The sequence below is a fragment of the Netta rufina genome (genome assembly GCF_964035555.1).
Source record: "Netta rufina genome assembly, chromosome: 9".
NCBI classification, from domain to species: Eukaryota; Metazoa; Chordata; class Aves; order Anseriformes; family Anatidae; genus Netta; species Netta rufina.
The window spans coordinates 3738090-3983720 of NC_140132.1; the positions used below are offsets into that span (position 1 = coordinate 3738090).

Sequence of the window (245631 nt, forward strand, 5' to 3'; positions counted from 1 at the left end):
AGAGAATTAAAGGTAAAGCATAAACTCAGATGCCAATAATTTTGAATTTATTACAACTTGGCTATTAAATGCAAGATCCTGTGATTTTGTACAGGGACAGTTTCCTGGGGATAGGCCGCTTCAAAAAGAAAGGCATATTTTATGTTCTCCCTGAGGGAGCTTCCTTGGGTTTGGGTTCTTTGTTTGTTGTTTTTTTAATATAGAAGTAATACCAACTGGAAGCCTAATCTTCCTTGTGTATTAAAACCAGGGATTTGAGAGGCTATTATCAGACAGAGATATTATCAGTCTAACTTGAAAGAGAAAGTTACAGTGATAAGAGGGAATAAATTAGAAAACAAAAACTTTTCTCTCAGGATGTTTTGCAGACATAAATGCCTGTCACCTATAACAGTTTCTGAGGTGAATTTAGCATAACCTCATTAGCAATGAGATTTAAATTTGCTGTCTTATGTCTGTGGTTTCCAGGAGGCAAAAGTAAGGAGTTAAATTTCAGGAAGATGGAAGTGGAAACTGCTATATTCCATCACGTAAATATTCACAAACAGCCAGGAATATGCCACCCAAGGTTAGAATAATTATGCTCCAATATTTCTGACCCGCAGAAACCCTTTAACAACATCTATGTACACTGCAGAAGCGGCAACTAAATCATGCCAGGAAGATGGCTCTCTACCTTCCTTATGTGCAAGAGAAAAACTGCATAATTCACCAGCTAGTTGTTCTGTTGTTTACAATTCAAGCAATGCAATATGACAAGCAAATTAATTAAGCTGGCACTATATATGCTCATTCCCAGTGTTCATTTGCTGTGCACATTTCCCTTTACACTTCGTGAGGTGCATGTCAGCCTTGCCCAGACAAAGTGAAAAATGGATTGGCAGGAAAATCCCATCCCACAGCCTTGGTGCAGGTAAGAAAGCAGATCAATCACCCAGAACCAATTTTCTTCCCTCCACCTCCTTGCTTGATTTTCTCCCACACCTGTAAACCTCAGCTATCATTCCCTGGAAAAATGCCTCAGTGTCCTCAAATCTGACTACATACAGTCAGGATAAAACAGTCACGATACCACAGCCAGGAGCCCTCAGGCTCTCATTCTGCTGTACTGTCCTCCATCCCAAAACACTTTTTGTTTCTGGTCCAGCTTGCAGCACTGCTGTGACCTCACACAGAAAAGCCCCTAGGTCCCTAGCATGGCTTGTGACAAAAAGCTGTTGACCAGAGTCTCTGCAATTCAGTTAATCCCATCCCTGGCCTAAGAAGTCCCAGTGAGCTTGGGAATGCAGAAGAGTAAAGATGTCAGCACAGCATTTCTCCATGTTTAGTTTTAAGCTACCCTGCGGGCCTCAAGAAAACTATTCACGTGTTGAAGTGAAAAGGAGATTTAAATGTTTTCTTCAGCTAGAGCACAGCTCCCCAGTACATTACAACCAGCATTAAGAACCAGGCAGATTAGCATAGTCCAAATCCTCAAGAGCTGTGAGTTCCTGAAAGCATTGTGCTTTGTGTTGTTTTATCATTTTTAAAGCAAGGACAGAAGCCCTTAAGTGCCAGTTTACTCATCCCAGAGCTGGAGTTGCTTCATTTACTCTTTTACTGAATTATTTTGGAGCACTTTGTGACATTGATATTGTGATGCACAGGCTCACATCACCAAGCCTGGGTACCACTGTTAATTGACAGGACTCAAATACTTCAAAGCAATCAAAATGATGCCAGCAGAAGACCAAGGCAGAATTTCTGTACTGACCTCCTTGCATTTGCCAGAACCCCCCCAGAAAGGGCTGGGTTGGTATGTGCAAACAGGGCAGGACCCTCTGGGATTCATGTATTTGTTTGTGTGTGATGTTTACAAACAATATTATTTTCAAATCTTGTTGGAGGTACAAGCTAAAAATAAATTCTTAAATTAGTGTTATTAATTTGCACCATGCTTTCTGTTTCTCATTTTGGGCAGTGTTGCCACACATTTTGGTCAGTGGACCAATCTGGCACTTGATCCACAAGACAGATGAAGAAGTTGTGGAAGATGCAGGGAGAGGAGCACCAAATGCTGGCATAGGCTCCCTTCTTTCTCCCTCAAAGCCCCTCCTCCCACAGCAGACTTCTCTTTACTACCAGAGGACTCCCTCTGTAGCAGAATTACAAATGAGAAAAGTTGGATGATGGAAAAAACAAGCCGCATCTTACAAACCATTTTTACATTATTTTCCTCATGCATTTCCATCCCTCATACACCTGCTAACAAACTGTGTTAGTTGTGCCTTCACTAATAACCACATCGTACAACATCTTGCCTCATGGAGATCTGTGTGGAATTCATTACTGCTCTATAAAAGTAGCGAAGTTTAGTGAGCTCTCCTAATATATGCATTTCAAAATACTTTCAAGTTTTATCCAGTTGTTACTACATAAACCTTAATTTTGAACTGTTATGATAAATGGTTTTGGGGGTATTTTTTATTACACTTATTTTATATAAGTTTGACAAGTCAAATTGTCTTTTTTCCACTTGTCAAATTTTTTTTTTTTTCACAAGCCAATGCTTTCACTGTTGGTTCTCTATCAAAAATATTTTTAATGAGAGAATTTTCAGTCTAATAATTTCACATCTAACACCTTACCAAAGGCAGAAGAAAATGGCAGTTAAACAATAACTCATGCACACAAAAGACCTATGATATTTTATTTCCTGATAATTTGCAATCAGCCACAGATAAAACATATGCCCAGCTTGCTCACAGATTGTTCACTAACATAAAAAACATCCTGAAAACTCAGCTTCCATCAGAAATCTAGGGAAGAAAAGAGTCTAAATTTTCCAAATGGAAAAGCATCACATCACCAGAGGGGCAAGAAGTTATAATTTCAAGCTTCTGAAAGGATACAGCAGAGAAGTAATTTTCTGGAATTTGCAGCTTGCAAAAGCTTCAATTACTTGTTGAGTCAATAGCATTTGTTTTAATTATCCCCCTTTGAGGTCCTGTTCCTAGTCCTACTGTGGTCAGTAACAGCACCACTAATGACCTCGGTGAGTATGGGTTCAGAGCTGAACTGCAGTTATAGTCAGAAAATAGTGCTTAATGCAGAACCACGTTAAATTACTTTATCAAGCTTATGTTTATTGCCTCTTGATGAATTTCATATCACACTTGCTGTATTTACAACTCAAGTATTCTTCTCACAGCTAGCTACAGGAGAAATAAAAGGCAGGAGTTCAAGAATGATGTTGCTCTTGAAAATAGAAGCATCCAAATTTAATAAGGAGACTGCAGTCAGCCCTTGCAGACAGTCATGGCTGTCAAAGCAATCCAGCAGCACAGCAGCGTGTGCTCAGGAGGATTCCCAACAAGGAATGCAGCAGCGTCTGCCTGCACTGGCTTCACCCACAGGACCAAGGGAACCCAGTGCTCAGTGGCAGAGCAGGCACAAAAGGAGGTCACTTTGCATAGCTCCCACTTTGCTTTAATCAAAATCTAACACCACTGAAGTTAGTGTCATGTTTAAAGCACAGCTTCCCACAGTTGCATTTAATTTTTGTTTAAAAGCTGGACTATCCACAAGTATCACACTGTGGTGCACCGAGGCAAATCTTTGCCAGAAGGCGCTCGCAGCCACAACACATTGCTCCTTCCAGACCCGTCTGGGAGCAAGCGTGTGCTGTAGACACGGTTTGCTAGAAAAAACAATTAACTACTTTGCATTAATAGTAGTATTATTTTAAGATTTAGATAGACCAATTGATGTTACAAGTTCTTCCCCCCTTCGCCTGCAAGGTAACAGCATATGTAGGAACTGAAAAACCACAAGGGCTTAAAGCTAGCATAGAAAGTCTCTCTCATAACAGAGAGAGGCTTTCATCTCCTCTATTCAATGAGTAGATACCAGTGTGCTGCATCCATTGTGTGCTGCACCCATTGAAAAATATAAAACTTTTCTACTGAAATCTATGTTCCCTATACAGATAAGCCCACAGTTTGGTGGGGAGCAAAGCACCTAGCCAGAAAACCACAGTCAAGATGAGACCTCTGACATTTTTAATGAGAGAAAGTTAGTGGCAGCACTCCATTCTCAGGTCACAAAATCATTTTAGAAATGTCTTATTTGGCTTGTGGCTAAAAAAGAAAAAAAAAATAAATAAATAAAATATGCCAAAGTTGTATGACCAATATGCACTGTTTTCTCAGTTTTCTCAGTCTTTGCCATTAGTGTTGAGCCCAAATTCTCCAGAATTTGGTTATATTTAGCATCAAAGCTGTTTTAGTAAATACTTGAGTCTGTGTTTGGACTACTTATTTTTCCTTCATTATTCACATCATAGGATTGTTTCTTTGAAAACAATATTTATTTGTTCCCTTTTGCCAAAAGAATAAGGCAGTATTTCTATATTTCTATAGAATATTGGATTTTTTTGTTTTAATATATAACAACTGTAAGACCCCTTAATTCTCTTGGCCATTGTAGCAAATTGTTTTTTTTTTGTGTTGTTGTTGTTGTTGTTTTTGTTTGTTTGTTTGTTTTGTTTGTTTGTTTGTTTTTGTTCGTTTGTTTGTTTAAATAAAAAATTAAGGGATAAAAGGACGCTGAGTACCAAATACAGACAATGAGAGATATCCAAGTGTCTGGAGAATATTGGCAACAGTCCTGTGAGGTGATAAGCATATTCAAATCCTTTCCATTGAGAGCTCTAAATGACTTAAAAGTGAATAGATTTACATAAATTACATTTTTTTTTCCTCCTTTCCAGGCTTAAATTAACACAAACACACAATATACTCAACAGTATCATCTTTGAGCAGCTACTAGAATACTGTGACAGTGTTCAAGCAATAAAGTTAGGCAACAGAAATCATGACTCTTAATTCTATTGTCAGGGAAGAAGAAAAACAATTTTGTTTAATGTAAAAAGGGCAATCTTTTCCATTTTTAAAAGAGGTGAGCTTACCAGAAAAATATGCTAGCTTTCTGGTATTGCAAAACCACAAACCCAAAACAAAATAATCCTCTTATAAATAAAATAATAATAATAAATAAATAAATAAATAAAAATGCAAACTTCATAAAAAGACTTTAAAGGCTTAAAAACAAATACTTTTTGGGTTGTACTCTTCAGCATTTCATTTCCTAGCACTTTAGGCTGTAATAAAAGTGTTTCTAATGTTTCACCTCTTTTCTCATTTTGCAGCGAAACAATTCCCAGTCTAATGTTTGTGTATGATAGCAATAAGCATGGTAAATTAGAATTCATTCAATGTGATGTCTGAAAAAATCTGTTTCCCTCATAAAAGCAAGCATACATTTCTGTGCTGGTCTTCCTCTCAGGGTAGGTGTTCTGGAAAGCTGCGCGGTAAACTTTTCTTTAATGTTTCAAAGGAATCGATAGAAGGCCCCAGGCTGCTGCTCCTTCTGTCCCATCCTCCACAAGCGCTGTGCGGGGAAGGGAGCCCCCAGGCAGCGCCCACCTGGGGTGAGGGCCAGGAGCAGGGTGGCACAGGCAGCCGCAGACCAAACTGCATGAAGAGGAGTCAAGCGAAGACACAGCACAGGTTCAGCAAGTTGGTGTTATTTGAACAGCTTCTGCTTAACTTTCTGAGTCCTCCTTGACAGAGCGAGGGCTAAAAATCTATCTCCCCGTGCTGTGTTCCCGCCTAGTCCAGATGGGCTGTGGAGCTCTGAGGGGGAGCTGGATGGAATAAAATCGTAATTGTCACAGCTATCCTGGTGCAATGCAGGGAGGCAAAGTTAACAGGAAAATAGTAACAAATAGTTTTTCTTCTCCTCATACTGGGGAAAACTGAACTGTTCCTTCAAAGTCCTTACTGAACCCAGGTCAACCAAATGAAAAAGTTGTGCTCTTTCAGACCAGCTGTCTGATACTGCTGTGGGCTGACCAGATTCACTTCTGCCACACACCCTCCTACCGCATGAGCAGGAGAGGGGAATGAAAGGATGTGCAGCCCACTTTTGCCCCCCTCTCTGGCTGTGCAGTAGCACCAGGGGCTGGCTGCTCCTGCCTGGAACCACACTTAGCAAATGAAGCCCATCTGCAGACTCATTGAAGTCAAAACCAAATGTATAGAATGTCAAGACATGCATATACCAGACAGAAAAAGGCAGAATTTCCTATGACATTTTTTTTAGGGCACAAAATACAAAAGTGCATTTTTAACATCATGTTTAGAACTACTTTGCAGAAGACTATTTTTTCCTCCCAGACTTCTGATGTGGATTAACCTGTCTCATGAACTCCTCTTCATTAGCACAATAAATAACAATAGAAAATCTTAAGAAAATGTGAGAAATAAAAATAAATAAATAAATAAAAAGTTTTTTTTTTAACTGTTGATAAACATATACACGGGTTTGCTGTGATTTCAGACATTTTACATCTAGCCACTGTGATAAAACAAGAAAAAATAACAAAGTATATTTCCAGGTTTTACCAGGAAGACTCACTCTGTGTACTTATTTGTACAAGTGCCCACAAGTGCTTCATCCTTCATCATTAGGAACCAAACCCAAGCAATCTGGCCTGACCTGTCTGGCAATCAGGTATTTGCAATCAATCTCTCCATAGGGCAGATGGGTGGGCACACACACAGGCACTTCAGAAGTGCTTAGCCTGGCAATCAAACACTGTAGTTACACACTAGCATGGCTAATGGGCACAGAGGACATGGTTTTGCTGCTGCTGCTACTGCTAGCCAAATCTTATTAGCAAAGGAAATCTAGGAAAGGCTGCTTTTCTACCATTTCAGTAACTTGTGATAATGGTGGCATTAGGATCCCGGTTCTGAGCACATTATTTTTAAGCTGCGTGTGCATACACTTTCATGAGCACAAACAGGCTTGTCCAATCTACTACTCTAAGCATTCTGTCTCTGATGAATTACTTATGCAGCCAATATTAAGTAAATTATGCTTTACACATAAATGTTTCATATCAACTTAATAAAAAGTTCTCAGTCGCTCGCTACCAGCTTAAGTAACTTACCTAATTTCTGTCTTCAGAGGTTTCTGTTGTGATTAATCTAACTACACTGAACCTGTTCTAAATGAGCAGTTTATTGAAGTGATACATGATTTCTTCCCCCTGCCAACTGCATTTTGGTGACTGAATTGTGAATCTTCATTGTAGGCTGGATGAAATGAGCCTCTTGTTGAGCAAGACAAATAGAGTAACTGCACCTGAAAGGTGAGTTAATAGAGTGTGGAAATAAAAGAACTGTGCCAAAGCCTCCACATGAAATGGGAATTCTTCTATGCTACTAAGTGATGTGAGGTCCCAGCCCATGTGGAGCAGCGGTGTATGTTGTCAAGGAATGGACTTGGATGAGTTAAGGTTTGTCAATAAAGTGTGGATGGGTGGATGACTTTTTTAATATGTTCCAAACCTGGGAAGGTGGTTGTTTTTTATTCCAGCAGTGAAGAAACGAACTTGCATGGTGAAAACACATTGCATTTACCAGTTTAAGATGGCATTTTAGATAAATTCAACACTATTATTCTGTTCAGATGATACGTTACCTGGCTACTACTGTTAAATCTGTTTTGGGGGTAATTGTTCAAGGGCACAATAATACTAGTGTTCCAAACTTCTATTTGGAAGAATAAAATGACAGTGGAATTAATTGTCAAATGCTATAAAAAGGATCCCAGTTATATGCCTGTGCCCATGTGAGGTGCTTGGTAGTGATGAAGGTTAGTGCTGAGACAAGAAATAGTTAGCTATTCCTATATGCAATATTTACTGATATGTAAAAAAAAAAAAAAGTTTCAAATTTTGTAATAGAATAGAGCTAAGTGTGTGTCACCTCTGGTCTGTTTGTTTGTTTGTTTGTTTGTTTTGTTTTTCTCAGTAAACTGAGTCTGAAATCCATAGCAGTAATTTTAAGACAAGTAACTATTTATTAATAAGTAATAGCTAAAACACTATTTTGCTTTTTTTTCCCAAAAACCCTATTAATTATGCTCTCAAAAAATAATGCTCTCAAATATATATATATATATATATATATGCTCTTGTCTGACTCAAAGAAACTCATAAATAAGTTAATAGCCACTGTACATCTACTTTGAAGCATTACCACTGCTCTCTTCACATATTCTGCCTGATATTTTTTAGTGAAATTTGTGCTTCATCTTGAAGTTACTATCTGATTTATTTAGGAGAAAATTAACCCCTAACCTTAAGTACTGATTGCAGAGAGACTATATAGTGTTTTAATTCCTTTTAGAGTAGCTCATTTATATTGTCTATACTGCCAAAGCCTCAAGATCTGTTATTCATGGATTTGCTTTGAAAATTATAACTACAAGTTTAAAACTACCTGGGAAAATCTTTCATAGTAATTCAGAGCAAGAGGATATTTCTTACTATATATTAGAGCTTTTAAAACTATATTTCCTCTACATACAATACAACATAAAGTCCCAATTTCTTTAAAACAACAAACAAACAAACACATACCTCATCCTCCTCACTGGAAGTAATTTGTGTTATTACAGAAGGCAAATAACAAACAAATTTTGAATGAAAGGTCAGAATGAACAGATGTCAGTCAATGGTCATTTCTAAGGTAGAGAGATAAACTTACTAGAGGCATTTTAAAATAAATAAATAAATACACCTTGTGCTAAGCTTAAGTGGGACCACAAGCCAAAAACAGTCAAGAAAAACGGATACCTCCTCGCTTTCCATTCTATGGAGAAGGTGGAACCATTTGTTCTCCTTCCAGTGTGAGAAGTAGGGTACATCAAACAAAGCCAGTTGGTATTTCCACATTGGTATTTCCTCTCTACCCACGTGCACACCAATTTTCACATAACTTCTCTTTCACAAAAGCCAGTGCTAAACCTTTCTAGCAGAAGACTTGCGAAACCACTGGCTCCAAAGGACTCACTGACGTTGCCGAGACGTTTACCAGGGCAGAGGCAGCATGACGGGCAGGCACACTGCCTTCCCTCTTGGGTGCCTTGGTGGGCACACCCTGCCAGGCACCTACCAACAGGCTCACAGACAAACTGGACATATGTGTCTAATTTCATCACATAATGACTCTGTGTCTCAGGGCAAATTCCTCCCTGTTCCCACTTCCCCAAGATACACAGTAGCAGTTCTTCTGAAGAGTAATAAAAAGTGTATGTTTTCCTTCAGATTTAATTAGGAGCTTAATTTTTGTAAGGATATATTGGGCTTTATAGGGGAGTAAACAGTAAGTAAACAGTTTCCAGAAGTCCAGACACTTGCTTTAGTTGTGTGATATGTTTTAGTGAATCTGAGTACAGCTTTGAAACTTCTCTTCAATTCTTCCTCTTGGTACACATACCGCTTCCAACTTTTACTCCTATGAGAGCACTCTAAGGAAGGACATAGTCCCACATCAGTCTCTCACTACATTCACTGCCCTTTGGAGTGCAGTAGAAAAAAATAGTAGTGTCATATCTAGAAACTGAGCTGTTTGATTTATTCATAATTTCTATTTTCTCAGAGTTTTTGGATTTATGTCCTCATCATCTTACACTTGTTCCTACTAATGATGTGCTCTCAAGATATTTCCCATTACATACTTACGCCCTTTATTGTTTTCAATATTGAACTATAGTGACTTAATTCCACCCCCACTACACAGTATCTCCAAGGCCCCATCTTTGTTATGACCAGTATATACTAGCTCCTAGCTCTAGGAAGTTAGTATTTTACAAGCTTAAAAACATATTAAAGAAGATTTTATAACATTATGCAGGTTCTTTGGAGAAAAGAAAAACAATTCAGGGGCTTGCAACCTACTTAATCTTCCAAGGTATCTCTTTGAAGATAGTGACAGTTCTTGGAAACCAGCCATCTGTATCAAAACATCACAAAGAGATGGCAACGTCCTGAGTCCAAATTATGAAAGCACTTTGTAACAGACATTGCCATGGTCACAAACATATGACCAAACATGACATGGCAGGGACAAGCTGCTAGGAATCTTACTGAGCAACCAGTTTCCTGAGGCACTACCACAACCCTTCCCAGCCTGTCAGGCAGGAAGGCTCTGTCTCGATATTGAAAAAGCTTCCCAGTGGCAGAGCTGCGCAGGACATGTCCTATCTCCTCCTGCACCGCTTTCCAGCCGAGCAGCAGTGATGCCATAGGTACCACCATGATGTTGGACTGAGTAGTCCTGCTATATAGAGAGCACAGAGGGGAAGCAGAACAAAGCAATGAAATCAAGTGAGTTCTCCTAAGCTTGCTTGGACTGTTCAGGATCCAAGTACCAAGAGGTGAATCCTCATCTCTGTGGTATCAGCCTGTCCTACTTCCATTTCCTTGCCCACAACTGCTAGCCAGATTCTTCACAAATCCTTTCAATATTTCTCTCCACTGACATACTCTGGAGGTATTCCAATGTAAATGAAAATCATATTTTCACATTACTCCTGTATTTTTTTTTTCTAATTATTGAAGATCTAGGGAACTGTGAGAGTCACCTCAGAGCAATTGCAAAGCTATGTAGAGACCAGAGAAAAGCTTCCTGAAAATAAATATGATAGAAAAGCTATTACACCTGAAACAGCAACACGCTGCTTTAAATGACATATGGCTACCATACAGAATGTAATGTAGAATTTTAAAAGGCTAGAAGCTGAGAATTTGACTCTGTGCATTTAACATACAGATTGCTGCAGTTGCTGCATTTATTTAGGTGCTTTTTAAAAAGAGGAATGAACCAAGATTGATGCCACAGTTATACAGAGTTTTATAGCTAATACTGGTAAGCCACTTACAAGGAGCGCAGACAGACACTGCATTTTAACTTCAGAAGAAGGCGTGTTTATAAAACCAGAAACATCTAAGTGGGGTCAAGACACTATAGTTTACAGCAAGTGCACAGTCACATAAAATGAATATCAGAACTCTTAACAGCAGTTTTTCTTCTGGATTTAATGCAAACTAATAACTTGACTGTGGCTCAGTTTTCTTCATTCGCTTTGGCTTTTATCTAAATGACAAGACTTGTCCACGTGCCATGGTTAAGTATAGGATGGTGTCAGGGAAATGACAGAAGCATTCTACATTCTGCCAGACAGATCTCAGTAGATGGGACATTATTTTTTTGGTTATTTGACAGTGCCATCTGCCAATTTTCATGAGTTTCTAAGGGCAACTGCTTTCCATTTGTTGAAAAGAAAAGAAGGGTGTGAAAGATCTAACCATCAGGAAGTTAACAGTTAGGGGCACCCATTTTTGTGCAACTTTTAGAGTACTCCTATCTGCAACATGGAAGAGATAAAATGCCAAACATAATATGCATGAGGGAGTCAACAGACTGAGAAATACAAATGCAAACTCAGAAAATGATTTGTTCTCAATTTTTTGCATTAACCATGACCTACTTTGTTCTTGACAGCTAGAATGGGTTCTAGATCGGAACATGAGCACAGGAAAAAAAAGGCTCATGTGGCTGGATGTACAATATGATCTAGACCAGAAACAGACTTTTGTGTTAGATACGACTGAAGACATTTACTCTTTTTGGAAAAATTATACTTCAAGTTTTGGAAAAATTTCACTCCAAGTTCCTCCATGCCATCTGCCTGATATTGAGGAACAAGGCTACTGCAGTCAAGTGAACTGGAGAAACTTAGGAAGGAAATAGATGTGTGTGTTCATCTTCATACTGTTCACTGGAATGGTTAGAGACTACCTGAGGAATTCGAGGTCCTTGGATTTTTCAGGAAAAGGGGACAACAGAGGGAATCTTCTGTAGCAATAACACTGTCTACATATAAAAGATTGTCTTCTCTACTAATGGGAAGGGAAGGGAAGGGAAGGGAAGGGAAGGGAAGGGAAGGGAAGGGAAGGGAAGGGAAGGGAAGGGAAGGGAAGGGAAGGGAAGGGAAGGGAAGGGAAGGGAAGGGAAGGGAAGGGAAGGGAAGGGAAGGGAAGGGAAGGGAAGGGAAGGGAAGGGAAGGGAAGGGAAGGGAAGGGAAGGGAAGGGAAGGGAAGGGAAGGGAAGGGAAGGGAAGGGAAGGGAAGGGAAGGGAAGGAGGTGGGCTTGCAGCCCTCAGAATTGCAAAACACATTAATAAGGTTTATGTTGTATGTGCAAGATCATTGTAGAAGGTTCTGAAGCATTAAACCATTCCAGACATAAGCAGCCACATGCTGCATTTCTACCTGACTTTTCCTGTGATGCTGACTAAATCAGAGCAGCCTTTGTTCACAGGTCTCTCCCACAGTTTAGTTTAGATTACTGCTTGCCAATATCTTCTGCAACTTCTCTACCTCTCCCCACTCAAATAGGGTATTAGATGTGAAAATAAGTTTGCAAATGGTTTAGAACAGCAATACATTTTTTGTCTCAATGGTGGTGGGACATGGCACCATATTCCACCAAATCCATAAGTGTCTCTGTGAGACTGGCTCTACAACTAGCTTTCTGCATGAATTTGAGTACATTTTTTCAAACTGGATGCTTAAAATCAGTTGGGCGTGTATCTAGAGCCAGTATTACTTGCAAATGTTTAACAACTCTAAGAGAAACAGTGGACTTACGTACCTAAAAACTGTTTAGTACCAGATTACAAGGACATCCGCAGAAGGCTGAATAGCTTCTAAAAATAAAACTGAAGAACTGCAGTCTAAATTTGAGGTTGTGATTAGGTTTAAACATGCATGTGGAACAACTTAGCCTTATTCATTTTCTTTTTTCTTTTCTTTTTTTTTTTCCTCTGCAAAAAGGGATAAAAAACAGCATAAGTCTTTGTCTCTTTATCATGCAAGGTCTTGTAGATGGTATCACTTTGGTTTATCTCTTTCTCCCTTGCAGAAAGATTCAGCATTTAGGTTTATGTGGCAAGGCTTCAGTAGCTGGCAGGGACTGCAGTGGTATCACTCTGCTGCAGAAAATTCATTACAAAAAGTTAGACATCTACATGGAAGAAGTGGGAGAGGTGGGCTTTCTTAAGAATCTTGTGTATTAAAAATTGCACTTAAAGGAAAAGAGGTTTCTAAGAATTTCACTCAAAATGCCAGAATATGTTTCTAGATGACTGTACAGAGCATGTCATACTCCTGTCTTTGAGCTGGGAATACTATATAAAATACTGCAGGAAATCTAACCTGTTCCTTTCTGTCCTAATGCCAAAGATGGAATCACCCCTGTCAGAAATGTAATTGTGTCATACAAGAAAATTTGATAATATTAAAATACCAGAGCAGCAATTTGATATTAAAGACATTCTTCATGATATTACTTCCTTCATATTGACAAAATTTGGAAGCCCTGTGGGCTTGTTCCTTTAAAATGATACAACCAATTCTGACACAAAGAAATGTAAAGAAATTATATCAGACTAATTCCCAGGTAACAGCAGAAACACAAATCACGCTTAAAAACAAAAATCCAAGTACTGCAATACTCATAGCCTGTGAGGATTATATTGAACATGCTGATAAATGAAGTGTGAGTAGGTGAAATTCCCTGTATGAAGAAATAAATGCAGTGATTACAGAAGTCACAGCAAATTTTGCCCAGGCAACTCTCTGGTGCATTAATATTTTCATTTAAATCAACTTGTAACATCTTGTTTCTTTGAAGCTGTAACAAGAACTGTATAAATTCTCCTGAACCATTATGCACAGAGAGATACTAAGATGCACCTGTAAGTGCAGCTGAACCAGAAGTTAACATGTCAATTACATCAATCAAATTAGGAAAAAAAAAAAAAAATAGCATGGAGAAGAAAGTGATTCTTGATGATGACTAAACAGCAGCCATGAGCTAAACATATCACTTTCTTTCTGATGCAATTCTTCAAAAACTGGGATAGCGTAGCAAGCTGGAAGAAGCTTAGCAGGTCACCTCACTCTGCACTGCAATCTTAGAGTGAAAAATTGGAATAGAAATAGAAAGACTGAGAGAAGCATCATAAAACATAGGTTGTCCTCCTCCTCAAGTCACAAGCCAGCTTCCATATCAGGAACCTTCTACGGAAGTACTAAGCATTTTCTCTTGGTCTCCTTTCATCACACTACTGCTTTGAAGAGAAGAGGTACATGTTTGAATTAATCCTCTCTAAGCCTGCTTGTCAGATTCTTTAAACCACTGTCTCCATTTCATGTCAGAGGTCTTAGCAACCTTCCTGACAAAGGACCAAATTGATCACATCTGGTCAAAGTAAGAAAAATACAGGATGCCTGACTGCCATGAAGAGTTCTGAATCCATATTCCTCCCCATCTTGCCAGGATGGCCCAAGACCATGGCTTCAGCCTGTTGGTAAGAGATTTTTCCCCAGTCTTCCTTTTCTGCTCTTCTATTAGAACTTCTTGAATATATGAGAATAGTTTTATACCACTAAAGCATGAAAAATTGGGCTAATGTTTTTGACTTAAGTTTCTTTTTGGTATTGCTAATCCCATTTCTCTAGTGCATGCATAATCTGACTCTCATTTAATGAAGCAACAAGATATGTGTTAATCTTACCATCATGCACTGCATAAAGCAAATGAGTTTTGTATTAGGTTTATTCCTCCCATTATGTTAGAAATCACTCATCCCCATCACTGTACCCATTTCCCAAATCAATAGCTGTCCAACCTCTGATAAAAAATGTGTTCTCTTTTTTTTTTTCCTGCAAGAACCTTGCATTAGTGACATATTACTGTATTTTAATCCATTGTTATGGACTCTGATAAAGCGCTACCTTGCTAAAGAACATGAGAAATCTTCAGTCTATCTGATGTTCCCTTCATTTCCTTATAGAAGATCATCCTGTGCACCTAGCAGAACTGTGATGAGAACTGAATACAAAAGTGACAAACATTGTTGGAGATACTGTCCCAAAAATAAGTACTAAATCTGGAAGAAATACTTTTAGATTATTGCGGAATATAATTAGCTTTTTTTCCATGAAAAGTGTGAGTGACATCAAAAATAAAGGACTAGGGTTTTTATCTAGATGAGTTTGAAGGGCAGAGATTCTTAGAGCAGCTGACTGGGAACATTCCAGATAGGATGTATGAACACAGAGGCAGGTCTATTATTTTCAGTAATGAAAAGTCATAAATGTCTTTATTAAAGAGTAATTTCCTGCATAAAGAGGAATAGGGTACTGAGGGGTTTCTTAGCTGAATGCAGACATAGTAGGTAAGCTACTTTTTTCATAAAATAATTCCAGACAAAATTGAACAAGATGTCAGGTATGAAATCCCTAACCATTGGTCATACTTTCCACCCCTCCCCAATCACTATTAAAAAGACTATGGTGGAATAACATGGCACCTAGGTTAAGAATGACAATTTAATCCTTCACTTTTATTTCAGAAGAAACCTTTTATTCCTTTGTTTGTTTGTTTGTTTTTTTCTTCATTAATATGACAACATTGATCCAGATGCCAGGTTGAGGCCATGCATTGGATAAACATAGTACTGCACTTTGTATTGAACACAACAGATTCAACTACCACAGCAACAGCAAAACTGAATTAAAAAATAAAAATAAAAAAATTAAAGGCTGCCTGCTGAGCTCTTCTGAGGCTGTAAAATCATGCAACTTTGTGCCAATACCTCCCATTAAAAAAAAAAAAAAAGCCAAACTATTTTGTCTTTAAGATTATTTCCTCTGATAAGACTCCAGTGCACTTAACAAACAGCATCCTCGGGGAAGACAGTATTTTATAGATCTAAAAGATCATCATTCCACAGCAGCACTGCTGTAAGCACTGAAGCCAATGGCTGATGGGCCTGAGGGCCATTTTAGAGTATGACCCATAAAGTAATTTCTGCCTCCACATGTAAAACTTCCAGTAAACGTATTCACTGATGAGGGGACTTGTATGAAATATAAATTCACAGAAGCATAAAATCTCCCTTAACCTTTAAGGGAGGGGACTGCACCATGGATTCTGGATCATGTTCAGACTTCTCAGAGTTAGCATTAAAGTCATAAGCTCATTATTGCCACCTGCTAGGTGGGTCTATGGGATCTTCTGTAGTAGAAAAGCAGAACTTTTACCTCACAGCAAAACACCCAATCTGCATTCCAGGCCCCAGAAATTATCTGAGAGAAGTTTTGCACAAGCTTCCGCCTTTGGTGGCTGTTCTTTACTCTGGGATGTAGTTTGTGAATCAAAGTCATTCAGCTGCGTGCCATGTCACCCGCTCATTGATTGCAGTCGCACCAACTGCTGAGTAACTTGTCATGGCTGCTGCCTTGCCAGTACATAGCTGCCCACTGTTTGTGAGTTTTATACAACAATGGAGAAAAGCAAAATTTAATATTTCCTTAATGAAAGGCATTTTAGTGCCCTTTCTGTCACTATGTTTAGGCATATGCCTTTAAATAATTAGCTGCATTAAAATCTCACAGATTTAAAGCCTTTTCCAATAATGTTATGTTACACATTTGTGCTTTTGGTTGTTTACAAAAGAAACACACATGGCTTTTCCCCTCATAACTAAAAGAGGGAATAATTTGTTTACCTAAATAATGCCATTCACCCACACACCAAACTTGCTTGTGACTCAAGGAAAGCGCATTTCCTTCCAAGTTTCCAGTGGAACTGGAATGGAACTTTAGTTTGTGGGCTTTTTTCTTTTTTTTTTTTTAAAAAAAAAAAAAAAAAAAAAAAGATTTTTGAAAGAAAACAACAGCAACAAAAAAAAAACAAGGACTCACTCCTAGGTAAGATAAAGCCATTGCTAGAATATCCAAGTCTTTCTAAGTACGATTTATGAGGCGCAGCAACACCAGTACAAACGGGCAGTGGGGGAGCCGGTAGGCAGAGAGGTTCTGTCTCCCTTCCAGAAGGCTCCATTCCCCGCTGCCATTTCTCTCCTCTCTCAAGATGAGGGCACAACCAGGTGGATTTGAGGCTCTAATGCTCGATTATCACATGGTGCTCTACTCACAACCCATTTTCTGCTGCCACAGGTCAACAGACACTGAATGGGAATTCTTCTGTAGCAGCCACCATTTTTGCCCATCACGTTTTGATTATCAGGCAAGTGTGAATATCAGGTCTCAAAACACCAGGAGTATAGGATCCCTTTTCAGGTCCCTGAAGCAAAGCCATGGGACACACAGGGAATATGCAAGTTGTAGCCTCACCACTGAGAAGGAGACAAGGACTTTGTAAATTAGTAAGTTGTCATCCGTTAACTACACATACATACATTTCTTTAATAAAGGCTGCATATCTGAGCCTTTATTAAAGGGAGTAGGAACTTTTGGGAAGAGGGTTTGTGGGCATGGAAGGAAAGGGCATGCAAATACTTTTAAACTCTGTTTTATGACCCTTCTATCATGAAAATGTGTTATTAAGTCTTCTGTTCACTTAGATAAGAACTGGATCAGATGTATTTTATGTAGTCATTCCTATTAGAAATTGCTGAGAAACTGAGATATAGATAGTGTTTTTATTTTTATTCACTTGTTTGTTTTTAATGCTAAATAGGGCCATTTGTGTTTCTCCTGTTAGAGAGTACACTGTATTTTATATTAATTTATTTTAGAATGTATTTAACATAACATAGGTTAGACCAATCACTGACTGCAGACCATGCGTTTCCTACACTGGATGTGAAAGCTCTTCCAGTAGTTAGTTCATCTTTAGCACTATAGAGCTCCAGCAAGCAGGAGGCTCTAAAACAAATCATATTAATTATATCTCTTTTTAAAACACCTTTTATAGCTTGTCCATGCCAGGAAAATGCTTCACAGTAGGGTGGCCATCAGACTACAGTGCAAGCATGATGAATACCCCAAGCATGTTTCAGACATCTTAATGTTGGGGTGGGGGGAAGTAGTATTTTTGTTTACCAAAGTAAGCCTTAATTTCTACAAGAAGACCATTTCTGAGCATCTTCCACACCCTAGAACTCAGAACAATGTCACAGAAAAAAAAAATAATCTAAATATCTAGAAGTACCAAGTTAATTTATGACCAGGCACTTAGACCAGACAATGGCTACTGAGGTTCAAGTAACATATGAAGTCTATTTCAACATTTCCTTTGGAAATATTCCATAAAGCTGAAGGAGACTGGAGCTCAGTCTGACAGGATTTGTGTCTTTGTAAAACCAAACTGAATAGCAAAATAAATATGGACTGTGAGAGCCATATGAGGAGGAGGCTAGATCTTTAGAGATAAAGCTTTGAATTCTGCACCTACACAAGCAAGCCTTGACTGAGGAGAACAGGAAAAAAAAAAAAAAAAAAAAAAAAAAAAAAAAAAAAAAAGGAACCTTTGTTTGCTAAAGAGATCTTTCACATCTCATCTGGCAAATTCATAACTTCCTGAATTCATAATTCAGGAAATTTAATGCAAGATTGTTCTGTTTCAGTAACAGGTAAATAACATGTACAGCTGAACTGCTAAGAAACTGTGATCTTAAACATTGGAATTCAGGAGTGTAGAGCAAGGCTGGAAGCATGATATTGATGGAGTTGTTTAATAAACACTCCTGTGCAATGTCATGACAGTATTCCTCATTCTCTGTTCTGCATCAAGTTTTGTGCTATTTGGTTTGTTTCTGAAAGGCTTAGCTTCTGACATGAAGCATTAACTGAGAACCTTAGCTTTCTTTAGAAACAAATAACACTATAATTATCATGAAAGAGAAAAAGTAAATACCAAAGACTAAAAAAATCCAGAGGTGAATACAGGAAGAAAAACACTTTTTTTTTTTTTTTTTTTAAGCTCCTGGTTGATGAAACAGTCTGGTGGATTTGTTTGTTTTCCCGAGACCTTAGAGTAGCCCATACTGAAATTTGTACTTGGCAATTTTATTACAGATCTTTTCCAACAGAACTGGTATGAATATAATTCAATTCACTTGTTAGTGTGGATGACCATATCACAAAAATTAGTCTTGAAGACTTTTGTTATTTTGCACTGCTCTTCACATTGCAAATACATTAGACTCCAACAGCTAATCAAAGAAAGGTTCATAGAGTAGTTTAAGTCATCAAAAACAACAGCTTTCCTCTAAAATCAAACAAAACAACATTTTACATGTAGTTTATAGTAGTCATATATCGGTTATTTTTATATTTTTGGTCATGAGAATGTTAGCAATCAAACCTTACTTTCCTTCAGCAAGTTTGATATACAGTTGTAGTTACATAGAAATCTCTGTCCTTAAATCCCCCCCCCCAAAAAAAAGATGAAAGATGACTGTGTTCACTTTCTGATGCCCAAATTCATTATTACAAGCAAATCAGTAAACAGCAGTAAGCAAACAGTTCATAATAAGCATATATTTAATTTATTCTAAGGTCTTATTTGTGGTACTGTACTACACAGTGTTTTTAAGCAATGCACAAGCAAACTGCAAAATATAGAGATTCCCATCAGTAAGAATTTAATGAGGAAAAAAACAGGGCAGCATAGGAATATGTGAAACCAGAGCTATTCATGCAGCTGAAAAAAAAATCTTTGGGAAAGCCCATGAGCTAAAACATACAGAGGAACGCAAATGAAAATAGTGATCAGAGTAAGCAATGCTGCCTACAAATAACATTATATCAAGCACTATAATATATAACTATTATAATGAAAGTATCAGTCAATTTTATAACTTATTTCAGAAAACAGAGATGAAGTTTTCTAACATTATCTTCTAATCTCAACCATTCTGTGATGTGCACCACAATGGCAAATTTTATTTATTTTTAAATATATAATCTATATTTTAAATGCTAAATCAGAAGTAATTCAGTCATTTATAAATATTGACATTAGTAAAAACTTCTCTTTTGCCCCATTAACAATATTCACTACACAACTATTTTCTTAAGTAGCTCACTTTGTATAGGTGCTTCTTTGTCATCAGCCACTTATGTTTCAACCATTTCTGCAAAAAATACTCCTTAGCAGTTACCCTCCAGCTCATGAACATGCAGTCTCCTGGCACCAAGCAGCTACAGCCTAGGCAGTTGAGGCAACAGGCACAGAACTGCAAGCAGAAATGTGCAGCAGCCTCCTGGTTGTCAATGCTTCTGCTCCTATCACTCAGACAATATGGCAAGGAGAACAAGCGAGCAGGTGGGATGTGAGCCAGGATGAGAGGGTGGAAGGAAGCACAGAATGAAACCAGGAAGCTGCAAGTGGAAGTTCAAGCACAATGCAACTTTTTTTTTTTTTTTTTTCCTACCTTCTTTTTCTATACTCCTACGGAGCTTTTATGTTACGAAGGCAAATGCTTTACCAGTTTTCTGTTCTTGGTCTATATTAATCTGTGCATTGTCTAACCTAAAGACCAATACAACCATTTAAATAATCATGCCTTCATCTGCCAATGTGAACATGCAAAAAAACTCCACATAAGGAGGAATCCATATCTGCAGTGTTCTAGTAAAAGATCAGGTCCAAGTCTATACTCAATTTCTCAGTACAGAGTAATATATTAAGCCATTCTATTTTCAAGAGGAGAACTAGATACCTCTGTAAGCTCTTCCCTTTAGTTGTAAATATCTTTTATGTGAGAGCTGTGCTATTAACAGATGTGCAATGGCTTCTCATTGAAATGGTACTTCTGCATGAAAATTCTTTTAAGACCTTTGCATCAATAACCCATTGGAAATGCACATGAACCCTAGATACCTGTTTGACTAATGTGACTGACGTTCATGATATTGAAGCAGGAGATTGTTAACCCCTGTTATAACTAGATTTAGCCTGTAATAGAAACCAATTTTTCCCTTTGAACACAGGACTAGATTTAAAGTGGTGTATACGAACATGGATAACTATGAGCACATCATGTAAAATTGGTTTTGGCATAGCTCAGCTCATTTCTCTGAATGCTGCAGAGCCACTCTTCACTACCCTTCACTCACTGTAATTTTGTTTTGGGTCCAACAGTCATTCTAACAACGAGTCTCAGATTGATCTTTTATATCAACATCATGCATTTGGGAGGAAAATGCAGTTATATAAATGACTAACAGCACTATCTCATCATCCCATACCCTCACCCCCTAAAATATGAAAATCCAAAACCATTCCCTGCAATGTTTTTCTTGGTCAGGATTAGCTATCTTTCTCTTCATTTATCCTTCCCTCTGTGATCGTTTTTAATATTAATGGCCTAGAAAAAAGCATATTAGCTTGAATATGAAATCTAGTAACTTCTTGCTGTTAGACAAATGATATTCCAACACATTTTCTATATATTCAAATTTTGTTTCCAACATCTCTATACTAGCAGATACTCTTGCTATCTGAGCCATGTCATCATCCCATGCCCCAGGCCATCTTTAAGCACCTGGGATCTGCTGCTAGGGACTCACCTGGTACTGCTGCAGCTCACCCAGAGCTTCTAGGAAGCAGCTCTCTTTGTGAACCCTTAGCACTCACATTTTCAAAGTCCTGGTTCGTTTACAAGTTTTTACTTCTGTTTCTGCAGCTTGTAGAGCCATGATGACCTACTAAGTGACTGTTCAAATTCGCAATCTGTAGTCTGGGGATTCAATGGAGTAAAGTCAGGGGAGAAACATGTAGTTACTTTATCACTTTGGTCCCAGTTATGCACAGACATGTGCAGTCCACACAGCAGTTGTACCAGCTTCAGTGAGGTTGGCATTTTGACACAGCTACTTAGCACCAAAACGTGCCCAATCAGGGCCTCTGCTACATCACCAGTGAAGTTCTTATTGACAGAACAATTAAAATGCTTGTAGTCAGCTTATGCTATAACTAGTCATGTGAACACAATAGCCTCTGCATGCTTTACATGGTGATTATGTTACAATTAGGACAGCAGCTACACATCTGTCAAGAATTTGACATTTTTCACATAGACCCTCTGCAGAAAGATCACCAGATACAATCCTTTGGGAGATGCCTGTTCATTTTAATCACAGAATCAAATAAGAACTGAGTAACTGCACCATGAAGTCACTGCGCTCACCTCATGCCCATCACGGAGAGAAGTGAACAGTCCTTTGCCTGCCTGAAGCAACACCATGCTGCTGCAAGAGCAGCCTCCGCAGCCTTGTCCTGGCAGCCCTGTGGGCACTGCAGGCAGCTGATCATTCCAGCACACCTTTCCTGAATGAAACATTACTACACTTAAAAAGCTAATTGAACTGACCCATCTTTTTGTCAGCTCTTCAGTCTGGCTTCAAAAAATCCCATAATGGGATTTACTCTTCTGCAGCAGTTTGCATAGGAGCCCTGTAAATTCAGCCCTGAGGACTTTTGCTAAGAGAAAGTAAGCTGCCATATCATTTCTCTGCAGTACATTTCAAATACTGCAAAAGCATGAAAGTATCCAGGTTCAGCACTGATTTGCATGAGGTCACATGAACATTATTATTGCTATAAAACGCACTTTGTTTCAGCAAATTCAAACTGCATTGCAGGAACACACTAGAAGAGGAAGAGCACAGGAACCCTTTCAACGGCTTCTTCACCCAGTGAACAAAAAAGATCAACCAAGCAGTTAGACAAAGTAAGCAGGAGGCCTATATTTGGCAGCTCATCTCTACATGCAGCTCCTTTTCAGCGCAGCAAATAAAGTGCCTCTGGTAGCGCATTTCAATCCACAACCTTCATTCAGCTTCGCTCACACACATATTTGCTGGATTTAGCACATGGCTGAAATTTTCCATTTTCTATTTCAACCACTCTTGACAATTTTCCTAAGATGAAACACATGTAATAACTATTAAAAAACAAATAAAAAAAAAAACACCACCACCATATACACACACACACACTGAAGACAATGCTGACAACCTGTCTTTGTCATTCTTCAGTGCTTCCAGGCTCCAGACCAGGAACCTGAGATTTGGAAGAATAGCATGCTTGTGAATGTGCTTTTTGCTGTTCCAAGTTTGCACAAATGTTAAACCTCTGAAAAATGTCATGTAAATAAAGCCTGAAACCTGCCGGAAAAGGTAAAGAGAGGAAGGGGATAAAGAAAAGGTATTGCATGCAGTTCTGGTCACCTCCTCTCAAAATGCAGAGCTAATCAAAATTTACAGAGGGAAAACAAGATCACTTAAAAGTTTGGGAATACCATTTGTAAGTGACTAAGGCTTTGAAATCTTTAAAAGCAAATGACAGACATATGAGATAGGTCTGCAAAATTATGAATAACAAGGAGAACAAGATGGCCCATTCACCTTCTTTTAGTACAAGAACCACAAAGCTAGCAATAGCCAGACTCAAAACAAACAAAAGTTTGTTGTAGGCTTTGTTTGTTTTTTCATAGAAAAGTGGTACAGCTGTGGATCTCCTTGTCATATTATGATGAAAGTATATACGGATTAAAGAGAAACGGAACAAAATTATGGAAGAGTTACCCACTGGCAATTCCTATCAATGCAGACACCATATCACCTCAGGATGTCTCTGTCTGAAAAATAGAGAGGATGAGAGGATGCAAGTCATGTTTGTCTTGTTCTCATGTCTATTCTAGACACCTGTTTTTGAATTCTGTTGGAGGCAAGATCTTGGGCTACAATGTTTTATTATTAAAAATCAAAAAAAAAATCAAAAAAAAAAAAAAAACAACTCTTTTCAAATATTTCTATGCTGCTACCTTCAGTGATTGCAAGCTGTAAAGAAGAGGCAATGGGTGTGTTGCTGAAGTTCTACAGATTGAGAGGTGGCCTGAAGTAGATAGGTCCCGGAGGACTTTGAATGGAACCCTGATCTATATTACCTTATATCTTTATTTTTCCCCAAAGGCTGGTCTGTCCAGGCTCTACTCCTTGAATGCATACCCTAGTGCCAAGGACAATAAGGAGGAAAAGAGAAAAGTGACTTGAAGTTTGTCAGCATCCAGAGGGGCCCCATTATACCAAATGGAAAAGTCACACTGCCTCATCTTCAGGCGCTACATAAAGGAAGTAACTTGCCTAACAAGACAAGGGAAAAAAAGGCTTCAGCAGGCTCTCCAGGCAGTGGTTCAAGGCACCAAAGTTCAACACCTACTCAAAAGTCTTTTGAAGGTGTTTCCATCTCTCCTAGGCAGTCTAAGAGAAAGCCGGTAAACACCAGAAATCCAAGTAAATTTGAAAAAATTCAGCAGCTAAATAGCCCTTCTTGTGAAGACTGGAAATAAAGACTGAGCTTAAAAAAAAAAAAAAAAAAAAAAAAAAATTATCAAATAAATTGCTAGTGATTGCTCTTAGACAGCCCAGGAATTAAAGTATTTCATCATATCATCGCATCTAATAAACAGAAAATGCAAGAGTTACTCAGTGGGCAGTTTGATTTTTCATTTCTCTTTGATGCTTATAATCCTGTCTAATGTTAACAGCAGAGAGGGCTGAACTGTGACAGCACAATAAATGATCTTGCAGTGCATATTTTTGCCCACAATGTCATGAAAGCACACAAACAAGAACTAAAGATGAGACTTTCACATGGAGGTTTTTACAGCATTACTGGCATCATTAGGCTTCCAGTCTGTAGAAATCAGATGGCGTTTTTTAGAATAATGGAGCAACCTTTCTTCAGCAAAATGCTGGCAGTAGCTAGAACTACCTTGGCACTCTGGAAAGCTTAGAGGGTTTAATATACATAGGGGTTAGTGGGCTGAATTCTGCACTGCTATTGCCAAAATCCAAGCCCATATTCAGAATTTTTCCATTTTTAACATCACGAGTCAGCCTTTGCCTTCAGTCCTTCGCAATAAATATGAATTGCATGAATTACTGGATTAGCTGTTTTCACAGCCATATGAACTACTTCAGCTAACAGTTACGTAACTTTCACAAGCATAACAGTACTGGCACCACCGTCCAGGCAAACACCTTGCACAATTCCACTCAATTCCTCTGCTAGAAGTCCTTGGATTAATGTTATGTTTGTAAATGTATGTTTTCTAATCACTCTTTTTGTCATCATTTTTTCCATTATATCTTGGTAAGGCTCTGTTTAAACGTTTCCAGCTGAAACATCCTAAAAGATAAATACTCTGACAACAGACAGTTCAAAGCACAGTATAAATATAGCAGAATTTACCTGTTCGGGAGCACAGAAGTAAGAATACCTTGAACTTGCTAGTTAGATAAATTAACCTATATGCCTATTTGTCCCCTGCTGTTTTAATTCCATGAGTACTCTGCGCTTCTGAATTGTGGTACAAAGGCATCTTAACTGCTATAATGCTAAAGTACATTGCCTATCCAATGCTCTAAAGCACAAAAATAGATTACTTGCAGCAGTTACGGAAATATCTGGCAATGAGAGTTTTTAAGAATATGTTGGATAAACTGCTTCTGAGAGTTGCTTAAATAGAGCTGACGTTACCTTCAGACAAGGGTATTATCTTTCATGGTTTTTCCCAGACCTGTTTTATAGAATTTCACAGCACTGAAACATTTAAACTACATTATACATTTATAAAACTGCAGCTGTTTAGATACTCTGGGATTTTGTGTGACTATAGGACCTTCTGAAGTCCAATCCAGCCTGAATTATCCTGTGATTCTCTGTATAGCTATATAGATTGCTATATATCAAACTGCTCCCATCTGTACATCGCTGCGATTTTAAAGGGCAAAGCAAATTTGGAGGGCTATAGAGGAGACTGGTAACAGGCATGCCTATGTATAAACATGGCTCTTCTCCTGAACTTTCATACCCTTGATCTCAGTGTGTATAGCCCCGATCTGTTTCTTTCTCTAGTGCTGTCTGCTTGTACTCCCTGTTTCTCTCAAATGTTCTCTTTTCCTCTGGGAAACAACAACAGAATTTCAGTGGCTTCCCTGATGCATTTAGAATTTGTGCACAAACATGTTATCATTCTGAAAGATCTCCACATCTAACCAAACCATACTTACAGATGAACATTCAGAACAAAGAAAAAAATACTTGTCTGAGTTTTAATTTGCAGTTACAGTAACAACTTGGCTGCTATAACAATAAAGCTTTTAATAAATAAGTAGCTTTTTGAGGCAGTAAATATTTTTCCCTATTTATGATTGATTATGTGGACATGATATATTGTGTTGGCTCTGAGATCTCAATGCAGAAAATAAGAAAACCCGAAGAAATGATTAGTTTAGAAAAAATGCCACATTCTAGAGTTCAGCCCTCAGCATAACTAGCTTTATAATCTGCCTAGTATAAATGAGCTTTTGATAAATGCTGTAATTTACATGTACTTACGGCATGTTATAAACCCACACAATTTTTATTTTTTTCTCTAGAATGTGCTTCTTACCAAGTGTTTTCTGACAAGAAAAACAGGCTTCATGACTCCATGAAAAATAGAGCATTTACAGATTGTTTCTGATGATAGACGTGATTTAGCTATGCCCAAAGCATCATTAAAACTGTAATGATAGCCCATTTTTTTTTCTAAAATTTAAAGAACTTCACAGCTGATATCCCAAGACAAAAAGTTGTGGGTGGTTGTGTTTGTTTGTTTGTTTTTGTTGTTGTTGTTTCTTTTTTCTTTTTTTGGGGGGGAGGGGGGGTGAGGTGCTGAGAACTGAATTGTGGTGTGAAAACCACGTAAAACACCATACTGCATACAAAACAGAACTCAGTCAAATTTAAGAAGTGTTTCATGTGAACCTGTCTGTGTTTGTAACAGGGCAGGGAGCAGAGCAGGAGCTCCCTCTGAACCATGCGGCAGCAGCTGCCTTTGTATTCCAGCCACAAGTCAATCACCTCTGAACAGCACACATCTTAGTACAAACTTGGGATTATTTCCTGTTGTTCTCCTTTAAATCAACCACAAATTAAGAATGAAGTCACATCTTTCCTCTATATTTGTAAAAACTAACAAGTCAACATTCCAATATGGCACAGAGCAGAGCTCTCTACTGACCCCCATGCCAGGAACGATGCATCTGTACATTGAGTCCACTTAGTCACTCAGAGAAAACAGGCTGTAGGTACCTGTGCAATTGTGTGAAATTACATGTATCTAAGTTATTCAGAACTGAAAACATAGTTACTGAATGAAAGAATTTTAATGCAAAAGCTCTACTGTAATTTTTCTGTATAATGTGGTTTTAAAGAAATATGCCTAAACAATTATTTTCTGAGTTGTCCTACAAGATTGAATAAGAACCAATTGATAAAGAATAACTATTTTCAGTGCAGGTGTCTTGACAATAAATAATAAATTAAATACCTTTAATGTGAGTGTCTTGACAAGCTTTAAATGGTTTTATTAAAGCTTAATAGCACAGCTTGTCAGAGTTCATAAAAAGAAATTATTTCTGTTTAAACTCACAGCCATATTTGAAAGGAAAAAATAACTGAATTTTTAGGTGAAAGCAGCAAAAAGAATTGTTAAGAACCAATTGAATTAGAAGCACAAACCATGAAACAGCCATTTCCACTGCTTCAATAACTGACTTAGAGGTTTACATCCATTCCTGGATAATTCCACCCAGCAAGCTATTCTAATCCTTCAGAAAACCTTTACGGACATCAGATAACCGCATTGAGTAGGCTTGCAGAGCATCATTCCCAACCGCTAGTCAATCCAACCCAACAGGACTCAATTATGACTGTATCACTTGAGTCTATAACATTTGTATAGAATGTTGCAAGAATAAAAATTAGGGTTGTGCCTAGAGAAACTAAAATTAAGAATAGATGTTCATTTTGTGCCATGAGGAGCATAATTTAAAAACGGTGTTATAGTACGATGATTCCTGATGAAACTCCAATTAAAGGCAGATTTAGAGCCCGGTGAGAGGTTTGCCCTGCTCTGTGGACATGCAGGTTGCCTGGATTGCACCCAGAAGTACACTGAGCTGCTAACGTGGCAGATGTTAGAGCTGTACAAGTGCAATCTTGGGTGCATTTGGCTGGAAAATTTAAGTTTAAAATTAGCTCTGAATTTTAGGAATCTGAAAACAGGTGGTATACTGATCTGAACAGAAACTCATGAAACTGCCATTGACTTTAGTGAGGAGAGAAGGCCATCAGTCAAAGATCAGACACAGCCTGCATTCAGATCAGTACTCATTCTGCATTTATCAGGCTTCTTGCCTTTTGCTCCCTTACCAGTAATCAATAGTGAATTGAGAACTGCATCCCTGGAAAGGTGCAGTGAAGTAGCCCCCTTATTTCTGAGGTATAAAAGCTTTGGCAAGCCAAAAGTGAAACAGAAGCTCTGTACTATTTTATATGCAGCTCTCTAGCAGGAGCTGTGAACAGCACTAAAAATTCAAAGAAAGAAGCAAGCATTGTAGAGGTGCCCTGTCCTGACAGCCAACCCCAGCAAGAAATGCATTTGGAAAGACAGTACAGAAGCCTCTGAGACTTGCAGGTTGAGATGCTAGTGCAAAATTTCAGACTATCCCATCACAATTTAAAGCTCATTAAAGTTATGCATGATATTACTGCCAGGAACTATACACGTGACTGAATATTATTTGCCAAAAAATACCAAGCAGGTGGCATGGACACTGAGCACCGTAAGTCCAAAATTAGTGTTAGCATGCATATGCACACATGCTCAAACCCAGAACATAGATGCCATGCCATATGGATGGGTTTAAAGTACAATGAGAAATCAATGCAAAAGGAGTCTCATTGCCATTTACTCTTTTTTTGGGGGACATCTCAAGAGCACTTAGGGAGAAAGACACAGACTGTTGGTATTATTATGTTGGTAACATCTGTATACTCCCCAAAAGCCTCTTTCCTAGGGCAAATCCATAGTGCAAAAGGATTTACTGGCATCAAAGTGTGGCAGAATGCATAGGGAACAAATTCAAAAGTTGCAAAGAATTAATATTTTTCATGCATGTGTTGTACTCTTGTGCAGATACAGAGCAAGCATATGTACAACCAGCAGTTGTTTGGTGCAATAAATGCACTTAAGAGGGACAAGATGTGTCCTTTATGAATAAAAAAAAAAAAAATTGTTTCAGTCCCCTGCAAGAATATCAGCCTGCTCTGCCTTTGAAACCACTTACATAGAACAAAGCATTTGCAGATTCCAGACCAACTGGTAAGTCCAACTCCAAAGGTTACAAAGCAAGTCCAACCTCACTCTGCAAAAGAGAGTGGAACTGGCACTGTATTTTTCATGCCTGAGATAATAAGGAGTGCAAATATGACAGAATGACAAAGAGAAGAAAATCCATTGAGAAAGTGAAAGATGAGACACTTTAAGATTACTGAATTATCAATTCCAGCTGACAGCTGAAGGCAACTTTTTGGAAACCTCAATAAGCAGCAATACTGCAACACTGAGTTTAAACTAATTCTTAAAGACTAAGAAAACTTTTGCTGATTTTAATGGAGTTAAAATTAGATGTGCATGACAGATATTTTTGCAAATTTACTCTATTAACATTTGCAGTTTTTATTTCTATCAATTCTGAAAAAGTGTTCTCTTCCTATTCTGATATAAAACAAGTAACTTGCCATTACTTATCTACTTGAAAATAAATACAGTTCAGCTTTGGAAAATTGAAAGCTTACTGCCAGGTGCCATGAAATGTAGTCCTCAGATGAAATCTCTCTCTGTATAATAAAACATTTCATTTTGTCATGCCCTTTGCCGCATCAAGTACTTTCACCATTTGAATATCAACATGCAAGGATAAGCTTCTTAATAATAATCTTTGTATTATCTGCACTTTCTCAAACAGAGACAGTCTCCATTTTTGCAGACTGAAAACTTCTTACCTTAACACACATCTTTGTTGTCAATGAATTTCTGTGGCCTGATTAAAGATTAACGACAGGACTACTCTGGTGATGAGTCTCTAGAGACTGTCAGATCTGCCAACAGATATGAAAACCCACCATGCTTTTCACATTTGTGTGAGAGAGAAAAAACAGCTTTATTAGCATTAGTGTAGCCTTAAAACACTAGAAAAGAAATCGAATTCCTGAATATGCATGTAAATTAAAGTCATCAAAACAAATAGTTTATAAACACATGTTAAGCCTTTGAAATTCATTTTCTATTGGAGGCTTTTGATATTAAAAATATGTGAATCTACAAATAATTATTCTTTTTTTGTAGTAAAGATGAAAACTTACTCTGGACAGCACCCAAAAAGCATTAGCTCTTGAAAAACAAGGCTTCATACAAAGCATATTTTCTCGTTGCAGAACAGTCCTTTTTCCAGCTCTATAATATTTTCTTCATGGTTAGGGCCAGAGACACTATTTCTTGGCCACAGCACTTTAGAAATGCATTGGTACAATGGTGAGCACAATCCAATCAAAAATATTAATACAGATTTAAAGCTGCTTCCTAGATGCAATAATCACCTTGCATGGACAACCAATACACAGCTAATAGTAGTCTGCAAATAATTAGTAACAATACCTTCAGCAATTAGAAAGACACTGCCCATAAGCCAGAGGATATATTCTGCTATTTTTAACATTGCCACTCCACTTCAAAAACAAAAACAATGCTAAATATAAGCCTTAAGATCCTGCAATTGCCTTTCCTCAAGCAGGAGGACCTGCATAGGTATGTGCTCAGAGCATGCAATTCTCTCTTAGTAGCCTGCTGGAACTGAAAGCCAGCTGGATGAGGCATGCCCTGATTTGAACTCAGATTTCTCAGTGCAGGCAGGGTAAATGCAAGCTTCCAGCGGGAACCTGACACACTGTGCACGTGCCGTGCATGTTGTCCAAGCACACACACTAAATATGACATTTTCACACGTTAACATGCTCTGCATGTGGAGATCAACTGTGCAGCACATTTCTGATAGACTGTTTCCACACACTGTGCAGTTTCTCAGCATGTGCACCACAGGAGTACGTGGGATTTCCAGCAGACAGCAGCCCAGGGGAAGCTCAGCACAGCAGTTCCCATTGGACTGCCAAGCACGCAGTAATACTAGACAAACAGTGAATCGACCTAGACAAACAGCAGCCCGAGGAGAGTCCAAGGAAAGATCAATGTGCATAGAGTTGGAAAGCACTGACAATTCTCTGAAGGAACTACCTATTAGACTAGTTTTGTGTTCACCTCATTTATGCACTTTTTATGCTTCTCTGACAAAGGACTCAGGAGCAGCTGCTTGCTTGGCTACATACCTAGCGGATGAAGTTCCTCAAAAGACAGCGTGTTCCTTAAATATATTACAGCCTACTAATTAGGCATTGTAATCCAAAAATGAAAGCTCTGGATCTAATTTCCAGAGCATCAAAAGGTTCATAGCCATATAAGCAGCTTGTCAGGGGGGATGCGCTAATCACTCCCAAACAGCCTAAGGTAGCACAAACCAACTTTCCTGAAATTCCATCATTATATGGAAAAGATTTTGAGATTCAGTGGGGTAAACAAATACCAGGAAGGGAGCAGAATTCACTGGGAAGGTGGATTCCATTCCATGCTTCCAAGCTAATTATGTATTTTGTTCAAAGAACATCTTCCTTAATATGTTGTCTTTCTGAGCCTACAGTCACAAGCCCGAGGCCAAGTAATGAAGCAATACTTTCTAATTTTGAAGATAGTTGAAAATAGTTGAGTGCTACAAAAAATTACATACAACAACACCCCAAAGCCAAAACAACCTGTAGATGTTTTAGAGCTTTGCAGAATAGTTTTCTCTCAAAAGTCATCTACTTTCTAGATTACATTTTACTACATCACAAAAAAGTCAAGATGTAGAATACAGCAGAAAATGCTACCTTTAACTGTATTTCTTCATTTTCATATCAGAATATCATAATCTTGATTTTAAAAGTCTCTGCATTATAATTGCATAACTTAATAGTTTAGTTCCACAGATCCTTTTGCCAGAATGAAAATTAAAGGCAGTACTCAACTGGACCAATTTTTAATATAACACCTACACATTAAGGGTCTGATCCTTCCCACGTGCTAGTGTGCTGTACATTAACTCACTTTATGTCAGATCCATAACTCAGTATTCATAGCAGCATGAGACGAAAATCACACAGGAAAGGTTATTCAAATGAATTCGTGATTCCTTCTCTTGTTATGTTTACATGGACTTTTAAAAATTATTTTACAATCTATTACACATTTTCCAAAGAAAATAGGACTGGAAAGAAACTAAAGCCATCCACTACGGAGTGGATAGGAGTGTAACATCAGTGTAACACCTTATTCTTACTGATGACTTCCCCCCACTTCAAAGAACATCCTGTAATGCTAAAGCCACAGATCCTACAATAATTTACTCCATTGATTGACCATGCTTAGGCTCTTAGGCTGAGAACCCCCAAATACTGTTATCTGCCAGAACAGCAGATCTTGATGATGCCTCAATGTAACATCTGTAAACTCAGGAGAAAACTAAAGAAAACAAAACAGAAAGGAGGAAAGAAAGGAGGAAAAAGAAAAAATAAGGCCTTTCAAAATTTCGCATAGAAGTTCCTGAAATAAAACCTTTTTTATTTTTGTTAAAAATATATAAATAAATAAATGAAAAAGTATTCCACTCATTCCTCTCCCAGTCACTAACAATTCATCCAATTCAAGTGAAGTTGCACTGAGCTTCCGCATGAATCACTCTCTGAAATATACCATTCCCTAGGTAGGTCTTCAATTATATTTTTAATGAGATACCTCTGGTTCCAGCTATTTACATATTTAGCAATTAGAAGTCAGACACATATCAAAAGCACGTGTGCGTCACTTCATTTTTATTATTGCTTCCTATGTCAAAATGTAAATAACCAAAATATTGAAATATAAGCTTACTGATAGAACTCAAAAATCATGTCCGAAAGCAGAGATTTCTGAAGTGAAATGCCCACCTGCACATATAGTTATGAGATCCTAACTCAAATTTTTCCTCATAAAACAGAAAATTATTTCAGGATCTCAGGCCCCAAACACTTCCCTCTCTCCCCTAAACCTAAATAAACTGTGTCCTTTCAGAGCTATAAATTTACTCTCTTTGCCTTCTTAAAACTTTCCCCAAGCGTGTTTTATTATTAAATTTATGCACCTGTCTTAGATTGCCCTACAAACAAGTGGAAATACATGATATTACATGATATTATACATTCAGAAGTGTTTAGGCTCTTGCAAGTTTAGGCAACTTTTTCAGCCCTGATGCAGTCCATGTCTACAAGCGTCCTGAGAAGACATGGAGGATTGCTGGTGAGGGACTGCATTGCTTGAATTTCCTTAGAAATCAGAGTAGGACTGAAGTACGTTAAAGATGCTGTGCAGAGAGGCTTTTATACCAATGACAAAGCTGTACCTGTTATAGTGGAAATGCACATTTCAGTTTAACAGTTGGTATTTATCACTGAAAATGCCATTAGCTACTATGGTGATACAAATTGATTTCATAGTCATTCAAACAAATCTTTAACTCCATAGGATTTTGTACATGACTGTAGGCATCCATTTACAATCTCCCCTCCTGCAGCTATTTAAACAACTGTACATGTTAATTTAACAGCAAAAAGTGCCAAAACCATGAAAGGTCAGTGTTTTTATGTTTATTTAAGTCCTTCAGGCTTGCAATTAAGGTTGTTAGCTTTTTGTTGTTCTTGAGAGTTCAGCCAGAGATGTCCAAAATGAGATTGAAGGACAGTGTACAATCAATGATTTTTTTTTTAGTTGTAATAGCTTCTCTGCTCTTTCCATACACCTGCATTTTATTGTCAGCATGTGTCATTTATCCAACTAGGTTGCATGGGCAGTTTTTTACATTGCATCTCATGAGTATATAATGCATCCAGGAAATAAACACTCAGCAGTTGGTGTATGCTTACATGAAAAATCTACCAAAAAAAAAGTAAGCCATTTCCCTCACATTTTAATTGTATGGTCTTACAACCTATGCAATTTTAATGCCTCAATGGCCACCTTTGAAAGCACAGAATACAATAGCTACTGAGAAACCTTTCAAACCAGACTTCCTGCATCATCATTTACATTAGTTTTTGAATTTCCTTTTCCCGATTTTTTTTTCCCCTTCTTGCCTGTCTACATAAGGAAAAGTAGATACTACTTCTTCATATCTGCCATGAGGTCTTTTTGACTTGACCTCCCCTTCTGGGGAAATACAAATTAATTCCTGTTTAAAAGTTAACTGCTTCTAGCATTCAAAAATTTCACCCAAGAGAACGGCCACAAATATGAAGCTGAGGAAATCAGTATTTTGGAGGATTGTAGCTAGACTTAGACAGTCTAGAGATGAAAAATATAATCCAGTGATTCTCATAAAAACTCGGAATTCCAGACCCATTTTCAATAATTACTCAGAAGAATTTAAAAATTCTATATTATTCTATATTATTATTCAAAATTTAGCTGGGTCAAGTAGTCACAGTCTTTTGAGTAAGTAGCAGCATTTTAACTCTGGAGTCATAGGAAGGAACAGTAAGTACACAGCAGTTGTGCAGTATATTCTCACAGCTCATACAACTAGGTTTGGAGGTGGAGAGAACAAGGTGAAGCCAAAAATGTTTTTTGAAAACTCAGGACAGCACAGATGGAGCCAAAGAGTATATTTGTGAATGTCTGTCCTGCCTACTCTATATGCATTACCACCTTTATATGCCTAAATACTTCCCTGAATGCTACAGATGATGGCTCATTGCCTACCAGCTGATGACTGTTGTCAGCTTCTAGTCCGATTCCGAATCACAGAATTTCTAGGTTGGAAGAGACCTGAGTGTATTATGTTTGACCTAACAGGAACTAAGTAGCCCAGTCTGAGTTTATTTCAAACATCAGCTTCTTTACCTGTGGAATAAAACAGCTCAGATCAGCTGAAATACTCAATACTCTCTAGTTTACTGAAATGAACCTGACAAACAAACCATTTTCAGCAGCGTATCTTCAAAACTCAGGGAAAAACTTTATTCTGTAAGATAAATTAAGAATATTTAGATTTAACTCTATCTTCCCTTCTTTTCCCCCCATCTTTTCTGGGAATGCATGTCGGCTGAAAATACCACGTAAATATGGAAGTATGAGAGATTGAATGAGTAGGTTTAATATTTATATTTGTAGATTAACTCAAAGATTTTGAGGTTATTTTAGCCAAAAATTTTCTTTGTAGTTACAGATACATATGTAGATGAAAAATCAGTACAGGTACCACTTACTTTCTATGGTAATGATCTGCACTTATTAAATGGGGAGGCATGTTATCCAGTCTGGAGCCAAGTGGCCAACTGTACTGATTATTCTCTTTTTACAATGTCAACCAGCTACTTTTGTTAGACCATCTTCCTCTAAAGTTTCTAGCCATTGCCAGTGAGAAGCTTATGAGCTAGATCTAATACAAATTAAAGTCATTCATGGTACTTATTTGTTGCAACCTATTATGACACCTCTTCAACACTGGCTTGTTAACAAAGAGTGCTTTAACCATGGCCCCAATACCTGTCTTGGCAAAGGTATAAAGGACTTTGATCTAACAAGATTGTAGAGTTAAATGACCAAAATTGTAAAAATAAATAAATAAATAAATAAAATTGTTATTGTACAAAAAAGTCTTCATCCAAAACATTTCCATATAAAAGCTAACTACCCAACCTTCAATGCTAACAGTTTAACTTATAGGAGTAACTACACATCCACCAAAATAGTAATCTGTGTACACACCACCTGCACAGCAAACATGGACAAAGAGAGATATAGAGGTGCACCAAAAATATAATTTAATTAACGTAGAGCCAAAAGGCCATGATAAGGATCTTGTTGTCACTGGATGAATTTTATTTTTTTCTTTGTTATGCAAGAAAGGTAGTCCATCTGTTGGGGATCAGACAGTGTCAAATTTATTCTGGAATGATTATTCCTCTGTCCCGAAAATGCTAAGATGTTGCAAACTTTTTCGATCTTGATTTTCTAAGCACGTACCACATGCTAAACTTCCCACATCCCTACTTTTAATTAGGACAGTTCAGTAAAAAGCAGCTCATAGGACAAGCAAAGGGAAGTGGAAAACAGAAATCTAATTTCCCCAGTCCCCTACAAAACTGATGTATTCCTGAAAATATCATCGAGTTACATCATCAGTTTAGACTGGATAGGTTTCCTGGGAAAAACCAAGTCATGCATAAGCAGAGTTTTCAAGGACAGCTTTTTACTGAAAGTGAAAAAAACTTCAAACCCACCTCAGTGCCTTAGTGTAAGGTTGGCTCCCTCTGCCTTTTCAGGAATGATTGACATATTTTCTCATGTGATAGTCAGCTCTGTTTGGTACCATTGTTTCTGTTAGTGCAAACTGACAACTCTGCAGCAGTTAATTCTGCCTGTCTTCCCAACAGAAAGGATAATTAATTATTTTTAAATAGCTGCTTGGAATTTTTATTAAAGTCTAAACCAGCAAAAACTGAAGGCAAACAGCTGGCACAGTCTGTATCCTGCGAAGGCACTTCTATTCTCTGTCCATGACTTTCTGTTACCCAGTGTGGGAACGCTGTCCTGGGCTGACACAGAAAGACAGGCAGAGCTAACTGAACTGCCACAGTAGTCTCTTCCTGTTGCCAACACATATCTAAAAGCTGAGGAGAAGATACACTTCCACTGACAGCTCTGAAATAAGTCAATGTGTGACAGCAATCAGTTCTGTTCTGTCAAGGCAGGTTGCAGGCAAGAGAACAGTTTTTTTAGGCAATGTACCCACACTGACAAGCAATAAGAACAACTGCACAAAGCCAGACAGGGCCAGTTCCTCAGAAACAAAGGCTATGGGCTTTCACAGGAGGGGAGAGCAAGTACCTGAAACAAGGGCATTTCTGGTGGATTGTGAGGAAATTCAGGAGATAACTACTGGTTCCAAGAGGGGCTATAAAGTGGGTAGAATTAATAGCAGAGTCCATGTCCTCTATACAAGACGGGTTTGTGGGTTTTGCAGGATGATCAAGCCAGACAACAAAGAGCGACCAAGGGAAAAATAAAAATAAATAAATAAATAAATAAATAAAGACAGAGAAGGGATCAATCTTTCTTACCAAACTAAGAACCAGTATGTGTGTTAACTCAGTGCTATTTGCAGGAGCAAAGGACAGATGAGCAGGAGTGTTTATGATTAAAAATAATGGTTCAGAGCCATATCACATCAGGGAACAAAGACAAAACATACGGGAAAGCATGAGCAACAAATATCTATGCTTCTAATCAGGGACAAACTTTTCTCTGGCACAGAGCTCTTCCCCTGACCATGCACAAGGGCAAGCAATCAGAAAGAAGTAGAGACTGGAAAAGCTTTTAAGAACTTCTGGAGTGCAAACATCAGTGAGAGAAAATTGGTATTTCCTTTCTTGAAACTGTCCCTTGCTGAAGATCTGTCTGTCCTTTTCTTTCACAGCAGGAACACAGAATCCAGCGGTACTGAAGAAGCTGTTCTGAAACCCAAATGCAGGAATGTGAAAACTGTAGCCTAGAAAGTTAAAGGACTTACAGCAGAATTGTTGGGAATGAAAAAGCAAAGAGAGTAAAAGTAGAAGAAGCAAGAGAGAGAACAGCAAAGACACAGAGAGAAAGGAATTGCATGCTGCTAGGGAAAAGGAGAGTAACTGAAGAGCTAAAGATGGGAAATGGCATGAGACAGTCAAATAGAACATCTGTAGGTAAGTAATGTCTGAGCTTCTCCAGAATTCATGAAGAATTCAGATAAGTAAAAGATCAGGGGATGATCTAACATTAAAAGCCTTACCCTTGGCAGTGACAAAAAGGTTCAAATAACTACTGTACATAAATCCAAGAATCAAGGCTACCAGAACAAAGAGAGGCTGAAATGCTCAGGATGTGTCCAAGACCTCAGAGAGGTTAGACAATAATAAACTAACCATATTGATGGCTGAAATAGATGACCATGTTCCACGACTGGTAACATCAGCTATGCCTATGTGTGTCAACAGAGCAGGCACAGCCCCACGATTGGTTATACTCTCTAATTGTTAGTGTTTTTCAAATAGAGGAAAAAAAAATGGCAGTACAGAAAAATAATAATAAAAAAAACTACACACTCACACACCACCACCACCTGTCTGTATGAGGTCAAACTGTCAAACTGCTTTGCAAACAAAGGGGGTTAGACACAAGCCATGCTCTGCTCTGTGCCCATGGGGCAGAGAACAGGCCTTTCTCTAAAGCCTAGCTTTAATTACTAGCCTAAACACAGCCTAAAGAGACACCTAGGTAGAGTCACGTCTGGTCTGGACTCAATCTGAAGTAATAGTAGACATCTGTGATAGAAGAAATGTTTAAACACAGATAGATAAAGGGTAAGATAATGACAGTGAAGAAGGAGCAGACAAGCTACTAAATGAAGAAGTGTGGGAGATTAGGGGGCAGGTGGCAACAGGATTGAATGTATTCAAACGGGAGTGCCGTGACAAGGAAGAGAAAATAGGACACTTAAATCCAAAACTGGAGATTTGATGCAAAGTCATGTACGAATTGTTTAGAGAGGATTGGTGAAATTAAAGTAACCAATCAAGTGAAAGCTGATAGAAAATGTTAGGCACTGCTTGGGTTGGGCAATGATGTCTGTTAGAGAAGAGCTGAAGGGAGACAGAGCCAACAGGGTCGAGGGACCCAACAGACCTGGGAATCTGAATGACCCCAAAAGATGAGGTGTGTATGGGGAGAACTGAGGAGGAGGAAAGGGCATTTAAGCCTCTTTCCAGGAAGGAGGGATGCAAGAGCAATTGGAGAGTGAGAAAGGCAGGACACAGTGCCACGGGACTGTGTCAAAGGAGGATGTAAGCAGTGCGAGTAAATTGGCATATTCACAGGTAACATTTCATTCAGTTTCAGGAGTGAGCAGGGCTTGTTTTTCCACTCACTCAGAGTCAGTCAGAGCCTGGAAAGATTCCTTAGGTCTCTGTGCTGTCAGATGGGCTGGCATTAGGCCAGCATGCTTCAGGTGCTCCCCTAAGAGGCTGTGTTGTCTTAGATTTCTCAGCTTCTCCACTTTGCATTTGAAACCCAGCACTTTCAGTTGCTTTGATTCCCATTTACCCATAGCCACCACAATGTAGCTATCAGTCCTGCCATCCCTCGTCTGTCACTTCAGAAGTTGACAGATCCACTGCTAAAACAGCAAGGATAATCCATACCCTAAGTGCAAAGTCTTAAGAGGCGTTTTAAAATTAACTTGAAACTTTTTCCTCTGGTTTAAGCAAAGTCACCAAGAGCAAACTTCAGGTAGCCTTTCTTACACTTCCAGAGTAGTCAAATGATGCCACAGCTCCAAAGTTGGTTTACAAAGTGTCTGCACTGTAAATTGGAACAGAGAACAAAACCTGACATCATATATAAAATTATTCCCTCGACATGTCTCAGACCCTTCCAGACTTTGCTAAGCTTCATGACTTGATAATAGCAAGGTGTAGACAGGACACAGGAACAAAGCATTTAAAGGACAGAAACACCAAGTCTCTGTTGCACCAAGAAAAGATTGCTGTCAAAGCAGGGCTTTAGCTGCCCTGGCCACCTGCCCTCCCTCTAAGTCTTTGAATTCGTTCAGTAAATCTCTGAACACAGCAATGACTAAGAAGCAGGGCTCACTGTACATCAGTTGCATTTCCAGCAGTGTTCGGGGATATTTACAAGTCCTTGCCACGGCCTTACTGCTGAACTCCTCTGCTGAACACAGAGTTTCCCACATAACTAACAGAAGCAAAGTCTCTGTGTCACCCCAGTGGACAGAGCAGAGCAGGGGCTGTGACCTAGAGCATAAACGTACTGAAAACTAATCTCAGGAAAAGGTGGATCGTGGCCATGGCTGGTGGTGATGCCAGTAACCTCCAGCCCTGAGAGCCTCACACCTGAGCCGAAGGTCTCCTCCCGACCACAGGCGGCTCAGCACAGCGCTCACCATCACGCTGTCTGCACCACGCCTCACCTTACAAGGATGCCTTTAACCTCACCTCTTTGTAAATTTATGGTGAGAAACCGATTCTAATCGTTCCTACAGTGCAGGTTCAGCCCAGGCACAAGATGTTTGGTACTGTCTTGGGGGGTAGGGAGGGTAAGACTGCTGCAAGTAGCAAGCCGCTAAATAAAATATCCTGAAAGCGGTCAAAACAAGACCGAGGCGTTTCACCAGAGCCCTCTCCCTCTTCTAAATTCTCCAGGCTCGCATCTGAGGCAGACGGACTGACAGACACACGGACAGACACAACCCTCGGGGCACTTAAGCCGCCCGGGTGCTGGGGCCGGGTCCCGCTCCCCACTGGGCGAGCCCTGCGGACCCCCGGCACGGCTCCGCGGGCACCGCTTGGGGAAAGCCCCGGGGCCGTGAGGGCGGGCGGGGAGGCGGGCCGGGGAGGAGTGAGGCGGGGCGGGCAGGGCTGCCAGGAGCCGCAGCGGCACCGGCAGCAGCGCCGGGGCCGCGCTCCCGCTGCCCCGCCGCCGGAGCAGAGCGGAGCGGAACGGAGCGGAGGTGCCGCCGCCACCGGAGTCCCGTCACGGCCATGGCCGGCCGCCCCCCGCCCAGGTAGGGCCCGCACCGCGCCCCTCCCCGGGGGAGGAACGGCCCCGCCGGGCGCCCCCTTACCCCGACACGGGGGGCGGCAGCGGGCCCCCCTCCGTACCGGGGCTCCCCGCCGTACCGCGGGGCTCGCAGGGAGAGCGGCGCCCGGCCCGGGGTTGCCGGGGGGGCCCGCTGCCGCACCGAGGGAACCCGAGGGTGTTTGCGAGGGGAGCGGCGATGTAGTCCTTGGGTTTTCCTCTAACTGCTGTTTTTTCCCCTGCTCTAGCGTCCTAAGAGAGCCGGTGAGTTAATCTTAACGAAGCGCCGTTAGGGTGTCGCGCTTAAGCCGGTTCCGTGTGCGGACAGCAGCCGGCGGGCCGGGTCTCGGGCAGGGGCCGGGCAGCCGGCACCGCGCTCCTGACATCGAGCCGCCGCTTACGGGGAGCAGATTAGAGCAAAACTTCCCGCAAGAGGGAAATTGAAGCACAGACAGGAGCAGCCTGCTGGAGATGCGAGATACAGTTAAGCGTAATCTTCAGCTATCACAAGGAAATCGCATTTTGATGACAGCGGGCAGGCAGGAGTATAGAAATTGTGCCCGTTAGGCGCATTACGGACTGGCAGAGATGCAGAGCGTGTGCTGCAGGTGATTACGATTGGTTTTGTTTGGGTCATGCAGCGTCCCAAAGAGAAAGCTGAAATATTAGAAATTTAGGCTGTGTTCACTCAAAAGGAAGGCAGTGAAACGATACAGAGCTACCTGAACAGTCAGCAGCGGTGGGAGGGGGACACGTATTTAATGAGCGATAATCACTTGCATGAAAAATTGCTTTTATTTGTTTAAAAGAAAAAGCTTCAAAACACCCTCTAGAAGAGAAATGACTGAATAGGCTTTCAAATCAATAATTATTTTCTGACAAAATCTTAATAATGCTTTTGCACTTTGTTCTGAATTGCCTAACCTAGGAGGAATAACCCTCTCCCTTGGCATTTAAGGGTGAAGTTAAGAGGATTTAGCTTTTTTTTTTTTTTTTTTTTTTTAAATTAAAAAAATAATCACCATTAGTATTTCCTGTATAAAGCTTCCCTACACACACACCAAGGTGATTTTATAAACTAGTGTTTTATGGGAAGCTGCAGTCTGGGGGTAGAAAGGACTCAGAATTTAAGGACAAAGACTTCCAGCTTGTCTGATCTGACATCCTGTATTTCACTCACTAGAAGGAAAAAATGGGTAAAACGCAATCTTGAACCCAGTAGCCCAGGTCAGGATAAAACAGACATTCCACAGAGATAGACTTAAAGCTACCAAGCTGGCATGCTGTTTTCCTTGCTTATGGTCTTGCTTTCACTGTTAAATGCTTGCTTCCTCATAGGGATACAACTGTCTTCCAACTCCACACAATTGTTGCTAAGCTTTTCATCATCATAGAGAAAGTCTCTTGAAAAACCAGTCCAGCTCTAGAGCTCTGCTAGCTGGTCAGCTCTTCACCCTAGCTAGGCCTATATTACCTGGAAATACTGTCTATTTCTGTAGCAAGGCCAAGACTTAGCTCACTCCTGTAAGCAATGTACCTTTTTCTTCATACTGAAGGATGATTTCCTTTCTGCAGCCTAAGCAAGTCAGCCTTCCTTGCTCCTAGAACTGCAACTCCTCTTTTTCACCCCTTTTATCTCCTGTAGCTAGCATGTTGACAGCTGCTTGTTATTTTTTAATCAAGGTAACCCCCTCTTTGCTGAGCTACATAAACTTCGTATTTTCTGTCTGCAAATAAGGGTCAGAGGATCCCAGAAAAGCTGATAATTAGAAATGCCTAGTCCTGTAGTCACCAGCAAACTTTGGGGAAAAAAAGCACATTGGGACAAATAGCTATTCTTCATACACCTTCAGCTCATCATATCCACCCACCAGCCCCTAGAATATTTGGGGGATTTTAACTGGAAGCTACTTACAGCAGCTGCCCAGAAGCACAAACAATTAACGTTAGCATTTGGGAGTTAGCTTTATAGACCTTACCAAAGAAGGAAGTCTTACTGCCAAAATGTTAAAGAACAAACAGATTTTTGCATCTTCCCTGCAAAATCACTTTAGACATGGGCATGTTTCTGTGGCTGATCTTAGTCACATACACCCAGCTTGCTAAACCAGGGCCAAAGCTCTGCCTTCCTTGCTGACTCTACCATCACACGCAGTGATCACTACGTAAATTTGGGCTGCATGTTAATTTCTGCTCAGTACCTTCCCTTGCTTTCGCTTCCATAGCTGAACGTAAAAACAACAGGCTGTATCTGGATGCCTTCAGCAACCATGGAGCACAGCAGAGCAGAGCCTTTGGGCATCCACTGATAAATTAATTCTCCAGCAGTAGCTCTGGGAGTGAATGCTTACCCTGGGGATCACATGAGCAGTTGCAGAGAACTGCACAGAACTGGTAGCTGTCACTTCTTCTTCAAGCAGCTAAAAGACATTTTTGGTAGACGTCGCAGTTAGGAACCTGCAACTGTGGTCCATAATGATTTTTAATTTATGGTGAATGAACAAAACTGCATTAAGTCCTTAAACCTACCAGCTTGCACTTTGCTTTTTCAGGAGAAAGGCAGGAAGAAAAACATGTGCATTATTTACATAGAAGCCAGGAACTGCTCTGCTTCTGTCCCCTGTAAAAGCTATTGACTACCTGGAATGCTGTTGCACAGTTACCGTTTTTGGTAAAATTGCAGCTTTTCTGCTTAAGCTTATGAAACAAAACCTATAGACATACACAATTTATTGGCCAAGCCTGTTTATCTGAAAGTCATCTTAGCTGACATAGAAATAAGAGTCTTCAGACACTCGTCTTTTGGACTGGCACATGTTTTCAACTCACTTTTTGTGTGAAAACTGGAAAGAAAAGGAGGAATAATGTGTTCTTCAAATGAGAATTAGAAGCATCACTGAGGCTTAGAAGCAACATTAGACTGAATTCAAAAGAATTAAAATGCATTCCCATGAAACACAGATGAGAAATACCAGCTTTTATATTTTAAACAGTGAAAAGAGAAGCCCAAAGAATGTTTGCTATCTTTTATAAACTCACTCTTCATGTACTACAAAAAGTTTTGTATCACCTATATGAAATAAAATATCTTTGCTACATCCCAGTAATACTTGGTATTGCAGAAGACTTAAGCTCACAGAGCATAGATAAAAGCTAAGAAAAGCCTTTCTGATTTTATAGGTCCCTGTTGGAAACCAAGCACTTTTCATATTTGATCAATATGCTAGGCCTGATCAAAGATGCAGAGAGGTAAGTTAAGATATTCAAAGCTAAGAACAGATGCAAAAGCTGTGTTTTTATGAGACGTTTCTTACAGACAGTAGGCATGTTGCCCTTGATCATTTCAGTCGGTAACTTAGACAGTAGCCAGACTGTCTAAGTGTCCTATGTCCCAGACTTCAGCTGGCAGCTGCTCCTGCAGTCCCGCAAAGCCGCCCAGATTTTGTATAGGAGAGAGAACAGATCTGGTGGCTTTGTGCTAAAATGGGAAAAGATGCTTTTAGGAATGAGTGAAATAAAACTTTGATCCTGTAAGGAGACAAAATTGCAGGCAATGACCCAAATTATGAAGTACTACAATCAAGGAACTAAGCTAGATCTAACAGTTTCTTTGAAGGAATCGGTAACGAATTGAAAGCAACAAAAACAGAACACCAGGAAGCAGTACTCTGAATTAATTTGGAGCCATTGTCAGTGATGAGTGGAATGATGGTTCCACTCATGGTTCATCATGTATGACCCATGTATGAAGTAGGCAAAGACTGAGCTACTCGAGGTGACGGGTAGTATTCGGTGAGACTGCCTAGGGTGCAGATCCGTTCTCTGTATTTGTCCACCTTTGCGAACAAAAAGAGAAACAAATATATTACAAATCTTACTGAAATGAAAGAGAACAACTGAAGAAATCTCCTGAACTGTGTATTGCCAGAACTTTAATTATCAGGATAACTGCATGCGTTAGAGCAGTAGATGGTGTCACAAGTTTAATACTCTATGGATGTGCTTTTCATTTGCAAATTAGCATGTGAATTAACCAAATGTTTTCATTGGAGTGGCCAGAAAATATATCTAACGTGACCATTTGTGAGATTCACCACCTTCTTAAAATGTCAGCTTGTATTGTCAATTTGATTGTCAGTGGTGGGAATTCTTGAAATGACACGCTCTGTTCTATTTTCAAGGGGAAATACTTTGAACAGTTCATTAACCTGGCTAACCTGTGTTGTCAAACAGGCAATAATTCTCAGAGGGATGTTTTTCTTCGGTGAGGTCAAGGGAGAAAAATTCCTCTAAAAGCAGAAGCAACTTAGTATTAATGTTTGTAAGTCTGTGGATGAGAAATCTGCTGCCTCCAGCAGTGGGGTTGCGGGTGACAGGAGGAGGGAGACTTGCAGAAGCAGTAAAGAACTGAACAGCATAAATTCTGTGTTTTGTTTCACTAACCCAATATGCACTCTAGTGATAAAACCCTAGCGCTGAGCTTCCAGACTTGCATCTACACTTTCTGCTTTATTTTACCAATTTTACCTAATTTGAATTATTTAATCCAGGCTAGCCTAGCCTCCCGCATGAACTTCATACTTGCATCCATTACTCTCCTCTTTTAGTTTCCTTTCTGCTGCTATGCATCACCTCTCCCCTTCTTACTGCACTGCCTGTAATGGTATCAGTCATAGCATTTGCAGTGCTGCCTATGCTTACCAGTCTTTCTTCTGTATCACCCAGTCCTCTCCTCCTTCAAAACATCTCTCCCCCAGGATAGGCTTCAGAAAACTTCCATGGTAATTTGATTGGTGTCATACTTTGTTCCTTGTGCTGTGCATTTTATATATGTTTTAGGCTATGAGTTCTTTCCAATAATGATCGCAAGCACACTTATTAAGTTAGCAGGGTTTGGCCATTTCCTTCCTCAGCCTTAGGTTAATTACTTTATTATTTCTCATCAAATGTAATTTGTTAAGCTATAGTCTGAGCAGGAGTGAGGCAGAGTTAGGCTGATGGGAGCCTTCATCCACACATGGATAAGGAACCCCAGCACTAAAACCTCCTTCAAGTCACTCCCCGATGCAGCTGTCATTCATCAGCCACTTGGGGCTATGAACATCATAAACTGGAGCATGCACAGAAGCTGTATTTTAAGGCATGATTGGCACCTGCACAGCCAGAAGTCAGGACAGCAAGTCCCATGTTCAGACAGCAGAGTGCTCTGTGTGCCTGAGGTGCTGCACGACCAGGGGCAGACTGCCAGGAGAGGCTGAGAGAGCTCAGCCAGGTGAGGATAGCGGTCCAGGATCGCATAATTCATATGGAGTATTGCTGTTTTTCTCTTAAAAACTAGTACAAATTTAGTATATGCTGATAAGTATTATGATTGCTAGCATTTATTTGGTGCTCAGTATAAATTTTAAATCTTCTTTTTTAGGATTTGCTTAGTCCTGTCAACCTTGGATTATTTTCATTAATCTCTTTAGTTTCCCTCATTAATTTTCTTCACTTCAACACTTGAGTGATTATTATTAAATATCTGGCTGCTGCCAATGTCCATGACACAAAGTAGATAGTCAGCATTTTTTATCACAGCTGTTTTCTGCTGGCTGTGGCATCACAATTTATTGTATACCTAATAAATTCTGCTTGACTGCTACCTAAGAAAAATTCTGTTCTAGATCTCAATGAAGTTTAATCTACAGCTGAAATAAAAGACTTATAAAGAAATCTAACACAGAACCTGATACAGTGCATGTTTCCCAGTTAGTGAAATGTGGTCATCGAGTCCTGTGTAACCCTAGCAGGTCCATTTTAAGACCGGGTCCTACCCTCTACACTCTGTTTCTGAGCTAGCTCCATGCACTAGCTGTAACCAGCTTCCAAGAATTACGGGAGTCATTTCTTTTCTGGAAGAGTTTTGGTTTATTACATGAATTGCTGAAAAACTGGAATTCATTGAACTAAGGAGTTTTGTGTTACAGTTAAAACCTCTTAAAAAGAAAGATGCACAGAATTTAGGATGCCCAGACTTGGATAATGGTTTACTGCCTTCCCAAAAATACCCTGGGCACCCATGTGGTGGAACGTTATATAGAATTAGTGACTTTGTAGCATTAACTAATCAGTTAGATGATGTGTAGGCTGCTTTTTTTTTTTTTTTTTTTTTTTTTTTTTTTCTCTCTCTGCACAGAGGCTAATTTTCTTACTGGAGTGGCAGCACAGGATGTATGGGATAGGTAAATTCAGGAAGCTTGAGTGCAACCGTTCAGCCAAATGCCAGAACAGTTGTAAAAGGAAATGCATTCAGCAGCCCTAAGGGGGCAGCAGTGCTGCCTTGTGTGCTGACCTTAAGTTACTTGAGTTCCTTCAGCAAGAAAAACTTAAGGGGTCCTCGAGTAGCCTCCAGGAGATTGCATACTTCTAAATATGCCTCAGAATTTTGTATACCAGCTACAGTGCATCTCTGCCAGCAGTGGAGCTGCTCATTACATGCAGTGGCTTTTAAAGGGATTAAAAAAAAAATAAAAATGTATCTTAGTTTGCAGAACTGTATTTAAATTAGGTCCTTATCCTGTTCCCCCAAGATTCATTTATAGCTGTCTATGCTATTTCAGTCTGAAAAGGGAAGAGATCAAATCAGCAGGATAACAGTCCAACAACATGCTTATAGATCGCTATTCTATGTTGTCAAGGCAATTTCTTCCCTCTCAGACGAAGATGTGTATTACCATTGTAGATATCCAATAAAAATGAACAGTTCATTTATTTTTAAAAGGAAGAAAATTGCATGCTGTAATAGTGAAATGAAAAACCCATTGTCCTCCCACAAGTCTGGAATGAAACCCTCCCCTCAACTAGAAAAAAATACTTTTTTTCTGGAATATGTACAAATATAGAAGTAATAGCATGGCTGTTGAGGGGTGTAGTTAAATGGTCATGTAATTTTGGCTTCATATTGTACCTGCCAATAAATTCAATCCTGTATACAATATATGCCATAAATCCACTGAAATCCAATGGCCACATGATTGGAATGTCTCAGTGGTTTGCATGATATAATTTAAATGTTAGTGTAGTTTCCTAATGCAAAGCCTTGATGCTGCTTAAAGTGCAGCCATATTTCTAAGGTTATGGAAATCAATACTGTACATTGTGCAATGGGCATCTGAGCATAACACGGATATGTCATGTACAGAGAAATGATTGAATAACTACTGAAAAAAAAACAGAGATGGACCATAAACAAATAACACTAGTGTAAATAATAATCCAAGTCCATCTAAAAAAAAAAAAAAAAAGAAATTTAAAAAAAAAAAAAAAAAAAGAAAAGATGATCTCTTGCTTTTTTTTTTTCTTTTTTTTAAGAGCAAGAGATCATAGGACCATGTTTATTTTGGAATGGATTTCTTTTGGGTGCACAGAACATGACCTGTATATTATACTGTATCTTTCTCTAGCTGAACTCGCTACAGTGATCTCCCACTAGTAAAACAACAGTAATTTTGCAAAACCTGGATTTATGTGTGTACCGTTTTCTTTGTTCCTTTGAATTAGAGGATTAAGACTTTGCAGTGGTGAGCAGAGTAAAATCTAAATGCTCCCAAAGACCCAAGTCAAGAATCCATCTCTGCGCCCCGTGAAGGTCAGAGGAAGAGCACGGCTGGTGCTGGGCTCTGCTCAAGTAGTTTCATGCCTCTGCCCCAGAAACAATGAACACCTTCGGTTTACTTTGTACTGTTTGTTGTGGTCATTTGACACTTTAGGGTTCATTACAGAATACAAAATTGTCACAATACCATGTTATTTTCATTTTTTAAAAAAGCCTGGACAAGCTAACAGTTGTGATATAGGAATTGGGTTTAGTTCATCATGTATGACCCAACTAATTGGTCAGTTTCACTGAATTTACTGTAGGATCATTCCTAGACTATGGTGTAAGTGAATGTGTCTGCATCCGAACTAAAATCGTTCTAACAGAAACACTTATCCTCCTGTCTTCAAGGACCAAACATAAAAAAAGAGCAAGTGGCATCAAAGAGCAATTTCTTCTTTCTCACATTCTCTGCAACCAAATCTTCTCTTGGTTTCTGAGTTGATAACTGAAAAGCCCTGTCTACACGTAGTCTGGTTTATATTCTTGTGTTAGGTGTAAATACAAGAATACTCGATTAGCAAATACACACTTAATCATACTGCACATAATGGCAAGGTTATCTGTGAGCTTATCCTGAGCTCGGTCAATAGTGTGTAGTCCTGCTAGATCCTGGGCATCCCAGGAAAAAGTCAGCAAGTATTTCAGGCCCAGTTATCACAATTTCATAGTTATTCTGAAGTTGATTGCAGAGCAGTGGCTGAAGAAGCTCTGGAGTTGCCACCAAGGAAAAAAAAAAATTGATTAATTAAAATAAATAGCTCAGTGATCTGTTTCATCTCTAGACTCTCAGAGATAAGTTCCTTATACGGTTAGAAAGGCAGAAGATTTTAGGGGACAGAAAAGAGGAGGATTGATCTTGCCAAAAAAAAGAAAAAAAAAATGTTTGGACTGAAATCTCATGCTTTCCTTATGCTGCTTAAGCTGCAAAAAAATCAAGAATGTTGCCTTTATACCTGCCATTTAATCCTGTTAAACATACTATAGTCCAGGGAAAAAAAAAAAGGAAAAAAAAAAAGAAAAAAAAAAGAAAAAAGAAAGAAAGAAAGAAAAAGGCAAGGTAGACGAAAAACAATGTTTGTAATATCTTGATAGAATTATATACAAGCATGTTTTATATTATTAAACACCAGGATAACCAGGAAGGCAGCTTCATTTTTGTCACTTCTCTGATAATGTTATTGTGTTGTTAAAAAACAAACAAACAGACAAACAAAAAAAAAAAAACTCACACTTTTCAAACAGTGGTATTGAGCTCTTCTTGTCTCTATGTTAACACAAATTGCTGTTTATTGACATATTAACTTAGCATCAAAATTGATAAGATTTGTGTTTCATTAGGATATTAATAGGAAATCAGAACAGAATTGTTCAGGAATGTTTCAGACATGTAAATTATGTAAAAATAAGTGTTTTGGATGAACAATGACAGAATGTATTCCTTGGCATTAAAATAACTTCAGAATGTACCCTGACATTTTAACTAGATAGTTTATGAATATAACTGCAGGTGGTCATAGAAACAATACTGGGTTGAAGAGAATAGGACATTTCTGAGATTAATTTAGATGAAGACACTTATTTTTAGACTACTGTATTATATTTCTGGAGTAGTTAGTTAAGGTAAAATCATTGGTTTGTGAACACTACTATGATCCTAAACAATGTTATGAAAGATTCAGCTCAAATCTGCACAGTTTGACTTTATTTCAAATAAAAAGGACTGGAAACAAGAATGTTTTCAGTAGAAAATTTCCAAGCTTCTCCTTTAAATATTGGGAGACAAATCAGCCCCTTCCTACTGTCATATTTCCAAAGCCAGATTTATTATTCCTGAGTAGAAGTGAGTAGGTACAAAGAATTTCCAAAAGTCTTCCTACCATTAGAAACACCCCATTCAGAACATGAAGCGGTGTTCCCCTTCCTATCACACACATAATACTGAGTACCTACCACATTGCACTCATGCTTTTACAGTCTATTTGTTTTGCAATCAATCTAAAAAGGAAAACACTGGAACATCTAGCAAGTTTTGATTAGCTACCTGCATTTTCTATTCAAATAAAATCATGACATACTCATTAGCTTTTAAGTTACAAACATTGTTGTCACCTCTCTCTTCCTTTCAAAAATATTTAGTATCTGTCTTGAATTTAATTAATGAAAAGCTTTTATAGAGTACAACTAAGATCTTTAAAAGGTAACTTTCAAGAGAGGTGTCAGGTAGTGAAATACTTGATAGCACATTTTGCACTCTGACACCCGTTTTGCCAATATTTGATTTGTGCTGCTCTAATGCTTCTAATCAGAAACACACTGCATGGCTCTATGGCAAAAGCTAGTTTAGAATCTTGACAGTGAATTTCAGCTGTATGATATAAACAAGATGCCAAAAATATTTAACAAGCTAGTTAAGCAAAGATTAACATCCTGCACATGAAATCACCAGGTTCTTCCTGTCTTATGCTCCTCTGGTTCTCCTGAAATGCCCACCTGACAGTGTGTGCATAACAAGATGAGCAGACAGAGAAATCAAATTGTTTATTAAATGCAAGAAACATTTAAACCAGGCTTCTAAAAATTACCCAGTGTTTTTTGGCTTGAAAGCCTAATTTGCAGCATCTTGGACTTCATGATTGAAAAATGCTAAGAATTTCCAATTCTAGTTGAAATCTGCGGGAGCTGCACACACATTTGCTGTGTGTTTAATTTGGACTAAGTTTCACCAGATTCCAGCTGTGTCACCATGTTTTTTCCATTATTTTAAAAGAAGTAAGGTCAGATAACATCACACCCTCGGAATATTACACTGTGCTACACTAACAACGTAATCTGTATTCATTTCTCAAAGAATAGGCATTGCCTTCAAAAGTGCAGTAGTAAGGTAAGTTGCTTAATAAATACACAGTTGTTAATATTCTTGAGAGGAAACCCAAGTGTTTTCTCTTTGTCCTTTCTATAGCACAAGAACATGTGCTCTTGTACAGTGTACCTACAAATACTAAGTAAATAAGGAATTTTTGTTGGGAATATTTCTGATTTTATATTGCTGCTCACTGGCTTAGTAGTAGCAAACCTATTACTTTGCTGTAGAGGAAATGAAACTGACTTATTCTGTTCTTTTTGTAGTATCTGGATATAGCGGGTTCAGTCTGTCTCTCTCTAAAATCATCTTCTTGGTCAGTGCTGCCCACTTAAGTTAGGTACACATAAACAATTCAGTTTTTAGAATCCTTCCTTTAACAAGATTTATCTTTCCTGCAGTCAAACTCTCAGCTGTGCATTAAATTTCCCACTTAGCTGGCATGCCAGTGCTCTGTATGATCTCCTCACTTGTCGGGTAGTAAAGGAGTCTCAGCTGATCTGTCAGTCCATGTGAATTTAAGCCTCAGTTCCTTAGTCTTTCCCTACATCAGTCAGCCTTTTTCCTCATCAGACTTTGTCTGGTCCTTACTTGTTGATCCAGAACTTCTTTTTATATCTTCTTGCAATTTTTCCTTAAAGGATTCAGTCACTAAATAAAGGAAGGGAGGAATATTTCGCAGTAGATCACACGAAATTTTGTTAATTCACTTTTACAGTTATTCTTCCATTAAACTTGTCTCTTCTTTTGTAATATTTTTAAAATGTGTTTTGAAAGGAGTCCGAGCATTGCTAATGCTTGCAAAGGCTTCTAGATTTTTATTTTTTGAATTGAAACAGAATAAAGGGCACTCAGGGCTCTGGAAACATGGAAAGTAAAGGCATCGTATAATTATGGGTTGTATAACCCATACAATATTATGTGTTGTCTTTGTTCTTGTTTTTCGTTACTACACAGCAAAAGACCTGGCATTTTTGCAGCTATATCACCGATAAAAAATTAAATGTAAATCAAGATTACCCAATAAGCATGGTGAAATGAGCAATCTCAATATAAAGGCTTAAACTTCTGCTCTTTTTAGCGAGCTAGTTTTACTAGCAACCTGATCCTGTACCTGTTAGACTGCATAGACACTCAGGTCTGATAACGAGGGGAACTATTCAGTATTTTCCATTCCCAGTGAAGTCAGTAGCAGCCAAGGGAGACTGAAACAAGTCTATGAATACCTTAGAAGATCAGCCCCTGGTATTGCCACTGATTACATTCTGCACATGGGTTCCAAATCCATAACAAAATCAGAAAGACATTTGTTTGAGGTATTTATAGAGCATCTGTTTGACTAACCATCTGTGCTCTGATTGAAGTATACACATGGTCCAGACTGAATCAAAACCAATTTTGTGGATTAAAATAGTAACTTTGACAGTGTTACATCTAAGGATTTTACTGCTAGTGACTTTATTGACCTGTTTACATAAAAAGGTAAATTTTAAAACTGCAAAATATGAAAGGTAGCATGAGAAGCAATGTGACTAGTATGTCCACTTCAAAAAGGCTTTGGACTTTGAAGTTAAGGGATTCTGCTTGAACACAGCATGCCTTCCAAAAACCTGTTTGCTTAGGGTCTGGATTAGGCTAGCTGCCTTCCTCAATTTCTGAGTAGCTTTTTGGTTTATTTCTGAGTACAAAGTGAAGAATATGCTGAAGAATTGTGCCGTGCTTTCACTTGTCTCATATTTCTATTTCAAAATAAGATTCATACAGTTTTTGGTGGCAGTAACATTCAGTACAGATATTACCAGAACATAAGAAACGTGGCCGACTGTAGCTTGGAGTTAATTGCACTGAGAAACCTCACTTTGTAAAATTTGGTTCACTTACTTCATCAAGATTATCTTTTCCATGGATCAGTATGTTTTGTATGTTCCAAATGCTGAGATGAGGGATCATAATGAAAAGATGAAAAATACTAGGCTATAATAGGATTAGTTCAAAAAAAATTGTAGTGGTCGCTTATTATTTATTGAACTTGTTCCTTCGGACCAATTACTAAACAGCAAGGTTTTTTGAAGCAGGTTATGATTGTTCAAGATGGTAGGAAATTGAAGTTTCTGATATTGTTTCACAAGATTAATTTTCTTTAGTGATAACCTGGGGAATTCTATAAATTACCTCTTCGTAGTTGATGTAGCACCATCTGCCACATCTGCAAAGAAGGTAATTATTTTTAGGAGCAGCTGTGGTTTTTTGATTAAGTCTTGAGTCATCAAGGTCAGTATTTCTGAATTATTCAATGTAGGAAAATAGAAGCAATTGCTTTGCATTTTGTTCAATAGCAAAGGATGGGTTTCTATTACAGTTAATGCCATAAACCTCATAGCTCTTTGCTGCAGTCTTCCCATTTCCAAGAATCTGTTTGCATTCTTAGTGAGACAATTTCGCTTTGTAGGAAAGAAGTATCAATCATAATTCATGTATCAGTAAAACAGCATCTGGTGGCATATAAATGACTCTGGTAACTCTTCTATTAATGGATGTATTAAACTGAAAATAGCATGCTTCTTAGCATCGGGCCACTGGTTCGGGTTCCCAGCTTCAGTTTCAAAAGGTGAATTGTAAATTTGGATCTCTGACACCAAAGGAAAAGTCATTCTCTCACAAGATCCAGAACATTTTTGGTAGATATTACAGAAGATGTGCACCCTCTACTGAGCACTGTACTGACTGAAGCCCTGCAATAAGCCTTCCTCCTACAAAGATTTCCTCATTAAGCCTTCCATGATAGCTCTAAATCCAATGAGCAAGTCCAAGTCAGATCAGCATTCTCCATCAGGTGCTAAACAAGGGGAGCCTAGGAAAGGTGAGAATTAGGACCTGAAGCCTTCAACAGCTTGCTTTATCTTGCAGTGAAAAGGCGTTGATCTGTGCCTGATGACTTGAAGGACTAGTGCTTTGTGTAGACTCCTGATGTGCTTCAGTAATGAGCATAGGACATGAATGCAGACTTACCATTTGATGATGACACAACCACATCTCTGCAGCAGTTTCTTTCAGCTTTCTGCTGTTGAGAAACTAATGATAGCAGGCAACTTCTCAGAAAGACAGAATAGTTTTTCACTAGGGAGTTGATGAAAAGTTGGCCTATCTGACTGGCTTTGCTACAGAGCAAAAGGTGGCACAGCAGAATGGCCTGAGGAGGCTCTCAAGAAATCACATAACATGTTGAAAATTGAAGCTTAGAAAGGAGTCTATTAAAGAGAGGAAACTGATCTAACGGAAAGAAGAGGTAATTGTAAAAGAGGTGTTGAAAAGACAAACCTGTGTTCTGTGTTGAATGAAAGACCCGTGAAAGTAGCTAGACAGAACCTGATACTGTGCATCTGCTTGTGTTGTGAAAGATTTCATTTTGTGATATTGGATGGCCAACCTGAAGAAACTCAGCTGGGTGCTCGTTTTCCCATCAATTAGTATGTGCTGCTGTGTATCTGCTTTGCATGATACCTATGGTGTTCACGTAACTGACTAGCAGTGGTGGCAAAGATGTGGGTGTATGTGTTTCTCTGTACTTCGTTTAGAAAGTGTACATCCATAAACTCACTGAAAAACAGCTGAGGAGTCTAAGACTGTTCCCAAATGTAACTCTTATAATTTTGCATTTATGCATGAAATTTTTTCCCCTTTTCAGTGTTTGTGAACCCTGACAGGGTGAACTGCTTTGCAAAGAGTGAAAAGCTAGAGTTTGTTCTACTAGCACAGCTCCAGACCTGAACTGCAATGCAGCACAAGGATAAGGGTTTAGCTCTACAGCTACAGCACAGGAAACATGAACCTTTAGACAAAAAAAAAGAGCTCCAAAGTTTTATAGATCCTCCTGAATGTGTTGCCCCTTGTTCTGGGAAACAGTTACTGGTTTTACCTATGCACAGAGTAATCAGCTGGACGTGAACTATATCTCTGACTACTGGGATAGCTGGCATGAGAATTTAGGTTTATGAGATTTCAGTAATTTCAAAGACAGTTGCTTTTGCCTTTCTGAACTTCAGTCTGAGACGAAACTGTTTCTCATTCAAAACATATAATAACATTCTACATTTATTTCACTCATCAAATAACTTTAACTAAGTTTTCTATATTTACAAATGAAAAGTCATTTATTTTGGAAAGTAAGCAGATTTTAAAGAATCAAGAAGATGCTATAGATCTTTTTGCTTTCCACATGACTGGGAAGACTGCTTTACTGCTGTATGGAAGTTGCAATGCGTTACCCCTAACTGGAGTACCATCCAGAAATAGCACAGATTTGCTGTTACTCCAGAGCATGACTCCTTAACTTTATTTTCTAGCTATACTTTAATGCATTACTCTATTTGTACTGTTTAATTGAGGTCCAAAAGGGCCAGCAGTTAGCAGCTACACCATCATCTTTGTTCTTTTAGACTCATTGACACTCTGCCATGTGAGTTCAGTTACCTGCACCCAGTACAATTGAGAGCAACACTCATTGTCAACATACCAGCTCCCTGCAGGGCAAAGTCACTCGGTCTTTCTGTAAGGGAAGAGAATGAGAAAACAGTGGCCATTGTTCTTCAAGATGCAGGTCAGGCTTGATTATAACTTACTATTAGATTGCACAAGTGATGCATCTTATAAAAGGAGGCCATGCACAGCCTGTGCTGGGAAGTCCTGAGCTGTACGGAGTACAGAGGAAGCCGCTAGTCTAAATGTGGAGTTGTCAAGGAGGGCACTTCACTTATACGGTATTTGACCTTTGAATATGATGTTCTTATTTTTAATGAAGATATAAACCTGAGTGACTTCATATGTTTAATGTCCTTCATTCTGCTAAAGAACAGCATATAAGGCTTACAAAGTGCTATTTTGCGCTTTCAAATCCCAGAGAAATACTTTTATCTATACAATCTCAGCAACAGAGTGGTATTTTGTAAACACCCAAAACTCTTCCTTCTAAATACAAATGGTACTGGTATTTTAGAGAGTACTGGGGGTATTGCACCTTTCAAGTAAAGTCAGGAAACATAAAGGTCTCCTTTATGTTTGTGTGTGTTCAGTCCTCCCTTCATGAATCTTCCCCTTAGTTAGCAATGAATAAGTGCTAAATTAGTTTTATATTTTTCGTTCAATGTCCTAATTCCAGTGTATAAATTTTGTGTTCTGTGTTTGTTTGTTTGCTTTTTCCAAAATGTATGGAATAGTACCTCACATATCAACAAAGTTACCTATCCGTGGAAGTGGGAATATCCATATCTGGTCCTAAACAGATTATCAGGGATTATTAAATAAAATACCTGTACATGAACCTTTGAGAGAAATGTAGCCTTACTGATGTTTGACTGTGGATTTGTGCAAAAAGCTGAAAGTAGCTTCCTCGTAACACATTGACTTAAGCTCTAGTGAAGGTGACTTAATGAATATTCATTTTAGTTTTCAGTTGAGAAAACTAGGAGATTTCATGTGGTCTGTTATCCTGTCAGAAATGATGACAGATTATTAAACCACGGTAACCTGTTTGCTTACTGTGGTCTATCACCATGTGTTCCGTATCTTCTCATAGGTAACTTGCAGTGAATTAAAAGAACCCTACAGACCCAATTTGAAAAGCAGAACATGATGCTGTTGGGTACTCTAGGAAATTTCTGGAGAAAGAGGCCTTTAGCTCTGTATGGCTTCTAATAGCTGTCACACTATGTTCAGAGAGAGAAGTTTCACTAAGCTTGTGACAAGTCAGTTATGATGTAGAGGGAGATCTTACCAGGCTGGCCTGAATGATTCCAAATGTACTGTTCAAGGGGTGATACCAGCTCTGCATGGAAATAATTTGTTGAACTTACTTATCTTTATGGCTGTGTCTTTCACATCAACATCATCCCAAAGTGAGTGTGGCTTTGCAGTATACAACTGGCTCACAAAACAGACTGTGCATGGCTTACCTTTGCTCTAAACCTACAGTATAGCAAGCTGTTCTGCCTGGGTTACAGAATTCAACCACTCTTGTTGTGTGGGTGTTTGTTTGTTTGTTTACATTTTAGTCACTACACCTTAACTTTTTCAGCAAATGTTTCTTTTTATAATGTCCACCCGGGTGAATTAATCCAGGAAGTATTTCATTTGCTGTTCCAAGCTGCTTACTTATAAAAATGAGCTAGTTCCATGTTTTACAGTATGATTCAGGAGAGATGGATGTGATTACAGGCAACTATGTGTTATTCTCTAGTCTTCAAAAAGCAATGGTCTGCTATTTCATATTCATGTAACATTGCTCCAGAGAGTTGTCCAAGAAAGGAAAATTAAGGTAATAGATAGGATAGTAATGTCAGCAAGGAGACTATAGACAGCTTCTTGTAATCGAGGTTTAAGTTACATCTCTTTAATCCATTGTAGTTTTGGCATCATTTGAGTTATCTACGTAGCTGAGTCACTGGAAAGGTTTTTGGGGGTTTCTTTTGTGTGTTTTTTTCTTTTGTTCTTCAGCAACTTTGAATCTCCACTGATGCAAGAACTCCCAGAGCACCAAGGCAACAGCACAGACAGTTTGGGAAGCAGTTTGGGAAGCTCTGTCACAGCATGTAAAAAGGTAACTTCTAAGTTTATGTTATTTTCAAAGACATATATATCCTGGCTTATAGCTCTTCTTTTTAGCTTTTACTTTTATTGAGAAATACAAAATTTAACTGATGCCTAAAGAAGAAAAGGACTGATACAGAAAAATAAATTCTGGACGCTGTTATGGTATCTTGCAATTTTGCATGCATGGTCTATACTTGTCTTGCTGCAAAATATATTATATACATGTGGGAGGTAAGTTTCCTAAGTATTTCTTGTTTTCCTTGATATCTGGCAATGTGAAATAAAAGTCATAAAGAGCATGGATAATTTCAGAACTGCTCTGTGATAGGTTGCAAGTTTCTGGGTCCCAGCCCGAGGATCTAGAGCTTTGCTTCTCTCAGGTCAAAATGATGCGGGGTCTTTCATGGAAGGGAGCTTTTCTGCCTTCCCTAGTATCTTGCTAGAAGAGTTTCAGCAACTGAGGAAGCAGTATAGATATGACCATTGCTGCTTTTGTTGTCTCAAAATGGCTTTACATGTATTTATATAATTTGGAGGATAGGGAAAAAAGAAAGCAGTGCCTTTATGTGTGTCATTAGGAAGAATCATGTATGACTGGCAGTAGTTCATGCATGTAGGTAATTCCAGTACAACTCAGAATACATGGATGCAGACCTTGGATGCTTCCATCCACTCCTGCTCCCCAGGGTCAGGCTGTGGCCATGCAGCCCAAGGGAAGACCACTACCAAAGACCTGTTGTGGATGGCAGGCCCTCTTTTGTCTCTCACTTTGCAATAACCCTCTGAGTTCTATTATTTCCCACATAATAGATTAATTCTACTTCTATTCATACTCTATTCATAGTAGATTATTTCTAATTCACATAATTCTAGAGCTAATAAGGAAGCATCTGTTTTACAAAAAAAAAAAAAATTATAAAACTTCAGAGTTCAATCCATTTCCCCATATTTCTTAATAAGTTTTTGTTTCCTTCACACTGTAATAATTATGCTTTTTCTTTTACTTTTTTTTTTCTTTTAATAAATGACAACAATTTATATGCATAAACAGAGATGGAAAGACAAAACATGTAGAAGATAAAGATTTATTTCCCTTATACTTCTGAAAACTCCACTGTGTTGTGTGGATGTGAGGCCTGTGACTCTCACTCAAACTGTGGATGTGAAGGTTGAGTATTGGCTGTCTACTAAGATTTCAATAACTGTAAAATCACTGAAATAAAAAAAACTCACTAGACTAATAATCTGTACGATGGGATTGGGCATCTCCAGCTCATCCCAGCCTGACTAAAAGACAAAGTGTCAGTATTCCATTTGTTCAAAAAGCTTGCTTATTTGCAAAAGAATACCTGAGTTTTTTTTTGGTTTTTTGTTTTTTTTTTTTTATATACATGCTGCTGACTATAACTAGAATCTGTAGAAATAAGCAGAAAAATATGGCTGAACATCTTAGATTTTTGTCTAATCTCAGAGTTGGTCGTTTTAAGTAAGGCTGAAGGACAGTGGCACAGCACAGAAAAGTGCTTATAAATGTGTTTATAAATGTTCCAAGCATGGTCACCTCCAGAAGCATGACTTACAGACTTGCCTTTACCTCCCAATTTAGAGCTGCTTCACCTGTCTGATCCCTTACATTTGAACTTTTCACTGTAATTCGAGTCAATTTTATGATTGTAGGCACGCTAAAAAAAGTGATTCACTTCTGCCAGCACTTCTGACAAACAGCAGGATATTTTGGGCTTCTTTACAGCATTGTCACAGAATGTGTTAGCATTCCTTATTTGGGGAAAAAGGATACAGAATTATCAAAGTAGGACATTACTTTCTTTTTTATCCTAGATTAGTTTCGGTGATTTATTTATTTATTTATTTTAAGTTAGATGTGTAATTGGTACTGGAGTGAAACCCTATGGGTTGCTGCTGCAAGGGAAGAGTTTGAATAGTTCACTTGTGGGTTCAAGCATTTGGCATGAATGGCTCCTGTTAGGAACCATATGAGATGTGGCCTTTTACCACACAGACCAATCTGAATAAATGCAGAAAATGTGCCCCTTGAAAACTCATTCTGTATGTTCCAGTCTCATATCTTTTTTGATGAGTAGTAATTAACCAAAGCAATTAAGATGATCTGCCATGAAGACGCAGATGTTTCATTTGTGGAGTAGGGCCATTTTAATGTTGTCTCAGTTATAGATATTTACTGTATTTTAATGCCTTGCGATCTAAATCAGGGAGCAGGAAGCTGTTACACTAAACTGGTATGCAGTATTTTCCTCTGGGAAAGAGTGACTTTTCTAATCCTCACTCTGCTAGAGGCTGATTTAGTTCATTGATTCACAGCACACTGAGTAATGCTGACGGCTGAGTCTCCAGATGAGAGTGGAAAACTTTTTTTTAGAACCATGAATTACTGCTGATTTCACATTTTGTGCATGATGCAAATTCATCCTGAATTATTTTCTGAGTGTGATGATCCTGCTCTGAACCAGATATACAGCAGTATAGTGTGTGCAGCTGTTACACATAAGTATGGTCAATGAATAAAGTTCTGTTTTCAGTTGTACCATTGCAGATCAGAAGCAACCTCACTGAATTCAGCAAAACTGCTAACAATAAATGCCAGTGGGATTGGCCCAGAACTCGTCTCAATTAGATAAGAATATAGAAAACTACAAGATAGGAGCAGGAAATTTTCTCAATTTCTACATTAAAATTGTAGGCTATGAAAAAGAAGGATGCTGACTGACAGCTAAAGTAGTACAAGTTTAGGTTTCTTACCTTTGGTACAGAGCAGCTCAGTATATTTTTGAAAAGATCACTAAATGCAAAAATGGCAATCAGAACATAGAGTTACATCTCTGAATAATAATTCTGCTGGCATTTCTTTTCATTAGTTAGCCCTGACAGTTTAGGCCAACTCCTTCATGCTTACATACTTTTGACCATTGCAGTCATACCTTACTATAGTAGAAGGACTTCAGTATATTCCTTAAAAGCACAACTATCCTGGCATGTTTGAATACATATGCAAATTCCCACTTATATACATACAGTAGTAGAATTGTCCTACAATAGTTAGATCCTAGGAGTATTAAACTTACTCCTCCTATACACGCATGTCTTTGACCATGATAACATTGCTGTCTGCTACCACAGAAATATGCTCAATAGTTCACGTGGATACTTGAATTTTTTCATAGCAGGAGTATGTAAACCAACAGTGATCAAGATTGTGGAGTGGTCCAAATTATCCTTCCTGCATACAAGTATTAGTGGGAGGGTTCTTAACAATAACGTCTGTAACAGTCATAATGCAGAAACCTGCGTTTCAGAAGGTAGAATTTAAACATCCAAAGTTTACTTCTCCTTCCTGCCACTGCTTATTCAAAAGTCACCTTCTGTCTCCTGAACACCATTCAGATGTTAAAACCAGAGGAAGAAGGCTTCTCCCACACGTTCCTGCATGCCTCCCTTTCCCACAGTGCTGTCTTTTTTGAGTAATTTCCAGAGGCTTTCCAGATAACTTTAGGCCTTCTTGTATTCCTTAAATTTCTAACCTGCTGCATGGGCTTGAGTGTATCTTATTTTGCTTTTCTCACCTATCTTCTTCAAATCTTAATTGCTGGAAAATATTTTCTCAGACCTCCAATGGTAAAAAATGGCATGCCTGTTGCACTCTTCTTCACATTTCTGACTGCATGCTCAAGTGCATGTGCAGCATTCTTTGTGCACACGTGAGAGCAGAATCTGGGCCAGGGAGAACACCACTCTACTAATGCTGTTCATCTCCTCAGGGTTACCAAAAATCACATACTGTCCAAATCTTCCATGGAATAATCTCTACTCTTGACTTCAAAGTCTATAATGAAAAGCTGCATACAAAAATGACATCCATTGTAAAGCCCTGAAACATATAAATCATCCTGGAGTGATCCCCAGGCTTGACAACCGTGACCTGACCTGACTAAAATAATTTTTCAGGAGAGTTATTTCTTCTGCTAATATGTTACCTGTATTTGCTTCCTGATTAGAACATCCCCTGAAAGCAAGATAGAGATACCAAGAATGATTTAATATCTCATAGGAAGAAAACTAGCTGAAATTTGGAATGCCCATCTCATTTTGTGGGTTAATCATCTACAGTGTACATCTGCTGTGATCTAGCTGTTCTGAAGAGAAAGGATGTGTGCACACCAAGTCCTTAGGAGAAAAAGAAGAGTACCACCAAGGTTTTCTGAAGCTTGTTTCTGCATGATAATTTCTGCCCGTTCTGATTTCTCTGAAACTGTCAGATTTGGGAAAGATCTGAAGCCATTAAAGCAGAAGACAATTTCACTATGATTTTTAAGGAAATGATACAAGACCTCATGCTACTGAAAAAGCTATTTGAACTAAAGAGGATTGTTTCCTAGCTATGGAAATCATGTCTAACAAGTAATTAGAACTTCAATGCTTGAGCATGAGAATATCTCGAACCAGATGAAATCTGAAACCATGTATATACGTGAAAATGTGTATGTGTGTCTGTGTATGTATATGTTGAATTCTTTATCTTCATAAAAGCCACAGAAGATAGGCTTTTGTTTTGTTGGATTTTTTTTTTTTAAATATGCTAGATTCTAGATTTTACCAACCAGTGTATAATGTTTCAGTATTTCACCATTTGAAAACACTTCTTAAAAAATAAGAATAAAAAGGCTAAATTTATGACAGTAACAGGAAATTGTTTCTTTGGGATATGAAATATGTTATTTTTCCCATCTAGTCCCAGAGTTAGTTATGATGGCAGGAATCCATTCACCCTGGGACAAGAAGCTATAAAATCTATTGAGTGCAGAGTCATTGAGATGGTACATGAGATTAGCTAGCAGTCCCCAAGAAGAAACTGGTGGTGATGTGAAGCATTCACAAGTTTTTGTCATTCTTAGAAGAGTCTTTGGGCACGCTGTTTTTTTCGGAGTAGTTTGAGAGCCCCACATTTGTATTCAGAAGAAATCCCATAGCAGGGCTAGAGTACCGAGTCTTTGCATAAAAACTTATCTTCTTTTGGCATGACAAAGAAAGAAGCACAAAGGTGCATAACCTTTTAGAGGGCACTGAAGGAGGGCACTGAAGCAAGCCTCAGTTTATGGGCTGTGGTGTTCCCTATTGCTTCCTCATCCATCCTCCACTGATGTTGATTCAGTGATCAATAGAGAATATTACAGTGAGAACAGTATTAACTATCTGACTTTCTTCCAGAAAGGTAAAAATTAGAGTGGCTGTTAGTCTGTATGTGTTAATAAGCTTACTTCTGGATCGCCCACGAGTGTTAGAAAATTGTGTCAGCTGGCCATATGAGCTTTCCACAGTCATTCATCTTCCCTGAGAAGTGAAGAGGCCTCACTAGTTCTCACTTCTTAAGGAATGGGACTAGGCTCAGAAGCGAGTGTTCCTGAAGTAGGACAAACATGTCAATGTAAAATATGCAGTAAGATAACAGAAGATACTGTGGATAGATTTTTTTCCGGGACAGGAGGACAAATGCGTATTTTAAAATATCATTATTAAAGTAAAAGGCTAAAAGCTAGAGTACAGCCTATTTTCATGTAACTGCCCCCCCAAAAAAGTGCAAATAAAATATACATCTATTTCCCAAACATGCTTCTTAATATTACTGCCAGGGGATGATAGGCCATATAAAATATTCTGTAAGTATCATCGTTGTTGCTGCTATTCTTTTCCTCCTGTTACTTAGTTGTTTCAAAAATACTTAGCATCCCTCTTTTTCATGCAAGAACATTTCAGGGTGTGAAAAACATGACAAATTGTTAACCTGTAGACCATTTTCTCCAGACAGAGTTTTTATCCTTTGCTTCCCTACTTGTAGACTATCACAGTACCTGGAATACATGCCTTAAACTGAATTAAGACCTGAGTCAGCTAGGCTGACAGGCTTTTTGTACAGCCAGAGAGCACACTTCATCTAGGAAGGGGGTCAGTGTAACTCTTCATTGGCTAGTAAAATTCCTCAAGTTGTGCATATGAGTACCTCCTCTTCCATGCTTCCCCATTCTCAATTATTTGTCCTTTGTACCATATTAGAGAATAAACTCAGCTAGAAACAACCTTTTCGGTTTTAATACAGTCTTCACAGCATAGGAATTCAACCCCTGGTACCTCTCAGCTCCACTTCCATCCCTACTGGAAGTTAGGATAAATTGATCCAGGCTTCATGCTCTCAATAAAAAGGCAAACATGAACTAGTGATTCCTAATGTTGTCAGCTGTCTCCCCAGCTTGTTATGGATGTTGCAGTGGCCATGTAAATTTAATAAAGCACAAGCCTGCCTGTTTTCAGATGTGACTCTTTAGCCCCCTTAAATTGTGCAGAGACTGGCTGTGTAGTCACTGCAGTACAGTTCTGGTTGTGGCTGGGCACCACCAGCCCAGGGCCATGACTCATTTCCAGACTTGATGGCATTTCAAAGAAATCTCATGCCGTGCTCAAAAAGACAGTCCTTTCTGAACATAATTTTCTACAGATACGTTGCAGGAACATATTAGAGGTCTGTTTATTAAAAGGGCAATTTGACCCCCCTGAACACTGTGCATGTTAGTACAGGGGTAGCAAATAAGGAATTCACTTCAATCTGAAGCATCAGACCTGCAAAACTAGCTTTGGTTCTTTATAGCCTACAGATTAGCTGTAGTCCCACTTTGGTTTTGTTAGGTCAAAGCTTGAGGCATCTGTTGTAGGACTGAGTCAACACAGAGAGATTAAACTCAAAGTTTTGGTCTCAGTGTACTGACTAAGCTCAGTATTCATTACGACAGGTCTTAAGTACTTTAGCTTCTCAAAAAGCAGAAAAATATATTTAAGAAGAAGGGATCTGTAGCTTAGGCAGTCCCTGAAATCATAAAAGCTGCAAGTTTATACACTCTGGTAGAATTAAATAATTAGTTTTTCTAACACCTCTGTTGCCACTTTAACATAGAACAAAACTCCTTAGCAATATTTTCACATACTATATAAAAAATACATATTATTGTATACATATATATATATACACATACATATATATATATATATATATATATATATATATATATATATATATATATATATATATATATAAGGCGTTTCCTTCAAGGACTTTTAGTTCATAGAGAAAATTGGCTAGTACTTTAGAGGATATGTGTTACTTGAATCTTAGGTACAAGGACAGGTCCAGATGAAATGGAAACAGGGGTCCCAGTCTTACCTTCCAAAAATATTTGTAGGCAATATTTTCTTTGAGCTCAAACAATAGAGTTCAAACCCCAAAGCAGAGTAGGACTAATTTTTTTTTTTTTTAATTATTTTAACTATTTTTAACTATTTTAACAGATTCTCTGCAGTAACAGTCTGCTAGAATCAACAGACTACTGGCTGCAGAATCAGAGGACACCATGCCAAATTGGCTTTCTGGAAGACAAGTCAGAAAGCAACTGTGCCTCAGTAAGTACTCACTATGATCTCCTCTGGGGAAAAGTCCATTGAGAGCTATTTGGGTAAGGTGCGGGGGCAATCACAGTACATGTTAGATTAAAAAAAGACAGTGACTAACTGACTCCAAAATTATAGCAATCTATCTATAGTTTCTGTAGTTTCCAGCTTTCTGTTAAAAGCAAACATCCAAAGCAAAAATTTGCATACAGATTTCTATACAGAATACGTTAATAAAGATTGCTTCAGAGGTTTCCCCACATTTGGCTTCAGACTTTGGTCCTCCTCTTTCAAGTATGCTTGTAGCCTGCAACTAACAACAGATAAAAATAAACCAAGAAGAAAATTATTCTAAACTGTAACTTGTTAAGGGGCAGGTAGGAATGAGAAAATGTTTAAAAAACTGCTCCATGTTCTTGAGGGCATAGAGGTACAATTAGAGAGGAAACTCCATCTTAGATGAGGAGAAGCTACTAAAGAACTCAAATGGAATTTTTCTACATTTGAAATGAAATTTAAATTTCCCCAAGTATTGTTATAACGCAATTAAATTAAGAACTTGGTTGAGCTTGTATTTGAAAGAATAGGAGTTTTTAACATATGTACCATCTACATAAACGTGGATGGCAGTACATCTCTATAGTTGTAATTGTTTTTCATTTGAGAAAGGACTTGAAGAGCAGATCCTTACCAAGGAATCCTGTTTGCTTGCTCCTCTCTGACTCCACGAGTAGTTACTGACTACTAGTACTGCTATTAGTCAAAACTACTAGTAGTGAAAGTTTTCTCAGGTGAAAGGTTTCCAGCACTGCTCATGCTGCACGATCTAATGACCAGATGAGGACTCTTGCAGTATGTGCTGGGATTGCCTCAAGGACATGCATGTGTCAGCTCTGGCTGACAAAAACCAGATGCCTTCTGTCAAGGAACTGAATTTCCATCCCATGGTGGTGATGACTGGAGGCATTGTGTCTTGCTAGGGGGTAAAGCAGGAGGCTAAGAACAGTAGTGATACTAAACTGTAACTTTAGCCCTCACCTCCCCACTGACACTGGCAGAACAGGGAGCAGAGAAGTCATGTCTCCTTCTGAAAAAAAAAAAAATCTCAACAAAGCAAGGACCAAAAACAAACAAGGAACCAGAATTACTTAGAAAACATGCTTTTAGAGCATGTAAAAGTTGGGAACAGGGTCAAAGGTTTTAGGACTCAATGTCATGCTGTCCATTCGACTATCAGCTCCAAAAAGACAGGGTGATCAAAACGCATAACCTAATTAGTGTGTGCTAGTAAGCAACCACATAGGTATAAGGTGAGAAACAGACTTCTGCATCGCTACTTTGGATGATTCTGGGTGAAACAAGGAAGGGGGTATTAAAGAGGAATGGTTAGTTGGATGGAATGGTACTAATTCCCAAGACTCCCAAAACTAAACAGAGCTCAGTTTCCTCTTTATCATTCTCCCAAGCAGAAAAGTCACAGTATTAGAAAGTACACAACATTGTTCAACTACAGCTGAAATGAGCAGTATGTTGATTGAGCAGTATCCTTTAATATATTCTTAACCAGAACAGGGTAATCAGGCAGGTAATCAGTGGTATCCTTTTTTCTTGATACAGAAAAGGATTGCTTTTAACACAAGAGACATTTACCACAGTTACTTGGTTTTACTGTTCATTATTTCACATCCTTAAAAAAAAAAAAGGCTTATTTTTTCAGAGGAAATGAATACCCCTAATAATATAAAAATGAAATGTGCCTTGCTTTTTGGTATGTTAAGCTTTGACACTACTGAGAAATATATATCATTAAAGCAAGACTTTTCTCAGACGTGGTTGGAAAATAACCAGTACAGCTTCTCGATACACAGGACCCCCCACAATACTGCCACTAAACCTTTTCCCCTCGAAAGCACAAATCAGGTTTTATCTAGCCTTGGTCAGTCCCCCTGTAGGGAAAATAAGCATTACTCTTACCATTTTACAGATGTGATAGAAGAGTCAGAAGTACTGAAATGACTTTCATTATAATATCAAAAGGAGTTTCATAGATAAGGTGTTTCAATAAGTCTCAGACCCAAATCTCACACGTGCTAAAGGTCCGCAGCTTTCCCTGACAAAGGCATGCGGGGTGATAACTTTCTTTTAATCCCCTTTGTCAAAGAGAAGGTGAAAAAGACAAAACTCTTTCCTAATAAAACAGCTTTTGTTATGACAGTATGATGGTATAGTTCTGCATGGAGGCAGTGGGGTGGACAGAGATGTACCATGAGGCTTCTGCCCGACAGTTCCTAATTCCACCCGAAACTACAAACTCTTGGCAGACCCCTTTCTTACATAAAAGGATAACTAGAATCTGTTTTCAGACAAGGTCTGCTAAGTTGTCTTCCCCCATTGCCTGCCCACTTGCATAGCGTGCTCAGAAGACAGCCAGATTTCCCTATGCAGCTTTCTGCACACAATGCCAGCTCTATGCACACACATACACACAAATGTTCTGTAATTTTCAAAGAGAAAGTTTAGTACCTTAGTTGATTTTGGAATTTATGATTATAACTATGGAAGAGATTGTGCTGAAATAGAGATATTGAAATATATGATTTTGTATTCACCGGATAGAAATAGAATTCACAATAATATATTAAATGAAATGAAAATATATAGAGAGAGCATTCATTTAGAAACTAAGTTGTTAAATGTTCTTTTGGAACATCACTGTTCATATCAAGATGGAAGGTGTTTAGTGGTGTGGAAACAGTTTTTGATCTGTCCCTGAAAAGTTATTCTTTTGAATTAAATAGTCACTCAAACTGTTATTAGCAGAACGGAAGCTTTGTTCATGCTCCTGATTGATTTAATCTCAGAGGTAGTGCAGGACAGAATTTTAACTCAAGTACCTAAAATATTACAGAACTAATGTAAGTACAAGCAGTAGACTAGGAAACTTTGATGTTAATCATCAAACCCGACATGGAGACCAGAGTGTAAACACGCTACTTTTTACTGTTGTCCCCCCCCCAAATTGCTCTCCCCACCTTAGGTACATGTATATCCGGCTGTGCACAGAACATGAGCAAACTCAGGAACAGGGAGCACTTAACCACTGTTCAAGCATGGTAGTTCAGCATCATATGCAGAACCTGCAAAGCATTTTGTTCTGAGTTCTTTCCAGTGTCTGACTCTAAACAAGTGATGACAGCAGCAATGAGAAGGAATATGACCATGGAGTAGTTTCCCCAGCTACTCAGTTAGACAGCAAACCAGACTGCCCTTTGTGGAAAATATGCTTTAATTTCTCTTTTATGGAGACTTTATAAACTGCTGTTGCCAATAGTGCCAGAGATGTTTTAATCAAAGTTGCCATTAGGTTTGCAGAAGGAAAAAATAAATCTAAAATGTACTAGATCATTAATGGTTGCTTTTCTCAAAGATAGTTTTTAGTACATTTAGCTATAATGTTCAGTTTTCACTTGGAAGAGTTCATGTTTAGTTATAAGAGGCCTAATCTTACTGTAACTATAAATGCAACAAGACCATATGAACATAGATTTCAGAAATGTTGTATTCATTATCTCCCATTACAGATTAGCACATTTAGTACAAGTAAAAATAGAGTGATGGCTGTCCTACATATGCTCACCAAGTATACTAAAATCAGTTTATTAAAACACTAAACATGTAACTCAGTTATAACAGATCTCTTTTCCAAAGAGAATTTTTTAACAGAATGGGCATTTTGGTACATGTAATAATCCATTAAACTCCAAACTGGTTAATGAAAAGACAGACATTTTGATATAAAAAATAATAAATTGTGTTAGAGGAATGGTACTGCATATTTGCCTAAGTTGGAGATATTTTCCTGGGCTCTGAAAATAGGACAGTGTTTGTGGAATATATTTTTTTAATTACTTCAAGTTCTGGTAACCCATCATAATAGAAGAAATACTAGCGTGTCCATATTTAATCCAAGGACTGTGGTCATCTGCAAGGATGAACAATAGAAACCATAGGGAGAAATAATAACTAGATGTGATACCTGTTCTCTGTTTTTATGCCAACTTTGTGGTATGTTGGTCAGCTGTCTATCAAAAGTGTTATATGTATTATGAGTATGATGTAAACAGAGTTTGAAAGGTTGTCTTGTCCTGTCTTCTTCTAATTTCTGTAGAAGACTAAGAGCTATTTTTTGTCCAATTCTCTGTGTTTACACTTAGGAAATTAGATGAGGTACCCTGGAATTTAGCCCAGGTGGACAGGGCTAAATATTAGTTATTAGGGCTTTCTATGAAGACTTCTTGCAGAGGCTACCAGGAAGGGGCTGCTGAAAGAGATTTATGTGAACAAGAAGTGAAGTTTTGATGGGAGAGCATGAAGGTCCTAGGCTGTAGTGCTGTTTTCTTCCATTTCTGTGTTGAAATGAAACTTCTTAACAGATCTCTTTAAAATGTCCCTGCACTGAAGTGTGCTACCCTCCCTGTTTCAGATGACCCCTTTCAGATTTTGCCATGCTGTCTGCTTGAAAATGTTAAACTCCTGCAAAGAACTTCTACGCTGGTCTTATGAGTATATGTGGTAGAATGCTCTAGCATCTGATTTTTTTCCTCCTAAAAGAATGAGTAATTGCTAAACATTAAATTAAACAATGATTAAAAATAATACTGTTTTGCAACAGTTTACTGCTGCAAAATTAAATACATAGTTTTGTGATATTATAATTAGAGAGTATAAATTATAAGTGTAGTTTAATTACACAAGTCTTGCTTTGTTTACACTGGATGAGAACAGTCAAAATCCACCTAACAGAATAAAATATTCATAAAACACGATCATTCATAAGTTGTACAGAATGACTTATAAACATGGTTAAAATATCTATGATGCGACATTCTTACAACCCCTGTAGAGACGCCATCAAAAGCATGTGGCTTCACATTATATATATCTTTGTCCACTACATTGTCACCAACTATTTTTCATTGGACCTACATCAAATGTTCGCTGCTTTGGACGTGGTTTTAAGGAAACCTTATTTAAAAAGAAAAACCTGGTAGGTACTTTGTCCCTGCTTTCCCTCCATAGAGCTAGAGTATTTAATTACAAGTGTTAATTGTGTATGGTTGGCATATGTTAGTATGGGTTAAGAAACTGATATTCTTCCTTAGATAATTTGCAGTTTTGTCTTTTAGCCAGAAACTCACCTAAAGCACAAAGTCTTAATAATGCATACAAAAAAGTCATTTATGATTCCACAGATCTTAAGATTTGATGTTTTTCTTTTCACTGCCTGTGCATCAGTATGATTAAGGTGGCATTGCCATGATACTGAAGCTGAATCTTAATTGTCTTTTAGGAATTCTTCATGGAAAGATTTATTTAGAAAATAAGCACAGCAAAACAAAACAAAACGATAGAATTATAGTCCTGCAAGACATTTGCCATTCATTTAACTTGAGATGCGTAACTCACAGCAGTAAGTTTTCCAGAAGTCCCCTAGACTTTTATGTTCCAGTCCAGTAATAAATAGGAAAGCCTTTAGAACTGATATTTGCACTGGAAAAAAAATAAATCTATACCTATATATATTCTTTCAAAATGGCCTTAGGCTCCAGTAATATCCCCATAAAATGCAGCATCATGCCCTCACTTCATGCAATCATCTTGTCCCCTCATGGAGGCTGGGAAGCAGGCCTTCGTACACCATGCCAGCCTGCAAAGAATTGCACTTGAAAACCAAGAAAATATACCCTTCCCTTCCCAAACAGTGCACTTCCTTGTCAGGGGTAATGGGATTTCCAGAATTTGGCAGAAACGCTTTCTTTGATATAAATACTGCAATTTTTAATGCAAAGTATCCCGGAGTAATAAAAACACAAACTTAACACTATTAGGTAGCAGTGATGGATATAGATGACTGAAAATCCCTGCTCTTCACTTGGAACAAAAGAAACCAATAAAAAACAGTGCTCATTTCTTACCTTGGCATAACAAGATACCAGTTTTTAAAGTATCAGGATTTGTCAAGATCACTAAAGGTCATTTTTAAATCTTTTTATGGCTCCTTATAACTGAAAAAAAGTCTGGCTTTGCAGGCAGATGGGTGAGAGAAGTTTCAATAAAGAGTTTAAAGTTTTGAAACATTCTTGAAATAGTCCAGCAACTTTCCCTCTTGCAAGCACTCCTACTCTGTAACAACACTTCCAAATGCTCACACCAGAGTACTCCATACAAGTACATGTACAGTATAGGGTATATGCATAGACACAGAGTTGTATACTGGTTAGCTCCAGCCCAAGGGAGCAGCAGGAGCTCATGGACAGAGTGGAGGGAGAAGCAAAGGACGTATTCAGCCCCAATTTAGGCCAAATTCAGTGCTGCTATAGTGTCCTCTTAACTAGATTTTTATTGCTTCTGCCTGACCCCCTGCCCACGTGCAGTGGTCCTACGAGTGGCCTGATGAAAGCTGGGAGCATAGTGGAGAGGGGAAGATGACATGACTAGGGAAGCAGGGATGGTGGGCTGTAACCAGCAACTGGAAGGGATTATGCTGCATGGAAGAACCCTAATCCATCATCAGCACAGGGGGAGGAAGAATTGCAGCATGGGGTTGTTAGCTGGTCAGTCAAGTGTAGAATATACTTGGTCTAGAATACAGACATCAGCATATCAAGGAAAGGGAGTAATAGTTATTTTAATCAAAGGTGGCAAGACTGTTGTCTTGGTGAGAAAGGAAGCAGACTGTTAAGAAAACAGGTGATGTATTACAGATCATGTTTTCTGTGATCTCTATTTACTGAGACAATGAAGAATGTCATTTTGCCATCATAACAGCTGGACTTTCAGAACTGATCGCTCACCTTGATACTGCATAGCTTGGCTACCCTAAGTGGATGCTTAGGTGTTGTCAATTTTGTGGCAGTTTAGCCATCAAGTTTTTAAAGAGATTCGGGGGAGGTTAAGGCCATTACACACTAATTTGAGCTGGTTGAATAGGAGCTTCTGTGGTCTCATCTCCCCCATCCCCTTTGACTTTTTTACTGCCCTTGCATATGAACATGCAGTAAGTCAAGCCACAGAGAAAAGCAATTGTGAAATGAAGAAATTAGTTTTTCTGGCCAATTCTGTGAGTCATCTCTCAGTATTTTCAGACAAATGCCAGTACTTACTCAAGTGATAGAACAGAAACATCCAGGAAACAGCTCTCACAAATTAATTCAAACTGAATGATAACATATGCAGAAAGGGAGAATCCTTGGCAAGGTGTACTTCGAGGAAAAGAGCATGTGTGCTTTTTAGTCAAATTAAAGTATATTATGAGTGGTTTTCATCTGTTTCTTCACCGAAGGGTTTTTGAAGATTTGACACCATGTGTCTTTAGAAGTTTAGGTACAGATATACCTATTTATGTTTTACATCAACCTCTTTCATATGAGAATAATTTCCAAGTAACTTCTTAGTGCAGTTACGAAGTGGTCAGGGTGTGAAAATCTGTGCATTGGGGCATTTTGTTATCTTTTAATCAAGGCCCATATGTTCTCCAAAGATTCCAGGGGAGGGGAGCATGCCCTTACTGAAGGGTGGAAATAAGTCTTAAAAGGTTCAAAAAAGAGGATGTTTCTTCCCAGGTTTGATTCAGCAGGGCTTTTACACAGCCAAGTATGGAAGTGCACTCAAATTCCAAAGAAGGTTTTCTGTTTGTTTTAAATCAAAAACACATTCAGAAAAATTCTTAAATACAGCTTCCTGAATAGTGACCATACGTGGCTGAAACAACTTCATATTTTATCGTGTTTGAATGAACATTTCCTAGTAAGCATAGTGAAGGCCTATTTCTCCACAGAAAATAGATAAACCTACACATGAAGATGCATATCCTCCCTACATACACACACTCATCAATCTGTTACATGGACAGAGACTTACAAGAGTGTTTATTTTGCCTTTCAGTCAGTAGTTACTCAGGCTTCTTCCAGAACAGCATTGTCTCTTTCAGAAATCAAAATCCAGCCATTGCTTTCCAGATCTAAGCCATAATTACTAGAGGTATTTTTAGTTTTAAGTCCCATCTTCCTATTCAGCCCGACGATACCTTAATTATATCCTGACAAGGAGCAGGAATCAGCAGCTGCAGGCTAGATTGTGGCATTGAGTCTTAGCCCTTTCTCAGGCTTGTGTGGGTGTTGTGCTCTGGTAAGGATTAGCACCTTTCAGAGAACCACTCTCTAGCTCACATGGAGGAACAAGAAACACTCCTCTTGTTGTTCTGTGCCTTATGGAGCCCAGAGCAGGCAGACTGATTACCAGTTCAGAAAACCACTGACCTCTGTGTTGAAAGGATTACTTGTAGTCTGTAAAATATATTTCTCTTTTTACTCTTGTACATATTTGTCTGAGAAAAAAAGCTATATATATATGAGCTAATGTTCAGGCAGAAATTAAATATTCCTATAAAAAGTTGCATTTCCACATTTTCAGTGTCACACACACATTTTATACAGCAAACAAGTTTCCTTACATGTTGGAGGGGGGAGGATTGACAACAGCCTTTCCTCTCTTTCCTCTGTAACTTTAGACTTGAATGCTCATTAATCTTCTGCCTGGACCTGCAATCTTCTCTTCTGTCCCTCTGTGATATTCTTATACAGCAGTGGTTTCCTACCTTTATTTAAGAGCATTGGATGCTTAGCCTAACTCTGATAAAGCTGTAAGTAGGGTTGCCCAAAACTGGGAGGATCAAGTGCCATAGTGTAGTGTACTAGCACTGTATCCCCATCAGCATGTCAAAAAATGTCCTATTCTTAGTGCCTCCATGGTCTGATGTCTCAAGAAATGGGATTCTTGTGCTGTCTCCAGAGTGGACATCTATAACTGCCTGCCGCTATCATAACCACAGTCTCCCTCTAACATAAACTGCAGCATGAGGCATGCAGAAATCTGTTAAACGTCGAGTGTACAGGGCACTAGAGAAAACAGATGGGGCATGTGGCATAAATATTTATTGGCATATTTTCTTTAAGTCATAAGTGACAATTAATTACATCAAACCCAAAGGAATGACTCTTAATGGGAAGAAAATATTCACAGCTGGTTTTGAGGCAATAAATTACGAGGAGATGGCTGTGGATGATTCATTATGGCAGTCCAGCCGTTAAAACAGGGATAGTCTCTAAAATATCAAGACTCATAAATCCACCAAGTTGCTTGAGATATGCACCTTGTAAAGAGTAATTGGGACTAAATTTCAGGTCCCGTCATGTCACATCAGGTCCTAATTCATGTGAACTTGAGTGACTCACAAAAGACAGTATATACTGGGTTGTCTCCTTTTGGAAAGAATATTAGGGCTTGCAGGAAGAGAAGTTTGAAACCCTATCTGCACATCAGATAGCAGTTGTGCAGCTCATGGGGCAGATTTGTACATAAGTGAACCTCTTGAACCCTATGTACAAGGTAATGAAGGATGTAGGGGATTAAAGCAAATCAAGAGAAGATGTGTTCAGGCACTTTCATTTCCACAGTGCTGTTTCCCAATCCCATTTTCCTCCTCCCCTTACAGAAAAGGCAGAGATTTTTAAAAGGCTTATCTTACCTTTTTGCCATGTTCTCAAAGACTTCTGCTGTTTTGTTTCTGCCTTTGAGCTGCTGCTTGATGCTAGACACAATACAGTAGGCATGGAATAACCCCACTTAAATGACACTAAATTACTTAAGTTGTTTAGCCTTTCAAGTCAACACAGTCTTTCCGTACCCAAATCCATGTCTGCACACACTCTCTGTTTCAGTTATAGGGGTTCTGACCCATTAAACTCCACAGAAGTGTCCACGGAGGGATGCCATCACTAGGAACGTTTTAAGGAGCAAAAGTAGAAATGAGCACACATAGTTTATAGGTGTCCTGCATCTCTACAGGAGTTACAAGATCTCTGACAGAAGACAAATCGACAAACTGAACTAATCATGTAATACTTACCTGGCTTTAACAGGTATGCAGTTCAGTCTGTTATTTTTATTTTAGCTAAAAAGGCCACTCACATCTCTTCCTTCATGCACATCCTAGAAGTCTATCTCAAATTCACAGCAATTCAATTTTCTAAGTATGGCAGAGAAATAAGATGGCTGTTTCTGTACTAAATATATATTGGCCAGAGAGAGGCCCTCAGATTTTAGAATATGAAGAGAGTAATGTGATGTTTTGGTTATCCTAATGAAGATAGAAAGGAAGAAGGGAGAAAAATACTTTTTTCCACTTACAGCTAAAGTGGGAAACTGTCATCCTCTATTCATGTAAAGGATTGTATGATAAAAGGAACTTCTGGACAAACTATGAGCAGAGAGTGCCATTGTCCTATTTTTTGCTGGTTTGCAGCAGTCTGATCTCACTTCTGTGAGGTCAGGAAGGTACCGCTGTATAGCTGAGGGATCCTCATCATAAAGCCTTTTGAGTTATTGAGGTTACAGTGCAGAAGGTGTACCTGAGCTTCTTTGTATTCTGGGGTTACCACTTGTAATTCCTCCCACATGTATTATACCACTGCCTCTGCTTCCAACTGTGTGGCGTATCTAGTACTTCCAAACCAATATTTTTTTAATTTCTACATTTTACAGCTGGTTCCTCTGCCAGAATCATTCTGGCAAGCATAGAAATTAACATGAGACAAGCATTGCATCCAAATGTTAATGGATAATTAGCTCTGTCTTCCAGAGGGTGTTTTTTTTTTTTCCCCTGAATCACTATCATATTATTCCAAACATCTCATATAAGACATTCAACTCAAGATCCTCTTTAACCATTTAAGTATTATGGATCAAATTCTACTGTGTGTGGAGGAGAACTACATCCCTTATACCATTTCCAGTCACCTATCTACCAAAAGGTTGAGCTGTACTCATTAGTTATAACCATTAGTGCCTCCAAAAAGAAGTGAAAGCCAATGGAGAGAAACCAATATTTAATGAAGGGAAAAATGTAATCTTAAAGCAAATACTCGCAAAAAAAAAAAATACTGGTAATTTTTAGTTTCTTGATTACTTGCAAAATATCTCAGATCCCTACAGAAAGGACGTGTGAACCCTTGTAACACATCCTTCTTCAGTAGGTATTTCTCTCTTTGCTCAGGAAAAGGAAACACTTGGGTATTAACTAATTGCCTTCTTCCCTCCCAAGACAGCACACCAATTCAATAGCAAGGTAGGAAACAAAAAACAGTCTCCTTCCCAAAGCTACTCAGAGGTGCAGTGATAGGAGGCAAAATAACAGTGATGACAGAAAAAAAAAAAAAAAGAAAGAAAAAAAAAAGTGGGGGAACACTACAGAATATTAGCTGACACTTAGCAAATTTCAGTTGGCAGTTTGTTAACACTTGGGATCTCCTTCTCCCAGAAACTATAGGACAACGCCTTTTCCTGTACATGCATTATAATGTGGGTGTCACAAATCTGACTGCTCTGCTTAGAGTTATTTTAAAGAAGCACAATATAGAAGCTGAATGAAGATCACATGCTAAACATTATGAAATTGTATGCACAAGAAAGCTACGCACACACTCCTACTTAAAATAATTCTCATTTCCTCTTCATTAGGGAGCATGTGACTGCACAGTTATGTCTTAAAACAGCTGAGAAATTAGTGAGCGGGCCTGGGTGAATGCAAGCCCATCTGCCCCCAGGCAGCTATGCTAACTGCTTCCTTGCCAGCTCAGTGCTGCTGGCTGCAGCAAACTCCTTTAAAGTAAAATGAGCAGTTCTTTATAACACAGATAATCACACATACCCAAGGACAGAGCAAGAGGGAACATGAGAACATACTAGGGTTGGAATTCCTTCCCAATGGCTTTGTGCCCCTTGTTGTGTTGGTCCTCAGCTCTTAGCATACAGAATTTAAAGCTTATCTTCAATGGAAGTTACACCTAGTTGCCATGACTGTTTTCTTCTGCAGAATTCAGAACCTTGTCCATACAAAGTGCATATTCACATGTCCTTTGAACTGAGTGATCAACTACATCCATACAGCATCCATTATATCATCATAGTATCAGCACATGACTTTTTTTCCTACCATAATAAAGAACAACTTACCACCAGCTATGAGAAGCAGAGATGGGGGTTCTGTTTTGTAGAGAGATTTCCTTTCCTGAAGTATCAGCATAAGTCAGAAAACAATCAGGAACCACACCACACAGTGCTTCTGAAATTACCTAAATTTCTGCTCCTGGAAGTGTTGCAGCAAACTAGCTCAGGCTGAGAGGTTTTCTTGCTCCTTTTCCAGAAAGATCCAATCAAATCCTTAACTAGATGTCAGGATTTCTCATCTCTTTGCTCTTCCACAGATACACTGGGAGCTACAAAAGCCCTGACTTTAATCATCACTGTAAGATCTTGCAGACCTCTGTCTGTCACACTGCAACGGGAGCCCAAATTAGGGGATGAGCCGGAATTAGGTGACTAGCCTCCGAAAGTATGGCAGGGAGCCTCACAGTCCTGTTCACATAGGAGCTAGAGGTTTAAGAAGCTTACACGGAAACCAGTAGTTTTTCTGGTAGAAGCTTGTTTAGCACTAGAAGAAAGCTTAGACCAGAAACATCCTTTTAATTTTCAGCCTTGTCATTTCAGATATGATAAATTGGAAGCTACAAAACTCTTGTTTTATTTAAGGAGCTTGTTTTAAAATACCCCAGTCTTTTCAGACATTTTTTTCTCCTGACAGTTATATAAATGCAATTCTTATATATATGTAGAATGAATATCTCAGGTTTTCTGAGCTTCAGAGCTTAAAAATGGGAATGGTAAAGCTAAGAATCTAATTGACTCACAAGCAGAAAGATCTTTATTTCTGCCTCCTTCTATTTAACTTAGTAGAAAAACATCCACAATTTCAGCAGATGTGTGGTCTAGCTTGGAAAATATGTGCAAATAGGTGAGTGCAGAACAGCTACTTGGCCTGACACACAGGGGCTGGGGATGGTATCGACAGTTCTGGTGCGGTAGCCCTCTCCTCCAGATTCCTGCAGAATATGTTTAGCTGAGACCTTTTACGTTCTCTTCAACTGATGCTATACAAACGTGGGTAGAATCATGCTTTTCTAAGTAATTTTTCCAAGTGTTTAGAAAGAATCAATGTCAAATTCACCAAAATTAGGCTTTCCAGTTAACATCACTTTATGCACTATAAATAGTTAAGAGAATTTCCCATCTTGCTTCTTAAACAGTGCTTTTGGGAAAGATAACTTCTTCCAGATCCCCTTTCCCACATCCCTCCTTTTTTTCCCCCCTCCCCTGAAAGATGTTTAAAGAACTCCGTGAGAGGAAATGATTTATCTTTGCTATTTAATACTAGATTCTGGAAATCAATAAATCATACTTCAACTGGGTCAAGACCTATATCTCTCAAAAACTACATGTAATTAGGTAAAACATTGTCCCAAAATAGCTGTAGATTTGTGTGCATAAAAATATTTTGACAAAGTAGTCAAATTAGAGTTAATTTAGTTAAAATATTGTTTTTAAGAATAAAGGGAATACCTAGGATTACAGCGACAGTAAAGAAGCCTAATTGCAGTTTTGTTTGCCTGTTTACCAATAGTAATAATTTCAGGCTCAACTGAGAACAATGAAAGAGCAAATCCAAGTTGAGGGGGGAGCAAATGAATAAAGGAGAAGGGGGAAAAAAAGGAAATCTCAAAGTTCAGTCAAGCCTTTCTTTCTAATTATGCAGTGGCATTTAGGGTTTTGAGAGCGTGTATTTAAGATGTCAAATTAACTGACTTGATGGATCTTTTTAATGTGACTGAACAACACATTCTCCAAGCATGGTAGGCATGGTGATTCATGATTTCATTTAAAAAAAAAAAAAAAAAAAGTGGGATCAGAGATGGTGATATCTTAGATAATTTTTATGGATGCTTACACAAAACAGTCCTCTAAAAATAGGCAGAGAGCAAGAGAGGGCAGCACCAAAGTAAACCTGCACTTACGCAGAAGCACACAGACCTGTGGGCCCACTCCTTTCAGAGACACATTTGGCAGCAGAGCCTCCCCTGATGTCTCTGAGAGCCCCAAACAGAAAAACAGAGGGGACCAATGTCTTCACAGAGCCATGTCAAACAATCTCCTACAGAAACAGACACCATCAACAGAAATTAAGCATTGGGCTTCAGCTTTTTCCAAGTCAAACTTAAAGCCCTGATGGTATGTGGGAGGTGGGTGAGAAGAAGGAAGAAGGCAAGAGGGTGGGTAGCCTTGATCAGGAGACAGACTGTGTCACCACCAGTGCTGACAGTGGGAGGAACTGGTGCTTCTGCCCCACCAGCGTTGTTCTTGCAACTCCTCCGCAGTTTGTAGGATCCAGTATGCTATGCAGAGCTACCATTCTGTGTGCTGGAGATTAGATCTTAATTTCCCGTCATGACATAGCTTGTGAGGACACGCAGTCTAGGTGAGCCCAGGTGACAACCTGCAGTAGCTTTTGAAGTCGTTGGATGACATCTGTTTAAGTACATAATAGAGTTCAGGGGTCCCAGAGACAGAAGTTTGTACTGGCCTCATGAGTGCAGGTGGCACTGGGAGACTGTAAGCACACTGGCTGTGTGTGAAGCCTGCGCCTTCCTGCACAGCACAGAATCCAGACAAGGCCGCACCTTCACAAATGTTCTTCTGAGGGAAAAGTGCCCATCAGAGCTTACATCTCAAGATGCTAAAAAAGTTAACTTTGAAACATTACTACATAGGTGAGAGAGCTTTTTGAATTCCAGCACTCATGTATCCCATCAGAAATTCAGCTTGTTTCTGCACCATTTCATAAGCACAACAATGCGTAATACTACTACTTTTTCTAGCAATCTTGCTGCTTCAGAGCTCAGTTTATAACCTGTCTAACTGCTGGGGCAGAGCTGCCCTGGAATTTATAAAGTGTGTGTGAGCAGACAGATGCTATGCAAGTCTCCTTCAGTGGAAACAGAGGTCAGGCCATACAGACCTTCATGTAGTTTGACATGACGGAAGCTGTTGGCAAACCGTATGCTATCTTTATTATAGAACTACAGTCAGAAATGCTGAAAATAGAGATTGGTGAGCCACAGCAGGAGCAAAGGCCATAGCAAAAGACTGAGCTAGAGAAGTTGGGGAATTGGCCCTTGGTTTGAAACACACTGTTAAGAGAGGACCCACAAAGCAGAAGGCATTTTGTGTAACCGAACTCCTGTAAGTTAGTAGATTTAAGGCTCTATTTAGAGACTGTGAATTTAGAGACCATGCCACGTGTTGTCAACTCAGTGCTGAGAACAGGACATGTTATCTTCTGAATTGCAGTGGAAACCACTAGCTGTGTTGGTAAGAGCTTGTTTTCTGTGAGAAAGTCTCTAAAAAAAATCAATTGGTTCATTTACAGAATAAGAGATTTATTTATTTTTATTTGTACTTCAAATTCACCTAGAGATATCTAGAGTGACTATCTTAGTTCCACACACCTTATTGGTAACATCTAAGAACACTTTCACCAAACTGTTTCCATTATAAAACTAATTTCTGCTTCTTGTAACACTGGTCAGCTGTAGCTGGTCTTTTGCAGGCTGAATGCCAGTGCTGTTAAGGATAAGATGAAGTACTCATTGTCACAGGAGAGAAAAATATGAGTATTGTCTAAAAAAATTAATCATGATCCAGGAAGCAAGAAAAGCACTGGAGCAAGGATAGACTTGAGGAGGAGAGGAAAGAGTTTAGGGCATTGGCCTAATCATATCTTATAAACTTGATTTTTATTCCTAATATGTATATTGATGTATATTTATCATATAGTTGAGTTCAGTAAAAGTCCACCAACAAATGTCCATGTTTCCTTCCTTAATTAGTTCACACTTAATTTTCTCAAAAGCAGATAAAAGTTACAGTATGCTGTGCCTGTGCTACAGAAGGATCACACTAAGTAGCAAAGTGGACTGTTTTTCATCTAGAGACAATTTCTGATCCACAGGACCCAGTCCTGAAATCCTTTCTGCGGAAGGCTTTGAGCTAATATTTATCAGGAGACTTGTTTCAGAAACTGTGACAACCTTGGTGCTGCTGAATTTGACTGCAGCCCTGCAAAGTACCACTGCTCTAGTCCTTCCCCTCTGCTGCAGCCCAGAGGAAAGGCACCTATGCTCAGGGGACACTGATCTGTAGCACAACTTCCGCACAGCACAAATGACAGCACAAATATGAAAAATACAGACTAAACCATTATGCACATTAACATCATACTACAAAAGGGAAAAAAATATCATACTAGGTATCATCATGACGTGATAAACATTTCTGAATGTAAGAGCTAGCTCACTCAGTTAAATATATATTTTCCAGATATTTCTATCTTAACTTCTGATCTAACAGCTTACATCTAGTTTTTAACACAATTTACTCCTTCCATCCAGCTGATGGATATACTTATGCTTTGGTACTACCTGCTAATCATACACCCCAGAGACTTGGAACAGCTGGAACTTGCAGCTAATCATTCCCCTATAGACACTCCTATAGAATGTTTTCACTTGATATCTCTGTTTAGCAAAAACATTTGCAATTTTATATTAGGCTTCACAGCATTTACTTCGCTGTCTCTCACAAGCACTGAAAATGCCCGCTCTTTTGTGCACAATAGAACTGACATGGACAGATAAGAAGAATGGATTTATGCACTTATTCTTTTTACTTACCTTTCTTGATTCTTGAAAAACAAATGACTTTCATAGTACTTTAGAGCAACATTTTACCAAATGAGACTATCTAGATGTGTTAAGAAATAGTAGACAAATATTCAACTGTTCCAGAAATACGAACATTCATTTTATGCACCATCAGTGTTTTCCATATATCCAAGATTGTAGTAATTCCCCACTTCGGTAATTTATAAGATTAAAGAATGCATCTGTTTGACTTTGTAGACTATGGGCAGTTATATTTCTTGGCGTACCAAGACTGGCCTAAGAAGAGACTGCCAAAGAATCAGAAATTCAAGGCTGCAGGGAGTCTCTTTCACTTTGCTTTCATTGTTAAAGAGATCATTTTTCCAAACCATTAAATAATTTATATCCTTTAGTGCATTTATTTAACAGAGCCTGCCCTTTAGTTAGCTACAACAGTTAAAACTTCATGGCATTTTGACAACTGAAAGTTTCAACAATTTCCATGCAATCTTTTCCCTAGAAGTGTCTAAAATTTGGTAGTACTGTTTTATGAAGTTTAGTCTTTGGCTTCCTGAAGCAGTCCTGTAACTGACACACTGTTCGAGGCTGCACTGAGATTTGGTTAACAGTCACTGGCCTGCCCTGCTGAGCAGGAGATCGAAGGAAGCAGGAGGAGGAGAAGAAGCAGGACTTGCTTCTGTGCCACCCACAAACTGATCTCAGATCTATACTCGTTATTTTGCTCAGGAAAAAATCCTCATTGAAAATAACATCCCCTGCCATGGTCTAATGGAACCATAATTTTTCCATGTCAACAATCTTAACACATAGGAAATGGAAAAAGACGAGATTAACTAAAATGAAGCTAAATTATGGTATAAATTAGGGTTTATTGGTTTAGATGTATCACCATTTTATTCAAGCTAGCCTTAAAATCAGAGTTCTCAGCTTTGTTAACTGTCACACTTACATTATCTAGTTCTCTAAGATTGTACATGACATTTAAATGCATATAGAAAGAAAGAAAATAAGCAAGCATAAGGCCTAGCAAAAATGTAATTTAAGAAGACTAACGTGAATGTAAGGTTTTATGGAAATATACATTAACTTGGTGGTCTTACATGAGCCATAATAGTTTTTATTCCTTCTGCAGCAAGGACTATTTTTGACCCCAATCTGCAAATTAAAATGGTGATGTAGAAACATAAAACTTTAAACGTTCATGGGAGACAAGCAAAGAATAGAAATATTAGGTAGGATGTTGCTTTTGGCCTTGATGGATACAGGGTCATTCCTGTGAAGTTCTGCACCCAACACATGCATATTTGCTGGGGAGGTCACTGTGTCATCAGTAACAAAACTCCCATTAAACTCGGAGTTGCTCCAAGACCTCTGATTTCTGAAGCTGCAGTGTAGGAAGACTTCTACTCTCTCAAGTCTCACTGAGTCACAGTGCAACCCTTATAGAAGCTTTTCATTACCCAAACACATCTCAAGCATCAGTTATAGTAAGTTTTTTCTTTAAACAATTGTTTTGAAATGACCAAAGACACATACTTCCCAAAAACTTGTGCAAGCAGACTTCTTTCAAGTAAAAAAGACTTATTTGTACCAAGCCAAGATGTGAAAAAACTCATAGGATCCCCAAAATTATAAGATTAATTATTAATGAAAGGGTAATCTTGTGACATTTATTAAGAAATCATCATTTTGCAGATATTTGGTTTGACCTTGTAAGAAAAAATATTAAATGGCAGTTGAAATTCTATTGGAATTATAAGATTCAAAAAGCTGCAAGTTCAAAGAAGAACAGTCAGATCAATAATTAGGGGCCCCTACAGATCAGAAGAGGTCCCAGTGTTTTTATTTAAACTTTACATTGGCATAAATAATTCAAGTGAAAATAAAGTGCAAGCTCTTTTAGGGAGTCTTGCAGACCAGCATTTTGATAACCATCAGAACCAGTGATCTTAAAAAGAAAAAAAAAAAAAAAAAGCTATAATTGCATTGCCAGAACCTACTGGAAAAGGCATTTTATGCCATCCTAATATAAGTCAAAAATGTGTAAATGTCGCTGGTCACTTTCAAAGAGAAAAAATTACTGAACATTTCTGGACAAAACATGGCACACTGCCACTTCTCTTTCCTGTGGGTTACAGTTCACTTTGATTCAGATGCATGAAATAAAACAATATTTTTTGCTGACTTCAGCTCCTAAGGGAGCCCAACATGCAGCTGTATGTTGTACAAAACAGACACCATTCTGGTGAGCGAGGACTTGGAGTCACTATATTTGGTTACTGTGCTATGGGGAAATTATGGTGGTTTAAACTATCTTTCTAGAAACCAGGAGACTGACTTGGCTCTAATAGTTTAGAGCATATTGTTTGTATTTGTTATAAGTTTGGAGCAACTGTATTGTTTTCCTACTTTTGTACCAATGAAATTAAGATGAGAAGAGAGCTCAGTATTGCAAAACTGCCATCACATTGCAGAGCTACTGCTGAGAGCAGAAATGAGTGAGGTCAGACACTCCATTAAATCCTTAAAGACAACTGTCAAAGCAATCATAGTTGCTGTAAAATTTCACAACCCTCTTCGCAAACAGTACCTTCATAATTGCAAATTAAAATAAAAAAAATAAAAATAATTAAAAAAAAAAGATAAAGCGTTCCAGTAGGATGTTAGCATATAAAAAACAATCCACATCCTGAGAACAGACAACACCAGCCCATCATAGAGATGGGAAACAAGGTAGTCATAAACTCCAGGTCTTCAGTTTCTCAAAGGATAATGTCTTAAAAAAAATCAGAAAAACATCACAGCATTAATGTGAGATGAATGTTTCTCACATAGGGCAGAAGGAGCAAGGGCACTAGCAGAGTCAGGTTAATACTAATTTAAAAGCTGTATTGTGAGAGCATCATACCCACGTTAAGCAGACAGGGACAGGAGGAGAGGTGGCTGACTGCCCTGCCATGCAGCCCTTTTCCTCCTCCCACCATTGGACTCTTAAGTTGCTAATTTGTAAAGAGAATTAAATCACTACCGAATGTCACTGGGGAGAGCTTAAGGTGCAAAGAACACAATTTGAACTTGCCTTCTTTGCTGTGGAGGTACAGTCACTGCTCAAACTCTTTGCCCTTGAGGACTGCATTCTCCTCAGCTCTCAGGCTGGTTTTGTATGCCGAACTGCTACCAGCCTCCATCTCAGCAGTTACTCAGCCTTCCTAGGACATGATTTTTTATCCCACATGTCCTCAGGCTTTGGCATTTAAACCATATTTTACTTTGCACCCAGGAACTGCCTGCTCAGATTTTTTTTCTCCCATAATCTCTCCTGGGGCTAATAATCTTTTTCACTTCTGTTAGTAGGAAGCTAAACATGAGTCTTACAGTCTTATAGGCACACTGAAGTGCAGTCCCAAACTGATTATTTCCTCTAACTCTCTCCTGGGCTGTCTGAATTGGAACCTTGCACATCTAAATAGACTTGGTCCTATGAGAGAAGACAGGAGAGAGGATGGAAGAAGCAGAACAGCACAGGCCTGGGACATGAAGTCCCTGTAAGCTTAGTTTCTGGACAGCATTTACATGGATATAGCAACCAGCACAGCAGTGAGTTCTGCAAAGTTCCACCACAAATCCGTGCACATATGTAGAAGTTGAGCCTATGCTGGGATGTATGACACCAAATCCAGCTTGCTAGTGACCCTGGATGAGCTACCCCAAAGCTGATGGCAATCAGAGTGGCCTGAATGAAGTGGTTTGTGCCACCTGAATTTTCTCATCGCCACTTCAGCATTTTGATACTGTCTTTACATGGTCATACTCCACCTACTGACAGAGATTCTTCAGACTGGTGGTGTTCTCTTCAAGCACCCCCAATGAAGCATCTCCAAGAACTAATATCCTCACAATGAATTTTCTAGACTGTAGCAGCAGTGCAGAGCCTGCTAGGTTGGAGCTGAAGAGTTCATTTATGATGAGGCGGTCATCTAGTCCCACTACCTACTCAAAGCAGAGTTAATCTCAAAGCAAACAGCAAAAAGGATAGGAAAAAGTAAAACAGTTCTTCAGTGCCTTTCACTGGTCTGAAACTATTTTTGTGTAAAAATTGCCTACAATTAAAACTGTAAAATGCACAGAACTGGAAAGCACTAAGAGACTACAGTGACAAGACAGTGTAATAAATCAATGTCAATGGAATTGATGAGTGTATTTGGAAACTGCATTCAGTACTGCTGCACGAGTTACATAATCAGTTCATTGAGGTCTGAAAATAAAATGTAGATGAAGGAAACAGGATATGACTTTAACAGATAGTCCTGCATATACTGTTATTTCTTCTCCCAGGGCATTAGTGAGTTACATGCGATCCACAGCACATGAAACAGAGATGATGATTTATCTGGCTGCTTGGAACAGGCATGTTTTTAGGATGGCAGTCAGTGTCCCTGTTGGAAGTGCCAGTGTATATATAGCACACCATCCTACCAATGGCTAGGTAGCAAATGCCTATGCACAGACAAAACTTCTCCAACATAGCTTTTTCATAAAGCCTTTACACTTAATCCAGTGCAAAATTAGACCTTACATTTCTGAGGGCTTGAAAACAAAGGTCCTAAGCAAGAGCCCTGACTTCGGTATAGTACTAAGCCTGCTTGAGAGGACCAGAAACCAGCCATATGCCTTCCAGTATTCCTCCTCCAGCTGCCAAATGAACGTGTCTTTGAGCACACACACTGCCATGCACCTGTGGACTCAGGTATCACTTTTGTGAACACCAAAGTATGTGTGCAACAGCGTAGTTTCCTAATGCTTTGTAATAAGCACCTATTGCCAGTATGCAAAATGACTGCATGTAAAATCCCAGTGAAAAGTAAGAGAGATTTTTGTCTATGTGATAAACTGTCATGTGTTCAGGACATTATACAACTACCAAGCTGTATTGCTATAGGGTATTTTTAATATTCCATAATTTCAACATTTTAATAACTATCTTAAAACTCTGCCAGCCATGAAACACAGATGACTGTTGCACATCCTGATTGTTGACATTGTCAGGCAGAGAAATATATTTTCTTTAAATTGAAGAAGTGTTGGAAAATATGTTTTTAAGTTCATATAAAGATGCATTAAGCCATTAAATCATTCTAAAGGGCTAAAGCTTTCTTACTGAGGTTGGGGTTTTTTTGGTTCATAATGGGAGGTCTGGCTGGATCTTTCCATCTGCTGTGCTGGCTGTTGCTGCAGATGGTCATAATCTGTACATATGGTATGTGCATATATAAGCTGAAATCAATGTTGTCTTGGGTTAAAAGCAGGCACACAAGATAAGCTTGGATGCCTAACACAAGAATATTGGTAAAGGACATAATTCAGAGCATTTTACTTTTCTAGGGGAATTTTACATGGAGTTAGGGAAAGAAATATTTACAGCTTACTGAAAAAAAAAAAATCTCAACTAAGAGAATGTAAAGTCTGGATCTGCAATTTGTTTGGAATACATTTTTGGCATTAGCTCAACCCTGAATCTGTGCCAGACTTTGGTTTAAACTGAAACAGACCTGAAGTTGCTGTTTAAGCCAGTCTCACTGTCACTAAAAGGTTGCTGAAACTGATGGTGACTAGAGAAGGGGTAAAAGACCTCATAGTTAAAAATAGTATCTAACAATGAATCACACATAAACCTAGCAAATATTAAGCTGTTCTCTGCTACCTACTGTAGTACCTGGTTAGCACTGAAAACTTCTGCTTACAGATTGGCTTATGAACTTCTTGTTAGGAAAAAACACTACAGTATTTATTTGACATGGAGAAAACTCTAGAGGAAACTCACAATTTGTACAGATACCCATACTTGCACTTAGAAAAGATTTAGTAGCAAGTGGCTGAAAAGAGGAATTCATTGGAAAAGCAAGACATGAATAATTTCTGACACGTGATCAAATGCATTTTCAATATTTCCTGTATCTTTTCCTCTAACCTCTGTATTACAATTTATCAGCAAGATTTGCCCATTCATGAGATGAAATAATTGTCAGAGCAGGTGAAGCCATGAATCTTCTTCTGTCCCTTTATTGTACTTTTTATTTTATTATTTTAAGAGTTTTGCTGTTCTCTTTGCTAACTTTTCTTGCACTGGGAAAACACTGCACATATTCAGCTGCAAGAGTAGAAAAGGAACATAAATTGGCTTAAAAAGAGTTGCTACCATTCTAGCGTGACTTTGTAAGCTACTGTTTTCTTTCTTATTTCAGGTTTGCTTTGTGAATTTAGATGCAAATAGAGATGATTGCAGCGATGAGCAAGTGCAACAGGTAACAATTTCTGTCCTAATAACATGTACAATGAATGTAGATACACCAGGACTTTCCAAAACAAACCCAGAACAAAATTCTATGGACAATTCAAAGACAGAATTTAGCTCTTACAGAACGGAATGCACCATGAAATGAATGCATTTCAATGCCTGTCCCTATTTTGTAGCTTTTCTTATTCCCATCCCTGAAATGCCTACTTTATTACTGCAACCTGTGAATTAACAGCATTTATCCTGTCAGTGGACTTCTTGCTCAGCCATGGTTTTGTCAGAGACTTGGATGTGTCATACATCCAGGTATTTAATTTGACACAATAATACATCAAAATCATTTCTGAAGTCACTCTTTGCTATTGTCAAAAAGCCTTTGAAACTTTAGTCATTTGGCCCATCTCACTCAGTCAAACTCCAGGTGGTTTGAATGTGTGGTCTTGAGGAAAAGATTAGATAAAACAGAACTAGAGGTGTGTTTGACCTGCTTAACTGAAAGTTTAGAGGGGTAGGAAAAAAGGGGGGATTTAAATACATATAAAAAAAAAAAAAAGAAAAAAAGCTTGGTTACTTTACAAAAAACTAAGACAAACTATGTCATGATATTCTATTTAAAATATGTATGCTCATTCCAAAACATTCTCAAATCTGAGGAACTCACATTTTAAAGGTATGGCCCAATAATCAATTTTGAGCTTACATCTTCCTTTACCAGTTCTTTTCCATCATCCTGGCTTGGTGCCTATGCCTGACACGTAACTGCTCGCAGCAGTATGTGGTAAGTGCTCAAAGGCACGGTCTCCTGGCTATTCAGGGGGTTCCTCAGTAAAGCGTTTAGGTTAGTTTGCTGGAACCATTTTAGCTCATGGGAGGACAACCGATGTAGGGAACTAGTTGCCTCCTGCAAGTTGTAAATTAGCTGTTTCTCTATGCCGTTTTCTACGTCCTGGATCTGTGAAAATTCAGGTGACAAAAATAAATACAGTTTCTTGCAGAAAAATTATTTTTCTGTTAAATCAGCAGGTTAACTGTGCAGAACAGATTGAGAGGTTTAACTTCACTGATCCCACAAAAGTATCGGTTGTTTTCTAATAAACAATCATTTTGCTAGCTAATCCTTAAACTGGTTTAATGCAGCCACTGTTTACAATAGCTGGAGATGAGTTTATTCCTTCACAAGCACAAATCACCTCTGAAAGCAGCAGCAGCATGATTTTTACCTCTCAGCCCTACAGCAGCAGTGCACACACCACTGGCACGCTTCACGTGGCCACCAGTACCTTTGTTCCCAGCAGAGTCAGCAGCCCCCAAGCACTGCCCCCCGGGGTGCCCACCCCTGCCACCTCCCGTGACTCGTACCAGCACAACCACACCTTTTGGGCTCGTTTTACAAATACACTTTCTGGTGCAGAGTCAACACACTCATTAGGTGTGACTAGGGCTGATATTTTAATTTTCAGTGTAGATAATAAAACACTCGATGCTAGCACAGGCATTGTGTATTCTTCCTATAGTACTGCATTTAATGTAAATTGGCTTTGAGTGAGGTGGGGTTTTAATACCCACTAACGCAGTGAAAGCATATCACATAAGAAAATATGTTAGCATAGCTGTCATTCATATGAAATATATAATTATTTACTAATAGATACTGTTGGGGTTTTGCATTATCCTCTGGACCTTGAAACGGGTTACACTGTTGGAGGGCTTTTTATTATTTTTTTAAAAAGCATAATCATCTTTCCATTATTTTTTATTCTGAACAAAAAGCAAATTCAAAAGTCATAATTTTGTACCTAAAAAATCTGATAGAATGTGGCAATTTAAGCAGTAAAAGATAGGGATATGTAGAGAAATGTGTGTGATAACAGAAAGGTTATAATTTAAAAAAAAAGAAAAGATGAGAACTTTTTTGAGCTATACTGAAATGTCAAACTGAAGTGCTGAATTTAGTTATGTCAAATATAAATACTTAGCCCCATCTGAAGATCAGTCTACTGAAAAGTAAATTGTTCCCCAAAACCGAATTAGATTTGCTAAGCCAGAAAGTTTTATTATATCTAATTTAATTCACTCTGAGGAAAAATAACAGTACTGCAAGATTATCATTCTAAAGATGAAAAGGAAAAAGTGAAGTGTCATTGAATTGCATAGTAACTAAAGCATGGGGCTGGGTACATGAGATCTGCATTCCCTTAATGGCTTTGCCATTTGATGAGTTCTGTTCGTGTATAAAATGGAAGTGGTATTTACTTCCTCTGGAACGGGTTGTCCTTGATTTCCTGTTCATAACGCACACTGAGATCCTCGGCAAGAAAGGACTGCAAGCACTCTTAGAGCAGGTATTGTCCTCCTTGTCTGGCCTTCGTGCACTAATGAGCCCAGATACTTACTGGCACACCACTGGGACTATAGCAGTATTGCAGTACAAATTTCCTGTGTTACTAAGCATGATTGATGTTATTGTTATTGCCATCTTTGGCTCTAGCAAATACATGACAGCCAGAAAGCGACTGCATCATTACAAATGAAAGGTCATGAAAGTGTCCAGTGGAGCAGCAAAGAAGCGTATATTCCATCTGTGTATTAAATACTTTTGTTATTCCAGATTTAGAAATGCATTAATTTGATCAGCAATTTAAAGCTAACTTTCCCTTTGGGTTCTTGCCTATCATATGCCTGAAAGATTTGCCCTATTCTCATTACCATACTTATCGTCTAAACCAGAAAAGATTCATCAACAAACACAGTGTTCTCAGTCTCTTAGGAACTCTCTTGTAATAGGAAAGCCAAGCATTTAGATGTGCAAAGGCAGTCAAGCTCTTTAGCACATACCAGTGTAAGGGATGACAGATTGTCCTACTGCAGTGCTGTGCAGGAGCTTACACTGTCACCATAGTCATGGCCTGGGGGCTCAAAAGGAAGAACATGCATTTTAATGCTGCCAGTTCCACTTTTGATGAACTCGAAATAGTAAGTTTGAGCTTTCTAAAGGAATGCCTACGTTGTATTTCATTTTGTTATTTATGAATATAACTGCACAACTCAGACTTCATTACCTGAGAGCAAGATCTGTCTTTCAAACTACAGAAACTGATCAGCGTCTCTCCAAATCTCCCCAAACTCATCAGTTCTATGAATGTACAACCACCGAAGGAAAACGAAATAGTCCTGCTGAGTGGATTAACGTCAGGAAACCTTCAAGCTGATTATGAAGTTCCCCAGGTAGGAATCATAAACTCTTCTTTAGAACCACATCACAGCTGTGAAGGAATTTGGAAACTGGAAAAAGGAAGGTGAAAACAGGGACTGTATACCAGTTTAAGAACTGAGTAGCAGTTTGCAAACATAAAAATATATATAGAGAGAAACTTTTTTTTGAGAGGTTAAGTGTAAGAGAGGGGAGGACAAAGACAGAGGAGAGATGCCTCTCCTTTGCATAGATCCTGCAGATATCTGGGTTACAGATGATAATGCTGTAAGCCACATTAACAGTTGATACTTCAGGAAAGGCAGGCAGTGGTGGCAGAGATGATTCACAATCCCAGATTTCAAGAGTAGAGTAGCAGGAGTCAGAAGGACAGCACAGAGGGGGAAAAGGAACGAAATAACATTTTCTGTACACACAGCTACAACAGGGCACAACTCCTACAGAGTCCCTTCCAAGTGAAGTCTTTCTTACTACTGAAGTCTACTTCCTACTTTTGTTCCCAGTCCATCTGGTCCCACACATCCACCTCAGAAAAAAGCTGACAAAAGGGCTTGAAAATCCTAGAGGCTACCCTAAGCCTGAATATGACAACTGAAAATACCAGGACACATTAACCATATCAGAGCTGATACTTCATTTAGCTTCTGTCAATGTAAAAAGTAATTAACGCATAAATTAAAACTTAGCATTTAAAAGAGCTAAAGGCAAAGTTCTCACACAAACTCCTTCACTCCTGTTATTGCCAATGAAATGTGCCATAATCAGAAACTGCAGGCCAAAAATTCCTCCTACTGGCACCACATTGAGAAAGGAAACAAATGATAACATTTGCTTAAAGGCATTTCAACACACAAGTTCCAGGAACTTAACTCCTTATTATAATAAAAAGGTGGTTTGCAGGGAGTGGGGGCGTTTTGTTTTGTTTTTAAAAAAATCCTTTCCACTTTTATCTTGTTATTTCTTTCTCTTCGTGTCTGTGCAAAGAAAAATAACAAAAAATACTTTGGTATTTCCGGTCCGATTATGATCTCATTTGCCTAAGCATGAATTAGAAACCACTTCATTAAAACTGCAGATGTGTCCTGCAGTACAAAACTGTCTAACTAGCTTAAAAATGAACAGGTAACTGCAGGAAGGAAAAAAAAAAAAAAAAAAAAAAAAAAAAGTCAGAAAACTTTCTTCCACTGATACTGATTTGTGTACATAAATCTTCATGAAGCAGGCACTAGCTATTTTATTTTATACCAATGAGATGCTCATTAAAGAGAGAAATTACCTGATTATAGAGCTTCCTTGCCACTTGTGACTAGTGGCTGAATTGAGAAAGATTTAGAAAGAAAAGCACACAAGCCTTGGGTGGGGGTAGAGGTGCTCCAAGCCAGGCATCCCTGGGGGGAAGCCTCTGTGGTACACGCAGCGATAACACTGCTTCCCAATTAAAGAGTCAGCCCAGTGCTAAAGGAACACGGCCATTGGGACTAGCAGCTTTCACAGACGGTAGGTAACAGAGAAATAAAAACTAACCTACATTTCTGTAAGATGAGTAGAGCTTTTGCATTGAGATAGTGAGATTTATTGAATAGATAAGCAAATGCTATGTTGGCCCTTATATTTTGTAGGCTTTCCGGAGAACTTCATTTGTAAGGAGACTTGCATCATCCTTATACCCTTTCACAAGCATAGCCCTGCAAACCAAGGACTGGAGAAACAGCATGGGAATGTTTGCTCTAAGACTGCATCTGTTATTAATAACAGTTCTCACAACACAGCATATGCTTAGGTCTGATTCAGTAACAATTCCTGAGGGGCTATTAAAAAAAATAAAAATAAAAAAAAATAAATCTTTCTTTTGTATTTTACTTTTAACAGGCTAACATATCTGGTTTTCTGTTCAGACACATTTTTCAGTTGTAAAGGAATAGTAGGCTAATAAAACAGGCAGTTCCAACAAAATAATCATCCCACTATTATTACTAAGTTTCTACTTTGCTTTCACACCCATTCCTAGGATGGGGTTGCGTTATGTTAGGTACTCTGCAAATGCACAGGGAGTCCAGGGTGTCTTTTACATAGCTGAAAATCTTGATCCAGAGTTGGTTACACTTAGGCTGTCTCCTTCCTGGGGGTCTTGAGTTAAAGCTCACAAGCTACAAAAATTTGGCTTTGCTTCAGAGTATATCTGAACCACAAACACAGTCCCATGCAGAGATATCAACTTAGCTTTGAGGGAGTATAAACATCCAACAGGTTTAATATCAATAAAGTGAGGATAACAAGAGTTCTTTTTTCTCAGTTTCTGCCCAACTTCCTGCTTAACTATACAGCCTCTCTAGCTAAGACATCTTTTATATAAAGGTTCACCACATTGCACGTTTGCAATTGGAGGTTATGCTGGTCTGAAATAACAGGGTTTTGAGCAAATAAGGAGTGAGAGGAATAACAAAGAAAATAAAACTATCTTAAAATAGTTTGCAAGAACATCTAAAGGTGACCCGCTCTTCATCTCACCAGCCAGTATGTACAGGGCTGCCTTCAAAACAAGCGTTTCAGCAGAAATTATCCTGAAACGGAATTCATGCCCACAAACAGTTCCCTCCAGAGACAGGTAATACTGGGTGGCGTGAGGGCTGTAATAATAGTGTGTCAGGTGGCTAACTCTGACATAGTTTAAAGCCAGTAACACTGTCATTAAAACAAGAAATTGATTGGAAAAAAAAATGGTTATTTCAACAAAGACACCCCCGTGATGCAACTGGGTTCTCTATTAAAATGCTTCTTTAACAGATATTGATCCAAGTGGTCTTATTTTGGCATATATCTGACTGCACACTGTGTTACAAATTTCTAAATGACAAACTGTATCTTCACAACAGAACATTCCTGAGATTTTGATGGAGGGATGCTTAAAACAAGCTTGTTTGTTTGTTTGTTTTTAATTAAATAACTCTTTGAGATTCTTTTCCCCTCTAGTGTCCTTGGCTAGCAGATGTCTGCTTGGTTCAGTGTGCAAGGGGGAACAGGAAGAACAGTGCAAGCTGCATCATCTTTGAAATAAACAAGTTTCTGATTGGGCTTGAGCTTGTTCAGGAGAGACAGCTGCAGATAGAAGCTCATGTCTCAAAGCCTGAGGATGACACAAACTGCTCAGTGTCCTCAATAGAAGAAGATTTCCTCACAGCATCTGAGCACCTTGAGGAGGAAAACGAGGCTGATGAGTATAAAACTGGTAAAAGCAATGAGACTGAGCATAATTCTGCTATTGCATAATTCTGTATTGCAGAACAGCCATAGCAGTACTTACAGAAATTGTACTCAGTGTTAATGTATGCATATATTTGTTTGTAATTTAGAAAACGGATGGCCATTCATACTTTAAATTTTTCTTCAAAGACAAGGATACGTGGTTGTACAGCAGTTTTACAGAGCAGTAATGCATTAGACAGTTATACAACCATTTTCTTTTTAAAGTTCCATAGTATTCTGCAAAGATTAATACCTTACTTTTCTTTTAGTAGGCCATGAAAAAATAAGTGTTTCAGAATCATCTTCAGATATCAAAAAAACTAAAGGAAAAGGATTTGAAAATCTCCACTACAGGAAAGCCAGGTTGCCATTAATTCTGGAAGGAAATTCCATTAATAAAGAAAATACAGCTACTAGAGTCTCTGAAGCTGTGAATGCTGTGGCTGAAGATGGCATCTCACAACCTGAAGATAAGCCAGACCAAGAAATCCCATGGCAGAAGGAATTAGTGGAAACAGCTACATCATCTGTCAGTACTAGTAATTTTACTAGTGTGGTTGAACACTCCTGCTCAGTTAATGTGTTAGAAGATGTATCTTTAACCAAAATGGCTAAAGAGGAGCTGGGGCCTCTTCATGACCCCATAGCAAAACATATCAGTAAGGTAGACATAGAGGAATGTGCAGGTGGTAGGAAAAGTGATCCCCCCTGGCAACATGAGCAAGCATCTACAGGTCAGTATGCCACAAATTTAGCAGAATCTGTTCTGCAAGATGCATTCATCAGACTGTCACAGTCTCAACCCACTTTTAATGAGGAGGCTGCGGTCAGCATCTCTGTAGGGAGCTCCTGCAAGTCAGAAGATGTGTCTGCTGCCCGATCATGGAATGAACTTCCAAAGATCGTCATAGTGCAAAGTCCAGACAGCTGTGAGAATGTGTCTGACTGGCCAGGGTCTGCCTTCCCAAATGTGTGCCACTGGACTGAATCAGAAAGTTCTGCTGAAGTTTCAGATTACTTCGAGGAAGAACATTCAAATGGGCAAAGCCAGAGTGCACTGGAGATGGCCTTGGCATGTGCAGCGACTGTCATTGGAACCATCTCAAGTCCGCAGGCTGCAGAAAAGTTCAGACAGGACCAAGAAACCACAGACTCCAAAAATGGAGCAGTAGATAATGAAGAGACACAGACGGCATCTTCACAGCTACTTGAGGATTGTGCTGGTACAGAATATTCATTTCCATCTGCGCTGTGTGGCATGACTCAGGTAGCAAGTGCTGTAGCAGTCTGTGGACTGGGGGAAGCAAAGGAAGAGAAGTACCCTGCAACTTCGGGTGGTCTGCTGCCTGCAGCTCAGACTTCTGCAGCCATCACTCTTCATTGCAGCATAGCTATAGGAAGCAGCATGGAGAAGCTGAATGATAGCATTGCAGAGGCACTTCTCAAAGAGGCATCAACAATTTTGACAAAACCCAATACATACAAAAATGTAGGGCATTTTATGGAATCCATGAATGGAAGAATTATTGAAACAGCAGCAAGGCCACAGATTCCACACTCTGATGGAGTAATCAGGGATGAACTTGCACAAAACTTATCTAATATTATTCTACGTCATTCTATCGAAGAGGTTAGGAAGAAGAGACAGCTACAGCCCCCTTCAGAAAACAGCTCATGTACACAAGACATTTTCATGGAGACTGCAAATGAGTTGCTTTTTAATGTGATATATTTCACTTGCAAGAAGATGAATGACATAAGACAAGTTGAAGAGTGTTCTCCTCTGTTTTCTGACAGCCCAAAAGCCAAAAAAGTAACAAGAGTGGAAGGATGGCCTACACAGGCAACCACACATGAAACATCACACAGACCCCTTGATCATTCTGCTGTTAAGTCATTTGGTACATGTTACAGTGCTAGCAAAGAACTTGGAAATGGTACAGGCACTAGGAAAACTAACATGAGAGATATAAATAGCAAGGAAAGTGCCACACTGAATTCAGAACTAAGTAGAGCCACTGGGCATAATGGGCTTGTTGCGAAAACATCTCCCAAGAAAAGATACCTGAAAAGAACCACACGAGACTGTTACAAATCCCCAAATCAGGGTAGCAATCAGAAGAAGAAAGACTACAGATCATTTTCAGACAGAGAAAACATCTTTGCAAACAATGAATGCAGGCATGGCGTTCAAGAACAACAGTCTTCCAATGCCGCTGTGAATGCAGATAACCAGCTGAAGCATAAGTGTGATGCTGTGCTAAAAGATGAAGTCCAAGTTAGCTTATCTTTGTTAGGAAGCCATGTCTTGCTTCCTTCTCAGCCTGTGCTCCAGGTGAAACATTCAAGGGATAAATATTGCATAACAGATTTTGCAGAAGAATTGGCAGAAACAGTGGTCTCTATGGCAACAGAAATAGCTGCCATTTGTCTTGAAAACTCAAATGGAAAGCAACCCTGGTTCTGTGCATGGAAGAGAGGCAATGAGTATCTGGTGACCCAGAGTTTGTCATGCAGAACCATGAAGAGGAAAAAGGAAACCCATGCTAATAGCTCAGTTGTTCGGAAGCACAGGGCACCTAGACTCAGCGAGATCAAAAGAAAGACAGATGAGCATCCTGAGCTAAAGGAAAAGTTGATGAATCGGGTAGTAGATGAATCTATAAACCTTGAGGATGCACCAGATTCTGTCAATATCTTTGCAAATGAAGTGGCTGCAAAGATCATGAACCTCACTGAACTCTCCATGGTTGATAGCATCTGGCAAGGTCCAAACCATCCCAGGAACAGGCTGCACTGTGACAGATGGAGCCGAGCCAAGGCCTCAAGCTGTGAGAGCATCCCAGAGGAGGATGCAGATTCCAAAGCCTCTGTCAATACCTTAGGCCTAATGAACACCTTTGGTCAATCGGTGAGCCAGACAAGTTCTGTCTCAAAGCAATCTAGCTGTGAAAGCATTACAGATGAATTTTCAAGATTTATGGTGAACCAGATGGAAAATGAAGGAAGAGGCTTTGATTTATTACTGGATTACTATGCAGGAAAAAATGCAAACAACATCTTAACTTCTGCTTTGCAACAAGTAGCCAAGAAAAATGGTCACCTTAACGTAAGACCAAGTTGCCCATCCAAACAGTCCAGTACAGAAAGCATAACAGAAGAATTTTATAGGTATATGCTAAGAGAAATAGAGAAGGAAAACAAAGATAACTTATCTTCCCCTCGAAATTCAAAGGACTGGTGTGGCAGTTTGCTACCACCCTCTCTACGATCACCTTTTTGCTTCAGACAATCCTCGATGCCTGACACCAGATCATCCAGCTCTAGACTAACAGTTAACATCCCAGTCAAGGCAAATTCATTAGATGGATTTGCCCAGCATCACCGGGATTCCCTAAGCGTACAGCCAGTCAGTACTGTGGCTTCTTCAGGTCTTTGCAAGTCTGATTCCTGCCTGTACCAAAGATGCAAGACTGACCAGATCACTGATATGTTGATTCACGAGACGTGGGCGAGTTCTATTGAATCTCTAATGCGCAAGAACAAAATCATAGCAGATGAGGCAGAGGTTGCAGAGGCAGATCGCTTTCACAGTGATTCCCCACCACACGTGGAACAATATGCAAACAGACTGGCTGCAAATATTGTTGAAAGTGGTAAAAGTTTAATAGTTGTCCAGCAGGATTCCTTTGATTCTATGAGCCAAGATCATATGCTGGAAAGCAAATATCCCCAAAGCACAACTCAGATTCAAACAAAACCCAAAAGAGATGAAATAAATTTGGATGAGCAAAAAGAGAAGATGAAGAGCCCTGGATGCCTCCCTGCAGGTCAGCACAGGGAAGTGCCTTTAATTCAGATAGAAACTGATCAACGAGATGAGCCAGATAAAGACTCTGAGTCCTTAACTTCACATGACTCTTCTGGAAAGGAGCATCAAAGCAATGAAAAACCTCCAGAAGCTTATGCTGGAAAGCACATGGTTTCTGGTTACTTACTGAATAGGTAGGTGATAAACAGAAAATCAGCTTATTGCTTCGCTGTTCAATTTCCCAGTAAACATTATTGTGATGAAGGAAGAAGATGAAGAGGATTTTTTTGGAGAAATAGGATAGATTATCACTGCAGGTTTCTAACTACATAAAACTACCAAATTATACATCACGGTGCTGGTATGTGGAACAAACGTTTGTTAAATATTACAGTATTATGGTTCTAAGTTTCAAATCCAATACCACACAGACAAGTAAATTTTTCCTTTCACACTAGGTCTTCCAATGTCAAGAAAGGAGAGATGGATGAAGTCTGATTTTTCATTTAGCACTGGCTGAGATCTCAATCCAAAACTAAAAATCAGAATTAGTATAAAACAGAAAATAGAATTTGAGCTGTAGTTCTCTCCTGTGCTTGCTTATGTACCCAACATTTTGCGTACCTGGAAACAAGACCAGGCTTCCAAAAGCTTGAGGTTCAGCTTTGTGTTTACAGTCTGGAAGAATAAGTAATAAAAATTTTTTACTGGAAGGGGAGAATAAATTAAAAGCACCCCTCAACTACTTGAGTTCAACCTCTCAGTAGAATTCATATAGAGAAGAGAATAAAATTTCATTTGGTGGAGTTTATAGCACAGCCTAACACCCTCTCCTTGCAGCTATACTCCTTTTGTTGAGGAATCTAAACTTTGATTAAGGCAAAGGGTAAGCCCTGTTGTGCGAGAGCGTCGTGCAAGAACAGAGGATTACTGTGGATGTTAGGAGGTTAAGAGCAAAGCTGTCTCTCAAGGTATTGCCTATTTTTAACTATACTTCTTAATCATATTTGTTATTTTAATGGTGTCTAAGCTGCCAATCACTCAGAGGATCGCAGCACTCTGAGATAACAGAGTGCTAGAAAGAGTGCAGATACTAGTGTTCGAAACCATTTTGTAGCTCATTTTATGCTAGGCAGTGCTGTGTTTTGGCTTTTGACAAAGCTCTGCTGGAAGTGAGAAAGCATGCACTTCCCTGTGTATGGTAGCAATTAGGTGGATAATTACTACAGTCTCTCTATTTTGTGCTGACTCTCCCCCACTAACCTTCATCTTCCTTGAAACGCAACCTGCTTTTAATAAGATACATTTAGAAATCTGCCTATTTGGAATCTTGACTGTTTGGAAATAAAGTTATTTTCTGCACAGTTTATGAGCCCTTTAATAACAGCTTTTCGTCTATGTTTGATGCAGAGTTCTCAAAGTGCCTATTGAAAGTTTAAAGTCATAGGATTGGTAGAGCAGAATTAGTACCCAGAGGCTACACCTATATTAGCACTTTCTTTGGCAATGCCTTGCAGTTCTGAACCAACTCATTCCCATTTCTATGCATCAGCTCTGTGTGCAGCATGCAAAGCAGATTCCCTTGGGAGGAATGTCAATGAGAAGCTGTGCTGCAAGTGGGGACCAGGTGTGCTCGTCCCCCAACTAGCAAGGGGAAGCTTCTGGTGATTCTTCACATGGATTTGAACCACTTGCGGCAGGACCATCTGGACCAAGCAGAGGCTGAAGTAAAAACCCTGAAACACGTAACAGATAAACAAGTGTCAGCACCACTTGCTTTGATCCACTGAACTACTCCTATTGTGTGCAATTACTTGGAAGAATAGGTACAGGCACACAGGACTCCAGGCAAAATACCAAGCAGACATATAGTCGTTATCAAAAAGCATCACTGGTCTGTCACATAAGTGCATAATGAATCAAACGAACCCAAAGTGCTCCCATAAGGTTGTTACCCCCCAAAAAAATCTCTTATATTTTGGGCTTTATATTGGATGCTTCCTGCCTTGTATTAAAATAGCCTCTGGATAGCACCACTACCCTGCTACCGAGCTGCTCGGGATGATGAGTTTTGTACCCAAGAGGTCAGAGATGACAGTTTGGGATATTTGACAGATGTTGACTGCCTTGTAGTTCAAAGGCCCTTGGGCACATACATTGCCTTTCTCTCTGTATAGGAGGCTGCCTCTCTCTCTAACATTCAACATTAGCACAGCAACTTCTCAGTTGTCTCCAGAGTGAGAGCACAGCACATGGAGATATCCATAGTGATTTTATCTTAGTATATTCTTAATTGAGTTAATTACTTGGGGACAATAGAATTTTGGGGTTGATCTCTTGCTCTAACCAAATTCAGGATGCCTTAGCCATACCTACAGATAAAAGCCTGGAGAAATTCTCACTTTCAGAGGGGTCCTCCAGAGAGTTGCAAGTACATGACATTTTTATTTTTTTTTAAATCACAGAGTTGCAAAAACAGACCATCCAGTAAATATTAACAAAAACTAGTTTTGCTTTAACTGTTACTCTGTTACAGCTGCAATTAATTCTTTCTGATCACCCAGAAAGAGGTGGCATTTTTTATTATACACTTTTCTGCCTGCATAGCAAAAATCCTTTGGTAAATCTCACTATGCACAGTTTGCCTGTGTAAAGTTACCTTAACTATAGTTTTTATTCTTCATTTGTGTATATATACAACATATATATACACGCATGCATGCATGGCACACATCAAGTATGAAGATTTATAAACCATTTTTTCCTAACCCTGTATTCTTCAAAATCTATCTGGTTTCTACCTATTGCAAACTTACCAAGAGAAAAAATTATTTTATCCATCCACAACCAAAGCAATAAAGCTCTTAAGAAATACAGCAGGCTAAAAGTCATTAGTGATTCACAACCCACAATGCTTTCCTACTTTTACTTTTAGACCTTTCTTGAATCTACACTGTTCACAGGGTAGAAGAGCTGGAGGCTTGCTTTTATGATAGGGTGATCCATGCAAGGGTATGTGAATGTGGATCTGTAGGAGTCAGTTCTGCTAAGAAAAAAAAGTGTGAAATGTCATAGACTTGCTACAGAATGCGCAGCTATACTTGTAGGAAAAGCTCTAAGTATATCACCTCAGAAAAAATTTCTTCCTGCAACATGCAGTTAAGGAAGTGGGTATGGTTTAAGTGTGTCTATGTAGCCAGTGGAGCACGTTGTGGTCTCATGTGATGGAAGGTGTTGTTCGTTTGTTTTTGTTTTTTTTTTTACTTGCTAACTTGCTATAAATGATATATCTGAATGTTGTAGGTCTTTTCTGTGTTGCTTTAAAATAGGTGGCTTTGTTTGAAATGCATTCAGTAAAACTTTCCTGAAAATTTCTGCTGCATTTAAATAAAGCAAAGTGCGTTTCAAGCAATTCAGAAAAATGTACACAAAACAGAAATGAGAGACCTTTAGAAAGTAACATTGTCAGTGAAGATGCTGCGCAATGTGTTGGTATTTTTCATGTCAGGTTGAGTTAGGTTTACAACAAAAAATTCCATAGTAGAATGCACTCATTCTCCAATCTGGGATCCTGCACAGCTCAGACAGGAACTAGATGCACCTGATTTCATCTTATTATTTCACTTCTAGATAGGATAATACTGTCTTCTTCTGTTCTTATACTCTATTATAACAATTTTGACCTTATATATATATATATATATATATATACACACACACACCATGCATTTCTACTTCTTGATTAACATATTTTGTGAAGTTTAACACTACTGTCATACACCAGAAACTGGAGAAATCTGAACATACAGATAAAAAACAATCTGTATAGAACTCAACATGCTCCATCTCTTCATTGTTAAGAATTACCACTGGCATTAGAAGAGCAGGCAAGGATAATTTTTGATCCAGATTTTATTCTCGATTACCTCCCCTAGCTAGAAAACGTTCACATACACATGTAACATACTTAACTATAATCAATGGTCCCATAAAAATAAGAGATCGCATTAAGCAGGCAGAAAACCTTGTCAAGAAACTTTTTCACCCACCATCAGGACAGAAATTTAGTACCTATATGTAGTTCCAACTATGCTGTCATTCTGCACTAATATTTATCCCATATTTCCACCACTCGTTGACCAAAGTACATTAAGCAATAAATTTATTCAGCAAGCAGCTCTTTTTGTACAAGTTAAGCCTTTTCTATGCATATATCCACATATGGCTTATTTTGCTTTGTATTTGTTTATAGCACCGACAAGAAGACCATTTTTAAAGAGCATCCCAGACCATATGTTGAACTAGTCTTCTCATATGAATTTATGTTTGTCCAGTCTCTTGCATCTGTACCGTTTGTGCAGCTCAGTTAACTTTAATGAGTAGCATTGCCTGAAGATTTGCAGTAGTAGTTTGTTTGCCTATATTACAATTATCAATATGCCTTCCTTATCATCCTACCAGCAAGAATGCTCAGAGCAGACTGGATGCTGAAGTACCAGGAGAGACAAAAACAGCTGAAGAATTTCCAAACCATCTCAGCAGCAGTGAAGAAAGCACTGGTAGCTGGTCCCAGCTGGCCAACGATGAGGACAATCCAGATGACACAAGTAGCTACTTACAACTCAGTGAACGATCCCTGAGGTACCGTTATTATCTGTTCTCAGTATACATAATGGTTTGGTCAACTAAGCATATGATTTGATAACCATATGTTGGAAATGAGGGGCAATAACTAAAGATTGAGAACATTGTAAAGAAAGCCTAGTGACAGTTCATCTCATTTAAAAATAAAAAAAATAAAAATAAAAATAAAAAATAAGAGCCACATCCTCATTTTCTGCCAGATGTTTGTTTTGGTGAGCAGTTACATTCAGACCATGAAAGCACTTCCTTGCCCCATGCAAGTGCCCCCATCCCACAGTGAAAGGGCTGTCAGGCAAGCTAATTGCTATGATCTTTGCTTTGCTTTATTTGCTACCGTTTCCAAAACAATGACATCTTTTTAGCCAAAACTGATGAGACTGCTATTCCCACCAGGTATCTGTATAATGAGAGCACAGATAGCACCCTGATCTGCTTAGACTAGCACAGGGAAGCGGATCAAAAAAGGATAGCTGAGTTTGCCCCTAGTATGCATAAGTTCCAGTGTTCCCACTGCACTGTGCCACTTTGTTTTCCTACTCTAGCCAGGACATGTTCAAAGGTGTTACCTAGCCCTTAGAGTATGCACAAACAAATGTTAGTTTGACTTCAGCCCTTTCACAACTTCAAATTGAGCAAGGTTTTTTCTTACCTTTCTTCAAGTTTTTTTTTTGTTCCTCCTTAAATCTGATCTTAAATCAGATTTTAAAAAATATTGTCAAGTAATTACTTCTTTCTCTTGGGTATTAAGACAGGAAGGGAAGACTATGGTAACAAAGCAGGTAGAAGAGTCTGTCAGAGAGCACTGTTGGCTCATTGAAAAAAATGGGTGAACATTCACCTCGTTGTAGTATCAACCCTTGAAATCTTTGGTATAAGAGAGCTAATGCATTGTGCCATTTGGCTCTGCATTGAAACTGAAATTGTCTCTGAAGTCTGAATGCATGGCAGACTGACCTTGATTCAGGGAAAAAAAAAAAAATGATGGAGAAAAGAATTGTCTATACAATACCTCAGATGTAAGGAATAATACTATTATCTGCTCTTCTAGTGTAAATTAATTGGTTCAAGTTTACTTAACGCACAGAATTCATTGATGCTAACTGACTAGCAGCCAGCAAATTCACAACCTGTTCATCAGACTATTACAGCTGTGTAAACATTCACTGTCAAGCATGTAGTACCTGTTCACTTTATAACATTGCTATTTTTTCCAAGTATTCTTAGGTTTTATACTTCATCCTTTTGAAGCAGCCAAAGAATACTTCGAGGTATTAATGGTCCCAACGAGCATTGGCTTTTTAACTGAAGTCTCAGTCTTTCAGAGTAGCCAGAAGCATCAGGGACCATCACTCTACCTGAGGCAGCCTCAGATCCCTGACAGTACGTAGGGTAGGATGTAATATGCTGAAACTGCTGCTGGTTACAGGCACGGAGTCAGCCAACAGGTAAGTAGTATAATAGGCAACCTCAGTGTGTGTGTATATATACATACATATACATGTACCTAAATCTATATACACAGACACAAACAAACCTTGGTTTAACTCAACACATTCTGAATCTGTATCTGAGTCTCTGCAAGTTTTTCCAGGACATCTCTATGCTTGGTAATCTTTCTTTTCAAGGACACACGCAGACTGTTTTTCTGTTTGAGACTGAATGTTCATTGCATAAGCTATTCACAAGAAGACAGTCTATGATTTTTTTCAGTTCACAGCATCACTTGATACATCATCTGCCTAAAACTATTTTAATAAAAAATTCATTATTTTGAGCAGATTAGTGTGCTGCATTCTGGGAAACACTTGCTGAGCACAGTTGATTTTGTGGAACTCTGCATAACAGGGGACTGCCTCCTCACTTTACTTGTACAGAAAAAAAAAAATGTATAGAGATGTGTTCAGTGCAGCTTGGCACTAATATTTAAACTTTTGCTTTGTCAGCAATGGCAACAGCAGTACAACTAGCAGTCTTGGCATTATGGACCTGGAAATTTATCAGGAGAACATGTCACCTTCTCCTATAATTAAGTAAGTAGTCACTGAAGTGAGATTTGATGTTTAGTCTAATTTTAACTGCAAATCATTTACACCATCTAAAATGCGCCAAGCCCTGCTTTGCACCTGCTGCTTAGCCTGCCCTTAGTTTCAGAAAAGCTCACAAGTAGGTGTCTGTGCAGTGTGGAAGCATTAGACGGTGAAAAGTTACAGGAAAGCCCACCCAGGTGGACCTCTTGAGAATATGGATCCAACTGTTTTGCCTAGAAGACAGCCTTCTGAGCATCCATTTCACATTGTGTGAACTTTCCTCTGTGAGAAATTTCAAGTATTACCAAAACTTTAATGTGAGAGCAAGTAAGATCAAGCAAATAAAGATCAATTAAAGTAATATATATATATGGCATTATTATTGTAATTTGGCTTAAGTTATGTCTTAAGTATTGTTTCAGGGTGTTTTTCTATCGAGCATACAAAGTAATTGTCAAGAGATGTGTAAGAATTTGCCTGAAGATGCTGGTACCCTGAAACATGATATGTACCAGTCAGCTGGTGAATGCCACGATGAAGACAGGGCATGGCCACTGCAGAAGAGTACATACAGACTGTAGATCACATATTGAACACAGAAACTTTGTGAAGTCAGTTATATCAGAAGACCTTTATAGCTCATTACCAGGCTATTCTACAACAAACCATCCTGCTTTTGAGAAGCTCTTTTTTTTTTTTTTTTTTGTCAGAAACCCAGACATTTGTATTTCTGTAGAGTTGCATGCATTCTCTCTGGATCAGGACACTAACCTCGTTAAAACATTTCCATCTTAACAGTAGGCAGCGATACCTCCTACACACATTCCTTAAGGTCACCCCTCTCCCTGACATTTCCAAAGATTAAAGTGATACACTTCCAACTCCTCATTAGCTTTCAGTGGCTATTCACAGGTGTTAGCCAACAGGCACGAGATCCTGGCAGGACAGATGTTGGGGAACACAGCACCACCACTCAGGGCAGTTCGTCCTTCCACAAATCAAAGTCAAGGCCCAGAATACATCTGCTGTTCAAACAGAACACTGGTAAAATAAAATCTGATGGAAGGGACATTATTAGGCACCTATGATTCTGTCATGACAAACCATAGACTGCATACTGCCATTTTATTCTTCCACATCTTGCAGTAATCACTACACAAGTGTGTGTATATGCTTGGTCCTTTGAAGCCTTGGGGGAGATTCTGAAAGCCTGTGAAAGAGCATAGTAAGGGTAGCATCCTCCCATGTGGGAAACGATGTCTTGCTGTCCTTCGCTGAGGACAGAACAGGACAGCCCAGAAATACCTAAGTGCCAACTCTGCAGTACTGACAAAGTGATTGCCAGAACTAACATCGGACATGAATTTTCAGGTTCCTGCCACACGTACAGGAGCGTGGACATTATGTTCAGAAATGGAAGCTGAAGCAGTGAAAATGTAGCCAGGGTTTGTAGTTTAACAGGAAAAATGGAACATTAAGAAGAGAAGTCTTGAAATTTTTGCAAAGTGTAAGCAGAATTTGTTTATCCAAACAGTTAATATATTTGAGAAGAGCAGTAGTTGAAGACATTGATAGCTATGTTTGTGTTTAGCTATGGAAAATAGTTAAACTGTTAAAAAATAATAGTTAATATAAATTAATAAAACTAGTAAGCAAAACTGAAAAAAAATCACCCAACAACTATAGCACTGCAAAACGCAGACACTGGAAATTCAGTATTTCCCCCTGGGTTACAAGACCTGCTGCATCTTACCATAATGCCATTCTCTTTGTCATTACATAAACCGCAAAGATACGCAGATAAAACGTAACACGTAGTGCAACTGGTACAAGTACTTCATCATATCACAGGAATAACACTGCAATTCCCATGGCTTTTCCTGATTTACAGATTAAATTGCTGTAATATATTCAGCCTTTTATTATTTTATCCTGTTTAGCATATTTCTTGCAGTTTTCTAGGTCTTACATTGGGCGAGAAGTTTGTCCATCATGATGCGGTGTTGTAGACTGTTCCTAAATATCACTAACAAGCTTTGTTGTTGTTTGTTTCTAAGTGAATTAGTAGAAGAAAAGGTTTTCCTTAAAGAACAGACAGAAAATACAGAGGGTAAGTTGAACCTTATCAATCACAGCATACAATTTGAAGTTAATACATAGAATTCCACGATAACTGTTGGAATTATTTTTCCAGAAAGTACTTCAGGGCTCTCAGTGGGAACAGCCAATTGTCAGAAGGACCTCTTGGTGATAAATTTTGATCTGGAACCAGAATGCCCTGACGCAGAGCTTCGAGCCACCCTGCAGTGGATAGCTGCTTCTGAACTTGGAATCCCAACCATCTATTTTAAAAAATCTCAGGAAAACAGAATTGAAAAGGTAGCGTTCACAGAATTGGGCACAATATTAAATCACTTTAATCGCAGTAAGAGTTATGATGTATTGAAGTTACTGAGCCTAAAAGCAATTTTATTCCTGAATCAGTTCACAATCTGCTGGAGACACCACTAAATGCTATCTACAACATTTCAGAAATAACCAGAATGACCTTTTCCAAGGTCAGAAAGATTGGTTCAAGCCTTAAAGCTAATGAGAAGTGTCACAGTATTCAAATCAATTAATGAAAAAAAGTATTACAAATCAGTATTTTCATCTGTTAAAATAATGTCTATGGGAAGATCATTTTGAGTAGCAGAGATATTGTTTGATTTTCTTGAGTACATGCATTTGGGAATCACAAACATAATTTAAAATGCATTCAGCATCAACAGTCCAAATTGCATCTAATTAAAGAAACAGCTGTCAGCTTCACCCATGTGCTTCGGCAAACTGTTAATTCAATTGCAAAAATACACTAGGCAATAATGAAGCACATCCTGCCTACAACAGTGCTCTTGGAAATCGTGCGCCTATTAAGTATCGTTAAAATACATATTAAAAGTTTAGGCTTCAGTATGTAAATAGCAAACAGCTACACGAACTAGAGACACAATATTTTCTTGTGTCATTTAAAACTGGAAATGTAGAAGGAGCAAGCTAATTAGATATTGATTGTGAAATTCAAGGAAATGAAAAGCTTTGATTTTCATTTATATGCTGCTGAAAAAAAGTGGGACCAGATGCGTGACACTGTGAAGCCCATTATTAAGTACAAAGTGGACAAAATTCAGGATTTTTTACAGCTGTTTAAGAATGTATATTTAACCCTTGATTTATATGGAGACTAAACAAAACAGGCAAATATAGAACCTAATCATGATTCAACCACAACTGTGGCAAAAGTCTTCGTGTGACAGTTTACCCAGAAACACTCACCAGTACTGTTTGAATATTTGAAACACTGGGTGGAAATACAGAAACATAAATGTAAGTTAAAATATAACTGATGGTAATGAAGGAGGATATATTTCTGTGAAATGGATAGCCACATTTTCATTATTTTAAGAGTGAGTTGTTTATAGGTTTTGATTCTGTAGCAAGTTCACTTTCACTGTTCTCGCTTTCCCTGATAGAGCACTGTACATAAGGATGGTCTCACAGCTGTTTGCATGTAATTCATTTAACAAAACCTTAGCAAAGTGCTAATCAAATCCTAAGTGCTATCGCTTTTTTTGTTTGTTTTCCTCTAATTTAGTTTTTAGATGTTGTGCAACTAGTTCAACGGAAGTCCTGGAAGGTTGGCGATATCTTTCATGCTGTGGTGCAGTACTGCAAGCTCAGTGAGGAAGGCAGAGAGATGACACCAAGCCTGTTTGATTGGCTCCTTGAATTGGGTTAAGAAAGTTCACCTGTTGGCATTTTTGTTTTAATCCAGTTTAAATAAGCAGTGATTTGTGTAACGCTCTGACTTTCAAACATCACTGAGTACAACGAGCAAAGACAGACAAACTCTACAGAAACAGCACGCGTCTGTTCCACAGCTGAGCACTGAGCAAAGTGAAACCAAGGCGTATTGTATCTTTCTGTATCCTGAGGGACTCTTGACATATTGTGCTATAGGATGTACTGTACTAGGATGGGATGGATTTTTAGCCTTCTGAATTAATGGACTACACAGTAAAGACTTAAATCTCCAATAAGATCCATTTTCATCAATTTGATTAAATCAATCAGCTGAAATGGGATAGTATGCTAACATTCAGTTCTAAAACAACACTGATGTTTGTACAGTTTACCTATTAGAACCTGAGTGTGTTCCAGGATGCACAGAGAAACCCATGTCCCTAGAAAATTAAAACAAAACCAAACCTCCAAGGTCTTCTAAGTGGTAAAAACTTTTGAACACACCAGATCTTTCCAGTTAGATGGCACAATAAAAGCCTACTGAAAACACATTTCAGTTTATTTCCATGCAGTTATTTCTCTCCCATAGCTGTTTGCCATCCCTGTATTCTTCTCAAGGAAATGAGATCTAGAATCTCAGTTAGTACCCTTAAAAGAAATTTCTTTTCCCTCAGAGGCAGTGCAGTTTGGGATCTCTATGCCTGGTATGTCCCCGAGCACAGCTGTGAGTCATGGGAGTCACGGCAGCGGGTTTCTGAAGTCCTGTCCCACCACAGGCCTGCCAGGTGACCTCAGGCGAGTCATTTCACCTCTGTGCCTCAGTGTCCCTACCTGGTTAAAGGGAGTGATGATAGTAAATGTGTTACACAAAGTGCTTTTATTTAAAGCACCATGTAACATGCTACATGTGAGTTAAAAGTAGTGAAAAAATATTATTTTAGTTCTAGCTTAATCAAGTAAATTGTTAATAAAGTAAAAAAATACACATCTGAAAAGAGTGCTGCCTCGACAGAAAGTTATGAAAATTAAGATTTTTAAGAAATCAAAATGATTGTTAAAATCTCAGCACACGTGCTTGTTCATTTTGGATGCAAGTGTTTGGACTATGTATGATAGTTCACATTGCTATAACATTTATATAACTTTGATAAGATATACTACAGCATCTTCTTGCTGAGATGATCTGTTAGTATCATGTGCTCAGTGATACTCTCGACTCTGCCAAAGAGATTGGTTTTGAATTTAAAGGTAAATATAACCTATCACATCAAAACTCTTCTGAGATTTATTTCTTTGAAAATCTTTATCTTTTGCCTCTCCCTTCCCAAATAGCATAATAGAAAACCAGCCTTTCCCAATAAAATATTTAAGAGATTTTATTTTCCATATAACAATATATGCTTCTGTACTATTACTTGGGAGGGGGGGGAAGAGAAAACTATCCTTTTGCACTAACTATTTTTGAAGATTTTGAAGTAGTTTTAAATAATTTATGAAAAAGAGCCATATTATTCTCAATTTTATCTTTAAAACCATTCATGAAGTTGAATGATTTTCACTCATTTGTTGAGAGAAACAAATTGTCAGTGAAACCTAATACAGAACATTAAATAACATGAGAAATTCTACATCTCTGCAACATATACATAACAGTGGAGGTCTCTTTACTGTTGAGATAAAGGTCAGTTTGTTGCATACACTAAACTTAATTGTGCAGTCACTGGGCTTATTCCTACAAACTGCTGAACATCCACAACTCACACCAACACGCGTGGTAACACTGAATGCTCAGCATTTCCAAGGCTGAAAGTCAGTAAAAAGCACCAAGTATTATATAAAAGTGCTTTGAGTTAATAAATGGGAAAGTGTATTTATTTTAAGCCAAATACAGTTAGTTGTCAGTATATCAATTTTTTGCTGTGATAGAATTAATGTTTACTTATCCTACAAAGCACAAATATCATGACTAAGTTGTAAGCGTGATGCAGTTTCTCTGTATAGTTCTTAATGTTGCAGTTTGTTCAGAAATAAATTTATGTTATAACATGTCGTCTTTGTCTTCCTAAAAAAAATGTTCGACCAATTAAATAATATTTGCATGTCATCCCTGTAGCATCCATTATTTGCTTCTCAAAGCAATGCTTCTGAATGAAACATCTGACCCACAGCCCTAACTAAAGCAGCACTGGGTTTTACCTCATTCCCAGAGCAGTGGCTTTCCTCACATTCCACAATTCATTCAGGTGACATAAGGCTAATCAGAACATTCTTGCTATCACAGAAAATAAATTACACATTCATTGCAAAGAATTAACCCCAGAATAATGCCAACATAACAAAACCCTGTTAGTGCTTACTAATATGTTTACAGTTTATATGCTTACAGACATTAAGGAGTTTCTTCTGTCAAAGTCTGCAAGAATATTTACTTCCCTACTGCCTAAATGGAAAGGTATTTCTACTGCTAAACAAAAAAAGGAAACCAACATTTAACATAGCTGTTTAAATTAGAACAGGAGTTGTTGTTCACTATTAAAAAGATATATCCTGAAAAAAAATTCAAGTCAACTTTAAATACATAAGAACTTCATACGATGTACAAGATTTTAGTAAAAGCCTTAGAGTAAATTATGTGTGGTTTAGCCTGTTTACCTGAGTGGGATGCACGTTGTTAATACCATGAGGATGCAGTGAGTGGCTGCTCACTGTCTTTTGCAACATAAAAGCTAGAACCCATCAAATTAAACCCATAAAATAAACAAAAAGAGGTGACTCTTAATCAGATGAAAGGATGCAAAACTTGGGCATAGGTTCAAGTGGAGCCTGATTAAGTACTTGAAAGTGATGCACCATGATTTTGTAAAGAGAGAAGCCCTATAATACTCAGGGAATCCCTGGCTATCCAAAGCAGCCCATGAGATTTGCTTCTGCAGCAGGTGCAGTGCAGGTCCCAGTAGTGGCTGTACAACCCAGCTAACAAAGTGCAGAACGTGGCCTGTAAATACCTGAATTACACAGGAGAACTACCTATTGAAAAAAAACAAGCATTTAAAAAGATTTTGCATTTAGTTTGGTTTAGCTTAGGGTGCTTTCAATAGTGGAATTATTAGAATCTGAAAAACAATCTTCCTCCATTTTGTGAGAAATCTTCAGTGTTACGACAGTCTTCAGTAGCTTACTCATTGTATCGCAGTCAATAATGAAAACTGTTACCTATTTACATTTAGCCTATTAAATTCCACAAATAACTTTCTGGAGAGGCTGATTTAACTTTCTCCTGTCTGGTTTCACACAGAGATGCATAACATGAGTATAGGGATGTCACAACGAATCCTACACTTTGATGTTCAAAATGCCTTTAAAAAACAGCAAAAACCACCCCCACTGAAATCAAGAGCCCACATAAGTCACTTAATAAATTATAAAAAATAAAAGTCCAACTGAGAAGGAAATTTTAATTCAAGCCAGAGCCATTCCTAAGTAACATTTAAGCAAACTCACAATGCCACTGCATTAACATTTAAAATCCACTCTAAGGCCATTGCCATCACTAGGAATAGGCCCTCAGAAAATACCTTGTAGTTGCCAAGCATTTAGCAGGATAGACAGTTAATTAGTTTGACAATCCAGCTGTCTAATTTAAAACAATTTGTTGTAGGACAGGTCTGGCTGAGGGGTACTGTGCCCTCCTCCAAGCTTCAGCTGAAAATCACACAGCACAGCACAGCAAACTGGAACATCCAACCACGCAGGGCATGTTCCATATCCTTTCACTGACTACCCAGGAAATACAAGTGACCACACAGGAGGAGCACAAAAGCAAGTTCTTGCAAAATGCCATTTTTAAAACCTGAGTGGGTATGAGTATTAACATCACCCTCACATATTCAGAAAAGGATCTGAATCTCAAGAGACACGAAAAGCATATGTCAAGTCTAAGTACACCTCATACACTTACATGGAAATCTTTGTCCTTGTCTTGCAAAATGTATGTACTGTCCTGGGAAAACAACATGACACAAGCTAAGGGCTTCTTTCTCCATAAAAAGAAACTTGTATATTCACAGAGGTAAATGCTAGAAGGATTAAGAGGTCTAAAGGACAGAAACAATAAAGCAAATTTGATTTCCACTGTGACAGTCCTTACTGCAGCAAACTCCAGGAGCCTCCTGCAGTAATGCTTGTCAATAACATGTCAGGGGGTGAAGCTGACAGAGTTTCGATAAGATGCTGAAAACCTCGCTCCACTCCATCTGCTCTGTGATTACAAGTGGGAATCACTCAAGTGGTAGCTTGGAGAGCACAAGGTACGTAGAAGCCAAGTGCTTTGGTAAGACTTAAAATGTACCAGACAACAGAGTTAGAGCACACACATAAAAAATTTTGGTTGTGAAGACTGAAGTGGTATCAAGCTGGTTTCATTCATAGACAGAATGGTTTTAGAATGATAAATCTATAGAACGCACTCCTGATAAGTCTTTGTATAATGTATTAAATCTACGGGTGGGTAAATCAAGGTGTAGAGAGCCTACCATCGAAGCATACACATAAGTATACACCTAGCACATACACAAGCATATACCTGGTGTACCATTTAAGTTTTTTGAAGTACTAAGTCAGTACATTTTTCCACAGTGCTGTGAATTGGAGCAGATGTATTAAACATTTGAGCAAGAAACCTGGATAACATAACATGAAAAGTAGTTCTATTCCCTCAGGAAACCTAAAGAGAAACAGAAATAAAGTCCATGTGGCCTCCCAGTTCAATGCTTTGTCTGTGAAACCTCAACTCAGTCAGAATTTTATCATAAAAAATAGGACACGGACCAAAAGCTAGAAGATACTACAGGTGTTTGATTCATTGAATCGCTAGCATAGTACAGGAGAAAATTAATAATGGAATAGAAAATAGAAAACAACACAAAGATTAAGCAAAAATCTATTTCCTTTTCACAGTCCAAAGATTTTTTTGTGTGATCATTTTACAGCAGGTCAAATTTCAGTTTTTAACTATAGAGCAGTATTTGCACGTTTCATTATACTCTGTTTCCTCCACTTTCGTTAACCAGAATTCACCATTTCACATCTCCTATTAAAGTTGCAAATTAATTTAGGGGTTTTGATCAGTTCTAAAATAAAACAGAAATGTATTGTCCTTCCTGACCCTTTTAATTCTAGATTAGGGAGACACTCTGATACCACAAGTCTTTGCACAAGACAGAAGGAAACACCACAAGCATTACTGCAACATTAATACTAGCCACCTTGTCTCCTGCTACGGGTTTAATTCTAAATGAGGCACAGCACATTGCTTAGTTCTCCCACTGATGACACTTCTTGAAACAACCAGGGTGTTTTCCAGGACACTTTTGTTTCTTCATTTATGCTTAAAGATACTGACAAGCATTCAGCAAGAGCCAGACCGTACCAGCACTACTACTTCACGTTACACTTAACATTTTTAAGTCTACAACCACCCTAAGATACACAATATAAACACATACCTTCAAGTGCATTCTCTGCTACACGCTTCCTTTCTTCCTTGTCTCTCTTACTCAATGCCTCATCACTTATTTTCTTCTATCCTACCCTCTTTGGTTCTTCATCCCTTCTTCCAAGCCTGCCAGAGGTCACCACTCAGCTCTGCTACTTTGCTACTCACCTGAAAAGAGCAGCTGCAGCTTCAGGTGCTCTGGTAGTGTTATAAGTTGCCCCCTTAATTAATTTTCAGAGAGCATTGCATTAATAATAGAAAGGAATTTATTGAGTAAGCCACAGCAAGCAAAACAGCGCTGGGCGGCCGGGGAGTCTCGGCTCCACCAACGGCGTGCACCTCACCCCCGCCAGGGTCCCTTTTTATATCTTGGTAATTCTGGGATTACGCAGCACATCCTGGTATATTCTGCGACTGCGCGCACTGTTGCTAGGGGGTCGTCTCTGTCCCTCTGGTGGTCGTGAAGATGAAGGCCGTAGTCTTCCTCCGCGTTGTGGTTCAACTTCTTTTTTTTATTTGGTCATGTTGGCCCAGCGTGAGACAGGAATGCAGGATGTTGATACACTAGTTTAGCAACTTATCAGGAGATGGTTACATGAACTTTGCAGCAGTGTCTTTGAACAAAAGAGGCAACTGAGATGCAGAAGGAGAGAAGGGGAGGGGGTTCTCTTTTTTGTTACATTAAGCAAAAGAATTTTCATAGTGTCTAGCCAAGTATTATACATCTTACTTCAGCAGGGAGCTTTTGCAACTCCTGCTCCTCAAACGGAACTCCTTGTTTTATAATACAAAAGACAATGAACAAACATTTATTGTGTATTACAATCCCTCCTTTTTCTTTTAGTTACTCATTTTGTTCATTGAAGCTCTGCAATGCCTGGCTATTAAGAACTAATGTTTCCTCGATTCCTTCGTTGGTACTTATTGGCTCGTATTTGGCATGTATGAGCATTAGATGTGCCGCTTCTAAACATCCCTTTACAATCGCAATCAATTTATTAAAAATACACGGTCCAAAAGTTAGTGCTATTATTAATAACAACAAAGGTCCTGCTATTGTTGATAATAAAGTAGTAAGCCAAGGTGAATAATTAAACCAAGATTCGTACCAGCTCTGTCAGGCTTCATTCTCCCGTTTCCTTTTTTTTTTTTTTTTTTTTTTTTTTTTTTTTTTTTTTTCCAACCCTTCCCTGGGTCTTGCCATTGTATCTCTTACCACTCCAGTGTGATCAGCATACACAGCATTCCTCTTTCAGAGCTGCAAACAGCCCGTCCTGTTGTAAAAAAAAAACAAAAAAACAAATCTAATCCCCTACGATTTTGTAACACTACCTCTGAAAGTGACCTGATAGATTTTCCAGGACTGAGATGGATTGTTCAATTTGTGTCAGGTCCTCGTCCACAGCAATGCGTAAGGAAGTAAATTCTTGATTTTGTTTAACCAATGAGGCTACCCTGGTCCCCACTCCAGCTCCTCCCAGGATTATTAGGGTGGCCAAAGTTAGAGCCGTGAATGGTTCCCGTCTTTCCAGATGATAACTTGCCACTGTGTGCTGGGTATACATACAATCCTCAGGGTGGTATAGAATCCTTGGTATAATTATCACCTGTATACAAAAATCACGAGATGCATTAAAGAGTTTTAGTGATAGACAAGGAGTTACGCCCACTCACGAACAAACCCACCTAGCGTTGTTGGCTGGGATTAGCCACTCGGTTGATTGTTTTCCATTCTCCATGGTATTACATAGGTGACACTTCCCACTAGGAACCGTGCCCACACACCTACCACCTCCAGTGACTTGTGTTAGTGTTACCCTTATGTCTTTTCCCCAACTGCAATGTAGAGGGCTGTTCTTGTTTGTGCGGGTGGGCTCCCCAGGATCCCCAATAGCATCATAATATGAAGGCCTTATACTAAAGCATAATCAACAGTGTTTTGTTACATTTGGGCTTGTTTTGTTTAATAATTGGTAACTGGCATTCATGACCCCCCCATATGTTATTCTCAACTATGTTATCATTCTCAGCTTTACCTGAGCTTGTAGGGCTGCTGAGGGTTGGCACTGTAGTATTTTCCACAGGCTGGATTCCCTGGACATTTTCTGACAATACCTCATTTGTTCCTACTGCCTGGGGCCTATCAGCATCCTCCTTTTTATTAGTATGAGTCCTCCCCTATCTGTTCCGTGTTCGTAAAATCTGACATTTTCCTAGTACCCAGCTAGTATCGTCCAAGTTTGTTATATTTATATATAGAACCTTGCAAATTTCTTTACTTCCGTGGAAGGTTCCTGTATACCCTATACCATGCCCTTGCCACCTGTAACAGGGATCCACTTGTCAATTACAATCTTGCGGCCCATATCCACTTGTAAGAATTTATTCCGACCAGCCCCGAGTGTCCAGTCCGTAGCAATGGTTTCAGACCCCCAGTATGCACAATAATACACGTTCGGGTAATTACAGTACCCCTTTCCTGGGTTAGAACTTGGGCAGAAATGAAATCCTGATTGGTTAAAGCATGGCTGCACTGACACCAGGTCACATAATGTGATGCGGAAACTGGGAGCACCCGCTGTCGTTGTTTGCTGGATGATGAATTGATCCTCCCATCTGATTAAGCTCCATTTAAAAGGCTGGTGGGGATGTGCAGACCCATAGCTGACCAAAACGATGATACTGACTCCCATGTATCGTAGGAGGTGGTCGGAGCCCATCTAAATTGTCGGCCCCTCAGTCCCCCACCGTTTTCACTTCTCTGCCTCGCTTGTCAGTTCGGTTGCAGCGAACTACAAGGTATCGGTTCTTCTTGGCAGCAGCAGTGTTCTTCAGGGGAACCTACCAGGGAGCCTTCGAAACAGGGCCTCCTCCCCTTCCCACGATACACAGATAATATACAATACTTATCGAGTCCGTCTTAGTGTCAGCTTCAAGTCGTCAGGGCCTGGAGCTGCCTCCCATTTACCTTCCCGGACTGGTCCTTTCACACGGCTGGCATGCGTCCATCCTTTCTGCGCAGTTTGAATAGCCGTTTCTGTGGTAAGCAAAACAACAGAGGGGCCTTCCCCATAGTGGTGTTAAAAAAAGTCTCTTTCCAAGTCTTAATTAGAATTGAGGGTGATCAAGTGGCAATTCCGAGTCACGGCACCAAATTTGTTATAAGTTGCCCCCTTAATTAATTTTCAGAGAGCATTGCATTAATAATAGAAAGGAATTTATTGAGTAAGCAACAGCAAGCAAAACAGCGCTGGGCGGCCGGGGAGTCTCGGCTCCACCAACGGCGCGCACCTCACCCCCGCCAGGGTCCCTTTTTATATCTTGGTAATTCTGGGATTACGCAGCACATCCTGGTATATTCTGCGACTGCGCGCACTGTTGCTAGGGGGTCGTCTCTGTCCCTCTGGTGGTCGTGAAGATGAAGGCCGTAGTCTTCCTCCGCGTTGTGGTTCAACTTCTTTTTTTTATTTGGTCATGTTGGCCCAGCGTGAGACAGGAATGCAGGATGTTGATACACTAGTTTAGCAACTTATCAGGAGATGGTTACATGAACTTTGCAGCAGTGTCTTTGAACAAAAGAGGCAACTGAGATGCAGAAGGAGAGAAGGGGAGGGGGTTCTCTTTTTTGTTACATTAAGCAAAAGAATTTTCATAGTGTCTAGCCAAGTATTATACATCTTACTTCAGCAGGGAGCTTTTGCAACTCCTGCTCCTCAAACGGAACTCCTTGTTTTATAATACAAAAGACAATGAACAAACATTTATTGTGTATTACAGTAGGAGGTGGGAGAGCTGAGCACAGGTGAAGCGTGTTGGCAATTGGTGGAGAGAGCTCATTGTATGATGGCAAATAACTTGCAGGAGTTCATTATCCACTTCGCAGCTCATGCCATGATCCTTAGTGTTGAGGAATGGTTAAGTGAAATAGGACATGTGGATGTTGGGCAGTTGGGAGGCAATGGGCTAGTGAAGTACCGTACTTAGCTTACATGGGTCTGGGCACGTACACAGCTGGCTGAGAGCCAATCAGGATCAAGGACACCATGCCCTTGGGCGATCGGGAAGGCCCCCTGGGGCAGGACGGTAGCAACTGCAAAGCGCGGGAAATGTTAGCCAATCCTGAGTTTAGTTTAGGAATATGTATGAGTTTCCAACTAGATAAAAGGCGACTGAGCTATCCATTAAAGTTGAAGTTCACTGTTCACTCATATTGAGCGTCTGTGTCTTCCTTCTGTCGACAACAAATGGCACCCGAACAGGGACCGGTCTGAACGGGATTTGGACACTGCTGGCAGTGTTCCTGGGCCACGTGTTCGACGGAATACGGGAGGATCCGGTCCTGCAACGCAGCTCAGGAGGTGAAAAGGATTACAAAATTGTTGAATCCCCGCACCCGAGGCCTGAAAGGCGAAAGGGACGAAAACTTGAAATCCCCGCACCCGCAGCTCGGAAAGGGAGTCCTCGCACCCGGGACGAGCCCGTAGAGGGTCCCGCCGGAAAGCGCCGCCGAGGTCTTGCAAAGGCTGCAGCGGTACCGACGCATATAAAGGTATGGAGAGACAAGCGACGTATGATTTGCTCAAATGCTTTTTAGAAAAGCGGAGCACACAGTGTATATATTGTAAAAAGGAATTGCCAGAGTTATTAGCTTATGGGGTAGCTAAGGGTTGTTTTTTAAATCCTGATATGGTGTTTGAACAAGCAGAGTGGAGGAAGTTCGGGGACAAACTATTTGATGAGGTGATTAGTGATAACAAGGTGGCGAGAAAATTAATGAAGCCATGGAGGGCGGTAACTAATGCATTAGCAACACACCAAGCTGAACAAAAAATAGCTGCTGCCGTAACAGAGCAATTAGGATCATCCAGTCAGAATGGGGGGACTTCTGCTGCTTCCTCTACTCAACAAAGAGCTGAGGAACAGTCTTACCCCTCTCCACCATCATATAGAACAGTTATAATTCCACAGGGGACCTCGGGTGGCTGGGAAACGTCTGTACCCATATCAGGGGAAGAAGAATCTTCACAGCCACCGACAGCCCCACCCGCACAATTAGAGAAAGGAGAAAGGGTGGGTGGGGAATCGGGAACAAATCCATTTTCGACAAATCCATTTAAATCCAATGTACAGGATAGGGAGGAGACATGGAAAAGAATAGCTCATGAGGCAATGAAGGACGGGAATATTGAGATAGCAGCACAGATAACAACAGCCTTCCCGGTGGTGTACTCACCTCCAGATGCACAGGGAAATGTACAGGCTCAGTTGACTAATTTGGATTGGAAATTATTGACACAATTATGATCTACAGTAAATGAGTCTGGACTAAAAGGAGAACCTACTCGTCAAATGTTAGACTATATTTGGGGAACAAATATTTTACTCCCAGGAGATATTCGCAGCACAATGAAATTAATCTTAACACAGCATCAACAACTTTTGTTTAATGCACATTGGCACAGTGTCTGCCAAGAGGCAGTAGCGATGATACGAGCGCCTGGAGATCCCCTGTATGGTGTTACATTAGACGAATTAATGAGTATGGGACCATATTTTAGAACAGAGGCGCAGGCACTCTTGGGACCAGACAAAGCTAAGGTATCCATGAATCTAGCCAGAAGGGCATTAGAACAAATTAGAGAACCAGGGGGAATACCGTCCTACATGGGAATTAAACAGGGTAGGGAGGAACCATTCGGGTTGTTTATCGATTGAGTAGCAAATGCAATACAAGCCGCGGGAGTTCCCGATTATCGTAAAGGCACTATATTAAAGCAATGTGCACTCCAAAATTGTAACCCTTCAACTCGAAGTATATTAGCTATGTTGCCGAGTACTTGGACAATAGAGGAAGGATTGGAAAGAATATCTCAGGTACCTGTAGGTCCACAGGCTATGTTAGTAAAAGCAGTAAAACAATTAGGTGACAACATGAACGAGCAGTCTAAAGTGCCTGCCGCCCTTGCACCTTTGCAAACCCCCGGAGGATGTTCTAATGGCCGAGGATCGGCACCGCAGCGCCGTTGCTTTCGGTGTGGTATTGCGGGACACATCAGGCGGGAGTGTAAAACGGAATCAGTGTGGTGCCAGAACTGTCAATCAAATACTCAAGCACTTCGGCATGCCGACGAGGTGCGTCGGGAAACGGCCGGAGCAGCGGGAGGAGCCGCCCCGCGACGACACAAAAAGCGGCTTTGGCGACAACGGCAGCAACAGCACCGGCACCATCTGCAGCGACTCCCCTTTTCTCCGACCAGCCACCAGAGGGAGCCTCGGCCTGGATTTGGCAACAGTAGTCGATGTGACTTTATTGGATTCGAGACCCACCAGGGTAAGGACAGGAGTTTTTGGACCAATTATTATTAATGGTGAACCCGTGGGAGTTCTATTAATAGGGAGATCGTCTGCCACTATGAATGGATTACAAATATTAATTGGACTTATTGATAAGGACTACCTTGGGGAAATACAAGTTATGGTTTCTGCAATGTTCCCTCCAATTCATGTGCCGCAGGGCACAAAAATAGCACAATTAATCCCATTGCCTCATCTTGCTGAATCGTTAGCACCAGAATCCGGAAAGTATCGAGGACAGGGAGCATTTGGCTCCATGGGAAAAGTGGTGCTATTGACATTTGGTATGCGTCAAAGACCACGACAAAAGGTCGCTGTGTGCTTAAAGGATGAGAAAATACAAATTGAGGCATTGTTGGATACTGGTGCTGATGTATTGATAATTAGCACAAAAGATTGGCCGTCACATTGGCCTACATTTGAGTCTGGTGCCACGGTATCAGGAGTAGGAGGCATGATTCTTGCTCGTCGATCACCAGTGCTGCAATGGACAATAGGTGATAAGGTGGTAAATTGCAGTGTATCCATCTTATCACTGCCTGAGGGAGTACAAGCGTTAATAGGGCGAGATATCCTTGCCCAAATGGGAGCGGTTCTCACAACAGATCATCAAAATTTTTAGGTGTGGCCATTGCTTGGACTTTCCCAATCCCACTTAAATGGAAAACTGATGAACCTGTGTGGGTTGAACAGTGGCCACTAAAATGGGAAAGTCTTTTACATGCTCATAAATTAGTACAGGAACAGTATCAACAAGGGCATCTGAGACTGTCAACAAGCCCTTGGAATACTCTGGTTTTTGTGATTCCCAAAAAATCAGGGAAATACCGTTTGCTACACGACTTACGAGCAGTTAATAGTCAAATGTGTGCTATGGGAGCACTGCAACCTGGGTTACATAATCCTGCTATGACACCAGAAGGGTGGAAATTGTTAATTGTAGATCTCAAGGACTGCCTTTTTGCAATTGCATTACATGAAAATGATAAACAGAGGTTTGCTTTTACACTCCCTGCCATAAATTGTGAAGGGCCATGTCAGAGATTTGAGTGGACTGTATTACCTCAGGGCATGCGTAATTCACCTGCCTTATGTCAGCTCTATGTCGATGCGGCACTTCAACCAATTCGCCGCGCATGGCCCAAAACGATAATTTACCATTACATGGACGATATTTTGCTAGCCCAGAAGGAAATATTTTCCCTGCAACAGGAAAATGCTCTGGCAGCTGCTCTTAAACAAATGGGACTGGTAATTGCACCAGAAAAAATTCAGGAGACAAGCCCATGGAAGTACTTGGGGTGGAAAATTACGGATTCCACTATTCAGCCTCAGAAACTTACCATCCGATCGAACATCAAAACTCTCAATGATGCTCAAAAACTGCTGGGAGATTTACAGTGGATTAGGCCAGTGGTCGGAATTCCAAATGAACTGTTGAATTCCCTTCGGCCATTATTAAAAGGAACCGACCCTGCCACAAAGGTAACATTATCAGAAAAACAGTCAGAAATATTACAACAAATTGCATCATTGATTACAACGCGTGTCACGCATCGACGCATACCCGACAGGCCACTCGATCTTACTATTCTGTGTGGTCTGCAACACTTGATGGGTGCTATCACACAGCAAAAAATAAAAACGGGGGAGACGGGAGTGGAAACTGTGGTATTGGAATGGATAGCTCCCCCATTGCAACCCCGAAGAACAATTCAAGAAAAAATTGACACGTTATCAGAATTAGTAAAGAAAGGAAGAAATTGGATACTACAAATAGACGGAGTTCCGCCAAGTACGATCTGGATACCAATAAAGCCAGGTGACTTGGAATGGTACATACAGAATTCTGAAAAATTACAAGCTGCATTATTGCAGGATGGCGCCACAATAGTGGCAAGGACATTACAATCAACTACATTGTCATGGATGGAAAACCAAGGATGGATAACCCAGCCCAAGCGGTCGGTTGCTCCGTTGGCGGATGCAGTAACTGTTTTTACGGACGCTGGGAAGCGCTCCAAGTCTGCTGCAATAACATGGAAAGATGAACAAGGCTGGCAACATCAAATGTTAAAGGGCCAGGACAATGATTCATTACAGACATTAGAGCTCTATGCAGTTGTATGCGCTTTTATAGAATGGAAAGATGTTATGTTAAATGTAGTATCTGATTCTCTGTACGTAGTAGGCATAGCTAATCGCATAGAGGACTCTGCCTTAAGAGATGTAAAGAATGAACGCCTTGCAGAACTATTAACTAGCTTACAGCTTGCTATAGCACAAAGAAGCAAATCCTATGCGGTAATACATATACGAAGTCACCAATGGGTGGAAGGACTGGGAGAAGGCAATGCTCAGGCGGATAAATCAGTTGCCGCTCCAGCCACTGAAGCGCCATTAACTCCCTTCTGCAGAGCTCGGGAGGCTCATGCTATTTTTCACCAGAATGCTAAGGGACTTGTGCGGGCTTACAAACTGTCTAGAGCTGATGCGCAAGCGATAGTAAAAGCTTGCCCAACGTGTAGTAATTATAACTCAGGGGTGGGACTCGGAGTCGGGGTAAACCCGAGAGGGCTTAAAGCCAACGAAGTGTGGCAAATGGATGTCACTCATGTTCCAGCATTTGGACGATTGAAATATCTGCATGTAACAATAGACACTTATAGTCACATGATCTGGGCTACACCGCAGCCCGGGGAAAAAGTCCGGGATGTACGACGTCATCTTGCCAGTTGTTTTGCAGTAATGGGAGTACCACAGACTATAAAGACTGATAATGGTCCAGCCTATGTTAGTGGGCCACTTAAGCGATTTTTGGAACTATGGGACATTAAACATATTACTGGTATTCCACATTCACCAACTGGTCAGGCTATTGTGGAAAGAGCTAATGAAACAGTTAAGCAATACTTGGGAAGGTTTAAAGACATTATTGATATTAGAGAAAGGGTGGGCAAGACTCTATTTGTTCTTAATCATTTGTGTGTTTTTGGGGAGAATGAAGAACCACCTGCAGCACGTCATTACACCAAGTCTGAAAATGATAATAAATGTGCTATGAGAGTATTGTACAGAGATATGAAAACAGGACAATGGTTGGGGCCTGCTGATGTGATTTATGTGGGACGAGGTTATGTATGCGTCTCTTCCCCTACAGGTCCGATCTGGGTGCCTAGTCGATGTGTAAAGCCAGCCATCGAAGAAGAGCCGACTAAGGAGGATGACAATGACCTTGGCTGAATTAACAGAACAAGGGACTTTGGTTATGTTATCAGTTATAATAATGGCTGGACATGGTAATGCCATCTTAGGGAAAATTGACCCTCAGCAGAATATATGGGTCACCTGGGCTAATCAGTCTGGACAGAGCTCATTTTGTCTGTCTCTCGCTTCTGCATCTGATCCTTTTAGAACATGTTTGTTTGGGGTCCCAATAGGGGATCCAGAGGAACTGAGTGAAATGTTAGCACCATATTCTGCCAGTATTACTCTACTCAGTAGATCCCTTTCTGCAAACGTCTCGGATGGAGTAGTTGCTGCCCTGCAAGCTCTTAATAACTCACTGCCATGGGACCCTCAAGAACTGGATCTCCTGGGGTCTGTGGTAGTAGGAAATAGCAGTAGCAACTGGACACAAACATGCTTTGTACTCAGTGAAGGGAAGCAAAATAAAACGAACGGGACCAACATAACATCGAGGACCCTTGGATTTGAGGCCAATGGACATTACTGCGGATGGAACAACACCGGTAACATTAGTGTACCACTTGGGGCGTATGGAATAGGTGACACCAATTTGACCTGGCTTCAAAGTCAGGCCAAATCTTTGCCACCTGGCGTGTTTTTAATCTGTGGGGACCGTGCATGGCAAGGAGTACCAGCCAATGCTTTTGGAGGTCCGTGTTACCTAGGACGACTCACACTTTTCGCTCCAGATTTGCACTCGTGGCAGAACTCGACAAGGAGCAGAAGAATTAAATGAGAACTAAAAACTTTGGGTTCTGACTGTAATGATGATGTAGAATTGTGGGGTCCAGCAGAAAGATTCTTTGCTTCTTTGGTACCTGGTGTGGGAACTGCACACGCTTTGACTAACATTAATAAGCTTGCTTGTTGGGCTGTTAAACAATCAAATATAACAACACAAGTTCTTTCTGAAATGTCACAAGATATGGAGAGTCTAAGACATGCTGTATTGCAAAATAGGGCCGCTATTGATTTCTTATTGCTGGCTCAGGGACATGGGTGTGAAGATGTGGAAGGAATGTGTTGCTTTAACCTTTCCGACCATGGTTAGTCAATTCACGACCAGTTGAAATGGTTAAGGGATCATACACAAAAAATTGTAGTACAAGATAGTTGGTTTGACGGTTGGCTTAAATCTGTTTTTGGGAACATGGGTGGATGGGTTCTGTTAGTTAAAGAGGGACTTCGCTTTCTACTTATAGTTATATTGATTATAATTGCTGCATATGTAATCTTTAACTGCCTAACTAAGAAACTAGAGCAACTCACAGAGAAGGTATTTGTTGAGCAAAATAAAAACGGGGGAATTGTTGAGGAATGGTTAAGTGAAGTGGGACATGTGGATGTTGGGCAGCTGGGAGGCAATAGGCTAGTGAAGTACCGTACTTAGCTTACATGGGTCTGGGCACTTACACAGCTGGCTGAGAGCCAATCAGGATCAAGGACACGATGCCCTTGGGCGATCGGGAAGGCCCCCTGGGGCAGGACGGTAGCAACTGCAAAGTGCGGGAAATGTTAGCCAATCCTGAGTTTAGTTTAGGAATATGTATGAGTTTCCAACTAGATAAAAGGCGACTGAGCTATCCATTGAAGTTGAAGTTCACTGTTCACTCATATTGAGCGTCTGTGTCTTCCTTCCGTCGACAACACCTTAGCTACAAATCTTAGATGGGGCAGTGTTTCAAGTTGCCACTAAAATTATTATTTTTATTTTTTTTTTTTACCTTAGGTAAGAATGGAAAACTAGGGATGACCAAAAAGGAATGGAAAGGTGTGGGCAAATATGGAAGGGTATGAGTAGAAGTTTAACTGCGGCATGCATGCAAAAGTTAATAACAGTACAGTTCATAAATAGTTTTTAATGTTTTTCACTGAAAATATCAAGTAGGGTATTTTATTACAAATAACAAAAGTAATGTTTTAACTCAATACTTTATTATTACACAAAAAAATACAAAATTACTCAAAGCAGGTGCATAACAACACACCTTTCACTCTTGAGAGTATACTAATGCTGTATTTTTTGTTTTTATTTATTTATTTTTATTAGGAGAGCTACAAGAAAACAAAGACACAAAGAAACGGGGGCGTCCCAGGTTCATTCATGCTAATCGTGATTTCTCTCAGGTAACAGAGATGACAGAGCCAGACTCTTTTCAGTAGTATTGAGTGAGGAGGCAACAAGCACAAATTGAAATACAAAAAAGCATTCCACTTCAGCGTGAGGGTGATCAAACACTGGAGCAGACTGCCTAGAAAAACTGTGGAGTCTCCATCCTTGGAGATATTCGTAACCCACTTGACTGGGCCCTGGGCAGCCTGCTGAGCTGACATGCTCTGAGCAGGGATATTGTACTAGACAATCTCCAGAGGTCACTTCTGCTACTCTGTGATTCTCCATCTACTAGACATCAGTAAGTCTAACCTATCAAAATCTAGGTAACTTGGTTACTTCAGCAAAGCTGAAACAACAAATGGGTTAATAGAAAAAAGATCTGAAGACTGAGTTTATTGACTACAAAACTCATGATGCAGGCACATTCCATACTGGATCTTTCCTTGTCTTCAGTCAGTGCCATATTCTACAGGTGTTATCCTTGCTCCCTAGTAATAAACACACATTGTGAGGGAAAGTTTAGGACAACATACTCATTTTTGTTAACTATATCAACAGACTGCTTTGAAAGCAGAGAAGACAGAAAGATAACGTTTTTTCTTTCCACAACCAGCAAAAGACAGCAGGACCTGCAGCAGTATCTTTCACTGAGATCATCCTGCACCCCCATATTTTGGTAGTTCAATACAAAGGTCAAAGCAATCACAAATACTCTTTACATGTTTTCCCACTCCTGGGATTTTTTGGCTGAAATGAAAGAAACCTGAACAAAGTGCTGCATCAAGTACCCAATAGGTATGCTCCCATTCAAAAAGCTTTGCATTTTTCTCACCCAGAACTTCCTCACTGCAATGCATTACAAGAGCATGGCTTCCTCGCTGGTCTGGGGCCAGTACATGCCCATAGGACAGACAGTAAGGTATGTTCATGTCTCTACGCAAATTTCTTCATGGCCATAGTTATATATTAAACATTTACATATTTAATATATACTAAAAATATTTAAAGGTTATAGCTTTTCTGTATTTTAAGTCACTGCTAAGTTATTTTTGGCGTGTCACCGCAGGGCTCTTTTCAGACTCCTTAATTTTTTAGCATAACAAGATTTAAAATGTATTACAAAAACAGACAAAAAAAAAAAGATAATTTGGAATATGTTAGTTACCTGTAATGATTATATCGCCTTTGTAATTGAAAGCACAGGAGAATATCTCATCACTGTGACCCTCTAATATCTGAAGGCAGTGTCCAGTAGCAGCATCCCAGAGTCGAGCTGTTTTATCGGAGCTGGCTGTTAGTATACGATTGCCTTTAGGGTTGAAACATATCTTTTAAAAAGATAGAAAAGAATTATATTACTTAACATATTACTTTGTCTAGAAAAGGAAGCATATCTAGAAATTAAAAGATGAAAACAGAGGCCAGCAACTCCTGCATTCTTTTTTTAATTTTTTTCCCGCTAAAATGAAGAAAAGTATTCCACTAGCATCATCCTGGCAAACTTCTGTGGCTGGAAATTTTGTGCATGTACCAAGGTCCATAGACAATGACCACACTGGGATCAAGACTTTAGAATATTATCTGCCAAGATCACAATTGCTCTACAATGGTTACAACTTTATTTAAACATTATAATTATTCCAAAGTAGCAGATACACATATTTCATAGAGTTCTACTTTAAATACCATATGTCTGTATAATATCCAAACTCCCACTGAATGTAACTTATTATGCAGTATGTTTTCATATTTTGTTAAACATTCATTCCCTAAATTGCATGCATTTCCACATAATCAGATTTTTTTAAGCACTAACCAGACACTACCTGGTTTATCCTGTAATGCAATTTTATTTAATTTCTGAGGGCAAAATGCCCATTCTCCAGAAATCAGATTCTAAGTAATAACCTTCCCAAGTGATCACAGCTACACAGAACATCTGCAGAAATAGATTGACTTCTCAGAATGCTCCCAGATCAGCAGATTCTCACTTCCAGCAGAGAAATCATGCCAGAACTGTGGACCCTGATGAGTAGTGTCCCTAACCCTCCCACATCAGCAAGTATTCAGACTACATTCCTCAGTGTACCTACACTGAGTGTCAAATATTGTACTGCGCATATTAAGTGAGGAAGGACTAGCACTGCTGAACTTAATATTCTCAGTAGAGTGATTATACTAGCCAAATCAACACAATCAAAGCATGTGTGTTTTGTTCATAAAGAACCATTCTAGTTTCAAAATATGAACAATTCAATTACAAAATGCATCCAAAAAAAGCAACACAAGTATATCCCACTAGCATGGAAGCTAATGAAAATTACCTATTTGAAAATGAAAATTGAAAACTTGCAAGCATTAAATAACAAAGTTTTTAAAATATGCAAAATTTTGGAAGTAACTAAATGCATTTGACATTGAACTTTTGCATTCAAAATTGAGCTTGAGAAGATTTTCAGTGAAGCATGTGAGTAAACTTCTCAAAACCAAGTGATTTTTAAAATGGGCTTTGAGCTTCCAAGTACCTTAAGCACTTTTGAAAATTAGACCTTTTATGTATTTTCCCACAGAAATGTTCTTTCTCTTCCATTTCATAAATCAGGTGTGCATAGAAATGAAAAAGAGTGAAGAGCAGGAGGTCCAACAGAAGCAAGGAGTACGGGTGATGGCAGAAGTCTCAGCAGGCAGTGGTCTTAACATTTCACCAAAATACTAAAAACGTGTGCTTATTCTTTAACAGTATTGCTGTGTCACGGAATAATTATGGCAGATAATAATTATATATAATAATTATGGCGGATTGAATGTCATACATAATTAAATAAGAAAAGGTGTAAATCACATACAACTTACTTTTGAAATCTCACATCCGTGCCCTTCTAGTTTTGCAATGCACTTTCTTGTTTCTGCATTATAGACTCTTCCTGATCCTGTTAATAGATTAGGAGCCATTTGCGATTCTTCTGTTTAAGTAAGGCCAGAAGGGCCTCATCCTCAAGTTTGATTTCTAATGATACAGATTTTAACTCAGTTTCCCCCCAAGGATAAAGTACATTTAAAGGAGCTATGATCTGGCTTGGAAAGGTTGTCTTCATAATGGTTTCTGCTGGTGAATACAGAAAACTATTTATTGTGATTCTTTGTCCTGGTTTCAGTTAGAACAGAGTTAATTTTCTTCCTAGTAGCTGGTGGAATGCTGTGTTTTGGCTTAGGATGAGAAGAGTGCTGATAACACGCTGATGTTTTAATTGTTGCAGAGCAGTGCTTATACCAAGCCAAGGACATCTCAGCCTTTCGCTCTGTCCTGCCAACAGGCAGGCTGGGGGTGCAGTAAGAGCTGGGAGGGGACAGACCCAGGACAGGTGACCCAAACTAGCCAAAGGGGTATTCCATACCATCTGGGGTCATGCTAAACAATATATAGGGGTGGCTAGCCGGGGGGAGGGGGCCGGACTGCTCGGTTAGGCTGGGCATCGGTCAGCGGGTGGTGAGCAATTGCATTGTGCATCACTTGTTTGTACACATTAGTAGTAGTAGTACTATTATCATCATTGTATTATTATTGTTATGATTATTTTCCTGTCTTATTAAACTGTCTTTATCTCAACTCACGGGCTTCACTTTCCATTTCTCTCCCCCGTCCCAGAGAGGGAGGGGGGAGGGTGAGCGAATGGCTGCGTGGTGTTTAGCTGCCGGCCAGGTTAAACCACGACATTCTTAAAAAATAATAATAAGCATGCAAAATTGCTGCATACCAATAACAAACAAATTTGCTTATTTCACCAACTCTTCATTGTGTATTATCCTGCTGTGCTTAAATCTGTGCTACCCAAAGCAAAATTCATTCAAAAGCCACTTATCTAAATATTTAAAATACATTTCCAGCCACAAACAAGTTATATTCTAACAGGCTTGATGTTAAAGGTGAATAAAATATGAAAAATACAAAAATTTTCATTGGGGAAAAGACCCAAAGTTTAATGCAAAACTTTCTATAATGCAACAAATATAGCTCAATCTATAGTTTCAACTAATAATACTCCATTTTGATCAAGCTGAGTTCAGAACAGAAACAAAGGAAATGGACAAAGATGCTTTTATGCAAATATTGGAATCTTTACAGTAGTCCAAGTCACTTCACTTACCATCAGCAGAGGCTGTTGCGATACGCTGGCCAGCATAATCAAAGCAGACATCCAGTATCTCATCACTGTGACCTGTTAAAGTTGCTATATGTGCCCCAGTCATAGCATTCCACAGCTGCATAGGTAAACAAAGGTATTTTTTGGCTTATTTTGGTGAATTTACTTGAAAGGTAACTAGTTGATCAATGAAGTGACATGTATAGGTCTTTTCTGATGCCTGAATGAATGTGTTAGCATGAAACCTGGATATCAATCAATAGAATCACTGCATTTTCAGCCTAATGAAGTACTACATATTTTGTATTTCAGCATCTTGATTAAATGAAACTTACAATACACATCATTATTTAACTGAACTTCATTGAAATGAACAAGCTCATATAAGAAGCTCATGGGCTTTGCATTTACTTACAAATTTGTTAATGAATAATGTGTATTAGTTTAAATTAATGCTCTCACATTTACAAAAGACATAGTTTTACATATCAAGGAGCTGACAAGAAAGCTTCCATAAGAGCTAAACAGAACAGAATTCCAAAAATACAGTAAACACGATACAAGAGACAGAATTCAGGAAAAGAACCAGTATCTGTCTAAATTGTTACAATCTGCTTATGCTGCCTAAAATGAAGGAAGAGCGGGGTTTGGTTTGCTGGTGTTTTTTTTGTTTGTTTGTTTTGTTTGATTTGTTTGTTTGTTTTTGTTTTGTTTTTTAAATATAGGCATTTTGAATTCCCAGGGGGGGGAGGTGTCTGCAACACAAAAAAATATTCATAAGAGCTTATCTTCTGAAATATCTTTCGAGGTATTCAGCTATTACACAGGGCATGGTGGGCTTGGACCTTCAGAGTCAGACACTTAATTCCTCCATTCTGTGATTCTGCTTTGATTCTAATAAGCAAAATTCCACCTTTCTGGTAAAAACCTTTTGTATGATAAACTGTGAAGAGGTGGATTTGGGAAATAAAAAGCTGTAAAGCTTTGTCTGTTCCGTAGCGAGCAAAACAAGAATGCTATAAATGTGACTGCTTTTGTGGTTTTTTTTGTTTGTTTTTGTTTTGTTTTGTCTTGTTTGTTGTTGTTGTTGTTTGATTTTTGTTTTTTTAAGTGTTGGCATACCAAATTTGCCAAACTGCTGAGCACCTCTATCTCAATTTTATTTCAGTTGTGTGTGCAGTATCAGTGCAGATGAAATAAGGCCAATTTCTCACCACTGAAATGTAATCCTTTTGCAGTTTAATGCTAACAATCACAGGCATTCATCAGAAGCAATCCAACTGAAAATCTATCTCCTAGTGACCTGCCAAAAGTACATGTGATGCTTGTGACACAAGTATTAAGCGGAAAAAAGAAGAAGAAAAAAAAGAATTAGACTCCAGGACATGTAAAAATAGTCCTTTATTTTCCATACTAACAATATTAATTACTTTCAACAGCCCAGGTCTGCCTTTTAGTTCAGCTGTACTGGGTGACATTTTAAACCACACAGTTAACTAACTTATAGAAAAGTTTTTAAAATAGTCTACAGTGCTTTTCTGAATGAAAACAGGGATTCACGATATTCTATATAAAATCTGACAATTAATTGCTTGCTACATTATAACAAATATCAAGAGAGATTATGTACAGGAGTGTCCAGTGTATATTCAAGTTCCTTACCATGCACGTTTTGTCCATTGATCCAGTGACAATGAGAGAACAGTCCCAGTTGAACTGTGCACTGCTAATCTCTCCTCGGTGGCCTATTAAAGTATGTAACATCCTACAAAAAAAAAAGAAAAAAAAAGAGAGAATTTAGATTTTTAGTGTGTATATAACAATATAAATTAAAAGCAGCCTTATAAAACGGTATATTATATATATATAAAAAGGTGTCAAATCTTCACTACTTTATCCATCAAAGTAATTAAACGGAGAGGGACAGCTCATTTAGCATTCCAGCACTACATCAATTCCATTGTTTCTCTTTGAGACAAAGAGGCAGTGAAGAATAAAATGAAAGAGTCCTCCCTTCTGTTTCAAAAATATGTTAATGACTGTATTTCCAGTGAAATGTGATGACTTCAGTGTGAGACCGATTTCTTCTTTTCATCTAGATATAAATCGTATGCAGCAAGTTTTTCCACATTACTCTCCCATTATCCTACTTCAATGAGCTGTAAACAGTGTATTTTTAAAACTCCATATCACCAGAATATTTAATCTAAATCTTTTCTAAAATCCACTGAATATCAAATGGAACTTAATCAGGTACTTAAAGTAAGCATGTACCCAAGTAACAAGCAAATGACAGCCAAATTGGAATATGATTTCTAATCCACATTAATCCTAAACTTGCTGCACAAGGACTGACAAATACTAGTTCCATTAAAATCTTCAATCAGCTTTAGCTGAATAAAGATGGGTACAATTAGCCATTATTGCTTACTATGAATTAATGGCCTATAAAGCAATGAACCCTAAAAAAGATTAATTGATATACATATTAAAGGATAAGTAAATTAGGATATTATCACAATGCTAATATTATGGAATCATTAATAGAAAACAGCTTTAACTAATGGATAAACTAATGACTAGAAAAACAACTAAATGAGTTTAAGTAACTGAAATGTTTTTATTTGTCACATAAGATTTGTAAGGGTAAATAAATTAATATATATGCTAAATGAACACATCACAAAGCAAGTCTCCTGAGCAATTGAATTCTTTGTTTATGATAATAAAAACTTGATGCTACTCATGTTGTTTTATAGAATGACTACTTTTCCTTTCTAACAATGTGAGGCCTGCATTGTTGCAATGGTGCAGAGCTTTTTACAGTAAATACAAAAATTAACAAACAGAAAAGTTATCTTTGTTATTTTTTGAACGTATTATTTGGCCATCAAGAATGTTATTATTCTAATACCTAATACCCAAAAAATCTAATCATGAAAGAGGTTGATAAAGCTTTGATTCCCATATTTTGAAAAGACAGCCCAGGCTTCAGGCCTCAGTGTAAATCTCTGGTGATTAAGCAGAATAAATATGAACATGTGGAACACATCTCACAGAAACCATGAGCTATCAGATACACAATCAGGAAGAACCAAGAAAACAGGCTGGTGAAATGCCATATAGAATTTTCAATTTAAATGAAAAACTTGAGTCTTCTTGAGGTTTCTTTCTTGTCTACTATGTCTGCTTCTCTCAAGAAATTTCTGGGTATCTACCCTGAAAAGAACTGAGGAATACAGGTACTCTGATCAGAGTCAGCCAACATATTCAAAAACTAAATTAATATATTCCATATAATCCATATTTCAAAAAAACTTCAACTATACCCACATTTGGAAAGCAGTGTTTGTCTGTGATTTCATGTGGTGAAGGAAGGGCACACAACCTCACATACAAGCTTTTTGCAAATCTACCTGACATTGTGTGCAGACAAGCATGATTTGCTCACAAGTCCTTCTAACCACACCTCTTCTTTATTACTAAAGGCATCCATGCCCCACTGACATTTAGAAGGCTGAATGCTGGCCTTGGCACTGTATTGCCCACTTGCTAATTACCAGAATTACCAGTGTTTAAAGAATTTCTTCCTTCATATTCCACTTCCTGCTATTGCCATGATGTGAAGCCCACGCTCATTTTGTAGAAAAAAGAATGCAACGATAAATCCCAAGACTTTGACTTCAGTGCGGCCTTAGACAAGAAGCTGGAAGAAGCTGTTTTCAAACAAAAATACTTGCAAGAACACCAGGCTGAATTAAGTTGAAACCAAACATCCTATTTGCTGAATGAGTGACTCCAAGGTGCTACCAAACATTAAACTGCTGAAGTTGAGTAAGCTCAAAGTTTACAGAATCAAGCCTTTAATGTACACACTAATGTGTGTACATTACTTTTTAAAATCATGATAACTCTTATTTTGAAGCTATACAACATTGTTTTTTACTCCAAAATATCATTATGCTCCCATTCTCCTTTTATTTATTAATTTCAGTGATATTTTTCTTGCTCTTGCAAAAAAAAAAAAAAATCACCTCTGAAGACACAGTATCTTTATCTTCATAAATTACTCTGTCAGTAATCAGAGCAATCATTTTATTATCCTACTTGTACTGAGTTTCCAGCTGAAAAAAACAAGAGGATTTTTCAGGATAATACAAGATCATACTTGGCTATTACGTTATTATTTGGTGGCATAATAAAGACATTTTGTTCTCTACAGTCAGAGGGACCAAATTTTCTCCTCTTCATAAATATACATTAACATAAAGTAGTGTGAGGAGGAAAATGGACACTGTGTTTTTTTTAAAGTCAATGTGACCATACTAATTTTCTATGAAATAACAGTCTTTATTTTACTTGAACAGTCAGTTCCATCTAGAAATTCTAGACACCTTCAAAACCACAAGTTTCCATGCTGATAAAATATTTTCCTGTTTGGAGCATTCTCCAGTAACAAGTGTAGGATATAACCATTCTGTCTGCCTCCTCCAATCCCATGAATAAATGGGAATTTAGAACAAAAACCTAAACCCGTTGCATACAAAAGCATTTGGTGAGTGGCACTTCTTTTTAGAAGAATAAAACTAGATAAGAGATGAATAGATGAAAGAATACAGAATCTAAAAGAAAAAAAAAAAGTCTGTAATTTGTAGCTCAACATTGTCTCTTTCATTTGTCATTAAATATGTAATGCAAAATGATATTTATTAGTACTTTAGTACCTGCCAGTGACAACTTCCCACACTGCTACTGTATTGTCAAAGGAGCCAGTGATAATCCTATCTCCGGTGGTGTTAAAAGACAATGTAATAATTTCTGCGGAATGCCCCTGAGAAAATTTTAAAAAAGGACTGTGAGAATGCAAATAGGACTTTTCCATTACCTTAGTTCAATATGTAGCTTTTTCAGCAGCATAATCTGTCTACAACAATTTAGTATCTTATTTACTGCCTTGTCCAATATATCACAAGTTTAACAAAAAGACCTACTGGACTGTAGAACAGTCGATATCCCAACAACTGCAAAAAATCAGGCACATCACTTAAGCAGTGAGTACATTGAGCCAGTGATAGATAATGAATCAGATATGTGACTGGTATTTTTCCATATTTGATTTTAGCAGAATCACATTTGTTCACCAATGCATACCAAAATCAGATGATTCATTTATCCCAGCAAACCATGTAGAGCAAAACAAAATCACAATCTAGAGGTAACTGGATGGCTTTCCTCCACCAATATTTACATGAAGAAGATCCATGTAGATGACATTGATTTCTCAGAGTTACTTTAGGCAGAAGAGGTGATAAATTACAGTATTAACAACATGATTTAATGAGCAATGGAAGACATTCTAACCTGTAACAGTAACATCACTAAAATGAGAAAATCTGCCTTTTTATAAACAGGACTCCTTATAAAACATCATAATCTTATCCTTCTCTTCAAGCTTTCTTAATGTTTTGTAATTGCAGCCTCTGTGGGACCATCTAGTAACAGAAATTCTGTGCAAGTTTTAAAACTGTAGTATTAGTTATACTGTTAGTCAGAAAACAAGGAAAGGAAGGAACACCTTTAAAAACATAAAGAAAGAAAACATACTCTTAAAGTAACTACTTCTTCTCCTTTCTCTATATCCCATAACTTGGCAGTGGTATCCATGCTTCCAGTTGCCACCAATGTGCTTTGAAGATTAAATGATAAACATACCTGTAGCAAGAAACATTGGAGAGAAAAATGTGGGAAAGATTAGTTGCATACCCTTTCTCAAAACAAAGAAAGAGGCTCACAATATTTCTAAACAAGACAACAGTCTGATTTAATAGTTTATGACTTACAGAAAAATTATAAGGCTGACAGTTCATTAGGAGAGCAACAAATCCTTGTCCCATAGCTCCTGATGACTACTCAAATCTAGAAGACTAATTGGCTGCTTTACAATGACATCGTGTTAAAAAGACTTACTGGAACTTTCCCTGTATTGTTTTCTGAGCCTGGATTATAATTCACTATTTAGGTGCTTCATTTTGCATCACAGGGAGAAATCTAGTTCACAAAGTTTTAAACAGAATTGAAGCAGTTTATTTATGTATTGACAGTGCATACATATCTGGCAGAGAGCTATATATTCAGCATCAATATATGTAAATAAACCACAGCATCAGAATCTTATGCAATCTTAACAGCAACAAATTTCTAAACACTCTTCTACAGCTCCAAGAAGTTTCAGTCACACCCAAACTGCCACACTCCCGCATGCTCACATGTCGCCTCTCCCAGGATGTGTGGGTTACAAACACACCACCTTCTACGAGTATGTGTTCCCCTACTTGCACACACCTTCCACAGGAGACACAAGTGCTCTAGCTGTAGGTAAATCTATGTCACTTCATGTAATCTGCTGATCCCCATGCCAGTGAGCAGGCATCCAAATTCACATACTCACATCTTATGGGGTGGGAAGGAAGCCTGCTTGTCAGCCATGCTGACAATCCACCAGCCAGATGTAGACTCCACCTGGTCTCTCAAAAAATAAGGCTAGACTGTCTGATCTACTCAGAGATCGTGATGGTCAGGGTGACTTCTGACCATGTCAGAGCAGCTTTTCTCAACTGCTGCTTCCAGTCTAATGTTTCCCCAACCTTGTTATAAGTCATCTTGTTTCTCATACACTTCATTTCAGGGTCTTCCACTTCTTTATTTCAAAACTATCTTTGAAATTCCCCTGCTACTGTACAAGTTGGCTGAGAGTGCTCCCATCTAGCACCTGGGGGCTGATGGTAGCCTTCCTCTTTAACAAGATCAGTCTGGGGCAAAAGCATTCCAGTTTTGCGTACACACACACACTGTAAACTCGCACATTTAACAGGTGTCACTATCTAGGCCATTTGCCATAGGTGCCCCCACAACATCATATTTACTTATGAAAGAGCAAGAACAAAAGTTCAACAACTCCCATAATTCATTTTTTCACATTAAAAAAAAAAAAAAAAGCATTCTCTGTAATTATTCAGTACGACTGTTCTGCTAACAAGGAGCTGGAGGTGCCATATAAAAAGGAAAACAGTAGCTAAAGCCACTCATGCACTTCCATTCTGTCCATTTGTCTTTTTCTTTTTTAATACTGAATAGCCAAGGACATGCCCCTGCCAGGGGCATCCACAACAACAGCCTTCTTTTAGAAACAAGTCTCATTCAGAGAAACAGAATTTTCTGCTGGCTATAATCTTCTACTAATTATTTGCGAGCACACCTCATAACACTTTGGGTAGTAAACTCATTACACATCAGATTAAACCCCTACAGAAGTCAGAAATCGAAAGGGCCTTTAGCTAACCAATTTGTAGAAGCAAAATCACTACAAACTATCTCAATGAGCAATCATGTTCTTCATGGTAAGGGAGACCTGTCTCAGAAGTATACAGAGAATTAAAAACCTACTGAAACCAACACTGCCTTCCCCCATTGTAAAGCAGCATTTTCTCACACTACTTATGGGTCTTGCAACTGGCAATATACATGCAGACTGTTTCCAGAAACAGTTTCCAGAAATGCTTATTGAAAAATGATTCTATAGTTACTTTTATTCAGAAATATATTCTGCACTGAAACAGAGCGTTTTAGTGGGTTTGCCCTGATCTTTTAAATTGAAGTGCTGTGCATCAAGACATTTGCTGTTGCTAATAGAAGAACCAGAACAGAAATCAAAGATCTTTAAGCTTAAACTGTTTCGTTGTCATAAATCATTAACATTTCATCATCCCACATACTCTCAGTTAACATACTAAAATGCTATTTTATTTCAGAAATTGATTCTTCTGTGGCTCCAGTTGGTCCTGGGCATGAAGCAAGCAATGATGTTCTTGTGTATTTAGCTCTGCAAATGAGAGGCAATACAACATATGTAGAAACATAGCAGGACAATACATTAAAAAATCAAGGAATAATATGTGCAATAAATTGAAAATTCAGATTGTTGTGTTTTTCAAAAATGTTTAAACATTAAGCAAATAAAAATGTAGAAAAAAATAAAATAACCACTTCAACTGTATATAGTTTGTTCTATTTCATAAGAACTTTCAGAGTATCTTTTCTTTGTGCAGAGCAGGAAAACTCACAGGATCTGAATGTGTGAACAGATGTTGCGAAATGTCTGCCCCTTCCAGTGTCAGCTCCCAGAGACACGGAACCCAAAGCTATTTATAATGTTGCACGGAAACAGAAAGGAGTAAGAAACATTCATCAGCACTCACAATTTCTGCAGTATGTCCTCTGAAAGTATAGTAACATTTTCCTGTTTCTGTACTCCACAGTTTGCAGGTATTGTCAAATGATCCGGTGGCAATCTTGTCACTAAATGGAAAAACACTGTCATTTTTATTTGGAAGAAAAATCTTTGACTTCAAAGACAGTAGAACTCACAGAAACAATACCCAGTCTTCAAAGCATAAGAGCAGTATATTTCTTCAGATTCCCACTTGCATGATGTTTTAGTTTAGCAATACATTCTATTAATTAAGTACTGACTGCTCCTGTGCAGATTTGCAAAGAAGAGAGTGGCAGCTGTGACCTTCTCTACCTCTGCTCCCGTGCACAGAACGAAGGGCACCTGCCATCACTTCAGCCAGCAGGCACTCCCTCTGCACAAGCTTGACACAAGACAGAGGTCAATGTATCTGGAGTTCCCTGCAGAAAGCTGCATGAAGGGGTTTCAGCTTTTGCATGCATTTTGGTGCATTCTACTACACTACAAGATCCTAGAGCAGGATTTTACAAGCAGAAGTTACATTAATGGGAAAAATTAGCAGATAACTGATGAGGAACTTACATTAGGAATGAGGTTATCTGCTGTACTTCCAGAAGTATTTTAAAGCTATGTCATTTCATCTGAGAGAGCTTGTTTGTTTATAAACTGTTCCAGTCTGTTTTTTGTAAGCAGTTTCCGCAAATTTCAGTGAGTGAACTCTCTTCCCACTTAAGTCAATGGAAGAGTTGTGACTAACTGCAGTTAGAGCAAGATTGAAGTGAGGTACCCAGAAAACATAGCAAGGGAATGGATATTGAAACCTAAAAATTTGCGGAAAAATGGTCTTTTTAAATTGAAGTTTTGAATTAAAATAGCACAAGGTTTCCATCGGGTTTTCACTCTCTATATATTGCTTCTCCACTCCTATATTACAGTCTAGTTATTGACCTCTGCACAGTTTTTTGTTATATATTAGTTCACTTGAACTATATAAAACAATCTCGTGAATTATTATTTTAAAGTAAAAAATAATATGAGAATATAAGACGTTGACATAGTGGGCTCTAAGCTGGAAAAAGTCTTTTCATTCAGAAGGAAATGATGATGCTCCAAATAGTATAAGAACAAGTCTTTAACACTTAATCCTTGATGTTAACTGTGTATTGCTTAACTGGTAAATAGGGCATCTGACAGTGAAAGCAGTAATGTGATTCAATATAAACACAGGAATTATTTTCTATCTTATTTTGCAGAGAAGCAAAATGACTTACTTATACAAAAGCTTCCTCAGGAAGCAAACAACAATGAAAAGTCAGTGTCTAACATAATTTTCTTCATCTAACAGGTGGCAATTCTGACCTAGGGCAAACAGTTATTGCAGAAAACAAAAGATGCACAGATGCATATTTGACATTCATACAGCGGCACCCTGTGGATTTTATAAAAATTACTCAACATCTCTGACATTTTTATATCATGTCTTAAATAGTAATGACTATGTAATACACATGTAACAAAAAGTGGAGAAATCCATTTTTGTTATGACAGAAATATTTCTCTTTAACTGCAGCAACAGAAACTGTATTAAATACATATCTCACATACAATTACATGGAGACAGTAAGGAATGATTATAATCTGATGATGTAGACATTATCAGAAATAAATCTGTGTTACAATACATTAAACTGGCATGTACATAGATTTATCAAGACACTGCATACCTAATGAAATGTAAGCTTTGAATTTCTAAATATCATTTAAAAAATCAAAGCAGAAAAAACGCTTATACGTATGGCTTATACAAACAATACACAGTGCCATCCTGGTGATTAGCTACAGTAGAACTTTTCCAATTCAGAATTTGAACTCTTTGAGATAGTGTATTTTACTTCAAAACTCTAGTAACAGTGTTGTATTTGCAAAATAATGCAATTAGCAATTGTTATTTATTCAGCAAAAATATAATTACCCATAAGGGTTATTGAAAGCTATTGCAAAAACAACATTTCTGTGTCCCTCCAGTGTACGTAGCTCTTCTCCTGATGCAGTATCCCATACTTTGCAGGTTCTATCATAGCTTCCAGTGATAAAGCTAAAACAAAGAAAATAATTTCTGAATACTGTGAATATGTTACTGCTCCTGATACATCAGAAAATAAGTGACTTCCACAAATTTCAGTTAGCATTGTCTCAGACCCTAAATCTCTTCTTTCTAAAATATTGATTAATGACCATGGAAGATCCCTTTTTATTATTTATTTAGAGATATAAAACACTTGTTTCTAATCTTTATTGTATTTCAATTAAAATGCAAGCTGCTGCTTTCAAGACGTTAAAGAAAAACGATTTGGTATAGGCCCATAGTGAAATCAATCAACACAAAATTCCACAAGCACGAAAGTCCCAAATTAATTTATGTCAAAGACTCTTTCAGCTTTCAGTGGTGCTTGCTGTATTGCCATAAAGGCGCTTCTTTGTGAAATACGGTAATTGTCAACAAACTATCATCTTGAAAGAAGAAAATGACATTCACTGAATCTCACTCACTACTTCTTTGCATATCCCGTTGGTTCTCCTACAGAAGCCTAAAGTCTAATCCCTAGTCACGGCTAACATTGTTTATAAATAGCATGGCTGACTTTTTTTCAGAAAGATAAGAGCAGTGAATTTGATTTGCAATGTAAATTACAAATACAAGATTTCAATTAGGGATTATGTTTCTAGAATTTGAAAACAACTTACCGAGAACCAGATTTATTGAATGCTACATTAGTCAGTGGTAACATATGTGCCCTAAGGACCTGAAATAGAAGGGGGAAGAGAGAAGAAAACAGTTGACACGTGAAAAAAAAATAACATATATATATATATACACATGTATATATATATATTCAAAACATTCAATAGGTTAGTATTTTTCCTATGTGACATGATCTAGGTGTCCCTGCTCCAGCAGGGGGGTTGGACTAGATGATCTTTCAAGGTCCCTTCCGATCCCTAACATCTTGTGATTGTGCAATCTTCTCCTCCTGTCAGATTAGCAGTTACAGCCATAATGTATCAATCTCTAACTTAAAAAACAAACAACCAAAAAAGTCATGCCTCAGCAAGTTATTGCTGCAGACATTACAAAGCATTGATTTAAAATTCTTATTTCACTTGAATGAACTGTGTTTTCCCGTTTGCTTGTCCTCCGATTTCTCTGAGACCAGTGAGGTGACCTTAGCTGACAGGGCAAAAACAAATGAGTGAAGGCGGCATGCCTAGTGAGCTCCCTGATGAAGAAAATCCTAACCACTATTAAGCCTTAAATAGTGAAACATCAGATCCAGATGAATTGAGTATTCTGAATGTTTTATGTCATACGTGGGATGCTTTCAGCTAGTATATGATTTTGCTTTTAAAAACAGGAAGAACAAAAATAAGCTGCAGCTATATCCTATGAGGTCATGACGAAAAAGCATACAGAACAGTAACAAAGATATTTATCAAAACAAAATTCAATGAGGCGACTTCAGATTGGATTTCTGCCTGTGTTGTTTAGATTCTGGAGGATACTGTTTTTCTAATGTTTCAAAGGCCCTTTAATCAGACAGTACATATGCTTAATGTAAATTACCTCATACCAATAATAACATATACTAAAGCCTATTAAACATAAATAAAAATAGTTTCAGACACATAGGTAACCATAGTTTCAGACACTGGCCAATAAAAGTCAGTGTGCCAATATATAATCTGGCTACTGTGTAATATTGTTTGCATTTGAACAACTTCCATCTACCACAAGCTGGACTCTCCTCTAAAGAATAACAATATAATGACCTGGGAAATCACAGCAACTGCTGAGAGTGAAGGGATGATAAAAATACAGCAGTGGTCCGCTGCTCTGTAGCATCACGAATGAAGATGGAATGACTTACGAGCGATGCCATTTAATCAGTGACATATTACCACAGCTTCAACTTTTTGTTCTCATCTCTAGCTTTCTCAGCTGCCTGTCTCAGAAAGGAAAATAACGGAAGCTCAGAGATCTTCGACTCAGAAGAGTATGAACTCATGGAAATGGAAGAGAAATAACAATGGTCAGGTAAGGGACAGAGAGAGAGAGAAACAGAAAATTTCTGTTCTCTAAAGAAAGTGAAACAAGTTGTCCTTTCAGCTGCAAGAATAGGAATGGGTAATCAAGATATGGAAATGACAAAAATACTTTGGTTCTGGTTTGTTGTTGTTTTTTGAAACACCCACTGTGTACAAATGTCTGCATATAAGTATGAAAAATTATGGAAATTAATGGAAATTTGATCCATGACATCTTTAGGGTTCCATGCAGGCAAATCCGAACAACAAATACATTTAACAGTTATGAACAAAAAGGGAGGAAAATTAGATGGTTTATGCTCAATTTCAGACCACAGAACTAACGCTATTCTTTCAATGCCTACTGCTGCAGTTGCTTCATCCACAGAACTCCAAACCTGCAAGAATTTCTTGTGCAAATGATATAATAATCAAATTGTAGGGCGATATTAAAAAACATACCTCCATTCTGCGAGATCTGTTACAGAAGCCCCTAGGATAATATCTGCAAATCAGTGCAGAGTGACATTGCAATGCAGTAATTTAAAACCTGAGAACTCATTACAATGGCTCGCTTCCCTGCGGGGTGCCTAACACTGCACTGTCACCACAATTACTGGAAATAACCAAAGGATGGATTTATCTCACTGCCTATCTACTCACTTAAGATCATGCTCTTGAGCAATAGGAAAAAAATATTCATTTCCAAACAATGCAAGTACTGAACATTGTTAAAAAAAAAATCATGCTCACACTCATATTTTATATTTTATTAGTATCTCAGAAAGTCAGATACCCATTTCGTTTACATGCATTAAATGGAACTGAAAATTAAACCAAGTTTTTTTCCCCACACTTCTAACTACTCTTTTGTGAAAGAACTAAGCCATCATCAATTGGATTTGCCCTCCTCAAGTATTTCTGAACTGATCAAACACGGCACTATACCCAACAAATGACAGTTAGGTTATTTACACTGAAATCTGGACATACATTTGAGTATTTGTCAGTCTTGGTGAGGAACAAACAATTTTAAAAAATTGTGAAAAGCAAGTTATTATAACAGCTGAGAGCATACCTTAAATTTTAAAAAGTCTTTGTTGTGTTTTAAGAAACTGTATTATAGAAAGCTCTGTTTTCAAGGTTAAATGTACAGATCTTTTGTATTATTCACTCAGATGTGCACTGTTGCTCAGAAGAATCCAAATTATATCTAACAACATTGCAAATTCTGTTTTTAACCAAACCAACCAACACAAAACTTCTCCCTTCTCTCTCTATGCTGAGGACAATGATCAATACCGTACTACTGACCAGCAATTTTTAACAGCCACACAACGCCATCTGCTGACACAATGAAGACAGAACACTTAGTTATTTCAGATTGCAACATGCCATCTCTTGGAAGCAATTTCGTTTTTCTTTGCCTAATTAAATACAGTTAAGTCTGTTGTCTTCTGATAGACTGAATCCTGGATTTCAAGTCCCAAAAGGTCTCTCTAGTCGTTGCTCTTAAAAAACTGTATTATTTCAAATACATTTACAAAGTGCTGTCTGTAAACTGAAGATCAAACCATCCATATTCGCATATTGATGTGAATATTTATGTATTAATATTTACAACTTAAAAGAAGACAAATTAATTTAGAAAAAAAAAAAAAAAAAGCACAGTATAAACACAGAAACTATGACTCCGTTACTCAAAGAAAAGAAGTGTGGGTACATGCCCATACACTACATTTTTCATCAGCTTTCCAAGGAAAAAAGAATGAAGAAACTTTTTATTATCATTATTCCATTTATTATTCCAGTCCTATTGACAAAATTCACTATGGAAGGCTTATATGAACCCTAACCTTGAAAACTGCTCTTTATCCAGTTCATTGGCTTATGTCCTGGCTGGCAGAAAGTAATTACAACTAGTATTACTGTATGTACCCAAATATCTAAATCAAACTTAAGTTCCACAAAACGAAGAACAAGAAGACAATGGTATAAAAATATTCAGGGCCTTTCCCAGCAGCTAATTATTTAGGTTCTATTTGTAGTTTTTGTTTAAACTTAACTATGGGTGTTGCTTGTCCACAGAGTTACTTGAATAATAAGGTAGTTATTTGTTTCCATCCAAAACACACCCTTGTACATATGCCTGTGTAAATAGAGTTTAGGAACAGTTATACCTCTGGCCTTTTGGGGGAATTCCTGACAGGCACAACCAGGCCATATTCAGTCTCTATAACAATGTGATCAAAAAGACACAAGACGTGATCAAAAAGACACAAGAAATTAGTAATGAAGTCCAAATGTTGCTCTCAGGTACAATACACAGCTCTAAAAACATAATCACAACATTCCAATGAAACCCCCCAAATCTCCAATATTATTTTAAAGATAACTCTGACCTTAAAAAGATAGAACTTGTGATCTTCTTGTTCCCCTAGCTTCTCCTGCAATCTTCGTACTAAATTTATGACATATTCCTTGCATGAAGCTGTGATGAGAGGTTCTCCTTTTTGAATTTCTTCTACTAAGGCTATGACATCTGTGCTAATTATGAGGAAAAAAAAAAAACAGATTTCATCCTCTGGCAATAGTTATGATTATAAATGCAAGCATATTATTTACTTGCAGAGAAATGAAAGCAAGAAGTTAAATGCTATTCATTTATCTCATCCTGTAATGGCTTAAAAGAAATATGAATAAATCTTTCTTGGATTCTTCCTTCCCTCTTTAGTAAAGCAGTTCAGTCAGATTTAACTTGTTAGAATTTTAGCTTAGCAAGAGCCTTATCTTCTCGATGGGTTTCCACAGAGGGTCAGACATGGGAGATGCGCATCCAAACTTGGTTTTGGCATAAGTATTTAAATTACAGTGGAGCTTCGTGAATTGCCCATGAAGTAGCAACAACAAAAATTAGATGTGGAAAGCATTAAAATGATCTCTGTGTGTGTCTTCACAGATATATGTATGCTCCTGTAACACATAATTATGATAGCAATTACTAGAACATGGTCCGCAGTCCACTGGTACTCATAAAGAACCCAGGAAGTAGTTCACAACTAATCTGTAGAATCAGATCTTCTTTTTCTACAATCAGATAAACTGCTGAATCCTACCCATCCATGAGATAAACTGAGGACTGACAATATGCAGCACTGAAAGTGCAAACATACACTTATAACCAGTCCTACTGAGAAAGCCTAGCCTTCCCGCTAGCATGGAAATCACTGCAGTCTAAAAGGGATTTTCTATTTCAGTCCTCTAAACAGGAGCTACTAATATACCCATAAATTAGTATCCTCTCAGTGGTTATGCTCCTGTTAAGTAATGCAAGACAACTTTTATCTTTCACACAGTGACTTGTTATACCAAGAATACTGAGCTGGACAGTTTCAGGTAGGCAAAAATAAATAGTTTTTATATTTGGATCTTTCAGTGTGCATTTTAGTGAAAGAAACATCATTCACCTCAATTATGTTTAAAATAATCAGAATTGTATATAAGCATGCTATAAAACAGCAGATACTGTTGTTGCCTGAAATACTTACTCAGGACTAAGATCAAGTAGATCTATAGGTCTGGTCTTCGGCTCACCACCTTGTACATATTCCAGAATAATTCCTTTAAAAATATATGATAAACAGGTTATAATTCGATGTTAGGGATTTTATAATGCATACTGTTAATGCTTCTGCTTGTGTTGCCCTACTGACTTAGCAGACCTACTTCCAGCTACTGAGACAAGAAGGAGGTTAGGAATTCTCAGTTAGCAGAACAACTCTGCTATGTTTATATGATAACAAATACTAAATCTTATTACTTAAATATTTATGATCCATTTTCAATTCTGGAAAATAACAAGTTGTTGGTGTTTGCTTTTCCCCAACCACTTTTCACATGATTTCATCAGCTCTGTTTTCAAATAAACTGTACTGAAGATACTTGCTGCAGTTTGTATTTCCAAGAAGCCCAGAAAATTTGTTTTACAAAAACTGATACATTTATTTCACTGTTTGCAAAGCCAGTGACACACAGAAAACCAGAGCACACTTCCTATTTCCAGGTGTGCTCCATCACCTCCACAAGATGTACTTTGAGCTAACGCATTAAAATGTTTAACCTCATTGCTCAGTATTCTGCTGCTCCTTGCTTTTCTGTGGGAATGGATAATTTGGATTAATTTTCACATCACTGTACGTAAGGAAAACATTTAATTGGACAGAAAGATCTGTTATCACATCACACTCCCTGGGCTTGCCCTTTCCACCTTGTTCCACTCCGTGAAAGCAGTCACTCTCCTGAAGGAGCTAACGACGAGGCCAGCTCGCTGCCAATACCTCATCAAAGCACAGAGCTGCTCAGAGAAGCCACGCAACAACCACACGAAAAATAAGCAACACGGCAACTGTCCACTAAACAGGCCGTTACACCACACGTACGCTTTTTGGTGCTAATTGCCGCGACTTTTGAACTCCTAAACGCCCCGCGCCTCAGCAGAACGAGGTGATGCGCAAACACCTGCCTCGCCTACGCGAGGTGCCATCACCAGCACCCCCTCCGCAGCACGCCGCTGGCGGACAGGAGCCCTACAGCAGCTGCCCTGTGCCCCACAGCGCCCCACACGAGCAAGGTGCACACGCGAGGAGGGCCGTGGTTACCGACAGCCCCCACCCAGCCGCCCCCAGGCCGCCAAGCCCCGCACCCGGCGGGTAGTAGCGCAGCAGCAGCCGCCTCAGCCCCATCGTGCGCCGCCAGCCCCGAGCCCCGAGCCCCGAGCCCCGGCCCGCTGCCACGGCAACGGCCAAACAGAGCCTGCGCGCATGCGCCGCCACCCGCAGTGGCGGCCGCCATCTCCCGGCCCCGCCGCCTGCGGGGCGGGCAAATGGTGGTGGTGGTGGTGGTGGTGGTGCTGCCCTGCACGGGGTCCCTCACAGCGAGGGCTGTGCCGTGTCTGCAACAGGCGGGCAGCAGAGCGCTGGTTTCTTCCTTTCTCTGTTCTCCATCATCCAGGCTTTCAACCTGCATTTCAGCAGAACTAGCTGTTGTAACAGCAAGATGTCACCACAGTAGCAATAGTCACCTGGGAGCTCATCAATATAGAGTCAGGCTTGCTGTTTCCCAGGTGGACTGATTTGTTTTCCAGGTGGACTGATTTGTACCTCTCCCTATTAATTTTACCTGTAACAATGTGTTGTGCATGGGCTTGGTATTTGAAGGCTTTTCTGCCATTCTTGCAGTCACCTCATGGTGCCCCACTGAGCACCACCAGCTGGAAGGGCTGGCCCAGGGCTTCACCCGTGCGCTGCGAAATCAAGGTGTCAGCCTGAAAGCCTGAGCTGGAGTGCGCTACAAGTGTAACCAACATGGAACCATTAGAAGATAATGTACCCAAGAGTTGATCTTTATGCAGAAATGGCTGTAGATCATCGACAGGGGGAAGCAGCCAACATCCTTTCACTTCATCAGTCTCCTCACAGCCCGTATCATTGGTGAGGGGTCACTAGAACAAGGTTCAGGTCACTGTCTAACAGTACGTGACTTCTGTGAAATGCTCACAGGACTCCCTACAGCTTCACTTTGAAGACAGACCTTTGGTTCTGCAAAGCTAGGAAGTAAAATACAATGGCCAATTCCAGGTTGTCTGTGAGACATGACTGGGGTTTGGTTTGATCTTTTGTCTCGTTCATATGTGGAAGGTTGGTTATCTTGAGGCAGATAGGAAATATTTTCATTGAAAACAATTAATCTAAACAGCTTTACAACAGAACTGACTTATTTGGAATGACCCTGTTCAAAAACAACTTTTTGAACAACCCCGAGTCTTGGCGTCCTCTAGTGTCTTAACAGTTTTTTGTATTTGTTTAGCGTAATATGTAACCACCTCAATTATTCTTTCTAGGCATAAATATTTTTCTGTTCTTTTAGCTTAAATGATGCTAACAATGAACATGCCATGGGCGCTGCTTCTACATTAACTCCTTCCTCTCTGTTCTTTGCAAACACTCATGCAGCCTCTCTGATGTCTTCAGTATTAGTTAACACCAACTAGAAGTGTTATGTGTGATTTGTTAGTTAAATTTGAAGGCTTGGTACTTCTATACAACATAAATGAGGAGTATCTGCTATTTTAATATATTTTCTACAATAAGCCTCTCTTCAGTCCTGTACTTCAGGATGGTATTTGCATCATTGGATCAATTACTGTGGTATTCTTGAGAAATATTTTTTTTTCAAGGTTTTGCATACCATATACCAACAAGCTTGTTTTGTTTGTTTTTCATGAGGCATGGAAAGGACAAACGCAGCCCAGTCTGAACACGGAAGAGGGAAGTGGAGCAGCCACAGAGCTCTGTAACAACAGCTCCTTCCATGTTCTTGCCTTACTTTCTCCCTGTAAATCCCCATTCAAACACACATCTCACAGCTTGTCATCATCAGGAATAAGAGGTAATGGTGCTGATGACATTATCAGTCAAATCAGGCCTCGACTCTCATCCGCTTTCCTTGCTGGCATGATGGCATTGTTTACTCTATTCCTATATAAAAAATAGAAAAAAATAAAATGCTGACTATCTGAGAAGGTGGCGAAGAGCTATGCTATTCTGAGATGAAGTTTTTCCCAAAGTGCCACTGTGAATAGGCTTGCATGCAAAATAAATAGATAGTAACTAACGGTATGTGACAAAACAGAACTACAGCTCTGGTGCAGGTAGGATTATCCATGGAGACTTTTGGCAGCATAGGTAACAACTGTAGGGAAAGGAAGGACTTCAACACAGCTAATTGCTTAAGGGCTAGGCAAGCAATGATGCACAAAAGTAGGGCGCCTGAGCTGAAGTCCATACCAGTAACCCTGCACTATTAAGCATAAATGCTAAGCTTTTTAGAGTTCATGAAAACAGGCAACTAGTGCATAATTTTAGAAAGATTTTTTTTCGGCTGCTGGGGTAAAATTGTTTCCTGAGGTTTTTCAGCATCCAAAAGGTGCACGCAGCCTCTGAACAATGGAAGGCCAGCTTTGAAGACTCTATGCACACTGTAGAGAGTTCAAAAATATCTGCACTGGAAAGAAAAGAAATGCTGAGACATCCACACTCAGGATCTGCAGCAATGTAATCAGCTTTTATGTACAGAGATCAAAATTATTGATGTTATCAGCTTGGAAAGATAACATACATCAGTTGTGACCTGTGCATTTTTGCTTATGTCAGCAGTCTGCAGGAGTGGCTGAAAGTTAAGATACTATAAACTTCACTATCAGTCAGTATTCAAAAGCCTTTGAAAGGCTGCAGTATACATTTATGTAGAGTGCTGGAGACAACTGTGTTGGATAGTGTGAAGTAAAATTAATATGGTTACAACGAAGAGCTTCCTTTTGAGAACTGAGGGATCTTTCTGCCAACACAGATTCTCCAAATCTCTTTTCTTGACCCAAAGTACCATCCTAAGAAGAGTAAGAAAGTGTTTCTGACTCAAACACACCCTTTCTTGCAGAGAAGAGCGGGTTTTAGGCTTCCTGATTTGAAGTTGTATCATGACCCACTTGTTCTGAAGTAGGTCAGTCTGTGGTAAGCTGAACTAAATCAGAAAGGCCAGCCCAAGAGTTTGAGTTAAGGGAAAGATGTAGAAAGCCACTTCCTATTTCTGTTATGTCAGTAATGGGTGCAGTGAATTTTTACTAAGGGGAGTTTTTTATGCTGTCTTCATAATTGTAAGGTCTGGCAGATGCAGAAAGACTGTACTGTGATATTTCCTTGTTTCTGCTTGGTGAATTAAATGGGTTTGGCTAATTTTTTTCAAGGTTGTTCTGTTCTGGCATAGGGATCCTGCTTCCTCTTAGTGAAACACACACCTCTATACTCATACACTTCCTTCTGCAATGTTAGCACTCCTTCTCACTTCTGCTCTGTTATTTCCAATGCTAACCATGGCACCAGAGCCATGAAAATGTTAAAACTGTCATATTTGTATGTGGAAGATGATTTTCTAGGAGTTTTCAGTTTGCCAGGTAAGAGCCATTCTGGGAGAATGAAAGCATGTTATGCTGTAAACAGAACACTCTCTTTCCCAAAGATTCTGTTTTTCATCTTTGCCTGGCTGTTTTCATCAATTTAGTATTATACCAAATAAAGAGAGAGAGTTGCTATTTGCCTAGGAAATATGTTGCAAGTTTCTGTTCACACGAATAGATACATATGTGGTTTACCTACAATGAGATAATAGCAAGCACTAGAAAGGAACATCAGTTCCGTTCTGTGCTCTTTTGTCCATCTACTTGTTCTCACACTGCTTACAATGTCACGTGCAGTCAGGCTCATTCCATATATTCTTACTTCCTTCAGTCAAATTTTCACTTACCTAAAATATAGTTTCCTTTCCTTTCCTTTCCTTTCCTTTCCTTTCCTTTCCTTTCCTTTCCTTTCCTTTCCTTTCCTTTCCTTTCCTTTCCTTTCCTTTCCTTTCCTTTCCTTTCCTTTCCTTTCCTTTCCTTTCCTTTCCTTTCCTTTCCTTTCCTTTCCTTTCCTTCCCTTTCCTTCCCTTTCCTTCCCTTTCCTTCCCTTTCCTTCCCTTTCCTTCCCTTTCCTTCCCTTTCCTTCCCTTTCCTTCCCTTTCCTTCCCAGGGGAGAGCTTTCTTTCCTCTTAATCTTAACACACTGATAGGTAGACCTGGCAACAAAAAAAAATCAAAGGAAAAAACCACACACACAGTAAAATGTGTTTGTCTTACCCCCCTCTGAGAAGAACTCAGAAATGCCTTTAATCTTTCTTTCCACAGTCCAGACTGTGGGGTGCTGAAGACCTTTGCAGTCGAAAAGAGTCCTGTACCAGTCAGTCAAGGCAGCAAAGCTGACAGCATCAGGTAATTACGCAACTATTCTGTGGTCAGATTGTCTGAGCTGCAAGATGAAAGCCAGCGAGTTATCCGGATGCACCTAGTAAGGAAAACAGAGGAGCACTTCTCCTACAGTTACCTAACACACAGTTGAGTCAAACTACTTTCAGTCAGGAGGAAGCAAAAATCTTCCTCAGAATTTCTACCAAGTCTACAATAGAATTGATGAATATAAGTCAGGAAAGACACTTTGCTTTAGAAAACACAGCTTCATTAAAGTCAAGGTGTGTTTATCTCACCACTGCTTTTAATTAAAAAAAAAAAAAAAAAAGTCAAAATATCACATTTGGGCTTTTATATTTAATTTTTATGATTCCAAAATGCATTAAGCATTTCACATAAACTCTCATGTTTTCCACATTTCTGTAGTACTATTGCATTGTCTCTGTGTTTCTTGTTTTGTATGTTTTTTACCATCATTTTCATGTAATTCATATATAAGCATATATGTGCATATCATGTATTCATTGATTGTAATTGGCATTAATACGGTACTACCCACTTTAAAATTAACCAAACATTTTTGCCTACTCCTGTAACAATTTGGAGCAATGCTATGCAGTGAGCATCTCTGAGATTTGTGTTATCTCAGACACCTTTGATATGCATTGTCACTGAAAGACATATTAACCATTTATTCCTAGTCATAACAATCCGAAACACTCAGTAGTAGTAAATGTACACTGAAAAAAGCAATCACTATAGTTAGCCAGTCTGCCAAAATACCATTATTTTTCACATTTGCAAGACATTTTACATTAAGATTTGTTTTGTATTCCTTACATTCAGCTATATAACAAAGCTTATTTGTGTGTGAAATCCTATGACATTTGAGTGAATAGTTCTTACCATACTGACCACTCTGCAGCTCTGATTTTAGCTGCCACATTGAATCTATCATTCTCAAATTCCCATTTGCCTACTTTTCTAGTTTATAGTTTTCTCACTAGCTTCATACCTGATCAATGATGCTGCAAGGATATTAAACTGCTAGTTTAATCTTGACACTGTAATTGACGATTTCACTGTAAATTGAGCCAATTACTTGAACCCATCTCCACTGACACAATTCTAGTTAGACTGACCGTTTAGTGCATAGCACCTTGCTATTTCCCTGAGTTATGAGTATAGAGCTATTTACAAATTTCTGATGTTCCTCTCTCCTTGATACCTAATGATGTTATCTACTGTCATTTCAGTGTTTGCTGTATGAATTCTTGGTACAGAGTTCACCCCCTTGCAAGCAGTGTTTTTTCAAGAACAATCTGTGTTTTGATTACTGTTTATCATCTAGAAAACATAGGGGGAGGATGTAAAATTGAAAATTAAATTGTTCTAGTCTGTCCTACACATAAAATTGTTTTGCCTTGGCTCATGGCCACAGAAGACAGCTTGCATCGCTAACATACCTAAATGTTGAATCAGAAGTAAGAAATAGTTTGTGCTCTGTTTCATACATTTCAGTACACACTTTCACTAAACATAGTACCCCCAACTCTTTGTCTAAGTGAAATATGAGTAAATTTATATGTGTAGAAATTAATGATCTATTTCGTGAATCTGAGTGATTACATCTCATACATTCCTTTGACAGCTTTCTGATATTAACAATTGGGAAGGAAAGTCTTAGCAGAACCCAAGAGTCTACACAATAGGAAGCCACACAAGTTCAACTCCCGTTTCCTTCAGTGACCTCTTCTGAGAGGAAGGTAGTGCTTTCTATTTGGATTTTCACATCCCTTTGATGGCACTATTAGTCTAGGGAAATCTGCCATCTGCAATGCCTCTCTTCCTCACTGCTGTGTGGCTGTGACAATAGGTAAAAATCCCTCCAATATAGGACATACATTGTATACACATACATACAAGTATACCCAGCATAATTCCTTGTATGGCCACTCTATACAGCATCCCTGTTTCTTCAAGTGATCTCAATCCAGACTATCAATTGTCTCCTTGCAACAAAAAGAATATTAAAAATAATTTTAAAAAAGTTTTCAATTTAAAGTTACGAGTAGCAATATTTCTGGAATATGGAAATGTAGACCTGGATGCTTACAAGCAAATTTGTTATTTTATTTTGGGGAGTTAAACTGAATTCATATAAACAAAATTATGGATATGCTACTGTAAATTTGTTAACAGCAATTAATAATAGTATTTTAGATACTACGTTTCCTGTGATATATTTCCTTTTTAAGCATACAGTATTCTAAATTTCACCTGTCATTACATTAATTGTGTATTTAGGATCACATAATCTTTGAATAATGCTGTAAGAAGAACCTCTTTTTGACAAAAGATTATTAAGTGCCTGGCTTGACTTACAGTAGCTACATGATCTAATGTGTATTAGCAGCCACAGTCTAATTAACACCATGCCTAATACGTAATAGCAGCCACAGCATATCTGTTGTATACCATACTTTAATCTAATGCCAGCAACTTTTGGTTAACTTTGACTGGAAGTTATCTGCATTAATAACACACAAGAAACAAACAGCAGTTTAAAAACCTTTAGCAGAGTTAGGACTGATGCACTACCAAAACAGTGTAACCACAAAATCTTAGGGACAGAACTTAGTTTTGCATTTATGTAAATATGTACGACTACAATTGATCAGTAAACTTGCCATACACGGTGACTGCTTTTAGTCCAAAGGCTAAAAAGTGCTTTTATGATTTATATTTTAGGAAAGGATGTTGCTTATAGCACAGTATTTGGGATAACTCTGCCAGAGCCATAACATAGCTGTGATCAGCAAATGATCATCTGTTTTATTTTGGAGTTCATCCAGCTGGGTTAATGCCATTAAAATCAAGCGACAGTTTCATAAGTCTAAAGCCTTTCTAGGTTCACAGGTTCCCTGACTCACTTCCCAATAAAATTACAGCTGAACAATGCATTCCTGTTTAGAAGTCAAGTTCAGTTAACACACAGGCTCACTGGCATTGGTAACTGAAAATAACCGACCAATTATCAACACTCCTACAAAAGAGCTAAAAGCATCACTGTCACTAAGCACACGAAGTAATGGTCAGTTTTCAGTGAGATAATGTACTCGAAAGCATGCATAGCTCAGGCTGAGAAGGACTTCACCCATTTCTTTTGGACTTTTAAGTGCTTTTTGACCTGCACTTTGTGTAGAGGGTGGAGGAAAAAAAAAAAAAAAAAAAAGATGAGAAACAACAAAGTGTCTTCAACTGATGGTTAAAGGCTACAATCAATGGAATAGTAATTCAACAAGTAACTTCAAGTAACTTGTTAGTACTTGCCCAACACATAAGATATGACAGGTTTTATGTTTTAATGGCAAGATGAAGTCAGCATAGTGCTTACAACTCCTTAGAAAATCACTGTCCGTGCAATACTAAGTTGTTTTTGTCATCAGCAGCTTTGCTACCTTTCACTAACACCCACTGTTTAAATACGTAATGTGCAGTAGAAGATAAAAATGCATACTAAGAACAATTCCTTGTTGCACACCATTTTTTATGTGTATTTTTTCCCTGAGTTAAATTCACAGGACCATATGCAGATGTGACAGTATAATATTTAACTAAATTCCCACTAACCAAAAACAGATCCAAGTGCAGAACTGAAAGAGATCCCGTCAGTCACGCATCAGACTGTACTAACCAATAGTGCTAATACTGCTAACTTCCTTTAAACTGATAATTTACACTATAGTAATTACAATTTCACAGTTATTCTGACAACTGCTCCGTATAACAGGAGCCCTAGGAGGCATTTTCTTCTGTGTGTAAGAAGGGCAGCAGTCACAGTTGGTTTGTGCTGGAGTAGGAGAAGAAATATTAGGAAATTAATAAATATGATTCCATACATGAAGAGAATGTTTTCTGACAAAGATCCCAAACTAACAAAATACCATTATGTACTGACTTGGAATGGCATGAGAGAAAAGGAAAACAAGAGAATTAAGGAAAAACCACAGAATGTAAACACATGCACAGAGTCAATAATAATACTCCAGCAGGTACAGGAATCACTGAAACATGGTCTCAACACAGCAAAAGCAGTTAAGTTTGGAACTGCAGTATGAAGTTGTGCTGAGGCTTTTATGGGAAAGCTCTCACACTTTTTCTCCAAATTATTTCCAAGCTCTAATAAAATTCTTTTTTTTTTTTTTTTTTTTTTTATCATTTTGCAAGAGAAAATGTTTGTTTGTTTTTTTAATAAAGTGGAGGGAAAAATCTACAAATGACTGTCTAATGTTGCACCTCAGATTGTTCAGCAGTGCAAACAAGCTGGGAGACTGAAGATATAAAGGAAAAATAAACAACTACACAAATGCAACAACCCTACCAAAGGAGCCTGTCTCAAGGTCTTCCTAGAAATGGTCAATATTTGCAAAGCTGTCAGAACTTTTACTGGTGATTTAAGGCTACTTACAAAAACATGCTTCCGACCTAATCATTTTGAAGATGCTCGCTTATAAAGCCTGCTCGCGTCCCCAGAAATTCATGACAGGACATGCTGTTTTTGCATAGAACTTCCTACCAGTTGCCTAACAACCTAATCAGTCAGTGTTATTGAACATATGAACCAATTTCCAGGTGATTTTTTTTTTTTTATTCCTTCAGTGAGATTGGTTATGCAACTATACATGTACAACTACAAAGAAAGGAACTTAAAAAAAAAATTCCACTCGGAACAGATCTGTGGATAAAGCATCTGGGTTTTTGTGGAGAGAGAGCCATGGCTGACTCGATGGAAGGGGAGTAACAGAAGCAATACGAAACTCACGGCCCCAGTTTGTGACTACAAAGAGCCACCCACAGAATTTCACATCAAACTTCACTTTATTTTGCTCCTCTGCTTTGAATTCCCCAGCGTGGACTCCAAGCTTTTCTGAACAAAATTCATACATAGCACTGGTTCTTAATATCTCCACAGCTCTCTGCAGCTTGTTTTTCACCATTGTGCTGCCCATAGCCATCTTCCTATCAGTCCCACTCCACGTCCTCTCTCCTTCCCAGATCAACCTCAGCACCCATATGAGTGACAGACACAGCATTTACCTTTCTGTTAGCAGCTACCAAATAGTCTTTTTTCCTCTTATCCCACTACTCTTTCAAAACACCCTACACACCCAAGATGGTCTTGAACATGAATCCATTCATTGTGTCCATACTGTTTTGCTGGTGCATGATTTAGCCCACGTGCTCCTTGAGCCCACCCAAGAGCTTTGGGGTTTACCCCAGTCCTGTTGAGAAGTTCTGGGAATTCCAAGGAAACATGCTGATTAATTACTTCTCTGGGAGGGTGATAGGTTCTTACCTCATATCCTTAATGTAAGGGACATGGAATCCACCTGTTGGAAACTTAAGCAAATTAATCTTACACTTTCAGACCTTCACCACAGAGAATCGCTGGTTCCCAGATTTGCAGGACCAGAAGCAGATTGCATAAGTTCTGGCAAGTTTTAAAAGCAGAATCAACAGCCTTATGTTCCCAAACATCTCTCAGCTCCTCTCTCAAGGACACTAAAAATAATTTTGAAATTAAATTTTAATTAATTTTTCTATCTCCATGACTAAAAGGTACCAAAAGCCAAGGCATAGATTTATCTGCAAAATTCTGGTGCTGACACTGAGTACACCTACACAGTCTACTTGCTCACATCCCTGAAATCTCCGAGCCATGTAATAGCAGCTACAGAGCCGAGTAGTCTTTCCTGATTCACCAGCACTCACATCCTACCTACTCCATGAAGACCTACTACTTTTATCATGTATCATTTGTACTGCACTAGTGGCTGCAGACCTCCACCAAGAGATCCTGCACCAGGAAGACCTCATTATGCTAAAAGCCACCCTGAGGAAACACATCAAGGGAAGGAAAGAACTGCAAATTCCTCCTCTAGAGATGAGTAAGTTGAGGGCAGACACTTACCATAATCATAAGCCTTGTCAGCAGATGAGCTAGAAGCTTGCCCTGTGACAATCTGTTTAACACTTCTCCTGCACAAACAGAGAAACCAGTAAGAGAAATTCCCTCAAGTCTCATTAAATGAGATTGAGCTAAAAACAGGTCTTCATGTTAAGCAAAAGCTTTGTATATAGCTGCCATCTGGGTAAGCGGAAGGAATTATATCCTATGGAGTTCACAGCTACCCACCTGGCAAACAGACAACCAGGTGGACACTGGCTTTATCAGGGGTTAATACACTTGAGTAGTCATTTCAGCTGGGGCTCATGAGCAAAGGAATTTATTTTGAGGGAAAGTCACCTTTTTCAATTACAAAAACAAACATACCACACAGAATGCAGTTTTTAACATTTATTTTCAACTCCAGTTTCCATTTTTTCCACAAGCAGACATAAACAGTTGTTCGAAAAGTATTATAATGCTAACTACAGTTAAAAGGAACATTTTGGGACAAGAAAGTGCTAGAGAAGTAACAAAATAAACAGAATAAATATCCTTTACAAAGGTTTACACATGCTGAGCAACACAAAAATACTGTGCAATAAACCTAATACAATTCATATTCTGTACAACAGCTTAAGGTACTCTTTACTAAATAGTACTCATGTCATATTAGGAATACATTAGTAAACATAGAAACTTTAACAAAATGCTTAATTCAAGCAAAACAGTGATGCAATATGAATCAACGAGAAGTTCAACGGTTCCAAAGAAGCCAGAGATGGTGGCGAGTAAGCACACAACAGTGTACAAGACGATGATCTCAACCAAGAGGTTGAACCTAGTGGTTCTTCAGCCGCGACTGCGTTTAGTTCCCTGCTGGAAACCATATCACATTGACATCTTTTTTAGCTTGTGGCTGTTGAAAAAAACAAGAGAACACAAATAATCACCTCAGACATAGATCAAATACACGTTACTCTCTCCAAGATATAGCACCTGCTGAGAGAATAGGTCAGGTAGAAAAAGGGACATGTGACATGACTGTCCCTGAGAGGACTCTTAAAAAGGAATAGGCACATCTGACAGGAGATGGAAAGAAAAATCAGTTCAGAATTGCCATCAGAAGCTGCCTTCAGGAGATGTAAGTGAAGAACTTTTATACATGCTCCATTTTCATCAACTTAGTAGTTTTTAGATTCTTACCTCAGGAAAAGAAGGTGCTTCTTCACCCAGGCATCCTTAGGGTTTACACAGGCTTTCAATCCACTGGAAGTGTAGAAACTGGAAAATAATGATAAAGAGATCAGTAAATAATCATTAGAAATCCGTGCTAGTAAATACTGTGAAGCTGAATTTAATCAAAAACATGCACCATAGTTACTCTACATAATGAAGAGCAACAGCTTTTGTAAATGCCAGTTCAATATGGGATGCTACACAACCCCTTCAATACTACATGAAAATAATAATAATAACAACCACCACCACCACCACCCAATGAAGCTTAAATGTAATAGCTTCAGTCTCAGGAGCCATTTCTTGCACCATGAAATGTTAAATTTGTTCTAACTATTGAGACAAATAACTTTTTTTTTTAGGTGCAAGAAATAACATATAAGACTAAAGAAAACAGTTGCTGTTATGTTAAGGTGAGAGATCACTTGGGGGGGAAATTATGATCTCTGAATTCAGAAAAGTCTCATTTGCACGTTATGTCGTTCATGTGCATCTGTTAACAAGTTTTGGCAAGGAAACACCCTGTATTGAGTAGGTACCCTCAGCTGTAGATTAAGCACATCCTTGTATGCAAAGGTGATTCCTAAACAAATCTGTTACACAGATTGTACAGCTGTCCTATGAGTTAGTAGTCTCTATCAACTACTGGTTGGACATTTTCTATGCTATCACTATATGCGATTTAATTAGTTAAATTGACTTTTGGGAAGAAAAAAAAAAAAAAAGAGAGAGAGAAAGAACAAGAAAAATCACACTTCTAGCATTCAAATCATTGATCCTGCCCCAATAGGCATCCTAAGGTTAATACATGACAGTCAGAAAAACAGGATCATCTGAAAAGTAACCTACATGATCGCATCAATATCGCAGACTTCGCTGGAGAGCTGTTCAGTATAACCCTTAATGGCCCACCGAGGCAGACGGGCTTTGGTATAAGACAGACAGCAGTCCTGGTTGCTTTGTGCTGGAATCAAGGAAAAAAAAAAGTTAATAAAATCTATTTGGATCATATTTCCATGCTGTCTAGCCCCCCTCCAGCTATTCAGCTCCCCTTCAAAAGAGAAGGAGAATTCGGCAGTGTACTTTGCTGAATTAATGCCCTTCTCCATCATCCTGCGGCCAGCATGCACACCCTGGTGTGGCTGGCATAGTGCAAAGTAGCCCAAGAGCTGCATCCTAGGGTGGAGTGCCCGAGCACACTCACCTTGGGAGGTACTGCACAGCAGCAGGAGCCCAAGCAGAGAAGCCAGGACCAAGCTCTTTGTGCTGAAGGCAGACATTTTCACTCTAAGCAGCAGCTGTGCTCCAGTGAGTGCTCTTTCACCACCTGCCTGTCCTGCCAAGCTTGCCTCTCCTCCACCTGCTTATAAAGCCGCAGCAGGAGCCACGGGAATTCACATGCGGGCGGGTTCCACTATCATCACTGGGTTTCCCCACGGCAAATTCCATCATGCCCAATACAACCTCAGCACTCCTTCCTGGTGCTATAATCGGAGATAGCGTGCTGGGGAAATTTTTTTTGTTGTTTTTTAAAGTAGGTTAGAAGATTCAGCCAAAAAGAAAAGGAAATAAAAGGCTGTGAGGTAATGGTTCTGTGGGTGAAACATGTATTTTTAGGGGTAAGAGTGTGGGTTGTGAAATGAGGAAAGTCAAATGTAGGTAACTGAATGTTACCTACCAAAACTGTGTCTTTGCTGTGCTCTATTTTAATAAGCACATTGTGGCGGTAGAGGGAGGTGGGCCTAGCCCAGACAGATTCATTTCACTATGGTATCGTCTCAGAAACTGGGTAACTATCTTTAATTATGCCAAAAGACTATATTAATATTTAAAGGTTGGCCAACACAGTAACATCAGACTTTCCAGATGACTGCTTTGTGAGCTGTAGACTGTAATACTGGCAGGGCCCACATGGGCCAAGTATTCATGGAAATTAGTTTTGTTTAGTTTCTTCTCACTGTCATCACTTTTTGCCTGTTCATTACACATCTGAACCATTTCATTAGAAATGGACTCTATACTGTTCCAAATGCATTGATGCTACCTCATAAGCCATGGTTGCATCTTGTTTGCTCCCCGTGCCATACTGCACCCAAATACTGTTACTTCTGAACATTCAGCTAAAACACGCACAGTCCTAACAGGGCCTCTCGTTGCTCAGAAGAAACCCATGCAGAGAGATAATGTCATTGCACTAAGTGCACTGTTTGAGCTGCTACTGAAGGCTGCTATTTCCAGTACCATTCAGTGACCCCTGTATAATGAATGTGACAGCTGCAGGCCACGTCCTGCTCTGCTGCTGTACAAAGGAGCTGTTACCAGCTCCAAGTGGTTATAGAGTAACCTGAGCTTTAAGTAGCTTCTCTTAAGTTAGAGCTCAAGGACATGGTCAGAAACTGTTCAGAATGACATAACCTCTATTCTTTGTGTATTGCTGATAACTTTTTGCTTTCCATAAATGTAGTTTATTTATGGATCACTTATTTCTAGACTGACGGGTATTAAGAAGCAACGGTTAACAATGAACAATTCTCCATTTACCCCACTGTCACCATTTTTTTTTTCTTTTTTCGATTTTTACTGTTGTCCAGTGACAGCCTGGGATTTCTTTTTATTTATTTTTTTTTAAGGGAGAAAGGCATGCCACCCAGTTTGTGCCAAGCAATAAGGTATGAAAATTAGGCATTGGGTTATCAACCCTCATTCCTCTGCTTCCACCCTCCCGTTTCACTCCAGCATTGATACTAGTAAGGTGTCCATCTACTTTGGAAAGAGAATTTTCTGAGATTGTTGAGATAGTAACCATACATTCTTATCCATAGACGAGCATCACAATCATCAAAAGCACTAGGGAAACAATAGTTTAAAAATTTCTAGAAAAGCCTTCTAAAAAGGAAATCAGTTTGTCTTCTTTATTGATAACATACTTGTTATTCCTTAAGTCCAACTCTTCTCCCGTTAGATTGGATACTCAAGATATAACTGATCAGGACTATAACATTTCTTTTTTAAGATGTCCTGCCTAATCAATAAAACTGACATTTTGTCTAATAAAACATTGCTATTAGACAATATTACTACACAATACTACATAATTGTATCACTAAGTAGTATTGAGTTGCAATTATATTATTTATTAATGGTATTAATATATTAGCATTAATACAGAATTCTTACTTTATTATTATAAAAAAGAATAACTAGTAAGTACTATTAAATTGCAGTTCTGCTGCCCTTCCTCCTGCACTGAGTGTTAAAGTACAAACCTATCCTTCTTTACAAGTTTCCAAGCAAGTCTTACAAGTTTTCTTCTTACTCCAGCCTGCCATGCCACCTTTCAGACAGTCCTGGTGGATTGTCCAGTGGGTTGTCCACATGGTCTGCCCCCAGTTTCTCTGGAGGCTTAGGACCACAGGACAGCGTCACCACTGCCTTGAAGCAGCTGTACTCCTCCTGGCATAAGACCATCCCCGTTCCTTCTTCTACACCTCATTTCCTACCTTATTCACTGTTTTTTTTTGTTTTGTTTTGTTTTTTTTTTTTTTGTTTTTTTTTGTTTAAATCTTTTCTTGAACCCACCTTTTCATCACTCCTACATCTCCTTCCTCTGCCTAAACTATTCCCAAGTAAACAACTCACCCCAAATTCCTTTTTCCTCATTTGTGCCAAATCTGTTCTCCCACCACCCCACCCAAATTCAGTGCTTCTGACACCATTATCTAGGCCGTTTCAACTTAACATGTTATTACTGAAACCATCACCTAGATGGAAGTAGCCTTGCACCTCAAGCCTCCCTTCTGACTCTACAGTTGTATTTCCTTTCTAAACAGTGCTTTTTGGACACAGTCTTTTCACCAGATCCTTGACACCCCTACCTGATCCTAATTAAGCACAAGCAGTTTGGACACCAGAGCAATGACATAATCAAGCTAACGTTCTCCCCATGCTTCTTCCCTCGGGCAGTTTCCATCACACCTCTGGTTCCTGTCTGAGCCCTTCACGGCTGTTGTGCCTGGTGTCACAGGCAACTGCTGCTCCTTTCAAGACAAAGTTTATTTGATTTAGGAAAATTCAATTAAGATTTAAAACAAATGCCATTGTAAGGGCCTCAGCTTCAGGAGAAATTTTCACTTTGCTTGTACTTAGTGTGTACAAAGTACCCTCAATATATTTGCACATAGTTAAAAATCAGCAAAAGCCATAATGCAAATGGCTGGAGAAAGTTGCCTGGTAAGTTCTGACGTAGCTCTCAAGCATATCTTATCTGTTTTTACAACTTGATAATGCAAACAAAAAGGGGAGAAAAGGGGTGGGGAGGGTGCTTACATGTTCAAAGAAAGTGATGATTCCCAATGGATGAGGGGAGGGTGACTGCTGCCCACCCTGACCAAACAAGGCTTTCGGTCTCCCTCAGCACCTGTGTGACCAGAAGGGGCTATAGGAACCTGACAGTGACTGCAGAATGGCTGAAAAAACAGGCCCTCAGGCTCCAAGGCAGCAATCAGAGGGCTAAAGGTCTGCTGGAGGCCCGGCTGCAGGTGGCTAGTGCTGGACCAAAACATTGTTTAACGTCCCAGTACTGGGATAACTGGGGAGCTGCACAGGAGGCCCTACAGCAAAGGGCTGTGTACTGAGTGCGGGCCAGCAGTGCTCCCTGAGCCCACTGCCCTCCTGGCTGCCCCAGCAAGGGCCGCCGTTCCCCCCCAAGGCTGTGTGGGGAGGCCTTTACCCAAAGTCTCCTCAGAGAGGCATGGAAAAAAGCACAAGAAGCAACAGCTACAAGCTGCGAGAAGGAAAGTTTGCATCAGACACTGAAAAATTTTCTTCATGGTGGTGAAGCACTGGGACAGGGCCCAGAGGGGATGTGAAAGCCCAGTTTGAAAAGTTTGGAACATCTCGAAGGCTAAACTGGACACAATACTGCCCTGATCATGATCTTTAAAATTTTGGTTCCTCCCCAAGCCACAGTCAAGCCCATATTGTTGTTATTAGTTTTCCCACTTGACATTTCTGTCATGACTAACTCTCTATTTCTTTTAGTTTGTCTCTTCCTGACACTTCCTTTGTTACAAGTTGAAAAGCTTCCCATCCTCTTCTTGCTCCCTTATTAGCCCCTATCACATCCCAGCTCTCCCTCGCTGTTGATATGCTTGTAGTAAGACAAAATGCCAAAGCATGGATCCACAAAGTTTTCAGCCTCTCTTAAAACTCCCCTGCTTTTGTTCCAGAGGTCGAAGCTGGAGAACAGGCCTCACCCCTACTGAATGTATTTTAAGAGATGAAGTAACACAGACTAGGTACTAATGCTGTACAGCAGTTCAGTTAGAGCCATAAAAGAGGAGGACACATCAGGAGAAACTGCATATGAGAAGCTGTATACACACAAAGAATTCAGAACTATTCATGATTTCGAAAACTGCTTGAAATTTTTTGAAAATGGGGGCCCACAATGGTGATATACTTCACCGTGTGGTTCAATGAGTACCCAGAAGAGTCATATATATATGCAAGGCTTAAAACATACCACTAACTTCTGAAGAGAGACACAGAGGAGGGACTCTATAATCACTGCTTGATAGACTGCAGTTTATAGTGACTTCTTTATGGGTTTAGGTTTAATAGTAAACAATTATTTAAATCTCTTGCCTACCTTGATGTTAAACACTGCCTATAATATCTTTACCTATTGCCTATAATAAGAATCACATTGCCAATTTTTGTTTAAATTGAAAATTACCTTTTTTTTTTTTTAATTGTTTTAAACTGTCTTCACAAAGAGATGTTTTATTAATATTACTGCTCTTGGCCAGACTGCTGAAAATAAAGAATTATAGCAACACAACTGATCAACTAGGGAAAAAGTGTACTAAAGGGAAATCCCCTTCTGTAATTTCCAATTTTTTAGGGCAGAGCAAAGGGCAGGAGAAGGCACCAGTTCAAAGGAACAGGGCCAAAACAGGGGATTTAGTCATTGCATAATCCCCAGTGATGAGATGCACAATAAATCCCAAGCATAAAGGTTCTACACATAACTTGCTCAATACCTCTGGCATTACAGTCATGCAATACTGTGATTTCATTCACTTCAGCACTCGCATGACTGATTAACAAAAATCCCTCTCTGAAGGAGGAAATTAATTTTCACTAATTATATGTTGCACCTTGTGAGGAACAGATATAGAAATACTATTGAAAGACATTTGTTAGATGCAATTACTGATAAATTATATGACTGGTGGCAGAAATGAACCTCTGACCTGAATCCACAGCCTGAACATCAAGTTGTTTCCGATATTAACAAATAAGTGATTGCACTTAAAAATATTTAACTCATAAAGTAGAAAAGTATATTATGCCTTGGCAATTATGAAAGAGAGAGAGTGACATTTTCCAGATTTTCGCAATCTGTAGACAGAAATAGAGACAGGCAAAAAAAATCACACCATGTAATTAGAAGTGAAGTTTTAGCTGGGCTGAAGGTTTCATAAATTCCATTGAAACACAACAATAGTTTTGTCTAAAAATTAGAAAATATTTTAGAAAATGTAAAGCATCTTTTCCTCAACTGTTCTGTGTTTTCTTCCTCAAGTTGACATTAGTTAAAAAAAAAAAAAAAAAAAAAGGGAAAAAAAAGAGAAAATATAAGAAGAACCAAGTAACATGAAGTGGTAAAGTCTGAGGCTGACCTAGAACTCGATGACTGATGGTTTTACTAAACCAGACTTGACATTTCGAGTGCTTGATCACTCTGGGCTACTTAGTACATGTTTGACAACTGGGATTTTGTCATGTATTACTGGAAGACTAGCTTAAAACTATCCAGTAACACCTGCTTGCTTTGGATTGCTAAACAGGGGAAAAAAAAAAAAAAGACAATCATGTTTGTGTTTAATAGATATTAGTTAACATAATTTATTGATTGTAATATGAGTATTGGCAGAGTAACCATGAACACTGGCCTTCTCAAGTGCTGCAGTCACTGTAGCTTTACAGCAGTGCAGAGTTAATTTATGGAGGACTTTCCTAAGGGGGGGGGGGGGTGTTAAACCATAGTTGCCAAAAACTGCTGGTTTGGACTTATATCTGTCCAAGAGTCCTGCTCTTTTTCCGAGGAAACAACAGCTCTAGGTGCTTCCACCTTGACTCTTAAAGATTATTTTGCATAACATAACTGCCTTGCTTATCCTCATATACCCTTAAAACTCCTTTTCTGAATCTTAGCTATTCAGAGAGAAAATCTTGGACCACGTAAAAAAAAAAAAAATCACTTTTCAAAGGGACAAAAAATTAACATTTTGCTGGGAAAAAAATGCCTCCCTAATATGTTTCATTGCAAGTGTTTGGTGATTCTGTTATCCAAACCCTTCTGAACTGGCATGGAGTCAAAGTTTTATAAGAATCCAGGACACTTGGAGTGAAAGAACTCTTACTTTCAATCAAACGCTAGCAGCCTGATGCATATGCGGTTTATGTTAAGTATCTCTCAAATATCATTAGACATACAACATTAAACGAAGCATCCAGCTAGTTATGTGCACTTGTCTAGACATAACAAATGTTCTTCCTGCAGGACTTTACACCACTTGGGCAGTTGCAACAGTTCAAACTCTCCCAGTATCTGTAATGAGATTTACCTTGAGGGGAAGGGGAAGGAATAGATAGAGTGGAGGTGAAATTTCTTACCCAAGTTGTGAAAATGCAAATTTTTACTCTGAAAAAAGATGTCCGTCCATGATGACAGGGCAAAACTGTCACTAGTAGGAGGTTCATAGGATAAACATGCCAAGTGTACAAAGGAACACTCCCCAAAGCAATATTTCAACATGGAAAGTTACTTAGAAATCCTCTCAGGTTTTTCCTCCCGTCTCTTTTTGGCAATCCACAGCAAGTCACTATTAGTCACTAAAAGTATTAACCAACTTAATTGAGATTTGTTTGACCTATATATCATTTCCTTTTTGTTACTTAACTGGAAATGAAGAAAGCAAGCAAAGACTACAAGTTAAAAGTGCACTGAACTAAACTGTACAACAAAAATAGTGATGGCAAAGTTATGAGGTCCAGCCATCAAGCAGAGATCCTCCTGGGATTTTTTTTTTGTTTTGGTGTTTTTTCGTTTGTTTGTTTAGTGCTGGGATTTGCATATTGGATACTTTCATGAGTGACTGAAGTGTCCTCCAAATTCTAAAAAGTGAAGCTTAATAAATACTATTATTCTCTCCCTGAACTCCTAAAAGTCTGATTTCCTCTTTATTACGACATTGAACAATTATTGAACTATTATCAAACTGAAGTAAAAATGAGGTTTTGCATTTCTATCAAAATAAGTGAGAGTTAGCACAAGCCTCTATAGCCACAGACTACGTGCTTAATCAGCTTTTTTGGACCCAAGTCATGCCATGGACCTTGGCTAGCTCATTGGTCATGTGGAGCTCACAGCTTCACAAGAGTGATCTGTGGTTGGCACTGATAGGAAAAATAGGCCATAACTATTAAAGCATTTAGTATTTTATGAAAATGATCTTCTCATTCTTAAGTGTAACATGTAGTTCATATCAAAGAAGTACCGAGCAAAATTCTCTTATTAGCCACAGAAAGATGTTTCTCTCAACCACATTTTTTTTTTTTTTTTGCAGAAGCAAGGAGCTCAAAGCCAACTTGTGAACCACACTGACAATCTTAACGTGATTGTGAAAGATAGCTTTGCAGTGACAACAAAAATTCAACCATCTTTTCTCACCAGGAGCATTTATCCTGTCTCATCCATGAATACCATTAAACCACTGTTTTTCCTTGAAACACTAATGGCTTCCAGCCATTGGAAGAGCTGAGACATACTGTGTGTGGGGCAGAGGAAAAAGAGCACGGTACACCCACCAACAGCCACCAAAGGTCAGCTTCAGACATACAGTAACCGCTATGTAAAATAAAGCCCCAGAGAATCCCACTGACAAAGTAGTTCTTGTCCTCCACTGATCTGGAAGGAAAGCATAAGGAAAACAAAAACAAAAACAAAAAACTCTTTGAGCCATAACTCACACTTCTGTAAGCCTTTCTACCCTACTGTAACATTCATTGAAGGTAAGAGGTAGTCTTTCTCCAGATTCCAGTAGGCTTTAGATCACACTAGTTTTGGATTTGGGTTCTCTGTTCTAAAGTGTTTCAAGATAGTATTTTTTTATTCGTATAACTGCAACAGAAATTAATGTTCTGTTAGGGCTGTTAGTGCCTTATAGAAAGGTAGTTAACATACATGTAAGGGTTGTTTTTTTTTTTTTTTTTTTTTTTCCTCAAGCCTGGAAGTTTTATCATCTATTAAACTTGCTTTTATTGTTCAAAGGTAGTTTTGAACCATAAAAACTAAGGCTGAAAGTGTTAAAATTGAACTTTCCAACATTTTCAAGCCTATAAATCAGAAGAGGAAGACACCTCAAATTTCACATAGAGCATCAGTCTGAACAATTGGTTTTGCAGCAGAACAGTCTCAGCAGATATCTTCACAAGCTAGAACATTTTTCAGCTCCGTTCTGTGGCTCCTCTGGACTGGACTGCTTTTCACCCCCCAGCTGAGAGCTGCAACAGACCAGAACATTTTGTGCCAGAGAGAAAGCTCCTGTGCTGAGTAAACAAAGTAAAAGGGGGATATTGACCAACTAACAAACCCAGTCCTCAGACAACATGAGATGCTGTTACCAGGAAACCTCAAGGTCTGACAGGCTTTCTCAAGAGATGAGGAGCAAACCAGAGAGCCACAGTGCAGGTCACCGCAATGTAAACAAGCGTGCCATACACCTGTAAGGTCTCAGCAGTGATCCCACGATGATACCCACTGTTATTTGGGTGCTACTTTCCCAGTCTCTCATATATAGGGACCAGACACCAGCATTTAATTCAACAATGAAAACGCAACAACAATAACAAAAAAAGAAAATATAACCAGTGACTTATTTTCCAGAAAGCTGAACATATTAAAGTTAACTTTCGCTGGCCAATAACAATAAATTAATAGGATAGAGCCTCCTGACCCAGCACACTCATAAAAGGGAATTAAAGCATGGCTCTGTAAGCAAAGGTCAACCAACTCATCACAAAAGCTCTACATGCTCCAGGCTACATTGGTAGCACATTCTAGCAAGAGCTTCAGGCCTTCGTTATGCAAACATCTCGGTGTGCAACCACTAAAATGGTGCCTGTGAGAAGGAAAATGAACCTCCCAGTGACCCAGAACAACGATGCTCTCCGTTCCAAATACTGCACCGCTACCACCAACCACTACCGCATGGTGTAAACAGACGTGCACTGTGGTGACATGTGAATACGAAGCGCTACTACTCCGGTGCCATCTTTAAGCATTTAGAACAGATAAAAAAGGAAGGGCATTAGCCTCTTAAGTAGCAGTGTGGTGAAAAATAATGTCACATCATTCCTTTTAGTAAGGAATTGCTCTACATTTAGACCAAAAGTACCTGGAATGTTGGCTTGTTTGAACATATTTTCTGACTTACTCCTTGGGGCAAGTACTTTCTAGCTAAATAAAAGTGTCACTCAGTACTTTCTAGCTGAATATTCTAAACTGGACTTTGCATAAGCATTTAAATGTCTCAGATGAAAAGCATTTCAAGACCAGCATGTGACCACCCTCCCCATAGCAAGATGCTTCAACAGCTCAGCTGAGAGGTGAATCATGGAAACCCTCACCTGTGCACAGTGGGGCTCATACCCAGACTGTGAACAGCAGCCCCAAAAAGGTACTGAGCATACAAGAACAGATGATCTGTGCGTTAATAAATCAAAAAGTGAACTTGCCCTGTAAATACTCCTGGGTCTGAGGAAACCAACAAAGACGCAGTTTAATCTTCATAACTGACACCGTGGCCTTTCTGTGCATGGATGCTATTTGACCACCATGGATGCTATTTTCTTTTTTGAGAAAAAATTCTAGTATTGGCCACACTAAACTTTCTTTGCTATCACTCTTTAAAGGCAGCTCAATACACGTTCTCCAAAAGGTATAAGCCTTCAGTTTGATTTGCAAAATATGTCCTTCTGTGCTACGCAGGTGTCAAGAAATAGGTGTGATTTGGGAGCTGGAAGTTTGTGCCTAAGCCAGCATTCAACCAGGTCTGAGAGACAGTCCTGGAAGCCCCACCTTGAGAGATGTACCTCTCTCAGCTGAGGTGAAACTCTCAATGCAGCCCTGTGAAGCACCAGAGATAGCAGTGCCAAGATCAAGCCCATAGAGCAGGTGAAAGCCCTGGAGAGAGAGTTTTGCAGCCTTGTTCGCTTACTGCCTTCTCTTCCTAGCATTTTCCCATCTCCTTGATGCATTACAGCTCACATTATATAAACTCTAAGATATGCTGCTGCTACAAAACTCACTTTTTCTCTAGGCCTTCACGTCTTCCCTTTCCCAAGGAAAGGTAATTTGGATGCCAGCTATAAGCATATCCCCCAGCCTACCCGCCTAAGCAGAACACTCGCTTCCAACCAGACTATGTTCAAACTCAGCATAAAGAGCACAGTCCCCTTCAAACCCAGGGATCAAGCTCTGCAGCAGGCAGCTTATAACACAGGGCATAACCTGATCAAATACTTACACAGGGCCATTGTATTTTAGCTATCTTCCATTTGGCATTCAGATATGAATCACTGAAGAAGGGTGACTTTTAGGTACAACAGACATGGACAATGGAGTGCTTAAAAAAAAAAAAAAAAAAGCTAATAGAGGACGAAAGAGAATCTGAAAGCAGAAAAAAAATTAACTGGAAGGCACTGAAATCATTCTCTCATGATTACACTACAGGAAAAACAGCTTTTTTGTTTGTTTGTTTCAAGAAATTTGAGTAAGATTCTTACCTCAGTTAAGTCAATACAAACCCTGAGTAACACTATGCACTTCAACAGTTTCTCTTCATTTTAGTGAGAGTCCCTGAGAACAAAATCAAATGCAGGTATACAGTCTCAAATGAGCTGTCATTTCCTATTGCTATAGATTCAATTAACCATGCAGAGAATTAGAGCAAGATAGCTCTAGAATAAGTGCCAGAGAGCGTCTGATGGCTGGGAAAGTGCCAAAAGGAATTATCGCACCCTTTTCACACATTAGTTTCACATATGATTGCTAAAGCTCATCCACAGCACACAGCAGTGTCCCAAGAGGAATTAGATGGATTTATGGTTCATGAATTTATGGTTGATAAAGGCAGTGTGCAGGGATCACTTTGTTAACATCACTAATCCCAAAACTTTGAGTGTTGAGAAGGCAAATACGTTGCAAAAACGTGGCCAGGCTGAAACCACAGCTAAACGCATACTACTGACTTATAGGAAAATTCTTGTATTTTTCTTATTCATGCATATGTCTCCCATTCTGAAGTGATCAAGGTAGCTTAGTAGTAACTTTCCTATTGTACTGGGCACATTCCCAAGAAATTATGATATCTCTCATTCCAGACTTACATGTTGGAAGCAGCAGGGTGGGGATGAGATCTGAGATCCCAGGTACATACTTTCCATGCATATCTGTGCATTCCAAATTGCACTCTTCACTGTTTTGTACCCCCACAGGAACTTCCACAGATGACTATAGGATCATCTCCATCATCAGTAGGGCTGAGAGACTTTTCCCTAAGCAAAAGATTTGAGAAGTCTGATAATAACCAAGAGCAAAACAGAGGCAGAGCATTTTACTTTTTAAAGCTGACAAAATGTCACAAAACAAGGTATTTAGTGAGAAAACATTTAAGCCTTACAACACTGGCATTTGCTCTCCCTTATTTATGCCATTACTCAGACATAGGGTACTGTTCCATCCTTAATATGGAGCAGTTTCCCAAGCCACGCACCCTGCCAAATAGATCCAAAGATATTTGGAACAGGATTAGCCCTATTGCTTTGACTGGCACAAAGCATCAAATCATAGTGTCAGTCTTGATTTACTGCTACCTTTGGACAAGAACAGGCCAGGATTGTCTGGCTGTTCCTTTAAGGGTGCTGAAAGTGAGCCAGCTGGAAATGCTTTCAAAGGTGTCATTAGAACAAGTTGAAATACCAGAAGAACAGGAAAAGCACAAAAAATAAATACAGTCCAGTAGCTGCAACACAGAGAGGACAGCCAGAAGAGACTGGAGATACTAAAAGAGGACATTACCCATGGAAGCGGGAAAGGAGGAGCTCAAGCAGACAAGGTATGGTTACATTCGAGCTTCAGAAATCCTGCAGCAACAGGGGAAAGAGGGAAGAGAGAAGAGAACAGTCCAGTGGGGAACTGGGGGGCTAAATGATGCTTGTGGGAGAAGAGTGGGTGGCTCTGGCACTAAGTAAGAATTGATGGAGCATGCAGTGAAAACAAGAAACAGATTTTTCCACAGAGGGACAACAAGGCATCCCACCATCTCACCAAAAGAGAAGAAAAACCTAGTTATAAAAGAAAAAAAATGATCCTAAGGGGTGAATGAAGGGGAAAAATTTGGCTGCCTTCCACTTCAGCACCGAGGTACAGATTTCACTGTTTGTGGTTGTAAATGCAGAAAGTGACAATGACAACAGTGCCCAGCAGAGCTGAGCTAGGGCTGCAGCAGAACCCTTTGATACCGCAGTGCTGGGGTGCAAGGTGGGCACGTACCCCACTGTGGTTAGGTTATTGCCCACCTCCTGGCTCCCCAAGGGCAGAGCAGGCTGCCCCTGCACAACCTCACACCCTCAGCCCACTGCACCTCTTGGCTCAGCTGCTCAAATCAGGTGGGAAGCTTCTCATCTAAAATATCTGCCAGCCTAGCACAGGTGCCTCCACTAGTAAATCTCCAGAACAGAGCTGTGTGTCTAACCCCAAGTAGTGCATGTGTTGGGAACGGAGAGATGCACTTACCAGGGTGCACCTGAAGGTTTTTTGTACACAGTTTGAAACAGATCACTGCAGCTGATGGCACAACCCTGCCACCAAGGGCCAGTGCCGGGGTGTAGCACCCAGTGCTTTCCGAGTCCCTGGGCATGCAGTAGCCTCCAGCCTCCCTAGAAGTCTGTCCATGTCCCACTTGCATCCCAAGACATGGGATATTTTGAAAGGGTCCCTGAAACCTGCCACTTTCACTCCACAGAGCCTGCCCGCTGTAGACTGAGCACAGCAAGACCTAAAAGAGTCAGGAGCAGTAACCTGAGAATCTCATTTGGCAAGGGGCAAATGCAACCTGGTTAAATTACAGAGCTAGTATGGACCTCTGATGGATATTAAAGTGCTAGAGATGCACTTCACCCACCCTCTTCTTAGCACCTGTCTCAGAGCCTTTCAGTATCACCTTAAGAGTTCATACAGCATTAGGGTGCTATACGGCATTAATGATTATCCTTTGAAAGGATAGCGAGAGGATGTTTTGGTGACTAAGCAAGAAGGATCCTAGGCAGGGCCAAAACTAGTCCTTGTCAACTCCTAATGTGCAGCAGAAACTATTGCAACAACAGGGAATGAAGGAGGGGCAGAAATGCCTTTCCTTGAGTGCTCTGAATGTGTCCCAGTCACATTTTTCCTTTGCTGAGGTCATCTTGCCCTCTAGTGGTTCAAGCCGCAGAGTTGACATACAGCTAGATTAATTTCTGCTGTAAATCCTGTAATGGCAGTAGTTTCAGAAATTATAGCATAAAACGAAATAATTCAAGTTCCCTTTGATCTGAACCTTTTCTTTGCGTATCATTAGCAAAATGCATTCATGGTATGAACTTCTAAAAGGTGCAGAAAAACTGCTACATTATACTTCATATATCACATCCCAGGTAACTTTGCACCCTAACAAGGGGAGCCTCCACCCAACCTACAGGGAGTGATGCAGTCAACAGCTACATGAACGTTTATTTTGGGGTAGATCTTAACTCATCTTTTAAAAAGTTGAGGAAAAACACTGCCTCCAAAAATACTATTTTAAAATTAGAACAATATTTTGACTGAAAAGAGTTCCCAGGAAGTAGGTGGACATCTGCAGAGTAACAGCAACACCAGCTGGCAACAGGAACAGTCCAGAGGGCTCCAGAAGATAAACCCTGCAAGTTTAGATTCCTGATATTGCCTACACCTACATGACTATGGAGTATAGCCTACACTGTTTCCTCTGCATGCCCCCGTCATACCCATTTTGATGTCTCTTGGGCTCTCTCCAGAAGAGTTGCACCAAGATTTAATTTTTCATAAGTCTCAGCTAGAGAAAAGAGCCCAAGTATCTGCTTCATTTCATTTTAATGTGAACTACTACTTTTAGTAACCACAAATGTTTTTTTATAGACTGAATATAGAAGGCCTACATCCAAACTGGACTTCTGATGAATCTGAAGCAATAAATTCCAGCTGAGAATCTGGCTTGACATGCTTTCTGTTTTTATTAGTGACTCTCATTTGCTAGGCTCTGGCTCTCCATAACAGAAAAGCCACACACATCTAGGAGGCCATGGAGGAAAAACAGTGATTGTGAAGTTAATTGTGCTTGTTAATCAACATGGTGCTTGGGGGGGTGGGGGGGCATCTCAGTGCTCTGCAATCTCCAGGGAAAAAAAGCCTTCCTAGATGAAGGAAGGCTTCCCCAGTGGCTACCTTGGCCAGCACAGAATGAATGATGGCGTAATTTGTCTCTCACTCCAAGATCTTCCAAGTCATTCTTTATATCCTATCTACAAGGAGATGTATGTACAGAAAGCTTTCCACTTAAAGTGAAGAAAAATGCTTTCCCATTGCCAACCTCTAAAGAACACTCCTTGACATTAGAAACCACAAAACAGAACTTACAATTACAAAATATCTTTGTGCTTGCATGGGTAGTGTTATCTAACAGACTTCCTCCCCAGCTTTGCTGCACGAATCATGGGCTGCTGGAAGCAAGAAGGAAGCAACACTTGGACTTTCCCCACCCTGGTCCTCTGCCTCTATGGATTCTTCAACATGATGAAGCCATCAGAACCTTTTCTAACCCCTTATCTAACAGGACCAGATAAAAATTTGACAATAGATGAGGTATGGCTTTATTCTACATTTTCTTTTAAATGGAGCACCAAAAATCAAAAGTAAAATTGTAAACAAAGCCTTTAAAGAAAAACAATGGTGGGAAAAAAAAAAAAAGCAAAACTGTAACCAGCTTGGGAAGGTTACAATTTGCTGCAGGTAGCATAAGTAAAAGACTCAAAATATACAACAGGTTTTCTAAAATTTAAAATTCAGTAGCATGTTCAACACACTCATCGTGCTTCAGACCAGCATGGTTGTGGATATTATGAATTCTTCTTCCCTTCTGTAAAACCATTTAAAATAAATCAGCTTATTTCCCCAAAGAGGAATTACATACATTTCTTCTCTTGTAGGTTACCAACCAGATTTTCCCCGTTTGGACATACTCCTACCTCGCACTCCTGCTCCCGGTCTTCCTGATCACAGACTACGTGCGCTACAAGCCCGTCCTCCTCCTCCAGGGCATCAGCTACATCGTCACCTGGCTCTTGCTGCTCTTCGCTCACGGCGTGGTGGCCATGCAGGTGATGGAATTCTTCTATGGGATGGTGACAGCCACCGAGGTCGCCTATTACGCCTACATCTACAGCGTCGTCAGCGCCGATCGCTATCAGCGAGTGACGAGCTATTGCAGGAGCATCACCCTTGTTGCAGCCACAGTTGCCGCAGTGCTGGGACAGCTGCTGGTTTCCTTGGCACACGTGTCCTACTTCCACCTCAACGCCATTACCCTCGCTTCCATCTCCCTGGCATTCCTGTGCTCCTTTCTCCTGCCAATGCCCCAGAAGAGCATGTTCTTCCATAAAAAAGGTGTCTCTGAAACTCTCCCGCAACCACAAAAAGCTGTGGCTACGCTCGCTTCCAACGGGCCGTCGAGCTGCCAACAACAGGACGAGGACTGCGCAGCTGCTGACACGGGACCAGCACCACAGCAGCAGGCTGAACAGCCCAAGCCCCAAAACCACATGCTCAGAGTACTGGTGCAGCTGAGCAGGGACTTGAGGGATTGCTACAGCTCTAGGAAGCTGCTTTACTGGTCCCTGTGGTGGGCTTTGGCTACGGCAGGCTTCAACCAGATTGTGAATTACATCCAAGTGCTGTGGGATTTCAGAGCCCCCTCCCACAGCTCTGCAGTGTACAATGGCGCTGTTGAAGCAATAGCAACTTTCCTGAGTAAGTTCATGTCTAAGCATCAATCACAAAGGTAGTCTCCGAAGTTTTACTTTAGCACATTTTTGCAGTTCCTTTCCATTGTAGATACCCCAAGGAAACAGTACATGCATTGTGCATTCAAGATCCAGTTTTTTGATGTACAAAACAGTTCAAACATGAGCTATATTTCTATATGACTGGGGCACCAACCTTTATCCTGCCAGCACACACAAGCGTACACATCACACAGACCTTCCATCCAGCTGCTTGATCCATTCGGAGGCACTCATGTTTCTTTTGCAAGGTTTTGCTTTTTTTTTTTTTTTTTTATCTTGTCTCCCATCCCACCAGCAAGCATCACAACAGTTCCCATAGCAATAGTAGCAGCTTACAAAGATGAGTTTTTCCATAAATATTTTATAAAAGAACTTAAACATCTCATTAAGATCTTTCTCTGTTAAAATGCTCTTGCACAGCAGGAAGCAAAGAATTTCAGCAATTCCAAGATATGGGGATTTACAGGAAAAAATGCTTACTGAATTCATGATGTTACTGATGTTAACCATACTCTTTTGCAGTGGGAGCAGATGCCTGCTTCATATAAGCAAAGATATCCAAAGGCAAGTCAAGAGTACCACCCTTACTTGGCAGTGTTCCACACTCTCATTGTGCTGCTGTGGAGGACTTGCACAAGACATTGGGGCGTGATCCACCAGGGAAAATAAGTATGTCTATGTTGCATCTGGCCATTCAAGTTACCATTCCTGTCATTAAGGAGAAACATATACTTCTAAGTATTTGTTAAAATTTACTCTGGTCTGGAGGTAGACAGCTAATACAGACCAAGTGACTCATGCATTAGAAGGAACTCCTATAGTGCCTATTCCACGATGAATTCCTCTTTCTCCTGGAATCACCTAGTTCTCACTGTAGAGGCTTTAAAATTGTACAAGACACATAAATGGATACTCTGACGGCTTACTTTCAAAACAGATGTCTTTATAGCAGACCCACCAAAAGAAAATACTGCTTATCCTTTCATTTTCTTGAGTACATTCACAGAAGTTATCTCCCTCCCCCCCCCCCTTTTTTTTTTGGCAGCTTAGTCCCTTTACAAGCTGCACAGAGCTAATCTATTAACCAAAAAGGTAACTGGCTTACTATACAACCAAGCTAGTAAGCAATAAAAGCTGGAAAGATTTGGAAGAATTGTTCCTTTTGAGCTTGCTGGGTACTACACAGATAACAATGAATCTTTCCACAAGACGGTTTATCCAAAAAGCGGAGTAAAATACTATGAAAAGAATTGCAGATAATTTATGCTTTTGTCTAAAAATGACCAATCATCTGCACAGTTTCTGAACTAGTCTTCATTATTCAGCGTTGCCTTTTGGTATGTGCGGGTGGCACTTGGTGATGCAGGCTACAAAACAGATACAACATTTACTTTTTTTTTTTTCCCCTCCCTCTCTAGGCTCGGTAACATCTTTCATGGTGGCGTATGTGAAAGTGAACTGGGACCTTTTTGGAGAACTGGCATTAGGGATATTCTCCACAATAGATGCTGGTTCTCTCTTCCTCATGCACTTTACTACCAACATCTGGTCATGTTATGCTGGCTACCTCATTTTCAAGGCAAGCTATATGCTCCTTATAACAATAGCAACGTAAGTATAAACCCTTACAGTGCTACCATTACGTGTGTAATATTAACCCTACTTTAAGCATACGTTGGGCATTCCTCTTTTTACTCAAGAGATAGCTGATCTAAAAGTAGACATAACTGTTTAGGTAAAGATAAGGACACTTAAATGCCCACTTATGTTGTTTTCATCCTTCTAAACAGCCGTAAGTTATCAAAAGAACACTGAACAATTGCCTATGCAGAAGCTAAACTTATAAAGTATCCTTATTATTACAGGCAATGGTAACAGCAAAACATAAGTTACTTTCCTTGTGCAAAAACACTGGCATAGGAGATGTGGGGACAACACAACCATCTTTAAAAAGCAGATCAAGAACCATCTTTTAATATCCCCTTATGTCTTGACCACCTTGATGATAGTTTTCAAGCTATGAGCTATGTGAAAGCAGGAAAAGATTTGCCATGAGCAGTCCCCAGTACAACTTTATACATGCATCTTTAATGACATTATGGTGTAAACAAAATATAATAGCATAGCACATTTCAATGCAGATGACCTCAAATGAGATCAAGCTATTTTGTTGTCAGATATAGAAAAAATATAAACAACACATTTTCCCACTTATTGCATTGGTCAGAATGCCTTCAGACTAGCTCAAAGTTTTACTATACTATTTCATTAACAAAAACACTAGATGCATTTTTGTGTCAAAAACAAGATTACTCAGATAATTTAAAAACTGCTATAACTGCAGTTCATGACAAGATGGTACCATCTTGAATGAAGTCAGTTGAATCCAGTTTATATTTTGGTGGATTTTCAGTGCATTATAGTGGATAATACCTGAACTACTTCAATATATTCAATAGAAAAAGAATAAAAGTTTTCACAAATGAGCCCTGTTGAAAGTCAGTGCAAAGCATACTGAAGGAAGAGCAGATAGATTTGTTCAAATAGAAACTTGGGAGGTAAATATCGCTAAGATAGATGTTCCAATTATTGTCAAAAAAGATATTGCAAGGACAAAAAATTTGTGCGCCCTTGACAAGAATAAACCACATTCTACCTCCACTCTTAAGCCACAAAGCAAGAAGTGATTCACTTCATAAGAATTTTGATTAGAACATACCCATGGTGACCACTGAAGTCCAACCTCCCAGCCAGGGCAGAACTCCTGCCAATGCCAGATCAGATGATGGTTTTGTCCATCCAAACCTTCAAAGCCTATAGCCATGGGAACTTTACAACTTGTCTGGGAAACTTAACCCATTGCTCTATTTCCCTATGAGGTATTCCCTCCCCTCCACCCCTTATGTCCAACTTGAACTCTTTAAGACAGTTATGGCATTGCTATAGTCTGGCACAAGACCACCAAGTGAAGAAGTGTTCGAGCACACAGAAAAAGCCCTATTGATATTGCTAAGCTTTCTGAGGCCCAAGAGGGGAACCACAGGCCATCTGCCTGGGACCAGCACAGTCTGAAGGTAGAAAAGGAGGATCTGATCTTCTGATCACCTGATGTGGTTTGGAAAAGCAACACAGACAAGTACAAAGTCACTGAAATGCACTCCAGTAGTCAGGACCCTGCTGGGAGCAATCAAACAGATGAATCACCATTTAGCCCACCCTTCGGGTATCACCTCTATGATGCGTTTCTCTATCAACCACATGGAGAGCGACAGCTTCCCACCCAGTGTGAAGTACCTGACAGCCAGTCTCACCTTAGGTTCCAGATCGCCGTAAACCTGAGCATGGAGCGCTACGCTTTGATGTTTGGATTGAACAACTTCATCGCACTGGTGATTCAGACAATCCTTACAGTAGTCGTAGTGGATTCAAGAGGCCTGGGACTGAACATAGTGACTCAGGTACGTACTGTTAATTTGCTTCCATTTCACTGATTAGCTGATTCATTTTCAAAAGTTTAACAAAAAAAAAAATCACTTCTAATTGCAGCCCAGGAACAAACCTGGTCTGTATCTCAAGGTGAGTAATAAAATCTTTCCACCCATGGTTTGGTCATATAAGGTAGCGTGGGATATCCTATCTCACATCAGTGCCAGTAGCTTCAGTCAAGGCAATTCCACTCACATTGAAGTCAATTGAAATTTACTGACTTCTGCAATTTCTCAGACGGTGTCTGAGAAGCTGGGACAACTTCCTACTCCTATGGATGTGAAGAAAACTAAACCTATTCAGATATTCTGCATGGAGACAACAAAAGATATTTTGAAAGATTTAACCTTTAATCTTTAAGATTAAGAACATAAACATGTACAGACATCATAAATAGGCTTGCCACTGTTGTCAGAAAGACTGATACAAATTAATGTTGTATTTACTGAAGCCAGTGTGGTGACACCAGTGAAATGTGCAAGTAAGAGCAAAAAAAGGACTAACTCAATCTTCGCTTGCATTATTCATGACTATGTGAGTAATGGGCATGCTGGTAGTGAAACTACTTCTACATTTTGCAATAGAAAAAAATCTTGTTCCCATCTCTTCCTCCTCTGATGGTTATTAGGAAGCACAGGGAGTAGAAACAACATGGCAGTTCTTCGTACCTCAGAGACCTGCTGGTTGCTGGAAAAGCTAAGATTTTGCTTAAACACAAAGCAAGAACTTGAACAGAGAAATTGTGCTAGGATATAAGTAAACAAAATAGTGTCTGTCTCCAGGAGAAACAGTGTTTCCCTACCATGTGTTTTTCATCACTTTTTTTTTTTTTTTTTGCCTTTTTCTCCCACCTCATCTCCAGTTTTTAATTTATGGCAGCTACTTCGCAGTCATAGCTGGGATTTTCTTGATCAGAAGCATTTGCATGCTTCTTTCAAGCAAATGCAGAAGGAAAATAGCAAGATCATGGAAAGAGCCTCTGAACCTTGCCGAACACGAACCAAAAGAGCAGACTGTGACTGGCTATACGACCCGGCTGTAGGAGTCAAGCAAAGGCTCACGTGGCCTGGCTCTCATGGGAGAAGAGCTCCTACTGCAGCATACAGAGAACAGCAATGCAAGAGGAACGTACAACACAGCCCTGAAAAGCTATGCTGAATCGTTACAGCACTTCCTTACAACATATGCCAGCTAAGAATGATCATCAGAATGGCACCGAGCCAAGAATAAAGGATAAGTTGCTTTAGATTTTTCCTTATTTGCCTTTAAACAGCTTAACAGCAATACTTTATAATCAAAAAAGCACAGCAACCACCTTGGCATCCCACTGCGCACAAAAAAGATCCAAGTTCATTGCCTTGCTTGGTCTTGCTCTTGCAACCAGTGTCGCCAAGCTGCTTCCACACACACTTGCTCATACACGCGGGCCACAGGGCTACTGCCCACCTTGTGCGAACCTTGCTCTGAACACAGGAAGAAGGTATTGCATTTGCATCGTGATGTTCCTTCCTGCCTAAATACAGGTGATTCAGAGGGTGAAAGCCCACCTCAGAAGCACATCTTTTGCACACAACAGTGCAAAGGCAGGGCTTGCACAACCTGTCTGAGAAGAAGGTTCAACCACTGCTAGGCCACAGTTGCTGTTTGGCCCATGTTTGAAAATTGCAACCTAAACACTGCACTGAACCCATAGCAATCTCAGCCCAGAAGGGTAAACATTTCAGAGTTAAAACAAAAATGAACCTTCCCCACTCATTTCTTTGTGCTTCCAGTAAAATTAATATTTTAAGACTGTCTTCCTGTTTCAACAGGAAGAAGAGAAAAAACAAAAAGAGGTTGAGTAGTATGGACTAAATCCAAAAAAAGTATGTTGTTGAGGAATTTGAGCGACTCTGCATAGGAATCCAGATTAACAGGAAGATTTAAAACTGAAATGAGGAGAAAAAAAAAAAAACAACTAGTGCCACACAATTTTGCTCAGCAGATGAGGAGGTTCACTGATCTTGGCCAAGGATTTGTCAGGGTCAGCATCTCAGAATTTAGCAAGAGACTTTATGCTAAACTAAATTAGTTGTAAGACTTAAAGGACAGTCAGTCCAGGAAGAGAAAAAAATATAAAAAAGCTTGCATAGTGAATGCATAGTTTAATATAAAAACATACCCATATGTTAAAGTTATTTCTGTACTGCAGCTTGCAATACCTACATATCACTAATAAAAATAGAAAATACTTTGCATTTGCAGAATAAATATGTTTCCTGTGGAGAAAAGTTATTATCTATACAAACATTTGTGCTTTTCATACAATCGTCATATACTGGAAGTAGGCAAACTATCTAGAGGCAAGACTAAGCAGGAGAGAATTTGCTTTAAGTCACAAGAATCAGTAGGACTTGCCCAAATGAACCCAGCTCGTTTTCTAGTCATTTTATCTAGTATTGTGCACTGCATCGACATTCTCAGTTGTAAACTGTCTTTAAGCACAGCAGTTTAACCAATGCAGATGTAAAAGCAGGAGATGTACTTAGCCTCCACTAAGCACTACCTTGTATTACCACAGAACTACCTACATAACACTCCTGCCTGGGGGACAGAAGTCCAATAAAGCATGGACTACTTAGTATTACCTCATGAATAGAAAACCTCTTTTGAGGCTTTTACTTACAAACACAGATGCAAGTTCTGGACTGGCAGCTAACCAGAATTTGTGCTTAAATGAAAAAAAACTTAGTATTTAAAATTGATAGAAAAAACAGTAAAAGTTCTGAACTGGTCAAATCTCACTGTCTTCTCTGTATTGCCACTGAAGAGCAAAAGAACCAAGCAGACAATATATTCAGTTTTCAGCTATAGAGAACCCTGTCTTCAGAAAAGTCTTTAAACATGCATACGGTTTATATTTGGATACCTGTTCTCTCTCTACAAAAGATTATGGGGTTGGGAGTTTGGAGGAGCATTTGGGAGGGGAGGAGGGATAGGGAAGCTCTGAGGAGTGTCAGGAAGGACATGACGCAATGAAATTACAAACTACAGCAAAAGAAAGTAAAGCCTCTTGTTACCTTGAGTTTTCAGCTGCAAATCAGCGTTAACCCAGTAATCAGATTTCATCCAAAATAGCAAGATGCACATCCACATGTGCGTTCACACACAATGCACACATTTTGGAGAGGCCATAGTCTGGGCCTGGCAGGCTATTTGATCTGCAGAAGGATACTGAAGAAATCCACCTCCTCTTGCATGCAGTTGTGTTTAGTATTAAGAGCTCATCTTTCCTCCCAGGGTGACCAAAAATTCCACGGAACTACAAAAACCTGAAGTGGAACACATTGCTCCCCATAGCTACAGCCCCATCTCAGTGCATCACTAACTACCTTTGAAACACCAGTGGTTTTGGAGACACGTCTTCACCATGATACCATCCAGCAAGCTGGGAAGGCCAGTTCTGGCCATGCCAGCAAGAAAACTGCATATTTCTATTCAAAGTCAGTAGACATCAACCAAACACTGTGTGGGTAACCAGAGAAATGCCAGTCAGCAGCCACCTTGCAGTAGGCCAGTTGACTTACCCAGCAGCATTGTCTCCATGTTTTCATTTCTCAAAAACCATTTGTAAAGAGCGAGCATGAAACATGGAGACAGAACATGCCTCGCTTCCCGGAACACTTCTAGCACTACAGGCTAGAAGCAGAGTGAGAGGTTTCCATAACTGTAAAACAAAACCTCACAAAACTCCAAATAGCATGTGGGGCCACTCCTGCCAGGGCCACGGGGTTGGTCAATACCCATCCCACAGCCCATGTGTGGACTTCAGGGTCAGCTCCCTCTTCTGATGAGCCACGGGAGAAGTAGGAAGCCCAGTCAAAAATTGCTGAAGGAAAGCAAAACTACTTCGGAGGCTTTCTGCAGCTATGTTTTTTTGTTTTGTTTTTGTCATTAAGAAAAGTGACAGACTGGTCCTTTGATGCAATTTCTGGCCAAGAAACATTAGGAAGTTTTCTGTGTCCTACCTCCCCACACACCCACATTGAAGGCAGTCAGAAAACTGAGCCCAGAGGTCTCAGTGCTATGCCCAGGAAAAACCTATGTCAGCCCAAGCTTTAAAACATGTGCTGTTATATTCTTATCCACAAACTGAAGGATACACCTTTAAGAGGTACTCATTAACATAAAAAGGTAATCAAGTAATTGCTTTCTTGCCCTATCATTTTTAATTAATCATTATTAAGAACTGTGAGTCTTAATCCTTTATCTTAAAGTTAGAATCACTTGCTGACAAAACCTATAAAGTAGAAGGCTTCCCCTGCACTCTTTATGAGGAAGTTCTGCAAGCAAGAAAAGTTAAGATGAATTATTATTTAGTTCTGTTAACTTTTTATCAAGTTTATTTTCTAAGAGTTCTTACTAATACGACACAAGTCTTCTTCTCTTCTACAGTATAGGAACCTATCCTAGGAAGAAACTGCACATGCATCCACAAACAACAGACCACAACCCCAGCTTTGACAGGTAATTTATGGACCTAGAGGTTAGTTGGAAGAGTGCAAAAGCTACTCAACTCAGCACATTTGGAAGGGATGTAAGATTTATGCTGATGTCATTCATTAGGCTGAGTTTTAGTATATTTTTATTTGTAAAAAACATATCAAGAATTCAAATACAAATTTAAGGAGTTAAGGATAACACAGGCTACTTTGGTACAAATCATTGTATCCAAGTACAAAGTACAATGATTTACACAAGGAGGATAATCGGACGTAATCATTTAAAATCAAGTTTTGATGTTAGGGTTGTTTTTTGTAACCTTCCTCTAAGGTCACAGCAATGCTGCCTTAACATCCTATTTATGGTACCTTAGTGTTAAGCAAGTAAAATAAGCTTAAAAGACACAAGTTTCTTTATTTTTGCTGCCAACTACAAAGAGGAAAAGTCTTTTTTTTTTTTTTTTTTTTTTCCTATTAATCACCACTTTTAAAAGTGAAGCCAGGAGCCCTCTTTAAGTCTGAGGAGGTAGATTCAAGAGGCTGCGAGTTTCTACATCTATGTACTCACTCAAACAACCAGAGTGTAAGAAAGATGAGTATTAAAGTGTTTTGAAGAAGCCAAGCTCAGAACGGGTTGCAATCTGGCTGAGGGTTTTTTACTGTCTGCAAAACGTCTTGCACTTCTGTTGTTCCACTTGGCTCCCAGATAGGAAATCATTAGAAAAATGCCTCCCTGAGCATTCTGAGAATGAGCTCTAATCTGACAGTTTGCCCTCTCATCTATTCAAAAATGAGACTGTAATGGATCTTTATTCTTCCACTACATCTACTTAATTTTAAGTGAGTCAGTAAGAACAACCTTTGATAGACAAGACAGAGATCAGAGTTTGCCACCAATGTCCCTTGATCCGAGTTGTTCATTTACAGGCTCTCTGTGATTAGCAGCAAGTGTGGTGAAAGCAGCATTAGCTGAAGCAGCGTTGATTAAAAAGTAAACCTACAAATGAATTTTTAGCAACTGTGAACAGTATTTTTTAAACTTCTGGTGCACTACGTTTCTACACGGACTATGGATTGCTGGAAAGGAGCCATAGGCAGCAACTGGATTTATCCCACAGTCATCATTTGTGCGAATGGATTTTTTTCCACAATGAAGCCATCAGAATCTTTTCTCACTCCTTACTTAAGTGGACCAGATAAAAACCTAACAATTGAACAGGTAAGCAGCTGTTCTCTTATATAATTAGAAACCTTAAAGCAGTAAGACTCACAGTAATAACTGAATGGGAGAAAAAGCATTCAGTAAGATAGGTGTATTTTATCGAGATACCCCTATGTAAGATTGTCCTGGAAAAGGATAAGGATTCTCCTCTTTTGCAAGTTTATGTTCTGAAGTCCCCACATTCCTGGGCTTTGAAACCATTTTGGTTGTTATTTAAGAAATTGATACTTTCAACAAGATCAGGTCAGACAGTTCCTTCCCCCCAAGAAAAAGCAACAATGAGATTTATTGATACTTATTGGGGAATTATACTAGCAATAAATATGAAATAGTGATCAGACATAAGGCAACCAAGCATGCTTCCGCTGACGACCTATTAGATTATTACCTACGTTACTAAGGTGTTCTGTGCATCCATTAGTCTAGTCTGTGCAGGTCAGATTCACATAAAAGTTGTTTTTTAATTTTTAATTATTTTTAAAAAGCATGTACTGTGAGTCTGTGTTCTGCTCCTCTGTTCAGCACTGGTTGCTTCAGGTGCATGCTTCATAATAAAAAGAGGACAAATTAAAAGAGAATCATGAATCTAATGGCATAATTAGACAACACAATCTATGTACACCCATATAACTGTGAGCGTGAAATCACTCCTGATTTGCACTAGTAAAAGCTGAGGCAGAATCTGCCAGCATAGCATGAACCCAATTTTTCCTCTGAAAGAGGTGTATTAGGTGTATTTTGTTTTGTTTTTTGAAATCTGAAGTGAAAACTTTCTTACATTAAGTATATAAGTAAAATGATGAAATGCCTTAATTCTCTTTTCAGCAACAACCAGCTCAAAAATAAGAACAGTACAGATACTGACTCTTTCAGCTACACTCTCCTGTCATGAGCTAAATCCCCAAGTTTCAGTCACTTAAAGTGCAGATAAACAAAAGCAACTCCCAGAAAGATGCAGCGATCCTGCTGCTCACCAATCATACTAGTTCATAAAATGATAAACAGCTATCGTTGTTCTCTCAGCATGTGAAACAATTCAAGTCTAACTGCTTAAGCCGAGAACAAGAAATCGTGACCTAATATCCAAGCAGGTCCAGCACTTACTAGGTAAGACCTCCCCAAAACAGACATCTTACGGTCAGAGTTCACTTGGTGACGTGTATCCAGAAGAAACACACACCCCTGCTGCAGCTGTAGCCAAAGCTACCTGGGCAAACGCTGAGCTTTAGTGTAGAGCTCAGCACCTGCCAGCTTGGACGGAGATCAGTTTTAGAAAAATACAGGTGCTAGAACAAGTCCAGAGGAGGGCCACAATGATCAAGGGGCTAGAGCACCTCTGCGATGGTGACAGGCTGAGGGAGTTGGGGTTGTTCAGCCTGGAGAAGAGAAGGCTCCGGGGAGCCCTTACAGCGGCCTGACAGTGCCTAAAGGGGGCCAACAGGAGAGCTGGGGAGGACTCTGTCAGGGAGTGCAGTGACACCACAAGGGGGAAGGGCTTTAAACTAAAGGAGGGTAGGTTTAGGTGAGATACAAGGAGATTTTTTTTTTTTTTTTCTATGGAGGTGGTGAGGCCATGGCTCAGAAGCTGTGGATGCCACATCCCTGGAAGCACTCAGGACCAGGCTGGATGGGGCAGGGTAGGGCTTTGGTATTAGATCACCTTTAAGGTCCCTTCCAACCCAAACCATTCAGCTTCTAGGGAAAACAATTTATTTCTGGAGCATCTATGCAATTGAAGGCCAACTGAAACTTATTCAAATACTGTTTCATTAAGAACTTACTTTTCACTCAATATTTAAAGATAACATGTGAAGACAACATAGTAATAACTAGATACCAAATCCAACTCCAGTCCCATCATCGTAAGAGCATCTTATTTTTTCTAATCCAGCAATGAGGAGAGGTAATCAGCAGTACGCAATGACTCATATGGAAAGTAAAACTAAACAGGAATTAATTTTCAGATACCACAGGGAATAGTACTTGATGCAAGATAATGCTTGTGTCAGAGCAAAGTCAATTTCCTTCTAGGTTACCAACCAGATTTTCCCCGTTTGGACATACTCCTACCTCGCACTCCTGCTCCCGGTCTTCCTGATCACAGACTACGTGCGCTACAAGCCCGTCCTCCTCCTCCAGGGCATCAGCTACATCGTCACCTGGCTCTTGCTGCTCTTCGCTCACGGCGTGGTGGCCATGCAGGTGATGGAATTCTTCTATGGGATGGTGACAGCCACCGAGGTCGCCTATTACGCCTACATCTACAGCGTCGTCAGCGCCGATCGCTATCAGCGAGTGACGAGCTATTGCAGGAGCATCACCCTGGTTGCGGCCACAGTTGCCGCAGTGCTGGGACAGCTGCTGGTTTCCTTGGCACACGTGTCCTACTTCCACCTCAACGCCATTACCCTCGCTTCCGTCTCCCTGGCATTCCTGTGCTCCTTTCTCCTGCCAATGCCCCAGAAGAGCATGTTCTTCCATAAAAAAGGTGTCTCTGAAACCCTCCCGCAACCACAAAAAGCTGTGGCTACGCTCCCTTCCAACGGGCCGTCGAGCTGCCAACAACAGGACGAGGACTGCGCAGCTGCTGACACGGGACCAGCACCACAGCAGCAGGCTGAACAGCCCAAGCCCCAAAACCACATGCTCAGAGTACTGGTGCAGCTGAGCAGGGACTTGAGGGATTGCTACAGCTCTAGGAAGCTGCTTTACTGGTCCCTGTGGTGGGCTTTGGCTACGGCAGGCTTCAACCAGATTGTGAATTACATCCAAGTGCTGTGGGATTTCAGAGCCCCCTCCCACAGCTCTGCAGTGTACAATGGAGCTGTTGAAGCAATAGCAACTTTTTTAGGTACGTAAAAAAACACTAGCAGCTACTTCTAATCTGTCTTGGCTGATGACATCCTTTCATGATGTCTTCAGCAACTATTTCCTATAAGGATTAAGGTCAATAGTAACAGCTTCCAACACATAACCCCCACATAAATAGCGTGCAAAGCATCTCTTTACTATACAGGTTTATCCCTGGGGTCTTTAAAATACTCATATACACACACACACACACACACACACACAAAATATGTAGTTTTTTCCTTCTCAGGGCACTTTGTTCCACCAAGAAGTTTTAGAAGTTTTCATTCACAGCTCTGTTTAGTTCATAAATTCAATGCAGAGTAAGCAGTTCAAAAAACTTGTGCAGTTCCATCTTGCCTACTCGTCTCCGAAATACATATAAATGAGTTGATACAAAAAGTAAAAAAAAAAAATAAACTGAACTAGAGATATCTGCTCTAGACAGTCTGTTCTGACAGCGGATGAGTAGTCGTTTCAGGCTAAGTGATCCTGGATAAGCATGTTGTGACCCAACAACACAATGATCCATTGACCCAATGATATCCCTCTTTACCTGTGTGCCACTTCAGAGTGCAACTTCGTTTAAAAAGCTATGCAGTACCAATGCAGCCTCATTTCCAAGCTTCCACGTATCTCCTTCATACCAGCAGTCTTATCTCACAAGTAATACAGGGAATTGTCTGTCTACTCTCCCTCCCTGTACACAGCATGAACTGCATTTAACTGAAATTACCCCAAAGCTTCGTCTACTGGTTTGAGCAGCATTCCCAAGAGCTTTCATGCTTTTGCACTGTCTGGAACTTGATACTATTCTGGAGTACAGAAAGCACTCTCATTACCAGGAACCTCTGCCTATTGTAGTTACAGACCAAGGAGGGAGGCCTACTGACTTCTGAATTCTGATGAGGAACACATGCAGCCAGCAAGTCCTGACCACTAGGGTACTATCCTGCCGAAAAGCTCAGGGGTAGCCAGTACTCACTGCTGTATAACCTGCCTGGACCAGACTTCTTTTGCATTTGAGATACTAACCTCAGCATAGTGTTTCAAAAAGCTTTCATAAACACACAGGAGGCCTCAGTGCTAGAGGAGCACAAAAACCATAGCTGGATAGCATTCTTACAAGTAGTAGAAGGTATTTTTGCTATATGTCATTATCAATAAGGAGTATGACATTTTTCACCAGAAAAAATTTCACTGAAGCTATACTTTCATTAGGTAAACAAAAAAAAAAAAGTATGGAGGAGTACAAGACTGTCATTTCATGAAGAGCTTTACATGAAAGAATTAAACTCCCCCAGGCATGAAGTGCTTGGTGGGGTTGTTCTCTTACTCATGGTTGTCAAAAATGGCACAACAACAATACGCCAGGCACTGCTGCCTCCAACCTTAGGCATTAGGCACTTTCTCAGAGTGCTTCATCCTGACAAAGCTCTGTAAGCAAGAAAAAAGCAAAAAACAGAAGACTCCCACAGCACTAATAGAAAATATAAGCCACACTGTTATCAAAGTCTACTGTGGCCTTAAAAAAAAAAAGTACCAAGAGCTCCTGTAATGATCCACTTACAGAGTAATGCTATGGCTCTAGAAGGATAGTAATGTTTGAATTTAAATTATTTTTCATTTTTAGGTTCAGCAACATCCATGGCAGTTGGATACATCAAAGTAGACTGGGATCTTTCTGGAGAACTGGCTTTGGGAATGTTCTCTGCCATGGATGCTGGTTCTCTGTTTCTCATGTACTTTACAGACAACATCTGGGCATGTTACGCTGGTTACCTTGTATTTAAGGCATGCTACATGTTCCTTATAACAATAGCAACGTAAGTATAATGCACAACTGTTCCAATTAAATTGATTTGAATCAGCCAAAATATCACTTTCACACTCATGAATTTTTACTAGAAATTTCCACAGAAATAAGATTTTTGAATAGGCTGCTATAGCAAAATAGTATTTCTAGCCTATATAAAACTACACTTAAATGTATGACCTAACCATAAAAATAGCTTATTTCAAGTCAGTCATTACCTTATTCTACATTTAACTGTCCAATTATTTATGTATGAGACTTCTCTAAATAATCACATGAACATACACAGGTCCTCGTTTAGCAAAAATATCCGAAATAAGATGCACAATAACATGGCAAAAGTGAAATAAAAAATAGATCTCTGCCAAAATGAAGATATTAAAACTGTAACTATCAAAAATAAAGAAGCTTTATCCTGTGAAGACTCCACTGTGAGAATGAAATCATTCCCAAACTTCCTCCCTTAGGTTGCAAGCACTCAAGTTCTCCAGAGCTCAGTTAACCTGGCTGTATATTCATTTTCAGGTTCCAGATTGCTGTCAATCTAAGTATGGAGCGTTATGCTTTGATGTTTGGTTTCAACAACTTTGTTGCACTGCTGATCCAGACAATTTTGACTGTTACTGTAGTAGATACAAGAGGTCTAGGACTGGATATCAGCACCCAGGTAAGCTACATTACTCATATTACTCTCGCGTTCCCTGCTCTCCTCCAGAAGAGGGTTCTCTTCAAAGTTTAGCCTCTGGGGAGATATTAGGGGATGGATTAGCTTAGGGCACTTACTTGAAAACAGGTTCATTTGAAGTGAACTGGGAGTAGCTACTAGAGCCCACTTGTCCTCTAATCTTGTCCATGTTGCATTTCTGTAGTAATCTTAAGAACATATTTCACAGAGCAGAAGGGAGAACCATCACCTGTTACCCAGTTTCTTCTTATTTAAAGGCTTACTATTGACAAGTTTATTGTAAAAACACACTAAACAGAAGCAAAAAGCAAGCTGAAAGGTAATCTGTAGGTCTTTATTACTACAGAAATTCAAAGTTATGTAGTTTCATCGGATGCACTTTGAAGTTACTTTAATTCTGAAAATTACCTAATCTCATGCTCCCAGACAGCTTTAGTGTTTAAGCACACATACTGAATACCGCCCAAGTCTCTAGCTGTCATCTTTTCAGATAAGAGCCAGGAAGTGCTAGGCAGCTGTCCTCCTCCCTTACTGAGGTAGGGAGGTCACGGAAGTAACAGGATATTCTCTCCACCCCCCTTTTATGACTGCATTCTTTCTACTGGATGAAGTCAAGCAGCCAGACTTCGAGCCATTTCAAGAGGGGATTGTTCTGGGAACATGGGTGGCAGGGAAGGGAAGAAGTCAGTGTAGGGACACCCCTTATGTTATTTAACAGCAAATACAGTTCTTGATTCTTCCTCCTCTCTTCTCCCCACCCCCATCTCCCAGTTTCTCATTTATGGCAGCTACTTTGCATTCATAGCTGGAATTTTCCTGACCAGAAGCGTATACACCATTGTCTCCATCAAATGCAGAAATGCCAGTGTGGCTGGTGAACCTACTGATCATTAAGGGAAAAGAGATGAAAAGAATGGTTGCAAGCAACAATGCAGAAGGCTGTATCACCCAAACAATTAATTAGTGGAAACAATGCTCAAACAAACAAGACTGGTCAATGATGGAAAAGGCTGTTTATGAACCTTCAGCACAAAAAGCTTTGTAAACAGCATGATGCATTTTTTCCCAGTTCTCTTCACCAACAATTCTAATCCCAGATAATCCTCAAAAAAATCTTCTATTTCAACTCAAATTTAGTTATGCAGTCCTGACACCAAAACTTGCATTAATGCTCAACGAGCACAAGAGGAGGCAATTTCATACCGATGCCCGAACCTCACAACATAAGAGCTTACAGAATAATACAACCTTTGAACTTTCACTTCTACTGAGTATTTTAATTAAAGGCAATTTACCATTAAACATAAGACTTTCAAACATGCCTGTAGAACCGAAAGTAATTGCCCCACAGCAGCAGGATGATCTGTAGGAAAGGTTGCCTCCAAAACTTTTTGGTGACTTGCACTTTTTCAACTGGAAGTTCACATGCATTTTTAAAGCAAGTTTATGCAAGTAGCATCTAACCACCCCTGTCCCCAGAATGCTACCTCAGTAGGTTCAGAGGGATTACTACATTCTCACAAATGACCAAATGCAGTAACTTATCTGTGGAGGCAAAATTTTTTTAAGCCAGCCACAGGGAGAATTCAATTTCTATACAAGGCAGTCATACTTAAATAAGAACACTTGAAATTCTAGATATAACTAAAGCTAATCAGACTTTCAACTGTGTTCAGTAATGGCCACTTTGGAGTCATTTATATCAGCAGCAATTTTCATTACGTTTCTCTACCACAAGGTACAGCTTAGTCAAGAGAGAATTGAGAATTGCTATTTTCCACTTTTCAGCTCACAAGAAAATAAAAGTCATGAATTCCTTTGAAAACATACTTTTTAAAACTTCTTAAGCTTACCTTTACGCCCCAGTAATTTCTCCCTCCAGCAGAGAAGAACATTTGCATCATATTTATGGCTCTCTTTCAGGATTCAAACTGAATTTGGTCCTTTTCAAACTACCCTGTTTCAATATTTGTTTCAGTGCAGCACTTGGGAAGTATGCAACCATTAAATTAAGTAACTAAGCTGCAGTACCTGGGCATCCATCTTGCAGAGTTCATGATGTACCTCTTCCAGCATCATCTTAAACATATGAGAACTGATATATCAGGATTAAAAGTATTACTCTAGAAGCTCACCAAATTAATTTCTGTAAAACAGGGATAAAGTTATCAAGTAAAATGCTTTGACATTAAAGCAAAAGAAGATATCTAGAAGTTAATGGGAGTATAGCTTTTTGGCAACTATGACAGTCGTGTGAGCAACTGCATGAACAACTGTAAAAAATTTTAAGACAAGACACAATTTCTAATCATGGGAGAAATATTTATTCATTTTGTACTTAATAGCTTTTATTAAAAAAAGTCAAGGCAGCTATGGTGTCAGTTTCTGTTCAATATGAAGGAGATTCAAGACAATACAAGATCTTCAGCCACTTGTCTGGAGTTTGATGAAGTTAGCAAGTGTACACTAAACTGGTGTGGTTATGCATAAAGTAAGAATTGGCAGCCTTTTACGCATTCAAGCTAGTAATGGAAAAATAAGACATTCTACTATTTCTGTAGCGTAATTTAAATATGCAGCCTTGCATATTTAAGTGAATTCCAGTATCTTTTAGCAGCAAACAGCTTCTTTTAGGTCAGAATAATTTGTCCAAAGCCTAGTTTACATCAATTTAGAAATTCAGGGAGCACAGGATTGTTCCCCTTCCACAGCGTGGTCTTCATCTCATTGATGAGACACTCAGTTCTCTGCAATAAGTATATTTAAGTGTTCCACAATTCCTTCTAAACCCTTGAAGATTCCCATTCTTTACTGCATTCCTGTGTCATTATTCCAAAACAGATGTCAACAACAGAGAAATACAGCTATTTATATTATACTGGTGAGGGCATCACTAACACCCTGAAAAAAAGTGTAGTTGCTGGGGGGTTTGCCTATGAATTCCCCAAAGGGTCTCAGGAATTAAAACACATACACTACTCCACGTCCAGCCAGTTGTAGTCGGAAGAACAAGCAAGTCTCCAAGTCTCTTTAACTTTAAATACATCAACAGGACAGAACAGACCTTTAAGTCTGGAATACTACTAGAAGCAATCTGTTGTGTCTGCCTGTCCTTTGGGATCTCCAAAGCTTCAGAAGAAGTTAACACGGAAACCACCATTTTCCACAGGTAGACAACATCAGTCTGCAGCCCTGGCATAAGAGTATTAATACAAACAACAATCAAGCCTTTCAGTTCCCCTGGAAATAAGCATATCTAGCATTCAGTCAGGCGGTTACAAATAAAGTTTCTTACCTTCAGGAATTCTCCCACTTGTCTCAAACTGGCTTCCACATCATTTTCTCAAATATCTGTAATAAACTGATCCCATTTATTCTTGTTATTTTGAAAACTGTTAGACCTTTATTCTTCAACTGGCCAGAAGCTTGAAGTCCTTGTATTCACAATGTTCACATTAATTGCTTAGCTCTGGTATTACACTTGAACTTAAGCCAAATTAAGTGTTTAAAACCCAGCACTGACTACTCTGAAAAACGTACTCTTGTTGCAACTTCCCTATTAAGGATTAGGCAAGCCACACATTCACTCCTCCACAGATGCTACTCTAGTATGACAAGAAATATTCCAGTAAATAAAAAAAACAAAAAACAATAAATTAACATTCCACAGGAGATCTTACTAATATATGTGCATTTTTAATAAAATGAGCACTAGTCCATTTGTTGTACCTTGGCCTGCTATTACACATACCATTCTGCTCACAACTAAGTCATGTTCAAAGACTCCATCATTAGCTACCCACAATTGTATCTTTTAGCAGTTAACCTTTTTTCAAGTCACTATCAGTGACTTTGTGTCCTTCATTACACAGCTATCCTGTCAGAGTAACTCAACTCAAGTTTCCTGTTAGATAAGTCACTTCACTAGAGTTAGAACAGCAGGCTTAATCACAAGGTCAAAACGTAGCTAAAACTGAGGGATGTGAAAATTAAGCTTAAATCACCTTTGAGCAGATCACTTTCGGTAACTCATTTGTGTATGAGATTCACAGTATGAACATTCTAACCCAATAAAGCATTATTGCACAGAAATAAAGCTACACAATCTTTTTCCTAATATTTATTTTTTTTTTCACCTGCAAACTGTAGCAAAACATGATCAGCTTTATTATGCAGACAGGTATCCCTCTAACATTAGAGATTTAGGCATGTATAAATAGAAGAGCTCTTAGGAAAGGAAACAAACCTTCAATTTAACTTCATGACTTCCAATACCAATGGTTAAAATGATGTAGCTCATTCATTCCAAGAGATACAACAGCACCTTAAAGTGGCTGATCTATTTCCCAGTAACATTTTCCACATAACAATGTGTTAAAGTTACAAATACTGATATGCACAAATAGCTATTTTCTAAGAAAAATATGTACAGTACTGCAGCATAATGAACGTGGTATCTGCAATAACTTATTAGCCAATTTTAATATACATGATACCGCTACTTTTTACCTGCCAGTTCACAGGTTCAAGGATGTTACCACAGCCCTCTGTTTTGCACATTATTACCTGGGGAGAGGTGTGTGTGTGTGTGGAGGGGAGGGGGTGTTGATTTTCTTTGTTTGGGGGGGCCTGTTTTTTTGTGTTTGTTTTTTCGTGTTTGTGTGTGTTTTTCCCCCCCCAAAGGTACACAAAGCAGGCTTTTATTTTAACTTCTTAAAGACTTCTTTTTTGTTTAAAGCTAATATCAGTGAAACAAGACAACAGTGCAAGAGGCGCAGAGATGTTATGTGACCACATAAGAGTTCTTTTGGGTAAAGTGTCTATAAGGCTATAAGAAAGGGTTGGTTGATGAGCTTCCTGTTGGGAATTGTCCTGTTGGTGCACCAGCCTGGGAGAAAATGAAAAAAGACATATTTAAGACTTTTTTTCTGTATCACAATTATAAATACAGTGTATATAAAATGGTAAACAACTTCTTAGGATATTTTTTACATTGAAGTTTTTTGTGTGTGTTTTTCTTTGAAGTGATACTGTTGTAAGGGCATGGTATATAAATACCTCCGTTTAAATTTGAGAAGCCTTACAAATGCCATGTCATCGTTATATTGAATTGCATTTAGGAGATTCACATGCTGCCTTCCCTTATTTGAAGTAAAAAAAATATCATGCAGCTCTATAATTGTTACAGATTATGTGTCTTCAGACATACAGAAGTTATTAATATCATGCAACAACTCACTCACCATAAAAGGGTTACTAGATACTCCAACAGCTGCAACTTGTCCAAAAGGAGTTACTACAGGCTTTGCCTGTCCAAATGCAGCAAAACCTGCTCCTTCAAGAGATAACAGTGGAAAACATTAACACTAGTAACCAGTCTACATAGAGATCTTTGCTGCAGCTCCAAAACAAAAGCAAGTGGAAGCTTGGACTGCACCAATCAGCAGGACTCACAATACTACATTGTTTATGTAGGATAAGAGCTTTTAAGCACAAAGCTTTCACTTAGCAGCTCAATCTATTTATACTAGGACTTCTTGCAGACACATATTGTTTCAGTTCAAGAAACATTATATGTATTAGCAAGATCAGTTTCCAATTCAATGCAGTCTGTCCCTCTCCTCCCCCTCCCAGCAAAGTAGCCTGAACACAGAAATAATTTGTAGACTAAAAGTCTGAAGTTCAGGAAGAACTTTGAATGTTCCAGCTGAAAAGCAATGAAAACAATAAGAAAATCAGAACCAACTTTGGCTCAGAGCTTGCCTCTGTTCACAAATTTTGAAAACCAAGCTCTTAAAATCATTCTCATCTGGAAGCTACTGCCTCACGCTTCAGCTGTACAACCACACAAACACTTTAATCTGCCTCAGTGTGCAGTCAAATGGATAGAATGAAGCAGATACATCACTTCTTTATCTTCAGAGCTCTAAAAAGTTTAGTTAAATAACAGCCATGTAAATTATACATGTGTCTGCAACAAAGTTTACACTCGCATAGGTAACAAGCCTAAAGTATAGCTGCTTATGTCTTCTCTACAACACTGCTTCAACAGATGACTGCTTTTCTATTAACGTCATCATTAACAGTGCACTCTTAAGATGATACGTGACAACGTGGCTACTTCAGATATATTAGTTATTGCATCTTAGAGCTAAAGTCCAGGAGCACTGTGCTGCAGAGCTCTGGAGAACTAATTATAAAAGCTTAACATGACACACATGAATATCAAAAAGCTAAGTTTCCTAATAGTAGAATACTTGTAAAAACGTACAGTAAGAAACCATCACGTATGTAAGTGTAAAAAAAACGTAGCTGATCTTTTTATTTTCAGCTGTTCATAACTACTCAATTCTCAACTTCTACACGTGCTTTTTTTCAATGTTTATTTTATCATATAAATTTTGGGAGAAAGTACATTCTGATTTTCTTGTGTCTGCTTTCTGAAAGTTAGCGAAAGCATTATCTGATGCAGACACTCCCAAATGAAGACAAAACAACCCTTGCAACTAAACCTTTTAGGCCTTTGAACACTTATAGTTTTAGTATCAAATTATGGTGAAGTTTGTTACATCACTGCACACAGTCAAGCCTGAAAGCTCAACTACAGAGCCAAAACCGTTGTGTGAGGGGAACCTCTCACCAATATAATTCGAAAGTTCATACAGAAATAAATATGCACCCGTTGTTGCTGACAGAGTCAAATCATCTTCTCCATGTTTCTGATTTAAACAAGATTATCTAAAGGATGTAGACCTACCATTTGGCTGCTGACCAAAAGCAGTCTGTTGGGGGAAAGCTGCCTGGGTCGGGAATGTGGGCTGCTGGAAGTTGCCACTAAAACTAGTAGGAAGACTGTAGGAGGCAGGAGTTCCAAATCCTGCAGGCATGCTCATGGATGCAGTACCAAATGTTGCTGCTGGTAGGCAAAAAACAGCATTAAGTTATTTATAGGAGATAACTTCTTTTCATAAGACATTACAATAAAGCCATGTTAAGGGTCTCTTAATGCCTCAGTGACCACACAAAAGTTATGTTTAAATCCTACAGCCACTGAACTGATTTGTTACCTTGGATCACCAGAAATGAGGTGCTTAACTTACTTCTGCACTTTAAAAAATAAGCAGAATAATTTAAAACGTGCTTGATCCAGCACATTCAGATATACTTTCTGGAAAGGCCTCTTCCATATTCTTGACATCAAATATTTCGCCTGAGGTTTTTCTGGTAAAAAAAAAAAAGTCTGCACACATCAGAAGCAAGCACTTTCAGGCAGCATAAGCCCCTCTTTTTCTCTACCAACAAAAGCATGGCAATATCTTCCTACATTACAGCTGCATTACAGGAAGTTACAAGTAAAAAAAAAAAAATTTAAGGGATACATGCATCCCTCTCACAATCCCATCCTATGTGTCACTTTAAAGGAAACTCTCATCATGCACATTAATTTGCACATAAAGTTCCTAGTGCAAACTCTCTTACTGTTGAAGTAAGACTTAAAACAAACAAACCAAACAAAATCTTGTCATCTGATTCTCTGCTGAAACATTTCAAGTAAAAGAACATACAGCACATATGCAATTCTACATGTCTCCAGCAAAAACAGGAGCACATCGAGTGGCATGTAAACTCTCGATGTACACAGGATGTAGTAACAAAACCATTATTCAGTGTTTTGGGAGTTATTCTTGTAGGAAGAAGACTATAGAAGGCTTTTTGGTACAAATACAGACACCAAGCATTTTCTTCTAGTCCAACTTAGAACTGTTCTTTTGAACTGCCAGATGTTAGATTTTACGCAAACCCGACAATAAAAAAATCATTGTTTTTAATGAATATAGTTTAAATCATCAGTTGAAAAGTTTACCCCCAAAGTACTCAAGGGCAAGACATTATACACACAAACCGCTGACAAAGTACACACAAAACTAATGTACTAACATTGTTTTAAGTTAAAATTAGCAAAGCAGCTACTCATCAGGAAGACTCGCTAGAACAAACAAAAGCACAACAAATTGAGTAACAACTTGGGATATCCCAAAAGGCAAACTACTAGCACAAGCTACAGGAGTCACTCAACTTGTTAGCATTCTATTGTGTCCATGGAGGATGCCAATAATGGTTTTGTTTTAGTTGCTTAATACATTTCTAAGCTCCTCTCTCCCTTTGCCCAGTTGCCAGATACCCATACCCACTCCATTTTTAAAACATGGAAAGTCTGAAATTCTACGTGCAGAGAACCAGATAGCTGCCAATAAGCTTTTACAAGCAAGTACAATTAGCCACAAGAAACTTGATACCAAATGTGGCCACCTACCAAAGTGAGCGTGAGGAAATATGTGAGAGTGCATTGCTCCCGAGAGGCCTTATGGAAGCCACAAAGAGACCAGACAATGTCAAATCATTTATACACATTTGAACAGTAATTTCTTAGATAACTTTATAAATATACTCACACACACAGCAAACCATTCAGCCATAGCACAACCAGTGATATATTACATTAAGAAAGCCATTAGAAATAAATGCTACAAACCAGACCTCCCTAGTAATAAATAGAGTCCATGCAGAAAGAAAGTTTAGCATAAAAGGACAAGCTACAAGTTTGTAACTTACATTGAAATCAGTTGGGTATTATCATTACCTACAGCCACATTCTCTTATCTAGTACATAACACTATAGCTGAAAGCGTTAGAAACTCTGCGAGCCAAAAAAAGCAGCTTAGAAGATGGAAGGACAGAGTTGCCACATTCAAATAAATTTATCTGAAGAGCATTAATCCAGTTATCTTTCATATGTTGCCATTGGGAGGAGGGACATTTTGAAGTAACTTCCTTCATAGTCCGAGAATGCTGCTTCTAAAGGCTACAAGTTCTTAAAGATGATGCAAGATAGCACAGTTAGCGATAAGTGATAAAGTGAGGTAAACTATTATGTAGCTTAACTTATTTCCCTCATTAAATAGCTGAATATCTCAAAAGGGACTTAAAACCGAATTCATTTTAGTAGAGGATGTGAATCAGATCAATTCAATTTTAACTCAGTTTCATTCAGCCTACCTAGAACTCTGAACAAAGCACAACTCTGTTAAAATGCATACATAAGCAGATCTAAGCCTGTGGAAGCCCAATTAGCAGATAAAAGTGGCCAAGTTTAGCAGTGTATTCTACTAGTTTTCCCATTTAAAGACAGGATTAATTAAAATCCAAAGATCAATGCTTTAAAGAGTTGTTTTTTTTTTTTAAATAAGGAAGTGATTGAGTTTTGTGAATGAATTATAATTCCATAGAATCCTGCCCCAGAAAATTAATAAGTCATGAGTGTAAAGATTGTATTTAAATGTACATTTTCTTATTTGTGCAAGGGAATAATATAAAGGACATCAATTCACCTGCTGTTTCAACCTATGCATTCATTTCAATGCATTACTGATTCTGTCAACGTGACCATTTTCATATTAGTCTGAATGAAGTGTCTTCCTGTGCTTCTTGAAACCAAGTTTTATTTCTAATACAGTTTAGTCTCAACATATCAGCTTTGTATGGCTTACATAAATTTCAGGTAAAGTGGAGTTAGATCTTCCAGTTTGTTGCAAAGTTCAAGTTTTTTAAGACAGACTTTAATGAAGTATACTCAAGGACGTTTTTTTTCCCAAATCCACCCCAAAAATTTCTATGAAGTATGCAACATTAACTTGACATTCTTTCCTGTATTAATTTTAACTGGATCCTAAATAATTCTAAATTAAAGATTGTAATCTAAAGCTTCAGTTTTTTCTGCTCTACCGTATAGTTATTTGTCCCAGTCTAGGCACATTTTGAAACATTCCACTCTCTGTCCCTTCCATGTTAATCCGCTTCATGTTCTTTAGATAAGGCACTGAATAAGAGAACTTGCAAAAAGCTAACAGTCCAGAACTTCACCTTTCCTGGTTTTAACTCCAGCTCTGACAACCTCAGTTTTGAGGGCTTTCAGGATTTGGAACAAAAGAAAGAAAAAATCAAGTGTATCAGCTTGGCAGCAAGGCTTTCAAGATCCCTGACTTCAGGGCAACCTGCTATGAAGCATACTTCAAAGCTAAAAAGTAATAATCTTGCACAGTACTAAGCTATTCAATAGCCTATGTATTACCAGATAGGTAGTATTAAAACATCTTAACTGATCATTTTGACTTTTTTCATGGCCACACAGTCTGTAATTCTAGGACTGGACCAGAAACAGAAAACTAGTGTCCTCAACCCAACAAAAATATCATATAACACCACACAAAGAAAGCAAAGGTAAGCTATTCATAAATATCATACTCTACATTGAACACACACACACCTCTAAAGACAGGTAACACAAAAAGCCTTTAAGAAAAATTACACAGCCATGAACAAAGAATCAATGCAAGCCCTGAAGAGTTTCACAAGCACAGGGTTGCTTTTTCTTTTTTCCTAACCTGTTGTTCCTCGGCTATTGGTCTGGAATGGATTTGTTGAAGGTGCCACTGGGGCAACAGGGGCAGCTACAAATGGATTTGTGGAAGGTGTTGCTGAAAGATTAAAAACATTGAATTTAATAAAGCCTTTTAAAAACAGCCAGTCTGACTCATATTAGGTTTGTAATACCTCTAGATAGAGATATGTAAGTATCTATACAATTTCTTGGAAATTTAGTAATCAATAATGAAATACTTAATTTGAAATGCAACACATGCACAGACAACAGTACTTTTTGGTGTCCCTTGGTAACTTCATTATAAGTAGTGTCACAGTACAGGACTATCAATTAAAAACTAGTAAGTTGCTTGCTTAGAGTCCATGAAAGGTGTTAGTAACACTTACATACCTCCAAATGGGGCAGGCACGCTTGAAGATACAGGTTGTGTCTGTGCAGTAGCAGCCACAGGTACTGTTCCAAAAGCATTGCTGAAAATAATTCATACATTCAGGACAGTCAGAATTGCTTGTTTAACAATTAAATACAACTTACATTTATTGTCAGCATATAAAAAAAGAAAAAGGAATGCTTACACACAGTTTGCAATGTGCATTATAATTCAATGACGCCAGCATCAGAGATAACTACTGCTGAGCAATGAAAAGTCCTCTCCACCAACAGCAAGAGAAAGAATATTGAACAGAGGTCATAAGTATAAGGTTGCAAATCAAAATCTTTAGGGGGGCACTTGCAATACCAGGCAGCGTTATAACATTTAGTGTTTAGTACCCTAATGATCTAGAAAGAAGCAATTGCTAATCTTTACATCAAAAATATTAGATTAACATTTTGCTAGGGATGATGCTATGATTTTTGGTATGTATACAAATAATCTGTACATAAGTATTACCATCTAACAGGTCCAGCATATAACAACTAAAAAGGTGCACAGAGCATTCTGCTGACTGCTTTATATCATCATACAGTACTAGTATTTAAAACACAGGATGCAGTTTCAATAGTGCTTCTAAACGTCTAACATTTCCTCAGTTTTTGATAAAATTGAAAACAAGTTTAAAAAACAACTTTGAGCTACTTTTCCTCATATTGTTTAAGTCTATGAAGAAAGTCACAAATATGTCTAACAAAAAGTACCTGCTGACATTACTGGTGGAAGTATATGCATTACTAGAGGTTGCTGTGGAGCTGAACACGCTGTCTAATTCTGCTAGAGCTGCATACTTGTCTGAAGATGCACTTGATTGATTTGGGGCCGACAAAGCAGGACCTCCTGATGCTGACACTACTGTACTGAAGCCACTTCCTTGCTCACTACCACCTAGAAAGAGAGAAGAAAGATTAAAAGAGATTAAGGTTTCACTTTCTGCCCTACTAATGTTGAGTACTAACATACAGATTTCATTTTCAGACTTATACTCAATACAAACTATGGCATGCAGAAGTGACATGCTTCTCTAGATACTCTGCAGTTCCAAAGAGCGTCCAGTTTCCCTGAGAAGACTAAATACTACTGTCATTTTCAATTAGAAGATAAAACAGATTTGAAGGTGTGTTTTTTTGTTACAGAACAAAGCTCTACATTATACACCAACACAAGTTTTCACATACCACTTGCAAAGAAAAGTTAGACTTTCTTCTCATAATTAATACAACCTCACATCTCCTGAATATACATTTCCAAACACTGAAAGAGATGCTGATGCTACTTCACTTTCTACAGAGAAAATGGACTCAAAGGACTATTCTTACAGCACCAAGTGATTCCACAAGATCTCACAAAGTTTGAACAATGATAAAAGAAAGCTGAAGATGGAAAAACAGAACAACAAAATACTGTTACTTCTGTTGATCTACAGAAAGACTCTCTCTTAAGAACAGATATTAGCAGGTAAGAAGAAGTATGACACCTGGGCATCTATCAATGGGCTTCATTAAAACTCCTTTGCTCCCCACAGCCAGTAGAGCTTTCTACTAGAAGAGGTGACCTTTATTTGATCCCTACACCTTATCTGTAGTCCTTCAAAAAGATTGCTAAACCATGGAGGCAGTGTCTTGACTGAATGCAGTCTTAGGTAGGCTACCACTGAATTGAGAGTGAAGTTGAATTTTGTATCTGTGCTGAAAATAACTTAAACTCTAGTTTTGTCAGAACTGGTGCTCACTGCCAATGAACTTTGATCAAAACCAAGCAGAAACCTTGAGGTGCCTATACATTTGTGAACAAGACCAACGAAGCCACATATTGTATTAGGCCACATTGTTTGGCAGCTGATGCAACTTTACTGTTCCAGCAACATAAAGAGTAAAACTGATCTGAACACTAGTGAAATTCAAGCTACATTTAGACAGCACTTCTTTAGCGCACACATACAAAAAAAACATTTTATTGGAAGAATATCAATGCTACTAACTTATAAAATAGTAAAGCAAAACCTTTTTGGGGCAGAGAGGTATGACAGTTACTCTGGCAATTCTTTGCAACAACTGCAGCTCTCCACTTGAGAGCCTTCACCATAGCTTTTTATATAAATATATTTGAGCTAAGTTTTTTATATTTATATGTATTTGAATGTGTATATATGTGCGTTGCTGTATGACTCATTTAGACAGTTATTCATCTTGATATCAATTAGATTCCTAAAAAGCAGCCTTCTGATGACATCCTTTTTGAAGTAACGTCTTAAAAAATCTCAAGCTTTAATTTCTTACACATTAAGGATATATTGAAGTGAAATTCAATTCATAATTTAAAGAAAGGACATTTTTAAATAGTTACCAACTTGACAGGCACAGCCATCCTTGTGGTAAGTACACACACATTATAAGCATGTCAAAAATAAAATTAGTTACCTTGCCCTGCACTGAAGATATTATCTAAATTAGCCAGAGCTGCATATTTGTCTGCTGACTGAAGATTTGGTTTATTCACTGCAGCTTTACTGGCTCCAGTTGCTGTTGCGTTGCTCTGAGAAGCATTGAAGGCTCCAAAGTCAGCACTGGAGGATTTGGGGAAGTTATCAAAGTGAGCAAAGTTAGCATTCACTGATCCAGCACTTCCACCTGTAACAAAAGTTAGATGTGATCGATACTTTATTTAGCTCTGAAGCATCTCCAACGTTAACTGCTGGTACAATAATCCCACCTCTCTGCAGTTACCTGAGGCAACAAGTTCCCCCTGCCCCATCCCTTTCCCTTATACTTCAAATTTAAGTTTGGAACAGGAAAAAAAAATTGTCTTTTTCAGTCTGCAGATCAGGGACAAAAGCTTCACCAGATTAAATCAGTCATAATTTGATCTTTCATATCTTTCAGATCTACGTGTTACCCATCAGCTGTTAAAGCAATTTCAGGACTTTTTGTTAGACTAACAAATATTTGTCTGAACCTTTAATATTCAGAATATTGGAGCTTTGTTTTCTGTCATGTATCTAATGAACTACTTGAATTCACTTAATGGTATGATATGCTTGACCATTTCAGGTGTCAGTCATCATTCCAGCCTAGAAGTCCAGAAGTAGAATGATTCTACATTAAAGTTTAGAGATTTTTGTTCTCTTTTCTCAGATTCTTAGACTAAATCCAATCAGAAAAAGGGTTGGGATAGAGAATATGCAAAACAGCTGTTTTTATACTGGGTTTCTACTTACATCAGTTATACATAAATCAATTGGAAAAATCCACATTAACTAAACTTATGTTTAAATACAAAACCATGAGCTTCCATCTCTCCACCATCCAAAAATTTTATTGATACAGACAGGTCACGTACTTAAATTTAAATGAATTACTCCATTACATGTATCACACTCTACAACAACTGGTTGAAGACTCCACTCATACTCTAAAACCAAAACATTTTAATAGCTTAATCAATGAAGTTAAAACATACGCAACAGTAGAAATGACGATGCTATACTACAATGGCATAAAATGAAGCAAGCTGAGTTTTCCACTGTGTGGAACTTACTGTGTACAGCCTGAAGAGGAAAAGCTGAAGTAAATTCACCAAAACTGCAGCTAGATGAAAGCGTTCTGAACGCTGGACAGCCAGAAATTGTGTGAGGGTTAAAGTTAACATAAGAGGGGAGAAAGAAAATTTGAAAAAAAGTTTAAAACGACACCACACTCAAAAGAAAAAAAAAGGAAAAGAAAGTCAGTCAGCCAAAGATCTAGACAAACAGCAAGTGTAAACTCAAGCAAAAGTTTTAAAGCATGATCAAATTAAAGGAAAGCAAAAATAAATCTTAGCAATAGGCTCTACACATGAAGTCACAAGAACATACACAAAGTATGTACACCTATTACACATTTGCACAGATGCCCTTGTTTTGGTACTGTGATGTGATTTTGGGTCTACCAAAACCCCTCACTTACAAGAGTGACAATTGATTCAGTATTTACCAAAAGCAGTACTTTTTTTTTTTTATTATTATTTCAGGTGTAGAGCTAATAAACATATGGTGCCATAAAAAGACTTCTTAGTAGCATTAGGAAAAAAAGGAAATTAACAACAAACGAAGAATTCATTTTGAGTTTCCCCAGAGCTTCAGATGGCTTGATTGCATTAAAGCAGGCAGATGCAAGAAACAACCTCAGCTTAAGTACCTTCCAACATAAAGGTAAGAAGTATTTCAATTAAGTATTAATCAAAAGTGCTAGGAGTTCTACCTGTATTTTGGGGCTGAAAAGAAGACTGACTTGCTGTGGGGAAACCTCCAAAACTACTCGAGCCACTAGACTGTCCAAATGCATCAAAGTTTGCAAAACCTGCATTTGCAGAGTTCTGCGCTGTAAATTGCAAAGGAACAAAACATGTTAATGGATATGGGAAACAAACAGAAACAGATGTATTAACTGAATTAATGGTCATGACAGCCACCGAGGGTTGTGTCCTACCTTGCAATTTCTTTTTACATGAAAGCTATATATGATATTCTACAAATAAAAGCTGTCTTTGGAGCAAGCTTTCATGACTCATCTTCACAGACCTATATCAGTTAATGCTGTTTCTCTCCTCCTCACACACAGTACTACTCACAACTGCATGACTTGATTCAGTACAGTTCACCTTAACCCTAGAAGGTCTGAAGAGGTGCTTGGTCAGGGAGAAACAACCCAAAACGTACAGAATACCAGATGTTTACCTGCAGAACCCAAACTAATTTTTAAATGCTACTTTTCAAACCAGTTTTTAGATTAACTGAACTTTTTTTTTCTTTTTTTTTTTTTAGGAATAAAGTTACAAGGTAATTCCTGTAACATACTGACAACTTGAATTCCTAATATACGAAGTGCCACTTAGAAAAAAATAGTTTGGTACCACCAAATAGTTTTGACTAGGTTTATAAGTTCATTTTACTGGAAAATTCCGTTTAAAACAAAAAAAGTAAAGTCAGAGTACAGAAATCAATACCAATGTCAAGAAGATTGCATTCATAGACTGTATCCACAAAATAAAATCCAAGGAAAGTTCAAATAGCATTTCAGTTTGTGCCTTCCTTTTGTGCCATACTACAGAAGGAAATAAAAGTTAAAAACCATCTAACTTCAAACAGCTGGATATCCAAGCATCAACAGATTCAACAAGAATTAAAAGCCAAACTCGTAAGCTCCACAGAAAGTCTTAACCACTTACAAGCAAGGAATAAGCAGAAAAATGTTCTTAATCAAATGCAAACCAAAACCTTGTATATATGTGTGTGTATGTATGTGTATATATATATATATATATATAGAGAGAGAGAGAGATTGAGTTGCTTTCTAAAGCTCACAAAATGCCTTCTAGCATAATAGATTGCAATACATTATTAGGTCACAATTTATTTATTCTAGAGGGATTCTGTAGATTAAATATACACAAAAACAGTAAGTTAAGCCAATTAAGTACTTTTACTTAACAGCCAGGTAATGCTGACTACTAATATGTTGCATTATTTCACTTCATTTCTATTTTAAAAGCATCTGTACCTCGGGTTTATAAACTAAAAGAACATTCATACACAAACACAACGCTGCTAAAAAATAAAAGTACATTTTTTTCCTTCATAGAGGATACTGGGAGAGAGGGTAAGGTACTTAACATTACTTTTCATTGGAAGCAAGCACAAGAGTCAACAAGCAAGAAAACTAATGAGAAAGCAAGGCCTTGAGAAAGTTCTGTCCTAAAGCTTTCACCTTTGAAGTATGCAAGGACAAAACACTGACACAAACGGGGAAAAAAAACTTTAGTTGTACTGTCTGTATTGGTTCAAACAGTATCTCTTCAAACTTATCTCCAAATTCCACAGCTTTAAGCCAGTAGCTTTTTAAGAAGAATAAATGAAGAATTCAATTGTAAGTTGCTTATGAAAGTGGTGCTTTAAATACTGATGCATCCTTTGGATAGGGGCTCCTCAGACTCCAGTTTAAATGACCAAACAGGATTAAACACAAACGTCACTCCTAGAATTGTCACAGGTTTTTGTTTTTTTTAAACCACTCAGACTTATGTCGAGCATCTGATATCAAATACCTATGAGTCTAGATCAAAGAACTAGAATGTATTATGTTATGGTCCACTTAATTTTATTGCATCAGCTGACACAAAATTATGATTTGCAAGTGGATCCATGTTAAAGCATTAGCACTCTAAAAGCTTCTGCAGAGTATTCAGATGTTAATCTTGCTTTATTTCATGTGGTAAAGTTTAAATCTGTACAGAAGTGGCACAAAGGTAAAGACCAGGTAAGACTTGTATTTTCCTGTCCCTGAATGATTTGTAGATCGTGTTTTTAAGTTCTGGAATTGACAGTCCACCTTGAGTTTTTCACCCAGAAACCCAAGAACAACATTAATTTAGGCAACCTGTGGGGAGTGCAAATTGACACAGATTTGCAACTGTTGTTGTGACTGCAGATGAATGAGGCAGTATAAAAGCTGGCTGGCTAAACCTAGCTTGAGTTTGACAGCACCAGTCACAGAAATGAAAGCTGTGCCCAGTCTTCACTCAGTTTCATCTGTGAGATTTGCTCTACTCAGTGTGCAATAAAGTGTATGAAACATTAAAAAACTGAAGAGAAAATGTTCAACTACAAAATCAAAAATAATTCTCTGAAGACAATGCCTGTGTCATACTACTTTACTTTTTCCAAGTAAATTATCTTCTCCGTCGGTACATGTGACAGCTGTCCTGTGTCACCACACTTCTTTAAAATATTTTTGTACACATTCTCTTAGTTTATAGGAAGTCCACAGGCCAAAAAACTTTTTTAAATCCTTTTTGTCACTATTACCAGTATGTAAGCTACAAGGAACAGCCACCTATAGTCATCTTCAAAATCTAATTTTGCAGAAGCTATGGAACTTTAAATACAGAACGTAAATGTAAAGTCAGTAAGGTTTTTCCTCAACATGCAGCAGTGCCCTGAGCAAACACAGTACATTGGAAATAAACTTGGAGAAAAAAAAGGAGCATATCAAAAGCTGCTCTTCATGTAAGATTTTCAAGGTTTACATCTAGACTTTATAGATCACAGCACAAGTTTTATTATTTTCCTAAGAGCTGCTGCACTCACTTGTTCCTTAATTGCAGAGACAGTAACTTATACTAGAAGACCTTAAATTTGCTGATGCTCTTCAGTGGTTTCTTTAGTTAGCCACAGTGTGCATGAAGGGAAAGAGACAAGTCCATCCCCTGCACGCATAGCAAAAAAGCTCTAAAACAAGAACACCAGACCATAAACTTTGGTTAAGTAGTGCCTGATCACATACAAGTTCTTCCATCCTCCGCTGTAGGTATGTGACAGAAACGACAAATATGCCACTCAGTTTTGTGCCAAAGGTGGTGGGTGGGCTGACCAACCTTCCTTCTTGTGTTTGAAAGGGACAATGCTGTAACACTGCATTATTAGTTGTAGTTAACACTACCCCGTGGTTACTGCATGCAGTAGAAGCCTTACAAATATTTTATCCTAGCAAATAAGAAAACTTCTGCTAAAACAGTTTAGCATACATATTCAGCTATTACATGCTCAGAAATACATTTTGTTTTCTAGAAATGAATTTACCTGAAACTGTTTTGGGTTCTAAAGGTTTTCCCTAAGAGCCATGGATATGATCACGATGTATAACTATTGAAGTAGAAAACTAGTCACTACATCTGGGCATTACTCATGCTTTGGATTTTCAGCACTTAAGATATGTTGTTAATTTTTGGTTGAAATATTTTATTTATGCTGGAGCATTTATACTCTTTTTACCATTTTAAAAAGTAACCAGAAGAGATATGGAAGAATTTTTACCTAGTTTTTGAACACAGGATTGAAATATAGGTGTAACAGGACTTTCACCTTTTGAAATCAACAAATAGTAAGTATACATTTAGACTCATTCAGCACAAATTTGACAAGTTACTGGAAAGAGTTAAACGTCTGCAGTTTCTCCAGTAACAATTACACTACTGGCCAGTCACTACAAGTTCTCACACTTAAATATACCTCCAAAACCAGGATTAACATGAAATCTTCCATTAAGGATTTGACAGGATACACTGCAATGTTATTCCATTTCACTGAGTTTAGCTAATTATTCAGCAATACTTTTTGAAAGTTAACTTTAAGCAAGCTTTGATACTTTGCTTAATTCTTCAGGTATATGATGGGAATCCTCTCAATCACACTTCCTCTCAGCCATTAACAACTTCAGGATTTCTAAGAAACATCTCTTGTTGGCTTTGCAATACTGCAGTTTCTCTCAGAAAAAAAATAGATGAAAAGCTCATTCAGACTAGGCAGGCAAAGGTACTTTCCCACAATTGCAATGCAAGTTAACAACAACATACTTCAGTGACCACAGAATCAACCTCTTATTTAGATGACTTCTATGGTTCAAGATCTTTGGCTGAACATAAACCCCGAGGGCTCAATGTATTTTACTGAAGATGTTCTTAACTCAAGGCCTACCCCTATCCTCAGTCAAGACATATGTCTGAGGCTTGTTTGTTCTTCTCAAAACTAGAAAATACCACCCACTACAGGCTTCATTCAGTTTTCAAAGACACGCACACAAGGGGCAGGGTGGAACAGGTCATTCTTTAAACTAAGGATGCCTTTGCTTTTCCTCTAAAAACCTGATAGTCATTGTCAATGCATTTGAACTCAAAGTCTTCATATCTCCTTTCTTTTCCTGAATGCTCTTCCTAATAATTTTCAGAAAGAAAATGTAGTCTATTATCAGCTTCTCCCTATATTTGGTTACTCATCCTCTCACTCTCTCCCACAAAATTTAAAGTTCTAGTAGTGGGCAGAAAACATTCTATGCACACATATCATAGAAAATAGCTATAGCAACTCCCACTCCAAAAAAAAAATCATGATTACCAGCATTTGTGTTCCACCTCTCTCTATAAAAAGAGGAAAGGAAATCTTGATGGATAAAGCATTCTAAAGGCACAGAAATCAGATATACCTTATGAATAAGTGTAGCCTAGTGACATAAAAAAACTAAATCTACTTTTTACACATATAAAGAGGATACACTGCTCTGAATACTCACCTGTATGACTGTTGAAGTGTGCAAAATTAGCAAAATTTGCTGTTGCAGTTGACTGAGGAGCAGGAGCAGCAAAGATATCTGAGCCAAGGTCACTGAGGAGGTCAAATTGTTTCTTTTCTTGTTGCTGCTGTCCTTGAGATCGAACTACAACAGGAGACTACAAACAACATTTCAATTAGATAAGACAAAAAAAGACCCTGATATTTTACCAAAGTGGCTTTTGCAAAATGCTAGAAGGCTATGCTAAGCATATTTAACTGGTCATTTATTTTTCAAGTTTAAGATGCTGTATGTGACACAGACCCCCCTCTAACAGCAGGAGGAAGATATTCTATTTTATGATACTACGACAGCATTTAAGAAAATGCCACTGCAGCCTTTTGGATTAAAGTGACCTAGGAGAATAAAGTAGCAGCGCATAAACAAGCAAGTTCAAAATTATGCATGTAAAACTGCAAATATTGTACTAACACAAGCAAAAAAAGCTATTTTACAAGGTGGATAATAGTTATTCACTGCATTCTGAAGTCTTTAAAATTCAGTACAGGGAAAATAAAAAGAGTTTAATAAGAAGGCTGCAAGATGCAGATTTCTACTGTGAAAGGTCCACTTCGGAGCTGGCAGCTCTTCAGCTGTCATTAGGTACTCACTTGGCTAGGTGTGCCCTTGTTTAAGTGCAGTGCAGGTGCAGCTTCTCCCAGGAGAGATTTGAGGGGCTTCACCTCAGGTGTGCTGCTTGTACTACTAGCAGAAGACCCCGATATGGACGCGTGGACTGACGCCACCACCTTTGCTTGCTCTGGAGGAACATACCTACATTCAAAAAAGCAATTTTTTTTGTTTTGTTTGTTTTTTTTTTTGTTGTTGTTGTTTGTTTGTTTTTTATAAGTTTAGCATGAAAAGCTCTGCCCAACACATACAAGACTCAAGTATGGATACTGGTAGATCTCAGCTTTGCTATTTTAACCACTATGCCTGCAATAAATTATCAGTACTTCAGTTTGCAAAAATACCTAGGATATAAATGACAGATTTTTAAATAGACTACAACACTTTTTTTTTTTTTTTTAATAAATACAAACCACCCATTGTCTTCTACATCCTAATAAAACCTGCAGGACTCATACTTCACATTGCTACTGAAACAGAAATGGCTTAAGGTGATGTCATCAGTATGTCTTCTCTGCTTCCTGCAGGAAATACGAATGAAGTCCAAAAATCATTTTTACCTTAGAGAGCCATGCAATCAATCCAAAGAGCACACAAAAAGGAAAGCACACTCCAGAACAAGGATAAAATCAGTCACTCTTTCCTTCTGGTCAGAAGCAAACTTTATGAATTGTAAAGCTGTCTTACCATCTTTTCTTCTCATATTTTTCCTGTAGAAATTCCTTTACTTTCTGTGGATCTCTGAAGTCTGGAATTGCTGATGATCTATCATCAAATAGGCCTAGCCAAATCTGTTTGCATACCTTGTACAAAAAAAGGACTGATTAATCACAGAAAATATCTTAATTCAAAAGATATTTAAGTTTACAATTGCTAATATATCAAAGGATTAAGAAGTGCATGGGTGCATATTATTTTCTTCCAGGCTTAGCTTTCTGTAACAACTGACTGGTGCAGCATGTACTGGGTCTAAATACTTGAAGTTGACAGACCATCTGTCACTGCAGTGCAAGTGAATCCTGACATCCATTCGCTGGAAAACACTGCTTTTCAAAAAAAATACTTGCAATATGCATTCATGAAGCGCCAAAGCACCCAATTGTTACTTGTGCTGATCTTCAGGACACTTCTTCACCTAATGTACACAAACTGTTAACCGCACTTCATGGTTTAAACTGCATTGACAGAGTCCATATGCCACATCATTAAGTACCAGATGCAAGCCTTAAACTATTTTGATTTTAATATTTACAATAACTATTTGGATATAGAAACTTTTTTTAAACAGTCTTTCTTACTATGCTGCTGTCTCTGAACTTTAGCTATAATTTTGGTATCATATACTTTTAATTTTAGCGAGGGTGAGAGAAGAGGGAAAAGAGCTACTCTTGCTCTGCTTTCATTTTCTCAACGCAGTTGTGAGTCAGCAAAAGTTGAATCAATTGCAAAACCCTTCATATCTTCAGCTTCAACTCTCAGCCAAAATGAGAGGAAAGGTGACAGTTCTGAAAAATCAAACAAAACGCAAGAGTTCTAACTCCGTTAAAATGAGGCTTTCCCTAAGCACTTCAGAGCACTCCATGCCTAACCTGCATACGCATCCAGACAATACACCAAACATTAGCTATCCTCTAAAAACAGACTCTGCCATTTTAGAACAGGTTTCCTCCAGAGAATCAGAGTCAAAAAGGTTCTGGTTTTATGATGCATGTGCTTTCTTCCCACAACCTTTCTGAAATAGTCCTGACCATCCCGCTCATCAGCCTCCTACAAGTGTTCTCTTCTACAGTATCAGGTTTTCAGCATTGTCTCCCATGACCTTCAAAGGAAGTACATGCTCTAACAGGTCTATGCATAAACTGATTGCCCTGAAAGTTGGGGAATTGTGGTAGCAGCTGTGATACTTACACCTTCCCAAGACAGGCACTAACTCTGGGAGTGGACAATGCTGGGGGGAAACAAATCTTCCTGTAGGTTGTTACAAATTAGCTGGCTATCTTCAAACACAGTAGTCAAATTGCATAGACCTTAGCTGTCATTTCAAAGATTTCTTAGGATTATACAGATTGGACAGACAGTGTAAGTATTTTTTATCCTTGGCATCTTGGTTTTATTTAGCCTGCTTGTATGTATCTCACACTCCGTAGTCTCATTGTTTACAGGACAGAGGCAAACAACGGAAAACGTCTAACAATCAAAGGACAGCTCTAAATTATTTAAATACTCGTCTTAAAAAAAATAACATTAGTAATTGAGTTGTTTAATTGAAGTACAAACTATACAGCATTTGTTCAGCAGCTATGCTCCACAAAAGGGTTAACTTTCATGCACTGAGTGGAGTTTGCAAAGTTAAACAGCCATAATTTGTTGTCTGTTAGTGGGTGGAATGAAATTGAAAGTAATTGTTTCATACTTCTTGTGAAGTTGCAAGCTACAGACAGTCAAAAAGTCACACGCCTGTCCTAAACCACTTTAAATAAACAATACCAATCCTTCACTCTGTCAACCATAAACCATAAACCCTACCTTACCAACAAGGTGTTTAATTCGCAATATCCACGGGATGCTCTGATGCAGGCCAGCAGTAGTATTTCTGTGTACAGCTTTGTAGGTGTAACTGTACCAACTAGCAGTCAGGTGATTGCTAGGAGCAGAAAAGCCTTGTTTATGGCTAAATTCAGAATATCTGTTAACAGGAGTTGGTATTTGAACTTACACAGCTGTGCCCTCCCCCCCACTGTAACATTGTGAGGAACATCAGGAAACACTGATGGAAAGGAAGAGCTGTACCTAATTTTGGACAAGGCCCAGCTTCATCCTGCACCCAGCAGAAAAACACCCAGGGCTGAACAGTGATGATCAGTTGACATCCAGCCTAAAATAAGCTAGCGTGTGAGAGAGGAGGTCCCATTCCCTACCCATTTCAGATCATTAAATTCCTCCCCCTTCTTGTATCACACAAGTCAGATCAAATAAACTTATCACAACTACCATGCCATTGGTAGCACTGAAACCCACCCCGAGACCAACTCGGTCAAACCACAACCCACTTCTTCACCTTTCTCCCTGTCTTCTGCTTCACCTTCACCCTGAAGTGCCTAAGCATTGAGAGGGTGGGCAAGAGAAGAAAAAAAAAAACAAACTCCACCTCAGGTAAGTCTCAAGCCCTTCTGGCAATTCCTAGGAGAAACCAGAAAGTGAGACGTTGTGTGAGTTGAGGTCACTACCAGCTGTAGAGCTAGAGCGGCATCAGCTCTGTGAGTATGCAAACAGGCCATAAGGAAGATGTACGGAGGACGCACTGCCCAAATCCATCCTTTTACAGCAATACTTGATGCGAGTGTCTTAAGCGTGTGGGTTCTTGCATATTTAGCCTTCAGAAAGGAAGCTTCCAAAAACATTTCCTGGAGCAACTCATTTCTTCTAAATAGCTGAACACAAAAGCACTAACTGAAATGTGTCTTAAGTCACTGTAATAGCTTATTTGAACCTGACAGGCATTCTTTATTGGTTCTGTTACTGGAAGCAGAGAGCAAAGCATTACTAATGAGTGAGGGTGAAACTGCAAGACGCTGCCACCAGGCAGCAGAACCCACACTTAGCCTCACTCTCTTCAGCAAGCAGTGCTCACTTTAATGAGCAGCTTGACAGCAGTAGCCATACAAATACTGCCTAAAACATTTGCTTTTGCACACCAGAGATGCAAGTTACATTTCATACAAGTTCCTTTACATAAAGCATTCGTAGAAGAGTAAATGTAATTTCTTAGAAGTCTTATAAAGAAAATGTTCTTTAGAAAGCCAAGTTTTAGCAAGCTTTATTATCACACAAGGAACTAATAAAAGGCACAGTTTTGTCTATTTCTGTATGAAGTACCACCCAATGCTTTGAACATCAGCAGCCGTTCCAAGCAAGCATTCAGAACACAATAAAGGCCTCTTGTCTTTACTTGCTTGCTGGTGACCTGTACGCTCTTTCTGGCTATACTTTTGTTACTATCATCTGACTTGACAGGGATCCACAATACTGCATTGATTATGCTTCAAGCAAGTCCTAATACACAATATCCATCTATCTACAAAAAAGGCAAATGGCAGTACACTGTACAGTATTATAGGATGAAATCAAAATTGGAAGTTAAAATAGAAGGAAATATTGTGGTCAGCATACTCATTCTATAGGTGTATTTTGAAATAGTGACTTATTTTAAGATTACAGAAAGACAGCTAACAGTACTAGGTAGATAGCTAACATACTAGGTAGATAACTAGATAATAGATAGCTAACTAGATGCTTACAGATGGTGCAAAGTAAGAAATGTGCATATTTTACCTACCAGATCATGACGCTATTTCAGAGATATTTAAAAGACAGTCTTACAAGAAAGATCAAGGAACTGCCTTTTTTTCTTTTCTTTTTTTTTTTTTTTTTTAAACACCATATAACTTACTGTTAAATTATGGTAGGGAATGATCATTCAGCATCTACATCTTTGGTACCCTAGTTACCTACCACTAATCACAGCTTTTAAATCCACTAAAATCAGATCAGCAACTTCAGCTGACATTACTTCTGTGTGAGCTTCAGTTTTTTGCTCTATCTGGCCTGATAGCTGCATGGTCAAGGCACCTGAACAGATCAGCACACAGCCATTCCCAGCAGGTGCTGACTCATGCCCAGGCATTACCTCCAAGACATGGAACAAAAGGTACAAAGAGCTGGTAAAGGGCACATAAATCTGCACAAAGACAAACTTCAGGAGACCAGTTGCTCTATTAGTCACAAAGTTTCCTTAGCTTTTAAATACAAACTTAGTACAAGAGAAAAAACAAAGTAATTATAAACAAAAATTACATGCTTTGAAAAATTTGCATTTGGTATTCCAAACAGCATGTATTTTAGAATACCTACTTCGTACATTAACCAGACTTGTAGGGCTGATTAACAAAATGCTCCTGCCCAGGTTTCATGATGGAACTTACACTCCATGATAACAGAATTACTTACTCCTTTGCTTTTCTGGGTAGTACATAAAGAAGCACCTGAATTCATCACAAAGTTGCAGAACTTTACTATAAAGGTAGCAGACCTAAAAATTCTACAGGTCTCTGAAATCCTTCTCCTTTACCCCATCTCCTTGGGCACACTAGTTCAGCCATTTAATATTAGTATTATTCTTCTCACAGCAGCACCACAAGTAAGCCTCTGCTCAAAAGCTCTGTTCATTCACCGAACACCTGACTATATTTCTCCTTTTGATAACCAAAGCTCTATTAAACAAAATGCTCTGCTTACAGGAGAAGAGCCTGGCCAGTTGGAACCAAGAGTAAACATTCACATTACATGGGAGCCCCTAGGAACAGTGGAACATATCCAACAATCCATAATCATTGCCCACTGTCCCTGAAAAGTATAATTAATCCATGTCCCACTGGTTCACCAATGCAGCGAGAAGAAAAAAAGATAGCATTGAAGCCACAATGATCAAGCGTATGCAGTATTTGAACATCTACTTCTGTTGAAGGGTTGACAGAAGCGAGACTGAAGTTTTGCTTGCCTCCGCTATATCTCAGTGAATATCATGGGAGCTGCAAAATAAGATACAGCAAAGACAAACAGATATTGTCCCGTGACAATAAGAAGTAGAAATCAAGATGTAGAATAGCTGTCCTCATGCAATCTAAGAGTTCAGGAGGACTCTTTTACAACTGGTTTGGGAAGAACAACATCTATTCTCTGCCAACAAGCTTCAAGCCTGCATGGAATGTCATTAGACGTTTGGCAACTAGATACTGGGAAGTTCAGAATTAGATCAGTAAGTACAGTATGCAGCAACAAGGGAAACAGAAGCACAACCAGCTTCAACCTACTCACCCTGACCTAGTTAAAAACCCAGGAGGTATTAAGGAATAGACTGTGAGTTGCCATAACTTAAATTTATGATGGAAAGGAGAAAATGGGCCAAGTGCATGCAGTATGCTATGATAAAGTTTTCACCTATATTTCTCTTCATACCATCGGTTACACTGAGTCTATACTTCAGGAAAAACTCTTAAAAATAACTGTATTTACCTACCATGATTTCCATAAATGTTTAAGTTTGCAGTCTATGGTCTGAGCAATCACCTATTTTCAGCTTCGGCACAGAGTGCTACAGAACTCATCCTACTCATTGTGTAGAACTCCGCCTATTCATTTGTTGACCAAACAAAGTTGACCTGAAAAGCTTCTGGTTTAAAAGCTATCCTCCTAGCTGGATTCCATACTTACAGGAGTTCCAGAAGGGCTCAAAGGCTAAGAGCAATGCACATTTACCTGTCTGTAGGTTTATTGTTGTTGTATTTGGTGGTAGGGTTGTAGACTTGTGAGGTGGGGAGGGAAAGGCACACTAAAAACTGCTAGTAAAGAAAAATCAGCAGCATCCATCTCATTTTGCAGAAAGCCTGGAAGAATCTGAGAGTTCAGTTACTTCTGTTCTGGTGCCATGTATTTCAACCACCAAACCTTTTACCGTGTCATAACTGCTTCACTGATACTGATCTCCAGTGTGTGGGAAGGCGGATATGGGAGAGACAAAAGGCCTTCTGCTTGCACAACACATCGAGCCACCACACTTCAGAAACTCCTGTTCGCGCGGTTGTGCTAGTCGGGAATAACAGATTCAGCTGGGACAGCAAAACTGAGCTTTTAGTCATGCAGTACCCTGCTCTTCTATGCCGTGAAGGTAGCATAACAAGGCAACTCTGACAGAGCATCCTCTGCTAGTAGCAGCTGTCCTTCAGCTAGAAAAAGCATGCTGTCAGACCTACAGTAACGGAGCACTGCGAGTTTAGACCCAGACACAGCACTGCATAGGAAGATTACAAATGTCAGTCTGGTTTAAACAGCTCTAATGAGATATTACCTCTCAGGCGCCCAGTAAGTGTCAAATTAGCTTTCTCCCTCCCCCCCCAAGAAGATATCCTCAGTTATGCACCAAATGTAATGCTGACAGTGCAAAGAGCTACAGATTACTACACACCAAAACTATGTTCCAAAACACAGCACTCACCACAGGAAGAAAGATTTGGAAACAGTTCCCTTCTGTAAGCAAGTTAGAGCTTTGTTTAGTAGTTCAGCACTTCTGATGTCAATATTATTCATTAATCTCTGTAGGTTTAAGGAATTTTATACTTCCAGGATACTGATTTCAAAGCCAGTTTGGGTCCAGCTGCTTTCATAAGCAGAGTCCAAGCTGGCAAATCCTGCTCACAACGACATCGCTCCATACACAATCAGCTCACATCTCTCTCTAGCGCATTAACAGAACCGGGGATGTACTACAAGGACACCTGACTGCACGGCTCCTGCTGTCAGGACTCATCAGCTCCAGCCTAGTACTATTCTTCTCACTCCCAGGTTTCTAGGCCACTTTCCTTAGCAAAGGAGATTCCAGGAAAGCACTCCAGTAGGACCAAACACCAGCTCCGAACCAGTCCCACGCTGCTGCTAGTTTGGGAGACGTAAATCTTCAGCAAGTTAGAGTGCAGGAACCCGATAAGAAACATTTGCACAGGTGGTGTGGTTTAAGCTGGGAAGCAGGCAGGCAGCACACAGCCATTCCCTCACTGCCCTCCAGGGGGACAGGGGACACACTTTGGGGGAAAAAAAAAAAAAAAAACGAACAGTAAAACTTGTAGGTGGAGGTAAAGACAGTTTAATAGGAAAGAAAATGGAATGGGGAAAAAAAGAAACATACAAAATAAGTCACGTACAACAACTGATGCTCAGCCAGTCCCCAGGCAGCAGTAGCTCCCAGCCAGCTCCCCCGGCCTTATTACAGAGCCCGATGTCATATGGCACGCCACCTCCCTTTGGCCCATTTGGGTCAGCTGTCCTGGCTGTGTCCCTTCCCAGCTCCTTGTGCATCCCCAGCCTCCTCGCTGGCAGGGCACTGAGAAGCTGCAAGGCCTTGGCTTTGGATAAGCACTGCTCTGCAACAACGAACATGTCCGCGTGTTATCAGCATTGTTCTCATCCTAACCCCAAAACACAGCACTGCACAGCAAAGGAACTCTATCCCAGCTGAAACCAGGCCAACAGGTGCTATCAGGAGTCAGGAGGGTTGGCACTAAAACCCATTTAAGCACTGCTAAACTAATCCCAAGTAGCTGAGGTCTCCATTCTTGCTGCAAAAGTGAGCTAACCCAGCTAACCCCAACACCTGCAAAACCAGAGTCTAGATGTCTGTTTACACCTGCAGAAGACTAAGCAACACCAAAATACAGACCTTTCCAAACACAGCAAGAAGGTTTAAACCTGAACTTGAAGTAAAAACACACAGAAGTCACCTGTGCTAAGACGACATTCCTTGCAGATATACACACAGGGAAGGAAGTGGCACCTCCCATCTGAAGAAATCTGCTCTGAGTGTCCTCTTCCCAAAGTAATCCATTTGTGGAGGCCTTCTAGTAAGTAAAGGTTTTTAGCCATATGTGCCAGTAAAGCTGGCCATTTGTGACAACCAGGGAAAAATTATTTCAGAAATGAAGAAAGTGTTACCATTTAATTTTTAAGGGAACTTCAGCCTCACACAACACATTGACCTTACAGATAACTCCCTGAAGGACAGTAGAAAAACTACTTCCTCCAAGAACTTTACTACCTACCTTATCTCAGGGAAGGTTTGCATAACATGCTTTCTTGCTATTCTCCTTTCTGTTGAGAACAAATTCCCTGCAGTATACCACGAGCTACTAATCCAGAAGCAAGAAAAAACTTACCACAGAGGTCCTGGCCACACTGGAGAATGACTAAGTGGACAAAGTGGAAATGAAGTATTTTAACACACCACAGAAAAACAGAAGGTAAAAACACCAAATTGGAAAGAAAAAACAAAAAACTTTCAAATGGCACAGAACTAAACAACTGAATGTTACAACAGCATTTAATTGCTGTACTTTGTTTCACATTGATCTCTAAAATGTTGGACAGGTCCATGTCAGGCTGAACAAATTAATCCCACAAAGTTTTGTTGCTTAACATATACACAACAGACACCTAGGCTGAAGAGCAAACTAGACAAAGTTTTTTGTAAGGCGAGATGAACTTCATTTACCCAATACTTTATCTTATCTGCAGGGAAGTATTCCAAAGTCCAATACCAACAAAAGGAAGCTACTATTTAACTACAGCAACATACAGCATGGCAAATTGAAATTGTGTTTTTACTTAGGTTTTAAACTTCTAATGCTCTTTAAAATAGTATCACTCAAATATTTCAACACCCGTTAAGCCTACCACCCGCAAGTCCAGAAGCACATCTTATTTATGGGGTAGCTTATTTAAATCATTGCCATGCTTTTGTTAATGAGAGAAATAAGCACTACAACAAACACAAAGTCCTGCGCTTTTGAAGCATATTATACCATCACAGATACCCGTTAAGTGGTTTTAGGTTGATAATTTTACATAAACGAAATCATTATGATTGAAGGGCGGTCAGGTCTATTATAAGGACAATTACCCTGAGTAGTGATCACTTAAGACTTCAGATCAGAGAAAGAAATGGTTACATTCTGTAGCCTTTGCCGAGTCCAGAAATAAATCAAAACAGATGCAGGTGCATATATATATATATATACACATACACACACCTCTGCATATACATGTATGCATTTTTATGTTTTCCTATACACTTGTGAAATAAAGCAATGTTGGAGTTTACAGCCAAATCTTACAGGAAGAGATTCTTACATAAGGCATCTAAACCCACAAAAGATTCTTTATGACCCTCCTTATGCAAAGCATCAATAACATACACTATCATATACAATGTCACACGGCTTTACCATGCCAAAGAAATTTCAATAAACACTAGTCAATACCACTGACAAAAATTTGTAGTGTCTGGAAAAGTTTTGACCTTGTTCCAGCTTCGTCTAGAAGAATTGTCCACTAACAGTCATTTCAACAAATAACACATTTGCTAGGACAGAAAAAGAAACTGCTATTTCTATTTCCATTCTTAAAGCAGGCAGTTACAAACAGGGCTAAGTTTAAGAAAGTTAAGTATCAACATTTTAACTAAAAATGGGCTTTACCCTCACAAAGCTTCACAACAACTTGCTAACAAGATACTCCATAGCCTACAATCAATAATTCTACTAACCAAAATACAGATCCAATCAAAAATAAAAAAGAATCTTTTCTATATTTGGATTAGAAGAAAGAGTTGCCTCAAATAATTTTCATATACTGTAACTTCATGTTACAGCATATTAAAATACAAACGTCTTCCTCAAACTGAAGACATTAACAGCCACAACCAGGGTTTACACTCTCCACACATCTCCATAAAGGCAACTCAACATTCACCTCAGATTTAGTTTTCATCTATTACAAAGAAAAAAGAGCAGTACACTGGAACTTCCTCTCTTCAAAGCTGCCCAAGCCACTCTAAACATACAGTTGCCTCTTATCTAATCCTTAGAGGAAAAAGGATTTCTCCCTTTCCTTCCTCTCTTTAAGGACCTTCAAAATATTGATATATTTTCATTACAGAAAGAGGCTGTTGAAACTGCTGGAAGACTGACACCTACTCAATAGGAATACAACTATAGGCAACAAAATTATTTTCATCACCATTGACTCTTTCAGGAAATACTGCTGCATTCAGCCTAAAGGTCTAGGCTTCCAGAGGAAAAGTAGAGTCAGATGCATACTGCCTTCTGCAAGAGCAAAAGAAAACCCCACTCAGAAGCACTGATCACGTGAACCTAGGTTGTCTGCATTGGGCAATAACACACAGTATTGATCAGCTACCTAAGTGAAATGAGTGTGTTTTTGTTTTTGTTTTTAAAAAAAAAATACGCAATCCAGTGAACTTGGCTTCAAAAGACTCTTGTCTACCTTTTGCTTCAAAAAAAAAAAAAAAAAAGCTCAAGCTTTAAGTACTAAAGTTGAGTATTTAAAAAGTGTCCATCACTGGGTACTCTGTAATGAATACTTACTTCATTTCCATGTTTCTGCAGAAATTCTATTTCCTGTTGTGTGAAAGTAGTCATTGAAATTGACTTCACTCTGTGGGGAGGATTCAAGCCCCGTCTAAAAGAAGAAGCAAGCAGTATTTCGTCAGTATTCAGGAAGTCTGTCATCACACAATCACTTTTAACATAAGTCAGCCTACCCCCAACTAGCATTCAGAAAGCAAAAATCTAATACTGGGATTTCAGAGGAGACCCGTGCTGCACATGCTAACTGCCCCTTTTTATGCAACTTCATGAACACATTAGACTTGAACTTTTTGAAATCTTAACCTGCTTCCCCAAACTCGTTTGCCTTTTCTTCTTTCATCTCTCTATCTTGGGCTCCTCCAACATCATTTTTCTTTCCCTCCAGCTCCCCTCTTGGTTCAACCTACTCCTACCAGTACTTCTACTTAACCACTACATTTCTGCCAACCAAACTCCCCAGCTCAGACTCTTTTCCTCCCACCTTAACCTTTGCTTCCTGTCTCCTCTCAGCACTTTTTTTTCTAGTTTATTTTTTGCTCCTCTGCACAGGTCTGTTGTCTTCCTCCCCCTGAACAGTACGCAAGTAGCAGCAGCTGAAGAAAAAAGCTGCCATTTTTACTGTGCTTCAAACAAGAACAAACATTATTAGTGCAATAGCTCAAAACTCAGTGGCTCTGCCTTAAGCAGAAACTGGCACCAGCCTCACATCCACAGACCGCTGCAGCGGGACTAGTAGCAAGTCAAGTCAATTTTGTTGCCAAAGCCTAATATTGTCAAACCCAGGTCAGTCAACAGCTACAAGCATCGAGAAAAACCTTGCTGAGCAACTGTGCGAGTATAAGAAAAAGCTTGAGAAGAAAAAACTTTTTGCTTAAGTACATGCTAGCTACTGCTTTGGCCTGCAGATACTTGCGATTGAAATCACGCTGTGTTTTGCTCAGTGGCACCAAGGACATTACATCCCACATGCACCAAACAGCAGAGACACTAGCATAGGCAGCACAGCTGTTAGCTTAACAGGCGGGTTCAACAAGTCTTGATGCTTGTCACATCACCTTAAAGAAAAGGTAACTATGAGATTTCAAAGAATGTGCTATGTATGTGAGAAGAAAGTTTCCAGAAGCAAAGCTTGGAGAAGCTTTCCAGGAACGTAGTGCAGGGCTAACACGTTGCTACCAGATCAGCTGATACGAGCTAGCTTTATTGCTTCTCTCTGCTACTTAGCATTAATAATAAATTTGGTTCAGATTGCCTTTAGGAATAGACATCACTGACTACTAAGTTAAGATTTAAGTTTTCTTTAACTTGATGATTATTCCAGGAACACTGTAATTGTTATTTGTCAAACCAGCGCATTGCAAATCTGATGTTCCAAGTATTAAAAGATCCTAACCTTTGTACTCCAGTTTTAAAAAGAAAATTTTAGCTGAGGTTCTATTTAAATGTGACAAAAAAAAAAAAAAAAAAAAAACACTACTGTGATTTTAGCTTGCAATTTCACCTTGATGCATAAATCCACTGTACCTGTAAAAGGACAACTCTGCCCCTGTGTTTACAAAACACCTTTGTTTCCACATGTTCAGTTTAATTAAAGCTGGATACTGATAAGAACAATGAGCAGGACATTTTTGTTTAAGCTTCATATTAAAAGAAACAAATTTAAGACACCCCATTTGAAATACCTGAATAAAAACGAACAATGAATTGTATCTTGCTAAGACATACAATGAACTTAAAAGTACCTTAAATGCAAAAGTCGTATGTGAATCTACTGATAGCATTCTGTAAAACTAATTCTCATCTTATGCTTAAGCAAATTCTTCAAACCTGACTGTCTAAAATTGGACTCCATGGTTTAGTACCTCAGCAAGAAGGCAGAGGAAGTTTTATTAAACTTCGAGAGAGCTTTCAAGCTGGTTTGTCTATTTGGATCAAGCATCCCCAAATAAACTGCTCGTCTTAAGATGTCTGAACTCCACATTAAATTGAAATCAATTTAACTTCTTTTACCAAATTTTAAGCCAAATCCACATTTATTTCACAAATAAACACCACATTAAAATACTGTAATATTACCTAAAATTTAGGAAGTAAATATTCATTTTACGACGATGCAAGTATTAAAAAAAATAATCTACAACTTCAACACAATTACACATCACGTCACAGCTGCTGCTGGTATAATGATGTTTGCAGGTTTTGTTTGGCTTTTTCTTTAAATACACCTTGTTGCCCCATGCATGCAAGGGAAAAACTACTCACTATGTCACACCGCAGCATCACGTTAAATGACAGGATAGAAATAAAGGTGGTATCTGCTGTGTGCTTCACAGAAATATGCTCCTCAAATAATATATAGCAACCAGTGTCTTGCTTTTACACCAAATACGAAGTGGTTCTGTCTGCCTTAGTCTGGTCAATTTACTCTCCTCATTTTAAGGAAGATACCCATAAAAACATTTTGAACTACTTTAAAAGCTGTTCACTAACCAGTCCACACTACTCAGCACAGGCAGGATATCTGAGCTTCCACACTACCTTCTGCTGGGAATTCACATTTACAACAGATATGGATTAAGCGCTATATTTTACCCATGCTTGGGATTTAAAAGCACTGCACACGTTATTTAACCAGGAAAAACACATGTACCTACATTGATTTATCAGGGCTCTTAATGGCTTTTTACACGAGCAAACACACACTGTCAGCTGTGTTAAGCAGCTGCACAGATGTATTTAAAGCCGTGACTAGCACAGCTTACCCTAACACGAGGCTTCCAGTAGTCCTCTCTAGCCAGTGCAAGATATGTAGTTTTCAAGTTCAGGTTGTAAAATTCCAGATCTGTATAATCTGTGTTTACAGATTACATCCATGACGTGTGGTTGAGGTGGATTCTCGTTTCTTTTCCGCTCTCCTGCTAAAGGAGGCAAATAGGCCCTGTCCCAAAAAGTCAGATCCCAGCCCAGCAGCACCAGATGCCTCGCATGATGGCAGAGAGCACTTCACTGTACCAGTGAGCCACCAAAGTGGGAAATCTTGAACCTTAATGGCCAGCAATGCAAAGCTAACTGGCTGACTATCAAGCTGCATTATTATACATACAAGTAATTCTTACATATACGTGTAAGATGGCAAGGGGTGGGAGGAAGCCTACAAAAAGCCTCCTCTTACACTAAGCTGTGTATGAAATCAGACTGGAACAAAGGGTTCAATACAAGAGGCTGTATTGCTCAGCATGGAAATACAACCCAAAGCACATGCATAAACTTGCTTAGATAAATTACTTAGAGCCTACAATCAGAACAGCTTAAAAGCAGTTTTATGATTTTCAACTAGGATGAGCCACTTTCAAGCACCCGACACTCATGAACTGACTAGAGCCTCCCTAACACAGCACAGTTGTATTTACAAATTAGAGCTTAAAACAGAAAACCTAAGTACTGAAGCCCCTCTTGGTTCACAAATCCTACGAGATTTTACCCTTCCTCACGTACAGAAATCATTTGATGACCCAGATGATTCACTAACAACTCATCTACATGCAGAGGAAGCTCACTGGTAGGCAGCCAAGTACAATTAAGCTGTATGAGGAATTAAGGACCCCCCTTTTTATATGAAAAAACATACCTAACACTTGCTTCACTATTCTGTGCATCTGACAAGTGCTTTGCACGGTTCTAATGCTCAGCAGTATTCCTTGTTCAACAGCAGAAAACATTGATTATAATCCTTTAGCAATGACTGAACTCAAACTGACCCTGAACAAATATTTGTGACCCACAGGGGCGCAGCGGTACCAGTTACTCCTTGCTGTCACTGGGCTCCCGAGGACGCCAGGCAGCAGCTGTCACCGCAGCACCCTCCGAGCAGTGCTCGGGAAGGTGCCTGAGCCAGACGGCTCCTGTCACCGCTGCAGCATCCCACACCGAGAGCCCACTCACCAGCACGAGCTTCATACTTAAAATGGGGCATTTCTGGGGGACAGTGCTTCCAGCTGGGAGAATCTCCTCCACCAATTCCGTCTACGCTGCCGGTGACCCAGCCCGCCAGCCGGGAAGTCACAGAGACCACAGGCATGGCTCTTCTTCAGGGGTACTGTTAAAGCATGTGCTTTTACGGAGGAAGCTTCGAGGCTGCTGGCACAAGGTTGTGAAGTCCCACAGTTTAAACATTAAACATTCAAAACACCGTCCGTGAGCGTTTGTTCCTAACAATTCAGTAGCCAGTTATGGCTGAACTTGGGCTTGTTGGTGGAACAGCCTTTTCTGTGTTCACTGCAAACAAACGTCAGCAGAGGTTCAGAGAATACTGGCCAGGGCTGGACACGCACACAGTAAGTGGGCTTTGCTGGGTTAGAGGGTCACTCCCATGGGAGGACAGGGGACAGATGGCTACTCACCACCGTTAGTGTCACCCTGTGTCAGATCCTAACATGACCTCAAGTCTGAGCCAGCAAACTCCGACCCTCTAGGAAGCAGGAAGTTACTGAGAGATAGCAAACACCAAGCCAGCAGAGAGCACCTACATCCCCAAGTGCCTGGACAGCAAGTTTTGGAGAGGCAGCGTCACCACATTCATTGCTATTTCTGTGTTACTGTTATTAGCAAAAAGCAGTAATGGCCTTTCCTGGTACCTGAGGACTTCCCTGCAAGCCTTCCACCACCTCACAAGCTCACTTTATATTTTAACAGCCGAAGGCTTATGTACACAGTTAAGATTAATTTAACCCATTTATTGGGAAATAAATCCTTTCTGGACTGCATAGTATTTATTGTGGCATACACATTTCCTTAGCTTTCCAGCCATGACACTGAAGAAAAAAATGAAATATACATACACATACATAAAACCCAGAGCTTTTTTCTGAGCACGTCCCCAAGAAAAAAAAATGTCCTGGAAAACAATGCTAACACAGCCAGCATCACCTTCACTCTAACACCACTTATTTAGGCAATTTTAACTTCTGCAGAAATTCTTCTGGGGAAAGGGACAGTAAATCACAGCCATTACACCAAGATTTATTGTTGAGTTTGTTCCTGGTATTGGCCAAACACACTAATCTGGCTGATACAGAAGTCCCTTAGCCAGGAAAATGTAAGATTTCAACTAGGAATACTATAAGCAGCCAACAGAAGGCCACATCATCCAGTAATTGTAAGAAGTTACATAAAAAAAAGCTTTATCATTCCCCACAGTAACAATATGCTCTGAGTATTCTTGGTTGCTCCTTCCTAACAGAAGCCCAAAGTGCAACCACCTGAATGGGAAAGATCCCGGAGGGCTGGAGGGGAAGGGGTGAGGAGGGGTACCAGGGGGAGTAGGGGAGCCCTGATTATCACATCAGCAGGCAGTACACACGCCTCCTGCCAGGCAGTGTTACATCAGGTGTTTGTACACTACAAAATGTGGGGAAGTAAGCTCATAATCAAACCAAGGGACCTCTGTCAAATGAGAAGAACCTTTCTGCCAACCCTGACATCACGAGGAGAAGCCTTCTGACCTGGCACTATCATAATCCTTGACCTGATGAGACAGCTCTGGCACAGCACTTCCTCCCACTTGGGGGGAAAAAAACATGACGTGCGTATTTCTACACATCCTACATTCTTGTCCAACACCAGAAGGCAGAATTCGGCACAGCTTCCATGACGTAGCATGCTTTCTTTCCACATAAAGAGAGCTTGAACACAGGGCACAAGCAGAGCCGCTATCCACACCACTATGCATGACCATGCATGCTCCATTTTGCACAGCCCAGCCTTTGTTCTGGTAAACCCAATCCGTAGGAAATACCCAAGCCCTACATATTATAGGAAACAAGTTAGTTATTCATAACAGAGGAGGTTGACAAGACTCACTTTCAACATTTAAATCAGAAACAGATCATCTTCAAGTCACTAGTTTTTCATCATTTTCAGCAGCATCTGAACAAGCCAGTCAGACTATTTTGGGAGCAGTGGGGAAAGCGGTGGTTTTCTCAAAGCTCTATCTAGTAATAAGGCATCACTCTCTTTCTATACATAGAATTGTCAGTAGAAATAAATGATGGATCCCAGATGAATATTTGGGGTTTTAACAGATTGTCCTTACCAGAACAATGAATAAACACCTCAAAAAACCTGCAAAAAAACCTCGTCAGACATCAGATCTCAAAAGTTTAGAGCTGACTGTACCGATGTCTATCCAAGACCATATGATGTTAGCAGCTGTTTGTTATAGCTAACTGAGCACCTTTCTGAAGGAAACTTGTTAATGTATGAGCATTAGTCTGGCACTGCACCTTACACTTCAAAGACAGGCTACTTGACTCTAAGAATACTTCCTGCACCAGGCTAGAAAAAAAATTGAAAGAGGAAGCAGTGCAAGTCATTCACATAGCATACAAACAGGGCAAAGTAATAATAATATTAAAGCCTTACAGTAAAACAAGTGCCATGAGGTGGAATGCAAACAGCCATTAAGGACTACGGAGGCAGCAGTACTTCCACACATTAACCAACATGTGGTTCCTCCACTGTGGAAATCTACATTAGGCAATTGGAAATAAGTTGCATGAATGGCTATTCTGACAGAAGTGTTACAAATATCAGCTTCTGATAGTAAAGCAGACCTCACCTGTCTCTAAGTCTCATTATTAAGGAAATATCCCATCACCTAGGGTCTGACGCTTTAACCACTATGTGAGATCTTGCATGCACCATTTATGAAAGCATTACTGAATCAATATGAAAGAACGAGCCCAATTTTACTTCAGGAGAAAGTTTTAAGTCCTCTTCATAGTCATTTACATCAACTTCAAGCATATATATTTTTTTTATATATATAGAAACACTGTATATTTATAATAAGAGATGCATTATATTAGAATAACATATTAAGAAATGTCTTTCAGAAAAAAGATCTACTTTCTTTAAGCACAGTAGCATCCAAATGATGGCCAACCTAACAGCAAGTGACAGCTGTTCCTTGCTCACTACCTGTTTCACTGCACGTGCATCCTTTACGTTACTGTAAGTTGGACTATGGACTTCCGTAGGCCGTACATCACAGCTAACAGATAGAAGGAAAAAAAACCTCTTGAACCTGTGTTAAACATCTCAGCAACACACACAATATATTTGTCTATTAAGATTAGGACACCTGCCTGAAAAATAAAGGAGAACATTCTCATATGGCAGTTTTGTCATGCTATTAGTTTAACTAGTAAGAACACGTGCAACCATTAAATAGGCTCTGTGCAGTAGCTTAAAATAGTTTCACATGCCAGCACAAATAACAGTTTGCTAACATAGCAAACAATAGCCAGGGCTGGCTGATTAAGTGCCATGTACATGTCAAAAACGGGAGACTCTTCAGCTCCACAACCTGAATGCAGTTTCTGTATTTGCGTCAAGCCTGTTCAAAAGTCTACACAAAGTAGAAGAAAAAAAAACAAGTCTAATTAGCTGCCTAGCATAAAAGGCGGCTTGTTCCATGTAAATTCAGCACAGAACGAACATGGTTGCTTTGTTTCAAGCCTCATTGTAATTAGCAACTTTGTTCCAAAAGAGCAGACTATGGAAGACCTGTGTGGGGCAGGGTCCATTGTCAGTCCTTCTTAGTAAGGGACAGAAATTAGTTCAGGCTCTCTCGTGGGCGTTTTATGAACTAAAACCTTTACAAACAATCAGGATCCTTTGACACACTGCTTATTACTTGGGCCACTTCTTTGACTCTGCTCCATTCCACAGAAGCACCAACACGCGGACAGGCTCAGCTGAGCAAGCAGTACCGCTGCAGACAGCCGGCTTTTCCTCCGGTCACGTATACACAACCGGCATCCTACAGATACCCCGAAACCCTGACCTGCCTGATCCCAGCTGCTCCTGCTCCATCCGTGCTCCTCAGGGGAGGAAGGGTGGAAAAGGGAGGAGTGGGGGGAGGCCCGTGCAGGAATGAGGAACAGGAAAAATGCAATCTGCTTTATCAGAGCCAACCCCTTTCTAAGGCTCACACATAAAGTTTGTATGAAGCAAGAGTAAGACTTCAGAAAGAAGTAGTGGATTTTTTTTTTTTTTTGGATCACGTTAAACTGCTAAGCCCGGAGATTACCCTTTTAGCTGGAGCGTGAAGAGTTGCCTCACAAACTTGTGGCACTGCGGGCGCGATTTGGGGCACGGCCGGCTACCCCCGGCCCCCAGCACCACCGCCCGCTGCTGCCGGCGGGGGCAGCCCCCGGCCCCGGCACTGCCACGCAGCCGGGCGCTGGGCCCTCGGCCCCAGGGGCACCCCCCAGGTACCCCCAGCGCCCCCCGGCAGCCTGCCCCCGCCGCCCCGTCCCTCCCAACCCCCGGCACGGAGCCGGGCGGCCCCCGGGGGGCGAAGCGGCGGCGCCCGCCCCGACTCACAGGATGCCGGAGCAGGAGGTGCAGACGAAGCTGCCCACCGTCATGTCGGTGTAGGTGGGGCCGCGCTGGTCGCAGTCGAAGCACTTGCGGTTGGGCGGCAGGCTGCTCATCTCCCGCAGCAGCTTCAGGTGCTTCTCCTCCTGCTTCCGCTTGGCGCTGGCGGCCATGGCCCCGCCGGCACGGGGTCGGCCCGGCACGGCGCCGGGACCCGCTCGCACCCCGACGGCGCCGGCGCTCCGGGGCCCGGCCGGCGGGAGGAGAAGGGGAGCGGGGCGGGCAGGAGGGGGAGAAGGGCGAGGAGGAAGGGGCGGGCAGGGCAGGGCAGGGCAGGCGGCGGGCCGGGGAGGGAGCGGAGCGCGGCCCGGCCGGAGGGCGGGGAGGGGCGGAGGGGGAGGGCAGGGAGCAGCGGCGCGGAGGAGGCCGGCGGCGGCGGCGCCAGGCCCGGGGCGGCTGAATGACGAGCCCGGGCGGAACCTGCGCGACACCTTTATGAGATCAGACAACGAGATGGCGGCGGCGGCGGAGCCGAGCGGGTTCTCCGGAGGCAGCGCCCTCTGCCGCCCGGGAGGACTCATCCCCTCCCTCCCTCCCTCCCTCCCTCCGCCCGCCCGCCCGCCGAGGAGGCGCTCCCGGAGCCACCGGGGCTGCGAGAGCCGTGCTGGGCAGCGGGCAGGGCGGCTCCGTGGCGAGCCTCGGTGCGAAAAGCTCCGCGAAATGGAGGCTTCGCCCCCCGCACCCGCCGCCCTCCTCCACACGCCCCGCAGCCCCGCGTGGGGAGGCCGGCCGGCGGGTTCCGCCCTGCATGAGGAAAATGTTACCTCGCCACACCGCCCCTGCAGCCCCCCGAGGCGCCCTCGTTTAGCAAAAGTGTGAAATTTCTGTCATGGAGGCGACCATGTGGGAGGTTCAAGGCCTTGGCGTCCGTCCTGGGCTGGAAATGCCTTGGGGGGGTGGCTCCCACTCCTGCTGTGGTGGGACCCCAGGGACTGAGTGCCCTGTAGTGCTTCACAGGGGCTCGCGGAAAATTGGTGTGATTTTCACAAGACAACTTTGGGAACTTTGATATCTACGTTGGTTTCTTTGTAACTGCCATCAGAGGTCCCCAGGTTCCCCTTGTGAATATCACAGAATCACAGAATTGTCTAGGTTGGAAGAGACCTCCAAGATCACCCAGTCCAACCTCTGACCTAACACTAACCAGTCCTCCACTAAACCATATCGCTAAATTCAACATCTAAACGTCTTTTAAAGACCTCCAGGGATGGTGACTCCACCACTTCCCTGGGCAGCCCATTCCAATGCCTAACAACCCTCTCAGTAAAGAAATTCTTCCTAATATCCAACCTAAAACACCCCTGGCGCAACTTTAGCTCGTTCCCCCTCGTCCTGTCACCAGGCACATGGGAGAATAGACCAACCCCCACCTCGCTACAGCCTGCTTTAATGTACTTATAAAGAGCGATAAGGTCGCCCCCGAGCCTCATTTTCTCCAGGCTGAACAAACCCAGCTCCCTCAGCCACTCCTCATATGACTTGTTCTCCAGACCCTTTCCCCTTAAAAGAGAATAAAATGAGTTAAGTCACATATATTTACTGATATCCTTGAGGAATCCTGGGCTCTGGCTTGAGCTCAGACCTACCACTCATCTACAAAATAGTGTTTGTTATCTATAAAGGTGTCTAAAGGAATGCCCTTTCCAACAGAGTACAAAATACTTTCAAAGAAAAATATCCAATCTAATTTATTACACCTGTATTATTTGGTGATTCAGTTTGCAGAACCACCTAGCAACACTGTAAGTGATTAAAATCTTTTAAGGTTTAATGATTCCCTGTACTGTTTATTTACGGTCAAATCTTGCACCCTTGACGTCAGTATCTGTTAGCACTGGCTTGTAGAAGCAAGATCTGATCTACTGTATTTTCCTCATAGTTTGCGTTTTCCTCATAGTTTGGTGGGGGTTTAGTTCAAAAACAAAACAAAACAAAAAATGAGGTTTTCAGCATCAGTAATTTGGCATTTCTCTGATTTCTCTGGACTTGCTCATTTACATGAGCTGATCACAGAACCACAGAATGGCCGAGGTGGGACGGGACCTCTGAAGATCATCTGGTCCAAGCCCTGCCAAGCAGGATCACCTAGAGCACATTGCGCAGGGCGGCATCCAGGCGGATTTTGAGTATCTCCAGAGAAGGAGACCCCACAACCTCTCTGGGCAGCCTGCCCCAGCGCTCTCTCACATCACAGTAACGAAGTTCCCCCTCGTATTCAGCCGGAGCCTCCTGTGCTTCAGTTTGTTCCCATTGCCTCTTGTCCTGTCGCTGGGCACAACTGAAAAGAGACCGGCTCCATCCTCTCAACACCCTCCCTTCAGATATTTACACACATTGATGAGGTCTCCCCTCAGTCTTCTCTTTTCTGGGCTAAACAGGCCCTGCTCTCCCAGCCTGTCCTTGTATGACAGCTGCTCCAGTCCTCTCATCACCAGCAGCTCCATGTCCCTTGTCCTGGGGAGCCCAGCACTGGACACAACGCTCCAGGTGCGGCCTCACCAGGGCTGAGCAGAGGGGCAGGATCACCTCCCTCGACCTGCTGGCAACACTTCCAAACACAGCCCAGGACACCGCTGGCCTGCTTGGCCCCAAGGGCACATTGCCTGCTCCTGGTCAGTCCACCGGGACTCTCAGGTCCCTCTCTGCAGATCTGCTCTCCAGCAGGTCAGCCCCCAGCCCATACTGGTGCTTGGGGTTATTCCTCCCTAGGTGTAGGACCCTGCACTTGCCCTTGCTGAACTTCATGAGGTTCCTCTCGGCCCAACCCTCCAGCCTGTCCCTCTGAATGGCAGCACAGCCCTCTGGGGCATCAGCCACTCCTCCGATCAAGCAGGCCTAAATCTACAAGCCAGGGTACAATGTACTGATCTGAAATATTTCTAATGCAGATGGCAGGACCCTTTCACGATGAAACATAAGCATCACTAAATCACTAAATAGTCACAAATACTTAAAAAGTATTTATTAAAGTAAACACGGAATATTTCCAGTCTTATAAGAACCAAATTGTATCTATTTTTTGTCTAATTTCTAACTTTTCTCTGAAATGCTAATATTTTTGTTACTCAGAAGTTTAGGTTTTCTTTTTTCTTCTATGAAACATGCTAACATTGGAGGTTTTCCAGTGACCTAAATGACCTAAAGCAGATGAGCTAAATTTAGGAAAAAAAAAGTTTAAAGGTTAAAAGGCAAGTTTTGTTGTTGTCATTGGTTGTTGTTGTTGTTGTTGTTTTGTTTTGTTTTGTTTTGTTTTTCTTGGAAAATTCTTTGTACAGAGAGTACTGGTATTGGGTAAAAGATCTGCTGTAGCAGAGAGTTGCTGCTACAATTTCATTTTGGTTTCAATGAGAGTCAAAGGTGCTTTTACCTTGCCTGAGTAAGATATTGTCCAACTCTGCTTGCTTCTATCATGAATATCATATAGGAACAGGTGTTAATGAAAATGATACCATCATCATTGAAGTTTTCATCATCATTAAAATGTAGAACTGAGCTCACAGGGAAAATCCTAGTACTGTATAAGTCAATCACAAGGTTCAAGAGGAATTTTATGAATTTTGTATTACAGTGAACTCTAATTTGTTTCATTAAGAAAATGCTAAGATGCTATTCATGGACAGCACCAAGATGGGCCTATAGAATCATTTAGGTTGGAAAAAACATTCAAGATCATCAAGTCCACCCATCAACCTGACCTACTTACCAAGTCCCATCACTAAACAATGAGTCTTAGGGCCACTTAAGGTCATAGAATTCATAGAATCATTATGTTAGTAGAAAAATATTTTAAACATTAATTGGCTTTAGAAATCACTTTTTAAAAATATTGAGCCTCTTTGTTCTGTCTTCTAAAGCCGATTTAGACCAAGAAATTATGTAATGAGTTAATGAGACTTTGCAGGTTTGTGAGGATGCACCCTTTTATAAACACCCAAAAGGTCTATGAGTTTTGGGTTCTCTTAAAGATTGTGAGCAATGTGCTCCAAATCTTGGGTTCCTACAAGCAAGCATCTAAATCTTGAGGTGTTGATTTCAATAGGAACTGGTGCTTGAGAAATACAACTACCTATGCATAAATGTATGTGTTACACTGTTGACATATGTAGGGCTGAAAACTGGCTGAATCAGCTTCCAGCCCTGTTCTATCTCCCCACAAGCAGTAAGTAGCTGTGCTGTTCTTCCCTTTCTATTTTTTTAACAGCTAGCATTACTTTCCTCAAGGCAGATGGCTCATTTTTTTTCTTCTCCAAATTACTAAGGGCAAAAAAGCAGAAATAATACATACAAATAAAAACTCTACTGTTCAGTGTCATTCTTTGGTTTTTTTTTGCATTATGTATTTTTCAGTTTCTCAACCCTAGGACCTGAATTTCCTTTCCTATAGCTTCTCTGTCCAGATCTGCGTTCTCTCCTCTAAATGACCTTACTTACACTTCTGTGAAAATATACTGGACACATTTTAATTCCAAAAATATTTAATCCCTACCACACCTGCTACAGCTTTTAGCATTAAAATTAACTTCTTAACAAAGGGCAAAAGAATGGTTTCTCATGTTTGCAACATTTCTCTTTATATAGATATATATACAAATTAAAAGTTCTCCCCAGTCACGGGCAACAATTTCTGAAAGACAGAGCTTCAGTAATCCTTTAAATCTGGGCTAATATGGTATAAATTATAATATACAAGCACATAATCTAGGGGACTTGTTGTCAGGACCAAAAGAAACAAGTGTCTAAGAATGTACATCTGGGAGATGAATAAGACATCCACTGTTTGTCACTAGGATTGAGGTCAATAATATCCATTTTAAAGCAATTAACCCAGCAGGCTAAGTGATGTGGAAATTATCATGCTGAAAGACTAATGGGCTATTAAATCCATCTTGCTTCACTACTGATGGGCATACAAAATTAATCCTGGGATTAGGTGTATCACATCTGTGGTAAACCACTTCTGCAAGATTTGTATATGAAAAGTTTTCTGAAAAATGCTAAGAAAGATCGCAGCAAGTTTATCTGACGGGAACGTTCGCTGGTATGCTCTACCAAAGATTTGGTCAACTGAGTATAAATTAACATGTCTTGTCCTGGCCTTGGTTGAGCAGTGTCTTTTTGTTAATGACTAGCTACATTTCAGTAAAAGTTCAAAACAAAAGTCATAGTAGTGTTCATACAAACCACTTTTTCTTGTTGACAGTTATTTAAATCAAGACAATTTAACTGTGGGCAATGGTCAAACGAACATGATTGAATTACAGAAATGTTTTTATTTGAAATGCCATTTCCCTTTGACATTTCCCATCCACTGCTATACCATTAACATAGTAAGAAAAGTAAGAGATGGATAGCCCTGCTTTTACAGCAGTTGTAGGAAACAGGCCTTACAGTGAAGGGAAAGGTGCAACCACATCGGGTTGGTTGCATTTTCATAATACACATTAGCGGTCTGTCATTCTTTTGGAGCAACATGTTCTGGTAGTGTGACATACGCCTAAACCCTTTGGAGTAACGTAGGGTAGGAAGGGATTCTCAGACACCACAGGGATGGAAGCCTGAGATTCAGAGCAGAAGCACTGGCGGCTCTCAGGATGACACGGAGGAGCTGGAAGACATTGGGTGAGAGGCACAAAACCAAGTGCTAGGAGAAGAGCAAGAAGTATCAAAAAGACCAAAAAAATATGGACTGAAAAAGCAATTCTTTAATTTCATTTCTTCATAGTGTATGACTTAGTGCATTATACCTGTATTAACAGAACGGCTTTTACACTTTTCTTGAGACACTGAAGCTGTGTAGGGTCAGGTATCAGGCATTAATGGCAAGACACATACTCTTCTTTCTGCAAAGTAAGCTAGAATTTTCCTACTAACCTGAACAAACCAGACTAGTTTTAAGAAGAGGATCATAAAGATGCAGAACACCTTTCTAAAGTTAGTACAAGAGATCAATGCCAGAGGTAGAAAAAAGACCAAAGTCTCATTGCTCTTATCTTGATGTTCTACTTTGGTGATAATTGCTAAGAATGAAGGCCGCACTGTAAACGATCATTTTGGTGAGCTTCTTGCAGCCATTAATTTCTCAAATTATTTTTCTAAATTGTTTGAATGAAAATAGAAAAAAAAATAAAATGAACTTTTGCCTGATTTAAATCTGTTACCGTGTAGTTCAGTTGAATCTAATTGAAGCGTTGCAATGGGAAGGCCTGAGATTTCCCAGATGGACTCCCACCTAGCACTGTTACTCTGTGCACTTCTCTCTCTTTTTCTCTTCATTGCCTCAAGTTAACTAAGCACGTTACTTCTCTCTCACAGAAATGCTTTCCTTATGCTTTCTTCATCTTCTACTTTTGTTTTCTTTTCATAAAGCTACTAGATTGTATATCCGTCAGTAAGGTAAAAAAATAAGTTCTGTTTTAGCTTTTAAGCTATTTTATTTTATTGTATTTTTAAACTTTTTAGCTAACATTACTCAGAAAAGTGAGAAGCTTCTGTTTTATTTAATTTTTGTTGGCAGTCAGTAATTAAACACTGTGCTCTCCTGGCTGGACTGGAGCTACGAGGGGACCTCCTGAGTCTGCCTCACCTAAGAGTCCAACTATTTAACTGCCTTTAGATTTGCAAGTTCCTTTAGGCATCATGCTCACTGAAGAACAGATTTATTATTCTTTCTTTTTCCAGTGGGGATTTTTTGAGTGCAGGATTGTCCGACCTCATAGTGCAATCCGGTCTGGTTCAGCAGGAGGTTTTCAAAGCCAGGGAGGCCGTTTCAGCTGACTGACCTGTTCCCTTTTCCATGGATTTTTCCATTTTCTTAATTTTAATGAGCAATGTTGTTAGCTCAGGAGGCCGTATTCTCTTCCTGCTTCCTACCTTGGTCAGTGATGTTGAAAGGTTATCAATATTTCAACCTTGCCCCTTTATTTGACACAGTTCTTGAATTTCCATCATGCCTTGAGAGTACAAGATCATATTCCAGTTTGTAATCACAGACTAGGTAGTGGAAAGAATGTGCCTATATACAGTTGCAGTGAAGGCAAAACATCTGTCACAGGGACATCTCGTATGTGAGGTGGTTGTATTTTATTTTTAAATTCATCCTTACAGTAAATGTTCCTTATTTTTAGGGTGTAGTCGATGCTTCTGTTGCTGATTCTGATTTGTATTTTTTTATCATTGTTCTGTAAGTTCCTGTAGTTGATCAATGCTTTATGAACTGCACTATAGGTCACAGGACTGCTTGAAAAAGGCTTTTTTTTTCATGATGTGGCCTTTCAGAGAAAAATCCCAGAGGAGAGTGGAACCCTTTACACTGAAAGGGGAGTATATTCACACGTGACAATAGAAAATTCCTAAATGGCAACAGAAAAGTAATGGTGAGCCATAGCAGGGCTTCCATTTACTGGGGCTGCCCATGGGAATGCGAGCAGTACATGAGGCAGCCTAGAGCCTGTAGGTAGGAGAGAGGTTGTGAAAAAACTAGAAAGAGGCAAATGAATAAACTAGGAAAGAAAGAGCTGAAAGACAGGCCTAGGAAATGGAAAAATATTTGGTTCTAAATTAGAAGAGGAAGAGAGATATTTATGTTCTGTCTAAACCACCAACAATTTCTTTGTTATTCAGCTACCTAAATTACTAAATCAGGAAATGTTCTCCCAGATCTCTGAATGGGAACAGCTTAATTTTCACATTAATCTTTATATAACATAGCTTATTTCTTGAGCTATGAATGATATTATATTTAAAGCCCAGTGTATTTTCAGACTCAGTTCTTTAGTACCTCCTCTACGTGATGATGAGCATTTCCTGCCTGTTTTCTGTAAAACCCCCACGGGAGTGAAGAGAGGCCTTTGTTCCTCTCCACTAATGAATCTAAATTATTGATTAGTCAGCCTAATTGGTGGAAACTTCTACCAGTTAGTGCTGTCTTAGAACTACCTTAGATTTGGTAAAAAGAATTGGAGGTAGTTTGACAAACATCTTCACAGAAGGACATGCACAGTTAGAACAGAGACAAGTAACATTTTCAACCATTTTTCTCCCATTTCCCTACGCTTTACAAAATGCACATGTTCTGCTGCAGACTTCCCTAGAATTTCAGTTCTATTAATAAATATCATTTGAAGGTTAATTTGCAGAACAGAATTTACTGTTGTGAGCAGACATCCTTTGGTGCTTGTGTTAATGCTGAAACAGTTTTTACAACTGTAATCTACATGCAGAAACCAGGACAAAATTCTGTAATTCTCTGAGTCTTGCATTATTGTAGCAATATAGGCCTGTGATATCAAGAGAAAAGAAAGCACGAAGTCAATCTGAATATATAGAGAGAATGAGCTGAGTCTGAATTGCCAAGTCAAGCCATGAAATACTAATCATGCACTGAGAAACACTAAGGAGGTAAACATGTGACTCCAGTGTAGCAGTGTTTTAATTTTTATAAAAATAGGTGAACAAATGCAGTGAACAAATCAATCAGCATAAATATCAGAAAGACTAAAAGTCCTGGAAATATCATTTTGGATTTGAAGTGAGACAAAAAAGAACAGTATCTTAGTGTAAAGTAATGAAAATGTACATGAAATAGGAAAATTTGGGAAACAGAGCTTTCAGATGCCAGATATTCAAATAGAAGAACAAAAGAAAATAAGCCACAAAACATGAATATGGGAAAGCTCAGTTCTTTGATCACACAGATTCTGAAAAAAAAATATAATTAGAAGTGGACTGACAAAGGGAAACCTGATGCTTCAAATTTAGTTTAATTTTTCTCATTACTGTAATTTTTAAGTCTGAGATACCATCAAGATCTTTTTTTTCCAGGAATCCCTGAGAATCTGTCATGTGCAAACTGCAGTTCTGTTGTTCAAGGAGGACAAGAGAAAAGGGCTTTGTTACTGGCAGTATTAACGTGTTAGAAGAGCACTACCAAGATGCACAACAAACAAAAATCCCCTGGAGAACATAGTAAAGGTTAATGCAGTTGGAGTGAATAGATGCGGATAATCCTTGGTAACTGCAAATATCCTCTTAAGGGAGGTTTTCTGGAGGAGAGACCTAATCTCAGCCCATACATGGGAAAAATACTGCTAAGACTAATAATATTTTAGCACTTTCTACGCTATTTAGTTTGGAAGTAAGGGGCAAACCCTCAAATTGTTGTTTAGAATAATTAACTGAACATGAAAAGGAGACACGCGGGTCTCCTGTACAGTCTGCTGTATGGCAAGAGCACCTTCAGTTCCTCTCCTTCAGCTGACTTATCAACACTGCAAGTCATTGCTGCAGATACAAAGAGATAAAAAAAAAAAAAAAGGTTTCTTTCAAGAATGTAGTCTCTGATTACACTGCAATGACAGGTATGCCTACTCATTGAAAAAACACACGTGAATTTCAATTAAGAAGGCCAATTTTGGGGTATTTGTAAGTATTTGACAAATAAGTCAAAAAATAAGTCAAATAAGTCAAAAAAAAAAAAAAAAAGAAGTATTTGACAAATAGAAAAACTCTTTCCTAACCAAAAGGAAAAAGAGAAATGCTTATCAGTGTACAGCTTAACTAAAAAGACTTCACATGAAAAAGAAGCTGTCTTGATGACGTAACAAAAATATTCCAAATGTAATGCTTACCTGCTTAAATAAATTACAAAACAAAACAAAGCACTTAAAGCATGGTGGGCACCATAGTAAATAGTATTCTTTTCCAATTTGGGACTGGAAAATAATAAGTGTTCAGAACAAAACCTTGGTGTTTTTTTTGTTTGTTTGTTTTTTCAGTTTGGTTTGTGGACAAGGTATTTAACTGAAGAGATTGAACAGATACCCTGAAACAGCACACTGAAGATTTGGGGACAATGTCCTTTCAGACCAATAGTTATTAAAGAGCAGTGCCTTACTGACACAGACACAGAAATTTTAGAAATACAACCACCGTTATACAGGAGATTTTTAAGCAAAAGAAAAAAAAAATTCCTCCATGGATGAAGAAAATAGGCAGTAAGGAGGAACCTGACAGTTAATAAATCATCACAAATATGGCAACAAAAGCATTTAAGCATTTCAGAAGCTATTAGCCAGTGTAGTATTCCTTACAGCCTAGCTCTTCTAATCAAGTATCTCCTAACTGTTAGAAGTTGTGACACTGCCTGTACAGCTTCCCCAGAGTGGAGTTCATGTTGACCTTCTTAAGTTATCAAGATCCCCTTTCTGAATACCCAAGTTTTTTGCATCCTGCTCCTCTGTGCGTAGGGTTCTTTTTGACCTCAGTATTTGCTGCTTAAGTTCCAGCTGGCCACTTTTTCTGATTCAACGTATTCTTGAGCGGTTTATAAATACCACTGTGATAGCACAGCTGCCCTCCAGCTTAAATTTTCCCTCCCTGCACATAGTGGTGTGCAGGCAGATAAAGGCCTAGCTGAACCATGCACACATGTGGGTGGAAGATAGAGCAGGCGTGTGCCCAGCGGGGCCGATCAGCTGGGGCTCAGCACCCTGCCGTGAGCTCTGGCTGCGGGGCCCAGCCCGTCTCTTTCCTGATTCTGAGGGAACTAGGAGCATAACCATGCTAGAAAAAAAGGAAAAACAAACAGAAAAAACACCACACCAAAACATTTTAAGCTCACTAATGATTAACAGCAAAAGGTTTCATACTAGTTATTGAAGTTTCAGGTTTTACAGCCCAAAAAATCAATATGAGCTGACCTAGACATTAGCCAGGGTAAAGTCTTGTTTTACACTTCTTCTCTTTCCATCACTGGTGGCTGCACAAACCCACCTGTCACAGGGTCTAATTCTTCCTACTTCACCCTCATTACAGACCAACAGCCGATGGATGTTCAGAGCGCTGTCCTCAGACCCAGCTGTGCTGCAGAGCGCCCCGTGTTTTCTGCCTGCAGGGAGAGCCCCTCAGCACTGCAGGCAATGGCCATAACTGCCCTCGGTCCTCTCTGCAGGGAGTTTCATCCCCTTGTGTAGTGAAATCAGAGTAACTCCTTGTCAGCATAAACCCTTTGGAATGACATCTTTGTGTTGAAAGGATGTATTGATATGCTTCAGAAAAATCACCGTGCTGTTGCAGTGTGAACAGTGTGCTTTGCAGGCTCCAAAAGCAGCCTGGTAAGAGTCAGCAGAACGCAGCAGTAAATTCAGTCACTACAACCAAATCCCTTCTGTGATCGGGGGGATTCTTCTTTAAAGGAAAGTTTTGAAGCTTATCCCAAATTTTATCATACTTTAAAAAAATATATTTTTTCCTAGTTCCTGACCTAGTTTTGATTTACTAGAAAGTGATGATTAGAGCAATCCAGTCAAGAAAAAAGCTCAAATTTATTTTAAATTGTCTGCTTTTTTCTCACTTGGAGTAAGGAGATCAACCAAATTCAGTCTGGCCCATGACCATCTCCTAATACTTGATCTTAAACCCAGGCTTGCAGCAGGGAGTTGAAATACCCAACCAAGAACCGACAAACTCAGCAAGAATCTTTCAAAGAAACAAACCATCAAATGGTTTGCCTACCCCTGAAGCCAGGGAACAGCCAATGGTTTTGATACTAGTCCAGACTTCCATGAAGTGTCTCAGGCTGCCTCTATTCGTGCTGCACGTGGGCTGTTGGGAACCTTGTCCGCAGCCAGCGGGCACCGCGTCGCTGTGCTGGCTCCCAGCGGCTGCGAGAACAAAACAGGCAGAGCCAAGGGCCTGAGCGTGAAACTATGGGTGGGAGCATCGCACGCGTGTTCTTCCTACAGTAATAAAAGCAGCAATGGGAGCAACAATGACTTCTCCTGACCTATGTGCCGATCCACTGGCTGTCAGCGGGAGTGTCATCGTCCCCCCAGGTGCTGTCTCCTTGGCCGGGAAATGCAGGGTGCTGAACATGCCTGCCTGGTTGAAAACATGCTGAAAAAACATCTCCCAGTATCTGGGGGAAGACATGAAACATATAACAAATATTTCCATTGCAAAAGGAACATAAAAGCCAAACTGAACTGTACTCTGCTGTAATAAATAGAAAATGATGCTTAAATCACTCCATTCGAGAGCCATCAGCCCCCTAGTGAGGGGAGGCCGAGGAAATTATCCCAGCGGCCGTGCTGAGCTCACTGCCGCAGCTGTGGCTTGAGGCAGGAGGTCTGCGAAATGGCACAAGCAGCCGTCAGCTACACAGATTTAGATTAGGCAACAGTTTTATTTCTGGTGGGACTATAAATAATGATATTTTGTAAACATTCTCAGCTCTCATCTCTTGAAATTAAAGAGAATAATCATCATTAGCATTCAACTAGCATTCAGCAAATGAAGCCATTTTCTCTAGACTTTTCATCCTTAAAAATTTCTGATGTTGGAGTTATTTCTACAAATTTTTCCCGTTACTTTGTCACCCTAAATGTTGATCTTTTTGCCCTCTAGTGGTGGGAATGCTTCTCCCAGTCTGCCTTGCCACTAATCCCACACGAATTTTGCAACACCTGTTCAGTTTCATTAGGATTTTCTTAGTTACATAGGTAGTACTGCCTCCACGGGGGAGATGAACCACAAGAAGAGATTGCAGAATTATGTCTTTGAACCCTGAATCTCTGATATTTTCTGGAGGTTTAGGTCTAATGTAGGACTCTGGTGCTCCACCATTGTGCTTCCTTCAGCCTTAAAGGATGCGTAATGATTTTCACGTAGCTGGATTAATTACTTTTTTGATCTGGCAATATCCCCTGCTTTACCTCATAATCACGGATCTGGACATGTTCCCCCAAAACGCCATCTCAGTGTCACGGTGGTGCTGCTGTCAGTTAATGGTACTATGGTAGTGGTGGCACCATTCTCTACAAGTAGGCAAGTGAGCACAACATTTTTTAAAGCTTCCAAACCTGGAACCTTTACACATGCATCTCCCACACTGGTCAAAAGTGCTTCTTTTCTCTACAACGTGGAAATTACCTAAGTATACCAGCCATAGGCTACAGAGCAAGACAAGTACACCACCAACCAAAGATGGGATTCAATGGTATTTAAATGTGTGTGTATCATGAAACTACAGATCTGTCGACAGAGCAAGGAATTATAGCTAACTACCATCTCTCTACTGAACTATCTTGTGTTAAATAGCGTTAAAAGCTTTTTTGAAGTTGGATATGAAAACATTCTTTCAGGATTTTTTTTTTTTTGGTGACACATGCAAGTTTTTAGGGTTAGAAATGCTACAAAAAATTGGCCAAGTTATTTGAACGTCTACTGAGAATACCATTTTTTGAACACACACACACCTACCTATTCATGCAATTAACTTTGGTGGCCTACATAGAGTACCAAAATTAAGTATTTTAAGCAGAAATCATGCCTTCAGGACAAAGAACAATAAACTGGGCATGTGAGGTAATCATTAATCTCAAACATGTTAGTCAAGTTACCATAAAATAAATGTTGTTCTCATTTACATAAGCATCCCAGTCTAATTAGGGGAAGACATAGGACTGCAGAGCTACTGGGATGCCATTTAAGAGGAAACTTGCAAGCATGTCCAAAACTGTATGGAACTGTGACCTCACTGGAATTAAATACAAATTCTGCCAACACCAATAAAAATCATGATTTCTTCTGATAAAAAACAGTGGTATCAGAACAAGTGAGCACAAATGGAACTGAATACTTACAGAGGTAAGGCCTCGTTTTTAATTTCCATATCAGAACAGTCAGGTTCAGTAATTGTTTCCAGCTGAAGCAGTGGGAGCAAAAGACCTAACTACTTTTAATCTGGAGCACCATCTGTTTAGGAAAAGGATCATTAAACTTAGCTATGATGGCAGGAGGTTGTCTCGATGACCCAGGAGGTCCTTTATAATTGTACAACACCTGCAGATACCATACTTGAACATGAAAGTTCAGTGACCAAAAAAAAGGCGTAGTCAAAGCACAACTACAACAGACTGGCAGAAAGCATTATATTTATTACACGAAAGTAGAAAGGATGATGATGTTTTACTTTCTCCCAACAGCTACCTTTTTTCAAGGGAAGCGCAACCCATTTTTAGGTGCACCACAATGAGCTGCATTGCTGCATCCTCTGGGACTTAGGAACAGCAGCCAGCCTTCAATGCTCAGATTCTGTCACACAGATTAACTGTGCTCTACAACAGTTGGCTATTTACTGACCAACTGGTGACCATTTTATTTTCCTAATTTATCTGCAATTTCTTACACAAGCTGAAATGGTAAACACACAGAACCACTGCCATTGGATCACTGGAATCAATTTGAAAAGATAAAAACAATCTGTCCTTGGATGCTCCCTTCTCTACAGTTAACACGTCTCTGAACATTAAACTTCAAAGCCCAGAAGTGCTTTAGAAGAGCAAATGAATAGTTTTGAGCCTGTTTAAAGTTTACCACAGCACTTGGTGACGTTTAGGACAAGAAAATGTAGGGCTTTTCTAACATTTTTGCACTGCAGCATCCGCCCTCCCCAAAAAAGAAAGAGAACACATCTTTTGATGTTTTGAATTCTTTATGGCTTTTTATAGCACCAGAGTGCCAGAGCAACTTATCCTCATTTTTGATCTCTCATAAAAAGCAAAAGAGTTTGGTATTAATTTCAATAAAGCTTTAACTTTTCACTGACAATTTCAAACTTTAAATTTAAATACAATCACTTCATAGGTATCTCTCCCTGTTGATGTCCGGTATTTCAGTCACTGTTAAAATACAAGAATTATTTCTGGATGTTTTTAGAGAAAATTACAGAAAAAACGTCTGGTTATTGTAACCAGCAGAAGCTGCAGCTGTGAACAAGCAGATGCACAGAGCATTCAGTTGTGCTACTGAACAGCTCAAAACAGCAGCAAAAGCACATTTTGAGAACAAGAAGTAACTTAATAACAGAACATGAGTGCACATTAAGAAGTTTTTTTTTCTAATTGCTTAGCTGGCACCGATACAGTAGAACTTCTCTTAACTTTCTTTAAAGAAAGTCAGTTTTAAAACTCTTTAAAGAAAAAGACAGAATCTTGATGATGGAGGGAGAAGAGCTACCTAAGGCCATTCACACATGTAGTTTGTTCAGTATTTGGGTAAAACCAAGTCTAGACCAAACTCAGCAGCAAAACTGCCATCGCCTTTAATTAATTAACAACTAGTGGCCCATTTATTATTATTATTATTATTATTATTATTATTAAGTCTACTTATGTGTAAGCATATTTGCATCCTTATGCTAATTACAAAGATCAAGAGAGAAATTAAAGAAAAATGAAAAACGGTTAGCATTATAGTACTGTACTTTTGTTAAAACATAGCTGTTAGCACACCCGTGACTTCTGAGTTAGCCCAGAAAGACTGGTATTTGTCTCCTGGTTTACTTGCAGTTAAGAAAAGATCTTCATTAGGATATATGGTTTGAATGGGTTAAAGGATAAACGCAATGACAGTAACAAATACCTGTATCAGATAAAGTTAGTGTAGCACCCAGAAAGGCATAATCTGGGCTGACTCGAGATCACGTTAACCTATTACAAAATT

General features: G+C 39.3%; 6 protein-coding genes across 14 annotated transcripts; 3 read left to right on the plus strand and 3 right to left on the minus strand.

The window, feature by feature from the left end:
• Positions 1-14191: 14191 nt before the first annotated feature.
• On the plus strand, positions 14192-108604 carry SPHKAP (SPHK1 interactor, AKAP domain containing; the record flags this gene model as incomplete). Its single annotated transcript, XM_084292008.1, has 12 exons — positions 14192-14271; positions 57360-57462; positions 64824-64934; positions 87838-87897; positions 90981-91115; positions 94072-94327; positions 94617-98349; positions 102617-102796; positions 104743-104829; positions 106884-106936; positions 107021-107205; positions 108461-108604. Exons 1-12 carry the CDS (start codon positions 14201-14203, stop codon positions 108602-108604), a joined length of 5118 nt encoding a protein of 1705 aa, XP_084148134.1. The 5' UTR covers positions 14192-14200.
• Positions 108605-126275: 17671 nt separating this feature from the next.
• DAW1 (dynein assembly factor with WD repeats 1) lies at positions 126276-147037 on the minus strand (the record flags this gene model as incomplete). Its single annotated transcript, XM_084292411.1, has 13 exons — positions 126276-126310; positions 126988-127150; positions 128676-128752; positions 129968-130082; positions 131627-131729; positions 134689-134795; positions 135569-135676; positions 138220-138319; positions 140185-140307; positions 140958-141016; positions 144698-144842; positions 145844-145916; positions 146998-147037. The coding sequence occupies 13 exons, from the start codon at positions 147035-147037 to the stop codon at positions 126276-126278; spliced, it is 1248 nt and encodes a 415-aa protein (XP_084148537.1).
• A 10935-nt stretch (positions 147038-157972) lies between these two features.
• Positions 157973-159600, minus strand: CCL20 (C-C motif chemokine ligand 20; the record flags this gene model as incomplete). The annotated part of the gene is made up of 4 exons (XM_084292340.1): positions 157973-158000; positions 158288-158365; positions 159170-159284; positions 159525-159600. The coding sequence occupies 4 exons, from the start codon at positions 159598-159600 to the stop codon at positions 157973-157975; spliced, it is 297 nt and encodes a 98-aa protein (XP_084148466.1).
• Positions 159601-174161: 14561 nt separating this feature from the next.
• Positions 174162-180038, plus strand: LOC311212474 (thiamine transporter 2-like; the record flags this gene model as incomplete). Its single annotated transcript, XM_084291863.1, has 5 exons — positions 174162-174311; positions 174656-175475; positions 176929-177121; positions 178827-178968; positions 179859-180038. The coding sequence occupies 5 exons, from the start codon at positions 174162-174164 to the stop codon at positions 180036-180038; spliced, it is 1485 nt and encodes a 494-aa protein (XP_084147989.1).
• A 4508-nt stretch (positions 180039-184546) lies between these two features.
• On the plus strand, positions 184547-190944 carry LOC311212475 (thiamine transporter 2-like; the record flags this gene model as incomplete). Its single annotated transcript, XM_084291864.1, has 5 exons — positions 184547-184696; positions 186731-187550; positions 189183-189375; positions 189891-190032; positions 190822-190944. 5 exons carry the CDS (start codon positions 184547-184549, stop codon positions 190942-190944), a joined length of 1428 nt encoding a protein of 475 aa, XP_084147990.1.
• Positions 190945-192434: 1490 nt separating this feature from the next.
• AGFG1 (ArfGAP with FG repeats 1) lies at positions 192435-230574 on the minus strand. 9 transcript variants are annotated; one of them, XM_084291780.1, is made up of 15 exons: positions 230077-230574; positions 221686-221779; positions 211382-211497; positions 210676-210838; positions 210026-210182; positions 205163-205282; positions 204462-204533; positions 203345-203554; positions 201629-201812; positions 200882-200961; positions 200493-200585; positions 198365-198412; positions 196808-196966; positions 195294-195385; positions 192435-194938 (listed from the first exon to the last, which is right to left on the minus strand). In XM_084291780.1, exons 1-15 carry the CDS (start codon positions 230241-230243, stop codon positions 194879-194881), a joined length of 1815 nt encoding a protein of 604 aa, XP_084147906.1. In that variant the 5' UTR covers positions 230244-230574; the 3' UTR covers positions 192435-194878. The 9 variants fall into 9 exon arrangements, with proteins under 9 accessions (XP_084147906.1, XP_084147907.1, XP_084147912.1 ...); XM_084291781.1 differs by lacking the exon at positions 198365-198412 and adding an exon at positions 199972-200016 and having other exon boundaries at positions 196808-196963; XM_084291786.1 differs by lacking the exon at positions 205163-205282.
• Positions 230575-245631: the final 15057 nt, after the last annotated feature.

Coding starts and splice junctions, on each gene's coding strand:
- AGFG1 (XM_084291780.1), bottom strand. CDS start 230,243: ATGGCCGCCAGCGCCAAGCGGAAGCAGGAGGAGAAGCACCTGAAGCTG. Junction 210,839..211,381: donor AAATATGAGAAGAAAAGATG/GTAAGACAGCTT, acceptor TTTTGAATGTAG/GTATGTTCCTCCAGAGCAAG. Junction 203,555..204,461: donor TCCTCTTCAGGCTGTACACA/GTAAGTTCCACA, acceptor CTTTTGTTACAG/GTGGAAGTGCTGGATCAGTG.